At 40.0% G+C, this 288,358-nt stretch overlaps 8 protein-coding genes and 3 long non-coding RNA genes across 12 annotated transcripts in view; 6 read left to right on the forward strand and 5 right to left on the reverse strand.

The window, feature by feature from the left end:
* Positions 1–7,891: 7,891 nt before the first annotated feature.
* On the reverse strand, positions 7,892–14,466 carry LOC144014033 (uncharacterized). The gene is made up of 3 exons (XM_077513526.1): positions 12,762–14,466; positions 12,584–12,685; positions 7,892–12,503 (listed from the first exon to the last, which is right to left on the reverse strand). The coding sequence occupies exon 3, from the start codon at positions 12,325–12,327 to the stop codon at positions 8,080–8,082; it is 4,248 nt and encodes a 1,415-aa protein (XP_077369652.1). The 5' UTR covers positions 12,328–12,503; positions 12,584–12,685; positions 12,762–14,466; the 3' UTR covers positions 7,892–8,079.
* Positions 14,467–14,981: 515 nt separating this feature from the next.
* Positions 14,982–17,880, reverse strand: parapinopsina (parapinopsin a). Its single transcript, XM_077515421.1, has 5 exons — positions 17,569–17,880; positions 16,606–16,609; positions 16,337–16,427; positions 16,029–16,260; positions 14,982–15,168 (listed from the first exon to the last, which is right to left on the reverse strand). The coding sequence occupies exons 1-5, from the start codon at positions 17,878–17,880 to the stop codon at positions 15,151–15,153; spliced, it is 657 nt and encodes a 218-aa protein (XP_077371547.1). The 3' UTR covers positions 14,982–15,150.
* A 557-nt stretch (positions 17,881–18,437) lies between these two features.
* Positions 18,438–25,880, forward strand: ddx20 (DEAD (Asp-Glu-Ala-Asp) box polypeptide 20). The gene is made up of 11 exons (XM_077513527.1): positions 18,438–18,703; positions 19,546–19,640; positions 20,006–20,174; positions 20,406–20,520; positions 20,615–20,757; positions 21,805–21,943; positions 22,036–22,094; positions 22,194–22,276; positions 22,342–22,447; positions 23,928–24,029; positions 24,249–25,880. The coding sequence occupies exons 1-11, from the start codon at positions 18,508–18,510 to the stop codon at positions 25,307–25,309; spliced, it is 2,268 nt and encodes a 755-aa protein (XP_077369653.1). The 5' UTR covers positions 18,438–18,507; the 3' UTR covers positions 25,310–25,880.
* Positions 25,881–26,733: 853 nt separating this feature from the next.
* On the forward strand, positions 26,734–29,461 carry LOC144014035 (5-hydroxytryptamine receptor 2B-like). Of its 2 annotated transcripts, none has more exons than XM_077513528.1 (2): positions 26,734–28,045; positions 29,285–29,461. In XM_077513528.1, the coding sequence occupies exons 1-2, from the start codon at positions 27,026–27,028 to the stop codon at positions 29,438–29,440; spliced, it is 1,176 nt and encodes a 391-aa protein (XP_077369654.1). In that variant the 5' UTR covers positions 26,734–27,025; the 3' UTR covers positions 29,441–29,461. The 2 variants fall into 2 exon arrangements, with proteins under 2 accessions (XP_077369654.1, XP_077369655.1); XM_077513529.1 differs by having other exon boundaries at positions 26,734–27,954.
* Positions 29,462–31,733: 2,272 nt separating this feature from the next.
* Positions 31,734–179,880, reverse strand: kcnd3 (potassium voltage-gated channel, Shal-related subfamily, member 3). Its single transcript, XM_077513530.1, has 8 exons — positions 179,514–179,880; positions 175,827–177,006; positions 51,203–51,371; positions 39,562–39,663; positions 37,616–37,648; positions 37,424–37,516; positions 35,357–35,610; positions 31,734–33,379 (listed from the first exon to the last, which is right to left on the reverse strand). The coding sequence occupies exons 2-8, from the start codon at positions 176,927–176,929 to the stop codon at positions 33,205–33,207; spliced, it is 1,929 nt and encodes a 642-aa protein (XP_077369656.1). The 5' UTR covers positions 176,930–177,006; positions 179,514–179,880; the 3' UTR covers positions 31,734–33,204.
* LOC144014038 (uncharacterized) lies at positions 93,759–100,607 on the forward strand. The gene is made up of 3 exons (XR_013282389.1): positions 93,759–93,893; positions 97,999–100,081; positions 100,316–100,607. It is a non-coding gene; the product is annotated as an uncharacterized LOC144014038 (long non-coding RNA).
* On the forward strand, positions 114,511–116,971 carry LOC144014039 (uncharacterized). The gene is made up of 2 exons (XR_013282390.1): positions 114,511–114,588; positions 114,669–116,971. It is a non-coding gene; the product is annotated as an uncharacterized LOC144014039 (long non-coding RNA).
* Positions 130,620–131,114, reverse strand: LOC144014037 (uncharacterized). The gene is made up of 3 exons (XR_013282388.1): positions 130,976–131,114; positions 130,798–130,899; positions 130,620–130,713 (listed from the first exon to the last, which is right to left on the reverse strand). It is a non-coding gene; the product is annotated as an uncharacterized LOC144014037 (long non-coding RNA).
* A 76,815-nt stretch (positions 179,881–256,695) lies between the features above and the next one.
* Positions 256,696–262,315, forward strand: LOC144014043 (cytochrome P450 3A40-like). The gene is made up of 13 exons (XM_077513535.1): positions 256,696–256,863; positions 258,374–258,467; positions 258,549–258,601; positions 258,684–258,783; positions 258,850–258,963; positions 259,044–259,132; positions 259,235–259,383; positions 259,460–259,587; positions 259,687–259,765; positions 260,784–260,944; positions 261,020–261,246; positions 261,338–261,500; positions 261,575–262,315. Exons 1-13 carry the CDS (start codon positions 256,793–256,795, stop codon positions 261,674–261,676), a joined length of 1,530 nt encoding a protein of 509 aa, XP_077369661.1. The 5' UTR covers positions 256,696–256,792; the 3' UTR covers positions 261,677–262,315.
* Positions 262,316–262,926: 611 nt separating this feature from the next.
* Positions 262,927–285,973, forward strand: cttnbp2nlb (CTTNBP2 N-terminal like b). The gene is made up of 5 exons (XM_077513534.1): positions 262,927–263,365; positions 267,449–267,556; positions 278,181–278,432; positions 280,128–280,235; positions 282,254–285,973. The coding sequence occupies exons 1-5, from the start codon at positions 263,237–263,239 to the stop codon at positions 283,520–283,522; spliced, it is 1,866 nt and encodes a 621-aa protein (XP_077369660.1). The 5' UTR covers positions 262,927–263,236; the 3' UTR covers positions 283,523–285,973.
* capza1b (capping actin protein of muscle Z-line subunit alpha 1b) overlaps positions 285,560–288,358 on the reverse strand; it is a 7,068-nt gene continuing 4,269 nt past the window's right edge. Inside the window, exons 6-10 of the mRNA XM_077513537.1 lie at positions 287,528–287,607; positions 287,224–287,302; positions 287,061–287,132; positions 286,885–286,947; positions 285,560–286,779 (exon numbers count right to left, since the gene is read on the reverse strand). Of these exons, the coding sequence (XP_077369663.1) occupies positions 286,639–286,779; positions 286,885–286,947; positions 287,061–287,132; positions 287,224–287,302; positions 287,528–287,607 (435 nt within the window). The 3' untranslated portion in view covers positions 285,560–286,638. The remainder of the gene's footprint in view (positions 286,780–286,884; positions 286,948–287,060; positions 287,133–287,223; positions 287,303–287,527; positions 287,608–288,358) is intronic.

Consider the following 288,358-nt stretch of genomic DNA (forward strand, 5'->3'; position numbering starts at 1 on the left):
AATGTTTTAACATTTACATGGGTCTCGAGGACAACGCCTACAGGTCGTTGGTTTTTTAAGGTGAAAATTGATTCTAACAACCTGATAGAGACTGGTGATCGCACAAATCAGAATGAACTGTTTTTTACTTTGGAAGCATTTAACACTGAATGTGGTGTTTTTTTGAGGGTTTTGACCCTACCGTTGGCTGAATGGAATGAGAGGATGGATGCGCACTCTGAAAAAATCTCCACCCTCTTTTTGGACAGCCGGCATTGGCGAAACATTGTGGGTGTAAGGAAGGCGTTGACGTTTGAGTAGTCAACGCCCCTATGAACCGCCTACTCTGACGTCATAAGCCAACCCCCCTCAAGGACAGCCCCCCTACCACTTAGACAATCGGAAAATACGCCTCTTTACAACAAATCCCTCCCATATAACCGCCCCTATGTAATATAAGCGCAGGAGTCTCCAGCCGGACAACACTTTGCCTGAAAAAGCCAACGACGACAACGATGCCTCCTACCAGACAGAGTTCCAGACGCCTGGCAACATCGTGGACGCCTCTGGGTGCCCGGAGTGTGGTGCCTCTGGTGGAAGGATCGCGGCTTAAAGTCTCAAAAGGTACGCAGACAGAGAGCTCTGACTTTGAGGAGGGAAAGGACGTTGAGGCAGCCGCGGCCCACCTTGAGCGAGAGCAGTTGGACTGTTCTCAGTACCCCGCGACTGCCGACGAGAACACCCCTCCGCCGGAGAACTCTCAAGAAGTGCAGCTGACCGATGAGTACATTGCCTCGCTGGAGTATTCACAACTGCTGATGACTCCTGAGGAACTCAATACCCGACATGAACACCTACCTCCTCAGCAGCCTCAGGAGTCTCAGCAGCAGCAGCCTCAGCAGCAACTAACCTCTGACGGGGACGTTGTGGAGGGGTGCCCGCCAACAGCTTTGCCTTCACCTACAAACCTTGACAAGGACTGGGACCTTGTCTGGAACGGGCCCCCGGACAGTTGGCTGTGTCGGGATAAGTACAACTGTATAAAACAGACTATAGGACATCTCCTCAATCAAGTTATAGTTAAATACAGTAGAGATGAATGTAATGGCTGTTTAATCAACCATCCCAGCCAGAGGCAGCACCAGTGTCTAGAAATAGACGATGATGAGTATTTTAGGAAACATTATCATCGTGTGATAGCATTGTTGTGCACGCCTAAATTCCTCCCCAGCATTCATTACATGTTGAACTTGCTTCATCTGACTACCGACATTAAGAAGGTCAAGACAGCGGCCGAGATTGTCCTGCTAGATCTCGAGCAAGAGAAGAAGATACTCGACAAGCTCGAGCAACTGGACGCCCTTGAAGGCCCCGGATCGCTGTCGAACGACCTCAAGACTCTGCTGGACAAGTACTACAATTCTAAATAGAGACACACGATGGGGAATATCTTCAGAAAATTGTTGTTTCGATATTACGGTTTGTGTAATTGGGCGGACATTCTGGAGAGAACCATTCTACATACTTCTGACCGAGACGGACGAATTGACAAAATGTTGTTGATTATGCAAAAAGTCAGATCATTGTCTCATTCGCTATTTCATGTATCTTGGGATTGTTTTGTCAGACGTGTTGTGAACGAGAGTCATTTGGGTTTGGCCAATACAATTAAAGCCATTCTGGATGCATGGTGTGATGACGTGGGTGTAGGTCACCTGGTAACAATTTTGACTCTGTTTGTTGATTCTGCAAAATACTGTCTAGAAAATAACTACCCTTTAGACTTACCTGTTGAATTAAAAGAATTTCAAACCGTCGTTGAATTAAAAGTTAGTCCCTATGTCTTATCCCGAGTCCTTGAGTATATTAATTCTTAGTATTGCCTTTTAGCATTATGCATGTAATCATTTTTACTATTGTGTATGATTATACTATGGAAATCATGTAATAAACCAAAAAAAAACAAAAGAAGTCATGTCTGTGTGAATTTATCAATAAATAATCGTTGCATATATCATTTAAATTCATTTTCTGATGATGATGGCTGAGAGGAAGTGTATGGAGAAGCTTTACTACGATGCCTCACACCCGGCCAGTTTTGGTGGTGTAGAGCGTTTACACTTAGGTGTACAGGATGTTACGGGTAAAAAAGTAAATCGTGATCGAGTCAGGGGTTTCTTAATCGAGCAAGATGCCTACACCTTACACAAACCCGCTAGAATCAATTTCCCACGAAACAGGGTTTTTGTCCCAAGGGCGCTGAATCAATTTCAGGCAGACCTCTGCGATATGCAGGCCCTGGCTGGCGTCAACGATGGATTTAAATATTTACTGACCGTCATCGATGTTTTTTCAAAAAAGCCTACGTACGCATTTTGAAGGATAAGACGGCTCCGCAGGTAGTTAAAGCTTTTGAATCTGTTTTGTCTGAGAGTGGGACGCCTCGAAAAATACAGACCGACGCGGGTAAAGAATTTTTTAACAGACATTTTCAGAACCTGATGAAAAAACACAACATTGTTCATTTTGCTACTGCCAGTGATCTGAAAGCCCAGGTTGTTGAAAGGTTTAATAGAACTTTAAAAACTAGAATGTGGAGATATTTTACGGCCAGAAACACACGCAGGTATATCGACGTCGTACAAGATTTAGTAAGTAGTTATAACGAAAGCTACCATAAAAGTATAAAAATGAAGCCCAATCAAGTTACTGACGGAAATACTCAACAGGTTTTCCAGAATCTATACGGTAATATGCCGATAGAGCAAAGTGGGAAATTAAAAATGTGTTTTAAAACAGGAGATGTGGTGAGGATATCTAAATTAAGAGGAGTGTTTGATAAAAAATACGAGCAGAGCTTTACGGACGAATTGTTTACCATATCTGAATGTCTTCCTCGTTTTCCACCCGTCTACAAACTGAAAGATTATGACGGGGATGTCATAGAAGGATCGTTTTACGAAGGTGAATTACAGAAGGTGAGCGTATCAAAAGACCACACATTCCATATTGAGAAAATCCTTAAAAGGCGCACGGTGAGGGGGCAGAGACAATTCCTCGTTCGTTGGAAGGGATGGCCCTCGAAATTCGATAGCTGGGTCCCCGCTTCTCAGATTGTAGACGTTTAAAAAAGAGTTTCAAATACAACTTGTATCAGAAGCCGGCATGGATCCCTTACACGATGGAGGATTCTACGTTACTCTACCTTCTAACGCTAGTATGGATGTGTATACGGACAACACAATCTCACAGTTCAGAGTGAATTTGGCCCAACACATTGATCTCGAAGGAAGTTGGGAGGTGGCCCTGACTGAGATTTCATACCCTCGTAGTTGGATAAACGTACCCGAAAACCAGACTACTTTCTATATAAAAGATATGACGCTTTCCAAAGCTAAGGATGCAAAGAACTCCGAGACAGCTAGGGGGTCTGATAAAAACGAATTTGTAACCCACACCTTAGATATTACATCCGGGGAATATGAAGATCTTGACAAGCTACGAGAGGCGGTTCTGTATATTATAAAAAATAAAATAGGCAACCAAATTTTACTCCATTACGATATTAATATGCGGAAATTTCTTTGGATGTCGTCAACCGGATGTTATAAGATCCGCTTTAATGCACCGTTGGCTTACATACTTGGTATGAAGGAAGGACAATGGTTTACTATAAAACCTAATTGGTTACCTGCCCCGTACCCAGCCGATATAAAGGCGGGTCAATACCATTTATACGTTTATACAGACGTGGTGCAACACCAGACGGTAGGGGATGCCTATGCTCCGTTATTGAGGACTGTTCCGATCGAAGGGAGATACGGGGAGTTTATTTTTAAAACTTTCAACCCTGCTTACTACCTGCCTATTAGTAGGAGACATATTGAAGAAGTAGGAATACAGATTAAGACGGATCAGAATCAGCCGGTTAATTTTAAATACGGAAAGATAATTATTACCCTGCATTTTAAACCGAGGTAAAAAACAATGGTCGTGATGGAGACACACCCTGACCTGTATCGCTTTGTTAATTATTACGAAACCCAAGCAGGAGGGTCGCTTCCGGGTTTTCACGGGGCCCCTGTGCAATATGGGCGAGGTTTGGGCTCCATTTTTTCTAAACTTTTCCGTTTTGTCGTACCTTTAGTCAAAAAAGGTTTTACAGTAGCGAAACCTCACCTGCAGTCGGCGGCTAAAAATATTGCCATGGATGTAGCAGGACGTGCGATGGAAAGAATACAGAGAAGAGAAAAGAATCAAGATGGATCCGGGTTAATGGTTTTGGCTCGAAGACCTTCGAGGAGACCGATAGGTCAGAGACTGGTTACTCATAAAAAGCGTAGGCGTGCAGTCAAAAGGAAATCAGTCTCAAGAAGGAAGCGCCGAAGAAGCAACGCCGACATTTTCTCTTAAACAATCTGACGAAAATGGCTCTTTTACATCACAAGTCGCAAGAATGCACTCTGTCGGAATTAGATTTGTTCTCACCCCCAATGACCCAACTTTCGATAGAACAAAGCCAATACGTCGAAATTTCACCCTTATCAGCTTTGACGGAGCAAGGACCCATTGAATTCTTCATACCGGGGGACGGTTCTAAATATATGGATCTCTCGGACACAATGCTTTACCTGCGTTTGCGAGTAACACACAGAGACGGCTCTCATCTGGGCCCCACCGACCACGTAGGCATCATTAACTATCCGTTAAACACAATCTTTACCCAAGTAGATGTTACATTAGGGGATAGACTCATCTCACAATCAAGCGCTACTCACCCTTACAGAGCTATGATTGAAACATTGTTAAACTTTTCAGAGGATTCTCTCAAAAGCCAATTTAGCACAGCCATGTTCTTCAAAGATACACGAGGGCGGATGGATTCAACATCGCTCACGGGCAACGATGTTAATGAAGGGCTGGTTCACAGAGCCCAATTGATTGAGGGGTCCAGGGAATTTCAACTCCTAGGCCCCATTCACTCGGATATTTTCTTTTGTGAGAGATACCTCTTAAATAACGTGGATCTAAGGCTAAAGCTAACAAGAGCCAGCGATGATTTTTGTTTAATGAGTCCCCCCGACGCTGATTGCTCTCTGAAGATAATAGGAGCCACCCTTTTTGTAAAAAAAGTAGCGGTCGCACCGGCCGTTTCTTTGGGTCACGCAGCGGCTCTCCACAAAGACAACGCGCTGTACCCCCTATCGAGGATCAACGTAAAGACTTACTCTATACCCCAGTTATCGAGGATCTGCCATCAAGACAATCTCTTTTTGGGACATACGCCAAAGTATGTGGTTTTAGCACTCGTCAATCACAGCGCTTTTGTGGGGCGGAAGAATTTAAATCCTTTTAACTTTGCCCACCACAATATTGAATACCTAGCCCTAACTCAAGAAGGGCGGCAGATCCCATCTAAGGCGTTTCAACCCCAATTTAACGCAGGAAACGCAGTGCGCGAGTTTCATAACTTGTTTACCTCGACGGGGAGGTTTTTAAAAGATTTACCTCTAAGTATAGACCACGAAGACTTTCAACAAGGCTATGCTCTGTTTGCCTTTAATCTAAATCCTAGCCAGGACACAGAGGCTTTATCCCCTGTGTCCAGCGGTACACTCAGATTGGAGATGAGATTCAGGACCCCGCTTCCCCATACCGCCACACTTATTGTGTACGCTTGTTACGACTCTATTTTAGAAATTAACTCGAAGAGGGAAGTGTTAATGGACTATTACTGAGGAGATGAACGGAAGGGAATTGGAGAGTTTGATGACACGTTTACAAGGACATTTATTTGGAGGCGTTTACGCTTCGGACGAGTTATCCTCCTTGAAACCCTCGCCCCCCATATACTATATAGTTAATACACACCCCCGCTCTAAACCCGGAGAACATTGGTTGGCTCTCACCTTGGAAAAGGACGACTCTGCATCTTTTTTCGACCCCTTCGGCTTTCCCCCTGATTTTAAATATTACCCACAAAGTATAAAGTCTTTTCTGGAAAAGTATTCTAACCGTATAATTTACCATAATCGCCAGTTACAACACGAACTGTCAGCGGCCTGCGGCCCTCATTGTGTGTACTACCTGAGCCACAGAGGGTGTGGAGAGTCTTACCAGGATGTGATGGACTGCTACACCGACGATGTAATCAAGAATGATGCTATGGTATCTGCTTTTGTTCGGCGACACCGGTTTTTTACCTGCAAACCATGCGGAGGACAAAAATCATGTTCTTTCAACAAATTTAAAAAATGTCATTGTCTGTAACGGATTATGTTTTTCAAATCATTTATTCAATAAAAGCAATTTAAAAGGCAATACAGAGTGATGTGTTTTTCCTTACATAAAATAAGTGTCATATTTAAAACCCCTCCCACTTTATAGTCGAAGCAGTCCGTTTTCTTTTCTTTTTCCCGTTTGAAGATTCCTTAACAATGGGATTAGGTGTATATGAGCCGTTTTTTAGACGTCTCAACTCCTCGCGTGCATGTGGGTTAGAAACCGTTGTTTCGGGTATATTGAGTTCTGAGAGGGTGTGTAGAAACTCGCTCCAACCTCTAGGACCTTGCGATGAAACATTCTTGCCGATGAGATGTTTGAGTAAATCAGTCATGTGGGATCCTCTGACGGGCTTACCTCTGAAGATGAATTCGCTGCGAGGAGTCCAACCTCTTTCGTCGGTAGACAGTTTTCTTAAAACATAATCGGCGTTTTTACGGTAACGAGGAGGGATTGTTTGGACGATGTCGAGCCAGGCTTCATTCTCCAAACCCGTCGCTTCATCTGATGGGGATGTGTTTGATGTCTCAGCAGGTAGAGTCAGGTTGATTGGTCGTCGTTCGTTTTCCCCTTGTTTGAGCAACCCTAAATATCGTTGCATCAAGGATTGGTACTTTTTAATTTTCTCATACTGGTCTAGAGAACTATCTTCTAGGACCTCCTTCATTTTAAAATCCAAATTACGCTCCGCCGTCTCTCGAATGGTTGGTTCCGGCCTGCTTAAACGTTCCAGTTGGTGAGGTGAGACAAGAAACATTTTCTGAGCTGTTCTCAAACTCATGTTGGTTAAAGTTTATTTATTTATTAGACCGCCTAAAAGACTTCCGAGGACAGGGGCGAATGCCCCCAACAAGGGTAAGATAAAACCACCCTTTTGAATCAAGACCGCCCGTTTTTTCTTCAGACTTTTTTTCTTATCGGCCAATTCTCTGATCACCTTCTTTTGCTTTTTTAGCCTCTTATACTGCGAAGGACTCAGCGGTATGTGACCTTTTAAGAGATTTAGAGCAATCTCGCAGAGAGCTTTCACCAAGCTAGCGGGACCGCGCAAAAGTATGTCTTTACGTTTCTTGGGCTTGGCGTGAAACAAAATTTTGAGCAGCGGAGCATTTCTTTTTAAAAGCTTCGACATCTTATTAAGTCTTGGGTATGTAGACGGTAGGCCACTGATGAGCTAGTAAGCCCGTCCTCAGTCTATATTGATCTGGACATGTCGGGGTTAAATCCACTAATAAATACCCGTGAGCGTCTTTGGTAGCGTCTTCAAAGCTTTCCAAAAAATACTTTTTCTTTGAGGGAAATATCTGATTAGCCAAAACACTCGTTTGTAATTTATCACGCGGGTTTTTAAACAACACCATATAATTACTGTTGAGGCTGATTGTCCGGCTGTATTTACCTTGATGAAAAATGTTCTGCGTTAACATGATGACGCTCATATTCCTATGATGTCTATATTGGGTAAAAATTCTTACGACCTCAGGGTGGTCCGACGCCTGAAAGATGACGTCGTCCAGAATAACCAAATGACTTTGACGCGCTGGAAACAAACTTTCATCCTCAAAAGAATCAGGGAGACCTTTCACAAAGTTAATATTTTTATTCAGCTTTTGAAGTTCCTCGTAGAGAGGTTGAAAAGAAGTGTAGATCCATACAACATTGTCAGGAAGACTTTTCATAACATGGTTACAATTTTCCAAGATACTTTTTACAAAATATGTTTTTCCACACCCGCTTGGTCCAGATATTAAACAAGAAAAGGGGGGTTGAAGCCTCGGATCAAAATCAACTTGATTTAACTCCATTTCACAAAACACACTAATAACCGAAAGGCAGGGTGCGTCCGTGGGGGATAAGACGTCTCTTGTCATATACTACCCTGAACTTTTTCATGAATGACATGTTTTTTAGGTGAAAACCCTTTTTGTTACGCACGATAGTGTGTTGAGGCGTTTCAATCGTTCTGGTTTGTGTGCCTGATGAGTCAATGTACCCTTCGACTAAATTCTTGATGCTGTCAAAATTGACGCGTTTGCAAGTGTCATGGGTCTGTGTGATACCTTTTACCTTCATTACCGTTTTCATGCTGTTCCTAGTTTGGTAGGCGTAACTTTTAGGACCCGCTGAAACAAACTCCTGAATGCTATCTCCTCCCAACTCGTCAGTCAAATCCCCCAAATAGTCACCTAATTCCAAAGGACTTTCGCCGTCTTTGACTACATAGACGAGGCTGTCCGTGTCGGTGTACAAAACACTCGTCTGCAGTCGCTCCAAATATGCGTACATTTTTAGACGTGCATAAGCCGTGGTCATGCATGCTGCAAAGATGTTAGCGGTTTTGGAGGGGGGGACGTTGCAACGTCGGTGGTAGCTGTACTGCACGATCGACCTTTGATCGTTGAGGAAGTGAAAGGCTTTGATCTCGTACACCCCCGAAAATAACAATTCAAAGAAGCGTTCTGTGCTGCTTACAATCTCTGTTTTATCCAAATTATCACGCTGTCCCAATTTGCCCCAAAAGTTGTTGAGGCATAATTTAGACACCTGCCTCTTACCCGCATTCACATTTATTTTTGAGGGGTCTAGTCTAATACCTTGGTGAGTCTCATAGTTTTCGATGTACTTTTCCCTACCTGCCTGATCAACGACGTAGGAAGGATACCCCGAGGCCTCTTGCTTCCCTTTAAGGAATGTATCGATGTATGCTTTGAAGACGTCGCTACTCGACGAGTCAAAATGCCACACCTCCGTAATTTGTGATACGGTGTAGCCCAGCTCGAGAGCCTTGTTGAATTCAGGCGTAACCCAAACACCGGTTAAGGCTCTCTCGTCATCGTTATGCGAACACGAACTTTCTTGATTGTTAAGTTCTGCGCACGTGCGACAAAGTGTAAACACCAGTTTACCTCTTGCCGTTTTGTAGGGCAGCAGGGGGAAATAGAGGCCTCGTGGAGGGTTGACTTTAGCTCTGATGAACCCGAAATACTTTTGGGGGTCATCGAAATTGTCGTGAATGATGGTAGGATGTCCTAACGGATAGGCACATGTGCTGTTGACAAAAGGATAAAGCGATGTAACATCGACGTACATTACACGTTCACCGGGGGCAGCCGTATAATGTAACACGAAGGCATTCGTTCTCCCTCCAAAAAGAGCTTTACGTGGTATAAGAGGCTCAGGGAATTTTGAATTGCGCAAGAACTCTCTTATATCCGGATTTGACTTTTTTAACCGCAGCCACTCATGCTCCCACATCAACACAAGCTGTACACCGTGCTTGACTTTTAGATCCTGTATTTTCTTTTTAACCCTGTCAAACTTTTCTTGAAACGGTCGTTTACTCATAGGACACTTTTGAGTAGGATCGTAACATTCACGGCATCCGTGATAGAAACATCCGAGATATTCCCATACATATTTTACGCCGTCTATCAAAGCGTACCCGTCTACATAGTACTGCCCGATCTTGACCTCCCCCTTGTTTAAGGCGTGAATAATAGGTATTTTTTGGCTGTGCGCCACCCACATTAGGTATTGGATCGAGTCGCGTGAGAATGATTTGGATTGTTGTATGTAATTATCGGTCGGCGTAATAGCCAATGTTTTAGGTGTTAGGAAATTGTTCCGGAACACCTTCATGCAGGAGGAGGCGATAGTTACAGAATTGAACGGGTCTGTACCAGTCGCATTAAGAAACTCCTCTCTAAATTTCTCACAAGCTGTCGCCAAAATATTCACATCATTTCTGCAGTACATTAGAGCTTCCTGAGCAAAATTGAAGGTTCCCTTACACGCTACCTCGTACCATTCAAAAAACGTTGTACGATGGACCGTCGACATACGCTCTACCCCATAATATTTTGGATCAGGGTAGGGACCGATGTAATTTAAATGGTCTAGAGAGCTAAAGCCATGGGGGAAATACCCTTTAGTTTGATCGATGAAACCTAGAGCTTTAGGCAAGGAGCTGAGGGGCATCGTGAGGAAGGACAAGGAGTCGATGTACCCCAGTTTGTAGTCCGTATCTGAGAAACAAATGACTTTGCTCCCTTGCATAATGACGCTGACATTAACCCCCATGTCTACCATTTTGTTTAGAATGATGTAAGCGTCAAAACCTTTGGCGTTGTGAGCGATTAGTTTAGACTGTTCAAAACGAGGGTTCCTGACATAATCAAGAAATTGTTCGACGCAATCAAGACCCAACCAATGTTTTTCCACCCCCTTTGTCGATTTGGTACACACTAGGTAGGGTTTGTGTTTACCGTCAGCACCTACGAATGTTTCAAAATCGTAGTAAATTATTTGTTTACAAGGCGCTTCCGGTTTTAGAGGCTGCATGTAACACAGATGAGGGTTTCCTCTCGCCTCATCACCGCCCTTAGGTAGAACCTCTCCACATACTGTGCATTTGGCTTGAGGGCATTTATGTTTAACATTCTCCCCCTGTGATTTGACGTAATATTCCACACTGCATTCGCTACATTTTTTGTATTTCTCACAGTTGCTAGTCTCGGATTTTGAGGTCTGTCTGCGTTCTTTGTGTTTAACGAAGCAACTCTCGTTCTGACATATTTTATTACAATCGTTACAATGAATGGCTTTGAACGGTTGTTGTTTGCAGGTAGGGTCGAGACAGATGTGACAATGCCCCTCACAACTATGTTGTTCTTGGTTTTTATGCCCTTTGTAACATTGTCTGCAAAAGTAGGATTTCCCTATGAACTCCTTAACCGATTTTATTCCATAATAGTGTCCGTCTAATAGCAGTAAGAACACTGAGTCCTCTGATTTGGGGTATTGCGTCTCAAAAAAAGACAGGGGGCGTTCGCAATCCGCTCTATAAGCTATAACGATTTTGCGTTTCACAAGCGTTTCAAATTTGTGTACGTCCCTCAGACTAACGGCAGTCTCACAAGTCAACCCCACGCTTTGCTGTAAATAACGAGCCCTCTGTGTAGCCTGATCAACAGTCAACGATCCGTCAAGCAGGTATGCTAACGATCTAGCAAAGCATAATTTATCATTTTTGTCATACGTTATGTACAAACATCTCTTCTTCTTTTGAACCATTTCATCATTTGTAGTCAAAATTAGTTTGCGTTTGGCACCTCCTCCGCCATTAACATCAAATACAATCTGTACAACAAGTTCTAGACTATTGTCGGCCAGTACCTCTGTATTAGATTGTGCGATGCGATCTAGCAAATTATGGACTGCGTCAATTACGTCATTCGGGTCATTAACAGCATCTAGGTAACAGTGCTCCCTCACATTTTCACCCACTATTTCTGCTTGGACTATATCACCGCGACTAGTCGATCTGATTACCTCCTGCACAGCTTCATTCAAATTATTGCCAATGTTTGTGTAGAAGGCTGCAAAATCAAGGGGGTCTTCGGGTCTCGTTGTATTTAGACGTCGTCTTATCTCCAAGTTGTTAAAATTCGGACGCCTAACTTGTCCCCCCACCTGTCTGTTTGTGTCTGAAGATTGTTGCAAGGTGGATTGTGTACTGGGGGTTGGTGCTGGGGGATGTTCTGCTTGAATGTGTCGATGTACCCGAGACTGTTGTTGGAGGTCTTGTCTAGCTGGTGTACTACTATCACCAGCTTCTGTCTGTTGCGTTTGATTGTGCGTGTATGGTTGGTATTGAAAGTTTTGTGTATTTGACACAAGTGTCTGCTGGCAATGTGTACTGCTGCTACCTTCTGCATATTGCATTTGATTGCGTGGGTGTGGCTGGGAATGTTGTGAAAATGATACAGAGGATTGCTGTTGGTCATTTCTATGTATGTCTGGTTCAAGTATGTCCTCAACGGCTTCGTCGTTTGAAGATGACTGGTTAAGACGTGCAAGAGCCCTCTCTAAAGGATTAAAGAAATCAATAAAATCCTCAATGTGTCTTATAGCCACAAACGGATCGCCATCATCGCCGCCGATTTCATCAGGCATTTGAAAAGGCTCGATTTGCATAGAGATCTCATCGTTTAAGGCATTTACAATTTCAGCCAAACCTTGACCTACATTATCTAAATCCATGTCACCCCCCTCAGAGTTTTCCATTTCAGATTCGCTTTCAATCGGTGGAAACCCGACGAATTCACCTTCCTCTTCGGCCCTCACGTTTTCACGCCTTAATATCTCTTCTTCTTCTTCTCCTTCTTCTTCTTCTTCGTCAGATATTATTATGACCTCAGGTTGAGCAGTCTCTGGGACCGTCTCGCTCAGTATATCACCACCTATCATCATACAACATTACCGGTTCATTTAAAAAATAGTAATACATAGGTTTTATTTTATTTAAAAAAAGGAAATTTACCGTTCACTCCTGCAGGTAATTCGTCATCCAATTCTTCCTCATCACTCGTAATTACGAAAATCTCCGGCTGTCTAATCCTCTCGTTCACATCCTCATTCAATTCTGTAAATATCCATTACTAACAGTTAATTTTAAAGCAAGAAAAAGCTCTAAACGTTTCAAAATAAGAAATACTTACGCCGGATTCCTGGCACAACATCGCCATCTTGTGACGCTGAATAATAATACAGTTGAATTTCATCCAACAACGCTTCTAATTCTGTAAAAATTCAAATTTAAAATAAGAAAATACGAACTCATTCACTCATTCAAAAAAAAAAAAAAATAAAATAAAATAAAAAAAACTCTCCTAACTCTATAAAATTAAAATAAATGTAAAACAAAAATACATATTGATACAGACTTATTCCAAAATCTCTCATAACTTAAAAATAAAATAAACGCTATAAGTATAAAAATAAAGGCATGCATCATTCCATTAAATAAATAAATCACTCACTAAGATGCTTGCTTTTCCGGAAGCTTCATTAAGATGTAGGGTTTTTTTATTTCATAGCAAAAACATAAATAGAAGTGAATATAAGTGCCACATTTGTATGAGTATATATACATATATAGATAATATCAAGAGTTAATTACCTTGATTCATCTTGGAAGCTCAGAGCCGATACCTCTTGAGAATTTTTCAGAGAAGTGAGTGTGGCATTGCGAAGGCCTCATATTTATACATAGAGGAGGGTGTGCAAAACGCAATTTAAAATCCATACATTTCTATTAGACACTCAGAAATGACCCTCACAATTAGTTGCGTGTCCGTTCTTCTTCAGCCTAATTTAATTTTATGACCAGCAACCCCTCTGTTCTCACAGGGGGTGAGGATACCTGCTCACCATTTTCCTTTTGTAAAATTGATACTGATATAAATGTAACCGCCAGAGTACATGCTTGTTTTTGAAATATATTTTAGGAAGCGTTGTCTTTCAAACTAACAACATTATAGCCACCGTCTAACCTCACACTTCTTCAGCCCCCCGTCTGTCCTCACACTTCTTTGACCCTCATGCAGCCATACATGCGCGTACGCACACACAAGCACAGACATACATTTGACCTCCCCATGAATCTTTGACTGCATATGCTTCCCCCCTACTCACAGGAATATTGAACAAAAATGTCAGATAGTAACTATATCAGTAAGGGGAAATTATATAGTTTTATCCGTTTATTTTCAGATTCAACCCCAGCAGTCACGAACGACTCTTACAACATATTTACATATAATGTATAACTTCATGTTAGAGTTTTTTAATTTCATAATACCAACCACCGTATCACAGTTTAACCTTACCTTATACTTCTTGTTTTACAACCTCTAAAATACAATCTTTGAGCCGTGTTTGCGCATGCTTTTTCCCCCTTCACCATAATAGAAATGGCTAGTACTTTTCCCCCGGCGGTTTTACCCATACTAAACCACTCCCTCTGATCACGTCATTCAATCTCATTATTATTCATTATTCACTCAATCTAGGGGGGCGTGCACCGGATCCGGAAGTTAACCAAACAATTAGCATTTGAACCCGGGTCAGCCATGATATCTGCAAAAACAGGTAGGAACACCACCTACACATCATCCATCTTCATTAAGGGGTCATTAATCTTCATTAAATGACATCAGGAAGTCATTAAGGGTCATTCATCTTCATTATATAACACCTGGAAGTCATTAAAGGTCATTCATCTTCATTAAACGACATCCGGAAGTCATTAAAGGTCATTCATCTTCATTATACGACATCCGGAAGTCATTAAAGGTCATTCATCCTCATTAAACGACATCCGGAAGTCATTAAAGGTCATTAACCCTCATTAAATGACATCTGGAAGTCATTAAAGGTCATTAACCCTCATTATATGACATCTGGAAGTCATTAAAGGGTCATTAATCTTCATTAAATGACATCAGGAAGTCATTAAGGGTCATTCATCTTCATTAAATGACATCAGGAAGTCATTAGGGGTCATTAATCTTCATTAAATGACATCAGGAAGTCATTAACCCTCATTAAATGACATCAGGAAGTCATTAAAGGTCATTAACCCTCATTATATGACATCTGGAAGTCATTAAAGGGTCATTAATCTTCATTAGGGAGGGGTCATGACCCATACATGACCCCCCTAATCTAATTAAGAATGTCATCCATCAAATTTTGACAGAAGCGGCCTTGTAATATTCTCTCTGACAAGAAATGAGAGTGTATGTCAGAGTGGGCCAGAGGCATGTGACGTGCACACATTTCTCTCGCTTATCTCTCTCCTTGTACAAGTACAGTAAAAAGGCCTTGTTTTCTCATTTTAGTCTTTCTCGTCATTTGTGTATTTTAAAAATGTCATAGATTGTGTATAAACGTGACATTTACTTGGTCCTTTATGCCGGATGCCAAGATGCCCAAGGATTCCAGCGGGTGTGGTGGGCTCCAGAAAGACCATGGCCATGGCACAGGCTCCCTAGAGTGAGCCTAAGATCCTTTTTGAGGACTGGAATTCTGCCCGCCAGCTGGGATCTACAGGCTGACGACTTTCTGATGGAGAGAAAGACACTAGAATGAGAAAACAAGGCCTTTTTACTGTACTTGTAAAAGGAGAGATAAGCGAGAGAGATGCATCTATGACGACAGCCAGTGCCATGCTCGCATACGGCAGCCAGTTCACCAGGAAGGCCATCACCATGGCGACCACAATACGTGCCACTTGCACTTCCATACAGCGTGTGCTGCCAGACTTGGACCCATGCAGCTTGCTCACCTGGGACACCTACATGTGACATGTCGTCACATCAGAGCGCTGAACAACAAGAAACATTTTCCAGTACTCACCAGGGTTATTATAGTTTTGGAAGTTTTCATTTTAGTTAGTTTTTATTTAGTTTTGAGTTAGTTTTTTAATTTTGTTAGTTTTTATTAGTTTTCAGGGTGGTTTTGTTAGCTTTTATTAGTTGTAGTTATTTAATAAATGCTAAGTTTTAGTTTAGTTTTAGTTTCAGTAGTATTTTTATTTATTTATTTTTAAAGGTGTATTCAAAAAACACCATGGGAGCGACGCCATCTGAAGGTGCTTTTCTATTGGCTGCTGCTGGATGACATCACTTCTGTGTGACACACTTTCAAACATACTTATTCCGGTTAATATCAAAATAAATGACTTAAAATCACCTTTAAAATCATCCCCTAAAGCTCATAAATTAAATTAATTACCAAAGACGAAAACTAAGGACATTGTTTTAATTATAGTTAGTTTTGTAACAATAAAATGTAGTTTCAGTGAGTTTTCGTTTAAAAAAAAAAAAAGCATTTTAGTTTTAATTTTATTTTGCTAACGAAATTGTTTTTGAATTTTTGTTTTTTCGTTAGTTTTAGTTAACTAAAATAACCTTGGTCCTCACCAGGGTCCACAGGAGCCGCAGGTAGGACACCATAGTGACGGCGAAGGGCACGGCAAAGCAGAGTGAAAAGTAAATGAGCATATATGACATATTGCCAATATCCCGGCTGGACCAGTTGGGGGCGCAGGAGGTTTTGATGCCCTCCAGCACGTAACTCCCCCAACCAAACAAGGGTGGCGTGTTCCACACAAAGGACCGCAGCCAAGACAGCGCCACGCCAGTGATCGCGTGCCTGAGAAGCAGCGGGCACCGGTGAGCACTCACTGAGTCAGCTGCTTTATTTTGAAAGAATAATGACGATGACCTACCTGGTTTGGAAGATGGCGGCACCCATAGGAATGCACACCACTATGTAGCGCTCCACAGAAATGACTCCTATCGTACACAGACTTGCTATACCTGTGAGAGGAAAGAGGAGTGAAAGAATGCGAATTAGACCATATTTGTTTGGCTGTAATCTCATTTTGTCAAGGTTAAAGCGTTAATAGATAAATTAAACACAGAAAAATGTCGCAATAATCACGTATTAACGCATATTAATCGCACTATTTTTTTTTATTTTTATTTTTTTTTTTACCGCACTTGAGCCTTGAATGTAACTGCGGATGTTTACATTGAAGACTCCACAGGTCAGTGATTAGGTCAATGCACGGCATTTCCTACGCCTGTTGTTCCAAAACGAGCGGGGTGACTCAATTTTCAATTTTGGTGGTCAAAAACACCCCGACGGGACTTTAAAAGTAATTTGCGTTTAATTAATTAATAATTGCTGAACTGCACCCAATTAATATGATGCTGCTACGTTTTGAGCAATACAGCATGCATGCAATTGCGTACATGCATTTAATCAATGTTTGCAAATGACATTCAGATAATAAAATGCGTTAATGTCACAATATTACGGTATTTTGTATTTATCTTATATTACGCAAATACGCAAGTAATTTAGCTGATTAATCGTGATTAATCAAAAAGTGTGATTAATCAGATTAAAAATTTTAATCGTTAGACAGCACTAATATATATATATATATATATATATATATATATATATATATATATATATATATATATATATATACATATTTTACTCAATTTTCATTGCGCTAGCCTTCAAGCCAAGATCATCTAGAGGAGTAAAATATATATATATATATATATATATATATATATATATATATATATATATATATATATATCACAAATGGTTCATGAAGCTTCATTTTCCCCAAATGAGTTGTTTCCACCCTCGCTTGCTCTTTTCTATACCATAAAACCACAGGTGTCAAACTCAAGGCCCGGGGGCCAGGACTGGGCCGCGGCATGATTTTATGTGGCAAATCATGTGTGTCAACTTCATGTTCCTTTCAAATTGTCTTCACTTGTAACAACACTGAGATATGGGATATTGCAAGCATTTTTGTCACCAATTTAAAATAATTATTTACTGGATTCTGATTTCAAAACTAGTTATCCATCAATTTGTTGTGAATCCCCCCAGCACACATGCATAATAAAGCTGTCCAGTAGAAAGACTCACCAAAAAGGCCACAGCAAAGCCTTCTAAAATGCAGCCCACTCGTCCAAGGCTGAAGTATCCCATGGCGGTGGTCACTGTGGTGGGCAGCCCTCCAAACACAGCACGGCCCAGGTCACATACAGCCAAGCTGACCAGAGTGTAGCTGAGCGGCTGCCTCAGCTGTTTGTGTCTCACTGTCACCACAATCACCAGGATGTTGAGAAAGATCCCCAAAATAGAGAAAACACCCACGATAACGGCCAAGACGGTGTAGCCAGTCCAAGAGAGGTCGGCTACGTTGTCAGAGAAATACGAGTTCCCAGGGAGCTCCATTTTGTAATTTGTAATGACAATTTGGCTCAAGCAGAGGGAGTTTTACCCGCTAAGTTAAAATGCTTCACATTAGCAGCCCATTGCCTACTTCAAAAACTATCTGACCAAATTCAAAATGTCAAAGGTCAAAACAGCAACTATGCTAAAAATAAGTATGATGTTCATCATATTTCAAATTTGGCATTAAACTCTATCAATAAACAAAGAAAACCTTTCTGAAAGATGACAAATTTCTATTCTGTTGCAGTACGAAACACACTGAAGAAACGACTCTCCAAATGAGCCCACGGAAAAGCAGATCCAGATCATGATATTTAGTTTCTACCTCTCTACCAAATCCGCAGATCCGGATTGTAAGGACAGTAATTCTTCCTAATATCCTGTAAGACTGCACTTTCCATGATTGTACAGGGTCACATACACAACATGGTTTTAGAGCAGTGTTTTACAACCCGAACTGAGCCATGGCACTATACTATAGGTTTCGAAAGTGCCCGCTGCCGTCCAATAACAGTTTAACAATTGACAATCACACTCCGGGCCGCTAGAGGACAGTGCAGTCTGAGCCCGACTATTGTTCGACTGTGCTTTTAATGCGCACTCGTTGACCAGAGGATGTGAAGAAACATGGCGGCCTCCAGCAGGAAAGCAGCTCACGATATAGAAACGCGAGTTAGGACTGATGATGTGCTTTTAACAGAGGGGATCGACTTCAAGTCGTTATTACTGTCTGAGGTCGTGCTGGACGGACTGTCGGCTGCAGGCTTTGAAAAACCTTCCCCGATCCAGCTGAAGGCGATCCCGCTTGGTCGATGCGGACTTGGTACCTCTTTTTGTCTGTTTTCGATTAATAGCATTATGCCAGGATGTCATCGGGAAAAGTTAAACAGAATCTCAATTGTCTCAACACATTACAGAAAACGTCAACTGCTGTTCCTGATGGATGTTTGTGAAACGAAACAATATTGTTTTTAGAATTTTACAATGCTCGATTTATATAATTACACATATTGAATATTTGTGTTGTTGTTGTTGCTGATTATCTCCTGTTTCACACGTCAGCCTGTTAATAATATCGTGACAATGAGTGGGATGGTGAATATTTACTTTGCATGTCAATTTACAGTGTGTAACCCTAAGTATTCTACTTGTGCCCCTAAAATTTCAGATTAGAGGCCACTTTTTAGTAAAAAAATAAAATAAAATAAAAATAAAACAATAGTCTGGAGGCCTGAAAAAGTTTATATTCTCAATAGCAAGTATCACCTAAAAAAAATACTGAAATCTCCACTATCATGACTAACATTAAATATAAGTTTGAGTCCGAAACATTTATGTAACATTATTGTAAGCCACTGACTAACTTTTTTTTTTTTTTTTTAACACTGCGGTTAACAAAAGAAAAATGTACTCACTGATGTTGAACATTGCACGTTTTTTTTCCTGTTCCAGTGTATTTTGCCATGTAAACAAACAGCTCTTCACAGTGCGGAAAAACAAAGCTTGCATTACAGGTTCCAGTCATTCAGTTCTAAATGCAAATACAGTACTAGGAAACATTTGGATCAGCCACTACATGTGGCTTATTAATAATAGGCCTAAGCCCGATCAAATCAATTGTGATGCTTTCTAATGATGGGGCCACCCTTGATTGTTGTGTTTTAGATTTGATTGTACAAGCTAAGTCTGGCACGGGGAAGACATGCGTGTTCTGTACGATTGCTTTGGATTCGCTGATGCTGGACAGTTGTGCCACGCAGGTGAGTACAGTTGCAGTTACTAAGCAGATTTCTTTTGTCAGATTTCTGTAATAAAAGTTCCTTTGATACTTCCCTTCGTAAAGAAACATTACTTTTTGTGAGCTTTACCATAACTTGAGTAACAACAGATGACCATGTTGGTTATGGGTGTCTTAATCAGATGAGGTCAATCTGCTCAGCCTCATATGCTTAAATGAGAGTGGACACTTATTCATAAAGCAGAGCTACAGCGAGTCTTTGTGCCGTTTCGTGCACGTTGATTTGATTAGCTGCGGGGGTCTTACTGATTCGGAGGGGCACCCACCTCATGACTTTGGCTCCAATCAAGCATAAGTGCTTGTTGACTTTTACTTTGACCCGCACAGGTCCTCGTGCTGGCTCCGACTCGAGAGATAGCAGTACAGATCCACTCCGTCGTCATGGCGATAGGCTGTGCCATGGAGGGCTTGCAGTGCCACGTCTTCATCGGGGGCCGGCCTGTCAGTCAGGACAAACTCCACCTGAAGAAATGCCACATCGCTGTAGGCTCACCTGGTAAGAAGCCATTCGTTAGCAACTTGAACTCCCAGTTCTGTACTGCTACCTTATGCACAGGACAGCAAATAATCTACAGAAATGGTCATGTGGCTATTGGGCATGGCTAATTTTGCAAATGACAGACAACCAGAGAGAGTAATCTTGATTGATTGATGAGCAAATTTCCTTCAGTCTCAGGAAGGAAATTCAACTCTTGTCATTTTGATAACGCGCTCGTCATTCTCACAGGTCGTATTAAGCAGCTCATTGAGCTCGGCATGTTGTCCACGGCCAGCATTCGTCTGTTTGTTCTGGATGAGGCTGACAAGCTGCTGGAGGAGGGCAGCTTCCAGGAGCAGATCAAGTACGGTGACCGAAGCAGCTCATTCGTACGATTCTCATCACGAAGTGCACACATGAAATGTACTGATTGCTCCAAACTGTTTGTCCATCTACAGCTGGATATTCTCCTCTTTGCCTGTGAACAAGCAGATGCTCGCGCTCTCGGCGACCTACCCAGAATCTCTTGCGCAACATCTTACCCGCTACATGAGAGAGCCCACTTTTGTCAGGCTCAACCCCAGGGACATGGGACTCAAAGGTACATGAGGTTAATCCATCGAAGAGGAAGTCAAGTCAAGTATTTTACTGACAAAATGCACCCCCAATAAATCTAAACAGTGTTTTGATTAATATTGACTTTGTGGAATATAGATAAAGCAGAAAACTCTGTTTTTATCCAGCTCATGGGCGGCCATTTTTTTGTGCTGCCACTTGCTGTCGACTGAAAATGACATCACAGGTTGTCATCGTCACATTACCAAACCCGGAAATCACATAGATGCCTGTTTTCTGGGTTTGGTCATGTGACATTGGCAAGCTTATCGCATCTTACTGAGCAATGAAGGCTCACGAGGGTGTGCACACGTAGCGAATGTTTTTTTTTTTTTTTTTTTTTTTTTGTCAGGGTTTGTTTAAATTTGCAAACGGTTCCAAAGCGCCAACAGTGTTATGGTCACAAAATGCTGTTCTTCTCGCTAATAAATGTTGAACATCAGACAAACAAATCCATTAAGACTGTTGGCTTACGTCTTTGCAACAGTTTGCAATGTTAAACAAACCCTGACCCAAAAATATTTGCCACATGCGCACACCTTTGCGAACCTTCGCTGCTCAGTGGGATCCGATACTAGAGTGATGCTAGTTTCTCACTGAGCGGCGAATGCTTTTAGGGTATTCGTCAGGCTTTCCAAATAGTCGCAAAAGGTCGCGAAGATGTTCACAGACAGTTTTTACTTGTTGCAAACAATTTTTTCTTGTCACAAAGAAATTTTGAACAAAATGTTAGATTTATGAACATTTTGTGAACCTTGACAAACATCCAAAATTTGGGGTCGGGTTTGTCAGGGTTTGTAAATGGTTACAAAAGATTGCAAAGATGTTCACACTCACAGACAGTTTTTACTTATCACAGAGTTTGTTTTGTTTTGATTTTTCGGCTATACTCATATGCAATATTTATCAGAATATTGTGTTTAGACTAATGACAGCATGTAGAACATATTGTTGTTTTTATCCTGCATTTTTGCATACTGAATCAATTAAACAAATATTCCCTATTCTTGTTGATGTTTGGTCCACACGCTAGGCCTGAGACAGTATTACAAGCTGGTGCAGTCCCATCCATTACCTCATAAAGTCTTTGAGGAGAAAGTGCAGCTCTTGCTTGAGTTGTTCAGCAAACTTCCTTTCAACCAAGCCCTTGTCTTCTCCAACTTGCACACAAGGTGATTTATGCCGCTAGATTTGATTGATGTCAAACATTAATTTGGAAAAGAAGACAAAGTTGGAATTGTCATGCTTTGCGTTTCTCACCCAGGGCTCAGCATCTGGCAGACATCTTGTCCTCTAAAGGCCTACCTGCTGTTTGTATCTCAGGTGAGAATTAATCGTCGACCAAGATGACATCATCCTAAATTTAACTTGGCTTCGCCGTTGTCGCAAATGTGACTTCCAATCTGTCTGTTGGTTACACAGGTAGTCTGAGTCAGGAGCAGAGACTTGAGGCCATGTCCAAATTGAAGCAGTATCAATGCAGAGTGCTCATCTCTACTGATCTGGTGAGTTGCACATCAAGAAAAAAGAAGTGGTTATATGATTATTCTTATGATTGTTCCTTTGTTAGACCTCTAGGGGCATAGACGCGGAGAAGGTCAACCTAGTGATAAATCTGGACGTGCCGCAGGACTGGGAAACTTACATGCACCGAATCGGACGAGCCGGCCGCTTCGGTCAGTGTCCCGTCAGGTTATTCATAAGCAGTCGCTAAAGAGTGAAGAGCAACACAGCTGACCTTTGTTTATTTAATGCTTGCTGAGGTTCTTTCCCAACAATTAGCTAATTACATGCTTTTAAAGATGCGTTTTACAAAATCCACAAAGAATGCACGGCGTTCGCTGATAGCGTTTGTGAGTCACACACGTGTGACAGCACATTTGCCTCCGTGACTCTGAGAAGAGACGTGAAAAAGCTAAACCACTTACATATGCTGACAGAGCTAACCAAAGACATGATAAATATCCTGTAATTTATAAGGTCTCAATCATTGCCTAAGCCTGGAGCCCGGAAGTACAACCGGATTGTTGTGAGAATGACAGGACGTGACGGGAGAATGACCCCAATGAATGATTTTTATGACCAATAGGCTTTACATGATCATGATTTTGGAGCCACCAAGTAAAAAAAACAAAACAAAAAACCCCCCACCAACCTGAGTAGAAGATGGACCCATTTTTCTATTTAAACAACTTGTTTATTTACTGTACAGTCAACACCTGTTTTGTTCTCAGGGGATTTGGACCAGCACTGCCCACAAATAACCAAAATTTCATGTAATTAGGGTTTTTTCCACCGCCAGAACTTGTGGAGAACTTTTCAATTTACCTTGGTAAAATTGAGTTTGCGCGTTTTTCCACCAACAACAATGAAATTCCCCAGGATGCATCCAAGTACTATCTCAGGTCTTGCTGAGTCAGGCTGGAACTTTGAGGGGGCGGGCTGCAATGACCATGGCTGATTGGTTGGTCAGATTTGGCGGTGTTGTTTTTACATTAGCTGGGCACATCAAACTCCTGCGTCATCAAACTCATTTGAATTAATTACCGAGAACTCTAAGACGCTGTGGAAACACAATTCTAAAATCCTTGCTGAACTTTTACAACCAAGAACTCCCGTTTACCCAGAAATCAAAGATCCTGGGCTTGTTGGTGGAAAATCAGCTATTGACAGCCATTGAAATGTATTCAACGCAAAACATTTTTGTTTTATCCCCAAAACACTCTTAAAACATTCAATACACGGAAAAAAATTGAAACTTCATAAAAAAAATGCACAATTATTTAAAAATGAGAGGATTTTTTTTTTGTTTTTTTCCATAGACTGATCCTATTTCAGTTTTGCTTTTTACAATGAATTAAAAATTCAATCAATTAAAATAAATATTTTAAACGTTTAAAAGAAAAATTATCTTGTCTTTTTTTTTTTTCCTTTTACAAAAAATAATGCAAAAATATTTAGAAATTGGATATATTCTGTCCCCACATTCTGTTTATATCAGGAATTATCCCTGTCTGCACGGACTCCTGAAAAATGACTGAAACCGATGTAGTAGCTCCTAAGCCAAAACCTGTAATAGCCTTTATAGAATCATAAACATTGTTCCACACTCGTACATACTGTGCAGTTCTAATCACAATCAAATTTGGTTCCCAGGCACTCAGGGGCTGGCTGTGACGTACTGTTGCCATGGTGAAGAGGAGAACAAGATGATGGCCATCGCTCAAAAGTGCGACCTGAGTCTGTCAGCGTTGCCATGTAAGCTCTTCGGATATATATTTAAATATAGCCATGGTCCCCTTTAACAGTACATTTAAGGTGCTTGAACATAATCTGATTTGTTTTCACTGTGAGACGTCATGATCTCGGTTTCAGCTACTTAAATGTGATGACGTCATATACTGTAACCCACCAATCAATTCACACCAAGAGATCTAACCAAACTCTTCCATTGATAGCTGTCTTCTTTCACTTTAGCCACCATTGATGCTGGACTGATGGCTGAGCAATGTGACTGGGATGTCTGCACTGAGGCCTCATCACACGTCCCCGTTTATGAGAAGAAGAAGAAGAAAGTGCGCTCCAAAGTTTCTTCCATCGTCACGGAGGAAGCGCAGGAAGTCAGGAAGCCGAAGACGAGCCACGGAGCGGAAGGGCTCTCTGGAAAGACGTACCCTGCGCGGGATATGCTCCCACGGAGCCCCTCAAAAGCGGCGCCGACTCGCAAAGAGTTGCAAGACGCACTGCCGAAGATCCCTCCGCTAAGCTCGTTTAAGAGCTGCACGTCACGGTTTATGACCTTCGAGGAGGCTGAGCGCGACTTCCAGGCGTTCATTATGACAGGACCGGGAAGGTCAGTGGAGATCGTCAGGGAGTTCAGCGACCAGGGAGACGGCGGTGATCCGAACGGGCACAAAGAGTTTGTCACACTTGATGACGACGGAGGTGAAATTTGTCGAGGGTGGAATTTGGAACAAAACTCTGCAAAATCCAGCCCCGGTTCTTCGAGTCCTGAAGATGACACGGAGGACAACTTGAACATGACGGCAGGTGGTGAGAGCGAGAGTCAAACGTGCACCATAAAACAAACAGAGATGGAGCCATTCACACCGGAACCTTCCGTAACGTTTCAGACAACAAACGCAACAAGAAGCAGAACTTCACCCCAGCCTGACAACTTTAAAACGACGCTCGGTCGTAAAGCAGGCACACAAACTAAGCAAACGTCTTCCGTCAAATCAACTAGAAAAGAACTGACAGAGAAGAAAAAGCAGCTTGACAAATGGAACAGAAGGAAGCCAGAGACAATGAAGAAAGAGCCGAAATGGAAAAGGGATGAAGACAAGTATGACATGGAAAACGACACCAATGTTGAGCGTTACTGGAGAGAATGCTACAGAGCCTGGAATGATTATTACTCGTCCGTGTCTCCTTTTCAAGAGCAAAGTTACCAAGGCTACTACAGAGCCGCGACCAACTGGATGGCAGCTTATCGTATGAACATGGTTTATGTGGAGGAGCTTACTAAAAATAAGTAATATTCATACAGCCAAAAGTAGCATACGAAGATCCACCTGCATGCAAATTACTTTCATCGGTGATGTCAGACGATCAGATTCCGAAAAATAAACCGTGCGGCGAAACGACGCTGACCTTCACAGCTGTCCATAATTGCTTCTGCAAGATATTCAAGTACGAGTTGTGCCTTGTCCCCTTCTCCCCACGTTTGCCCCTCGGAAGATTTTCTGATGATCTTTATGTCCCTAGTTACCAGGAGGTGTGTCAATATCATTATAAAGTTAGTTTGGAGTCTTCCGATTATGAAATCATGAAATGCCGAGGTCTTATAAGTGGCCAAACATTTCCACATGTACAAGAAAGGTTTCCTTCAATTTTTTTGCCCCCTCCACCATTTGAAATATGTGGTTTTGGCAACACAAGAAAAATTAACTTGGTTTCATTGTCCACCACAAGCTATTGGATAAAACGAGTCATTTTGATCAAGTGTCTTCTATCTTTATAATCATGTTTGGTAATTTTCATCACCATGTGTGTAGATGGATGTCCTCCTAAATCCTTTGAGAAGTTTGAAATAAATGTTAAACAGCACACAGTCAGCATTCTAAGTGAAGGTCCACTAAGAACGCTTATATGCTAACATTAAACATTAGCCCAAAGTTTGGGATGGGAAAATTAAGCTTCATTTACTCCTCTAGATGGTGCGCTTGGTTTAAAGATGCATTTGAAATTGAATCTATTTCTATTGCGCTAGCGGCTAGCCTTTATCTTTAAATCAAGAGCACCATCTAGAGGAGTAAAAAAAATACTGAAAGTGGTTCATGAAGCTTTATTTTCCCATTGCTACCCAAAATGTCAATAATTTGTACAAATGACATCCACACGTGTGGACTGGCCATAAGTGTAGTTTTTGTTTTTAAATAGGAAATTATAATTAAAAATTATATATGAAAACCCAAATTGTGACTTATGAGGTTTTGGCCAGACCGCAACAGAATGAAAGTATGGGAGCTTGACCAAATTGTGTTTGTAACAACTTTTTTTTTTTTTTTGGGGGGGGGGTGATATTTCGCCGCCCCCCAGCAACTCCTGCCCCAAGCTCTCATTTGTCAATAGTTGCCCCAGCACCCCCCCCCCACCCCCAAGGCATCGCACCATGCTCCCCTATTTGAAAAGGACTGACTTAAGACAATGAATATGAAGTTGAATGAACAAGCTACACTTTGTTTTGGTGAAATGGAAATCTCAAAAGCACATTATAGCAGATATTGACTCAGGTACTATATGATTACATATGCAAGCGCTATAATTATGAATGGCAGTTAAATACATTCTGTAGTGAATGCAATTTCTGAGTCTTAAGTTTTTTTTTTCCACCCACAGAGCCACTCTCCATTTGCTTAATTGTTCATTATCATATGCTAATATGATAAGCTTATTCTTGAAAAGCACCAGTTGTTTGGCTCCATTTCGAAACCCCAACATTATTCTGTAATTTTTGGTGTGTTTGTGGAGCCTTGAGGAAGGTCAGACATCTTCACGTGATTGCAGCTAATCAGCGTTGACAATCAGTGAAGGGGGTGGGGGGTACTTTAAACAGGAGACCACTCACTCAATCTTGTGTTTTGATTTGTTTACCGTGCTCGAAATGAAATCCGTGAGTGGCGAGCAGGTGATTTCTCCAAGATGTGTAGCTACAAAAATGTTGGGCATTCCTTAGAAGAGAAACAGCCCGAATGATGGACGTGCACGATTCCAGGAACGACACAACCTCTGACATCGAGGCCAACCCCGACCTGTTGTTTCTCGTCCTCAAATGCGCGATTCTGATCGTGACGCTTGTCGTGGGTCTACCCGGCAACGTGTGGGTGTGTTGGGTCGTCTTCCGAACCAAGTGTCTCCAGACGAGCAACAACGCGCTGCTGGTCAGCTTGGCCGCCAGCGACTTCCTCAAGTGCTCCGTGGACGCGCCGCTCCTGCTCGCATCGTTCGTGCGGTCCGCGGAAGGAGGCCGGCTGCCGGTGTCCGTGTGCGCCTTGCAGCAGTTCACCTGGGCCTTGTGCAGCTGCGTCCAACTGCTCACGCTGGCCAGCATCAGCGTGGAGCGCTACCAGGCCATCTCGTTCCCTTTCCAAACCGATCGCAGGAGAGCCCGGGTTCGCCTCTGGATCCCGTTCATCTGGCTGTGCGGCCTCGTGTTGGCCGGAGTAGCCTTGAGTCTCTCCAAAAAATCCCTCTTCTACGCGCACTGCCGGCCAGCAGTCTCTCATAGCGACGGGCATCCGGACCCGTTCGGACCTTACGTCTTGGTGCCCATATGGGGGTTGTCTCTGACTGTCATCGTCATCCACTACGGGCGAATCATCAAACTTGTGAGGCAGCACCGAAAGAAAGTGTTCAGTCGAGGTATTCGAGTGATGCCCACGGTGTCCGAGCAGGTTTGGAGCTGGCTGGGCGAACCGGTTTCAGCGCCAGGGCCAGCGACGCCGCCGGTCGGCGGCCGCCGGGCGGCGCGCTCCGTTTCCCGTGAGGCGCGCTCGGGCAACGTGGCCGGAGGAGCCCGCAGGACATTTCCAGAGATCGTGGGAGCGGTGTGTCTTCGTACGCCTGGAGCCAGGGAGCGAGGGAAGAAACAGGTTGAAGGCAAACTGGCCAAACGCTTCGGGTACATCATTATCGCCTTCACGTTTTTTTGGTTGCCCATGGTGGTGATTTTGCTCATGAATCAACTCGTCACACGGCCGGATATCGACAAAGTGAGTTGGACCCAAAAACAAAACAAAACAAAACAGTTTTTGGCATAGTTTGAAGCAACATAACATTCAAGTTTACAATTGTTTTATGATTTAGATAGAATTTCAGTCACAGCAACAATAAAATGATCAACCAACGCAGATATAAGTGCTGATCAAATTAGACCATAAAGACAAGCCAACATTCATCATCATCATCATCATCATTTATATGTGCACCTTTCTACTTGGAAGTGAATGAATTCATTATGAAATGTTTATCCCCATTTTGAGCCAACTCATTAGGCTTCTCAGAAATGCATCAAGTCTAAAATCAGCTTTCAAGAATGTAACCAAATAACTGTAATTAATGACATTTCGTCAAGAAATAATAATAGTGTAGGCCTACTTGTTTCTTGTCAAAGTTAAAGCTTTGAGTTACTAATCACAATATAATCCGGTGCAGTAAGGATTCTTTTTGTTAATTCTCTATATAAAGTGGACAAAGACAGAAAAAAAAAATCAAAATGTCATTTCTCTTTCTCTACTAAGTCCTATATAAACAAAACATAAAAATCTGTAGAATATAAAATCTAGAATAACTAAAATTAGAATGACGAATTGGCTTTGTACACAGTTAAGTAAGGCTACTTATATAGTTGAAACAACCAAACAAAAACGATTTAGGTACTTTGGGGCAGCTGTAGAAGAAACCTTACACGAGTGAGCTAAATAAATGTCCAAAGTTTTGTCCAATACAACAATTAAAAACTAAATAATTAGAACAATAACTATAATATATAATTTCTTGATTTGATTGGTTTTAGTGTGTTTAATATGTTGAAGTGGCCGTCGCCCTCCTTTGATGTCTCTATATGTGGCCCTGGGGGAAAAAAAAAAAAAAAGTTTGGAGACCTTTTGTCATTCTATTTCTATTATTCTTGTCATTCTTTGCAACCAGTGGCAGTCCTAGCTTAAATGGAACTGTGTTGTTTTCAAGGGTGCGCGCTTACAAGGTAGTGCAAGTTCCCCAAATGGCAATTATTCACATTTTACATAGCTTTTTTTTTCTTTTCTTTTTTTGTCTATTGCAATGCCGCTTTCACAGTAATGTGAAATGTGGCCGCACATAAAACAAACGCTCAAATCTGTCACTGAGCACAACCTCTTGTTACTTACTGTCAACTGTTGAATGCTTTAACTTAAAAACAAATCAAAACCACCTTCATTTGTAAGCGGTGACATGTGTTTTCTCTCTTACAGTCGCTGTTGGAGATGGAGACATCGGCAATGGTGCTGACTTGCGTGCAAGCTGCAGTGGATCCGCTCATTTACACTTTGGTCACCAGACAGTTTCGCTCTGAATTCAGCAAGATATTTGTGTCGATGCGAAAGTGTCCACTGAAATCTGTTCAATGAAATTTCCTAACTACAGGACTGTCTCGGAAAATTAGAACATTGTGATAAAGTCCATTATAATATAGTATAAATCATTCATTATAATATAGTATAAATCAACTGAAATATTGCAAGCCTTTTATTGTTTTAATATTGCTGATTATGGCAGTTTTTTTTTTAAATTTTGTTTTTTTTTATTTTTTTTACTTGGTCTGATGAAATAGTCTAATATTTTGAGATAGGATACTTGAGTTTTCTTAAGCTGTAAGTCATAATCAGCAGTATTAAAATAATAAAAGGCTTGCAATATTTTATTTTATTTTTAATGAATCCAGAATGTATGACATTTTTGTTTTTTTAATTGCATTACAGAAAATAAAGAACTTTATCACAATATTCTTATTTTCTGAGACAGTCCTGTAAATTTAAAGGGGAAGTCAACCCCCCCCAAAATTCTTCATAATAATATGGTCTGTGCATCACCAATAATCTAAATAAGGTATTTTGGTTAATATTGTGTCAGTGGAATATGAGTTAAGTAGCAAAACCCAGCAGTTTTTATCAATATCATAAGGTGGGTATTTTGCCACTTGCTGTTCAGCGAGAATGACAACACAATTACTGAGGTCTCAGGTAACAACCAATCATGGTTCAGAAAACAGGTGTGCTCTGATTGGTTGTTGCCTGAGCCCTGAGCAACTGTGGTGTCATCTTCAATCGACAGCAAGTAGCAAAATGGCCGACGCCTGAGATGCATAAACACGGCTGGATTTTGCTGCATAACTTATGTAATATTAATCAGCATGTTATGTTTAAACGAGTGAGGTCACATACAACACATTGTCAATAAATGTTTAAGTTGACTTTAAAAGAACCTCTTAATTGTAAATACTCTCCAATAGGTCTTTACCAAGCAGAAAAAAGTCCACAGACTGTACATGTGGCAGATATAGATGTTTTATCAGGCGTTTCACAGTTGGGGCACAAGACAAGGTCATAAATAATATCAAACACGACAAGATACGCACAGCAGTAGTCTCAACAACGACAGGTGGCAAAGGAGGGCAAAGTAAAGAGTGAGAAGAAAACAGACTGATCTTAAAGAAGACAAAAGAGAATACATAACAGAAAGAGAGCTTAACACTATGAGAGCTTGATTACTTTTCATTGTATAGAAAAATCGTTGGACACTGAGCTGAATTTAAATTGTGTTCGAAAGTGCTGCTGACACAAAACAAGGAAAAAGTTCAATCCAAGCTTCAGCAAAATACAATAAAAAAAAGCCTCACTTCTACTGTCACCTGTTGTAGTTTTAAATATTCAAAATGTTGGAATGAATCCAGTGAACAATATGGGCTCTATTTTCATTGACAGAGCATGTGCGCCTTGGCGCAAATGCCGGCGGATCGCACCAGAGGATCGCTGCGCGTTTGGCAATTTGCCAAACCGCTCCTTCCAAGCTGGGATGTGCCTGGCGGAATGACAGTGTGGTGGCAGAAAGTCGATCTTAAGCATGCTCAGACCACGTCTAACACTGGTGCTGGGTAGACAGCTGGTTTGACGTGACAGATGTCATTCATTTGTGAACAACGGGCATCAAACCCGAATCACTGTCCGGTATATTTTTTCATGCAGCTTTAGGGGTGCACATGAACGATCATGTGTTGGTGGCAGTCTCCAAGTGCCCACTTTGTCAACGCCATGCCCTCTCACAGTTCCGCCGGCATGTTCTCGTCTGCAAAATTACCAACATCAGGTCTAAACTGCCTCTGCGTAGTCACGCCACAAGCTGCGCTGGATTTACACCGGTCACGAAAATAGAACGCTGTGTTGAACACAGCTTCCGAAAGAAGACAGAAAAAGGCCTGCCTGTCTGTGCTTGTCTCTTTGTTTTAAACGCCTGCATGGATTTTACACACTAAATCTGCACTGAGGCAGCTGCTGTCACGACACCAAAAATAGTACTAGTACTTAAACTAGAGGTATGACACTGTTCCTATTCTCACCCTGTTGAATATTTTTGGCTTTCTCTGAGTAATAACTACCCTCGGGAGCATGAATATACACTTCAGCATCCATGTTAGCTGTTATGTTTGTCATTTAAGTACAAACGCACATGTCAAACCATTTCAAAGTTAAAATTAAACAATCATTCTTCGTAAAAGGTCATTTTGGCTGTGATGATAATTTCACAGTGCAACTGACAATCTAGTTTCACTTCAGGTTAGCTAGATGATTTGCTGTGCACATGTTCACATATTCTAATGGTGATGTCAGTACATCTATAGCGCTGCCTGTGGGATTATGATGGACATTTTATTATTTTTTTTATCGTCAATGAAGCACAAGATTGGGATGCAAATTGGATCTCCGACACCGGTACAAAGCCGTTGAACTAACATTCAAAAAAAGACAAAAGGCCAAGTGGGAGGCTTAGATCTGAGGTGAGCACACCTGAAAAGTCTTGACGTCAGCGGGGCTTTGTTAGGCTCTAACGTTACACGACGGTGACAGAGCCTGGTTCAATGAGTGTCCTTGGCGTCGCCATAGCAACCGACAGACCAAATCCCAGAGCCTGCTTCGAGTTCTCCTGAAAATGAAGGTGAAAAGAAATTGGAACATCAAGGAGGACAAAGAGTACAAACACCAAAGTTTCTTAATCACACGGAGAACACATACTCAACAACTTTGAAAAATGCCCACTGAGTTGAGGGAAGAACAAACGCCCGCTTGACAGCTATAAAGACTACTGTAAGCATACGGTAGTTCACACAGGAGGAATAAGAATACAAGCAGACATTGACAGAGAGAGAGAAATACAAACAGGATTCGGGGAGCGATAGAGACAGAGGAGCACAGCTTCACTGGTTCTGCCAAACGATGGTCAAATATTACAAAATATTCTATTAACAATATTCACAAAGGACCTGGGCTCAGAACATGTGAGTGTCCAAAATTCTCAGCGAATGCCTTGTGCTTTTAATTGGGGTAGCGTCCCGTTCAAAAAAATAAATAATCGAAACTATTTTGTCATTTGAGGTCCGTCTCTAACCAAAGGGGGATATTCACATCTGTCAACATTAATGGATGGATTTCACAGGCACCTTGTATAAAAAGGCTCACAGCTGAGGATTTTGGACAGAAATGAAGAGTTCGAAGCCTTGAGAGTGGCAGCTAGCCAAATATACCGTATACAGAGCCATCGAGACTTCCAGAAGAATTGAAAGTGCAGTCACCCGAGACGACGCTCCAATACAGGCACGTACTTCTTGACCCAAAACATCACAATTCTTCTACCTAAGAAATGCACACGCTCATTCACAAATATGAAACACATTTGCTGGCAATACAGACATACATATCATATGTACTCTTTTCCCCTCAAATGGGGATGATAATGACAATGATAAATGTGTCATACTGTATCTGCTTTTCAGCAGCGAGTTGAACCAGAATGACACAAACTAAAAGGGCACAATAATGCTTTTTTCCCCCCATTCTTTCTTGATCCGCCACCAGCTTATGGAAGAGTCAAACTGATGTAAAAACTATAAAAAGGTGCTTTGTGCTGAGTCACGCACACGTACACGCACACATGCCCTCAACATGAACACGGCTGGCTGCACTGTATCCATCCCACTTCTGTACAATGAGTCTGTGTTGTTACAGTACATGGCCAGCAGAGGGCAGGCTCCACCACAACCAAATTAAGCGTCCGAACACCACCCGCCGTCAGTCTAGATCAGAGTTTTAACGGTCTCCGACTATGACACGTCTGGCGTCGTTCACAATGCGGACACTTTGACAACGTTCTGGTGGGTGGGGCCTGCTGGAAGGTGGGCGTCACCCTCAGGGGTCGTGACCGGTGGCGTGGGAATGCTGATAATCGCCGTGGTGATCTGGCTTCCCTGGCAGTTGAGGGGTGCTGGCTCGTCGATGCGCATGTTCAAACTGGAACGGCTACGAGGCGAGGGAGAGAAGAGAATGGCACTTAGGAACATGCTGTGCGAATCTCAAATCATCAATGACATTCGCGAGGTCAGTGATGTTGGATGAGAGGACCTGGCTCACGAGCTCCATTCAAGTTCATCCTCAAGCAGTGACAGGATGAATGTCAGACTCAGTGGTGGGAACAGTAATGGGTAACAAAGGGCTACAGCCCAACCCTTAATCTTCTAGTTGTCAGAAATATGTGAGAAAGGCTCCAGGACTGATGTCACAAATGATATATTGTCCTTTGAGATACAATTGACCCAACTTACAATTCAGTTCACTACCACAAGAAGAAGCAATTCGGTAAATATTGAACAATAGTAAATGTTGTGTATTTAAAACCACACAGCTTTGCTTGATGAAAAATGCTGTTTATCTTAAAGCTAGCAAACACAACAAACTGCCAGTGACTAGCTAACAGTTAGCGTCGATAATCGAGGTTTCATAAGCAATAACATTCTGTATTTGAATGGAAACCGTGGAGCAACATGTTTAGACAGATAGTATAACAATATTCAAAGGAGTATAATCTTTGATAAAAAAAAAAAAGACTAATACAAAATCTTACTGAGTCATTAACAGTAGTACTTGTACACTGAAAAAAAATGTGTGTTGAATCTACTCAATTCTATTTTGTAAGTGGTAGCACAGAAGAAAATCACCTTGATCCAGATACACTTTTAAGGTAAATTATCCATCCATCCATCCATCCATCCATTTTCTTGACCGCTTATTCTTCACAAGGGTTGCGGGGGGTGCTGGAGCCTATCAGCTGGCTTTGGGCAGTAGGCAGGGTACACCCTGGACCGGTTGCCAGCCAAATCGCAGGGCACACAGAGACGAGCAACCATCCACACGCACAAGCACACCTAGGGACAATTCGGAGCACCCAATTAACCTGCCATGCATGTCTTTGGAATGTGGGAGGAGACCGGAGGACCCGGAGAAGACCCACGCAAGCACGGGGAGAACATGCAAACTCCACCCAGGGAGGTGAGAGCCTGGATTCGAACCCGAGTCCTCAGAACTGGGAGGCGGACGTCCAGTCATCCACTGTCCCGCCCAATCATACATCTACTTCAAAAATATATCTGGATCCAAATGCTTTTATTTCATGCAAACATTTGACTGAATAACAATTCAACACAACATTGTTTTCACAGTGTAGCAGAGTAACTACACTTCGTTTGTGGCTGCATGACTTTTACAGTGTTATAATGCCTCCCAGTGGTCAAGGCATGTACAACAGAAGGAGCAGCAAAAGCAAATCGGCTTGCGCTATAAAGATGAAGCACAAAATGTTACTTTTTTTTTATTACTTCACAATGTTGTTAATCTGCTTTTATAAAAAGTAGAATATTATAGAGTGCTGTTTTCTTTTATCAAAGCACATTTTTTTGCAACGGAGTCAGAGGAGCAAGATATTCCCCATTCATGGCCTTAAGAGAATTGTTTGATGTTGTCGGCTCCAAGAATGACTTGTTGAAATGCATTTTGTCATTTGTCTGTCAGAAAAATAGACGCCAGCTTCAGGCATTTAAAAAATCTCCGTCTAAAAACTCATTTGGGTCATATTAATTTTTGTCAGTTGTTATCTCTCAAGTAATTTTTGTTCATCATTTCACGTAAGCAAAGGGATCTTGTTTTGATAGCATAAAAGCCTGAGGTAACACTATCTAACTCTTCGTTTAAATAAATTATTTATTATTTCGTTGTGCTAGTTATAAAAAAATGGGCATTCTGTATGTGACCGTAAACAAGCATAGTGTAAATGTGTGATGCCTTACTCGGCAATGAGCACTGAGAAGAACATGTCAACTCTACACTGAAATGCCCAAGACTTAAACAGGGATCCATTTGACTTTGAGGCAGACACGTTAATCACCGTGCCGCCCTTGTGTCATTGTACCGCACTCAAATCAGTGTTGATGCCAGTGATCCCACCTGGTGCTGAGGGGCTGAATGTGGATGGTGCTGAGCTCCTGCAAGCCTTGTTGGTGCGCGTGCGTCAAAGGCTGCATGTGTGCCGGCTCACTGGAATTGGGTAAAGGACTGTGGTGCTTCTTGCTCCTGCGGGTGCAGCAGGTGCCCGTGACGCCCTCTTGGCTCGAGAGAGACGGGCTTCGAGACGGGTAATTGTGAAGTCCCGCCTCCAGGTAGCTCTGTTGGTAATACTGCTCATCCACAAACTCGTGGTTCTAGGGCGATCAAGAGAACATTAAAGGAGGAGAGTCAGAATTTTGGCACAGCTTGTCCTAGCATCAAATGCCCATAGTAAGTAATGTAAAAATATTATGCTTTGTACATAAGGTACTATGTCTACTTTACGCAGTAAGTAGAAAACAATTGTATTACTGTCGATTTACTATGATAATATTTACCCTTCTAAAGAGTCTGGATATTTACATGTGTTCATTTGCTCATGTTCACTGAACTCAGTGTTAAGTCAATGTCATGACACGGGTCATGCAGGAGTAATGTTTGGGTCTTGACTCATGTCTGGGGTCACGCCTGGGTTAAGTTTGAGTAGAGTTCACGACCCGTTACGTGTCTGTTTTGGTATTGATGTAACAGCATCCAGTTTCAACTAATTTTAGGCTATATGATGTCTGGACTATGTGATGTCAGGAATCTTTTATGCTACGTGATGTCCAGGACGATCTGAAATACTATGTGATGTATATGATGTCAATAATCTGTAATCGCGTTACGGGGTCAACAACCAATCAGAGAATTCCATGTCAGTACCGGTACTCACATGTCTAGCCACAACCAATGAGATTGATTGACTGTCTATATAAGGGTCTGAGAATTGTGTGTGTTTTGCCGGATTATTGCTCACTGTTTCGCTGTGCTTCTCCGCTGCCCAAGGGGGGCTTGGCGTGTCATGATTCTTGATGCAATCACGTTGTTTTTAGTTTAGTCAAGTTATGTGAATAAATAATTAAAACATTATTTGTGTCTGCGTCTTGGGATCCAACCCTTCAGCACACAACAGTCAAGTTTTGATTCTAATGTACCAGTACTTCTTCAGTCATTTTTGGCGTTTTAATGAGATAAACACGTGATTTAGCTTTAGAAGAGCTCAGGTGACGAGTGTTGGTATTTTTCTACAAGTGAAGGGGTCCTTTCACTTCTATAAGTTTTTAGGTTGCGTCTTTCAAAGGCCATCTGAACCAACTTGGTCTTTTATTTAGTGCAGGATTATGTGCCTGTTGTCTGAAAATGTACTTCTCAGAATGGAGTGATTTTTCACAAATTGCTGCGAAAGGGCCAAATTTTAGGCCAAGTTTGAAAGCAGTAGCCCACGTATGACCCACCCCCTGCACTCATGACCCCCTTGATGTCGACACTGAGTTTACTGTATTAGAAACATGTCAATGTGGGTCTGGATCCTGAGTTATATTTTTTTAATGGACATGGACATGTTTTCTTCTCCTTCACTTGATAGCTGACAGCCAAAAATGTCCACATTCAGAAGTGGAGTGTAACACAAGGCGCTTTTCCACCACCGGAACTTTTGGAGAACTTTTCATTTTGCCTTAGTAAAATTTAGTTTGGGCATTTTTTCCACCAACAACAATTACCAGGGTAATTCAATTCCCCAGGCGGGCATCCAAGTACTATCTCGGCAGCAAGGTCATGCTGAACCAGGCAGGAACTTTGAGGGGGCTCCAACGACCACGGCAGATTGGTCAAATTTGGGGGCGTTGTTTTTACATCGGCTGGACTCAATCAAACTCATTTGAATTCATTACCAAGAACTCGAAGACGCTGTGGAAACACAATTCTAAATTCCGTGCAGAACTTTTACCACCAAGAACTCCCTTTACCCAAAACTCAAAGTTCCTGGGCTTGTTGATGGAAAAGCAGCTAATGTGACTGCAACTGAGAACTGTTTGAGTTAATCTGGCATTGCACTTGGAGGAAATGCACAATCCTGAAAAGATACATTGTTAACAGCTCATTCTGTTGGGCACTATTATTCATATTGGGCTCTTTTGAACTCACAGTGGTTTTCTCCAGACAGGTCAGCAGGTGATGGTGCTGGCTCTCTAGTAGGGAGGTAGACTTACTTAACCGTTTTTCCTCCTCAGTAGAACCCTGTGATGAGACACACACAATCCAATATGAGCGACATACTGTCCAGCCTTTAAGGAGGCCACTAATCAAATGTGAAAGGCGCGATCTCATTGTCAGTACCTGATCAGAGAGGTTCATCTTGTATGGAAGTTGCTTTAGTGGGAGATTAAGACAAAAAGAAGAGACAGGCCGAGTTAGACTTGTGTTTGGAGTTCAGCACTGAGATCACAAAGCTGTCACAACCTTAGACGGGCCAGGCAGCAGAATCAGGGTTACATTATCAGCGCGTACCCTGAAGGCACGTCATTTGAGATCAATGGAGCCAGAACATTGATTTGTGCCCCTAATGGATATACAGCACATTACATTGCATACATAACATTGTGCCCACGGCTCCTTCTGTGACAAGGCTGCCTACAGGGACTTCATAACGACTTGTTTTCCGTAATTATTTCTTTTTCACTCATGTGTTTATATCCATGAACAAGAGGGCAATATTTCTGCTTCTGTGGTGGTTGGACATAATGTAATACGGCTGAAATAAACAACACAACCATGGTCTGAGTATACCCTCTAACAAGTTGGCACACTACAGAAAAACAAATTCTGAGGTCATATTTTCCCAGTGCATATTTTAGGATTGCTTTGTTCATCCAAACATTAATGTGAAGGGCTTCACTTCTAGTCATATCACTACATTTTTATATTTATATTTAATGTGAAGGGCTTCACTTCTAGTCATATCACTACATTTTTATATTTATAAGCCAGATGAAGCAATTTCAGGAGAAATTGCACGTGAATGCTGAAATGCAATGAAAAAAAAAATATAGAAACGTAAAATCATTGATTGAGGTGGAATGATGTGGAATGCAGTTGAAAGATATAAAATTTTGTCAAATGGTATTGAATAAGTTGGAAAGATAAGTTATATTGAACAATATAGGATGATACTGAATTCTTGTGGTTAAAATGCATGGACTGAATGATGTGGAATGATGTTGAATAATGCAGTATTTTATTATAGGAAATTAGGTGAGTGGTGCAATATGTGAGTGAAAAATTAGGAAATTTTGGCATGTGAGAATTGAATGAATTTTCTTATCTGCAATTAGGTGAAATTAAATTGAATTGAATTAATTTTGAATAGGAACAATACTGAATTTTGAATCGGCCTTAACCCGAAACCATGTCCTTGAAATGAGTGATATATTTTCTTGGTAAAAAATGTGCAATATTTAGTGAAAATGTGGAATTTTTGGTGTTTAGTAATTTGGGGAATGTTGACGATTGATCCCAAGATGAACTGACTGAGCTAAACATTTTGGATTTCTATTGAGAGTGAATTGTTAACTGTCCATTGAAAATTAATTATGAATTTTGGAGTGAAAAATGTTGAATTGTGGCAAAACAGTGAATGTTGGCAATTTGAAAAATAGTAGCCCATGAAGCGTGGATTTTTGGAACATGTTGAAGTTGGAATGGTTTGAATTGTTTGAGAAATATAGAAGTAGTTGAAAGACAAATAATAGTGGATTTTTTCGGGTGAAAAATGTTGAATTGTGGGACAATTGTGAATGTTTGTACTGAGAAAAATAATAGCCCACAAAGCATGAATTTTTGAAACATGATGAAGTTGGAATGGTTTGACTTATTTGAGAAATGTCAAAGTAGTTAAAGGACAAAATCCAGTGGAATAGGAAAAATAATTGTGAGCTTTTAGCATTCACACAATTGTTTAGTTTTTGTTATGTTCAGCATGTATGGGATATAAAATGTATGTATAATGAGAATTATATTACAGCATGTATGGGATATACAATGTATGTATAATGAGAATTATAGTCAAGTGACAGGAGAACCCACAATGATGACCTAGAAGAGTCATCAGTTATGCAAAGATATACTACAAAAAAATGGAGGTTGCGTTACAAGTTCTGATTGAATAATTTTCTTCTTTTCTGCTTAGACTTATATTTCTGAGAAATGGCAATTCAAACGTTTGGCTTTTGACCTTTCATTAGAACTGTAAGGAGCAGTGAAGCGTTATCTCTGTCTGGTCTTACCGTGAGCTCCAGCGCTTCGTTAAAGAGGCCGTTGCGCTTGCTGTGGAGGAAGGCACTGGAGCTTCCCGTCTTGGATATTCGAATCCTGGCCAAGCGGGCTTTCTGTGGGAGACATTGATAGTAACGTCAGTTGGAGGCTGCACCACCTCCAGTGTGAGACTGATTGGGGAATAATTCTGACACATCCCACTGATGAGCTATAGCACTTTCACGTGCTTCATGTATTAGTTGTGATCTTCTGGATCAAATCAAACATACGGTGCTAGATCATTCCCTCTGATCTCTTGTGATAACTCACTCTGATCTCCTGCTGTACTGATGAATGATTTATGGTCACTGCACGACAACACACATTCCTTGGGTAGAAAATGACTGAGAGCAGAAACAGCTAGGATTGGTGCAGGTAAACTCTCGAAGAATTAAGCAGAGAAGTGCAGCATATGAACAGTGAATCAAATTTGACAAGGCTGTTATTAAGCATCAAGTCCATTGAGTTTTTTTTTTTTTTTTTAATCACATCCATAGATGCTTGTGGAGAAACGTTTCGCCTCTCTTCTGAAAGGGCTTCATCAGTTCATGCAACACGGTTTGGTTAGGCCTGACCAGACTCAATCCTAACCAAGCCATGTTGCATGAACTGTCGGAGCCTTCTCAACTGAGAGGCAAAACATGTTCTTATGCTACCTGTACATCAGAAGATTTTGAGAAGGGTCTTGGACTGAGATTTTACAATGACTGAATTTTGCAGGGTCACTATTTACTAGACTACAACTAGATTCTTGAGGAATTTGTTTTCCCCACAATGCATTTTTTGCCATCATGTTCTTGGTAGAAACCTAAAAAGTTCAGAAGCAGAAGCTTTTGGCTACAATGAACAATGAACAGGCCGGTATGTTCTACCGTCCACTCCTCTTTCTTTATGTTCTTCGAGACTGTCGCATTTTTGCCAGTGTTGCCCGTTCGTCCATGCCGCTCTCGTGATTGTGACGTTTCCTATTTCTGGTTTTGTTAGACCTCATCTATTGGTTGTTGGTTGTGTCAGGTCACCACATAGATGAAGACTTTTGATAATATCCAACACGTTTGATATTGTAAGGCTTTAGACTAGTAAAAGACTGTACTATAAAACAGATGAAAATACCACCTCACATTAAATGATTAAGATGATAAGAGCGTGCTGTGACTCTAATAAAACTCTCTTCTTAATTTCAGATTTTAGTTTGAGATTGTGAAAATCAATAGGCATAAGGCAAGCAGTGCAATAGACATGCATAGAGCACTTATTGTCGTCCATGCATTTCAGCTCACTCCATGCCAATATTACCGGTTTCTTAATAACATTGACCAGTTGCTTGCCTTTGTCAACTCAATACCAAATGCTTATTTAAAACAAAAACCCCACAAACAAAACAAGCATGAACTAATGGCTTGTTAAGGTGCAAGGTAGTCATGGATTACAAAGTATTTTTTATTTAATTTTATTTTATTTGATCAAATGTGAAGTCACAGGCCTCTGTTAACTTGTGTGGCAAATTTGGCAATGCAGATAAAACTTCCTGAACTACATTTAAGTTTGGGATAATAGAATCACTGACGTGTCAAAGGCCAGGAATTTTCCATTAAAAGTGTCTGTGAACAAATTGTACCTCCTCAGCATGGGCACATCTCATCTCCCCTTGCTGTTAGGCCACGTTGTTGAATCTCAAAAAGTGAGTTAGATATTCAAATCAAGAAATCGGTACATGTATAATGTAACATCATGAGCAGACTGTGTGCTTGTTTGGAGGGAGGCCCATGCACCGCTGCGTGGGTTAATTGAGTATCTATAGTGGTGGTTTCCACAAGTACAGTACCAGTACCAGTTATAACACAAGCTGATGTGGATCATGTCGATACGTGGCCTTACTGGAACAAATTGAAATTCCAAGTCCTATATTATTCAAAAGCATTTTATATGGTTATCCGCTGTTGGACAAATGCAGAAATAATTAGAACTTCATAGCACCAGACTCACTTTGGGCAATGATTCAAATCTGTATTGAATCAGTAATCCAGAGTCTGAAGTCCCCAACAACAGTGACTGAGGAGACTCAAGTGAATCAGATCAAATAGTGAGTGACCTGGAGTAACCAGAAACCCAAGTTTAGCACAATATAGTTAAAAATGCAGCGTTGGTGAAAGTGCGAGGGTGGAGTGGACATTAAGAACACGCCAGGCTATACAAAATATATATATATTTTTTTTCTGCAGCACAGCTTGATTTTCAAACCTTTGGGACCAGAATGCAGTTATAGACCACTGTATTACTGGAGCATGAGAAACTATGCACAGATGGCTTTCATTAACACGTGTGAGTGTACTGTAGACAAAACAGTAGAAAATAAATCTTTCCGTGATAGAATCAAATCAGGATTAGACCCATAAAAACATTTCATCACTTGATAATGCCCAAATAATTAGGGTTTGTGTGAGACCATGCGCACACACTTCATGTTGAGAGTCATCATCACATTGTAAATATGTGTTTAAGAGCAATTTCAAACCTACACCCGACTCCACAGAATTGGCTGCTATTTAAGAGTAGATTTGTGCCATGTTTTTAAATATATTTTGTAGTCACAGCTTTTAATTAACTATAATAAATGTGCTAGTGCTACATTCTGTCCCATAATAAAAGTGTTAACCTTGGGGACTCCAACTGCAGTCACCGGCAGTGATTATCTTTTCAGTGCGACAAAGATAAACACTGCAATGTTAAACTAATTAAACACGGACAGTATGTCGTGTTCATAAGTGATGAAGAGTCGAGACTAAACCACAATTTAAATGGACTAGCTACGCCACCATCATCATCATCGTCGTCAGCATCGTCATCATCACCAAGTGACAGAATGTTTACGTGCCTCTTTTACTACACTATGAAAGCTCTGTGAGTGTGAAAGGTCACATATCCAACAAGCTCTCGTGCAGGCCAGGCAAATATTTCGGCCAACGTATTACTTAAGCATGGGTTCTTTACTGTTGTGACAAAGCCTTTAATAGAATAATGATGTTGCCATTTGTTTGGATACCTAAAGATTAACAATAGACAGACTGCAGTTTATTGGCTGAATTCGCACTTAAAATTCTTGTAAAGCAAAAAATAAATGGGTCTTGTAAATTAGACACGCCACAGAAAAGACACAAGGCCTCGTTATACTTGTGAGTGAGGCAATGGCGGAAACGTTACGGCGGCGTGCCGCTCGTGTGTTTGCCTTCTTGTGCGCAATACACATCACAATACAGATCGAGTTGATTTGAAAATGTGCTGCAGTTTCACTCCAAATCTGGGTGCCGTTACGGCTGTTATTGGCTCGGACGCCACAGAGTGGAGATTCTTCTGCATGTTATGGCCAATCCAGGAAGTCGTTTTTCGTTAAAAGTCGGGGGAGAGTTGGCTCATCACCATGGCAATTATTTAATGCCAATTTGCAATGGTTACTGTTGGCCGTATCTCGCCAAAACACAACAGCTCCGTGCTTAGCGAACACTGTTTTTTTTGTTGTTTTTTTTCCTTCTCGTCACCCATAAACACATCCACACAATCACATACAATCCTGGTCTCCCGGGCGGCATGTAGATACGTGCCGCCTGCACTTACAAACACAGTTGCCTTCACGGAAACTCTCCGGGAACGGGAAAACCCCCCCAAAACAGAGTACGCCATCAAACGGACCAATCACGAGCGATGTTATGCCATTTACGGCGTACAAGAATTGGAAATGTGTGCGCTGGCCACGAGCTACGACGTATTTCTCACGTGGTGTATGCCGGTCATTAACGCAAGAGCAAACGGAGAAGTATAAACCAGTATAAAAAAAAAAGTGCTGAAAACAAGTGCTGAAATTATACACCCCAGGGCCCAGTTGTTCAATTCTCGGTTATTTTAACCACGGTTTAACTAACCGCCGGTTAAATTCTTAACCCACCGTTAACTAACCGGCTGTTAAATATGCGTTGTTCAAAACATGGTTAGTCACGCCGTTTATTAACGGCACGGTCAAAGTTAACCGTGTCGTTTATGTCACTGGTTAGCACCGATATCCCTCACAATTCCTCTCTTTGTTTACTTCCGGGTCGGCGAAAGCAATGGATACTATCCAAATGACCGCTGGCACTCAATGAAAAAAAAAGAAGCCGGAAGTTTTCTGCTGACGAAGAAAACCTTAAACAATCAATGGTTGAAGTAATTTAGGAGTTTTCGTAACATTATTTATTTTTAATTCATCATAATTTATTTTTGTTTTCTCCGTCCATTTTTAGAACTTGTCTTAAAAAACACATTTTTATTCTTTCTCTTTTGACTCAGCATGAGACTTGAAATTTTATTACTGCTAAGAGGTAACGTGTGATTAACTCTTCATCAGAATAATCACCAACGTCAAAGTCAAGCCCACGATAGACTCTTTTTCTTGCGCTCAGTGGGCATCATGAAGGCAGCATTAGCCACGAAACAGAGTTAACCACACTGTTAAAAAGTTAGCGGCGGTCCTTAGGTGTGTTAACTTTAACAGAAAGGTAACAGCCGGTTAAAGTTCACAGAATTTTGAACAACAAGATAACAGTGTCGTTAAAGTTAACTGTCGGTTAAATCTACTTAACCAATGGCTAAAGCTATAACCGAGTTTTGAACAACCGGGCCCAGGTAAATATCAACAGTCAGTCAAATACCTCGATGTCTGGCATCTTTTTTTATCCCTACACATCCCTACATGTCTACTATTAGCCTTAATACTTCTGTGGTTGGAATATATCCCACCGGATGGCCGTGGGGCTGTCCACATCCACGGCAAGAGGCGCTAGCCACTAGCTAGCTCACGAAAATAACCGGGGAAAGTCAACCGTTTATTACACACAGCATCACACATTATTCAGTGCCTTAAACTACATTGACAGACATTTGTGAAATTACGCATAAAGCTTTTGCTTTTCCTTCAAACATATGAAAAACACAATATACATAACACCTGGGAAATCAGTTTGGAAATGCGTTCCAAGCACATACTGGTTTACTCCGACCATTCGGAACTTGCAGTGCACCGAAAATGGAACACCAGTGCGCGCTGACACAATTAACATTAACACTGACCTGTGCACTTTAGTAAAGAATATTAATTCACTGCACAAGTACGACAGGTGTACACGTACATTGGGTGTAGTTAAAATTCCCTCCCCATCCCCTTTTTAATCCCACTGATTTCCTTGGCCTCAATTTGTGCCTATCCAGAATGATAATTAGAACCATCTCGGATATCATTACTTTTATGCTAATATTTTAAGAGCATGCAATGTTTGACCTCAGCAGATTGGACACTTTTGTTCATGATTAAATCATGCAATCATACAGGAAACTTTGAAGTCGGTGCTCAGCAGATAGAAGCAACGCCACTGATGCCAACAAGAGGGTAGATTAGCGAGCACTGTAACAGTTTGTGTTGCAGCTGTGGACGCTACCCAACGCGCAGCCGCCGGGAGTAAGGGAGATCTGGGCTGCCTCTCAAATGCCAGCCAGAAGGATGGCTAATTGTAACTGGGACGAAGAATTAATGACAATTAGACCTGAATGGAGATGGATGTGGAAGGGGCTTGCTCTGCATAGCAGGCAAAACAATAAAAAGAACACATGAGGAACACTAAACTTGATTAGCTAGCCCGCCTAGCTGCCTTATCCCACAACCTTTAAATACTGTGAAACACAGAACAGTTTAATACACTTATTCTAGGAAATTATTTGAGCTTGAATGGATTTTCCATGTGTTTAATGGCAGGTGGCCAGTTATACTTGCTAATTAGTTGGTGTAATGTAAGTTATAATGTAATGGAAGTTGAAAGTCATGGCACATTAAAGAACACTGTGTGATGTAGTTGTATTGGCGTATTGAAATATTTGAGATGGCAGAGAAATTTATAATTGGGGTTGAGCACTGACTGAGAAACGGGGGGGTTGGTAGATCGAATATGTAATATAATATATAATAAAGTCGATCTTGTTTCTATGGAGTGATCATCTTGTGTAGCGCTGAAATCTAGTCTGCCAACATATTCCAAGTACATTAAAGCTATATGAATTAGTATGTAATGAGCTGAACACACGGTCGTTGTACTTGCTATAAAACGGCCGGAAAAGCAATCTCACTTGCAATACATAATACAAGAGTGTTTGGAGTATTTGCAGCACTGAAGTCTAAACACAGAGGATAAGGACATAGGGGTAGGTTGACTAAAGGTTTGCGTAGCTTTTGCTCGGTGCTAAGCGGTAAAAATGGAGCAATCCGGGAGTGCCTAATTCACTAAATACGCGCAGATGGGGAAATCCGTCACTAAATGCGCTGCCAACCAGATTCCGCTGGTGTTATTTGCGCGTATGTAAATTAGGTAATTTGCATACATTTGGTGCATAATATGCCCAACCCAATGCAAATGAGACTCATTGATATACAGCGTCTAATTCACTAACAGCCACACTGAGTTTGAGTGACGCAAATAACGTTTATAGAAGGCTGGTGTAAACTCGGCGCTTTCTCGATCCTGGGGTCATAACAGTAGTGCATGTTGGCATGGAGATGGTGCCCGTCCCCCTCAGGCTGATCACTCAGAGAGGAGAGAGAGTTGGGGGGCATTTTTCTATGTTGGTTTACAACACGTGATGTAACCCGGGCTGATTGGCATAGGATGTGGGGGGAGGGGCATTTTACGATCATTTTTACATGCCAGATGCATACTGTATGCCCACGTCAGCCTCTGAAAATATATATTTTTAAAATGATCGCACCAATAATTTGTACTTTATGAATGAATGACATCGTTGTCGTCCTCTCTGCTCGGTACAGCTTAATGGCGCGAAATGAGGAAAACGCTTCTGCACCTCTCGGTCCAATCTCGCTTCTGATAATGTTATCTTTCTCGCAACTGTTACTATACTACCATGTTCTTGGCGCACATCCATTACCATGTGTAGTAAACCAGGCGCAAATGTGCTGCCAGATGTCAGTTTTGTGGGCGTGTTTGCGCTGGTATATGATTTGAGCAATATCCTTAGAGAAAAGGTGGTTAACTGGGAGCAGACTGCGGGTGCAGTTGTGGAGCAATATTTCGCACTCTTAGTGGACACAGCGCATTCTTAGTGAATCTACCCCATAGTGTTTTACACTTCAATACCATCCACAAAATGTGAAGTTTGTGATTTTGGAACCCATGTTACCAATTAAAGGAAGTTGACAAATTTAGCCCCAATCACACGACTCGATAAAAGCTCCCCTTTTGTGAAGTTAGAATGTGCTGCATTGATTTGATTTGAATAAAAACATCTCCTACTCTGCATCTTTGCAACCGCATAGGTTTAAAAATTCTTCCTCTAGTATTCACGTTAATTGAAGACTAAATTCTCCATGGGAGGATAACACGATAAGCTAGCTGTTGTGATAGTTTTAATGCTAAGTACAACGGAAAATAATATTTAGCTCTCCAGCAACCAACGTCATAGCCAACATTAAAAAACCATAGTGTTAATCATAAATGAGCCATGCTTTTTCGGAATAAAACCTATTTAAAATGTTTGAAAGTATTTCTTATGTATTAAATCTGTAATGGAACTTCCCGTGGCTTTACACTGTATGGAAGCATTTGAGACGATTAAATCCTGACAGTCGCCTGCAGCGCAGCAGAACAGATGCTGGATAAAGCCACAGCTCATCATCGGAGAAGCGTTCGGCCAAAACCGTCACGCCGAGACATGCGGCTGCCCACTGTGTTTACATTTTGTTCAAACACATTCGCATGACGCCAGGCTGCCGCCACAAACTAGCCATAGACAATGTACATTAGCTTACTCATTTTGCCCGGTTAAGAGATGTGAGATTATCTCTGCTGATTATTCTTTTCAGACTAGCCTTTTTCAAGTTTTGTTTTTGAAAAGCATATCATCTTTGTTGTATGTTTCCATTATGACATGGAAATGTGTTATAGAGGTAGAATTATAACAAGATAAAGCTCCCTTATATCAACCAGCCTCTGCAGGAAGATTTGTGTTGACGTGTATACATGTGGTAGACCTATCGTAGTTAGCAAGTCTGCCTGCTAGTACTGAAGTTGAGGATTTGAATCTTGGTTCTGGCCTTCTGGATTCTCTCCGGGGACTCCGGCGTCCTCTCAAAAACATGCAAAATGTTTTCCGGTAGTTATCTGAAAAATTGAAACGTGTGAGTGACGGTGTTCACTCAGCATGCCACAATGAAAATTTCTCCAGTGCAGCCCAAATAAACATACGATGCACCCATCCTGTGTGCTGTTGCACCATAACATTGGCTTATATAGTTTGGGATTTTTCATTATACTGTAGTTTGTATTTCATTTTGGCTTTTTTTTTTTTTAAATTCAGTTTAAATTAGTTTTTTTAAGAGTAGGTTTATTTTTTATTAGTTTGAGTTTTCTTGAAATTGATTTGTGTGTTTTTTTTTTGTATTTTCGAAAGTTGAGCTCATACGTTTACAGACCTGTATGTAAACGCATGAGCACAACTGTATATGGAGTTCAGTAAGTTTGTGTAATAAATAATGTCAGCTACAATTCTCAAACAACTGTTTGACCTTCCTTCATTTTAATTGACAAAAGGCGTTTTTCCACCAACAAGACCAGGAACTTTGAGTTCTGGGTAAAGGGAGTTCTTGGTGGTAAAAGTTCTGCAGGGAATTTATGATTTGTGTTTCCACAGCGTCTTGCAGTTCTCAGAATTCAAATGAGTTTGATTGAGTCCAGCCGATGTAAAAACAACACCTGAAAATTTGACCAATCAGCTGTGGTCATTGCAGCCCGCCCCCTCAAAGTTACAGCCTGGCTCAGCAAGACCCTGCTGTTGAGATAGTACTCTGATGGCCCCTGGGGAATTTAATTACCCTGTAATTGTTGTTGGTGGAAAAACATGCAAACTGAATTTTACCAAGGTAAACTGAAATGTTCTCCAAAAGTTCCAGCAGTGGAAAAACACCTAAAGATGAAAATGAATGACATTTTTACTGTAATTATACTTGTAGTTAGTTTTAGTTTTATTAATATTGCAGTTTTAATTTTTCTAAAAGCATTTCCATTTTTATTTTGTTCGTGTATTGCACTGCACTTCAAACTACCTGTTGCAATTTAACATATTTTCTGTTGTGACTATGTTTTGGGTTGGTCCATTGGATCATTTTGATGTTGTCGGTTGCTATGCAGTTACTATGCCTCGTCCTGTGTTTCTCACTCTTATTTTGTCATATAGACCTTTATTCTGTTATATAGAATTGAGCTGGAGTTGCGGAATGAGAGTTTTGTCATTAGGTCGAAATCTCTTGGTCAAGGGTTCTTCGTCAAGTCAACATCAAGTGTTTTCTTCAAGGCCGTCTGCATCGAAAAAGACTCTCTGTGCTTCAACTTCTATGTCCTATCTGCTTTTGGGTCCAAATTCTGCACCTCACACCCGTGACATAATGACGGTTCCTGTTACCACTTTTTTCCCCATTTAGTTTGTTGTCTGGTGAGACCCAGTGGACATGGTCGCATGGCGACACACTAAGAGTGGGCAGCAGGGGCCCATTCAAACAAGCAGACAGACAGCCAGACATGCTATGACCTTCTAAATCTTACCTCATCTGGACGAGGGCTATTTCAGGAAAGAACACAGGGCCCATGTTGCCTCTAGCGTTCACCTGTTACTACTCTTGCTTAGCCTACTTTTACTTTGCCTCTGGCCTTCCTTGTCACTAATCTCCTCTGTGCTGTCTGCATCGACAGCATACAATTACAGGCTACTTTAGTTATCCCTGCTCAATTGAATGATAGCCAACAAATAGATAATACTCCGTTGCTCACTTATCCCTGTCAGAGAGAGATTCATTTAACGGTGCCTTTATTATTTGTGGTTGTACTTTTCAGTGCCACGGAATAGCACCACATCATACTTAGTGCTCCTTCACATATTTTGGGGAACATATTTATACAGAAGGGCAAAATATTGGCAACAGCTCTGTGACTATGATGCAGTGCAGCTCTATGCAAATTACGACAACACTAATGGAAGTATTAAATCAATAGCCGTCTTCCCATAGAATGTGAATGGATTTATGTCTCCCAGCTCTGTATAAACGATACTAAGATGTATCACAGAAGAATGAGGACAGTCAGGTTTGCCCTCAAACTATGATTAGCAGCCCCAATTTGTATTTGTACCAGCTGATGCTGCGAACAAATATGTCACATGCAGGCAACAGCAACACAATCATTTCTCGGAGGCTAAAACTAGAAAGACATGCATATTTACCCATATACAGTATGCTTTAATCTTTCAATGGCTCAGTGGTGAGTGGTTGTCTCCCATCCGTGAGGTTGTGGGTTCGAGCCTCACCCCTGGTGACCATGTCAAAGTGCCCTTGCGCAAGACACTCAACCCCAATTTGCTCCCAGTGGACATGGCAGCACCTTGCATGGCAGCAGCTGACCACTGATGTATGAGTGTATGTGTGAATGTGAGGCTTAAATTGTGAAGCACTTTGGGCACCATATGGTTAAAGCGCTATAGAAAAAGCAGTCAATTTAGTTTAAAAATCATTTTGATTGATTGATTGATTTGAGTCATATAATTCAGGAATGGCCTCAATTCCAACAAACCACCTTTAAAAAAAAAAAAAAAAAAAAAAAAAGATAAAAAAAGGAGGAGATAATATTCAATTTCCTCTACTAATGTGGACCTGCACAATACTCCCAGTTATTCTGGATTCTTTTTTTCCAAAATTTAAATGATTCTTTATTCAGTGTTACAATAATAATAATAATAATAATAATAATAATAATAATAATAATAATAACAGTAATAATAATAATAATAACAATAATAATAATAACAGCAACAACAACAACAACAACAACACAAATAATAATAATCTGCGATTGGCTGGCAACCAGTTCAGGGTGTACTCCGCCTACTGCCCGAAGCCAGCTGGGATAGGCTCCAGCACCCCCGCAACCCTTGTCAGGAATAAATGGTCAAGAAAATAGATGGATGGATAATAATAATAATAATAATAATAATAATAATAATAATAAACGTTTTTTTTGGCGGGGGAGTCAATTCTTGTCATGGGAAATAAATAATGGCAGTATCAGTATTTTTTTTTATACTCTTTTGGGTTTACAAAAGAAATACAAATATATATTTGTTTTTCTTATGTTCCCAAAGCATTTCAATGGTTGTCAATTTTACGCAGATTTTTGCTATTTGCCGGCAGGCACGTATTTTGTCCATAATTAAAAAGGCATTTGGCAATGGCAAAGACGATGAAAAAAAATGTAACTTGCCCATCCCTGATATAATTTATTACATTATTTATGACTTTACCCAGAATGTAAACGCAGAACATTTTCATGACCTAAAGGGGTGACGTCAACAATGAGAATGCTGGTCGGTCAAATCTTAAAACAAATTATTGTGGATCACACAGTCTCATCCATCTCTTTACCCTAAACCTGAGGAGGAGTCCTCTAATCTGGAGGAAGTCCGAACTTCCCTTTGGGCTGGAAGTCTGGAGGTCCAAGCCTCTGGAGCCCAGTTGAAGAAAATACAAATGGTATTCACCTGTACCTTCTGCGCCCGCCGTTTGTCTGCTCTCTGGTTCTGGTGATAGATGCGGCTAAAGTTGGACACGATGACAGGAACAGGCAGGGCGATTACCAGTACCCCGCTCAAAGAGCAGATTGAACCAAAGATCTTCCCTGCGATGGTTTTCGGAACCATGTCTCCATACCTGCAAGAGGGTGAAAGGGACAAAGAGCAGCTTAGAAAGATTTGTATTACAAGCATGGCAAAACCTCGATGAGCTCAACTGTAAAGTCACCAAAGTTGACCCATGACTGACTTGGGATCTTGGAAAAAAAAAAGTCATTTTGATTCATGGCAATGGTGGCCAAAGTGAGATCTCTCCCCCTCCCTACAAGACCCCAAATTCTATGAGTTAGTCAACAACTCACCGACACCATTAACTTTTAAAGGAAAATGTTCAGCTTAATTCTGTGCGATAAATCTGCAAGTGATCTCATTGCTGATGCACAAGGCAGACAAAATAATTACAGAAAACATTACTTTTCTCCCAGTGGAGAACCTAAAAAAATAAATCTCTCTCTGAATCACAATTTATTTTTTATTTTAAATATAATTTAAGAACAAAAGCTGCAGGAAGTTTGTTTACAAGCAGTATTTCTAACCTAAAATGATGTCTTGCCAATTGTATGACAACAGATTCAAAATTAATGCAATATTTAAAGATATACACACTCACCAGGACCAACATAAGATTGTAATTTGCAGTAGTCAATTGCACTGCATAAAGCAGACTTGTTGAACAAAACACAAGCAGACAGTGCAGAAAAGCAACTTGTCAAGCATCATATACGTTTTCATAACATAACATAGCTCAGTGAATTTGAGTTTGATTGTCACTGAAAATATAATACGGAAGGTGGCTTACAGCTGAGCGAGAGCGAAAGACAGCAGCAAAATATAGCAAAGCCTTGCCTTTGTCTCGACATGTCACCCCTGCAGAAAGCAAGGTGATGTGCCAGACAGTGAAAATAGAAGCATACTTGAGTGGTGAGGGAGTTCTAGTGGGGATAAAATGTAGAAAGGTGCAATCACCGAAGACTCCACCAAATCCCCCACCTCAATCATACAGTATGTGCTTTCCCTTTGTTTGTATTGACCGGATCTTGACTGCGTATTCTGAGGAATGCAATCTAGTAAATGAAGTGCAACATGATTTAGTGACCATATAAAATGCACTTTCAAAGCAAAGCGTGAGTTACAACATTAAACAATGTTAAAACACATATTCATTACCCAAATGCAAAATGTTTGACACTGAAGTCGTACGCATTGATTAGAGCCAAAAACTGATTATGGCAGTACGGCATGTTTGCATCACAACTGTTTGCATGTTGTCGTCTGTGAAAGCTCTACTTTCCTCGCTCATTCCACATCTTGCAACTTCACTAGAAATTTAAATTGATACGAATGTGAGCAGTCCACAGCGTAGCCCGTCTCTTGACAAAAGTCAGCTGGGATTGACGCAGGCTCACCTACAGCCTTGTTAAAGAAATCAATCTATCAAGCCGTGCCATTGGCAGCTGATTTTCAAGCAGCAGTCATGGGATGGAGTCATCCTGTGATTGGCTGGTGTTAGATAGCCATAACAGTACATCAATCCATGTACTCAATATGCTGTGGGAAAACAATGATAAAAAATAAAGCATGTCGAAAGGGAATTCTTTAGAGTCACTTCTACAACAAGTCTTTGTGCATTGCTTCTTGTCTGTCAATCCGTTCTCAACCGTATGCAAGTCTGTGAGATTTACTGTATAAGGTACAGTCTCATGGGTCTTCATAGCAATATAGTGTCCTACTCAGAATTCCATCTCTGATGTGTCTGCAATGTACAGCCTTCAATGACCCCGAGTGCAGCACAATAAATCTAGTCCGTTGCGATTATTACTATACGAGTGGCTCAGCATTACGGGGAATGACTTAAATATGAACAGTTTAAATTAAGACGTCAAACTCTTTCACACGCCTTTGCCTCTTTTGCTTATCTACATGTCCACCATTACAGACAATGAGTACTCTTATTCAAGGAATATCTGTTATTCAGTTTGATGGACATGCCAAATGAGATGTAAAAACACACATCAGTCACATCAAACACATCCTACACATAGTAAACTATAAGACGGAAACAGGGAAGTATTCATCGTTCTCGACGAGAACCTTAATGGTCTTTTTACCCAAATTAGGCAACAACAAGCGCCGCATAACAGTTAATCTCCTCCCCTCCTCAGAAAATCTTTCCATTAGAAGGAATGAAAAGCTAATCATATTCATCTGCAAGCCGTCTATAATGGGATGCCATCAGATTGCTTTATAGAGGCTCTCCTCTTCTGATACTACAGTCAATTTGCCGCCCCCATTTAGTCAAGCTGGCCTGTCTCCGATGATAACATCTCTCAGCCATTATATACGGCACAGAGATAAAGATTTGCACACATTAAAAAGAAAACTGGTAACATGATGCAAGTGCATGTGTGCGACAAGCAAGGTTTGATACAATTTATTTCCTTCCTGCCTGGATGAGCTCTTGCGTCTGCTTCCGACTCGGAAAGACGACATCGGAGCTGGAGAATGAGCTAAATGTTTCACATAGAGAAATAAAATGAATAAGCAGTGAAAGGGAAGCATACTTGAGGGAGAGAGATTTTTTTGCAGATGCACCGCCAGTTCTCTTTACAAGCTTTTGCTTCTCCTGCTAAGGCTGGTTAGTGATTCTCAACTTCAGCTATAAACAAATACACATCTTGCCTCTGTACATACATATGCATGCATGCACACAAACACAGGTTGAGGTGAGAAGGTCAAACTTTGGTCAAGGTTGTCACAGCACACGCGAGGTTTCGATGTTAAACGCTTTACCTCGATGATGAATGGAGTGGGGGGTGCTAAAAGTGCTTTTGTGATGGTGTGATTGACAGCCTTAATGTAGCACTACGGAACTTTTAAACCTTAATAAACTATTTTCATAACACGTTATGTGTGAGGGGCCAGAGGTGGTAAGTCCAGAATGTAAAAATCCTGGCGCAGTTCGGCTTTAGCCAGAGGTGCTTCTACACAACAACAGGTAAACGAGCTCCCAGGGATCTCGTTCAGTAGAAGCACCTGTGGCTAAGGCCAAACTTTGGCAGAATTTTTACTTTGTGGACCTGGATTTGACACCTCTTGTGATGGGGGAAAAAAAGGCACAGCACACCACTGTCAAAACCTCATCCAAACTGGGAAGTATAGAGGAGGAAGCATTGTGGTTTGGGATAGTGTTATTGCCTTAGGGCAGGGGTGGCAAACTGCGGTCCTCGAGGGCCGGAGTCCTGCAGGTTTTATAGATTTCCCTACTCGTAGTGCAGCTGATTCCAATTAACAGGCTCGTTATCAGGCTTCTGCAGAGCTTGCTGATGAGCTGATCATGAATCAGCTGTGTTGAAGAAGGGAAATATCCGAAACCTGCAGAACTGCGGCTTTCGAGGACCGGATCTCGCCACCCCTGCCTTAGGGTCTGGATTCATTTCTATCATTGACAGAAAAATGAATTCCTAAGTTTCAAGATAATTTTGAAAGTGAACTTATGACCATATGCCGACCGTTTGAAACTTAACAGAAGATCTGTGATGTAACAGCACAACAACTCAAACGGGCAGAAGTAAATCAACAACTGCATGGCTTTGAGAGAAGAAAATAAACCTTCTGGTCCAGTCAGAGTGCTTTCCTCACACTAAGAATATGGGAATGGTACAAAATTAAAATTCCACCCTGCACTGTGAATGGTCCATTGTGCATAGATGTGACTTCGGTAAAGATGACGTCACATATTATGACCAAAACATGCGGAATCAGGTAAGTCCAAAGTGTTCACATATTTTAGTTTGCATTTCCAAACTCGTATCAAGTATCCAGACAATTTCTGAAAGGGTTATTTTAAGCATTGTTGTCTCTTTTGCTTTTTTACAGCAATGTGAGGCACCCGAGTAACAGGACGCCCTTGATCTAATCCTCCTTCGACCCATTTATTTCATCCATCTATTTTCTCTACAGCTTATATTCATTAGGGTTGTGGATGTGCTGGAGTCTGTACCAGTTGACTTCGGGTGAGAGTAGCCTGGATTTAAAACCCCAACCTCAGAACTGTGAGAAAGATTTGCTAACCACTCGTCCAGCATGACGCCACCATTTTTTACTCGTATCTTAAAGCACATTTGCATATTATCACAATAGGCTTTCATAACAGATAAATGACATACAGTACATCACATTGTAATGTCACTACAGTATGTGAATTTATGTTGAATTCAATGGACTTGTTTTTCCATGCAAGTTTGGACTCAAGTGCACAAGTACCCGTTCGTTTCTGTCAGATAATGTATTTGCATCCAGATTCCAGAAGATGTCAAACGTGGCATCCCAACAACAATCAGCACTTGTCAGTTGAGCGCAGTGACAGGCTGCCTCTTCAGGCCTCTAACCTTCAAACAACATCCATCTGTATCACCATCTGACTTTTCATGGCCAGTCACTCAACGGGGAAGTAACTAGGGTGAAACATGGCTCTTTGGAAAAGGGACATAAGGTCTACTATGATCCAGCTAGCAAAGAGCAGGTACATAGATCAATCAAAGAGGATGAGGAGAGACCAAGAGAAAAAGGTCAAGATGAGAGTAGATTGAGGAAAAACAAATGAAATTTCGGACTGTGCAATGGAGGATGATATGCTTACCTGGATTAGACCAAGAATATATTTTAGTTTAGGTTAAAGCAAGGGGATGTTCTGAATAGTGTTGCATTGTGATTGACAGCAACAATTACAAATGTCTTTGATTCATGGCTATTAAGTGTAGAAGCTCTTATGTGGGGCAGGCTTCAAACTACCCTGAAAAAGAGTTTGCTGCATTATGGAATGGCCAACATGCTATACTGCCATTGTTCTATTTTCCTCCAAAAATTCTCCATTATGCCATAATTTCAAAGCAGTTAAGGTTACAGCATTATGACTACAATTTTTTTTTTTTTAAGATTCAATAAAACCAAAGCATTTCCCAGTAACAGTAAAAATTAATCTCCCAATCTACTAATGAAAAAAAAAAAAAAAAACTACTTTCTTTCGGCTATATTCTCAAAAGAAGCAAACAAGCAACACTGAAGCCACTGGTCATTGCTAGCCATTTTTCTGCTGCAAAGAGCAATGGGCAGTTTGGGGCAAAATCCAATTCCTTGGCTTTACGGTTTGTGCCTTGGCCAGACATATCGGTTATTTCCCCATTTGCATTTGCCAAGCGACAAGTAGGGAATTCAAGAAAGAAACACACAGATAAGTTGATAAAGTGAAGGGTATTACTCGTTCACTTCGCTGCACAGTGTGGAAAGGTCATTATCATCACTCACTCCGCACCCAATCTTATACTGAATCACACTGAAGGATTACCATCATTTCTCTGCAACATACTTCCAGTTACTTTGACACTCCCCCACCCAGTGCTGACTTTTCATATCTCTGTACTTTAGGCTTTAACTTTTAAAATGGAGAATGTACACTTGGCTGTAGTGTGTAGGAGACTTTCACAAGACAATACACAACCTCTGACCCTAGCTAACTTAATTATCTCGCATTATTTTAAAACACTGACAAGGATCATGTACTGACTGGCCTGAGGTTGCTCTCCATTGCAGTTAGCCTACAAAATCCCCAGGTTAACACTTCCAGAGGTTGGCAAAAGAAATGTTAGAAATTCAATGTAGGCTACAGTCTGCACTTACTTTTCACCACGGGTTATACGTACCATGGAGTAGAGGTTGACTTTTTGACATTCTTTCCACCCTTCTAAACTCTGGTTACATTTCATACATTTATCTTTGAAAATGCAAAAATGAAGAATACATTCCAAAGCTGTAAATCTTTGTACTTCCTTAATTTTTTCATCTGGAGAAGAAGAAGAAGAAGAAGAAGAAGAAGAAGAAGAACAAGAAGAAGAAGAACAAGAAGAAGAAGAAGACAGCAAAGAAGAACAAGAAGAAGAAGAAGAAGAAGACAGCGAAGAAGAAGAAGAAGAAGAAGAAGAAGAAGAAGAAGAAAGAGACAAAGCGAAGAAGAAGAAGAAGAAGAAGAACAAGAAGAAGACAGCAAAGAAGAAGAAAAAGAAGACAGCGAAGAAGAAGAAGAAGAAGAAGAAGAAGAAGAAGAAGAAGAAGAAGAAAGAGACAAAGCGAAGAAGAAGAACAAGAAGAAGACAGCAAAGAAGAAGAAAAAGAAGACAGCGAAGAAGAAGAAGAAGAAGAAGAAGAAGAAGAAGAAGAAGAAGAAGAAGAAGAAGAAAGAGACAAAGCAAAGAAGAAGAAGAAGAAGAAGAAGAAGAAGAAGAAGAAGAAGAAGAAGAAGAAGAAGAAGAAGAAAAAAGAGACAAAGATGCTTCAATTGTTCACTTTCCGCACTCCGTTTTCTGGAACACTGAACAACCAAACAGCACATTTGAACTATTCTGATTTCGGTGTTTCGTATTTCAAGAGCATATTTCCGAACACACCCAACATGAGGGAACTGGGATTTTGGGGGCGATGAGCTCTAATGTTCATGGTTTTGGTTTTTGTAAAACAATTTTGACTGGTCTGACTTAGAAGGAAGAAAAATACCAAGAAAACCCACAAAATAGCGAGGTAAACCTGCAATACACCAACCCCGTGAGGAGTGTAAATGAAAAACTAAAGCTATGCTCTTGCAACATTGAACAAATGTTCCATTTGGCTTCCACCTCATCTGCATAAATGTCTTATGCTAGCGCTTAATAATGACCAACCTCCTTTCATTCCAAAGAAACCTACAAGTGATTATAGTTCAGAAGTTGATAGAAACTGTAGGAGTGCCCCAATAAAGCAACATGAGTACAATTAGTTGCCAGGATCTCGATAAAGCTCTGTTCATTTATGTGCCAGCATGTGTGTTAGGATGCACTTGCCTCTGTAATTAGTGATTACCAGACTGCAAAAACACAATGCTTCAGTAAATCCACTTCCTCGACTAACCAGGAAGTGCAATTACCAGAGAGGCTCCCCCTAACATTTAAATGGGAATTACGATGGAGTCGCCAAACTTGTGCTCATGCCAGGCCGCATCATTGAGGATTCACAGGAGATCCTTCGATCGACTCGTGTGCTTCTCGTGAGAAGCCACTTGTAACGAAAGCATGCCTGTGTGTACACACGTCATTTCTCGAAGTTTTCCAATGCTTTCAAGTCTCTGTGGGCCACTACGTATGGATAACATCAGCAAAGTCTGCCGGTAATTAAAAGCGCCAAGCCATCTATCTCTGTAAGTTTGAGTCACGTTGTGGTAGGTGTGGAGACACTGAGGAGCTGGGACACAATTACACTGATATGTGGTTCAATTAGGCTGCCGACAAGAGAAAACTGCACTCGGCTGGATTATGAATATCTGGAGAAATACAAGATTAATTAGCAAATGTGTAATTAAAGTTAATTGATAGCCTCTGAAACCTTGTGCCTTTTGATATTGTTAACTTTTATAAGATCCAGGGAAAGATTGAAGTTGACATGAATGTGCTGATTGCCTTCATTCAATAGTATAATTTGCATATTATCAGCATAAACTCTATCTTTCCAAGTCCTTGTGACCATTACCTGAACAGACCTTTATAGCATTAGCTATGCTTGTTAAAATGCTAATTAGATAAAAATCAATGTTTTACAAGAATTGCATCATATTCTTAGCAGGAAGGACCAAATGTTTTCGTGTTCTGTATCACACACAAACACTGATCTCGGCTTGATTACTGTAATGCACTTTATTTTGGAGTCAGCCAGTCTCCAGTGAGCTAATAATTCTGCTCATATGTCAACTGGAACATGTAAGAGGGAGCACAAATCTATGATTCTGGCTTCTCTTTACTGACTGCCTTTGCTCTTTAGAATGCATTTTAGTACTATTTGAGTTGTTTTTAAATCTCTAATTGAACTGCTTCATCTGTAAACTCCCACCCAGTGACCGACTGCTTCTGGAGGTACTAAGGTCTAGGCGGAAGCTCTTATGTCTTATTTTTTTTTTTTTTTTTTTTTTTTTTTTATCAGTGTACAGCACTTTTTTTTCCTGCTGTGATTGTTTTTAAAGTGCTTTATAAATAAAGCTGACTACTGTCTTCTCATCTCAACATCTATTTCAGCAAAGAGCAACACTCAAACAGCAAGATTTACAAATGGGCAACATTTCAGGCATTTATAACATTTGTACCGCACCAGTATGATACTTTTCTCTGCTCTTGAACCCATGCTGTCATTTTGCCAGAATAAATTACATCTCAGCAACACGTCTTCCCAGTTTTCTCTAACTCATCAATCTCCTCCCAGTGCTTGGCCTCTGTTGGCAACACTGTTGGGAGATGAAAAGAAGTAAGGCTGTGCGAAAAGATAAGACTGGAGCTGAAAGAAATGAGACAGTGGATGAAGTTCAGAGGTCATCTACAGGGAGCTCAAGGTCATAGCACTAAGGTCACTACGGAATACATCCCGGCGCACATTCATGCAGGGATCAAAGTGAAAAGAAAAAAAAACAGATGGAAGGGAAAAAATATGAAAAGGGAAGGCCTGCAGTGAGGAGGGAAAAGGGGGCAGTTGGGTCTTCCGAGATAAAGTGATAAGAGGAGATGAGTGTACCTTACAGCCATTTTCCTATTATTCTATTCATGACCATGATTGCGGTTTTATCTTATAATAATATCTTATGCTTGATGTGCTAAAGCTGCCAATTTGCCACTGCATATGACTGTAACACAATGGCATAAAATTGAATGCCTACGCATTTCTTTTATTCATTTTCGCATCGACTGCGGTCTGCCAAGAAGGTGCCAATTGTAAACACAAATCCACTAAAAGAATCCCTACGAGGCGCGGATAGCGCCGCAAGTCTGATGATTGACTTCGCTAAGGTATTGAACTATTGAATGTAAAATGTAAAGGAGATGTAAATTAATTAAAGTGTTGTGCTTTGCTTCCCTGCACTCTCAAATGACTCCACAGCTGAGGCCATTTTCCTCACAACACAGAGTGCACTGTACATACATTTGCTTTGTATTCACTCAGGTAAAACTAATCTATAAAGTACCATAAAAGAAAAAGTAGTGTGGGATTAGGGGACAGACACAAAACAAACATTGCTGTGTGCAAGTATTTGCCCTTTGCCTCCGTAAAATGGGTTTGTTAAAGTTTGTGGCGACTGTTTGAAAATTTCTTGTCTGTTTCCAAGTGGTTGGTTACAACATACTATATACTGGTACATTATTACCAGTTACAAAAATGTGTTTAGTTCACATCAGATTACAAACACAGCAGTGCATTTAAAACAACCACACAGTCCGCACCACTTAGCCACTAGCTTTTTTGCTAAAGCTGACACATACTGTGAAATACCATTGACAGGCTAACAAACCCTTTAGAACAGTGGTGTCAAACATAAGGCCCGCGGGCCAGATCAGGCCCGCAAAGGTGTTGAACCCGACCCACGAGATGATTTTGTAAAGTTTAAAAAAAAATAAAATAAATTGTAATGGTGGACTAATTAATTAGTCAGCCACAATCAAAATATATAAAATTTGTATTTCACAAGCAGTTCTCAGAGGAGCAATGCAACTTGTACGGAAGAATCGTCCTGGATGTCATTATTTTACACACAACTTTAGAACAACAAATCTCTAAACACAAATGACAGACACTATAACACTCCTATATACTTTATCATCTGTGAAGAATGACTAATATTACTGTTGAGGCGTTCAAATGTCTCTCCTATTTCCACGTGTATCTATATGTCTTTTTTATGCTGTCTCCACGTGGCCGAAGGCACACACACCACAATGTGCATTGAATTGAAGCTGAAAGTCTGACAGAACCTGTTTTGTAATTACTGTTTTTTTTTTTTTTTTTTTTAAAGTAATATGTTACAGAATGATATTGAAGCGGGGACGTGTGGTCAAGGTAGGCATGTGGGGCAGTGCCACCCCCTGCTGGTAGTTCTCTGCATATAAAGAGTAAAAAAAGAAAACAATAATGATTGCATTAAATGTTTCTTTTATTTTTTTTATTTTTATTTTTTTTTCCATCTGACTCTAGAGGAGTAATTCCTCCCCAGTCATGAACCTCACCGCACGTCGTCGTATTGAAAAAACAAATAAGTGTTTTTTGGGGGAGAAGCTCAAACGAATTAATGGTACCACTGTACAAGAAAACACATTTCACTTCACAGCGACACTCCTTCGCTTGCTGTGCCTTCAGAGGAGTTTGCCGCTCATCTTGAATCAAAGATGTCTCAGTCAGATTACAAAAAACAAACAACAAAAAAAAACAGGCATCAAACACTGTTTTATGCTTCCTGATTTATTGACCGTGAGGACGGACAGCATTAAATCTCATCAGCGTCAGCCACACTGGTGGCATCGACTGCACTGATCTATGACCAAGTGTGATGGAGAGGCGGTCAATGCACCCACATTCAGCTGGCTGATAAATCCGCTTCACGCTGGTCAACGTGCGATCCAAATGTCTGACCAGGAAAAAGAAACGGGGCGTTTCCACTGATTACAAGTTGCTCTTGCTTATTTCAGTCGGGAAGTTTAGATTCACACATATTTGTAAAATTGTTCTATTTCAACATTTATGTTGGAAGATAATATGGAGTTTTCCTGATTTGTACAATGAAGAATTTAATTGTTCATTTTGTTGATGTTGATATGATGAAAAGTACATTTAAAAGCATTTTAAAAACAAACTAAAGGAAGTACGTAAATAAAAAGTAGTTTAATAAAATAAAAATAACAGGCCCTTCATAATTTAGAGTTTAAGTTGCTAGAAACAGTGAGATACCATTTTAAGAAATGATTGTCTTATACATAACAAGTCCCCATTTCTGACAAAACATATTCCAGGTGACAGTACTGTACTTCGCTAACGTTACACTCAAAATGCTATATTTTGCCATACAATCATTTTTTTGCCATGATTTCGTCATGAATTAGAATATGCATATTAGAGCTTTATATTTTTTGTATATATTAAGACCAATAACTTCAATTGGATTTAAAGTAAACCTAAAAATTGCTTCAACATCCTATTAAATCCGCAGTAAATTCGTGCAAATTTGACTCTATTAGATTAAATTTGATTCTATTAGAGTCAAATTTGACTTGATGTGGCTTGATTGATTGATTGAAACGTGTATTTCAAATATGACATTATTTCAATACATGAATAAAATGACAATAATCTACGTTCCAAATTCAACTCAGTTGTAGAGAAAACTAAGATTCACATTACGAAGAGAGTAAAATAACAAATTGAAAATAAAAATAAAACTCACTCAAGGGTTCAGGTTCGAACTCATGACCTTCAACTTGGGAGACTGCCACAGTGCCACACTACCACCTGAGCTATGCCCCTCCTACTGTTTGCTTTTCTTCAAGAGACCAAAGACCGTTTTCGGTCTTGGAGTTAGGAAGATTCCATGCAATCATGGAATCAGTTGCAGCTGACATGAGAGATATACTAGCAGAAAGCTGGAGTTGCGTGGCTCAGGGACTAGATCGACTGTCTCCCAAGCTGAAGTTTGTGAGTTTGTTCTTACCTTGAGTCACTTTTAATTTTTCCAATTCTTGATCTCACTCTCTTCCAAGTGAGTCTATTTGGTCCTTATCTAAATTGAGTCAAATTGACTCTTCAGAATTACTGTGTTGAAGAGGTAAAGCATCTAATTGCGTCATACATATTAAATGTAAAAAGCCCCAAACCAACTGTGGCAGCGGTCAAGTGTCGACCTGTCAGGGTGAATCAATGTTGACACACAAGACGAGCTGTCTGCATGAGTGTGTTCCTAGACGAAAGTAGGCTTCATGGAAAACTAGGGCAACATTGAGACTCGGGAGAGGTGTCTCCAGTCCAGCCTCCTGTCCTAGTTGCATCTATAAGGTGTGTGTTTTTCGACCGAGGTGGCGCCCTGGGCAATCAAGGGAAAAGTTCAAACAGGAGAAGGTGGGAAATGGACGCTGAGCTCCAGGGTTGATACCTGCTGGAACCCCAGACTGCTTTACTGGTGTGGAAAACATTGCCAGCAACCCCTGGGGCATTGGCCAAATGGCAAAGAAGTCTGTGCATTTGCCCATGCGTGTGCATCTGTCCATTTTGCGAGTCCGCACTGTCAAACGGGCAAATGAGTCACAACGGGACAGAGATTGAAACAAGGCAACAACCATGAGGGGAAGTGACCATGTAGGTGTTTTTGTTTTGATGAGTGGGTGCCAGGAAAAAAAAGCCGAAGAGTGTCACTGAAAATATTCACGATTCCAAAAGTATGCACAATACAGCGCGGCGCACATCCTCCACAAGCACACTCACGTACGCATACACCCAGCAACACACCCCCACACACACGCCCATTTTCCGTGTGTATAGAACCATGACAGCGATTATTTATCTACCAGTCCCAGCAATGCTCTCCTTCAGAGCTTTCCAGCAACACATCACTAATTCATCCTTGGCATTTCCCTCAGCTCAGTAAGGGCCGTCTTTGAACATACATGCTGGCCCTTTAGTGCCGGGCGCAGTTTACGCCTCAGCTTCCAATGTAAGCTTATACAGCTTCAGAGTTGCAACCTAAACCAACATGAGCAGCCCGCATGTTCACAATCAGAATGGAGATGTAGGTCAATGCTCACATCCTGTTCAGCTATTTGATCTTTGACCGAGTTATCGACGACAACACATTGGCCTGTGGGTGTGTCTGGCGTGTCAGCTTTCCAGGTAAGTTTAGGGTCATGTATCCTGACGCATAATGGGAACTAGGTTTTGTTACACCAATTGTGGTTACAGATCCCAGTAAACATAACGACTTCAGCCATCAGTAAGACTTTGGCTATGTTTGCTTAGTTTTGTTTCATTCATTTTTACAGGTTACATCGATCACATCAAATCACTTGCAACATTGACATCCGAAAGAAGGGCTGACGGGTAGTTATTAGTAACCGTCCCCATCAATTCTTACTATACGCATCAGTCATATACATTGATGATACATTTTCAGAGTGCAGACAAATGCGGAACAAATCAGATTTTTTCGCATGTATCTGATTTTTTTTTTTTTTATGTCAGTCTCGACAGTTCGATTCCGATTTTTTTTTTTCAAATCCGACCTGGGTTATTTTCATATTTGGTCCTAGATCGGATATGCATCGTATTTTTTGCAATGTGACCTTAATCTGAATGGATAGGCCGCATGTATCAAACCTTGTCTTCAAAAGCTGAATAAGCACTCCACACGGCCGGGGAAAAATACAAATCTGCAAAATTCTTTGGAGTAAAGCCCAATTAACACTGGCTGCGGAAAGGACGCGGTGCGTTTTCCGTACGGTTTCGGCACGGCTTCCGCAAGCATTGCAATTCACACCGCGTGCGTTGCGTGTCCGGAAATCTGCTCCCGACAGACCACAAGATCACCTGGGGTTCACGCTGGAGAGTTGAGTTCACCGAATAACAACCGTGTATTTAGAGTCCTATTTGTAAACAATAGCCACGCTTGCCTGTTGTCACATCGATATGCTTTTTGGACATTATTTCTGAGACTTCTACCATGGCTCTTCTACCATGGGTAAGTACGTTTTGTGTTTAAATAGTGTCACTTTGTCATGTTTAATTTATTCTGACTTCATTTGTTTGTCTTAAATGTCCGACTCATGTCATGCTATGTAGCATGTGGCAGCCAGTGTGAATTGGGCTTAACTGTGTTGACTTTATATTTGACTTTAATTTAATCCCACTTGAGTCATCGATCTGTCAATATTTCAAGATGATTCATCAATTTTATTTTAACTGGGCTGCCATCATTGCTACTATTCTAGAACTAACAGTCAATTTCATCGGGCGCAATTCGTCAATTTTCAGTCCGTCAATGTTATTTTAACCACACTTTCGTCTTTACATTTTGACCCCACTTTTTATACTTTTCTCATTATGTTACTATTCTTTTCTTTACAAACGTCGCTACATATAGTATATATACAGTTGCATGTGCAGTTGTGCACACTGCACACAGTCGTAACTGCGGGGAATACTGCTGCACATGGCCAAGGGACTCAATACTTCCCCTTTTTAAGACCGCTTAGCTGTCTAACAACGTGCCTGATGTAAAATAAACAAACTGAGCACTACATTAATGCTTGCATAAACGTAGCGGTACCAATGAATTTACAGTAGCAGCAAAACACAATCATCATTATCTGTGAGCCTTACAACTCGACCAGCTAACAGTATTGGGAAGTGAGAAGGCTTGGAGAATGGTGTGTGAGGAAGTTAGCATACGTGTATATTTACTTCTTTACTACAGGAGACAGAGTGGCTTGGCTGCAGTTCTAGGAACTAAATGGAAGTGTTCTGCCATTCAGCAAAGTGGGCATCCGTCAGTGTTTCCATCATCCGTCAGCGAAATGGGTGTCCATCTTTGACGGACTGAGAAGGACCGTCCAGTTATTGATGATTACATTGACAGACGAAAACCCACTTCCTGCAATGCTTATGCTGCATTTGAGGGTGGTCGGAAGTCAGATATATCAGAGTTGCTTTTTCCCAGTTCTGACCTGAAAGCCTTCGAGGCGAAAGTAAACAACCAAAATGGCGGATAGTGATAAATTGTTTTTTTATTTTGGTTCTCAAAACTCATTTTGACCTCCAGTAAACTCACCTTCTTGCAATTTTGCTTCATTTATTGTGTTTATCTGATTTCATAAGAATTTCATATAGTTCCGTAGTTCACCGTATAATTTCATGCAGGGAGATATCGGCATACTGTCACGTACGTTGCGTTACGTTAAGTTATGTCAAATATTTATGAATGAAGAAAGCTGTCTAGTTTTATAATCGAGTAAATTGTGTTTTATCATTCACGGTCTGTGTTTCCGAAGGGGTCGCCATTATAGAGTGACGTCACTTGTCGGGGTCCTTTTTTTTTGCCCGATTTCGTAGGTGGAATTTCCGGTTCAAGGGGGCGTTCGTGAACACACTTCCTGGAAAAGTCGGAAAAGTCCGACTTCCGACCATCCTCAAAAAGCAGCATTAGTCCGTCAAATTTTTCAAGTTTCATAGCATTCGTTAATAGTCAACAAAACAGGTGTCTGTTATCGATGGATTGACGAATATTGACGGCAGGTTTGTCAATATTGACGGAATGCCCACTTAGGTTGTGAGTGACATCATGATTACACGCACACAAAAAAAAAAAAAAAAAAAAAATGGAGTTCACTCTTAATTGAGTATTAAGACCTAAAGTGTGAACGTAGCCTTAGTTAAAACAAGCTAACAGGTCAAACGCTGATCATGTGCTACGTTCAGAACAGCAGACCGAGCCACAGTGAAGTTCTTCTGATGTGCGACTGGCAATGAAAGGGTGTCTGAGTGGGCTCGCTCTTACATTTCATGTATTGATTTTGTCTGATTGCATCTTGACTGATCTCGGAGCGGGATGCTGTAAGCGCAGCGGGTGGGTGGAGGTGCAGCAACGAGGGCACGCCAAAAGGAAGACACTATTAAATTTTAATTCCGCAAAGGTCAGTTTTCCCCCAAGGTCAAACAGAAAAAATAACCTTCAAAGGAAGCTTGGCACTTGACTCCAAAATAGAGAGACTCTCTGTGGGATGGCTCACCCACTCGATAGGAAATTAAATCAGACGGCGCATTCAGAGTATGAGATGTGCGAACATCACAGCTTTCAAACTTACTACGAGCCAATTAGTTACCATGGTGATGCAGGATGAAGGGAGGCTTTAAAACAAGCAAGTGGGATTATGCAAATGTCACAGAGAAGTGAATGCAAACGTGTACACGCAGGCGCCAAATAATTTCTATCACGCATCAAGCCTATCAGACGGCTGTTGCTAACACAGCAAACCGCCAGTTTGTCAGATGGGGCGGCTTACAACCTCCCTGGTGTAAATAAGCATGCCGGCTTTCTATTCCACCGAAAGGTCAAGTGACCATTACGACACAAGTGACTATCATCAACAAAAGCGTGTTAGTACTTCCAATAGCGCTCATGGCATGTGAAGGTTGAAAAGAACAAAAGAGCAGTTACTGTAAATGTTGCATTTAAACCACAGAAGCCACAGTGAACAAAATAAACGCATTATCGTGAAAACGCCTGTCAAAAATGTATTAGAAGAAACATAAAACCACATTATAACCCAAAAGGCCTTCCGAGATGACTCATTTAGTCTCCTGCACTTGAAATTGCCTTTTTACTGGCTCAATGTCCACTTAAAGGGATTGCATTAACCTCTGTCACTCTCCATGGGCAGATGAGCTGCCCCCACCAACCCTTAAGACGTGTTCTGTATTTAACTTCCTTCTTTGGCTGGGATCCCTGTCTGGCTTCCATCCAAAAAAAATGCACACTAAAGAAGAGAGGGAGAAACACTCCACCGTGCTCTTGTCAAGTTTATCACTGCTCAGGATCTGGTATTGCTGAAGATATTTCAGAGGTAAAACAAACAAAGCCATTTGTATTTTCATTCCCTAACCTACAGAGACTATAGAACTTTTTTTTACAGTGAGCTGTTGGGGAGGAATAAACACAGAAGAACTGATAGACTAGAATTTAATGAATGTGACTTTTGTTATGAAAGGTATAAAGGCAAATATGTAATGTAGTGTGTTTAAGATAGCAAGCTACGGTGGTGCCTTGAGATATGAGTGACCCGACCTGCTCGTTTTTCAAGTTACAAGCCGTCATTTGAACTTTTTTTCTTTTTTTTTTTTTTTTGCTTTGACTCCTCGTTGAAGTTTACTGTCAAACTAACAAAGGGTATTACATATTATGTATTTAAAACATCCATACAGCTTTGCCTTCCACTAGCTTAATGCTAACACAAAACGCATTACATCATAGACGTAATGAATAGCACTGCCCATCTTGGTATTTATAAACCTTCATCGGTCACAATATTTGGACACTGACGGTGTATCAATCCAGACAATTTAACACTCACAAGAACGTTTTCTTTATCCTCTGTGTAAAACAATGAATATTACTGCAGTTTACTGAGTCACTTACAGTAGATGTGAAAGTCTTCTTCATTTGTTCTCATGGCTGCACTATACAGCCCCCAGTGGCCAATTAGCGCATATCAGAAGTAGGTCCAATGACTTACTCATGATGTGCAAACTGTTCATTTCTTTACATTCCAATTCATGATGTTAACTATGTGTTTTATAAAAATATAAAAAAATATGTTGGACTAACAGCTTTGGTTTAATGACCATAAATTTGCAATCATTCTGCAGGCATGACAGATGCCACCAAGAGATGCGTACGCACACACTCTGCTTCTTATCTTTCCCTCCGATCCTCATCTTGTGATTTAACACGAGTTGTCCCACATGAGTTAACATCTCATAGGCAACCTGTATTTGAGATGTTCACAGATTGCCTGACAGCCGGTGTGCACGAGCTCGTCAAGTGCTCACTCGTCCCGCTCTTTGCCTTCTGCAGCTGGATGTTCAGCCTTTTGCTTATTCACGCTGCCTTCAATATTTGTTCCCCTCTAAATTAGCTTGCTTTCTGCATTCTGTTGCCTTTTGTTTTGCCAGAAAAAAAGAGGGCTCAAATGTCACGAGAACTCGTGCTTCACATCATCACAACATCACAGCTTTAACAAGTCAGAAGAATGCACAAGAAGAAGAATATAGTTATAGTCGGTACTTTTTGGTAAAGGAAAAAACAATATAGAAACAACAATTTAGACTAAACAGTATCAGTGATGTTTGTACACAACTTTTTCTTTTCATTACAACACTGCATTGATTGCGCTATGTGATATCTTTTTATTTTTTTTTATTTTTTAATTATTATTAAACATTAGAATGGGTTACACTGACCCATGGACATTGTTATGAAACAAACATAGCAGGACTAAAATGAGAAGTGTTCAAAGTATTTAAAGTTATAAGCGTGTATTATGGATGATGGATTGATCTCAATTTCCCAAAGCACGATTAACGTACAAACGGAATATACGTAATACAGCTCTCATATTGGATATTATTACATTGTGCATGTGGTCATAACGTTATTTACAGTGTATGGTCTGACATTCCTTCCATTGAGGTGTATATGTTAAGGCTAATGGCTCTGTCAAAACAATTCAACACAGCAGGGCAAAGAATATGTAACATCAAGATTTGTCGTACACTTTCATTTGGTGTTCAAGAGCAAACCATTCACTTCCTCTTTTGACTCAATCTTCCCGTGTAACAGTTTCAATAAGCACATTCGAAGGACAGTCATTTCATACAGAGTGATCATCTCAAATTAAGATATTTCTTTTACACAAGCCCAAAATACAGGTGTCACATTATGTGAACTAATGTGGTTGACACCGGCAGCCGAAATGGCTGTTATTAATGTGGTCCGCAGCACCAAAAGCACAATTACCTAACAGGGTTATGGAAACACAACAGATGGTCACTGGATTCTCTTTGGTAAACATTTGGAGTAGATCTGAAAGCTTTTCCATTGTCGCGTCTGCGCCTCTGCAAGGCACTGCTGTGAGCATGTGTGTATGCGTGTGCACGTATACTGAATGCACATTATAATGCATTGCGCCAACGCACCCATTTTAAATGAGAAATATATCACGGCACACCACCAAACAAACCTGTCTGAAATAATGATGATATCTCAACTGGTTCTCAAATTGACTTCATCAGTGTGAAATCTGGGCTTGTTTAATTAAACACAAAGCCTAATACACATGCAAGAAGTCACGACTTATTCTGTTGTAGGCTATTGGATGGCAACAGGTTTCTTGTACCTTCTGTCGTCTAACTGGGGAGCATTTAATTGTTCTGCCTGTCACTATACATCTTGCATAGGTAAGTGAAATATACAATTGTCATCAGAGATGAGAAAAGTTCATTCTCTACTTGAGTAAAAGTACAATTACTTGTGCAAAAAATAACTTTGGTAAAAGTAAAAGTACTCACTCAAATAATTACTCAAGTAAAGAGTATTTTTAACGGATGTTTTCTCCTATGTCAATTTCCTTTTTTTTTTTTTTTTCCTTTTATTATTTTTTGAACATATAAACAGATGAACAGCAGAGATAAAACAAAAAACAACAACAATCAAAATAGAAGAAAATCCTAATAACATAATCATTCAATTAATCATAACTTACATGTTCAAAAGGGAGTAGGAAGAAGTTAAAAACTTATCTAGTCCTACCCCTTTTACTAAATATATTTAAACTTATTTCATTATTAATACAATTTTAATTTACTAATTATTAAAAAATAATAATAAAATAATAAATGATATATATAACCCAAGTTATATATATATATATATATATATATATATATATATATATATATATATATATATATATATATATACACAAGTGCACTTAACATATTCACATTTACCAAAAACATATATACATAAATTTGAAAGATATTAGCTAAAGGAGCAAAAATGGGCATACATCGGCCAGTTGACTCTGACTTGCTATCAAGGTCAAATTATCCTCTGTTGTGTGGCGGCGGTCATTGCCCTCATAATTACGGGTTGTTCTAATCTAGCCAATTGCACATCATGTGATCACGTGTCATAGGAGACCATCACAAGTTGGGATGTACGGAACTGTGTGAAACACTTTATATTATTGGCGGAGCTAGGAGACATTGATGGCTGCCCTTTTCTCCCAGGTCAAGTATTTTAATCGTATTCATGCATTTAAAAACAAAAGTGTATCAAAGTACATATACTCATGTTAAAATGTAACGGATAAAGGCAAAAAAGTAGTCCAAAAAGTACTGGGAAAAAAAAAAACTACTCAAGAATTTGAGTACATCACTGATTGTAATTAATAATTTTCAGCCAAATAAGTGAAATCTGATAATTTCCCGCATCTCACATAACACGAACTCTAGAATAGGACATATGAGAGTATTTTAATGCACGATCTCTGGCTGAACACAAACACAAGGTTAGCTTTACTAAATTTTACTTGTGACGGTGGGGCACACCCGTCACCATGGGCGGGCCATAGGGGTCCGTGCCCGCCCACCAAGATGATTGTGCCCGCCCATTTGAGGCATGGATCTCTAAAATGGTTCTCCTTTTTTATCATATATTTTCCCATTCATTCGGTTTAGCACTCTTATATCCGAGTGTCAGTAAACGCAATACAGGTCTCGCGGTGTCTGAGGTATGTTACGTTTGTGTTAGCTGCTTCAGTTCATTGCTTCTAATGCTCGCCCCTCGCCGAATTGTTCCTGTTTTTTGGCGTCGGCTACGGCCAACGGTGGCCGTTTGTACAAGACAACTAAAAAGGGTGACATTTCCAAGTAACGTTTTCTGGCGGCATTCTTGCAAGATGTCACAATATGAAGAAATAGTTGTAGTTATCTGCAACAGCCATCACAGTCTTACTGAAAATAATGCTAGATATGCCTTACGCTGACTTATACGCATACGCGACAAATATGTCAATGTTGGCGTGCAATGCAAGTCATATACATTTTGTACAAGTGAAGCTGCATGTTTCTGAGGACGCTGGCGCACAAGACAAGTGAGGAGGGACATACTACAAACTACTTTCATGTCGGCAACTAAAGAGTCACTTGGAAAAAAAAAAACCTACGGGACCCACATATCGTTTTGGCATCTACAATGAGGTAGGATTTTGCTTTCCTTTTTTCTTTTTAATTCTGCTGCCGACACCGTTCAAACAGGTGGCCCGTTTGAAGCAATATGTCAGCGCATCGGCCCTATTGGATGTGGCAATTGTATTTGCCATTACATCGGCAAAAATAGTAAGATTGACTTTGAATGGGATAATATAATCAAAGGTAATAATAATTCCTTGTTAATCCAATGAGTTGTGGCTTTATGATACATCTCCAAGGAGAAACAGAAGGAGGCATCTTTACAAGTAGCTTCACTTTGCCTCATCCAATATGGCTGCGGCGTCAACGTACTCACGACGCCACTGCAGTCTACTTTATGTGTGTGTACTGTAAATGCCGTCTATGATAAAACTGTCAGCGGGCGCCATTCAATGGATAGATGCACGACAGTGCTACATAAATTTATCCAAATATATTGGCCAAGTTAATGCTGTCAGTATGGTATTCACAATAATTGGGCCCGCCCATGCATTTCATGTGCCCCCCTTAAGCCTGGGCTCTGGTGACGGGTCTGCGGTGGGGGCATAAGAGATGAACAAAATGATGCATATAGCATTGCTATGTATTGAAACATGTCAGTGATTCCCCCCAGTGCTCTAGAGGACTACTGAACCGCCTCATTAGTGAAGCATGGCGGTGGCAGTGCCGTGGCATGGCTGACAATGGAAGTGGTTCCCCAGAATTCATTGATACGACTGCTGACAAAAGCATAAGGATGAATTATCAAGCCAAACACTGGACAGCGCTTCACAGTGCATATGGACAATAACCTGAAGCATGCTGAAAACATGATATGTTTTTTTTTTTTTTTTTTTTAAGACCAAGAAGTGGAACGTTATGCAATAGCCAAGTCAATCACCTGACCTAAATCTGATTGGGCATGAATTTCACCTGCTGAAGACAAAACTGTGAAACAAAAGGAAGAGCAAGCAGGAAGTGAAGCCAGTTGCAGCAGAGGCCTGCCAGAGCATCACCAGGGATGATATCCAGCGTATACTGACGATGCGGATACGTTCCAGACTTGTGTACTGTAATTAACTGCCAAGGATTTGTAACCAAGTATTTAAAAGTGAAAGTCTGATGTATGACTGTTAGTTTGTCCCGTTAGGTTGATTGGTCTGTTGTTAGAGCACATCTTGTAGTGTTATTTCAAATCAAACGTGGCGGTGTTTAGATAACCTTCCCAGCAAGCTGAATTCTCGCAGTATTTGCGAGTTCACAAACGCCGGCGGGGGTGTGCAAACAAATGTAACAGACGAACGGACGCTGCAATTAATTCTGTTCTTGCAGAATTATTCACCGTATCCTTGTTGAATTTGAACGAGAGGCGCTTCGTGCATTTTTATCTGGTAATTATTTTTATCTTCGTGCTCCCAACCCCATCATAAGACGAGACAGAAGACGACATTTTCATCGTCCAATCAGCTTGAATTATTGTGCAGGAAGTAATGGATTAGCGCTCATAAGGGAAGGAAAAAAAAAAAAAAGAGTTGCGTCAAAGGACCGAATGCAGTGCAGACAGACTGAATCGAAACTATTTAACCAATCGGTTTTAACGGTTTTCAAAAACTGGCCCAGTCCTAGAACCCACTGTAAATCTTTGCAGTGAGAGCCGTTAATGAACACACAATCAAGCCAACATGGTCACAAACACCAAGTTGAGGGATGCATTGGGCAAACAACAACATTGGCTGTTTACTCAGATGATGTGCCAATCTTTAGTTCCATGCTGTTACCTTCACAATAACCATGAGGCTCTCAAGTCCCTCACAGGCAAAATTTGGGTTCCATTAAGCAACATTCAAGCTGCCTGGTCCAGAACTCCCATAATTGGAAGTCTGTAATTTAATCAGCTTAGTGAGGCCATTAGAGTTTGCTTGAAATTAACCACTAAATCAGCCAGTGGTGCAAAGTTGAGCAAGTGTAAAATTACAGGCCCTTCAAGATTGCAAATAGCAGCAGCCTAAAGCAAGATACTGAGAGACAGCAGATAGCCCGGATCTGGACGTGCAATGTGGATAAAAAAGGCCTCAGCAGACCTTTCTGTCCTCTCTCCTTCCAATGGAGGGACCTTGGACTTTCACGCTCTGACAGACTCAATTAATTGAGGCAAATTGCGATGCCCTTGGGACTCCACTGACTTTTGGATCATTTAATCTGTTCTGTCTTGCACCTGTATCGCCCTCTAGCATGGATTCGGGCAAACGCTGACTTTGGGCCGCAGAGGTGTTAAAAGTAGAGCTTTTTTGCAAGAACTTTGCAAGACAAATATACTTGAGAATTATGTTTCTTCCCTCCAGGACTTGAGAAAGCACATTCTTCTAAATGTGGTGACATGAAAAATAAAGTTGCCTTGTCGCAGAGAGAGATTAGGCAGACAAGAAGAAAACAGAGCCATAAATCAGAATGAAGGAGGCGTAATCATTGAAATGATTCTTTACAATCAGCTCGCGTAAGACAAGGGAACAACCAAAAGAACAAAAAAGGATGAGGACAAACCCCATGTAAGCAGAAAGAACAAAGTAAGTGACATGGCAAGATTCATGACTGCAAAATGCAACGCAGCAAGAAAAAGCTTGCAGCAGGAAGGCAGTAAAATTCAGGCAAGCTAAATTCAGCATTCACGGTGTGCTCCAGTGAGCCAAAGAGAGTGAGCGTTTAAACAAGTGTTGTGACTCCTACGCGGCCCACGCCGCATATCGAACGGCATCAGCGTAGCACGCAACGGGTCTAGCGGGTCATCGGCAGTGAGAGCAGAGGCAGCTGAGAATAGCCTTGTAAGGCTTTGCTGACAGCCAAGCCTGCCGCTCGGACTCCAAAGCAGAAAGCGCTGGCCGGCTGAGCTGCTGTTTCATGTGGAGCTCAAGGGGCTGATGGGAGGTTTGTGTAGGGTTTATGTAGGCTGGCACCACAGCGAGCACAAACTGACAAAAGCAGGAAATTAAGGAGGAGGAAGACTCGCACATTAAAAGCTCTCGTGCCGCCGCAAAAGTCAGGGAAAAATAAAATAAGCGCAAAACCAAAATCAAAACACCTTGTTTGTGAATGAAATGATCACAATGAATTGTGGCCTGGTAAATGGGCAACGTGCTCTAAAAATAGATTATTTCATGCTTGTGCTTGACTGCATTGATGAGTTCAGTGTAGGAGGATGCATCTGCTTTCGACTGCTTATCCTGTCCAGGGCCATGAGTGCTTCTGGAGCCTATCCCAGATGTCTTTGGGGGAGAGCACCCTGAATAGATTACTAGGCCATCATACTGTATAGAAAAACAGTCTTTAATGAAAGACTCCCTAAATGAATTCAGAAATTTGTGTCTAAACACATTATACATATTTGAAAATAATTGCTGAAAACACACGCAAAGATGAAGATCTATGTAGTCCTCAAGTGTGGCAATAAGGGCTCTATTCGATGAGTGCAGGTCTAGTGCGAGGCATGATCCAAATCTGCACAGGGGTGGGTTGGAATTTGTTTTGATATTTTTTTTTACAATTTCAGTATCTGCACATATTCAAATTTAAATCCCAGAAGAATGCAAGAAATTCCAATGTGCTCAGGGCAGTTGTAGACACAAGGAAAAATACATAGGTCGTGATCTTCCCTAGCTACACAAATTCCAAATTTCATCTGTTAAAAAGGGTCCATACTGGAACTGGAACATACTAACACCTGTCATCATACAGAGAGTTTTTACATCGTAGATTGTGTAGGTGCACATATTGGAACAAAATCAAAGCATGTTTTGCAGCGTTATCTTGTGTCCGATTCCTAATAATAGCATACACACACATAAAGAAGATGATGACCTTTGCTATGTAAGAGATGCAACAACTTGCGTGTACACCAAAAGGTCACTCTCTAGCCAATGAACGGCTCCCACATGCCTGTATGGAACCTCAAAGGGAAAAAGATGTGACAGTAAATGTGTCCAGAGAGGTCAATGGAAACCAAAAGTACCCTGAAGGGAACCTGATAACAGGTGAATGCACTTGTGGGAACTATTACTTTTGTCTGGAGAGGTTGAGGAACTTGGATGACTTTGGGTTTATCAACAAGACGATGAAGAAAAGCAAAACTATTGGGACACTGTCCATTACTCCAACAGGAAATAAAAATGGAAAGAAATAGAGGATTGGTCCTGCCTTTCCTTGCGACCTTCTTTTATGCATAGAGATGCTATTAAATGGGCCAAAAATTGGAAGTTGGAAATATACATTTGTCCAAACTTGGTAAAGATGATTTTAGATTTAGGGGTAACAGAATTTAATTTGAGAGATTGGATGTGCTTTCGCACCTGCAATTCACTTTCTCTGGTCCGAATCAGTTGATGGTGTTGTACTCAATGCCCATGTTCTGCCCACTTCATGTATTTGTGTAGTTAACATTTAAAGTAGGGATAGACCGATTATCGGTGACCATATATGGCATTTTGACAAATATCGGCATCGGCCTTTTTACGAATCTGAAGGCCGATAAAGCTTGTATCTCACTGAGAGGTGAATGCTTGCGAACGTAGCAAATTTAGGGTTTTCATCAGGATTTTTAAGATGTTTACAGACAATTTTTACTTGTTGTAAAAACATTGCAAACATAGATCTTTTGAAATCTTTTACGAACCCTGACAATACCACCAAATTAGCTACATTCGCATGCATTTGTTGCTCGGAAGGATACAGGGAACATCATTCATGGATCGGGGTCATTCAAGTCATGTTTATTTACAGTAGCCTGAACTGTATAGCCTTTAATTACAAGTGTGTCTCAAAGGGCTTGACTGGCACACAGTTCACAAAAATCAAGAATAACAGCACTTTACACATCCTATTTTAGTCCTGCTGATATCAGCACGTTTTTCAGGTCTGGTCTGTCTCGTCGTACTAGTGAGCCGACTCATCCTGCCCCAAGCAAGTCTGGCTTTTGTTATCATGATGATCTTTGGGACTACAGAGGCTTTATGGACTTCCTTTTGTCATTTTACTGATGAGTGGACATGCAATAGTGGTCCGATCACACCCTCTCCTCTTCCATCATCCAAATATCATCATCAAATATAAATACATATTCCCCAGACCGCCATTGGTTTGTCAAGTTCACAGAACAATCAAGTCATTGCAACTAGTCAGAATCTAATGCTAGCCAACACCAATCCATGCATCCATCAACATCCAATACAGCTTTTGTGTAACTCTTTGGCTTTTAGCAGGATGTTGCACCAGTTGCGAATGTGGGTGATTCTGCATGATAGTATTTCAGCCAGCAACATACATAAAACTGGGGTGAAAGTGTAGATAGGCTCGCTCACAGACACGTTTTCAGAAATAAGCAGATCAAATATTAATGTGGTTGTTTAATTTCACACTTGACGGATGGTCAGGCACTCCATAGACGCATTTATTTGTATAGATTTTATGCAAATACGTCTTTCACAATGCCTCTTTTTGCTTTGCTATCCAGTACCAAACAAACAATGGCTGTGCTCTAATCTTTTTGCATGACTTGTAGTTATGTCGACATAATGACCAGCTCAGATTGGTTGAATTGGTCTGCACCTGAATTGTTTTGCTGTGCTAACATGTCCAACTCAATAACCTCAAGAAGGAAATCCAAATAAGGTTAAACAATTACCATAAAAAGTGTTGTAATGTAAAAACATACGACTAATTGAAAAACTCATTCAATCAGTTTCTAGATCTATGATCTCTTCGAAAAATCTAATCTCCTAACCTTCATATCACCTTCCCTTAACCTTTGTGGACAAAGTCACAGTGTCAAGGCTAGATGTCAAGGTGCTTCACCATTTATAATTTGACTCCATGATTCTTAACCAATGTCATTATGGGAAACAATGACTTTACTTTAAAGGCCCGGTCTGCCGTTTTCACTCAGGAAAAGGCGCTTTTTAAATACAGGATTTAAACAAACAAACTACTTCTCAATTTACAGGTCTGGGCTTATCTTAATGTCTGGTGGTGATTTTGTCCTCACCCCCCGCAACCTGTATTTTGCCATTTTGTGTTTGTTTTGTAAACAGCGGGACGTTTCTGTAGAAAGACAGTGTTTACACCCCTCCATCGAATCGCAGAGGGGGGAGTGGCGTGTCACAAACGGGGCCGGGCGAATTTGTCGGCTGCGTGACATCACTCCCGCAGCAATTTGACAGTACACACGGATTTTTTTTTCACTCACTCATTCACAAATGTAAGATAGTGAGTGAGTGAGTGAGTGAGTGAGTGAGTGAGTGAGTGAAAAAAACAAAACAACAACAATTCGACTTTTTAATTAGGACAAAATCACCACCAGACATTAAGAGAAGCCCAGACCTGTAAATTGAGAAGAAGTTTGTCTGTTTAAATCCTGTATTTAAAAAGCACCTTTTCCTGAGTGAAAACGGCAGACCGGGCCTTTGACCTATGATATAGGCATGGTAAGCAGGGTTGGGGAATCCAGGTCCAGAAAGTAAAAACCCTGAAACAGTTTGGCTTTAGCCACAGGTGCACCTGTTGAGTATAAGCACCTGTGGCTAAAGCCAAACTGTTTCAGGGTTTTTACTTTCTGGACCTGGATTCCCCACCCCTAGAATGATATAAGTCGCTTTATGGTTGGATCAAGGCACCTTTCCTTAGCATTTTTCAGAATTCAAGCAACCCTTTGCGTGACCAGGAAAGGAAATCAAAGTTGCTTAGCAAAAACCATAATCCGAAGAGGTCCCTCGACTTTGTACTGTGGACATGATCACTCCCAGCTCACACACGTAGAATACATGACGCACAGTGAGGTTTCATTGCCTTTGGAGTCGCCCAGAGAGTTAAAAGATGTGAAATCTTCATTAACATTTCTGCCACGAGCGTCATTTGCTTCTTGCACCCTTGCTTGCTTATGATTCATCCTCACTTGTCTTGTTTCCTTCACAATCCATCGTCGCAAGCGGGTTCTCTTTACAAGCGCTAGGTAATCATGGAGCAAAGTCCCACTTTCATATTCCTGCTTGCGCTCGCAAACGAGCCTTCGCCGAAAGACGCTGGGTGCCTCTGAGCACCTTTTGAAGTTGGAACAAAGAGAATTCTTGCTTCTCACTGCTGATGCCGTTCCTTCACTCCTTTCATTCCTTCTACTCAAACGCCACCATTTCTTTTCAACTCACCTTCCCTTTTTAACCGTGATTCATCGCAATTCACTTCTGCCCTTCCTTCAGTTATCAGCTATAGGTATATTGACAGTTACAACCTGTGACGCTTTGGAAATATTTCACCACCTCTGTTGTACTCTCTGACTATACCAACACTCTAATTAGAGAGGTTGCACGAAGAGTAGGCATCAAGGTCAAACAGCCTGTAAATGGTTGATATATATGCCGGGGTACTCAGTCGATGACAAAATTCCATTCTTCCGACACCATTGAAACCACAATTTTGACGGAGAACACTGTCGTCTCTTCAAAATACACAACAAAGAAATCATAGTTACAGTAAATATGTATGAAAACCTACACAAAGCTGCAATGCAAACAGGTATGCGGAAGATGCCTCGATGCAGCCTTGGAGACACAGTGAGATGCACACACACAGAGATCTTTATTCAAGCTTGTGACGCTACCGCACCTCAGCGCTGTGAGCTATTTTTAGCCAAAGTGTCCTCAGACAGTTAACCCACAATGCCTGTACATCTCAATGGTCTCTGGTCAGCAACAATGCTAGTGCTGTGACAGTCATATTTGTATATATCTCGGAGGGGTTGTGATCCTCAAATGGTACTCCACTGACTCTGTGAAGTGTGCAGTTGGAATGTAGTCAGTGGACGGCCGTTAAGCCAAGCTATATGGGGAACATTTTTCAAGGTGGAGCCAGAGAGAATTCGGTATATTACTTGAAGCAAGGACGCACGGCAAGGATGCGCTCAAAAAGCATTTAATTTAAAAAATTCAAATCAAAACAAGGCACTTTGCAATGATAAAATAAAAAGTCCAAACAAACTCGTGTCAAAGTAATAAATAATGACACTGAACAAAAATCTTTTGAATTGTCGTTCTAGATGGGTGGCACTACAATTGCTGCATTTCTGTGAAGTCAGAGCTTTCACAGTTTTTCCCAGAACAGGAAGTTATGTTATTATGTGGAGGGTAGAGGACCCAGGTACAGGGAAACAGGGCGAGGAGGCAGAGGTGCCATCATAAAAGGGATTTAATTAAACAAAACAAGGAGAAAAACAAGAATCCGTCTGAGAAAAACAACAACATCCAAAAAACAAGAAAGGTAAAACGTGGGGGAAATTTTAGGGCAAAAACGAGCAGCATGTGTGAGGGAAAGCAACCACGAATCGACGCAGACAGCGGGGAGACAAGAAATTAAATACACACACTAATTGACAAAATTAGACACAGCTGGGCAAGACACAAGTGGCAGAGGATGCTGATTGGTTGACACATGAGGAAGGGCAGGCAAACACAGGTGGACATGACAATGCTTGACAAGACTAGGGAGGCACAAGGACAACAAAACAAAACACAGATCATGGCTGAAACTTAAAGAAACATGAGGATAAAGATGAAACCCAAACTAAACCTGAACCGTGACAAAAGTAAAATAAAAAAAAAAGAAATCACCAAAACCCAACTCAGACCATCACAAGTTGGAGCAATGTTCACTTTCGCCGGTGGAATGATGGAAATTTACGACTTGACAACTTTCTGGAAAGCAGCAAAAGGGCAAACTAGAATGACACTCAGTCGAGCATAAACCCCCAATAAGGCTACGCTATTAGTTAGTCGGCTGCTTTATGGTGTGTGAAGGAAGACACAAGACGGTACAAAGGGGGTGGGCGGTGTGACTTCTGTGCCTGGACACCAAGGATATTCCACTAACAACACAGTGACTCAAACTGCATAAATATATCTGCTTCAAAATGTTATCGTTTTTGGCCCATGCACCGACTCTCCAAAATTGTTTTCCAAGTCTCAGGTCTTTTGTTAAATTGGTGCTATTTCAGTCTACACATCTTTTGAAAACATACCTTGTTTATTTGTATGAACTCAATTGCAGCCATTATCTTTTTGGGCTACGGGCATATTGCAATTGTGATAGAAAGACATTTAAAATTCTCATCTCCCTGCATTCTTGAATCTGTGTAGTCTAATTCTGCTAACAAGCCAACCAACACCTTCTGTCTTGGTGCTTAGCAGAGATAACAAAAGCCATTTTCTCATGCATATAAACAACGATAATTTGTTGACTTCCATCAATGGGAGCTACAGCCAAGTTATTAGAGATCCTCGCTCCTTGGTCTGATACCCCAAGTCAGAGATTCCAAGGCTGTCAAAAACGTGTTTAATAATGCATTGCTCTCTCCTCTGGAGACTTGCGCAACCTTGCCTTTACAGTATAGTCAGCGCTCATCCTGCCCAGTGTGGTGCGAGAGCCTACGGCCACATTCTTCCCTCTCTGCTGGCTGTCCTACATTGTTGCCCAACTCCCTTTTGTGCGTCTCAGCTACAGGATTGACAGTCATCTTCTTTCCCCTCACACTTTCTCTAATCAGTTTGCAAGCTGCAATAGCAAGCTGACCTTGGTTTGAGTGATGACTGTGTGGGGATTTGTGTTCTTGTTTATACTTTATATCCAGGAAGCGATGTGCGCAGTGCGACAAAACTGATGTGATTGGAATCAATATGATGTTACTTTGCATTTATGTTTTCCTTTAAATACCATGTTCTTTTAGGAATGATTTTTGTTCAAATTAAAAATAAAACTTGACTGTGCTTACACTGTTTTATTGACCATGAAAGGCAAGAAAATTTATTTCCTCGCATAATTTTACTAATTTAATTAATGCAACTTTTTTTCTTATTTATAATGTATTGTTTATTTACTTGTCATTTGTGAAACAATGTTGACATAAATTGTGAGCTGTCTTTGGTTCAAACTTTCAACATCAATGCTTATGAGAATTCCCGTTCCTTCAAATTCAATTCAAATTTAAAATATATGATACATACACAAGTATGACTTGTTATGTTACGATCAAAATCATTATTATAGAAGCATGGATAGAATCATGCTGGGTTCTGTCGTGAAAAGAAATGTTCATGTATTATGCAGCAAAGGCGGAGTATGAAGTCCGAGACACAAGGAATAAATCTGCACATGCACGAGCACACACAAATACACACACACAGATCTTCACACATTCCTTTCTAAACCCAATTAAGTGCTACAGTAGATATAAAAAGTATACACACGCACCCCTGGTCAGATGGCAGCTTTTTGTGATATAACAAATGAGACTAAAGATAAATAATTTCAACATTTTTTCCCCATTAATGTAACCTATTTCCGGTACAACACAAATTAAAAGAAAAAACATCACTTTTCAAAGTGAAAGTAAAAACAAACAAACTTGAGAAGGTGGTTGCACAAGTGTGCACACCCTTTTATAACATTCTGCTTTCATAATTAACCAATCACACTCACACCTATGCCCTGCGATTGGCTGGCAACCAGTCCAGGGTGTCCCCCGCCTATTTCCCAGAGCCAGCTGAGATAGGCGCCAGCACCCCCCGCGACCCTTGTGAGGAATAAGCGGTCAAGAAAATGGATGGATGGACACTCACACCTATGAGGACACACCTACCACCATTTACTGTGCTTGTGATTACTTTGCAAACCAGTTCTGTTGTTCTAGTAGGCTTTTCCTGCCACATCTTACAAGCCATGGTCTGCACAGAACTTCTGGAGGATCTCAGCTACAAGAGAAGGGTATAAAATAACTTCCCAAGTATTAAATATACTGTGGAACACAGTCAAGACTATCACCATCAAGTGTAAAATTAGGCTAAATCATGAAATAAAAAAAAAAACACTAAATGTCCTACCAAAATCATACCAGTGATAATCAGTATAGAATTTTTATACCCACTCTACTCCATTTTACAGTTCTTGTCATCTTTTGCAGGTTCGCAATGTGGGTATAGGAATGAACTTATTTTAATACAACAGACAAAAATGAAATAAACGCATCCGATGTTAGTCACAAAATTGTGAGGTCAAAGAAATCTTGAAAGCACTTCTCGTGTGAAAGCCAGCATCAAAAGCCAGCATTAATTTCCCTGGAGGTTATTCCAAATAAAATGAAAATCAGTAAATCCATTTGTTGAATCACACAAAAATAACAGTGGCTGAAAGAAGACAGTGGAAACCAACAAGAGATGCTCAAATGTTCCCAAGCGCGTCTGCTCTGGCTTTTGGCTCCATCTGCTCCAATATCATTATGTGCGGTTGAAGCCCCAAATGATTTGCCACGCTCACTGACAGCATGAAAACAACAGTCATGAACACAAAAATAAAACATAAATAAACACCATAATAAAAGATCAAGACATCTGTAGACTATATGCATGCAGGCTCCGACAGACACTATAGGTGCCAAAGTCTGAACTGTGTCTGCAGCCTCCAGATTGAGTAAAATTAGACAACAATCACCTTCCTGTTGCACCACGATCGTGTTGGTGAAACCAAGCAGCTGAGATTAGGCCTTAGTAAACGTGGTGCACTGATGAATATGTAAAAAGAAAGACCCTGTCATCTTAGCAGTGCACGTTCAGAACTATGCTTTCGTGTTTTTATACTTATTCCACTTCACAAATAAACATTTCTCTAAACATGAGAAGTAATATAAGATGGCCTGGGTATCATAGAGATGTAGCCACCTAATATTTCAAGCCATTTAGCGTTATACACAAGTTAGCAGCCCACAAACTGCCACAAACCTGAGTGGTGAAAACCAGCCTTCTGTGAGTTCACACATGAGCCAGTCAAAGGTCATGATTGTATTAGTCGACATGCAAAACAAATCTCAAATACACACAGAGGCCCATCTCATGCAGTTTTTTTTTTTTTTTACATCAATATTTTATTTATCTGAAACTTCATTTGAGTAACAGGACTGAAACGAACCAAAGTGAGTTTGAAGCATAGAATTAGCATAAACATCACCACATTGCATTCATGCAAATCAATGGGATGTTGACACTAAGCAGTGGCACATTACTGTTTGCAAAAAGTGGTTTTATAACAAGCAAATATCAAAGCCAAACATTAAGGTAAGAGAACTGAACTCCAGGAGGAGGGAAAAAAAAAAAAAAAAAAAAAAAGAGTAAACCCACTTTTGACATTCTCATGGCCTGCAGAGGATATGAATGAAGTCACCTCCTGTTGGCTAAATGCTACAAACAAATCATATTTTCGCAAAATATCACGGGGTATGTCATAACATAACGTGATTTTTGTAGCGTTTATCCTACAAGTACATATGAACGTATTTGCGAGTATGTTCGAATGTGCTTGCGAGTACGTTCAAACGTATTTACGAGTATGTTTGAAAGTATTTAAATTAGGGCTGTCAAAATTAAAGTGTTAACTCTGGAGATTAATTTAATTTCATTAAAGCTTTAATTTTTTTCAACTCAGTTAACTCAGTGTGCAGCTAAACTTGGAAGAGTCACTGGCGGAAAAATGAATAAACATGGACTATAGGTAGTTTTACTTTCTGATTTACTTGCTTGGTGCTTGTTGGAGATCTCTAAAGTGATTTGCACACTTTGCGGAGCCAAATTCATATAGCCTATTCGCAGGGTTGTGGAATCCAGGTCCAGAAAGTAAAAATCCTACCACAGAGTGGCTTTAGCCACAGGTGCTTCTACTTAACTGGCAAGTAAACGATAGAATAGAAGCACCTGTGGCTAAAGTCAAAATGTTTCAGTGTTTCTTATCTTTGGACCTGGATTCCCCAACCCTGCATATTGCATTGTATGCATTTGGTGTATTTTCTCAGAGCAAAAATCCCTGCTCAAGTTGCCTCTACGGGGCGTCGCACACCAATGTTCCTGAGTAGAACTAAACCTGCAAGCGAGAAGTTCTGAGAATCGGTTGAATCCATTTTGACTTTACTCAAGTAAATATCTGTTACAAGACAAAATTAGAAGCACAAGTAGAAAATTGTGCTTAAACGCGATTAACTACAGAAAAGTTGTGCGATTAATTAGTTAAAATATTTTAATCGTTTGACAGCACTAATTTAATTACATTCAAACTTGATCGCAAACACGGATTTTGCTTCATAACTCATATTCCACAAATATAATATTACCGGTAATCAGAATGTCTTGTTTAGACTAGTGAGGTCACATATAACATATACTTGTCAAGAAATGTTTAAGGTTGACTTCCCCTTATGGCACTGATGCTGTGGAATGGCGCATATATCTATCTAAATGCCTGCCTTTCAGTGACAGCAAATAAGCCATGAATTCATTCCGTCTCCCTCCTCCCTTTCAAAGGAGCCTCAGCTGGCAAAGACAGACACTGTGTCATTGCCAAATAGTGTCCATTAATGTCTCAGACCTGCTCAGTTTCCTGATCACGAATACCAACTAATGGGTGGGAATACAGGCGAACTGTCACTGCAACCTTTTGATCGCAGCCGACTTTGAATATGAAACAGCGACGATTAGCTCTCGGGCCGCGGGCGAGACGGCCACGTTGACATCTGTGATGGCGGTGTGCCGAAACGCCTTCTTGGTGACAGTGTGACTGCTGCTGCTACGAGCCTCAGTAATGAGCACTGCGCTACGTCGCCGGGTTGGCTTTGAACAGGAAGCAAGTTGTAGAAATGTTAACTAATTGCCTTATTTGCCAAAGAAAAGAAGCGTCCGGTTTCTTCAGCAAGGAGCGCCAACTCTCCCAATGGAGTATGCTCCGTGCTATATTTAGTGACTCCATTTGAGACTGTTTCATTTCCTTACAAAAAATTGTTATGTGCTAGTATGGGGAAGAGGCCATTTAGCAGACTTCACAGTAAACAATGCACTTCAGCAGGAACATTAGCGCTTGATGCGCAATTCCCCTGTGCGACGTGCAAGCCGCACGGCAAATGGTTTAATTGGTCAGAGGAGGCAAAGGGATTACAGCTGCTGGACTCAGAGGCTGACAACAGGATGCTCACACCCACGCTGCCTCCCATCCTTCTAAAAACAGGCCTGAATTTGAACAGTCCCAGACATTTCAGTCAGCTGTTCTATTTTCACACATCACCACCTAATTACACCCTTTTTCTGTCCTTCCTCGTGCAGAGAATTAAAAAAAGGATATAAATAGTAACAGCTGCACACTCATCCATTACAAGGGTACGAAACAACGAACACTCCATTTGCCTTAGTTGATTATTATTTTTTTTTTAATTTAACAATTCTCAAATCAACTCAACTTTACATAGCACATTCACAACAGTCACTGCTGTAACAAAGTGCTGTACACAAAACATAAAATAATAATAATAATTAGGGGTGTGAATTGCCTCGTACCTGACGATTCGATTCGTATCACGATTCACAGGTCACGATTCAATTCGATACCGATTAATCCCGATACGAATTTCTAAGTCGATTGTTGCGATTTTTTTTCATTCAAATTTAGAAAATACTAATCAGTAAGCTTGTAGAGTGTAAGATTTATATGAAAATGTATTATTTATTTATCTGAAATTTCAGTCTTATAGAGGTTGTAATCTGTTTCATGTTTAAACAGCATTAAAATAAAATATTAAGGCTTAATGTTCCGTTCATATAACATTCTTCCATGCTTAAGGTGTGAATCCTAAAAATAAAAAAAAAAAATAAAAAAAATAAATAAATAAATAAATAAATCGATTTTGCCTATTATTGAATCGATTCGAGAATCGCGCGATGTAGTATCGCGATATATCGCCGAATCGATTTTTTTTAACACCCCTAATAATAATAATAATAGCAGTGTAACGGTTTATGTAGTCGTTCCGAACTGTCTCGGTTTGGACGTCAGGGTTAGGTCAGATGACGAATGGCGCCTGAGTTAATTGCAGTAACTGCACTCCAAACCATGTGGCGCTAATATGCCTAAATCTGTTTACCGACTGACAGTAAACAAAAAAAACACGAAGAGAAAAAGTTGGCGGTTCAGTTCCAGTTGGGTTCACATTGCATTGGTTCATAAGCACACACAATCTAATTTTTTAGTGAATGCAGTACAGAAGCGACAATACAGCGAAGTAGCGCTAATGCTAACCATAATTTGGCCTACAACTACATTAAACAGCACGCTTTTTGTAGAATTTCATTGCTTTTGTTTATGCAGTACTGGTTTGCAACGTTTGCTACGCTCTCCAGGAACTTATAGACTGGCAACTGGCACCAGATACCAGTTTTGAGCGAGACCAGCTCTGTATAGCTCAGATGCAAGCTCTCTGGTTAAGCCAGCATTGACGGACTTGACAGCATTTTGTTGCTTTTTACTGTTATACCGAACTCGTACCATACCGTGACCCCAAAACCGAAGTATGTACTGAATCGTGACTTCTGTGAACCATTTTATCCCTAAATGATACCAATGCAGTCATTCTCCAATCAAAATAACATAGGAATGTACAATAACCCTTGAAAAGATCATCTCTCTAAAGAAATACAGTGTACAGGGAAAGTGCTTGCTTAATTGTGTCTATGCATAATGTGGTCGGGTCCCATCTCGATGACTGAGTGGGATCACAAGGGACGAAAGCGCGGCCACGGAAATGCATACATGACCATCCTCATCTAGAGTTGCTATGGTAACAATGTGGAGCCTATTTGACAATCAAGATTCGTTTAAATGATGATGTGCGCACGCCTATGTGTACGTTTACGTCTGTCACTGGGTTGATGGGTCGAGACGGATTTTAATCTCAACAGATTAAATGTCTCCGTGCTTATTGCAAGACTTCCACAAAAGACAGAGCTCCATCGCTTATCGAATTTGGATTTGTTGCTGAGTCGCACTAATTGGCAGTCAGTGGAGGGCAGCGTGGTCAAAACTGAGAATGGGAAAATAGTTTGAATTAGCGGAAAAACAGAAGGAAGGGGAACCAAAGGGTAAAGATGAGGTTCAGGAGAGAATTTGGGTGCACAGGAGAGAAGTTTTCGGTTTAATTAGAGGTCCTATAAATAACCGAGCGCCTGACATTTGCACAAGGAGACCTGTTGAATGTCTCGCCGTTTTCTGGCCAACGTTTAAACACATGCCACCATTTTATATTCTCTCTACCTCTTCCTCTTGTTCTTCTACCCTTCTTAATTGAGTCTTTCCGATCTTTCCCACTTCCCACATCTTTTCTTCTCACTCTGGCACACATGCATACACAGGGCCACTGTGTAATCTGTTTGTGCTCGGAGCCAGTGAAAATGAAACGTGTGTATAGAAAAAGCAGGTTTTTCATGAACTGTCAGGAAGAAGAATGACTTGGCGCTGCAGTATGATGTCAATACCAGCCACTAATAGCTCCCTCTGACATCCCGTACCAATCTGCCCCACTGAAAAACACACCTGCCAATTCCCTTTGACACTGAAAAACAAACTTAGCAGGTGACCTGATGACAGGTCTATTACCTCCTGCTTCCTTTTGGAAAATACTTTGTCAGTCCAACTGCTGTTTTAGCATTTGCTGATTGTTTTCTGTCACCTAAGGAGGTCCTTGTTACCATTTGACAGGTTTCCACCCCATACAACATAAGGAAGAAGAATGAGGTGAACATTTCAAAAGACAGGAGGACATTGTGGACACTAGTTGGTAGATTTAAGTGCGTATTGATCTGCCAGGAATAAAAAAATATATATATTTTTTTTTTAAATCACTATACAACCAGAACTTCTCCATCCATCTTAACTGAAAAGAATTCAGTTAATGATGACAAAATATCTTGCCGCGCTTCTCTAATGAGCAGCAGTTTTTTTTTCCTGTTTTTTTTTTGTTTTGTTTTATACTTTTAAGGACGGAAGTGTTAGGGCTAGGTATGGGTCGGTTCTTATACCACGGTTTTAAAAAGTCACTGCATCATATTGATGCGCGCAGTCAGCGAGTCCGACAACTGTTCTCCCATTACAATAGCATTAGTTTGTTGCTAAAGTTAGCTCTTTTCATAGAATAATGAAAGGATTTACTCTTGGTTAAATTCTAAGTAATGTTGTTATACAGTAATGTATATTACTATAATTCTGTTTTGAAATAAATATTTGCAACCAGCTACAAGTTAGCGTGTCTGCAATTGGTGAAATATAACGATATCTCGTTGTTGTTTATAACCATGTTATTTGCACAATGACAAATGAATAAATATTGAATACTACAGACTCGTTACAGATAACATGGCAAACTAGCATGGATGGTGAAATAGCATGTAGGCTATGGCTAACATCAGTTTGTTTCCACTCTGACGTTACTTCACAAAGACAAAAATAGCACAGAGAAGTAGCTACTTATTTTGTACTATATGTTATTTCATTTTCCCCCCCAATGTATTTGTATTTTGTTCATGGTTATCATACAATCAAAATCCGAGATCACCATATGCCTACTTGAGTCAAGCACATATTATTATTTACTAAATCAACCAGGGGCGGCACGGTAGTCGAGTGGTTAGCACGTCCGCTTCCCAGTTCTGAGGTCTCCGGTTCGAGTCCAGGCTCGGACCTTCCTGGGTGGAGTTTGCATGTTCTCCCCGTGCCCGCGTGGGTCTTCTCCGGGTACTCCGGTCTCCTCCCACATTCCAAAGACATGCATGGCAGGTTAATTGGGCGCTCCGAATTGTCCCTAGGTGTGCGTGTGAGTGTGGATGGTTGTTCGTCTCTGTGTGCCCTGCGATTGGTTGGCAACCAGTCCAGGGTGTCCCCCGCCTACTGCCCAGAGCCAGCTGAGATAGGCGCCAGCACCCCCCGCGACCCTTGTGAGGAATAAGCGGTCAAGAAAATGGATGGATGGATAAATCAACCATGGATTTTGCATGACCAAATGTGGTATATGCCACGGAAGAGACGGGACTGTTTTTGCACATGAGCTTTAATTCCGGTTCTGGTTCGCGACGTGTGGGCCGCGTCCCAATACTTGTACTTCCGTCTTTGTGCCCATCGATTGCGCGTTCCCGTTTAGGACACGAAGACTTAAAAAATAATTAGAAAAAATACACAGACTGAAAACGACCATCTGTACTGGCCCGGATTGACGGACAAAAATTTGCTTCAGTCGGTGCTCAGTCCGTACAATCTTTTCGAGGCTTCGCATCACAGAGCACTCATCAAAAACGTGGGCATCCGTCAATGACGGTGCCGACGGAGAGACCGAAGTGCCCACCTTTGCCCATACATTTATTTTTAAAAGTGTTTGGGCCCTGATTTCAACACCATAAAACCCCTTTGGGATGATCCGGAAATGTGATTGTGTTTAATTCAAACACATTTACACGAGTGACCTCATTACCACCTCTAATTTCCAAGCTGCTTTAAATCTTCAGCTAGTTCTTCCTGTACTTTGTTATGAACAAAATACTGTATTTTAAGTTAGAAAATCTGCATGTGCTACTATTTCTTTCTGTAGCAGGCCACACCCCTGTGCGGACTTATGATGATCCTCCTTTTCTCTCCTTTTTAAACAGGCTGCAAATAAGGTTTTAGTTCACCAGTATGGTGCAGCCGATAAGCACAACAAAGGTCAATATTTCAATATTCAAATATTTGGTTTAGGTTGTGGTATAGTTCTTGTTTTTTCCACACTTCCTTTTCAACTCCTCTTTTACACCTTGTGCTGTCTCAGTTGGTTGTATTTTAATTATAATCTAACCCTGTAGCTGTCATAATTTCAGCCATAAGAAATGTAAACATACAGAAACTGTGTTTTTGCTATTCCTTCAAAGCGCATCTGTGGAAATGCCCTCTGCAACAAAATAGCTCAAAACTAAAGTAAATGGTATGGATACCAAGCTGAGTCAATATATTCACCCTGTCAGTAAGTGTAAAGGCATACAAAAACACACATACCGTTTGTTTCGTTCAGGCTATTTTCATGTCATTTATGTTCACAGACTTCAAAATTGAATCTGGATTTATCCAGAAAACAACAACAACAATGACAGCAACATTCAGTGATTATCAATCTGCCCAAGGCAGGATTTGCGTATGGACAATAAAAACAAACTAAACTCAAATAAACCAATAAATTCACCGTAGGGTGTGGAATGAGCTCGTACTTTATTGCTCTTAACAGAGGAAAACATTGAACCATCGAGGGCTACAGCGCCACTCACTCTCTTTTTTTCAAGTTCTTGTTCAAGGGGGATTCTTCTTTGTTACACTTTGCCACCCGTCCTTGCAAAACCAAAGCTCACCACTGCCCTCTAGGCTAGTGAGCTAAATGACATCTTATAATAAACTAAATGTGCACAAGTGTCATTAATCAAATACAATATACAAAATAAAATATACTATTTCAAGTGCTCCACTAAGAAATAAAGAACGGAAAATGCAGTTTTGCCATTTACTAGTTGTTGACATAAACACACACTGTAATACATCACAAAGCTAAACAAATATGTGATTTGTCTGTTTAAGCCAAGATGAGTGAAAAGTCCTCCCCTAAATGATCACCAACTCCAAAAAGTCTTGAGCTGACTTGTGAACTCCAAAAAGCCACAAGATTGGCAAATCAGATCAGGCTCAGCAAATGCTAATGTCCACTTGGGAAGACTGAAGTGAACAAAGTCACATTAACGCCCCCAACCTGCACATTAAGTCGGAGAGAGTGTGCCTACATATTTACTGCAAATTAATGTGCAGTACGTCAAAGTGACAAAGTGCTTACAGAGGTTCATAATAATGTGTATGTCATCAACATTTGCATGCTTATGTACCAACATTTCAATATACTGTATGCACGTCATAGTATATCCAAACTGTATGACCACAAATTTCAAGTTTCTGATGCTCATTCATGATGTGATTCTTTTTTTGTGCTATTTTGCACAAAAGTTAATGCAGCTTTACTTTGCAGTTACATTTATATTGCATTATGTTCATGTCCCTGCTCCAAGGCATGGAAAACTGAGCAAAATGGAGCCTTTCAGGACAGTGGCGTCTGTGGCAAGCATTGAATGACTGAATTGTCGTCTTGCACTTTATGTGTTTGTGTCTCACTGTGCTTTTTGTCTCATTGGCTTCATCTGTTTTTAAAAAAAAATATTTTTAATAAATGATCGCACCAATAATTAATAATTTGTACTTTATGAATGAATGACGTTGTTGTCGTCCTCTCTGCTCTGTACAGCTTAATGGCGCTATAAACGCTTACTCTCGGTCCAACCTCGTTTCTGATGATGTCATCTTTCTCGCAACTTTTACTATACTACAATGTTCTTGGCACAAATCTATTGCCATGTGTTGGTAAATCAGGTGCAAATTTGCTCCAAGCTGTCAGTTTTGTGGGGCGTTTGTGCCGGTATATGATTAGAGCAATATCCTTCGTGAATAGGTGGGTAACTGGGCGCAGACTGCGGGTGCAGTTGTGGTGCAATATTTCGCGCTATTACCGGAAGCAGCGCCTTCTTAGTGAATATACCCCATTGTTTTATAAATATGGCATTTCTGTCTGCTAAATTTGTCTGCGTGTCGGCCTATCTTGAAAACCTGAGATTTGTAAGACTGGTGTGCGTGTCAAGATTTCCTTTTTTTTTTTGGGGGGGGGACATTGTTTTGATAATGTTCTGAGCAGCTGCCACCTAACGCGTTATCAGTTCACACAATTATTGGTGTAATCATGTTTGAAAGAGCCAAGAATTCATGTTGAATGTTGTTGTGTCCTTGTCTGTGCTGCTGACACACTAATCCATTTGGAAAAATGATTTTCTTCTATTCAGAGTTTTTCTAGGAGGGTATTGATCTGTCTGTGACCACAGGCAATCATGCCTGTCTAAATACACACATAAACAGACACCCACACACCCATATATATATATATATATATATATATATATTAGGGGTGGTAAAAAAAATCGATTCGGCGATATATCGCGATACTACATCGCGCGATTCTCGAATCGATTCAATAATCGGCAGAATCGTTTTTTTTTTTTTTTTTTTTTTTTTTTTTTTTTTTTTTTTTTAGGATTCACACCTTGAGCATGGAAGAATGTTATATGAACGGCACATTAAGCCTTAATATTTTTATTTTAATGCTGTTCAAATGTGAAACAGATTGCAAACTGTTTGTGTACAGTGGCTCACGGTTATAAGCCTCAAGTTTTAGATAAATATATTCATACAAATCTTACAGTGTACATGTACAAATTTACTGATAGTATTTTCTAAATTTGAATGGAAAAAAATCGCAACAATCGACTTATAAATTCGTATCGGGATTAATCGGTATCGAATCGTGACCATTCGTATCGGGATTAATCGGTATCGAATCGAATCGTGACCTGTGAATCGTGATACGAATCGAATCGTCAGGTACTAGGCAATTCACACCCCTAATATATATATATATATATATATATATATATATATATATATATATATATATATATACTTATGTATGTAAGCATGTATATGTGTCTAATGCAGAACATAAAGTGAATCTGGGTAACGTGAAACCGTATGCCTCAAAACTCACTGAGAACGTTGATCCACATCAAATCCCCAAATCCTCTTTAAAAAGAAATCTTCACAAGAAGCAAGGGGCAAAGGGTGATGCAGAGTATCAATCTGAGTAGGTTTTGCTAATTTTTAACCCTCCCCCATCAAATAAAGCATGTGTTGGTTTAATTTCTGATACAAAGGCTTCAACCACAAGCTTTTTCTGCTCCCATTTGACCTTTAAATTGTTGTTAGGAAATTTATTATAGTGCTTGAAAAGCCAAAGTATTATGGACGTATTATGTAACGCGTGTGTGCGTCTTCGTTGCCACACACACATGCCGTGTCACCAATATGCCACATTAGAGAGCCAGGGCTCTCTTGGGAGGCCTTGTAGAGTCGTGTAATGAGGGTAAACATCTGAGGCAAGCAGACCAAATGCACACTCCAGCGGCGGATCATGTGGTCGGTCAACGGTGGATGATTCACACAAATGGTCAGTTTTTCTTCCTGATAAATGATATTGCCTTTCAAGAGTGGGGATTGGGGGGAAATTTTTAAATTTACTGTTGATATATTGCCCTCGTCTGTTAGGCTGGATGCACCTTTCTTTACTGTGGATGCCGCATAAAATGATTCAAAGCCATGGGAGGTCCGGACAGAAGGTTTTGGTATTCATTGTCTGATGGGCTTTATTTCCTACTGTTAAAAAAGAAGGAGCGGTTTAATGGCCATTCCGAAACGATTATGAATCGGTGGGTGGGGCGTCTGATACAAGACAGAAGACAAGCGTCTGCCCATTGAAATGTTTTTTTTTTATCAGTTGAGAAGCTGGTGGGATTGCTGTGGATGCCCCGGCCACGGCCCCATGAACCCCCCGTTTGTACACTGCTTCCAGAGGCTCATTCTAAATCCTTGTTAGGTTCTGTAACGGGAAAACTCAGAGCAATGCGCTGCACATTATATCAAGCAGCAGCCTCGTATAGTTGCCTGCTGTTCCATTGTGTCTCTTAGATTAACGGGGTTTACATCGGTTTTTGGACCTCCCGACAAGGAGAAAAAAACATCTTTGTCACTGCCATTTCCGTGTAAAAATGGAGAGTTCAACAGTATCTTGTTAACTCAAGAGACAGAAGCAATGGGGGGCAATGGAGCGGCAAGGCTCTGACATTGGTTAAGATGGAGAGTTGTGTTAATGCGGGTTAAATGATCAACATCACACTGAGGGAAGCCTCACAAATCACTGGGCTCATGCGACTTCCCGTTCCAGAATGAAGGTCAAGCTGCGGCATCTTCATCTAGTGTTTACGCACTAGCAAACAATTGGTGTGCATGTGTGAGGTCTAAGGCAGAGTTCTGTAAAATCTGCTGATGTAGAATCTCCTGGTGGACTCATTTTTCATGACTGACCGCGAGAGGAGGAATGATTCACTATTATGCAAATTAATTGCTTCCACTGTTAAATATCTTACACGAGGGATGACTTATAAAGAACACCACTTTGCCTAAACACGCACTGAGAGCACAACACGAGGTACATCTGCACAATTTAACGAGATCTAAGCTAAGTGCTGCATCAGAAATTATTATACTATAAAGAACATAACGCTGTTTTGATCAATACTGCCAAAGAGATGTTGTTTTACAAGATGTTCATAATTATACAGCAGTGGCACAATACACTTTATGAAGTGCTGCTTCATATATTTTGCTTACCAGCAACGTGAGTGGGCCAAAGACAAGGAAATGCCTCAGCATGGTGCAATATGCAGTTCCATAGGAGTGCAAACTACAGGCACGCTAACATACAGTGATGCACTGAGATGCGCATTAAATCATTTCCAATTGATTTGAAGTATCAATCAACTCTCGCTTCCCCCAAAAACATTTTTTTTTTTTTGTCGTTGAAAAATAGCACTCTATATCCTCCTGACTACCAGCAATTCAAATGTGTCCTCTGTAGTGGACCTTTTTAAACCTGAATATCTCCCACCCAGTGCATACGATTGAATTAACTCCTTTTGTGCTCTATCGAGGACATTCAGAGATTTCCAATGATACCAAATGTGTAGTGGTGGGGCTTTGCTACCTTTGGTTGCATCATAAAAGAAAAATGGCTTCCCTCAGTGCAAACACTTTTTAGGGAAGAGGAAAAGTAAGTGTATAACACTTTTTATTGAACAAATTTAGGTTTTAAATGTTGTTATTGTGTTTTCTATAAGACTCTTAAGAACACATTAAAGTATTGTTGGAATTATTTTAAGAGTATTTGAGCCTAGCATTTAGGTTTTAAAAAATGTCCTCTGTAGTGGACACATCATAGCTTAAAAATAAGACCTTTTTTTTTCCAAAGATTTCTTTTGCAGTATTCCTGTTACATCACAAAGATTGGGGAATAACAAAATAAACATGATTGGACTTTTTTTTTTCTCCTGGTACTCAGGAGGATAATTGACTATAAATAAGTGCGGTAATTGCATAACTAAAGGGAATGCAATAATTAAATATTGTTTGCCACATTTTTTGCTTCTCTGGATATTGTGCTGCTTCTTCTGGTGTGCAACCCTTGCCCATTGGGGGGCAGCATAATACGCTAATACACACAAAGATGCATTGAGGTGGTCCTCATGAGGTTGCAGTTACACAAGTATTAGTGTTGTTCAGACAGTATAAAGTAAGGCTGGACAATAAATGGAATTCATTTGATTAATTGTCAGATCGAATTTAAAATTGAATCGTTGAACATTAGCTAAATTGTGAAATCGAAGTGCATATAAATAAATAGACTTTTGTCTCCGTCTGGATTATTAAAAGCTTTTGTTCTTATGTTCTGTTACATCCACATGTTATTGTGATTTGTAATTTTACACAAGAGGCAGACATGTTTACAATTACAAGAGTCACTAAATACTTAATTGTGGCAATTAAGCAAGTTATGCACAATATATTGTCTATTTCTTTTGCACAACTTATGAATGTTAAGTTTACTTTAAAACTTATTGAAAGTCAGTACAGTATACATTATTGTTGTCTGAACATTTTTGCACAGGTTTTATTTTTGAATAAATGAAACCTTTTAATAAATGTTTGTTGGGTTTATGACTTGGATTAAAATCAATTGCATCGTTCAGAATGACTCAAAAACAATAGTGAGATTTGTTTTTGGCCATATCGCCCAGGCAGGATAAAAAAAAAAATATATATCCTGTGAGCATTGTTGTGCTTAATAGGTTATAACATCGCAGCACAAATGCTATTTGTTAGCCTGTCACTGGCATTTTGCAATGTTTGTTAGCATTAAGCTAAACAGACTCACATTAGCCAAAGCTACGTGGTCGTTTTAAATCTCATTGTTTTATGTTTTATTTGGCACTATACTTCAACTGGGAGTGGCTTAAATCTGTTTACAAAAATTTCTTAGATTGTATGCCAAAAACAAAACAAAAACAAAAAAACAACAACAACAACATGAGTTGGGTATCTCAACTCACTACAGTAATATATTCATCAATCACAATTTAAATGCGTTGGGCTTACTGGTGTTCATTGGTGCCTCTGACATCATAAAACTTTTAGAAACCTCTTTGTTCTCCTGACCTCAGCAATTCACTGAGTAAAAGGAAGGTCCACTTGGAATGATAAAATCCTTGCACATACACACAGATGAGATAGTAGAACATCATAAAGTTTCAAGTCTCATGCTAATGAATCCCATTGAAACCCCAGCCCTTGTAGTTAAGCCTCATTGCTTCACGCTGACTGTTGTGAGTGTTGAAGGCCTCCCTTGTGTCTCCCCTCCCTTCTCCCTCTCCACATGGCGCTGTCCATCTCCAGGTCCGCGTGTTTTGTCAGAGCAGTCAGCCAGCCCCAACATGTCATTAACCCCATCTTGCACTGCACTCCACATCCTTGATCTCGGGCTTTTTATTTGTCGTGCTGGTTCATGGTCGGTCTAATTTTCTATTAATGGAGGCAACTCTGCCTCATAGCTCATTAAAAATGAATGGAGACAAGCTCTCTGCACTGATAATTACACTCACACACCTACCTAGGTATGAGCTATTCTGTGTGATTCTCACATAAATATACAGGCATGGGTGATCAAACGATATAGACCGCCAAGGAGTTTGTTTTACTCAGGTATAAAAAAATATATATATATCGTAGTTGATTAGAATTTCTTAATTTTAAACATCCTGGAAAGGGTAAAAAAAAATGTCTTGTAAATTTGACACAACACATTGAACAAAGTGAAGAGTATTGCTAACAAGCCTGCCAAATGTGGATTAAATTAAAAAAGAAAATGGCCAGGCTCCAAAACATGAAAAATAGAGCCGACTTTCCAGCTGTAGGATGGTGTGGGTGTGGCTGCTGAATACACTGGGAAATCAAAGTTCAGCTGGCAGTTTCCTTATTTATTGCAAAGTTCAGAAGGCGCAGGCAGCTTTATTGGAAATGTTTGAGTGGTTTGATTGTCGGCCTGTTCTCAAAACATAATTTGGACTTCTACCTCCTGAATGTTGATGTTTCCAGACGTTGGAGCCCCCCCTTATCCTTCCCCCTTAACCCCTCATTCTCCTGTGCTTCATGTTCCTGTTTAGGAGCCAGCAAGGTTGTCTCCATGAGAAGACGATGTGTTTTGGTGTGCTGGACCAGGACCGAGGACACAGACTTTTGTACACACAGTCCTGATCACACAACTCAATACATATCATCAAAGCCTTTTCACCAGCTTTCCCCCCAAACTCTTCTCTCTGTTGCAGTGCAGGCACGCTGGGAGGTGGTGGGCGCCTATATTCCTGTTATGACCCTGCCTGGCTGTGGAGTATTGGTGGCTAATGACGACCGGCTGCTAGTAGCATGGCAATACGCAGAGCCGTCCACCTCAACATCGGCTCGCTCCGTGTGTTGCATATGATAGAAATGGGCCATGATTTTATTTATGTAACTCACAAATGCAATAGATAGCCACATATGGGTGCTCATTACTTAGTATATAGTCAACAATTCCGTACTAAATTGTTCTCAGTCTTTGCACGTTTTCAATACTGATCTTCAAAAAATATTGAATGTGTTTAGAAATCACAATAATGACTTTACAAAGACTTTACAGAGATGGGAGCTGAAGGAGAACAGTGTTAGTAGAGATCATGTTGTTCCTTCTTTTGCCAAGGGAGACGTTGCACAGAAAATGTGGAGAGCAAGGATTAAATATTTAAAAGTAAAACAAAAGTCAACAAGAGAGTTAACAGCAACGTGGTAACATGCTGAAGACGTGAAGAGTGAGTTGCAGAGAAACGCATGTGGAAAAAAATGACTAGGCTGGAGAGGTTAATAAAGCCACTCCTTGTTGTTCTACGAAAGGAGGCACATAATTGGATAAGTGATAAAAGATTAATTTTAAATAACTGGCACTTCTCAAATGGTGAGACAAGAATGTAAAATGAAAGACTGAGAACAAGTGACAGTTGGAGAAGTACAATTGGGCAGCCAACTGCATTCAGTCACTGTTTCAATGTGTTTATAGTATATTTGTTTGCTGTGTGATCCAAACAAGGCCAATCAGCCTTAAGGGCCAGCGCTATTAAATAAGTCCGCCTTTTTTTATTTTTTTATTGATCAACTTTAATATTAAAAATGCAACTGCCAGCAAGACCCCCTCTTTATCTGCGCTCCTATTAGAGGAAGTGACAGTCATAAATTGCCAGTGGATGACAGTAGATGGGACGAGCTGTTCCTAATTCGGGGAGCGATTTCCCCGCTTGACACACTTCCACACTCGAGCAGAGATGCGCCGCTGCTAAAAGTGCTGAGCGGAGACTTGTGCTGAATCACAATTAAACAGCCACTCTGTTCAGAGCTCATAAATAAATCAACTTAACAAAAATCCTCAACATGTGCTCAAGCTGCAGCACAGAGACTTGTTCATCCAAGTTTGTGCAATCGCAATAAATAATCTCCCTAATTTAGAGATTTTTTGTTTGTTTGTTAAAATCCATATTCTTCAAAACAAAATCAACAAAATATCAAGTGTATTTTTACAAATCATTCACTTGATTATTATTTTCATACTGTATAATGATAATCAGGATTTTGTATTTCTTTTGGGGATAGGTTTTTATATTTGCTTTGCTCTTGTGGCAGACAATGTGAAATATGATGAAATTTTATATTTGATCCTTTAATCTTGTCAGAGATTTAAAAGTTCATAATGTCTGGGCTTAGAAAACAACCATTAGGTTACCGACGGGAATGTAACCATTTATGGTTGACACATGTACAGCTGTCATATATTTTACACATGATACAATGTTTACGTATCCATTTAAAAAAATAAAATAAAATCTGATTCTGTTAGTCTTCCTCAAATTTCATTTGCAAAGTAGCTTGTAGTGAAAAAGACAGGATGTGTCCCATGCCTTTAATATTTTATTAGAGGTGTGTTTGTTTACCTTGCAGAATTTCAGTGCGTCTTGGCACATACAGTCCAGGAAGATAAGCGACCGAGCTCCTGGAAGTTTCACGTATCTTCCCACAATTAGTTGAGTGCAATTACGTGCCCTGATAAGCAATTGCAACAAAGCAAACTCTATGCCAATTGCCAACAGATTGCATGACGTGGCCACCTGATCTAAATCCTACTGAACATCTGTGGAAAGAGCAGAAAGAAACAGTCTGGAGAAGGTGAGCTTCTGAAGTGAATTCCTTGAGCTGGAATCAATTGTCAGGATTAAGATGGAGAATAATGACGAAATGTCAGGATAGAGGTTTCTTTGATTAGTCCGTTGTAAGAATAATTGTAAACATAAGTTAGCATAAATTTGCTGCAATGAAGAATTGCTTCTGCTTGCAATGAATAATGCTTTGCTCTGCTCCACGCTCACATTCACATAGCCCTGCTATATGTTATCTTAACAGAAGATGACTCAAGAAGCACAAGAACCAGAACATCTAACGCAACAGAATGGTTTGAGCCAGTCTGCTGATGCCGCCTGTTTTCTGTTAAATGGTTGAAAACAAACAAAACAGCAATCGTCCACTCACATGCACATAACATTTAGACAAACAAGTACACTGTGTTCCAACTATGTTTTCCATTGGCATTATTAGGGTTGGAACACCTATGAGAACTAGGGGCGTGGGAACCAAATAAAAAGAGAGGGTGAGGAGGGGATTTTTTCATAGTGTGCAGTAGTGATTAGTATCAGTCAGTTCCTCTCCTCTCTCCTTGTGAGCTTTGAACTGAGTGTCTTCTTTCCTTTTTGTTGTGTTTAATAAATGTCAAACAGGTAAACCTGACATCCGTCTTATTTTTTGGAAAAAAGCTTGTGTCTGTGGTAAATCTGAAATATGGTCTGAACTCTCTTTGTCTGCATCCCATCTGATAGGGCTGGAGAATGAATAGCCAATGTTATTTCTTGAATATAGATGCCACAATGTCATCTTACACTTCATGACCTTCAGGTATCAATTTTGTCTTTGTTCCTCCCAAACCTGCAGACACCAGAGTTACCCATCTGTAAATATGCAGGCCACAAATTGAACAGCTACAGATGTTTAACTCCAGTGAGATAAAAACTCTCTTTCTTGTGTCTACAGGCTTCTTTGACAACGACACGCATTTCCAACTACACCTGTCTATGAAAAAATGCCCAAACGAACATAAACAGCTGAACTGCGCTTTGCGCTAGACTTTCGCTGGGCATGAAAAGAGGGGCCTATATTTCAGAAGAATCTAGCTCCAGCATGTTATGTAGAGGGAGATGTCAAAATTCGGAACATATATCATGACTGCATTCCTTTTGTTACCTTTGCAGCACAACTCAAGGAACACAAAATGCCACTACACTACATCGTCTGCATCTAACAACATGGGCTACTAGAAATACAGGCACACAAACACAAAGCATTCATATCCAATTGGGTCAAAATGCTTCTCTAGCCTAAAATTCTAGCCTGAAGATCGGTTTGTTCATCGAGAGTTGGAGCGAGTGTGCGCGTGTGTCTGAGTGAGTAGAAGCAAGTGGCCCTGTCTAACAGATATCAGCTACCCACAGCCACAAGCAACAGATTCTGAATAATTTGTCAGGACCATTATTCCACATGCCAAAGGGAGAGAAAACACAGCGCAAGATACTGCAAGACAGCCACAACCGCAAGCAGCGGGCTGACGAATTAGCCTGCATCATGTGACGTGCAAAGCCAGCGTCAGGCTGTTGCCCTCGGCCTGCCTCCAACTTTTTAAGAGAATCCGCTGAGTATCATATTTCTATTAGAATAGGATTTAACATCAGCTTTGTCGGATGACAGGAGTAAACAGTGCTAATAAATTGCAAAGAGTTTCTTTCGGTGATGCGATGATGTCTGCTTTAGACTAACTACAACTTAGCAGTGAAGCCTAATTCATGTATTGCACCATTTTTATAGAAACCTTTCATGTATTTGCACAGCTAGTGCACAAAAAAAAGAAGAAAAATCTCATTTCTAGGAAGGATGAGAGCAGATAAAAAGATTAGAGCGGAGTTGTGATGTGTGGCAGCAGAATGATGCAACCGCACCGTGTGCCATCTTTTTCTATCCAGCGATCCCCGGTGATGTCATCATGCTGTAACCAACTTGCTCCCTCCTCGAATGCTGAACACTTTTTTCCAGCCCCGGATCTCCTCCTCACACCCTCTGACCTGAGGAACAAGCATTTCCACCTGTTTCTCCGTGTGTCTCAGCACGATACCGGCCTCTCTACTGTTTTGCTCCAACTCCCTCCTGGGGCGATCCAATAGCTGCCTCTCCTGATCCCCGCTGTTAAAAGTCAGCGGTTCAGGCCTTTCAGGACAATATCAGAGCTCTCTCCATCTGTCATGTTAAAAGCTTGCCAGAACCGGATATAACATGGCCAAATCAAATACAAAGATTTAATGATCTGAACGAATGATCATTTTAATAATGGATTAATCTCTCAATTGTTTTGTTTTTAAATCATTTACATTTATATCCCTTTAATAAAAAAAAGCAATGTAAAACAAACAAACAAATAAATAAATAAAAATAAAATTTAAAGGCAACAAAGCAATACAATTGAAAGTTGGGCAATTCAATTAAATATTTTACTTACTGCTTTTGCAAAAATCATGTTTCCTGCATTTCACAACATTTTTATTTTATTTTATTTTTATTTTTTTTACAGAACAGAACAGAAGAGTTTACAAAACTGTTTGTCCATTGGCAGTGCACAAACATAAATGCATAATAATTCAGTTTCTGGTTTGGTCTGTAACATGTCATAAAATAGACAAAAAAATTCAAGTGCCAAAGACATTTTACTCCTTTCATGCACAAATTATGATAAACTACATTTTTTTTTAAACATTCATTCATTGGGGTGTGATACAAATAGCACCCCTAACCAATTTGAAAATTTCCCTCATATTTTATGGCAGATTAGCATTGGAGTGGATTCATCAAAGAAAAAAAAAACATGATTATATGCTCTTGTGTGAGTCATGTTTGCAAACTTGTAATAATCTGTTCCACCAGGGCGTCATCTAATCTGAGATCAAACATCCTTGGACCACATCCTCACGTGGAAAAAGGATGAAAATCCATCTAACTACATCATATCTTCTTCCCTGCTCAGTCTCACACTCTCAACACACGGCTCTTTTTGATCACTGCATGCACACCCAGAAGCCTTCAAGCACCAAGTAAGGTCTCTTCTAATGTCTTCATAATGATGCTATTACTATGTTGCATGCTATTATCATAATTCTACTGAACAGAAGGTGCGAGGTATTCCGTAAATAAGCCTGACGACATTTAAGAGCACATTTATAACATGTTCCTTATCGCAGTGATAGCCCACGAATCACATGAGTTGCCATTAATGATTCAGAGCATTTGTAGATTAGCTGGCGGTTGCCATCTGATGAATGAGCCTATTTCATGGTTGCTCCAAGGTTAGTGAGATCGAAGCGAGCGTGCTCCAGTTGATCATTATGGGCCCCAACTGCTAACCGATGGCTTGCAATCCATCGTTTGGAAGATCGGGGCAGAATGAACGGGACATATGATTCATAAATTTCAAATTCAGATGTGCTATCAGTCTTTGAGGTTCTTCTTTGTCTTCAACAAACACCCCTAACTAATCATGCACGTCTGTTGTCAACAGTGATACTGGGTGTACATGACAAAATGTGAGACCAGTTTTAGGAGTCGCAGCCTTAGAGAAAAGCAAGCTGAATATTTGCGGATGTTGGATTCGCTAACTTTTCGGATGAATGCTGGAGAAAATCTGAGGGTCACCTCGTTAGCCATTAGCAACATTTAGAGACCTTTATCGATGCTTAGAGAAAATGTGAGAATGTTTGGGAATGTTTTATTCAACAGAAGTACAGGAAGTCACGACGTACAATGCTTCAACTTTACAATGCCCATGCCTCATTCCCAGCACCTTCTTTTTCGTTAACATTTCCCACAGTGATCACGCCATTTTACACTCACACTCATTGCTCACAGACAGCATGCTAAAGCTAAGTTAGCTTCTCAGAGTCTAACAAGCACCAACCCTCTGTCTGTATTAAATGTCTGTGGCTTGTGCGGAAACAGGAAATATTGATTCTGGCAACTTCCGGTGCCGCAAATATTTTATCGGTGAAATCTGACTTATGCGGAAATTCAAGATACGTCGCCAGTGTGGGAACGGATCTTGTTCATAACACGAGGAGTCCCTGTACACCAATAATTCTGTGCATGTGTAAATCCCTGATTTTTCTATCCTATCTTTGAAGAAGCAACCTTTTGTTTCAAACAAACGTGGATTCTCTCACAGTTTCCTTGACAACAAAAGACACTGGTGACAATGCTGGGAGAGGTTACCAGCCGGGAATTGGTCACAAACAAAAGTATATCTACAAAACATGTATTGTTATTACTGCACTGTTGCGATAAAATGAATAATGTGCAAATAATGTTTGATTGTTTACTGTTTTTACCTCAGCCAAGTAATGCGTGCTGTCCCGAGCATTGAATATTAGAAGGTCTACACACTAAGTAGCAGGATTTCCCCCCAATCTCATTAAAGGCTGAGCAAACAAAAAGTGAATTAATCCCATTAAGACCCTTGAGATGATGGTGAATAGGAAAAAAAAATATGAGAAAATGAGAGAGAAATGTTCACATGACTGCAACACTAATTTAGTGTAGTGTGTCTTGAATATCCTACAACATATTAATATTGTTATTACGTCCAATTGGTAATTACAGTACAGGATCACCCTAAGCGTTGTGGGGATGTATGAATGTCCTGCGCCTTGCTCATGGGCACTGATTGCCAAAACAGAGTGACTATGCTCCGGGCGAGCAGCTATACATCTTTCAATCAAAAATCCTTTAATGAAGTCCTCATTTTTTCTCTACTGCCTTCTCCATCTACAATGTCTTCGTCACTCATCCATCTCCATCCCCTCTGGGAAATCATCCTTTTTTTTCCATCACATCCTTAAACCTTTAACGTTCCTCATTTGTCCATCCCTCACACCCTTCGAGACGAGCTTGATTCACTGACTGTCATTGGTCAACATTCGTGTCTTCACTAATCAATGCTCATCACTGGATGCCCTACGTTCATTTTTTTTCCTCACTGTGACTGTTCTTCATATGTCAGTATTTAAAAAAAAAAAAAAAAAAAAGAGATGCAGCGCGAGAAGGACATTTTGGTTTTAACAGGGGAGTTATGACTCAGATCAGATGTTTGTTCATTGATGTGGGAGGAGAGAGCTTTCTAATTCCATTTTCCATCATATTTCTGTTCTTTTTGCTTTCAGTGGGCCAGAATGCCTCACGGGTGTAATGAATACAAGAATGACGACATTGACAAGACAAGTGACAGAACCTTAATGTATGGATCAGTTGTACGTATGTGGTAAAAATAGCAAGGGCATTCAGTGGCTTTCAGTGACTGATCACGACCTACTTGGACTAGTACTGTGTATGTGCCTTCATTTACTCCTGCAATGACCAGAAAAGGTGACAGAAAACTGTAAATCCTCGAATTGACCATTTGCAACGACGTCACGTGATCATGTGTCGACCCCACCATGGACGGCAGAAGGAAATTACGTTTTAATGGAAGTGGACGGGCGGCGGAGCGATTTAGGTACTTAGAGGCGTTTATTTTACAAATTAAAAGTTATTATTGCCCATCGAGCCATGGAATCTGCTAGTTCAACTAACGTTCGCCTGTCGGCAGAAGTGGAGCATTTAGTAGGTGCTCATAGAGTGCGATATTTACAGAAACTGGAGATGGCTGGTTTGAAAAGAGACCCTACCTTCTGCCCCCTGCTGTTTTCACGGACCTAATCAAATCGCCGACTTTTCCGGAATTCACGGTGCACGACCTGTATCACTATGTTGTCAATAAAGTAGCTCCTTACACCGGAGCCGATTTAAAAGCTGTAAAAAATGCTTGCTGCAAATCTGTGAATAGTTTGTGGGCTGTCAGTCCGTTCTGTTGATTGCCTCTATCCATTGACATGTTTTGTCTTCATTAGTAGGTATTTGGTAAAAAGCAACATTTGGTTTTCTCCATTGTTTGTTTGTACAACCGACCGCAGCAAGATATGACCATTTTATAATTGAATCGACTAGACAAAGGACTTCATGCTGTACACGATTCAATTGTTACAATCCAGGCAAGTGGTTCTTTTGCCGTCCATAGTTCAGGAGGGAGCGTTCCCATGGCGGAAGTGACGTCATGTGCAAATGGTCAATAGGTGCACTGGTAAAGTCCACAAGTCTGTGTCTTGACACTTGCATATAGCAGCAACAAGACGGTGTATCTCTGCACGTCACGACATTCACTGCGACTGAACTGCTGTTGGTGCTGCTGCTTATGCATGTCTGCAATTGTTATTGAAATAGAAAATAAACAGTGTACTTGTTGCTTGTAAAGGAGTGAGAAGGAAAAAAAAATAAGAACTGGTTTGTGTGTGTATGTCACTTCAGAAGAAAGATGAGAGTCACAGAGTGGGAAGAAGGTGTTTAAATAAAAAGAGAAATGAAGTTGAGACAAAACCTCGGAGGCAGTAAAATTCTGATTAAATTAAGCCGAAAAGTGAATACAAACGACATGCTTCACTTACTCAATCAGCACATTTTGAGTATGCCACTCAGTGTGATGTTCCCATAATCTAATTTCTCCAAAAGTACGGCAAAATGTGTTACCAGCTCCCTGAATCTTTTTACATAATCAGGGCTACTTGACCTATCATCTCGGTCTGCGCCTCCTCACTTATACAATTCTCCCACCTACAACACTCTGCATCTTTTATGTCCAAGGATCGTACATTACAGAAAGAGCTCAAAACATACTGTATATAGCATGTGACTATCGATACATACAATATATATATAATGTGTATTGCATTATAGTTTCTCTGGCCTAAAGATGATCAGAAGCCCTGACTTACATTTACAACCTAATTTTTTTTAGATCATTTTTGTCCAATCAGCTTTCAGCCTCAAAAATCAGTAGTGCTGGCTGATGAAACGTATTACTATAGAAGCAATGGGTCTCCTTCGTTAACCAATCACATTTAATATTCATCCACACAGGACCATCCCACAGTGATGTATGCATTTTTCCATCCACTGATTGGTTGGTAAGAGCAAAACCTGTTTCAGTTAACTTCAAATAGCAAAAACACACCTATGTACTTGTAGTTTTGTATTAAAGGGATTACACCACAGTATTTTAAGCCCTTCCAAAAGTTACATATAATCATATATTAATAAAATCTTACCTCTGACACCATGGCGATGTAATTTTTTATGAAATATTAGGTATTTTGCTGGTTAGTTTTGTAAGTTGGAAGTAAAACGGCCGGTTCAGTAAATCCCCGTGTGATTGCCACGCCCCCAGCGAGCCGACTGCGGTCTGCTATTGTAGCACTACGTTTGAGCACTCCTCTGAGTACACCACGCAACTTGACATAAGCCAATTCTCCAATAAGCATTTGAAACAAAACGGCTACTTGCCGCATGAAATCGTGGAGGAGGAGGGGAGGAGAGAGAAGAAGATCGGGAGAGGATAGCAGGGGAAAAACACCTGGACTGGTTTCAAGCCAGTAACTTGCTGCTTACAGAACACGCACACTAACCACTATACTATTTACTCAGTCAGGCTCAACAGTGCAAAAGTTTTACTTGTAGTTTACACAAGTATCAGCTAGTGCACGGGATTTTAAGACAGCCAATTGTTAGGCAAATGTGGCATTGCAAATGTGAAGGATAATTGTTTGCTTTGGATTCACTTGGCGAGAATGTTTACTGATAAAGGCTACATTTGTCACTATCCAATGGAGGTCTCAGAGAAAGTGGGCATGTGTGTTCAGTCCGCAGAGGCGGTGCGGGGGTGGGTCCGCACTTTATGAGGTCATAAATTGAGCACTCGCTCGTTTTCTCAGGTTGGGAGGAGATGGTGCTAGGAGAGCAGAATCACCTAGAATTTTTCTTAGGGGGCAAATGGAGGAAAACACCACTTCTGTCATGTTTCTGGAATTAGCATTTTAACACGGCTAATAGCTCCAAAAGTTGATTTTTCATGTTGGTGCCCCTTAAAGTGATTTTTTACAGGATATTTCCATAGAGCATTAAAATGTGCTAAGGTACCACAATTCATTCAAATTTTGAAACTGATACTACTAAAAAAAAAAAAAAAAACTACTAATAATAAAAAATAAAAGGAAGATTCAACATTTAATAAAATGCCAATGATGAAAACTATGGTTAACTTGCAGTTATCTACACAGTTTAAATTAGGCTTGTTTCTCCAACATAGAAAATATCAAGACCCATACCAATTTTATTTTGTACTGTTTTGGAGTGCATCATCCTAACCCAGTGCCGTCACTCTTTCTACAGTATGCATCTTCTCCATTGTGTCTTTTCAACACCAAAGATGACCCCAATACCAAAAATAGCACTCCCCGCCTCCCAGCCATTTCACTGGGACAAGAACTCATGGAAAGGGGTCAGGGGTATAAAAGTCAGTCCTCGTCAATTTGGAAGACCCTGTCAGAGTTTCACTTTTAACCAATCACTGCCTATCCAAACGCCTCAACCATGGCAACAGGGCACCAATCAAAAACAAGACTGTGACCCCACCAGCTACCTGGGCAGTCAGGAAAGGTGAGAGAGGTGAGAGACACACACACACAGCCTGTGGCAGGCCTGTGCAGCCTGCCTCAAGGTCATTATCCAAGTGCCATACTCTCTCTGGACATTCATATTTTTCTTTTCGTTCTGGTGGCTTCTATCATCTTCAGCACCTTCGACAGTCATTATATTCAGTTTGTCAAAAAAAAAAAAAAAAAGTGGAGGGATGAGGGGCCCATGGAGGTGTGAAAATAAAAATATATTTTCTCAAGACTCTCTCAATGTAGGCTGAATGAATGAAAGACATGCAGTGTAACTCTTGGTAATCTGTACAGCGCATATTTCCCTGCATCATGAAGACATATCACAAAACTAAAAACACATTTACATCCTTTTATACAAACGTTATTTACTGTTTATCTTAGCGAGGACTACATCCTGTGGTTTACTACGATTTGTTTTTGTCTAGAAATGACTGCCCAGTGCTCTGCCAGGAGATTTGAGCGGTCATTTCAAGTTCAGTTACATAAACAATCCCGCACAGTCCTAACATGGATTCACATTTGTTCTGCGGGAAACCATGAATAAGTCTATAGAGTTCCAATAATGTCTTATTAGATTTTCTACCTAACCTAAATTTCGCATGACTTTTAAGTGGTTTTTCTATTGTACACGCTTGCTTCCTCTCTCTTGCTGGCAGTACACTCATCACGTGCTGAATAATAGATGTTGGCAGTACAGTACAAATTAGATAGCTCTGTGATAGATGAATGTTTCATGCTTCCATTCATTGTTTATATGAATGTCAGTGCTATCTCCATGCCTGTCTGCCTCTTCTGGCAACAATTGCACTCTGTCAATGCCTCGTGCATCTTTCATGCGCAGAGCATCATTTTACACTTTTTCAGTGTTGCTCTTCAATTGAATTACCAACATAAATGGACGATTTGACTTTTTTTTTTTTTTTTTTTTTAGTAATCCTCTCAAATGGTACCATCCTGATAGCGAAATACTGTTACGTGTTGTGCACATGCTTAAAAGTTAACGGATGCATCACTGTGTAGCAAAGAAATCCAAGAGAGTCCGTTATTGATTTTCTGGAAAAAAGGAGGCCGATGCGAGAGTTTGTCATCCAAGGAGAGCCTCGCAGGAAAACAGCCTGTCGAGAAGAGCCTGTGGGGAGGCATTCACTCTGATAAACACATGCATACATTTCTTTATAAAGACACACCGGAGGTGAGGCGCGGGGAAGGAGAGAATGCCGAATGTTTCACATACAGTATGCTAACCTCGAACCAAAAGCTGACAAACAGACCAAGTAAAAGCCGAGAGCTATTTTTGGGTTGCAGCTCGCTCCAGACTGTGCTCCACAAAAGGCGCCGTCATTTTTGGCCCCGCAAGTGACGATGTGAGCGTGATTAACAGTCACACTGTTTAATTCCAGTCTCAACAGGTGTGACGGAGACATGGAGAACACTATGGGCTTGATTTAGTAAGATCACAAAACATGGGCACCAAATTGCATGCTCGTGCTAATATATTGTGCACCTTGTTCGTGGTTGTGTTGGATGCAGTCTAATCAAATTGCAATGTTTTATTAAGAATCCAAACAGCAGGCACTAAATGTGAGTTCACTCACTCTTAACGGTGTATTCAAGGATCTTTTATTGCTTTATCTTCCGGGTGGACCCTCTAACCGATTGGTTCTCGAGCCCATCAATCAATCTGCCGTAACGACATTGCGCGACCTCTTTCCGAGCATGTGCACTTTGAGTGTTTGTAGCATGTAGCCGCTGAGCTTCGTATTCAGCCATTCATTGTTGTAGCTCCACCGATCTCACCGCATACTTTGAAAATGGCTGCGAGCCGCAAGAGGACATCCGCCGATGAAGTGAGGCCGGCTGCAGAGACTGATGAAAATGAGCTCGTACATTCTTTTACTTGAAATAAATATAGTAAAGTTTTCCTTCTTGTAAAATATACTTAGAATTTCTGAATGCATCAACCCTTATAACCTGTCAATAGCCTCTCCACAGTAATTTTGTCGGGAAAAGGCGGGACATTCTGTACAATAATTCGAGCTGATTTGACGATGCAACATTCTACACGTTTGTTTTAACCAATCACGGCCAAGGGTGAAAATTTCATGTTAGTTCTTGTCGAAGGGGGGAAAAGCACGAACATCTTACCAGCTAGAAATGCACGAAGTGCCCCTCGCTGTTCAACGTTCAACAAGGACACGGTGAGTAATTCTGTGAAAACAGAATTACTTGTAGCGTCCATTCATCCATGTTAGGTTTGTTTGTTAGCTATGGCATCGGCGAAGGCTTCCTGGTTTCGTCACAGTTGCATATCCCGCCCCCAAACACAATGTTGCTCTGTGATTGGTCCGAACCACTGCACGGCGGTTATCAGCGGCAGCGGTATAAGATGTATTCTCCGGAGTTTGTGAACTCACAAATACCGCGAGAATTCATCTTGTGAGAGCATGGTTACAACCATTACTAGGCTGGGCCGGATGAGCAGGAGAGCTGGTGGAATGGTCTTCCGCATGTGCATTTTTCAAAAACTGACAAATTGATGTTTGGCTGCTACTTTTCGGGAAGATCCTTAGACTTAGACTTAGACTTGACTTTATTGATCCCTTTGGGATGGCTCCCTCTGGGAAATTTACATGTCCAGCAGCAATGAGAACTTCAATACACCTTTAAGAGAATGCATGCACTCTTGGCTGGGTATTGCCAACAACCTCTCAATACGATACGTATCACAATAAAGGGGTCATGATACGATAAATATCGCGATATGTATCACAATACATGTACTTCAAGGCGATACGTATCCCGATATTTTACATGAATTTACTTGCATTTTATTATAACAGTCATATGTATGCCTAAATGATATGTTTATTATGCTGGATGGCAAAAATGTTTTTGTTCGCAGATCTTCTGGTTTACCACCAAGCGGCATGGCTGGTCTAAATGTGCACGCACAGCAGAGCAAGGAGCAACTTTCACAGACACACCGGGAAACTTTACAAATAGGCATGGGCCGATATGAACAAAAATATCAAAGTATTAAAATTACAGCTCTAAAATGAGCTTATGTGAAATATTTGGGGAAATATAAACAGCATTTTCTTCATGTAACATTATATCATTTTTAAACAATATATAGGAAACTTGGTACATTAAGAAACATGTACCATGTTAAGTTTATAAGTAAATAAATGTTGATATTCTTCCTCTGTTTTAATTTTTTCTTTGCAAGACACAGTGTCCAATCATTGGTAAGCTAATTTTAGAACAGAATTCAGTTACTCAGTTACTGCAGGCAGCCACACGTACACTACCTTCCTCCTCCTGCATCCTGCAAGTGCACTATTTGAAGGCAATTAACTTCAAAGATGCTGCTGTTTTGTTTTTGTTTTTTTTAGGTACAATGCAAGCTGCAAAGGCATCCGTGTCTCCTCTGCTCCCACTTCTCCTGCGCAACTTCAAAGAGGCTGTACAGCCCAGTGCAAGCAACACATCGTTCACTGCCTATTTAAAGTTAACGAGCAATATCGAAGATGACGCCTGCAACGATATATTACCATATCAATTTTTTGGGCACACCCCTAGTGTCCATGTGGTAGAGACCACCAAATTTAAAAGAGGGCTTTGCATTTCAGGTAGCTCTGATGGTTTCCATTTGGGAGACCACTGCAAGTGCAAATTGATGTTGGAAGCGATGGAATCGGAAGTGTTGGTGGAAGAGAAACAAGTATATTACTGAGTTCCAATCCAGTTTGAGCGCTTTAGGAACAATACCGGTGAACCAAAGTGCTTAACGCACTTTCTGAGGAAATGTTCTAATGTAACTGCACAGCCTCGAATAAGTGTAATAGAAAAGCGACCACATACGACTGTAATACACCATGAAGGGAAAACAATGAAAAATAAAAAGAAAAGGTTTGGAAACACACTAGCAATACAAAATTTAAAGTGACAAAAATGGGACAGACTGTAACAAGTAACACGGCAAGCATCATATCAAGCATCAGTTATAGCCCGGGGTTACCACAGAAACACAATGAACTGAGCAGCAGATGATATGGCTAAAAATATACCATGGACAAAAACAAAAAAAACAAAAACCATGTTTGACTAGCATGTGTGTGCTAGAATATTCAGTGTGAGCACTGGAGGAGACAAAAGGAGAGGGATGTGTTGAAAACGGGGTGATAATGGGCGATAGAGGAGGTGGCATCGAAGGAGGAGCTGATGGCGGGAGTGTGGAGGGTTTCTATTTTTAACCTGCAAGTGCGATATATGGTAATACGTGTTCAAACTAGAAAATGAAAGCGGTATTGACGGAATACATAACTTCTTTCCTTGCATTTAAAAGTCAAAACAGAGACTTATAAACTTAATTTACCGTTACAATTATAACAGCTGTTTGTTTTTCAGGCAGGTGGATGTTTACATCATTAGAAGAGAATATTACAAGGCCGCTTCTGTCAAAATTTGATGGATGACATTCTTAATTAGATTAGGGGGGTCATGTGTGGGTCATGACCCCTCCCTAATGAAGATTAATGACCCTTTAATGACTTCCAGATGTCATATAATGAGGGTTAATGACCCTTAATGACTTCCTGATGTCATTTAATGAGGGTTAATGACCCTTAATGACTTCCTGATGTCATTTAATGAAGATTAATGACCCCTAATGACTTCCTGATGTCATTTAATGAAGATTAATGACCCTTAATGACTTCCTGATGTCATTTAATGAAGATTAATGACCCTTTAATGACTTCCAGATGTCATATAATGAGGGTTAATGACCTTTAATGACTTCCAGATGTCATTTAATGAGGGGTAATGACCTTTAATGACTTCCGGATGTCGTTTAATGAGGATGAATGACCTTTAATGACTTCCGGATGTCGTATAATGAAGATGAATGACCTTTAATGACTTCCGGATGTCGTTTAATGAAGATGAATGACCTTTAATGACTTCCAGGTGTTATATAATGAAGATGAATGACCCTTAATGACTTCCTGATGTCATTTAATGAAGATTAATGACCCCTTAATGAAGATGGATGATGTGTAGGTGGTGTTCCTACCTGTTTTTGCAGATATCATGGCTGACCCGGGTTCAAATGCTAATTGTTTGGTTAACTTCCGGATCCGGTGCACGCCCCCCTAGATTGAGTGAATAATAATGAGATTGAATGACGTGATCGGAGGGAGTGGTTTAGTATGGGTAAAACCGCCGGGGGAAAAGTACTAGCCATTTCTATTATGGTGAAGGGGGAAAAGTAATATGAGGCCTTCGCAATGCCACACTCACTTCTCTGAAAAATTCTCAAGAGGTATCGGCTCTGAGCTTCCAAGATGAATCAAGGTAATTAACTCTTGATATTATCTATATATGTATATATACTCATACAAATGTGGCACTTATATTCACTTCTATTAATGTTTTTGCTATGAAATAAAAAAACCCTACATCTTAATGAAGCTTCTGGAAAAGCAAGCATCTTAGTGAGTGATTTATTTATTTAATGGAATGATGCATGCCTTTATTTTTATACTTATAGCGTTTATTTTATTTTTAAGTTATGAGAGATTTTGGAATAAGTCTGTATCAATATGTATTTTTGTTTTACATTTATTTTAATTTTATAGAGTTAGGAGAGTTTTTTTTATTTTATTTTATTTAAAAAAAATGTTGAATGAGTGAATGAGTTCGTATTTTCTTATTTTAAATTTGAATTTTTACAGAATTAGAAGCGTTGTTGGATGAAATTCAACTGTATTATTATTCAGCGTCACAAGATGGCGATGTTGTGCCAGGAATCCGGCGTAAGTATTTCTTATTTTGAAACGTTTAGAGCTTTTTCTTGCTTTAAAATTAACTGTTAGTAATGGATATTTACAGAATTGAATGAGGATGTGAACGAAAGGATTAGACAGCCGGAGATTTTCGTAATTACGAGTGATGAGGAAGAATTGGATGACGAATTACCTGCAGGAGTGAACGGTAAATTTCCTTTTTTTAAATAAAATAAAACCTATGTATTACTATTTTTTAAATGAACCGGTAATGTTGTATGATTATAGGTGGTGATATACTGAGCGAGACGGTCCCAGAGACTGCTCAACCTGAGGTCATAATAATATCTGACGAAGAAGAAGAAGGAGAAGAAGAAGAAGAGATATTAAGGCGTGAAAACGTGAGGGCCGAAGAGGAAGGTGAATTCGTCGGGTTTCCACCGATTGAAAGCGAATCTGAAATGGAAAACTCTGAGGGGGGTGACATGGATTTAGATAATGTAGGTCAAGGTTTGGCTGAAATTGTAAATGCCTTAAACGATGAGATCTCTATGCAAATCGAGCCTTTTCAAATGCCTGATGAAATCGTCGACGATGATGGCGATCCGTTTGTGGCTATAAGACACATTGAGGATTTTATTGATTTCTTTAATCCTTTAGAGAGGGCTCTTGCACGTCTTAACCAGTCATCTTCAAACGGCGAAGCCGTTGAGGACATACTTGAACCAGACATACATAGAAATGACCAACAGCAATCCTCTGTATCATTTTCACAACATTCCCAGCCACACCCACACAATCAAACGCAACATGTAGAAGGTAGCAGAAGTACACATTGCCAGCAGACACTTGTGTCAAATACACAAAACTTTCAATACCAACCATACACGCACAATCAAACGCAACAGACAGAAGCTGGTGGTAGTAGTACACCAGCTAGACAAGACCTCCAACAACAGTCTCGGGTACATCGACACATTCAAGCAGAACATCCCCCAGCACCAACCCCCAGTACACAATCCACCTTGCAACAATCTTCAGACACAAACAGACAGGTGGGGGGACAAGTTAGGCGTCCGAATTTTAACAACTTGGAGATAAGACGACGTCTAAATACAACGAGACCCGAAGACCCCCTTGATTTTGCAGCCTTCTACACAAACATTGGCAATAATTTGAATGAAGCTGTGCAGGAGGTAATCAGATCGACTAGTCGCGGTGATATAGTCCAAGCAGAAATAGTGGGTGAAAATGTGAGGGAGCACTGTTACCTAGATGCTGTTAATGACCCGAATGACGTAACTGACGCAGTCCATAATTTGCTAGATCGCATCGCACAATCTAATACAGAGGTACTGGCCGACAATAGTCTAGAACTTGTTGTACAGATTGTATTTGATGTTAATGGCGGAGGAGGTGCCAAACGCAAACTAATTTTGACTACAAATGATGAAATGGTTCAAAAGAAGAAGAGATGTTTGTACATAACGTATGACAAAGATGATAAATTATGCTTTGCTAGATCGTTAGCATACCTGCTTGACGGATCGTTGACTGTTGATCAGGCTACACAGAGGGCTCGTTATTTACAGCAAAGCGTGGGGTTGACTTGTGAGACTGCCGTTAGTCTGAGGGACGTACACAAATTTGAAACGCTTGTGAAACGCAAAATCGTTATAGCTTATAGAGCGGATTGCGAACGCCCCCTGTCTTTTTTTGAGACGCAATACCCCAAATCAGAGGACTCAGTGTTCTTACTGCTATTAGACGGACACTATTATGGAATAAAATCGGTTAAGGAGTTCATAGGGAAATCCTACTTTTGCAGACAATGTTACAAAGGGCATAAAAACCAAGAACAACATAGTTGTGAGGGGCATTGTCACATCTGTCTCGACCCTACCTGCAAACAACAACCGTTCAAAGCCATTCATTGTAACGATTGTAACAAAATATGTCAGAACGAGAGTTGCTTCGTTAAACACAAAGAACGCAGACAGACCTCAAAATCCGAGACTAGCAACTGTGAGAAATACAAAAAATGTAGCGAATGCAGTGTGGAATATTACGTCAAATCACAGGGGGGAGAATGTTAAACATAAATGCCCTCAAGCCAAATGCACAGTATGTGGAGAGGTTCTACCTAAGGGCGATGATGAGGCGAGAGGAAACCCTCATCTGTGTTACATGCAGCCTCTAAAACCGGAAGCGCCTTGTAAACAAATAATTTACTACGATTTTGAAACATTCGTAGGTGCTGACGGTAAACACAAACCCTACCTAGTGTGTACCAAATCGACAAAGGGGGTGGAAAAACATTGGTTGGGTCTTGATTGCGTCGAACAATTTCTTGATTATGTCAGGAACCCTCGTTTTGAACAGTCTAAACTAATCGCTCACAACGCCAAAGGTTTTGACGCTTACATCATTCTAAACAAAATGGTAGACATGGGGGTTAATGTCAGCGTCATTATGCAAGGGAGCAAAGTCATTTGTTTCTCAGATACGGACTACAAACTGGGGTACATCGACTCCTTGTCCTTCCTCACGATGCCCCTCAGCTCCTTGCCTAAAGCTCTAGGTTTCATCGATCAAACTAAAGGGTATTTCCCCCATGGCTTTAGCTCTCTAGACCATTTAAATTACATCAGAGAGAATATTACAAGGCCGCTTCTGTCAAAATTTGATGGATGACATTCTTAATTAGATTAGGGGGGTCATGTATGGGTCATGACCCCTCCCTAATGAAGATTAATGACCCTTTAATGACTTCCAGATGTCATATAATGAGGGTTAATGACCCTTAATGACTTCCTGAAGTCATTTAATGAGGGTTAATGACCCTTAATGACTTCCTGATGTCATTTAATGAAGATTAATGACCCCTAATGACTTCCTGATGTCATTTAATGAAGATTAATGACCCTTAATGACTTCCTGATGTCATTTAATGAAGATTAATGACCCTTTAATGACTTCCAGATGTCATTTAATGAGGGTTAATGACCTTTAATGACTTCCAGATGTCATTTAATGAGGGGTAATGACCTTTAATGACTTCCGGATGTCGTTTAATGAGGATGAATGACCTTTAATGACTTCCGGATGTCGTATAATGAAGATGAATGACCTTTAATGACTTCCGGATGTCGTTTAATGAAGATGAATGACCTTTAATGACTTCCAGGTGTTATATAATGAAGATGAATGACCCTTAATGACTTCCTGATGTCATTTAATGAAGATTAATGACCCCTTAATGAAGATGGATGATGTGTAGGTGGTGTTCCTACCTGTTTTTGCAGATATCATGGCTGACCCGGGTTCAAATGCTAATTGTTTGGTTAACTTCCGGATCCGGTGCACGCCCCCCTAGATTGAGTGAATAATAATGAGATTGAATGACGTGATCGGAGGGAGTGGTTTAGTATGGGTAAAAAGGATATAACAAGCGCTTCAACAGTCCGATAGAGCTACAGCGAGGATGGCGGGGAAAATCAATGTAATCAGCGAGACAAATGTTTCAGTGCAGATGGGACGCACTGGGACCGACTCGATTTTGGATGCGCCGCGTAAGAAGCAGATGTTTTTGCGACGTATTCAGAAACCCCCCGCAGAGTCTTTGGAGGAAATATGGTCTTTGGATCCATCTGCCTCATGGGGATACCGCTTCCTTTACGAGATGGGTGAGCTGTGTCTGTATTTTAGCATGGACGGTGTTGAAAATACATCACCTAGTGGCTATGGGACTCTAAACTCTAATGACTGGGGTATATTAAATCAACTGGTACCTCGAGTGTTGAAAGAATGTATGAAGTCGTCTGAACCATGGAATGTTTTAACATTTACATGGGTCTCGAGGACAACGCCTACAGGTCGTTGGTTTTTTAAGGTGAAAATTGATTCTAACAACCTGATAGAGACTGGTGATCGCACAAATCAGAATGAACTGTTTTTTACTTTGGAAGCATTTAACACTGAATGTGGTGTTTTTTTGAGGGTTTTGACCCTACCGTTGGCTGAATGGAATGAGAGGATGGATGCGCACTCTGAAAAAATCTCCACCCTCTTTTTGGACAGCCGGCATTGGCGAAACATTGTGGGTGTAAGGAAGGCGTTGACGTTTGAGTAGTCAACGCCCCTATGAACCGCCTACTCTGACGTCATAAGCCAACCCCCCTCAAGGACAGCCCCCCTACCACTTAGACAATGGGAAAATACGCCTCTTTACAACAAATCCCTCCCATATAACCGCCCCTATGTAATATAAGAGCAGGAGTCTCCAGCCGGACTACACTTTGCCTGAAAAAGCCAACGACGACAACGATGCCTCCTACCAGACAGAGTTCCAGACGCCTGGCAACATCGTGGACGCCTCTGGGTGCCCGGAGTGTGGTGCCTCTGGTGGAAGGATCGCGGCTTAAAGTCTCAAAAGGTACGCAGACAGAGAGCTCTGACCTTGAGGAGGGAAAGGACGTTGAGGCAGCCGCGACCCACCTTGAGCGAGAGCAGTTGGACTGTTCTCAGTACCCCGCGACTGCCGACGAGAACACCCCTCCGCCGGAGAACTCTCAAGAAGTGCAGCTGACCGATGAGTACATTGCCTCGCTGGAGTATTCACAACTGCTGATGACTCCTGAGGAACTCAATACCCGGCATGAACACCTACCTCCTCAGCAGCCTCAGGAGTCTCAGCAGCAGCAGCCTCAGCAGCAACTAACCTCTGACGGGGACGTTGTGGAGGGGTGCCCGCCAACAGCTTTGCCTTCACCTACAAACCTTGACAAGGACTGGGACCTTGTCTGGAACGGGCCCCCGGACAGTTGGCTGTGTCGGGATAAGTACAACTGTATAAAACAGACTATAGGACATCTCCTCAATCAAGTTATAGTTAAATACAGTAGAGATGAATGTAATGGCTGTTTAATCAACCATCCCAGCCAGAGGCAGCACCAGTGTCTAGAAATAGACGATGATGAGTATTTTAGGAAACATTATCATCGTGTGATAGCATTGTTGTGCACGCCTAAATTCCTCCCCAGCATTCATTACATGTTGAACTTGCTTCATCTGACTACCGACATTAAAAAAGTCAAGACAGCGGCCGAGATTGTCCTGCTAGATCTCGAGCAAGAGAAGAAGATACTCGACAAGCTCGAGCAACTGGACGCCCTTGAAGGCCCCGGATCGCTGTCGAACGACCTCAAGACTCTGCTGGACAAGTACTACAATTCTAAATAGAGACACACGATGGGGAATATCTTCAGAAAATTGTTGTTTCGATATTACGGTTTGTGTAATTGGGCGGACATTCTGGAGAGAACCATTCTACATACTTCTGACCGAGACGGACGAATTGACAAAATGTTGTTGATTATGCAAAAAGTCAGATCATTGTCTCATTCGCTATTTCATGTATCTTGGGATTGTTTTGTCAGACGTGTTGTGAACGAGAGTCATTTGGGTTTGGCCAATACAATTAAAGCCGTTCTGGATGCATGGTGTGATGACGTGGGTGTAGGTCACCTGGTAACAATTTTGACTCTGTTTGTTGATTCTGCAAAATACTGTCTAGAAAATAACTACCCTTTAGACTTACCTGTTGAATTAAAAGAATTTCAAACCGTCGTTGAATTAAAAGTTAGTCCCTATGTCTTATCCCGAGTCCTTGAGTATATTAATTCTTAGTATTGCCTTTTAGCATTATGCATGTAATCATTTTTACTATTGTGTATGATTATACTATGGAAATCATGTAATAAACCAAAAAAAAACAAAAGAAGTCATGTCTGTGTGAATTTATCAATAAATAATCGTTGCATATATCATTTAAATTCATTTTCTGATGATGATGGCTGAGAGGAAGTGTATGGAGAAGCTTTACTACGATGCCTCACACCCGGCCAGTTTTGGTGGTGTAGAGCGTTTACACTTAGGTGTACAGGATGTTACGGGTAAAAAAGTAAATCGTGATCGAGTCAGGGGTTTCTTAATCGAGCAAGATGCCTACACCTTACACAAACCCGCTAGAATCAATTTCCCACGAAACAGGGTTTTTGTCCCAAGGGCGCTGAATCAATTTCAGGCAGACCTCTGCGATATGCAGGCCCTGGCTGGCGTCAACGATGGATTTAAATATTTACTGACCGTCATCGATGTTTTTTCAAAAAAAGCCTACGTACGCATTTTGAAGGATAAGACGGCTCCGCAGGTAGTTAAAGCTTTTGAATCTGTTTTGTCTGAGAGTGGGACGCCTCGAAAAATACAGACCGACGCGGGTAAAGAATTTTTTAACAGACATTTTCAGAACCTGATGAAAAAACACAACATTGTTCATTTTGCTACTGCCAGTGATCTGAAAGCCCAGGTTGTTGAAAGGTTTAATAGAACTTTAAAAACTAGAATGTGGAGATATTTTACGGCCAGAAACACACGCAGGTATATCGACGTCGTACAAGATTTAGTAAGTAGTTATAACGAAAGCTACCATAAAAGTATAAAAATGAAGCCCAATCAAGTTACTGACGGAAATACTCAACAGGTTTTCCAGAATCTATACGGTAATATGCCGATAGAGCAAAGTGGGAAATTAAAAATGCGTTTTAAAACAGGAGATGTGGTGAGGATATCTAAATTAAGAGGAGTGTTTGATAAAAAATACGAGCAGAGCTTTACGGACGAATTGTTTACCATATCTGAATGTCTTCCTCGTTTTCCACCCGTCTACAAACTGAAAGATTATGACGGGGATGTCATAGAAGGATCGTTTTACGAAGGTGAATTACAGAAGGTGAGCGTATCAAAAGACCACACATTCCATATTGAGAAAATCCTTAAAAGGCGCACGGTGAGGGGGCAGAGACAATTCCTCGTTCGTTGGAAGGGATGGCCCTCGAAATTCGATAGCTGGGTCCCCGCTTCTCAGATTGTAGACGTTTAAAAAAGAGTTTCAAATACAACTTGTATCAGAAGCCGGCATGGATCCCTTACACGATGGAGGATTCTACGTTACTCTACCTTCTAACGCTAGTATGGATGTGTATACGGACAACACAATCTCACAGTTCAGAGTGAATTTGGCCCAACACATTGATCTCGAAGGAAGTTGGGAGGTGGCCCTGACTGAGATTTCATACCCTCGTAGTTGGATAAACGTACCCGAAAACCAGACTACTTTCTATATAAAAGATATGACGCTTTCCAAAGCTAAGGATGCAAAGAACTCCGAGACAGCTAGGGGGTCTGATAAAAACGAATTTGTAACCCACACCTTAGATATTACATCCGGGGAATATGAAGATCTTGACAAGCTACGAGAGGCGGTTCTGTATATTATAAAAAATAAAATAGGCAACCAAATTTTACTCCATTACGATATTAATATGCGGAAATTTCTTTGGATGTCGTCAACCGGATGTTATAAGATCCGCTTTAATGCACCGTTGGCTTACATACTTGGTATGAAGGAAGGACAATGGTTTACTATAAAACCTAATTGGTTACCTGCCCCGTACCCAGCCGATATAAAGGCGGGTCAATACCATTTATACGTTTATACAGACGTGGTGCAACACCAGACGGTAGGGGATGCCTATGCTCCGTTATTGAGGACTGTTCCGATCGAAGGGAGATACGGGGAGTTTATTTTTAAAACTTTCAACCCTGCTTACTACCTGCCTATTAGTAGGAGACATATTGAAGAAGTAGGAATACAGATTAAGACGGATCAGAATCAGCCGGTTAATTTTAAATACGGAAAGATAATTATTACCCTGCATTTTAAACCGAGGTAAAAAACAATGGTCGTGATGGAGACACACCCTGACCTGTATCGCTTTGTTAATTATTACGAAACCCAAGCAGGAGGGTCGCTTCCGGGTTTTCACGGGGCCCCTGTGCAATATGGGCGAGGTTTGGGCTCCATTTTTTCTAAACTTTTCCGTTTTGTCGTACCTTTAGTCAAAAAAGGTTTTACAGTAGCGAAACCTCACCTGCAGTCGGCGGCTAAAAATATTGCCATGGATGTAGCAGGACGTGCGATGGAAAGAATACAGAGAAGAGAAAAGAATCAAGATGGATCCGGGTTAATGGTTTTGGCTCGAAGACCTTCGAGGAGACCGATAGGTCAGAGACTGGTTACTCATAAAAAGCGTAGGCGTGCAGTCAAAAGGAAATCAGTCTCAAGAAGGAAGCGCCGAAGAAGCAACGCCGACATTTTCTCTTAAACAATCTGACGAAAATGGCTCTTTTACATCACAAGTCGCAAGAATGCACTCTGTCGGAATTAGATTTGTTCTCACCCCCAATGACCCAACTTTCGATAGAACAAAGCCAATACGTCGAAATTTCACCCTTATCAGCTTTGACGGAGCAAGGACCCATTGAATTCTTCATACCGGGGGACGGTTCTAAATATATGGATCTCTCGGACACAATGCTTTACCTGCGTTTGCGAGTAACACACAGAGACGGCTCTCATCTGGGCCCCACCGACCACGTAGGCATCATTAACTATCCGTTAAACACAATCTTTACCCAAGTAGATGTTACATTAGGGGATAGACTCATCTCACAATCAAGCGCTACTCACCCTTACAGAGCTATGATTGAAACATTGTTAAACTTTTCAGAGGATTCTCTCAAAAGCCAATTTAGCACAGCCATGTTCTTCAAAGATACACGAGGGCGGATGGATTCAACATCGCTCACGGGCAACGATGTTAATGAAGGGCTGGTTCACAGAGCCCAATTGATTGAGGGGTCCAGGGAATTTCAACTCCTAGGCCCCATTCACTCGGATATTTTCTTTTGTGAGAGATACCTCTTAAATAACGTGGATCTAAGGCTAAAACTAACAAGAGCCAGCGATGATTTTTGTTTAATGAGTCCCCCCGACGCTGATTGCTCTCTGAAGATAATAGGAGCCACCCTTTTTGTAAAAAAAGTAGCGGTCGCACCGGCCGTTTCTTTGGGTCACGCAGCGGCTCTCCACAAAGACAATGCGCTGTACCCCCTATCGAGGATCAACGTAAAGACTTACTCTATACCCCAGTTATCGAGGATCTGCCATCAAGACAATCTCTTTTTGGGACATACGCCAAAGTATGTGGTTTTAGCACTCGTCAATCACAGCGCTTTTGTGGGGCGGAAGAATTTAAATCCTTTTAACTTTGCCCACCACAATATTGAATACCTAGCCCTAACTCAAGAAGGGCGGCAGATCCCATCTAAGGCGTTTCAACCCCAATTTAACGCAGGAAACGCAGTGCGCGAGTTTCATAACTTGTTTACCTCGACGGGGAGGTTTTTAAAAGATTTACCTCTAAGTATAGACCACGAAGACTTTCAACAAGGCTATGCTCTGTTTGCCTTTAATCTAAATCCTAGCCAGGACACAGAGGCTTTATCCCCTGTGTCCAGCGGTACACTCAGATTGGAGATGAGATTCAGGACCCCGCTTCCCCATACCGCCACACTTATTGTGTACGCTTGTTACGACTCTATTTTAGAAATTAACTCGAAGAGGGAAGTGTTAATGGACTATTACTGAGGAGATGAACGGAAGGGAATTGGAGAGTTTGATGACACGTTTACAAGGACATTTATTTGGAGGCGTTTACGCTTCGGACGAGTTATCCTCCTTGAAACCCTCGCCCCCCATATACTATATAGTTAATACACACCCCCGCTCTAAACCCGGAGAACATTGGTTGGCTCTCACCTTGGAAAAGGACGACTCTGCATCTTTTTTCGACCCCTTCGGCTTTCCCCCTGATTTTAAATATTACCCACAAAGTATAAAGTCTTTTCTGGAAAAGTATTCTAACCGTATAATTTACCATAATCGCCAGTTACAACACGAACTGTCAGCGGCCTGCGGCCCTCATTGTGTGTACTACCTGAGCCACAGAGGGTGTGGAGAGTCTTACCAGGATGTGATGGACTGCTACACCGACGATGTAATCAAGAATGATGCTATGGTATCTGCTTTTGTTCGGCGACACCGGTTTTTTACCTGCAAACCATGCGGAGGACAAAAATCATGTTCTTTCAACAAATTTAAAAAATGTCATTGTCTGTAACGGATTATGTTTTTCAAATCATTTATTCAATAAAAGCAATTTAAAAGGCAATACAGAGTGATGTGTTTTTCCTTACATAAAATAAGTGTCATATTTAAAACCCCTCCCACTTTATAGTCGAAGCAGTCCGTTTTCTTTTCTTTTTCCCGTTCGAAGATTCCTTAACAATGGGATTAGGTGTATATGAGCCGTTTTTTAGACGTCTCAACTCCTCGCGTGCATGTGGGTTAGAAACCGTTGTTTCGGGTATATTGAGTTCTGAGAGGGTGTGTAGAAACTCGCTCCAACCTCTAGGACCTTGCGATGAAACATTCTTGCCGATGAGATGTTTGAGTAAATCAGTCATGTGGGATCCTCTGACGGGCTTACCTCTGAAGATGAATTCGCTGCGAGGAGTCCAACCTCTTTCGTCGGTAGACAGTTTTCTTAAAACATAATCGGCGTTTTTACGGTAACGAGGAGGGATTGTTTGGACGATGTCGAGCCAGGCTTCATTCTCCAAACCCGTCGCTTCATCTGATGGGGGTGTGTTTGATGTCTCAGCAGGTAGAGTCAGGTTGATTGGTCGTCGTTCGTTTTCCCCTTGTTTGAGCAACCCTAAATATCGTTGCATCAAGGATTGGTACTTTTTAATTTTCTCATACTGGTCTAGAGAACTATCTTCTAGGACCTCCTTCATTTTAAAATCCAAATTACGCTCCGCCGTCTCTCGAATGGTTGGTTCGGGCCTGCTTAAACGTTCCAGTTGGTGAGGTGAGACAAGAATCATTTTCTGAGCTGTTCTCAAACTCATGTTGGTTAAAGTTTATTTATTTATTAGACCGCCTAAAAGACTTCCGAGGACAGGGGCGAATGCCCCCAACAAGGGTAAGATAAAACCACCCTTTTGAATCAAGACCGCACGTTTTTTCTTCAGACTTTTTTTCTTATCGGCCAATTCTCTGATCACCTTCTTTTGCTTTTTTAGCCTCTTATACTGCGAAGGACTCAGCGGTATGTGACCTTTTAAGAGATTTAGAGCAATCTCGCAGAGAGCTTTCACCAAGCTACCGGGACCGCGCAAAAGTATGTCTTTACGTTTCTTGGGCTTGGCGTGAAACAAAGTTTTGAGCAGCGGAGCATTTCTTTTTAAAAGCTTCGACATCTTATTAAGTCTTGGGTATGTAGACGGTAGGCCACTGATGAGCTAGTAAGCCCGTCCTCAGTCTATATTGATCTGGACATGTCGGGGTTAAATCCACTAATAAATACCCGTGAGCGTCTTTGGTAGCATCTTCAAAGCTTTCCAAAAAATACTTTTTCTTTGAGGGAAATATCTGATTAGCCAAAACACTCGTTTGTAATTTATCACGCGGGTTTTTAAACAACACCATATAATTACTGTTGAGGCTGATTGTCCGGCTGTATTTACCTTGATGAAAAATGTTCTGCGTTAACATGATGACGCTCATATTCCTATGATGTCTATATTGGGTAAAAATTCTTACGACCTCAGGGTGGTCCGACGCCTGAAAGATGACGTCGTCCAGAATAACCAAATGACTTTGACGCGCTGGAAACAAACTTTCATCCTCAAAAGAATCAGGGAGACCTTTCACAAAGTTAATATTTTTATTCAGCTTTTGAAGTTCCTCGTACAGAGGTTGAAAAGAAGTGTAGATCCATACAACATTGTCAGGAAGACTTTTCATAACATGGTTACAATTTTCCAAGATACTTTTTACAAAATATGTTTTTCCACACCCGCTTGGTCCAGATATTAAACAAGAAAAGGGGGGTTGAAGCCTCGGATCAAAATCAACTTGATTTAACTCCATTTCACAAAACACACTAATAACCGAAAGGCAGGGTGTGTCCGTGGGGGATAAGACGTCTCTTGTCATATACTACCCTGAACTTTTTCATGAATGACCTGTTTTTTAGGTGAAAACCCTTTTTGTTACGCACGATAGTGTGTTGAGGCGTTTCAATCGTTCTGCTTTGTGTGCCTGATGAGTCAATGTACCCTTCGACTAAATTCTTGATGCTGTCAAAATTGACGCGTTTGCAAGTGTCATGGGTCTGTGTGATACCTTTTACCTTCATTACCGTTTTCATGCTGTTCCTAGTTTGGTAGGCGTAACTTTTAGGACCCGCTGAAACAAACTCCTGAATGCTATCTCCTCCCAACTCGTCAGTCAAATCCCCCAAATAGTCACCTAATTCCAAAGGACTTTCGCCGTCTTTGACTACATAGACGAGGCTGTCCGTGTCGGTGTACAAAACACTCGTCTGCAGTCGCTCCAAATATGCGTACATTTTTAGACGTGCATAAGCCGTGGTCATGCATGCTGCAAAGATGTTAGCGGTTTTGGAGGGGGGGACGTTGCAACGTCGGTGGTAGCTGTACTGCACGATCGACCTTTGATCGTTGAGGAAGTGAAAGGCTTTGATCTCGTACAACCCCGAAAATAACAATTCAAAGAAGCGTTCTGTGCTGCTTACAATCTCTGTTTTATCCAAATTATCACGCTGTCCCAATTTGCCCCAAAAGTTGTTGAGGCATAATTTAGACACCTGCCTCTTACCCGCATTCACATTTATTTTTGAGGGGTCTAGTCTAATACCTTGGTGAGTCTCATAGTTTTCGATGTACTTTTCCCTACCTGCCTGATCAACGACGTAGGAAGGATACCCCGAGGCCTCTTGCTTCCCTTTTAGGAATGTATCGATGTATGCTTTGAAGACGTCGCTACTCGACGAGTCAAAATGCCACACCTCCGTAATTTGTGATACGGTGTAGCCCAGCTCGAGAGCCTTGTTGAATTCAGGCGTAACCCAAACACCGGTTAAGGCTCTCTCGTCATCGTTATGCGAACACGAACTTTCTTGATTGTTAAGTTCTGCGCACGTGCGACAAAGTGTAAACACCAGTTTACCTCTTGCCGTTTTGTAGGGCAGCAGGGGGAAATAGAGGCCTCGTGGAGGGTTGACTTTAGCTCTGATGAACCCGAAATACTTTTGGGGGTCATCGAAATTGTCGTGAATGATGGTAGGATGTCCTAACGGATAGGCACATGTGCTGTTGACAAAAGGATAAAGCGATGTAACATCGACGTACATTACACGTTCACCGGGGGCAGCCGTATAACGTAACACGAAGGCATTCGTTCTCCCTCCAAAAAGAGCTTTACGTGGTATAAGAGGCTCAGGGAATTTTGAATTGCGCAAGAACTCTCTTATATCCGGATTTGACTTTTTTAACCGCAGCCACTCATGCTCCCACATCAACACAAGCTGTACACCGTGCTTGACTTTTAGATCCTGTATTTTCTTTTTAACCCTGTCAAACTTTTCTTGAAACGGTCGTTTACTCATAGGACACTTTTGAGTAGGATCGTAACATTCACGGCATCCGTGATAGAAACATCCGAGATATTCCCATACATATTTTACGCCGTCTATCAAAGCGTACCCGTCTACATAGTACTGCCCGATCTTGACCTCCCCCTTGTTTAAGGCGTGAATAATAGGTATTTTTTGGCTGTGCGCCACCCACATTAGGTATTGGATCGAATCGCGTGAGAATGATTTGGATTGTTGTATGTAATTATCGGTCGGCGTAATAGCCAATGTTTTAGGTGTTAGGAAATTGTTCCGGAACACCTTCATGCAGGAGGAGGCGATAGTTACAGAATTGAACGGGTCTGTACCAGTCGCATTAAGAAACTCCTCTCTAAATTTCTCACAAGCTGTCGCCAAAATATTCACATCATTTCTGCAGTACATTAGAGCTTCCTGAGCAAAATTGAAGGTTCCCTTACACGCTACCTCGTACCATTCAAAAAACTTTGTACGATGGACCGTCGACATACGCTCTACCCCATAATATTTTGGATCAGGGTAGGGACCGATGTAATTTAAATGGTCTAGAGAGCTAAAGCCATGGGGGAAATACCCTTTAGTTTGATCGATGAAACCTAGAGCTTTAGGCAAGGAGCTGAGGGGCATCGTGAGGAAGGACAAGGAGTCGATGTACCCCAGTTTGTAGTCCGTATCTGAGAAACAAATGACTTTGCTCCCTTGCATAATGACGCTGACATTAACCCCCATGTCTACCATTTTGTTTAGAATGATGTAAGCGTCAAAACCTTTGGCGTTGTGAGCGATTAGTTTAGACTGTTCAAAACGAGGGTTCCTGACATAATCAAGAAATTGTTCGACGCAATCAAGACCCAACCAATGTTTTTCCACCCCCTTTGTCGATTTGGTACACACTAGGTAGGGTTTGTGTTTACCGTCAGCACCTACGAATGTTTCAAAATCGTAGTAAATTATTTGTTTACAAGGCGCTTCCGGTTTTAGAGGCTGCATGTAACACAGATGAGGGTTTCCTCTCGCCTCATCACCGCCCTTAGGTAGAACCTCTCCACATACTGTGCATTTGGCTTGAGGGCATTTATGTTTAACATTCTCCCCCTGTGATTTGACGTAATATTCCACACTGCATTCGCTACATTTTTTGTATTTCTCACAGTTGCTAGTCTCGGATTTTGAGGTCTGTCTGCGTTCTTTGTGTTTAACGAAGCAACTCTCGTTCTGACATATTTTGTTACAATCGTTACAATGAATGGCTTTGAACGGTTGTTGTTTGCAGGTAGGGTCGAGACAGATGTGACAATGCCCCTCACAACTATGTTGTTCTTGGTTTTTATGCCCTTTGTAACAATGACTGCAAAAGTAGGATTTCCCTATGAACTCCTTAACCGATTTTATTCCATAATAGTGTCCGTCTAATAGCAGTAAGAACACTGAGTCCTCTGATTTGGGGTATTGCGTCTCAAAAAAAGACAGGGGGCGTTCGCAATCCGCTCTATAAGCTATAACGATTTTGCGTTTCACAAGCGTTTCAAATTTGTGTACGTCCCTCAGACTAACGGCAGTCTCACAAGTCAACCCCACGCTTTGCTGTAAATAACGAGCCCTCTGTGTAGCCTGATCAACAGTCAACAATCCGTCAAGCAGGTATGCTAACGATCTAGCAAAGCATAATTTATCATTTTTGTCATACGTTATGTACAAACATCTCTTCTTCTTTTGAACCATTTCATCATTTGTAGTCAAAATTAGTTTGCGTTTGGCACCTCCTCCGCCATTAACATCAAATACAATCTGTACAACAAGTTCTAGACTATTGTCGGCCAGTACCTCTGTATTAGATTGTGCGATGCGATCTAGCAAATTATGGACTGCGTCAGTTACGTCATTCGGGTCATTAACAGCATCTAGGTAACAGTGCTCCCTCACATTTTCACCCACTATTTCTGCTTGGACTATATCACCGCGACTAGTCGATCTGATTACCTCCTGCACAGCTTCATTCAAATTATTGCCAATGTTTGTGTAGAAGGCTGCAAAATCAAGGGGGTCTTCGGGTCTCGTTGTATTTAGACGTCGTCTTATCTCCAAGTTGTTAAAATTCGGACGCCTAACTTGTCCCCCCACCTGTCTGTTTGTGTCTGAAGATTGTTGCAAGGTGGATTGTGTACTGGGGGTTGGTGCTGGGGGATGTTCTGCTTGAATGTGTCGATGTACCCGAGACTGTTGTTGGAGGTCTTGTCTAGCTGGTGTACTACTACCACCAGCTTCTGTCTGTTGCGTTTGATTGTGCGTGTATGGTTGGTATTGAAAGTTTTGTGTATTTGACACAAGTGTCTGCTGGCAATGTGTACTGCTGCTACCTTCTGCATATTGCATTTGATTGTGTGGGTGTGGCTGGGAATGTTGTGAAAATGATACAGAGGATTGCTGTTGGTCATTTCTACGTATGTCTGGTTCAAGTATGTCCTCAACGGCTTCGTCGTTTGAAGATGACTGGTTAAGACGTGCAAGAGCCCTCTCTAAAGGATTAAAGAAATCAATAAAATCCTCAATGTGTCTTATAGCCACAAACGGATCGCCATCATCGCCGCCGATTTCATCAGGCATTTGAAAAGGCTCGATTTGCATAGAGATCTCATCGTTTAAGGCATTTACAATTTCAGCCAAACCTTGACCTACATTATCTAAATCCATGTCACCCCCCTCAGGGTTTTCCATTTCAGATTCGCTTTCAATCGGTGGAAACCCGACGAATTCACCTTCCTCTTCGGCCCTCACGTTTTCACGCCTTAATATCTCTTCTTCTTCTCCTTCTTCTTCTTCTTCGTCAGATATTATTATGACCTCAGGTTGAGCAGTCTCTGGGACCGTCTCGCTCAGTATATCACCACCTATAATCATACAACATTACCGGTTCATTTAAAAAATAGTAATACATAGGTTTTATTTTATTTTTTAAAAAAAAGGAAATTTACCGTTCACTCCTGCAGGTAATTCGTCATCCAATTCTTCCTCATCACTCGTAATTACGAAAATCTCCGGCTGTCTAACCCTCTCGTTCACATCCTCATTCAATTCTGTAAATATCCATTACTAACAGTTAATTTTAAAGCAAGAAAAAGCTCTAAACGTTTCAAAAAAAGAAATACTTACGCCGGATTCCTGTTACAACATCGCCACCTTGTGACGCTGAATAATAATACAGTTGAATTTCGTCCAACAACGCTTCTAATTCTGTAAAAATTCAAATTTAAAATAAGAAATACGAACTCATTCACTCATTCAAAAAAAATAAAATAAAAAAAAAACTCTCCTAACTCTATAAAATTAAAATAAAAGTAAAACAAAAAATACATATTAATACAGACTTATTCCAAAATCTCTCATAACTTAAAAATAAAATAAACGCTATAAGTATAAAAATAAAGTCATGCATCATTCCATTAAATAAATAAATCACTCACTAAGATGCTTGCTTTTCCAGAAGCTTCATTAAGATGTAGGGGTTTTTTATTTCATAGCAAAAACATTAATAGAAGTGAATATAAGTGCCACATTTGTATGAGTATATATACATATATAGATAATATCAAGAGTTAATTACCTGGATTCATCTTGGAAGCTCAGAGCCGATACCTCTTGAGAATTTTTCAGAGAAGTGAGTGTGGCATTGCGAAGGCCTCATATTTATACATAGAGGAGGGTGTGCAAAACGCAATTTAAAATCCATAAATTTCTATTAGACTCTCAGAAATGACCCTCACAATTAGCTGCGTGTCCGTTCTTCTTCAGCCTAATTTAATTTTATGACCAGTACCCCTCTGTTCTAACAGGGGTAAGGATACTGATACCGCTAATGACCTGCTCACCATTTTCCTTTTGTAAAATTGATACTGATATAAATGTAACCGTCAGAGTACATGCTTGTTTTTGAAATATATTTTAGGAAGCGTTGTCTTTCAAACTAACAACATTATAGCCACCGTCTACCTCACACTTCTTCAGCCGCCCGTCTGTCCTCACACTTCTTTGACCCTCATGCAGCCATAGGCCTAGCGCGCACACACACACACACAAGCACAGACATACATTTGACCTCCCCATGAATCTTTGACTGCATATGCTTCCCCCTACTCACAGAAATATTGAACAAAAATGTCAGATAGTAACTATATCAGTAAGGGGAAATTATATAGTTTTATCCGTTTATTTTCAGATTCAACCCCAGCAGTCACGAACGACTCTTACAACATTTTTACATATAATGTATAACTTCATATTTTTTAATTTCATAATACCAACCACCGTATCACAGTTTAACCTTACCTTATACTTCTTGTTTTACAACCTCTAAAAATACACTCTTTGAGCCGTGTTTGCGCATACTTTTCCCCCTTCACCATAATAGAAATGGCTAGTACTTTTCCCCCGGCGGTTTTACCCATACTAAACCACTCCCTCCGATCACGTCATTCAATCTCATTATTATTCACTCAATCTAGGGGGCGTGCACCGGATCCGGAAGTTAACCAAACAATTAGCATTTGAACCCGGGTCAGCCATGATATCTGCAAAAACAGGTAGGAACACCACCTACACATCATCCATCTTCATTAAGGGGTCATTAATCTTCATTAAATGACATCAGGAAGTCATTAAGGGTCATTCATCTTCATTATATAACACCTGGAAGTCATTAAAGGTCATTCATCTTCATTAAACGACATCCGGAAGTCATTAAAGGTCATTCATCTTCATTATACGACATCCGGAAGTCATTAAAGGTCATTCATCCTCATTAAACGACATCCGGAAGTCATTAAAGGTCATTACCCCTCATTAAATGACATCTGGAAGTCATTAAAGGTCATTAACCCTCATTATATGACATCTGGAAGTCATTAAAGGGTCATTAATCTTCATTAAATGACATCAGGAAGTCATTAAGGGTCATTAATCTTCATTAAATGACATCAGGAAGTCATTAGGGGTCATTAATCTTCATTAAATGACATCAGGAAGTCATTAAGGGTCATTAACCCTCATTAAATGACATCAGGAAGTCATTAAGGGTCATTAACCCTCATTATATGACATCTGGAAGTCATTAAAGGGTCATTAATCTTCATTAGGGAGGGGTCATGACCCATACATGACCCCCCTAATCTAATTAAGAATGTCATCCATCAAATTTTGACAGAAGCGGCCTTGTAATATTCTCTTCTTACATCGGTCCCTACCCTGATCCAAAATATTATGGGGTAGAGCGTATGTCGACGGTCCATCGTACAAAGTTTTTTGAATGGTACGAGGTAGCGTGTAAGGGAACCTTCAATTTTGCTCAGGAAGCTCTAATGTACTGCAGAAATGATGTGAATATTTTGGCGACAGCTTGTGAGAAATTTAGAGAGGAGTTTCTTAATGCGACTGCTACAGACCCGTTCAATTCTGTAACTATCGCCTCCTCCTGCATGAAGGTGTTCCGGAACAATTTCCTAACACCTAAAACATTGGCTATTACGCCGACCGATAATTACATACAACAATCCAAATCATTCTCACGCGACTCGATCCAATACCTAATGTGGGTGGCGCACAGCCAAAAAATACCTATTATTCACGCCTTAAACAAGGGGGAGGTCAAGATCGGGCAGTACTATGTAGACGGGTACGCTTTGATAGACGGCGTAAAATATGTATGGGAATATCTCGGATGTTTCTATCACGGATGCCGTGAATGTTACGATCCTACTCAAAAGTGTCCTATGAGTAAACGACCGTTTCAAGAAAAGTTTGACAGGGTTAAAAAGAAAATACAGGATCTAAAAGTCAAGCACGGTGTACAGCTTGTGTTGATGTGGGAGCATGAGTGGCTGCGGTTAAAAAAGTCAAATCCGGATATAAGAGAGTTCTTGCGCAATTCAAAATTCCCTGAGCCTCTTATACCACGTAAAGCTCTTTTTGGAGGGAGAACAAATGCCTTCGTGTTACATTATACGGCTGCCCCCGGTGAACGTGTAATGTACGTCGATGTTACATCGCTTTATCCTTTTGTCAACAGCACATGTGCCTATCCGTTAGGACATCCTACCATCATTCACGACAATTTCGATGACCCCCAAAAGTATTTCGGGTTCATCAGAGCTAAAGTCAACCCTCCACGAGGCCTCTATTTCCCCCTGCTGCCCTACAAAACGGCAAGAGGTAAACTGGTGTTTACACTTTGTCGCACGTGCGCAGAACTTAACAATCAAGAAAGTTCGTGTTCGCATAACGATGACGAGAGAGCCTTAACCGGTGTTTGGGTTACGCCTGAATTCAACAAGGCTCTCGAGCTGGGCTACACCGTATCACAAATTACGGAGGTGTGGCATTTTGACTCGTCGAGTAGCGACGTCTTCAAAGCATACATCGATACATTCCTTAAAGGGAAGCAAGAGGCCTCGGGGTATCCTTCCTACGTCGTTGATCAGGCAGGTAGGGAAAAGTACATCGAAAACTATGAGACTCACCAAGATATTAGACTAGACCCCTCAAAAATAAATGTGAATGCGGGTAAGAGGCAGGTGTCTAAATTATGCCTCAACAACTTTTGGGGCAAATTGGGACAGCGTGATAATTTGGATAAAACAGAGATTGTAAGCAGCACAGAACGCTTCTTTGAATTGTTATTTTCGGGGTTGTACGAGATCAAAGCCTTTCACTTCCTCAACGATCAAAGGTCGATCGTGCAGTACAGCTACCACCGACGTTGCAACGTCCCCCCCTCCAAAACCGCTAACATCTTTGCAGCATGCATGACCACGGCTTATGCACGTCTAAAAATGTACGCATATTTGGAGCGACTGCAGACGAGTGTTTTGTACACCGACACGGACAGCCTCGTCTATGTAGTCAAAGACGGCGAAAGTCCTTTGGAATTAGGTGACTATTTGGGGGATTTGACTGACGAGTTGGGAGGAGATAGCATTCAGGAGTTTGTTTCAGCGGGTCCTAAAAGTTACGCCTACCAAACTAGGAACAGCATGAAAACGGTAATGAAGGTAAAAGGTATCACACAGACCCATGACACTTGCAAACGCGTCAATTTTGACAGCATCAAGAATTTAGTCGAAGGGTACATTGACTCATCAGGCACACAAACCAGAACGATTGAAACGCCTCAACACACTATCGTGCGTAACAAAAAGGGTTTTCACCTAAAAAACAGGTCATTCATGAAAAAGTTCAGGGTAGTATATGACAAGAGACGTCTTATCCCCCACGGACGCACCCTGCCTTTCGGTTATTAGTGTGTTTTGTGAAATGGAGTTAAATCAAGTTGATTTTGATCCGAGGCTTCAACCCCCCTTTTCTTGTTTAATATCTGGACCAAGCGGGTGTGGAAAAACATATTTTGTAAAAAGTATCTTGGAAAATTGTAACCATGTTATGAAAAGTCTTCCTGACAATGTTGTATGGATCTACACTTCTTTTCAACCTCTGTACGAGGAACTTCAAAAGCTGAATAAAAATATTAACTTTGTGAAAGGTCTCCCTGATTCTTTTGAGGATGAAAGTTTGTTTCCAGCGCGTCAAAGTCATTTGGTTATTCTGGACGACGTCATCTTTCAGGCGTCGGACCACCCTGAGGTGGTAAGAATTTTTACCCAATATAGACATCATAGGAATATGAGCGTCATCATGTTAACGCAGAACATTTTTCATCAAGGTAAATACAGCCGGACAATCAGCCTCAACAGTAATTATATGGTGTTGTTTAAAAACCCGCGTGATAAATTACAAACGAGTGTTTTGGCTAATCAGATATTTCCCTCAAAGAAAAAGTATTTTTTGGAAAGCTTTGAAGACGCTACCAAAGACGCTCACGGGTATTTATTAGTGGATTTAACCCCGACATGTCCAGATCAATACAGACTGAGGACGGGCTTACTAGCTCATCAGTGGCCTACCGTCTACATACCCAAGACTTAATAAGATGTCGAAGCTTTTAAAAAGAAATGCTCCGCTGCTCAAAACTTTGTTTCACGCCAAGCCCAAGAAACGTAAAGACATACTTTTGCGCGGTCCCGCTAGCTTGGTGAAAGCTCTCTGCGAGATTGCTCTAAATCTCTTAAAAGGTCACATACCGCTGAGTCCTTCGCAGTATAAGAGGCTAAAAAAGCAAAAGAAGGTGATCAGAGAATTGGCCGATAAGAAAAAAAGTCTGAAGAAAAAACGTGCGGTCTTGATTCAAAAGGGTGGTTTTATCTTACCCTTGTTGGGGGCATTCGCCCCTGTCCTCGGAAGTCTTTTAGGCGGTCTAATAAATAAATAAACTTTAACCAACATGAGTTTGAGAACAGCTCAGAAAATGTTTCTTGTCTCACCTCACCAACTGGAACGTTTAAGCAGGCCCGAACCAACCATTCGAGAGACGGCGGAGCGTAATTTGGATTTTAAAATGAAGGAGGTCCTAGAAGATAGTTCTCTAGACCAGTATGAGAAAATTAAAAAGTACCAATCCTTGATGCAACGATATTTAGGGTTGCTCAAACAAGGGGAAAACGAACGACGACCAATCAACCTGACTCTACCTGCTGAGACATCAAACACATCCCCATCAGATGAAGCGACGGGTTTGGAGAATGAAGCCTGGCTCGACATCGTCCAAACAATCCCTCCTCGTTACCGTAAAAACGCCGATTATGTTTTAAGAAAACTGTCTACCGACGAAAGAGGTTGGACTCCTCGCAGCGAATTCATCTTCAGAGGTAACCCCGTCAGAGGATCCCACATGACTGATTTACTCAAACATCTCATCGGCAAGAATGTTTCATCGCAAGGTCCTAGAGGTTGGAGCGAGTTTCTACACACCCTCTCAGAACTCAATATACCTGAAACAACGGTTTCTAACCCACATGCACGCGAGGAGTTGAGACGTCTAAAAAACGGCTCATATACACCTAATCCCATTGTTAAGGAATCTTCAAACGGGAAAAAGAAAAGAAAACGGACTGCTTCGACTATAAAGTGGGAGGGGTTTTAAATATGACACTTATTTTATGTAAGGAAAAACACATCACTCTGTATTGCCTTTTAAATTGCTTTTATTGAATAAATGATTTGAAAAACATAATCCGTTACAGACAATGACATTTTTTAAATTTGTTGAAAGAACATGATTTTTGTCCTCCGCATGGTTTGCAGGTAAAAAACCGGTGTCGCCGAACAAAAGCAGATACCATAGCATCATTCTTGATTACATCGTCGGTGTAGCAGTCCATCACATCCTGGTAAGACTCTCCACACCCTCTATGGCTCAGGTAGTACACACAATGAGGGCCGCAGGCCGCTGACAGTTCGTGTTGTAACTGGCGATTATGGTAAATTATACGGTTAGAATACTTTTCCAGAAAAGACTTTATACTTTGTGGGTAATATTTAAAATCAGGGGGAAAGCCGAAGGGGTCGAAAAAAGATGCAGAGTCGTCCTTTTCCAAGGTGAGAGCCAACCAATGTTCTCCGGGTTTAGAGCGGGGGTGTGTATTAACTATATAGTATATGGGGGGCGAGGGTTTCAAGGAGGATAACTCGTCCGAAGCGTAAACGCCTCCAAATAAATCTCCTTGTAAACGTGTCATCAAACTCTCCAATTCCCTTCCGTTCATCTCCTCAGTAATAGTCCATTAACACTTCCCTCTTCGAGTTAATTTCTAAAATAGAGTCGTAACAAGCGTACACAATAAGTGTGGCGGTATGGGGAAGCGGGGTCCTGAATCTCATCTCCAATCTGAGTGTACCGCTGGACACAGGGGATAAAGCCTCTGTGTCCTGGCTAGGATTTAGATTAAAGGCAAACAGAGCATAGCCTTGTTGAAAGTCTTCGTGGTCTATACTTAGAGGTAAATCTTTTAAAAACCTCCCCGTCGAGGAAAACAAGTTATGAAACTCGCGCACTGCGTTTCCTGCGTTAAATTGGGGTTGAAACGCCTTAGATGGGATCTGCCGCCCTTCTTGAGTTAGGGCTAGGTATTCAATATTGTGGTGGGCAAAGTTAAAAGGATTTAAATTCTTCCGCCCCACAAAAGCGCTGTGATTGACGAGTGCTAAAACCACATACTTTGGCGTATGTCCCAAAAAGAGATTGTCTTGATGGCAGATCCTCGATAACTGGGGTATAGAGTAAGTCTTTACGTTGATCCTCGATAGGGGGTACAGCGCGTTGTCTTTGTGGAGAGCCGCTGCGTGACCCAAAGAAACGGCCGGTGCGACCGCTACTTTTTTTACAAAAAGGGTGGCTCCTATTATCTTCAGAGAGCAATCAGCGTCGGGGGGACTCATTAAACAAAAATCATCGCTGGCTCTTGTTAGCTTTAGCCTTAGATCCACGTTATTTAAGAGGTATCTCTCACAAAAGAAAATATCCGAGTGAATGGGGCCTAGGAGTTGAAATTCCCTGGACCCCTCAATCAATTGGGCTCTGTGAACCAGCCCTTCATTAACATCGTTGCCCGTGAGCGATGTTGAATCCATCCGCCCTCGTGTATCTTTGAAGAACATGGCTGTGCTAAATTGGCTTTTGAGAGAATCCTCTGAAAAGTTTAACAATGTTTCAATCATAGCTCTGTAAGGGTGAGTAGCGCTTGATTGTGAGATGAGTCTATCCCCTAATGTAACATCTACTTGGGTAAAGATTGTGTTTAACGGATAGTTAATGATGCCTACGTGGTCGGTGGGGCCCAGATGAGAGCCGTCTCTGTGTGTTACTCGCAAACGCAGGTAAAGCATTGTGTCCGAGAGATCCATATATTTAGAACCGTCCCCCGGTATGAAGAATTCAATGGGTCCTTGCTCCGTCAAAGCTGATAAGGGTGAAATTTCGACGTATTGGCTTTGTTCTATCGAAAGTTGGGTCATTGGCGGTGAGAACAAATCTAATTCCGACAGAGTGCATTCTTGCGACTTGTGATGTAAAAGAGCCATTTTCGTCAGATTGTTTAAGAGAAAATGTCGGCGTTGCTTCTTCGGCGCTTCCTTCTTGAGACTGATTTCCTTTTGACTGCACGCCTACGCTTTTTATGAGTAACCAGTCTCTGACCTATCGGTCTCCTCGAAGGTCTTCGAGCCAAAACCATTAACCCGGATCCATCTTGATTCTTTTCTCTTCTCTGTATTCTTTCCATCGCACGTCCTGCTACATCCATGGCAATATTTTTAGCCGCCGACTGCAGGTGAGGTTTCGCTACTGTAAAACCTTTTTTGACTAAAGGTACGACAAAACGGAAAAGTTTTGAAAAAATGGAGCCCAAACCTCGCCCATATTGCACAGGGGCCCCGTGAAAACCCGGAAGCGACCCTCCTGCTTGGGTTTCGTAATAATTAACAAAGCGATACAGGTCAGGGTGTGTCTCCATCACGACCATTGTTTTTTACCTCGGTTTAAAATGCAGGGTAATAATTATCTTTCCGTATTTAAAATTAACCGGCTGATTCTGATCCGTCTTAATCTGTATTCCTACTTCTTCAATATGTCTCCTACTAATAGGCAGGTAGTAAGCAGGGTTGAAAGTTTTAAAAATAAACTCCCCGTATCTCCCTTCGATCGGAACAGTCCTCAATAACGGAGCATAGGCATCCCCTACCGTCTGGTGTTGCACCACGTCTGTATAAACGTATAAATGGTATTGACCCGCCTTTATATCGGCTGGGTACGGGGCAGGTAACCAATTAGGTTTTATAGTAAACCATTGTCCTTCCTTCATACCAAGTATGTAAGCCAACGGTGCATTAAAGCGGATCTTATAACATCCGGTTGACGACATCCAAAGAAATTTCCGCATATTAATATCGTAATGGAGTAAAATTTGGTTGCCTATTTTATTTTTTATAATATACAGAACCGCCTCTCGTAGCTTGTCAAGATCTTCATATTCCCCGGATGTAATATCTAAGGTGTGGGTTACAAATTCGTTTTTATCAGACCCCCTAGCTGTCTCGGAGTTCTTTGCATCCTTAGCTTTGGAAAGCGTCATATCTTTTATATAGAAAGTAGTCTGGTTTTCGGGTACGTTTATCCAACTACGAGGGTATGAAATCTCAGTCAGGGCCACCTCCCAACTTCCTTCGAGATCAATGTGTTGGGCCAAATTCACTCTGAACTGTGAGATTGTGTTGTCCGTATACACATCCATACTAGCGTTAGAAGGTAGAGTAACGTAGAATCCTCCATCGTGTAAGGGATCCATGCCGGCTTCTGATACAAGTTGTATTTGAAACTCTTTTTTAAACGTCTACAATCTGAGAAGCGGGGACCCAGCTATCGAATTTCGAGGGCCATCCCTTCCAACGAACGAGGAATTGTCTCTGCCCCCTCACCGTGCGCCTTTTAAGGATTTTCTCAATATGGAATGTGTGGTCTTTTGATACGCTCACCTTCTGTAATTCACCTTCGTAAAACGATCCTTCTATGACATCCCCGTCATAATCTTTCAGTTTGTAGACGGGTGGAAAACGAGGAAGACATTCAGATATGGTAAACAATTCGTCCGTAAAGCTCTGCTCGTATTTTTTATCAAACACTCCTCTTAATTTAGATATCCTCACCACATCTCCTGTTTTAAAACGCATTTTTAATTTCCCACTTTGCTCTATCGGCATATTACCGTATAGATTCTGGAAAACCTGTTGAGTATTTCCGTCAGTAACTTGATTGGGCTTCATTTTTATACTTTTATGGTAGCTTTCGTTATAACTACTTACTAAATCTTGTACGACGTCGATATACCTGCGTGTGTTTCTGGCCGTAAAATATCTCCACATTCTAGTTTTTAAAGTTCTATTAAACCTTTCAACAACCTGGGCTTTCAGATCACTGGCAGTAGCAAAATGAACAATGTTGTGTTTTTTCATCAGGTTCTGAAAATGTCTGTTAAAAAATTCTTTACCCGCGTCGGTCTGTATTTTTCGAGGCGTCCCACTCTCAGACAAAACAGATTCAAAAGCTTTAACTACCTGCGGAGCCGTCTTATCCTTCAAAATGCGTACGTAGGCTTTTTTTGAAAAAACATCGATGACGGTCAGTAAATATTTAAATCCTTCGTTGACGCCAGCCAGGGCCTGCATATCGCAGAGGTCTGCCTGAAATTGATTCAGCGCCCTTGGGACAAAAACCCTGTTTCGTGGGAAATTGATTCTAGCGGGTTTGTGTAAGGTGTAGGCATCTTGCTCGATTAAGAAACCCCTGACTCGATCACGATTTACTTTTTTACCCGTAACATCCTGTACACCTAAGTGTAAACGCTCTACACCACCAAAACTGGCCGGGTGTGAGGCATCGTAGTAAAGCTTCTCCATACACTTCCTCTCAGCCATCATCAGAAAATGAATTTAAATGATATATGCAACGATTATTTATTGATAAATTCACACAGACATGACTTCTTTTGTTTTTTTGGTTTATTACATGATTTCCATAGTATAATCATACACAATAGTAAAAATGATTACATGCATAATACTAAAAGGCAATACTAAGAATTAATATACTCAAGGACTCGGGATAAGACATAGGGACTAACTTTTAATTCAACGACGGTTTGAAATTCTTTTAATTCAACAGGTAAGTCTAAAGGGTAGTTATTTTCTAGACAGTATTTTGCAGAATCAACAAACAGAGTCAAAATTGTTACCAGGTGACCTACACCCACGTCATCACACCATGCATCCAGAACGGCTTTAATTGTATTGGCCAAACCCAAATGACTCTCGTTCACAACACGTCTGACAAAACAATCCCAAGATACATGAAATAGCGAATGAGACAATGATCTGACTTTTTGCATAATCAACAACATTTTGTCAATTCGTCCGTCTCGGTCAGAAGTATGTAGAATGGTTCTCTCCAGAATGTCCGCCCAATTACACAAACCGTAATATCGAAACAACAATTTTCTGAAGATATTCCCCATCGTGTGTCTCTATTTAGAATTGTAGTACTTGTCCAGCAGAGTCTTGAGGTCGTTCGACAGCGATCCGGGGCCTTCAAGGGCGTCCAGTTGCTCGAGCTTGTCGAGTATCTTCTTCTCTTGCTCGAGATCTAGCAGGACAATCTCGGCCGCTGTCTTGACCTTCTTAATGTCGGTAGTCAGATGAAGCAAGTTCAACATGTAATGAATGCTGGGGAGGAATTTAGGCGTGCACAACAATGCTATCACACGATGATAATGTTTCCTAAAATACTCATCATCGTCTATTTCTAGACACTGGTGCTGCCTCTGGCTGGGATGGTTGATTAAACAGCCATTACATTCATCTCTACTGTATTTAACTATAACTTGATTGAGGAGATGTCCTATAGTCTGTTTTATACAGTTGTACTTATCCCGACACAGCCAACTGTCCGGGGGCCCGTTCCAGACAAGGTCCCAGTCCTTGTCAAGGTTTGTAGGTGAAGGCATAGCTGTTGGCGGGCACCCCTCCACAACGTCCCCGTCAGAGGTTAGTTGCTGCTGAGGCTGCTGCTGCTGAGACTCCTGAGGCTGTTGAGGAGGTAGGTGTTCATGCCGGGTATTGAGTTCCTCAGGAGTCATCAGCAGTTGTGAATACTCCAGCGAGGCAATGTACTCATCGGTCAGCTGCACTTCTTGAGAGTTCTCCGGCGGAGGGGTGTTCTCGTCGGCAGTCGCGGGGTACTGAGAACAGTCCAACTGCTCTCGCTCAAGGTGGGTCGCGGCTGCCTCAACGTCCTTTCCCTCCTCAAAGTCAGAGCTCTCTGTCTGCGTACCTTTTGAGACTTTAAGCCGCGATCCTTCCACCAGAGGCACCACACTCCGGGCACCCAGAGGCGTCCACGATGTTGCCAGGCGTCTGGAACTCTGTCTGGTAGGAGGCATCGTTGTCGTCGTTGGCTTTTTAAGGCAAAGTGTAGTCCGGCTGGAGACTCCTGCTCTTATATTACATAGGGGCGGTTATATGGGAGGGATTTGTTGTAAAGAGGCGTATTTTCCCATTGTCTAAGTGGTAGGGGGGGCTGTCCTTGAGGGGGGTTGGCTTATGACGTCAGAGTAGGCGGTTCATAGGGGCGTTGACTACTCAAACGTCAACGCCTTCCTTACACCCACAATGTTTCGCCAATGCCGGCTGTCCAAAAAGAGGGTGGAGATTTTTTCAGAGTGCGCATCCATCCTCTCATTCCATTCAGCCAACGGTAGGGTCAAAACCCTCAAAAAAACACCACATTCAGTGTTAAATGCTTCCAAAGTAAAAAACAGTTCATTCTGATTTGTGCGATCACCAGTCTCTATCAGGTTGTTAGAATCAATTTTCACCTTAAAAAACCAACGACCTGTAGGCGTTGTCCTCGAGACCCATGTAAATGTTAAAACATTCCATGGTTCAGACGACTTCATACATTCTTTCAACACTCGAGGTACCAGTTGATTTAATATACCCCAGTCATTAGAGTTTAGAGTCCCATAGCCACTAGGTGATGTATTTTCAACACCGTCCATGCTAAAATACAGACACAGCTCACCCATCTCGTAAAGGAAGCGGTATCCCCATGAGGCAGATGGATCCAAAGACCATATTTCCTCCAAAGACTCTGCGGGGGGTTTCTGAATACGTCGCAAAAACATCTGCTTCTTACGCGGCGCATCCAAAATCGAGTCGGTCCCAGTGCGTCCCATCTGCACTGAAACATTTGTCTCGCTGATTACATTGATTTTCCCCGCCATCCTCGCTGTAGCTCTATCGGACTGTTGAAGCGCTTGTTATATCCTTTTTACCCATACTAAACCACTCCCTCCGATCACGTCATTCAATCTCATTATTATTCATTATTCACTCAATCTAGGGGGGCGTGCACCGGATCCGGAAGTTAACCAAACAATTAGCATTTGAACCCGGGTCAGCCATGATATCTGCAAAAACAGGTAGGAACACCACCTACACATCATCCATCTTCATTAAGGGGTCATTAATCTTCATTAAATGACATCAGGAAGTCATTAAGGGTCATTCATCTTCATTATATAACACCTGGAAGTCATTAAAGGTCATTCATCTTCATTAAACGACATCCGGAAGTCATTAAAGGTCATTCATCTTCATTATACGACATCCGGAAGTCATTAAAGGTCATTCATCCTCATTAAACGACATCCGGAAGTCATTAAAGGTCATTACCCCTCATTAAATGACATCTGGAAGTCATTAAAGGTCATTAACCCTCATTAAATGACATCTGGAAGTCATTAAAGGGTCATTAATCTTCATTAAATGACATCAGGAAGTCATTAAGGGTCATTAATCTTCATTAAATGACAGCAGGAAGTCATTAGGGGTCATTAATCTTCATTAAATGACATCAGGAAGTCATTAAGGGTCATTAACCCTCATTAAATGACATCAGGAAGTCATTAAAGGTCATTAACCCTCATTATATGACATCTGGAAGTCATTAAAGGGTCATTAATCTTCATTAGGGAGGGGTCATGACCCACACATGACCCCCCTAATCTAATTAAGAATGTCATCCATCAAATTTTGACAGAAGCGGCCTTGTAATATTCTCTCTATCATTGCCAATAATTTTCCTTTCCTTACCGAGAGCCAAGGGTATATTAAAGCCACATAAATTGAATGCGCTGAAATTAAATTGAGTGTTCTGCTGACAAAACAGTAAAAAAAATAAATAAATCTTACCGTGATGAAATCAAATCAGGATTATACCCATAAAACCATTCCATCACTTGCTAATCCCCAAATGATTGTGGTTTGGGAGAATGTGCGAACGCACACAAACACATGGACACGCACGCACATGCACACAGTTCAGAGATGGCTCAAGTAACATCCATCAATAAATTCCATTTGAAAACATCCCAACAGATCCAGACAAATTTCCCAAACAGCATGCAAAACACAATTAGGCTGGAACGGATATACGTATTGGGATGGTCGTGGCCCCATTAGTGTGTCATTTCAAATGTGCCTTCCCCTCTCTGCCATGCATCTCTGTTTGCAACGCTGCAATGCAGAAGCCACAATCACTTATTGGATTACATGGCAATCAAATCAATCACTTTGTGCTGTGCCCGGCCTCCTCTTACCAAAGCATTTATCTGACGATCTGAGGAGCTGCTCATAAATAGCCTGATGAATTGAAATGACTAATCATAAATGTATTTTCTCCGATGGAGACCAACTTTCAGACCCTTTCTGTCTTATTTTCTCTAAATCCTGCCGAAGAGCCAAACAATTAAACCAGACCGTCGGGGAACAGATGGCCAAAGGACTGGCAGTAAACATTATAACTAATAGAGGTGGGAATCTTGGGGCACCTCACGATTCGATTGCGATTACGATTCAGAGGCTACGATTCGATTATAAAACGATTATTGATTTCCCCCCCAGGCAGCAGAAAAAAAACAATGTATTTTTGTGCTTTTAATGTTTCGTACATTAGTTACAAAAATAGTACAAAAGTCCTCTCAGGCCTACATAAACTACTATTTCAGTATCAAGTTAACAGTTCAAAACAGTAAATAAAATACTCAAGTCCTCATTCTGTAACAACAGCTTTTAAGTATATTCAGTCTTCAACAGAATAAAACATAGCATTGAGCAAAAATATATTATTTTTATCCACTCAAAAGTGCATTGAGGTATAAATGAAAGACAATGTGAACTACTACTTCAATACAAATGCCTAAAAAAAAAAAAAGTGCTTTCCTGCTTTTTAAGTTGTGTAAAGATGAACATGTAAACATTAAAGTTTCTCAGAGGTACAAAAAAAAAAAAACCCTCAAGTGCTTTTCTGCTTTTTAACTTGTGTAAACATGAACGTGTAAACATTAATGGGATCGTTCGGCTTTTTTAACATGAATCTCAATTTGATCCTCACCTCCCGTGTGTGCGATCAGCGCTGACTTCTTTCTGACAGCGTTCGGTGACACGCGTTCTGGTTCGACGTTGGACGAGAAGAAAATAAAAAATAAAATAGTCCAGCAAGCTGGCTGGGGTCTCGGAAATAAAGCGTTTTTCTTCTAAAAACTATTTGTTTTCAAAAGCGTGATACATTTCCATCACAATACTCTTTTCTGAATAAAGTCAGACGCCATTACCGCCAGCCACTACTTTTCTGTTCGTTCGTTCGTATCACTGCGCGGCGCCCTGTCGAACGCTAACCGACGCACTGCAGCCAGCTAGCTGATACTTCCGCCTGAAGTTGTTTGGCTTTTCGGAGCAGGTCTGATCTCACGAAGAGGTGGGTTGGTCAGCTCAGCCATGCTTGTTGTTGTTTTGAATCTCGAGGCGTGAGTTGTGGATGTGTACTCTCGGTCCGTCCCAAAAAGCGTCCCGAAGACCGCGCGCGCTACTGCGTTTCAGTTCCGCGTACTTTTCGCTCGTTTCGCTTCCCTTGGCATATTTATATAATCGGAATTTGGACGTTTGTGAATCGTTCTCGATTGTTCCACGGCCGAATCGTGAATAATCTAAGAATCGGAAATTTTGCACACCTCTAATAACTAATAGCATTACTAATGTTTATGAGGCTAAAGGTGATCAGCATCACAAGCTTATGTTAGTCAATTCTCACAAGTGGTTTACACAGGTCACAGAAGCTGCTTTTCCATTGTATTAATAGCAGTTAATAATAAATAGGGGTGTCAAAAGTTTCTTTAACAGCACAATTTTTTTTTAAACGCACGATTAATGACCGCGCCTTACTTTGAAAGCCTGTACTGGGGGAATTCCAGTCGAAACGCAGCAGACACGGCAACGTCAAAAGTTAGCAGTAATAAATGTAATAATAATGCATATATTTGTGGAGACTGGGGTCAAGTTTCATTTTACGATTTTAAAAATGTACAGAATTTCACAAGTTACTTCATGTTAAAGATTATATAGCTTTTAATATGAAAAGAAAAATACAATGAGCTGTCAACAGCATCTTACAAATGCAATTATGCCATCTGGTGGCAGATATATGACCTCAAAACAATATCACACTTGGTTTTTACAATGCAGTACATCTTTTTAATTTTAACTAAATTTTACGAATTATTATGAAATTACTGCATCAATGACTAAAATATGCAGCCACATTTCTATTAGTTTAACATTTTTTCCACTTTTATATGCATTTAGAACAGGTATAACATTTGTGATTAATCATGAGTTAACTTTTGAAATCATGTGATTAATTCTGATTAAAAATTTTAATCGCCTAGCATCCCTAATAATAATCTAACTTCTTAAATGAGATGAAATGATTGTGTATAACAGCCAAGTTTAAATTCCACAAATGTTGTTCATTTATATGCTAGCTCGCATATACTGTACTGTACCCACTTGAGACTCAGGCATGTATATGAGCAAAAAAAAAAAAAAAAGCTATTTGTGATGGTCAAGTCAACAATAGCCGCCATCTGTGACATTCTGGAAGCATTTGGCTTGCTTCTCCATATCAATCTGGTTGTCCATGCGGCTGGACTCCAATCTGTTACTGTTTACCAGCACACGTCAACGACCTCACAGCTGGAGGCGGAAGCAGGCCAAGTTCATCATGACTGAGAAGTGCTCAATAAAGAAAGGAGATGGTCAAATGAAAGCAGATCGTGGATGAAACTGTGCTGTAATTAATTTGAAAAAAAAAAAAAAAAAAGGACAATAACGATCAGCAGCATTTTAAATTTCAAAAGGGGTTTGTGGCGTCTGTGTTTTCCTTTCTAGTTAAAATTACTGTAAGTAGCCGATCCCTACGCCACTCATTAGTATCGTAATGTGTCCCTCCTCACTTACCTATTGAACATGTCATCATCACTAGTGATGTCACTAACGACTTTTTTAAAAATCGACTTGACTTGCGAGTGAGGGGGAAAAAAACAACAACAAAAAAAACCTCGCCTTCTGACCTGACCCGGAAGTCTTGCTCTATTTAACAGGAAGTTGCTATGCGTCGGGCCATCCGCCATCTTTCGTGTGTCTGGCCGGCGGCAATAAATTCATTAAAGCTCTTATTTATTTAGCGATTTTTGACGCGGATTGTTTTGTTACAAACATAAGACATGTAGCGATGTTAATTATCTCCCTTTTCAGTCTAATAAGACCACAAACAAACCCTAAGAAGCATCTTAGTTAGTAGTGGTGAATCGGAGTCCGTCAGCAATAAGTGTCCATGCGGAACAAAATATTAGTTCCGGGCGCCCCGGCAACGTCCAAATCGACTTTTATTCCCAGCCCTAATCATCACACAATGCCACACAAAACAGATTCATGTTAAAAAAAAAGAAAAAAAAAGTGCAGGATTGTTTACCAACATTGACAACATATTCACCATGTAAAGTAGACCATTGCACATTATTTTCAGGAAGGATTAGATTGGCTTTTGCTAATTAAATTGGCTATCAATCAAACAAAATCACAACATTGCTTCTTTATAATTTAAAATGACTTACTAATAAAGAACTCAAAACTTGTATTTCTTAACACAACATACTGTAGCTACTATAATATAATAAAATAAATATTAAATTGAAAACATGCTTGGATCTTTTGGATCTATGACTTTAATCCACTTATGGCCTTCCCATTGTGACGGGCGTGGAAGCTTCACAGAAGGGAATGTGTACAATTTATACGGAATCCTCTTCTGATGTGAATGATAATCTCGGAGTTGTGTCTCTTAAACACAAGCACTATTTTCAAAATGGAGAAGGTTATTGTGGACTGTCTCAGCAGGTTAGATTGACTACTGCTAATGTCATCAAACTAGTTCCAAGACGGAAATCAGTGTATGACCCAGTGAAATGTGCAACACCTGCACACAACAAACTGGAAACCTTCCTCTGCTTGTTTGGAGCGATACAGCGAATAAAAAAAAAAATAAAAAAAAAAGTGTTATGTTATGCACGATCCACAATCCACCCGCAGCTAATTATGGAAGCCTGCGCCTCATTTGCATCTGTTCAAAAGACAACATTCCCCCAAACTAAAGCAAGACAAAAACATTGCGCCTGTATTTAATGCAGCTGTGCAATGAGGATCGCTATTTTAAAAAGTATTTCTCTTAATTCCGTATTTTGACTTTGTTGCTCATACATAATTGTCCAATTGTGTGACGCCGCTAGAGGCGGGAGAGGGTCCAAGGCTTCGGCGTGTGGCCTCACTGAGCCAAGCGAAGAGGTATGAATGAGAAGCTGCTGTGCGTACATCCTCCTGCTGCCAGACGAGTCCACCTGGCCTGGGAACATTTATTATGGTCCAAATCACTTGACAACAGCATCCATCACCACTGCCTGATCTATATTCACTCATTAGACTGCTGCTATCATCACACTCCAACACTGATTAGCCACACCGGTAATGTGAGAGGATAGAAACCTGGATGGATGCCTCCCCCAGGATGCTACCAACCTTTTAGTTCTGTGGACGACTTACTTAGAATGCAAAATTCTGCTTATATAAGCAAGAGAGTAATGTAAACTGTAAATAAAGGATGCGTATATATTAGGGGTGTTATGAGATTAAAATTGTTGATCATAATTAATTGTAAGACAAATAGGTAACGTATGATTAATAGCAAATTTTATATCTGTTCTAAACGTACAAAGTTTTTTGTAAGTTTCATACACTTAAAGTGGAAAAAAGTAAAACTAATAGAAATATGGCTGCATCTTTTAATCGTTGATTCAGTAATTTAACAATAATTCATAAAATTGAGTAAAGGATGTACTGTACTACATTGGCGTTCCGTCCTAGTAAGCTATTAGGCGGCGCCTCTTCAAAATAAAACCATTGAAAATATTTCTGTCAGTGTCAAGTGCATTTTTTTTTCATATTAAGAGCTATCTAACTTGTGAAATTCTTCACATTTTTAAAATGATAAAATACAACTTGACTGCAGTCTCCACAAATATATGCATTATTATTACATTTATTACTGCTAAATTTTTATGTGGATGTGTCTGCTGCATTGTGAGTCGAATTGCCCCAGTACATGCTTACCAAGTAAGGGGCGGTCACTAATCGTGAGTTAAAAGAAATTGTGGCGTTAAAGGAACTTTAGATTAACTTTAAATTAACTCATATAAAAGTACCACATGGTGTGTGTACACCTGTAATATAGCAATGGGATAACCACAAAGAATGCAGTAGTTTTCTGGACAATCACAAATGCTGCCAGAGGGAAGATTTTCATACTCGAGGATTGTTAGGATGATATGCTGTGATAGCAGGTTATAGTTTTCAGCTTTTAATTTTTGGGGTGTTTTATTTTGTTAATTTATTATTTCAATTTATTTATTTTATTTTATTGTGTTTCATTTTTAATCATAAATTGATTTGTTTTCCCCGAAACAAAATCATCTATCTATTAGTTTTACAGTAATTGAATGCTTGGTTGTGATATTTTACAAACACGGTAATCATATCTTATTAGATTAGTAAACCATGCTTTAGACCAGCTAAAAGTTGGTCTAAGATGTGGTGGTGTAACGCAATTTTGGTGGATTTGATGAAAGTGCAGGCAGACAGATTCTGAGCTATGTGGAAACGTGTCGGTCACATCTTAGTATTTCATTCACAATTATGATAGCACTTGTATGTGAAGTCAAACCAAAAAAAAAAAAAAGGTCATGTATGCGTACTGTATGTTATAATGTATTTTACATTTAAATGCCAAAGTGGCTAGAGTTGCAAATTCCGCATCTGATTAGTTTATTGGCCTGTCTTGTAACTACGCTGAACTACATTGCTCCTGTCAAACAAATGAAAAACAGACAAGAACCACACCGTGTCCGCACAACTCTTGACCCATCAGCATGCAATGAAGCAAGTTCCATTCCAGCAGGGGACCTTTGTTCCGTGCCATCTCACACACTGTCATGTTTATGTATGTCTTTATTTGCAACTAAATAGAGAAAAAAAAAAGAAAAACAAGAAGAAAAAAAAAACGATAACAAATTAGCTCTTTGTGTAAATCAGCAATGTACCCAGTGGGGACGTTTATTAAAAAAATAAAGCAAACACAATTCAATACTGTAAGTGGCAAGAATAGTATTGTCATATATATTTTTTAAATAGAAAATAGATTTGGAAAACTGTGAGATCCTTTTCAGGCTTATCAATAAGTCTTTGTTTTTAATCTCATTGACGCAGAAATACAAGCAGATTACAGCAGGATTTAACGAAGCGTTGTTGCAGTCATTTTGGGGTCAACAATGATTTAGCCTGCTCTGAGCAAACACCCGACTGTGAGCAATTATGGATAAGACACTATTGTGTCCACTGGGCAGACACTCATTACAGAGCAGATAATAGTGCTAGAGGTGAATGTGAGCGATAATTCTCCGTAAATTTGGGCCAAGTTAGAGAAAAAAAAATAATTGTCTCTCATTTCCCTGCAAAGATTGTGATAAACGCTGTCTGAATGAATCTTATTAATCTCACAGGTTTGTATAGGAGACGCTTCCTTTTTTTCTTTTTTCTTTTTTTAAAGCATTCTTACTTGCACTGACATAAATGCATACATTGTTTTCTTATACACACCCATTCAAACTCATGCTGTTCACGTTTGTATGAGAAAATGACTATATAAAAGTATTTCAATGACATTTGAGTTGGGGAAAAATGTCTACCCTCTAAGCAACTGACGATTGATCTGTTTGGGGATTCTTTAAAGTGTATTCTCGTTCTCTTGAAAGAAAAGTGCACCAGAGACGACCTACAAAAACAACTTCTGTTAATGCAAATGGCTTCAGGGGATTACCAATTTTGTAAGCGATTTATCCTCCTATCGACAGTATCAGACCGTACCAAACACTGAGAAGAGCATACAAGTCAGGTCATGGACTAACACCATTAATAGATTTTAGTAAGCCTCCCTTTTTACTTAAAAGGTTGACTGGCGTCACCATCAATTTAATTTCTATCCCCATCTCTCAAGTAACCCATCATCCACCTCTCACAACCACAGTCCACTGGCACTTTACAAAAGGACCCCTCAAAGGATTTTCCCCAAATTAATTTCACTTAAAAAAAGAACAAAAACGATCTGTATTAAGTTAATCTTATTAGCAATGTTAACACCAGATCAAATACCTGATCAAAACAATCATTTGAGTCGATCCAGTTGGCAGATGATACGTAATGCATGACAAAATATACCTTCCAAAATGCACAGGACGGTTACATAGCTTGAAATTCGGTGTGGAAAAAAGAATCATATGAAGTGATATCCTGTATCACCGTGACAGCACATCAACCACACCTCACCTAGGAGGCGCATGAAAACCTGTGCCGCACATGCAAATGTATTTTATTCCACCGCTGGTGCACTACCCCTTCATTGATATTCATGTCAATCATGTTGATGACCCCCCAAAAAATCTGATTTAATTCAACAATACATTCTATGTTATTCAGAGAATGAACTGTACTGCGAGGAGTTTCTCATATTTGCACATTTCTTTTAAAATATTTATACTTATGATACATCTGTCATGTCTGGGTCATGCCAAGGTTAGGTTTGGGTCATGCAAGGGTTATGTTTGGGTCATGACCTTTTGGTCAAGTGTCTGTTTTGAACTGATGTAACCGGCATCTAGTTTCAACTGGTCTTAACCTATGTGATGTCAGGAGCTATGTGATAATTCCATGTCAGCCCTGTTACCCACATGTCTAACCACAACCAATCAGATCGATTCACCGTCTATATAAGCTGTCTGAGAAATGTATGTGTTTGTCGGATTATTTCCTCTGTTCCTCTGTGCATCTTCACAGCCCAAGGGGGCTTGGCGTCTCGTGATTCTCGATGTTTGATTCTTGTTGTTTCTGGTCAAGTCAAGTTAGTTTCATGCCTTTTGATGTTATGCACATAAAGTGTTAAAACTCTTATTTGTGTCTGCGCTTTTGGGATCCAACCTCAGAACGTAACAACATCTTACCACTTTTTTATACGATGCAGTACACTGTATAACTATATTACGTTCATATTAAGTCAAAATTGTCCATTGTTGGCCTGACGGATGCCCGTTTTGCTGGCGAATGAAGAATGACAGGAAACTTCGACGGGACTAAGCACCGGGTTTTCTTTCGACACCGGAATCGTCACTAACTTGGTGAGGTATTGACTGGATCACAACTTGTGATCCTTGTTGTTTCCTCGCTTCCTGAATAAGTACACACACACTATACAAGGAAATGTCTCCACAGACACTGGATCCGAATTGCAGCACTTCTCAGACAAAAGGGTCTCATACTGGGCTACATTACAATTAATTTGGCAGATATTGTGCTCAGTTGGGTAATAGCCTCAGGCATTTGTAGACACGCGCAGCAGGAGGACCTCATCTCTGCGGCATGTTTGTGAGATGACACGGAAAGTGATTTGCAGTTTATTATTGATACTACAAAAAATACACAAAGATGAAGAGATTGGCCTCACTGGTCCGGCATGAAATAGATGAAATTCAAATAGGAGCATCTGGGCACAACTTTCATATTTCACAGGGGGCTGGCAGATCTTGGTAATGAGAGGAAAAGCACTGCCTGTACGTCTTTACGTTTAATATTAAAATGACCATGCTTGAGTAGAAGTTGGTTTTAAGAATAATTCGGAATCATCTTTTTCAGTTTCTTCATGATATGTGATTTGCAGGCCAATGCTAACAATATAATGTCATACAGTATTGGCGGTTACAAATGATAAATAGTGCTGTGACTATTAGATATTTTTTAGAATCTGTTAATCTATTGATTATTCAATCACTCATCTAATTGGATTAATTGTAATTTTGCATTAAATATTTTTACTGTTTATTAACCAGTAATTGGTGTTTATTTCATACTTCATATTCATAGAGTGATTAAACAAAAGGGATTGATTTTGTACTATGTTACCAGTTTGGTCATTGTTTTCCAAAGTGCATTTGCAAATGTTTGCAAATGTCTTATTTTGATTAAACACAGAAGATAATCAGTCATCTTTCATGAAAGACGACAGAAATCAATAAACAATTACTGTTGATATGTTGAAATCAGAGGATTTGGACAATTTGTAATTAAAAAAAAAATGGCTCCAAACAATTACTCGATTATTATAATAGTTGTCGAATAATTTGATAATCGTTTATTCGTCGATTAATCAATTAATTTTGACAGCTCTAATGATAAATATTGACATTGTCAAGATTCAAATGTACAACATCACGACAATATCATGATTTATATGGAGGAAGTTAAACTTGAATGTAATTTGCAGCTTTTGTATCTTTTGCTACTTCTCACGTTGACTCTATGAAACATGGACAATTCATCACACCTTTTCCCTGTGCTTTGCATCCTAAAGTGTGATATACTTCTCACGTTAGCGCTGAACAGCAGAATGTGAATAAAATCATGTGGTGTGATATTATCTGTTGTAGATGCAGTGCCGAGAGATACTCTGCTTTTTACTGGAGTCTGTTAAACCATTGGAAACGTGCAATCAATCAAAAGAAAGTTCTTCCTACTCCAAAATATAAAAACAAGAGATGTAATCAGACCCAAAAGTTGTATTGACCATTCTGTCTTTGCAAAAATAATAATGCTGGGTATTGATTGATGAGACAACTTTTAATTGAGTAACATGATTATTATTGTAATTGTAGTTTGCATTGATACACTAGACTGGGCCCTGTTGTCGTGCCTAACCAGCCCAAGTCGGCACAAAGTGTAATCTATCTATGCGCATTGGTGGAGCTTTTTATTTTGGTATTTTCATAGATGAGCCGTTGTGGGAGTGAACACATCAGACTTGTTTACAGCTAATTCCCTTTAAATTCAGCACAGGAGAAGCACACATACATGGCGGAAGCAAAAACAGACCCACTTGAGTCCATGCAGGAGATTGACACTGGCAAAGTACGTTTATAAGGAACTGCAAGAAGATTTCCACTTACAGATGATTTAAAGTTGGCTATACTGCGAGGTGTGACTACACCCCTCCAAAGGTAAAAAAATAATGCATTCAATTAATTGATTTTGTATAATGATTCAGAGGGTTGGATGCACGCTGTTGACATAATTATGAATGAAGACATTCACCACCTGTGCCACAACTTAGACCTGCCTTTAGCTGGTCTAAAGTTTACTCTACTTTCTGCTGCCAAATTGTTAGGTGTGTAATGTGTAAAAGAAATGCCCTCGGGCCGCCCAGCATTTGTTGCAACTCCTAGGATAGTTGAACGTGCGCATTTTGCACGTATGCATGTATTGTATCCGTATTTAAAATGACATTTTTGTCACACAACTGGTTAAAGGGTGAATGGACCTATGTGGCACCCCCAGTAGCACTGATGTAAAATTGTGGGCTCTCAAGTATTTAAGTTGTCCATCCTTGATTTACTTTGTTGTTGAATTTCACACTTGATGGTTGGGCAGGCCTTCCAGAGATTTCGATAATAGATATAGAATGGTGTGGCTATTTTTTATTTTATTTTTTCCACACAGAGTGACTTCATACTGCTAGGCAGCATGCAAACTTACCACCGCTGACTCATAATCGGCCTACTCAGTAAGAGTCTTCTGGTGCAGTAATTGAACTGATGGGGTGGACGTACTGTAAGTGTAGTGGTTTTGGAAGGTCTGTGGCTTAAGGCAGTCAACCGTGACAAGCAGCGAGCGAGAGCAAGAGAGAGCGACAAGGAAGCAGGTAAAGTGTTTCTGTAATGACATTTCACCACATCTAGTCTACACGTTTTATTTTTTTCTTCACAGCACTTTGAGCATCACTCCAATTAGCTTGGACCAGTTAGTCGAGATGTAGTTTGTCCGGACACCGTGTCTTATGACTGGGCAGCATTTGCATGCATGGCAAGAGCATGATTGAAAAGCGGGATGTAAGATAAAGCACATGCTTGACAGCCTCTCCCTGTCAATTACCCGTCACAGTCACATTAATAGCCAAAACAATGCCCCTCCCCCTCCCTCGCTGATACCAGGTGAATTCATTTTTTGAAAGCAATATCATATTGACCGCAAAGCAAATAATTGGCACTCCTTTCAAACTATGCAGCTGCCAACCAGAACTTGACATGAAGGGTAAAACATCATTTAAAAAAAAAAAAAAAAGTCAGCGGCTGATCAAGATGCAATGAAAAAAACAATTTCAGTCAGACGTTTTTAAAAGGAGAAGGTGGCTGAAAAGTACTTATTTTGAAAACACAGCTGAGAAACAAACTTTTCAGGCGACAGTCTCTGTGGTTTTGATTTATGATTTGTTTCACAAGGTTAAAAATCATGAAAATAGTGTGAGTACAGCTTTGTACATACAGATAGAAATTTCCATGTTCTACCAATTCATCATGTCTAACGGCAATACAATAGATATCGTTCTCAACAAATGTGGAAATTTTTGGGGGAAGTGGTTCCTTCGTTTGTGGGAAAAGTGATTCCGGGCATTGCCAATATGCTTTCAATATTATTTGATAGAGTTATTATATGGTTTTGAGGCATACAGTAACATTTTTGTGGTCGACACAAACCGAGTAGGTTGACTTTTTTTCCTCAGCCCTAATACAGCAAAAGAACATCCTCTCCTTGGACTTTTTACTCTAAAAATGAACAGTGTGTTCGAAGAAAAGGACAAACGGATGGAGAAAAATGGCAGGCGGGGTCAAAGTTGAGATCGGAGAGAATGGCATCTGAGTACTTTTCTTCATGATAGTATCTACTGTATTTCCATATCAGTAGGTTCACGTGGAGGTTAGTGTTTCATACAAAGCATTGTGGGGGCAAAGGTGGTTGTGGAATGCACTCACACTCGCAAGAATAAAATATAAGCCCCGTCCTATTATTGCTAAGTTCGAACATTTTAAACATAAAGAATTGGTAAAAAGTAAAGGACGGGAGCTCAAAGGGACATCTTTCGGGATGAATGATCAATTCCCAAGAGAGATAAACGAGCGGCGAAAAGTACTGTTTCCTATCATGAAACAAAATAGACAGGAGGGTAAACGGACTTCGATGGTCGTTGATAAATTATATATCGACGGCCAGCTATTCCGAAACCCAACCTCGACCCCTTGGCTGTTCTAACTGACAATTGGTAGAGCCGAGCATTGTGTGATTATTTGACGTAGGTATATGTATATGTATGTGTATGTATATGTGTATATATGTATATATATGTATATGTATATGTATGTATATGTATGGATAATGGGTTACGAAATAGAATATGAATTTATATTATGCATAGGCTATAAAGTAATAATAATAATAATAATAATAATATAGAAATATATTCTTAAAAAAATAAATTAATAATAATAATAATAATCTCGCTTAGGTCACCATTTACTGGTGTATTGTTATGTTGAATCCCCCACAGATTTCCTTCACACTCACTTCCCCCCACGTTTCTTCACTATTATACTTATCTACTTGCTATCTCTCTCTTTATATAAATTATATAAATTGCCTAATTACTCTTTTGCTATCCTACAATATGTTAATATTAATAAGCAGCTTATATAGATGTATACATAAGACTGAGTCTATATTGCTTGTATGCAGAAATTAGCTCTGGTCTCCTGGAATGTGTGTGGCGCTCGCTCCCAGGCAAAAAGAATAAAAATTTTAGACCATCTCTCAAAATTTAAGGCAGATATTTGTCTCCTACAAGAAACCCACTTACAAAAATCAGAAGAAAAATTATTTATAGATAAAAATTTTAGTCAAGTTTACTCTGCCTCCTATAATAGTAGACAAAGAGGTGTCTCTATACTTATACATAAGAATTTATTCTTTACTCTAAATAATATAGTAACAGATTTAGAGGGCCGATATATTATTATCCAGGTAACTATATTTAATAAAGTATATACAATTGGTAATTTATATGCCCCAAATAATGATGACCCTGATTTTTTCCATGAATTTTTCTCTCGGTTACTCGATTTAGCAACAAATTCTACTATTATTATTGGAGGTGATTTTAACACGGTCTTGAACCCGTTAATAGATCGTTCTAATAATACGATATATACAAGGCGATTACGATCCGCTAAAGTAATAGATGAGTATATGGAGGATTTTGGCCTCAGCGATGGCTGGAGACTTCAAAACCCAACTAAGAAGGAATTTACTTTCTTCTCTGCTGTGCACCGATCATTCTCAAGAATTGATTTTTTCCTTACAAATAATTCTATTGTTGATAAAACTGCTATAAAAATACATTCTATAATTATAAGTGATCATGCACCAGTCTCCCTCACTCTACAAATTGACTCTACCTTTAAACCTCCCCCGATATGGCGTTTTAACATCTCATTACTGAAAGACGTAGAGTTTGATAAAATTATTAGAAGGGAGTGGGCAGATTTTTTGGAAATAAATGACTCTCCAAATATATCTCCATCTCTTCTCTGGGAAGCAGGGAAAGCGGTAATTAGAGGGAAAATTATATCATATTCAACTTATAAAAAGAAACAGGATCAAAAATTAGAAAAATACCTGGAAGATAAAATTAAACAACTAACGGATGAATATGTATTAAACCCAAATAATCAAATATGGATAGAACTACAGAATATAAAAATACAGTTAGATAACATGTTATCTAAAAAGACAGAGTTTATAATACAACAGTTGAGATATAATAATTTTGAACATAATAATAAATCAGGTAAATTCCTGGCAAATCAACTTCAACGGAATCGGGAAAAATCTCTTATAACGGCTATTAAAGATATAAATGGTGAATGCACACAATCACCAGAAGAAATTAACCATATTTTTTATAACTATTATCGAAATCTATACACAGAAATTAATAGACCTAACCCTGAATATATTGAGGAATTCCTAAACAGCTTAAATATACCTCAGTTATCTATTGAACATAAAGATATTCTCGATACCCCGCTTACTATAGATGAGTTGTATCGTGCTTTAGACAGTATGCCTAATGGCAGAGCACCTGGTCCAGACGGCTTTCCGGCTATATTTTTTAAACATTTCTGGTTAATGTTTGCTCCATTATTTCTAAGAGTAGTAACTGAAATTAAAAGTAAAGGTGATATACGTCAAGATATGAATATAGCAGCAATTAAACTTTTATTAAAGCCAGAAAAAGACCCTACCCTCCCGTCAAGTTACCGACCGATATCACTAATTAATACCGATATTAAAATTATCGCTAAGGCCTTGGCATCTCGATTAGAGACGGTAATCTCGACAATTATTCATAGTGATCAAACAGGTTTTATTAAAGGTCGTCATTCTACTAATAATATTAGGAGACTCTTTAACTTGATTAGTATGTCACAGCGGCATGATAAAAAGGCAGTTGTTATTTCGCTGGATGCAGAAAAAGCATTCGATAAAGTTAACTGGTCCTTCCTCTTTGCTGTCTTAAATAAATTCGGCTTCGGGGAGTCATTCATTCAATGGGTCTCAATATTATATGATTCTCCTAAAGCTACAGTTACTACTAATGGGATTACATCACAGAGTTTTACTTTACAAAGGGGAACAAGACAAGGGTGCCCAATTTCTCCTTTATTATTTGCTATATTTATTGAGCCGCTTGCATTAGCTATACGTCAGGATAGACGGATCCAAGGAATCCACTCCGGGACAATAGAACATAAAATTAATCTATATGCCGATGATATATTACTCTATTTAGAAGAACCTGCTATTTCGCTAGGGGAAGCATTTAAATTAATAACTAAATTCTCTCACTTATCAGATTACTCTATTAACTGGACAAAATCAACATTATTACCTATTACAGAAAATTCATGGAATCCTACAAGTCAGGATCCACACTACTCCTTTCCTACAGGTAATTTAAAATACTTAGGTGTTAAAATTTCACCTAAGTTAACTGAATTAACTTCTTTAAATTTTTCACCATTATTGGATAGTATCCGTAGTGACCTGGAACGCTGGAATAATCTTCCGATCTCTTTAATAGGACGGATAGCTACTATAAAAATGAAAGTTTTACCAAAGATTAATTATTTATTTTCAATGATTCCATTTAAACCTACGTCTAACTGGTTCCAATCGCTGGACTCTGCTATCATAAAATTCTATTGGAATAAAAAAAAAGCCAAAATTAGTCTATCTACTCTTCAGGAAAGTAAATCTAAAGGAGGTTTAGAGGCACCAAACTTTATGTACTATTATCTAGCTAATCAACTACAATATCTTGTGCTATGGACACAACCCAACAGAGATACTAACTGTTGGTTGGAATTGGAGCAGAAGGATTGTAATAATCTTAGACTGTCAGATTTACTCTTTATTACAAAATCAATAAGACGACATAATTGTTTTAAAAACCCAATGATAGCCGCCACCCTGACTGCCTGGTGGAAGGCATTAGAAATTACAAACTCCCAATTGGCGCCCTGTGGGCTCTCTCCCATTTGGCATAACCCCGACTTTCAACTTAATAATCAGTCGTTCCATTTAAGCCTATGGGAGCAGAAAGGAATTACACACCTTCATCATCTTTTCTCAGATAATAAGTTTATATCATATACAAACTTGGTCCAGAAATATGAAATAAAAAAGGGAAATTTCTTACATTATCTGCAAGTTAAAAATATGGTTAAGAAACAAATCCCAACACTTCAAGATACGCTCCAACTGCCTGTCTTAGCTAAAGATATTATAAAGCTTTCTCCAACAACAATAAAGAAAATATCAAAAATATATAAGTTATTTTTATACACAAATAAAACGTATTTACCGACTTTAAAATGGGAAAAAGACTTGTCTATAGTTCCGGAACCAGACTTTTGGACCCAAATCTGTGAAAATGTATTTAAAATGACCAAACAGACAAATTTGCAACTTATCCAATATAAGATACTTCATAGAACATATATTACACAATATATGATGAAAAAAATGGGACTCTCTGACTCCGACATTTGTCTCCAGTGCTCACAAAACACTGCCGATACTTATCTTCATGCTTTATGGTCATGTACTCCAGTGCTGCATTTCTGGACTAAAATCTTGGAAAAGCTCGCTGATATATTAAACTGTAGGCTTCCTTTATCTCCAAGACTGTGTTTACTAGGTGACTTAACAATAACTGAGCGACCATGTAAACAATCTCAATCTATATTTATAGCCCTTACTATTGCTAAAAAAATAATCCTTGTCAATTGGAAAAATAAACAATCTCTAAATATCGACCACTGGTTAAACTTACTAATAAATTATATCTCAATGGAAAAAATCTCTGCCTTAAATAAAAATCAAGTATCAAGATTTAAACAAATATGGTCTATGTACATAGAATATTTTAATCTCAATTTGGCAACTTAATCCTGCCAAGATTCTGCCTGTTAACGAGAGCCACCACATCGTTACAACTTCTGTTTTCGCTGCTCCTGTATTTGGTATTTTGTATCTGATTGTTTTTATTTTTATATAGTCAGGAACCTAGTTGCTGCTAGTGGGCTCGAGCATACCACACTATACGACACTATACTCAATAACTCCTTAAGATCTATTTCTAGTGGGCACTAAGCATCAACACTTGGTGTTACTGCATGCTAATTAGTCAATTTTCTTGACGCCGTCCCCTGTGGTCGGGCGGGGGTGGTTCTGCCCCCCCCCCCCCCCCCCCCCCGTTGTCTGCTCGGTGGCGGTTGCGTCTTGGCCGCTCCCTGGGCCCCCTGTGGGGTGCGGTGTTGGGGTGCTTCCCCTGGTGCCCGGGGCGGTGCCGTCCCGGCGCGGTCCGCTGCTCCGTGCCCGGCGGCGCGGTTCGGGGTGGGTGGGCCTCCGGTGTGCCCCGTGGTTCCCTCTCCCCTCCCCCTTCCTCCCCCCCGTCGCCTCTCCCTCCTCGCCTCCTCCCGCCCATCCTCCTCTGCCTCCCGGTCCCTTTTCCCTTGTCGCCCTCCCTCCTCCTCTCCCCCCCCGCCTCCTGCCCTGCAGCCGCCCTTTCGCCTTCTTGTCGTCTTCTCCCCGCTTCCCCCGCCCCCCCCCCCCCCCTTCCCTGTCTGCCCTGCGGCCCCTCCCCCTCCCTCTCCCTGGGCCTGGGGCTCCCTCCCCGGCCCGGGCGTCGGGCTCCGGGGGCCGGGCGAGGGTTTGGGGCCTGCCCCGCTCCGGTATAACTCCTGGTGCCCCGGGCGGGCCCCGGTGGCTGGTGGGCTGTCCGGTAGCCCTGCTGCGCTGGCTGTCCGCCCATTGTGGTACCGGGTGGATGAGGTGGGGGGCGGCGGGGGGTGGGGGTGCTGGGGGGCGGGCGTGCCACCTACACCCGCCGGGTTGGGTGAGGCCCCGCTGGTCGCTCCTCTTACTCACTTCACTAGCTTGCACTATACACTTTGTAAATATACACATAGGGCACACAACACATTTCTTGGTGGGGTGGGGAAGGGTGGAAACACCGTCTTCACCCTTCAACTCCCCTCCAATTTTAATGCACCTCACGTCCAAGGGGAGGGGTGAGTTGGGGCGGGGAGCCATCAGAGGGGATGGACTGCAGTGCCTGGCAGCGCTGTGGTCCCCCCCATTTGTGTCCCTGCCCCACCACTTTGTCCCTCCATTCCCTTTTTTAATGCACCACACATATACATATTCATTTTTTGGGGGGGGATACGGGTGTGTCGGAGTAGGGGAAATTTTTTCCCTCTGCTCCGACTCACCTGCTCCCAATTTTAATGCACCACACGCACACACTTGTATATACACTGGGTGGGGCCACATTCACGGTGTAAGGGTAGAGCTCGCCAGTCGGCGAGCTGGCGGACTCAGTAACAGGGTTAGGTGTCACTTGTACTCTGGCGTGACGACCGGGGCCTCTCCCCACCGGGCTCGGTGTTCTGGTGTCCCGCCTTCTCCCCTGGTGCTTCCTCCTCTGCTTCCCCCCTCCCGCCGCGGTGCAAATCTCGCGCGGCTGGAGGTGGGGTGGGCACATCTTCCCTCTCTGCGCTGCTGCCCGGTGCCGGTTTCCGGGGGGGGGTGGGGGGTTCTCGCGGGGGGCCGGGTTCGCGGGGGGGGGGGTGGCGGCCGTCGGGGGGGGGCGGCTTGTTTGGGGGGGGGGTGGAGGTATGGGTGGGTGGGGGGTTGGGTGCTGGGGGTCGGGGTGTGTTCGGGGGTTTGGGGGTCGGGGGTGGTGGGGCCTGGGTCGTGGTGGATGGCGGGTTTGGGTGGGGTGCGGGGGGGTCGTGGGGGGATGGGGGCTGGGGACCGGTGGGGCGCTGTGGGGGCCCGCTGGGCCTCGTTCTGCGGCCTTGGGCTCGGGGGTGTGGGCCGGGGCTGGGGCGGGGGTGTTCCGGGTATCTGGGTCGGCTCGCTGACCGGTGTCCGCTCGGGTGGCTTGGGGGTGGCCTTGGTGCTGCCGCGGCCTGGGGATTCCGGGGGGGGTGGGGGGGGGGGGGGGGGGGGTGCTCGCTTTGCTGGACCGCGGTTGACGGCTTCTCTCTTTGGTGGTGGTCCTTATGCATGCCAGATCCGTCGCACCAGCATCTACTGAAACTCAACAGAAGTACCCTCTCCCTCCCACAGCCCCTTGAATCAGTTGGTGCTGGTGTCTGTGGTTCTCACTTTTCTTTATCTATCCTTCCCTCCTTCCTCTCTTTAGTTTTTCCTCTGGTCACTTGAGATCTTAATTTATTAGAAGTATGAGGTTTCTGGGGTTGGCATAAGACTCCGGTTTTGTAACCACGCAGGAGGGGTCTTGTTGGTGCTGGACTTCACTTTGATGGATTGGATGTACTGGCTTCTATTGATCTCACTCTGCCTTATCGATCCTTCCCTCCTTCCTCTCTTTAGTTTTTCCTCTGGGCTCTTGAGATCTCGCTAAATTTGCTGGAATTTAGAGGCTTCCGGGGTTGGCGTAAGACTTTGATTTTGTAATCATGGGGAAGGCAGGAAGTGTTTGGTCGGTGCTGGATGTCACTTTGATTTACCTTTCTTTTCTCTTTATTTCTTTTTTTTCTGACCTTTTCTCTGGTCTCCTGACCATTTAAATCTCACGACTCTGGCAAGATTCTGAAGTACCTGGTTAAGGCGAAGGGTAATGGGATATTTATAAGGTTTTAGGTGAATGAATGAGTATAAATTTATACGTATTTGCACGCACGCACGCAAACGCACGCAAACGCACACACGCAAACGCACGCACGCACGCAAACGCACGCACGCAAACGCACGCACACATACACACACACAAAAAAAAAAAAAAAAAAAAAAAAAAAAAAAAAAAAAAAAAGGAAAAGAGCAATGATGACAAGACGTTGAATCGGTAAGACTACCGAATGAACAATTCTGAGCTCTTCAAAAAAAAAAAAAAAAAAAAAAAAAAAAAAAAAAAAAAAAAAAAGAATAAAATATATGCCTATGAACACAAACAATTTTTCTCCCTGATGGCAAGACTTAAGACTCAGCCAGCCATGACAGACTATGTAAGCCTTCAGACAAGAGACACAATTTCAACAGATGAATGTTTACTGAAAATTAGACAGTGCTAAATGTAGCTTTTGATTACGCAATAATATCAGGCCGCTTTCCGGGAAGCTGTTGATATATTTTGAAGCGATGTAACCAATGTCCCTAAGGTGTCTCGTGGTTCGAGCCAATGACCAGTCAATTAGGGCGAGGGAAAAAATGGTAACTAAGTCAAATTAGGGGACCACAAAAATACATTACCAGCACATAGGTAAGTGCAAATCCATCCGATTACATGATTATTTGATGGAACAATCAAGAGATAATCGATAGCAACAGCCCTACAATAAACCTACACCAAATCCAATGGATACATTAAAGGGATACTTCACTTATTTAGCCCATTATAGCAATAAAAAGTTAATATTTTGTCTATAATTAATTTGATACTTTCAGTATTTTTCACGTACAATTAGTACCTTTAAAAACACATTTTGCAACTTGCTGTCGACTGAAAATGACATCACAAGGGCTCAGGTAACCAATCACAGTTCACCTGTTTTCTATGTTTGGTCATGTGACATTCACAAGTTGAGTTGTGATTGGTTACCTGAGCCCTTGTGATGTCATTTTCAGTCGAGGGCAAGTTACAAAATGTGTTTTTAAATGTACTAATTGTACATGAAAAATCATGAAAATATCAAATTTATTACAGGCAAAATATTCATGTTTGACTTCCAAAAATGGCTAAATAAGTAAAGTATCCCTTTAACCATGCCTGTACATGGAGAAAACAAGATAAAAAGTCAAGTATTGGTCACTTATGAGCAGCCCGTTGGAACACTGGTTTGAGCCTAAGGCAGGGCCATGCCAGATGACTAATGTGCTCCAAGAGAATTTATGTGTACATACACTAACATTGGATGGAAAATGAATGAAGGTTCAAGTAACCGCTGCAATACTACGACATCAACCGCAAATGCAACACTGCTAAAGGAGCACGGATGTAAACAGTGTTCAACATAATGTACACAACAACACAATGCATTTCTTGAAAACTGGTTGTACTAACAGATATTGTGAGTGACATTCAATGGATTTTTGTGTTTTATTGCATTTTTATTCTTATTTTTATCTGTTTAATTGTTTTTCTACAAGATCTGTGGGATTGGATTGATAAGCAGTACACCAAGTTGCGCTGCTTACGTCTTGTATAGACCATGTCGCGCTGATTACATCATCTATCACACCTGTCGCTCTTGCAGACCGGCATCTAAAAAAAAATAAAAGAAAAACGGCTTAACCGAAGCTTGGTCCGCCCCACACTACTGTCTAGATTAGCACGTAGCAATCAACAATACAAAGCAGGAAATTATTGGTTATCGGTAGATATTTTTCATATCGTGCATCACTGCAAACAATTAATAGGAGAGCAGGTTAGCTCAACACTGATGTTGACTAAGAAATGGCTAAGAATAGACCTAGAACTAAATCTTCACAGTCAAATTGCTTCATTAACTGCTCTAATAAAAAGACTCAAATGAACCTATCTTTCAATCACAAGCTCATCAGCCACCAATATAATTGCTACCACGGGTACATTTCCCTTAACCACCCAAATCAATATGCACTCATCCGCATTGATCATAGTTCTTCACAAGCTGTTGCCCCCTAAATGAATGTACTGTTTATGAAAGTTCCATGATAATGAGTTGTGAAAGAGGGCAGAGCTGCACATTTTCATATTTTAAAGACATATCACACACACTCGCCATAATAAAACTGAGATTGGGGTGCTGAAGAGAGGGTCTGATGTGCACAGAGCTCCACATATGGTTTATCTTCCTCATGCACTTGTGAATAAAAAAGTGTACGGTACACAGCAACCGCCAGAGGTCTACTGTGGTTGTCTGGGAGACGGCGAGTGGAACATTGATTTTAAAGAAGCTGTGATCAAAATTAGTTACTCTTTGATAAGGATATTATTTAAAGGGAGGCAGAATTACGCTAATGATGTGGTCGATTTGAATGGCCTAATGAGTCCGTCCACAAAAATGACGAGATGCATAAAGAATTTTATACACTCATGCATTGCCAGAATAAATAAATAAATAAATAAATAAATAAATAAATAAATAAATAAATAAACAAACAAATAAATAAATAAATAAATAAATAAACCCAGTTAACATTTGAGTGCATCCATTTGTGCTGTGTGAGGTGCATGGGGTGAAGTACACAATAAATGTTTCATGTATAAATTCATTTAGTTAAGCAGTATGATCAATTATATATCTTTATATCGCAATGCAGATTCAGTCGTATTAATTTTTGATATATAGTAGTATATCTTCATTTAGTGGTAGTTACATACAGTATTACTGTATGTCTAGTTATGGGCAAATGGAAGCATATATGTATAACTCTCATTGAACCGTCAGTTAGTTTGTGAGTTAGTCATTAATTAATTGTGTCACTGAGCTGCAAAGCAACAAGCCATGTATCATTCAGGGATTTTAAGTTAATTTACCCAGAAATAATGGCAGTGATAATGGTCTTGTCATCTGTTGTTGCTCTTTCACAATGAAAATAGAGTGATGAATAAAACCGAGAGACTAAATTTACCAATTGAATGTAATACATTAAAGCTAATATGTTTAGAAATGTTATGACTGTGTTTTCGGTTTGGTCAGTGAGTCATATGGTAACTGTGGTTTGGCTTGTGTCATGGGGTCATGGTGCTATGATGTTGATATTAGCAGTTGCTATGCAGTTACTATGTCCCTTATGATAATCTGTGTGAATAGGGGAGTTGGCAACGTTGCCTGGCATCATCCGTGCCACTGTTGCCATCACTTGAAATTCTGCATGAGAGAATTCCACACAATTGAGAAAGCGCAAACTTTACACCAGCCTTTCATATACGTTGTTTGTGTCACTCAAACGGTGTGCGGCTATTAAGACGCGGTTTATCAATGAGTCTCATTTGCATAGAGCTGGGCAATTTCGCCACCAAATGTATGGAAATCATCTCATTTACATACACGCAAAAACTCCCAGCGCAATCTGGTTGACAATGCAGTTAGTACTGGATTTCCCCATCACTGCAATCTTAGTGGAAAAAAAAAACTACTCAAACGTTTAGTAGATCTGGCCCTTAGTTTGTCTAGTCTTAGGCAAATGTCCCTTATGATGAGAGTGTTGTCAGTTGTTATACAGTTACTATATGTACCTTATGATGATGTTTTATGTAGTAGTGACTTTTTAGTTTGTCTAGTCGTATGCAAATGTACCTTCTGATGGAATGTTGTTTGCGAAGCAGTTATATTCCTATCATTGTCACTGTTATTTACAGTAGGTTCTGTTTTTGTGATGCTTATTTTGTCATATAACCATTTATTATGTCATATACAGTTGCACATTGCCCTAGGGAGAGTTACTAATGACATGGATTAATGACACTTTTTTCAGCACGTCAAAGTTCCATATGGCCAAAGTGCCCATACTTGCCAAATTTCCTGATTTTACAACGAAGTCAACAGTTTTCATTGTGGGGAATATTTGACACACTATGGGGGGAGGGGGCGCGGGGGAATTAATCGATGGAGTAATTGATAGAAAACTCTTTTTTTTTTTTAAAGTTGTTAGTGACAGCACGAACACACATACATATATACACAAACAATTGCAGGCAAAAGCAAAAAAGCTACTTTGAGCAGTACAATAAATATGAGTGTTCAAATGATATGCGTGAAAAGCAAATTGAAGCACTTGGCAGAGACGGCCAGCGGTATCATAACAGAAGACAAAGAGAAAAGCAAAACATTGTTAATGTGAGTTATCTTTCGTTGTCCTTCCAAATTATTAAACCACAGATGTATCATTCAGATTTAATTAGGGCCCGAGCAGCGATCGCTGCGAGGTCCCTATTGTTTTTGTAAAAATTATTATTAGGGCCCGAGCAGCGACACTAAACATTTACGAAAACTCACCAAACTTTGCAATCTCTTCGGGCCCGGCGAAAAATTAGATATTATGTTGTTGTCATAACAACGCAACTCTATAGCGCCCCCTTGCATAGAAAAATAAAAACCAATCCCGGCCCGTTTGACCTAGAACTACGAAAATTGGCAGGCACGTGTAGCACTCCGAGACGCACAAAAAAGTCTATTGGGACCATGTAGCTAAAATGTACAGGAAATGAGCTATGAATTTTTTAATGTCCAATTTTGGCCTATTTTGGCACATTCACTGTGGTCATGCTTTTCCCCCCTTTGCAAACATTTTTCATCCAATTAACTTCAAACTTGGTATTTATCATCTCAAGACCTGAGAGAACAACTGGGAAAAAAGTCTTGCCTTTTCGAAATACTATATGACGGGGGCGGGGCATCAAATATTGCCTTTAAAATTTCATTTGTCCAGAAAGAGCAAATGCTTAATAACTCCCATGTGCAAGCTCCAAAAAATCTCAAACTTCTCAGGCAACGTAATAGTCACGGCCTGAAAACATCGATATGATAAAATTCAGTTATACAGATAGCGCCACCTAGTGGTACCAATAAATGTCATACTTTACGTTTTTAGCTACTGTGCTGAGCTCGTTGAAGGGATCCAGTTGAAAATTGGTCAGAAAAGCCTTAAGATGTTGATCATGCCCCACACCAAATATTGTAACTTTTCGCCAAAGGGCGTGGCCGCTACGGTTACGCAAAGTCTGAAGATTTTTCGTGACAATAAAAGCTGCATGAACTTGACCGAGATGATCCTATCTTCTCAAAATTTCACATATTTGATGAGAGTCCAGCCCTAAAGACATCTACGAACTTATATTTCACCTTACTTGATAGCGCCACCGTGGCAATTTTTTTTCTTACGAATTTTCTTCTACGTTTTTCTCCGAACACGTTAACTGGACCTACCTCATATTTGCTCAGATGAGGGTTTCGGCCTTCATGATCACAACACGAAGTTTGTGAGTTTTTGTGAAACACTGTGGGCGTGGCTAAGCACTCTTCGCCAAGAAAAAAACGGCAGTTTTGCGGGTCTAAACATGCACAGAAACTCATGAAACTTGGCACACACATCTGGCCTGGCAAAATGAGCAATATTTTATTGTTAATTGTGCTATTTTTACAAAAATGAACAAGAACAAGCAAGAACGACGAATATTTTTAGGAGTATGAGGGAGCCCAAGACCTACAAAAAAAGTCTCTTGGACCCATATGCTAAAATTAACAGGAAATGAGCTACGAATTTTTGAATGTCCCATTTTTAACGATTTTTGCACATTTACAGGGGGCATACTTTTGCCCACTTCTCCTACACGTTTCATCCGACTGAGTTAAGACTTGACCTGGACCATGTCAAGACCTGAGCCAACGACAGGGGGAAAAATCTTGACTTTTCGAAATACTACATGATGAAGGCGGGGCATCAAAATGTATGTTTCGCACTGAAAAAGGATATGCTTAATAACTCCCCGGTACATGCTCCAAAAAATCCCAAACTTGGCATGTATGTTTATAGTCAAGGCCTGAAGCTATCTCTATGACAACATTCAGTTATATATGCAGCGCCGCCTAGCCCTTGAGGCATGAAAAAAAAATACCCCACTTACGGTATTTTTACAAAAATTGTAAACACATTTCGCAATGAAAAAGGATATTCTTGATAACTCCCCAGTACATGCTCCAAAAAATCCCAAACTTGACATGTATGTTTATCATCAAGGCCTGAAGGTATCTCTATGACAACATTCAGTTATATATGCAGCGCCACCTAGCCCTTGAGGCAGAAAAAAAATACCCCACTTATGGTATTTTTACAAAAATTGTAAACTCATTCTCAGTGTGATAACTAAGTCATTTATGAATATTCTTTGACTTTCCACCACTCAAAATGTTCACTGGCATCAGACCTATCCAAACATACGTATTTTTAATTTAGTTTTATGTATTTTTGAGAGCCTTTATGGACGTTAAAAGTAGTATCGTGAATGAAGGATATGCTTAATAACTCCCCGGTACATGCTTCAAAAAATCCCAAACTTGACATGTATGTTTATCATCAAGGCCTGAAGGTATCTCTATGACAACATTCAGTTATATATGCAGCGCCACCTAGCCCTTGAGGCAGAAAAAAAATACCCCACTTATGGTATTTTTACAAAAATTGTAAACTCATTCTCAGTGTGATAACTAAGTCATTTATGAATATTCTTTGACTTTCCACCACTCAAAATGTTCACTGGCATCAGACCTATCCAAACATACGTATTTTTAATTTAGTTTTATGTATTTTTGAGAGCCTTTATGGACGTTAAAAGTAGTATCGTGAATGAAGGATATGCTTAATAACTCCCCGGTACATGCTTCAAAAAATCCCAAACTTGACATGTATATTTTTTGTCAAGGCCTGAAGGTATCTCTATGACCAAATTCAGTTATAAATACTGCGCCACCTAGTCCTTGAGGCATAAAAAAAAAAAAAAACCACAGTATTCTGAACCAAATTTGTGAACTCATAAGTGTTATAACTAAGTCATTTATGAATATTCTTTTACTTTCCACTACTCAAGATGTTCACTGGTATCAGACCGATTCAAACATATGCACTTTTTTTATTCACTTTCATTTTTTTTTTTATCGCCTCTATGGACAATAAAAGCAACATTGTGCAATGAGTACGAGAGATGATGGGTATACTGTATATAGTTTTGCAACAAAAAAAAACAGTCAGGTCAACTCATTCCCTAAAAATAAAAAAGGACGCTGATTTTTGCAGATCTTAACAATCACCAAAACACATTGAGCTTGACACACACATCACACCTGGCAAAAAAAATTCACATGTAAAGGTTTATCATGCCATGTTCAAAGAAATTTTGCTCCTAATGTGCCAGTACCCCAATGTGCGAGTACCCCAACGTGCAAGTACCCCAACGTGCAAGTACCCCAACGTGGCCCGGGCTGCGAGGGCCCTTTATAGCTGCTCGCAGCTCTAGTTTAATCTAAAACTGAACTAAAGCCTTCCAAGACTAATCTCTGCAATTTCCTGGCATACTACTACTAAAATTGGAGTCATTATTGTTATTAGCCACATCTCTCATGTTATATTGCTACAGACAACATAGCTTTTTGGAAGATGAGTAGCTGCAAAACACATTCTAAGATATTAAATAACACTTTAATTTATGAAACAAAAAGAAGCACCAGTAAGCACAGTATAATTTGGCTTGGCCGAGTTTTACATTTGGGCACAACAATTACACTTCAGAAGGGGCCGGCAACCAATTCAGGGGGAATCCGCTTTTCATCCAAAAAAGGTTGTGATCAACTCCAGCTCTCGCTTGACACCGAACAGTATAATCGCCACACGATGAATGGATAGATGTGCTGTTTTGGGGCTTCAATATTCTAAACCCGTATTTTCCCTAACCTGATTATTTATTAACCATTAAAAAATATATACTTGTATATAAACTATATATGAACCAAATAAATCTGGGCCTGTTAAATTGAGCACAAAACTGATATACTCTCAGGAAGACGTGACTTATTCTCTTATAGGAAGGCAACAGGTTTGAAGAACATTGAATTGTTCTGCCTGTCACTATACAGCGCTGACACAGATAGATGGGAAAATATATATTTGTAATTAATAAATAATAATTTTCAGAGAAGTTAAGTGAAGTTGGATCAATTTGTGCAGTAACCCTGACGATCTCTCACGGCACACTAGTTGGGAATCCCTGTTCTAAACCACTAAACACTACATTCAGGTTATCTACTGCACGGCAATATTTGTCTTCATGTACAAAAGCAAACAGCCACATATCATGTGTGCGCTTTAGGTGAACATCTGTGTTTGTTTGTGGTGTAAATCGAGAGCAGAGGCCCGAACGTCAGGCAGGTTTGTATTTGTCAGCAGATGTAGTGGATCACATCATCAGTCACTCTGACAAACACTTCCGGTTCTTGCTTATTGATGAAAGCAAGCACAAAGGCTAACCCCTACCCCACTCCCCCACGAAACTAAGTGCAAAAAGCAACAAGAGACTTGTTTTAGTGTGTCGGGTCTCACTCCACTGGGAAGAGATGTACAGTATGTATTACAGGGATGTGTGAGTTTGGCACAACAGCACAGAAGAGTGAACACATTCATCTTTCCACCCAGTCCAGTTTCTGCTCTTCTTCAGACTGGCACGATGACAGGGCACAGAATGTGACAATGCAACTAAGTCAAAGACGGGGTTTTTTTTTGGCCTCCGCATTGCTGACATTTCAAAGAGTGCTACATTTGTCAGCCTCTCTTTCTGACTCACATATCCAACCAAGGAATTGTCAGAAACACAGCGATAAAAAAGCACATACAAAGTCAGACATTTATGTGCGTTTGCTTCCATCACTTACTATGACATAACACACATATCATTCAAAGTATTCGTAAAAGTCATTCAAAGTATTTCTGACTCCGCTCTAACGACAGGGAGACCTGCATAACGTGATGCGATCCAATACATGATTTCAACATTTCTGCCATGGTTTTTGTTGTCATTTAGAGCAGCATTATGAAGATAATTGAGTAATTAGCTACATTATTAGCTAGGGCTGTGCATGGATTAGTGGTGATTTGAATAGAGAAGCGAATTGGCCATTAAAAACAAGTGCTGAATCAGAATTTTCGGCTTCACGGCAGAATGGGTGACCTTGTCATGAGCACGCTGTATTCAAATTCGCATTAAATTCAGCTGTTAAGCATTCAGTAAACTTATTTGCTCCCCAAAGAAATTTATAAATATGTTCTATTTCATATAATACCATGCTCCCAAAGACATATTTTTGTTGTTTTTTTTAATTATTTTTATTTTTTTATGCTAGCGCATACAGAAGGCTTTGATGCAGCCTTCTGAACCAAAGAGAATGATTGAAGAATTGGTAGTTATTACAGTAACGGTCAGGAGGTGGCAGAAGAGTATATGAGATCAACCAGGGCCATGTTGCAAAAGGCTCTTTTAAAATGATTTTGGAATAATGTTGAAATTTAGCTATAATTTAATGCTAATTGCTGCAAAACGTAAACAGATAGAAATTAGGGCTGGGCATCTTTGACTGTCTCACAATTCGATTCGATTACCATTTTTGGGTCTACGATTCGATTCAGAATCTATTTTCAATTCTCGATTGAAACGATTTTCGATTCAAAATTATTTGATTGACAAATGATTTCTGCTTCAATTTACAGATATGCACAACATAGTCATGATCTACTCCAGTCTGCTTTGCAAGACAAAATGACAACTAGAGTATCTTAAATTAAAGTATCTTTTTTTGTTTAAATATTATTAATTTTGTATTTAACTCTTTTACTGCCACACGATTTCTAGCATTTTAACTCATTTTTCAAGGCAAATAGAATATTGTGTTCTTTTACTACGTATACAACGTGGGTACCACATGAAAGATCGCATTCCATTCTTTCATTAGAAAAAAATGTATGTTTCTACCTTATTTTGTTCTTTAGTAATCACCATTTGAAAATAGGCAATTTGAGTAACATTGAGCGAAAATTGAAGATAAAGAGAAAACAAACTTTTTTGCGAAAAGATACATTTTCTCCACAACAGTGACGCTAATTTTTTTTGTTTAGCAACACTCTATGAATTAGGTTTAATGTGACAAAGGCTTTGATCATTAACGTCATCCTTGAAAATTTATTAATCTATTTCGTCAGATTCCGTCATGTTTCATTGTAATTTCATACACAGGCAGCTCATTTAAAAGCGATACAATGCTGCCATCTGCTGGCCATAGTTAGTGGCTGCTTTTGATTCCACAACCCATTGACCAGGTAGCACTGCACTTAGACTTGCACTCCCCATTGATTTAAAAAAAACAAAACAAAATACAAAAACAGTTGACGTTAAATAACCTTTATGGCAGCATACATCGTGATTTCACTAATTGTTATTAAACATTTTTGGCGGTCAAAGAGTTAAGTGACTTTTTCCACAAAAACAGCATGTGGGCAACAACTGCCTTTTCCCCTTCTTCTTCATTTCTAATTTCAATAAAATCGATTTTTGGATATTAATATCGATTCGATTTGATTAATTAATGAGAATCTCGATTCTTTTATGAATCGATTTTTTGGCACACCCCTAATAGAAATATATGTTTTTTTCCCCCAGATGAAAGAAGAGACTTGAATCTTTCTTTTGGTAGGTTACATGTTTTTCTAGCAATAGAACACAATATTCTGTGGGCCTTGTACCAAAATCAGTCAAATCCAGTAAAACAGCTGCGAGCGAAGGAGGTTGCTTCAGTGAAACTGGCTGTGAGTGAATGAGTTCTTAAACCCCAACTAAGCAATGTATCAAGGCCCTTGTATACTCGCTGTTGGCCTCACCCATTGCGAAAAGGCCTAACTTAGCGCTAGCTAGCAAATGAACAACACAAGAAGATGGGTTTAAAATTGGTCAAAAACAACATCCTGTGTTCTGTCATTGGTCCGTGTATGGTGAGGAATCTTGGAAGTTAAAGTACGTTATTGTAAACAAAGAACGAACCTGTAGGTTGGCGCAGCTATGTTAGCACATCCATGTATACTCCGACATATGAGGAAAGCGGTTTGGAAAAAATATGTTGTAAATAAAGCACTATATAAGTGCAATCTGTTATCATTTACCATTATGATCAAATTTAATTTTTTGTGTTTTTTTTTTTTTGTGGCAAAAGTACAACTAGTAACCCATTCCAGTTGATTTAATTGGGACTCGCTAGCTAAAAGCTAAACAAATGGCGAACGTGGAATTTGGGTGCAAGACAAGTCTGAGCTCTAATATCAGCTACTTCAGAGGATTCAAATTTTGTAAATAACTCTCAGTATGTTACAAAACACTTTGTCACCACTGCAAGCTACACCCACACTAAGAAACATATTTTTAAACACACTGACAATGTCAAAACAGAGCATCTTTGTAAAATCTGAGTCTTTTTATAGTGCTGTTGCATCGCATCTCATTAAATGTGCAGTCATACGAAATGAAGAGGTTGCTGAGTGTCCAATATATCAAAGCATCGAGAAGCACTTGATGTAAAGCCAGCAACTAGTGTGATTCAAAAAGACGACAGAAGGAGCACGAGGGCCCTCACAGCACAAAGTCTGTCCTTGAGTTCACTCTAAAAGTGCATTCTGCTTACCACGGGGCAGGTCGGAAAGGGAAACAATGGTGTCATCTCTGTTTCCAAGCCGCTGTTTTTGTCTCACTGCGATGCTTTTCAACTCGGCCCATTCTGTTCAAGAGCAATCTCCCAAGTCTCTCTTATCTATTGCGTATAAAGGACACGCTACAACCATTAGTGAGAGAGAAGAGAGTATCTTGATGGCTGCTATGCCCCAGAAGAGCACCATTAGTTATAAAAACAGCTGTAAACTGACGACCGTTTTCTCTGTAGTCTTGCATCTCTCGTAAAAAGTATATCTTGGAAAATATGGCACAAACTGCAGAAGCAGTTGTGGGTTTTGGGACCACAGGGGCAGCCATACACACAGAGGCATACATACACATGCACACATGTAACCAGATAAAAGGTGTCTGCTCTGCTCTTACCCAAGTGTTGTCATAGTAACGATGGTGTACCAAAAGGAGGCCGGGATGCTGGTGAATTTACTGGAGCTTGAACCCTTCTCTGCGTAGAACATGACGGTAGCAAATATAATTATGGCCATGGTGAGGGAGAAGAGCAGGAATCCCAGCTCTGAGGCACAGCTCTTGAGCGTGTAGCCCAGGATGCGAAGGCCCTGCGAGTGGCGGGAGAACTTAAAGATTCGGAACACCCGGAAAACTCGCAGAGTCACAAAGGCGCCGCTCACGTCCTCGTTATCAGTCATCACCAGGCCGATGTAGTAGGGTAAGATGGCCACCACGTCGATGATGCTCATAACGGACCGCATGAAGCGGTAGCGACTGGGCGCAGCAAATAAGCGCATCAGGTATTCCACGGTGAAGATCATGACGCAGGCCGTGTCCATGCAGAAGAAAGCCACCGTGTAGCGCTCGCCGCACGGCACTTCCCTCTTATTGAGCGCCGAGCCGCAGGGCACCGTCTCAACCACGTTGGTGATGACAGAGATTGCGATGAAGAAGCCAGTGACGTAGTAGAAGACCAGAGCCATGGTTGAAGTGTGAGGGTTCTCAAAAGCCCGCCACATGGTCTCCCGGAAGGTCATGTTGGGCAGCTTAGCGTCCTTGTTGTCCTCTTGGTCATCCATTAGACGCTCAGCATTCTCCCTCTTCCTGTCCTTGTACTCTTCGTAGCAGCAGTCACCGATGATCTCCGGGACGATGCCAAAGAACGCCAGCTCTTCGTCGTAGGAGGAGATGCACTCATAGCGGGGGTAGTGGAGCTTGCCGGTGCGGTAGAAGTTGAGCACGCTACGAAACACGTCGGGATCCCGGTCGAAGAAGTACTCTTTGGTCTCTTCGTTGTAGAAGAACTCCTTCTCAGAGCTCCCCAGAAGGGTGTCCGGATAGCGGTCCAGTGTGTTCCTCCATGTTTGGAAGCGCCGTCCGCTAACGTTTAGAATGATTTGCTCATCTTGACGCTTGTTCTTTTCGGTTGGCGCCACTGGCATGGGCAGATTAGCCACAGGCATCCAGCCGATGGCCGCCGCCCGGGCGAAAGGGAGCCATGCCGCCACTCCCGCCGCCATAGTGTCGCCGACCTGGGGTGTAGGGGGGAATAGATCCTGCACCTTCACAACCAGCTTGACTTCAGCTCATTCACCAACTAGAAGGAGAGAGGAAGGACAGCAGTGCAGGAGAAGGAGGGGGGGTTAAAATATGTGCACGTTACTTCATAACTTCTCAAGTGGAAAAAGTACAACACTCTTGTTGAGAGAGTGAAATAACAGAATAACATAACAAAAAAAAGAGCCCGATCTGAAACACAATTTAGCTGTTCCCTTAATCACTTTAAACCCGTGTTCCTCACAACAGTGAAAGTGGATATAAAAACTCCAACACCCCTTTTCAAATGTCAAGTCTTAGTGGTATAAATATATGGGACAACATAAATCAAAAGCTTCAAAAGTTTTTTTTATTGTGACCTAAAACCTATGCCTCTCAATGGATATTTTTGTTATCCTTTCCAAAGGGAAAGAAAAAACAAACAACTGAGATATTGTGGTTGCACAAGTGTGCACACCCTCATAACTGGGATGCGACTGTTTTCAAAATTAAACATTCAAATCTCAAACTGTTAAATGGAAGTCTGCACACGCCTGTCTTCATTCAAAATGCCTCCAATCCCAAAAAACTTCAGATGTTCCAATAGGCTTTTCCTGACATTTTTTGTCAGCACAATCCGTAGTCCGCAGAGAGCTTCCACAGCATCAGAGGGATCTCATTGTTCAAAGGTAAGTAAGTAAGGAGTAGGGTACAAAAGAATTTCCAAGGCATTAAATACCATGGGACACTGTGAAGACAGCTGTCACCAAATAGAGAAAATATGGCACAACAATCTTATTACCATGAACAGGATCTCCCTTCAAAATTGACCAACAAAATGGAGACTAGTGGACCCTGCCAAGAGGACAATAGCAACATTGAAGGAGATGCAGAAATTTCTGGAAGTACTGGCTGTTTAACACATATGACGACATTCTCCCATATTCCTCTTAAGTATGGGTTTGGAAAGCATCTTAAAGGGATCGTTCGGCTTTTTTAACATGAATCTCAATTTGATCCTCACCTCCCGTGTGTGCGATCAGCACTGACTTACCCCTGACAGTGTTCTGTGACACGCGTTCTGGTTCGGCGTTTGACGAGAGGAAAATAGTCCAGCAAGCTGGCTGGGGTCTCGGAAATAAAGCGTTTTTCCTCTAAAAACTATTTGTTTTCAAAAGCGTGATACATTTCCATCACAATACTCTTTTCTGAATAAAGTCAGACGCCATTACCGCCAGGCACTACTTTTCTGTTCGTTCGTATCACTGCGCGGCGCCCTGTAGAACGCTAACCGACGCACTGCAGCCAGCTAGCTGATACTTCCGCCTGAAGTTGTTTGCCTTTTCAGCGGAATCCTTTAGCCGACAGTGGATGGTTACGTTAAAGGTAGCACAGGTTGTGTCTGAGTAATAAACATAACTACATGCATTAAAAGCATTTAATAAATGTTTGCAGAATATTTGTTCATGTCAAACTATGGTGGTCATTTTCCCCCACTTTAAATTATGCAAGTAATTAACTGATTAGAAAAAGAGGAGGATGAGAGTGTGCAGTGGATCAAAAAAAACGTTGAAAACCTCCTCATAACATTAGATGTGGAACTAATTAAAGCATAACAGGTGCTCTTTCAATTTGGCAGGCAAAAAAGTTGATAAAAAGCTTTTTCAATTAAGCGATTAATTGTGATTAATCAAAATTCTAAGGCGTGATTAATCTGATTAAAAAATTAATCATTTGACAACTCTAATATATATATATATATATATATATATATATATAGAGAGAGAGAGAGAGAGAGAGAGAGAGAGAGAGAGAGAGAGAGAGAGAGAGAGAGAGAGGAGGCACGGTAGTCGAGTGGTTAGCACGTCCGCTTCCCAGTTCTGAGGTCTCCGGTTCGAGTCCAGGCTCCGGCCTTCCTGGGTGGAGTTTGCATGTTCTCCCCGTGCCCGCGTGGGTCTTCTCCGGGTACTCCGGTCTCCTCCCACATTCCAAAGACATGCATGGCAGGTTAATTGGGCGCTCCGAATTGTCCCTAGGTGTGAGTGTGGATGGTTGTTCGTCTCTGTGTGCCCTGCGATTGGCTGGCAACCAGTCCAGGGTGTCCCCTGCCTACTGCCCAGAGCTAGCTGAGATAGGCGCCAGCAGCCCCCGCGACCCTTGTGAGGAATAAGCGGTCAAGAAAATGGATGGATGGATATATATATATATATATATATATATATATATATACACACACACACACACACACTACAGGCTACTGTATGTTAAATTACAATTAAGAATCTACCGTGCAGATTACAGCTTTCTACACATTGAGCTTCTCACTCTGATGGTAAACCAAAGAAGAGGTTCACCCAAACCTGTTGAGTTACACCACTAGCTGCACATTAAAACTAACCAAGATTAAATAAACATTGGTAGCTGAGTGAATTAACAATATTAAGTCGCAATGGCAACAAGTTATGACTGACCAGTTTCCTTAAAAAAAAAAAAACAACAACCCATATTCAGAAAAAGACGCGGGTTGGCCACTTCACACATCTACTGTCCATTACACTTTCAACTCACCGATCGGAAATTCTCCATCCAAAAAAGGTGACCTTCTTCCACAGCAGTTTACTTCCGTTTAAGTCGTGTTGTGTTCTCTTTTCCTCTTTTTTTTTTTTTTTTTTTTTTTTTAACCCCTTAAAAAGGCGTGTCTGTCAAATGACCAGCAGCAACGAAGTTAGCGAGTGAAAACGGGAATGGTTGTCACCGCGAGACGACGGCGCAGTCAAGTGCCAACGAGTGGACGAAGCACAGCCTGGTGAGCTCACTTTCCATCCTGCTCGGCGGAGGGATGGGGGAGAGCGCGCCGCGGGAGACACACTCGCTCCTCGGCTTCTCGACGTGAGCGGAGCCGAGAGAACCGCGCGAGTAGGAGGAGGAGGAGGAAGAGGCGCGCACCGCCCCCCCCCCACATATACACACACACACACACATCCACTCCTCCCTCACTCTACATCACTCTAGCTCTCAAAACAACTATGTGAAACCTCACTCTGATTCACATGCAAAGAAAAGGCTATTAATAAAGCAAAAGCACTCATTTGGAATTGCCACATATAAACTACTGTACAAATGCCAAAATCCAACCGATTACATTAGGGCCTTGAATTGCTTGGAATTATATTCAACATTTGTTTTACTTTCTAATTTAAGGTTACTGCCATTACTAGTGGTATTTTTAGTTGATGATTGCACAGTAATGAAGGGAGGCTGAGAAAAGAAATTGATTGATGAAAAAAAATTGCTGGACTACACAGCAAAAAGTAATCTCCAACAAAAATCAAATTTTTCACAGTTTTGGATGTAGAATCAAGGTATCTCTTTAGTTTTTGTCTATAAATGTCCCGTTTTTTTGTTTTGTTTTGTTGTTGTTGTAATTTAACATTGTAAAAAAGTGCAAGAAAACCTTTTTTTTCATGGACATTTCCTCACAGTTTTTCATGTAAAAAGTTTGTTTATGCACTTCATATGTCCATTAAATGCCAAGAAAACAAGTTATTACCTCAACTACTCTTGGTCCTGGGAAGCTCGTTTTCTCGACTCTCCATATGTAACCATGTAGGAATGTACAATAGCACATTACGTGTCACAGAACAACTGGAGCATGTGGGGCAAAATGAATAGTAACCCTGACTTCAGTGTGAAAAACTGATATAGAAAATATTTAGTAGGTCATTGTTTGCTTTTTGATGTAGACCAGAGTTATTTACACTTAATCAATTTTGAATATTTTGAAGGAAAACTGAAAGAACCCTGAAGCACCAATCTGGCAGCAAATCCCCAATGACATTTTGTTACGTTTCAGTTCAGGTCGTTAACTTTCTGCCACATGGGCTGATCCCGGCACATTTTGTTTACAAATATTCTGCATTGCCCCATAATTTCACAATAAAACAAGCAGTTTGTCCTCTTGCCTTCTTCACTTGTTCCTTGTTGACAGCTGATGCCACTTCACAACTATACTTGATCATCAGACATGACACTGATAACGATTATTAATCATCAGCTGTCAATCATCTTCATCAGCTACTCACTGATCTTCGTTTTCTCCGTCACATTTGAGACGAGATGTGAATGAATTGCACTTGCACATTTGATCACCAATCAGTGATGGAGTTAGACGTTGTGATTGAGTGCAGACCACCCTGCTTCTCGTGAACACATGAACGTCAGGGAAAGGGGTCTGCCTCTAAGTGCTCACTTAATAGTACAGATGTTTTGGACCCACATGTGCTTCCTCAGACCAGGCCTCTGTCAGGTCTAACCAACCTCCACGAAGTGTTACACTGTGTGCCGTGCCGGATTCACGCCCATAGTGTCTCTGTCGGGGTTACCTGTTTGACATCTATTAAACACGACCCAAAAAGGAGAGAAGACACTCAGTTCAAGGCTCGCGAGGAGAGAGGAGAGGAACTGATTGATACAATTCACTCCTGCACTCTCTGAAGATTCCTCTCCTCACCCTCTCTATTTATTTGGTTTTCCATGCCCTTTCCACTCCATTCAAGGCATAGTTGGAACACAGTGTACTTGTTTGTCAATGTGTTGTGCATGTGAGTGGAAGATTGCCGAGTACGTGTGTGGTCAAGTTTGCAATCATTTCTTAACAGAAAACAGGCGACCTCAGCAGATTGGCTCGAACCATTCTGCTGCATTAGATGTTGTGGTTCTTCAGCTTTTTGAGTCATCGTCAAATAGCCCGGCTATGTGAATGTGAGTGGGAACAGAGCAAAGCATTTTTCATTGCAAGCAGAAGCAGTTCTTCATTGCAGCAAATGTATGATAACTTATTTACAATTATTCCTACAGCCTCACTGTCCATTTACATCCGTATGAAATCAAACATAATGGGAAATGTTGGATACATTTGTTTATTTGCCTCTTGACAAGATATTACAGACAGTTTAGTGCTTTAGCAAGAATCAGTTTTTTAACATCACTCTTTTTCAGCCCGCTTGGATGATCGACTAGTTGTACAATATGACAGCGACACTTGTTTTTTTTGTTTTTTTAATCAGTATGATGGAACATAATAGTCTGCACAATGACACAATTGTATGAATGAAAGCAGACGTACGAATGATCGGTGCCTGTTCTTTTGTCCCATTAGTCTCAGTCTGCTTATCATCTCAGTGTCATGGTGACTCATGAAGGCAACACAAGTGGAAAAATAGAAGAATTACATTTTGTGACCACTAATGAATTTGACTCGTTTATGACAAGAACAGGTGGTGCATGTCGCAACACTTTTGTTCATATTGTGCTCAGATATTTATAGAAGTTATTTACCCATCAGTCAAGCACCCCAAGGTCACGGGTGCTAAATCTCATAAGATTAATACTAAATTTGCTTGTGTGAGAATGTGGTGATTTGTATTCACACATTGTGTCAGAGTCTCCTGCTTCACGCATTATTCAATGCTTCGCGTGACAAAATGCAGATCTATTGAGCCGACTGGGATATTATCACTCTGCAATGTAGTCCATAATCAATAGGGTTGGTGTTCCCAGTGTATGCATGTATATGCAGAATATGTGACCATGGTCAAGGCTGTATATTGACAGTTTGTTTTGTGGACATAATTCTCTGGAGCAATATTCTTGCTTAAAAGGATAAATGACTCATTGAGGGCATCTGTCCAGAAAGTGTAAAATGTCCTTGTGCAAAATTTCCCTAAGTTTTGTCTGTGACAAGAACATAAATAATTAAAAACAGACAAAAATACTGCATTCATACTGACCTTTTTAACTGATGACTTTGTGACTAATTTCAATAATTCAAATGTCACTGAATAACAAGGTGGGTTGAATTTCATGGTCAGCAGGCCACTGTAATTGCTAGAACAGAGGACAGTGATGTTAAAATTCAAAATAGTTTTGACCTTGCTGCCTGCTGCAACTATGTCACAACTGACAAAACATCAAGGCAAAAAGTTTTCTTATACACTGTACACACATTTTATTGTATTGTTTTGTATTATCCTCATTTTAATCCCAAAAGCAAAATTCTCCAATTCTCACTGCTTCATATAAGCAATTGTCTATCGATCCTCTGTCCACCTGCTTTTTGACGTTCCAAACAATGAAAAATTGATCTGCAAGCAAAGTGAGTTCATCACATCTTTTCACCTGAAATCACACGAGCGTACAATAAGATTCAACTTTGAACATAAATCATCAGTAAAATTGTTTTACATTATTATGCGCATTCAGTGGATCAGCACACCCTTAGCAGGTACATCCATCTCAAACTTCCTGGCATTCTTTTTAATTTCATGTGCAAGTTTATTCCTAATTACCGATGCTGTAACGCTTGAATCTACAAAGTTAATGCCGCTCCCCACTTGATTATGTTTGTGTAGATTTGCATTGAATAAATTCCATTCCTGCTAAGTTCAAAGGAAAATCTGCGGGCTCTTTTTAATATTTGGAATCAATTTGAAATACAGCATACCGCCAGACTTTCTCTCTACAGACTTTCATCAGTGAGCATTGGCAGTGATGAACAAGAAGTGAGACTGTCTTGCGTTCAGGTTGAACTTTTTTAACCTTTGTGTTTTTCCATATGTTTATCGGGCTCATAAAGGACAGTAAACTGTGAAGTTGCCCTCAACTTGTCTTAGTTTGTTTGATCTACATGCATTATTGGGACTAAAATGGTCCTCCAAGGCTTTTTAGTCTGTAACTGTGATGGAGTTTATTCTCCGTGTGTCTCATATTGATCTGGCAGTCCTTCGGTCTACTGTTTGGACCCCTTCCAGTCCACAAAGGTTCAAGTGACAAGTGAAATTCTGTTTTTTGCGTTTTTGCTCCCAAATGGCACAAATCAATTACGTAAAGAAAAATACAAATAAATAAATAAATAAATAAATAAATAAATAAATAAATAAATAAATAAATAATGATGCTTGGAGCAAACATGGGTAACTGAATTGGTACAAGCAACAAAAAAGATATCTAATTTGATTTATTGTTAAACATTCTGGCTGACGACAGAGAAATAATAAAATGACATCAGCACTTTCCACAAATACACACTTCTATGCCTGTTTGTGGGAGCAAACTTTTTTGTTTCACAAAGTGAATAAAAGCATCACTCACATCGTTTCCCAGAGTCTGACTCATCACTGATGCTTAAGTAAGATTAATAAAGCGTTCAGTTCCCATTCTGGGGTTCCTCCGTATCCAGTGATGGGAAATATGCAATCAAGCAGTAAATATCAAAGATCAGACAAAATAAATGTGCAGATGTTTAGCCAAGAAAATTTATGAGGCAGAAGAAGAGCAAGATATAAACCGTTTGATTTGGTCTTTGACAATTTTGTCCATCCAAATAGGTTCACAAAGCAGCAGTTGGCTCTTTTAAGCTAAGCCAATCTATTTCCAAAGCTGGGCCTTCTTTTTGTGCTTAATTGGAGAAGGGAAACTGTTTGAGTGATTCTTAAGCACCTGAACTTCATCCAAATAATGAGGTTGAGATGTTATCACTGAAGGTTAACGAGAGTGTGCCACATTAATCAAGGCACATGAGCATGCTCTGAATCAAAAATGATGGATTTTATTGTCTTATTACTTACGTTGATTTGTCAAATGGTTAATAATAAAGGGAGACGTTACATATAGTTTGACATGTATTCTTTACTGTGCGTACGTTGAGCTGCTAATGGTTTTCTTCTTTAATGAGTGACTGTGATCTCAATATTATTCTGTGTCATCAGCTGGAACTCGAATTTGCATGAAAGCGCGCTTTCCTATCTTTCCATCTCGCCTTGAAACGATGACGTAATCCAACAAAAGTTAAAGGTGGCATAAAGGTGAGGAGATTTGACTTTTCGAAGAGGCCTAAATGCATGCTCGTGCATGCTGTGAACCAATGAGTACTAACATGGGCGGCCATCTTGGGATTGGGAAAGGACTGCTTGATCACTCATGACATTACAGTCAATGGAGCAGAGACTTTGAAATAACCATAGATTGACAAACTGGCAACTCACATGCAATTTTCTGCCAACTCACCCTTTCTGCGCCAATAGTAGTGGTAGTCTCCCCATCAAACACATCTCGCCAGTCATGGGATGTGGATGTCACAAAATACCTCCCACACTTCTTACACTGCTCACCTCTGCCTCCGAACCCCCCGGAATTTGCATTTTAGGCCGTGTTAAAGGGATTACACCATGGTATTTTACACCCTTCCAAAAGTTAACTATAGGCATATAATGATTAAATCTTACCTTTGAGACTATGGCAATGTATATATTTTTTTTAATGAAATATTAGGTGTTTTGCTGGTTCATTTTGTAACGCAGAAGTAAAAGGACCGGTTCAGTAAAACCCCGCCTCTTCCTGTGTGATTGCCACACCCCCGGCGAGCCAATTGCAGTCTGCTGTTGTAGCTCTGCGTTTGAGCCCTCCTCTGAGTACACCACGCAATTTGATGCAAGCGAAGTCTTCAATTTGAAACAAAACGGCTCCTTGCTGTAAGAAATCGTGGAGGAGGGGAAGAGAGAGAAGATGAGAGAGGAAAGGAGGAAGGGAAAAAAAACCCTGGGCTGGTTTTGAACCAGTGACTTGCTGCTTACAGAGCTAGCACACTAGCCACTATCATTCATTCAGTTAGGTTCAACAGTGCAAATGTTTTACTTGTGGTTTACACAAATGTCAGCCAGGAGGATTTTAAGACAGCCAATTGTCATTACACTTTGGCATTGCAAATGTGAAGGATAATTGATTGCTTTGAATTCATTTGGACAATGTTTACTGATAAAGGTTACTTTTGTCACTATCCCATGGAAGTCTCAGATAAAGTGGGCGTGCGTTTATTCCGTAGAGGCGGTGCAGGGGTGGCTCCGCACTTTATGATGTCATAAGGTGAGCACTCGCTAATTTTCTCAGGTTGGGAGGGGCTGGTGCTTGGAGAGCAAAATGACCTCGAATTTTTCAGAGAGGGGCGAATGGAGGAAAACACTTCTGTCAAGTTTTTGGTCAGGAATTAGCATTTTAACACAGCTAATTGCTCCAAAAAGTTTATTTTTCATTTTGCTGTCCTTTTAAAAGTCAATTTTAGTACGTATATGTAGTGGGCCACACAACACTTGGTAGGCCACCAATGGCCCTTGGGCCATAGTTTGTACACCACTGAGCCAGGCTTTGCATGAGGTCTGACAAGATTAGATGTCGTCATCCATTTGTAGTCGGAGTGCTGGTGGCTGCTAAGTCTGGCAGAAGACAGTGTAATGATGAGACACTTGGCTGTCTGACACAGTCACCTTTCAGTGAGGAGGTGGGAAGATTTCTAATGCTTCTCGCGTAACCATGGCAGCATTAGTCTGGCAGCACTTGTTCACTCATCATTTAATACATCTTACATCTCATTACATCGCATAATTGTCTTCATGTGTGTCTAGCTAAACAGACATGTTTATGCAAAAAATGTTATATAGTGTGGACAAATGATTCAAATACTGCGTTCGACCGAATGTGTTACTCATTATTTTCCATAGATGGCTAACATAGCAGAACAGTTCATGCCATGAGAGAATCAATGAATACACCCCCAGTCATCCATGTGAGAATACGGGCCTGATAATATAATTTAGTTCTTCTTTAGTACAAGACGTAATTTTACACTATAATGGAGAGGACAATGTCAATGTCAAAATCCATCAGTCAAATATGCATGTGCCCTCTCAGAAGATGTGAACTCATTGTACCTCACAATAATCTCGCCACTTCCTGGCAGTGTTGCGGAGCATTAAATGGATTGTGTGTCATTGTTGAATGTAACCGGTTTTCCCCTGTGCGACAGGTTAAGGTGCACAGCTGGATGGCAGAGTGAGTAAGATACAAAAATGATAGTTATATATTGTCCACTCGAGAACATTGATGTGACTCTGGCTATAATGCAATTAATCCAAAGTTTGTAGCAAACAGCAGCATGGGAAAGCACAATCTATTTCCAATGAGTTTCCTCTAATCTGTTATTCAGATGTTGATTGGTGGGCTCAAGGCAATAAGAGCATCTCTGCAATCTCACGAGAAACACCTGGTTCAATATCCTATTGATGCTGCATCACAAAACGAAGCGTGTTCACCTCATTTTCTTTCAGGGGAAACTTCCACAGCACATCAACATTCCCTTCCGTGGCCACAGATTATGCCCAAGGTTCAAATGTTTGCCAAGAGAGCATCGTAATCCTCCCAACCAACAGCAAACTTTATCACAGTGCTGCATGATGAGTCATTGTACATGTTTGTTGTGAAATTTGCCAAAAGGGGAATGGGAGATTTAGGGAGGTCTAATTATTAAGTGAACAACTTTTGGCTCACTCGCTCAAGTATTTGAGCTCAGACGAGCACATTTTCATTATCAGCAACGGTGTTGGCGCCTGATAAGAGCGCATCGATATTTACATCAAAATAAATTCAGATGCAAAACACGATAATTCAAATATTACATGACATAATTACTGCATTATGTCTTCATGTTTATGAGAGGAAAAGTTACTTTTTTTTTTATTTATTATTATTTATCCAGCATTTTAAATAAATGAAAAGGACACAAACATCAGGATAATGATGGTGAATCCTGATGATGTTCAGTGCTGCAATTTGATCAATGTGAAGAAACTGTTGGATTCATAAAGTACTGCACAGTTTGAAAAAAACATTCATCAGTATTACTCTAATGTCGACACTTTGGCTCAAACTACTAAGAAAATGAAGTCCAAAAGTTTCAGAGTAAACTTGAAATTTCGCATCTGTATTTTGACACATTGCACTAATACAGTCAGAATCATCTTTATGCTGTATATCTTGATGTCCCTGGTTTTCTTCTCGAGTTCAGAATGCAAGCAAGCAAGCAAGCAAGCAAGCAAGCTCAGCTGAGAATACAAACAAGGCCTTCAGATAAAATCTAATAAATTTAGAATTTTTCCAATATCTTGTCATTATACAATCTATTTATGATTTTACTAAGCTACTTTTAGTTGCCTTTAAAAGTTGCACTTTTAATTATGTGAAGCACATTGAGTTACCTTGTGTATTAAATGCGCCTAATAAAAAAAAAACCCTTGTCTTTCCTTGCTTCGCTTAGATTCTGACATGGAATTCCCAATTCAAAGAGCTATAAAAATCCATACTAGTTATTTTGTACAGAAGTGTACAATTATGTTCGAACATACTCGCAAGGAGGTTCAAACATACTTGCATATATATTCGAATGTACTTATTAGTACTTATTGTTTTTGCATATTCGCAAAAACATTCAAACGTACTTGTAGGCTAAATGCTACAAACAAGGCATATGTTCCCATAATGCCACAGGCAATTACCTGTGCATGCGCAAGTCAATACCCTGTTGCATTATGGAAAAAAATGCTGAACCTACGGTAAATTATGCACTGCAGACATAATAAATATTGTAAGTTATCAATAAACAATGATTTTTACTTAGGTCTAAGGACTACTTTGGTCCTTAAAAAAAGGGTTATACTCGAAAATATGTTCCACCGTACACTCCAGCTAAAAATGTTTACGTCACATTGGCAGTTCCACGCTTTCGAACTTTTGCTTCACTGAGCGACCTTGCGTACTTACAGTGGGGTGTAATGAAGGGGTTCAAAGGAAGAAGAACTGGACGGTATGTAAAGCAGCAAAATCCATTTATAATGAGATGTAATCTCACCCAGGGTGCAGCATATGGCTTGGTTTCCCACGCCGTCATTGGGTTCTTGCTGAAAATGCACTTCTGGCCCAAAACCGGAGCAGAGAGAGTTACACAGGGCATTGAAGAAGCTCTTCTCAAGTTGATTACCATAAATCAGACAGACACCCAAAAGATGGTATTCCAGTAGAGACTCTTTGAATTTCTGTTTGCTGAGTCAGTGTTTCAGTGAACAGCCTACGAGAGAGAACTCCACCAAAGTGTGTGTGTGTGTGTATATATATATATATATATATATATATATATATATATATATATATATATATATGTATATATATATATATATATATATATATATATATATATATATACAGTATTAGGCCTGGAACGGTTCACGGTTCACTAAATCCAGGGTTCGGTTCCGTTTTTGGTTTTGTGCTGACGGTTTTCGGTAGGTTCACTAAATCCAGGGTTCGGTTCCGTTTTTGGTTTTGTGCTGACGGTTTTCGGTATATATACATATATATATATATATAGGGTTTGGGGCCTGCCCCGCTCCGGTATAACTCCTGGTGCCCCGGGCGGGCCCCGGTGGCTGGTGGGCTGTCCGGTAGCCCTGCTGCGCTGGCTGTCCGCCCATTGTGGTGCCGGGTGGATGAGGTGGGGGGCGGCGGGGGGTGGGGGTGCTGGGGGGCGGGCGTGCCACCTACACCCGCCGGGTTGGGTGAGGCCCCGCTGGTCGCTCCTCTTACTCACTTCACTAGCTTGCACTATACACTTTGTAAATATACACATAGGGCACACAACACATTTCTTGGTGGGGTGGGGAAGGGTGGAAACACCGTCTTCACCCTTCAACTCCCCTCCAATTTTAATGCACCTCACGTCCAAGGGGAGGGGTGAGTTGGGGCGGGGAGCCATCAGAGGGGATGGACTGCAGTGCCTGGCAGCGCTGTGGTCCCCCCCATTTGTGTCCCTGCCCCACCACTTTGTCCCTCCATTCCCTTTTTTAATGCACCACACATATACATATTCATTTTTTGGGGGGGGATACGGGTGTGTCGGAGTAGGGGAAATTTTTTCCCTCTGCTCCGACTCACCTGCTCCCAATTTTAATGCACCACACGCACACACTTGTATATACACTGGGTGGGGCCACATTCACGGTGTAAGGGTAGAGCTCGCCAGTCGGCGAGCTGGCGGACTCAGTAACAGGGTTAGGTGTCACTTGTACTCTGGCGTGACGACCGGGGCCTCTCCCCACCGGGCTCGGTGTTCTGGTGTCCCGCCTTCTCCCCTGGTGCTTCCTCCTCTGCTTCCCCCCTCCCGCCGCGGTGCAAATCTCGCGCGGCTGGAGGTGGGGTGGGCACATCTTCCCTCTCTGCGCTGCTGCCCGGTGCCGGTTTCCGGGGGGGGGTGGGGGGTTCTCGCGGGGGGCCGGGTTCGCGGGGGGGGGGGTGGCGGCCGTCGGGGGGGGGCGGCTTGTTTGGGGGGGGGGTGGAGGTATGGGTGGGTGGGGGGTTGGGTGCTGGGGGTCGGGGTGTGTTCGGGGGTTTGGGGGTCGGGGGTGGTGGGGCCTGGGTCGTGGTGGATGGCGGGTTTGGGTGGGGTGCGGGGGGGTCGTGGGGGGATGGGGGCTGGGGACCGGTGGGGCGCTGTGGGGGCCCGCTGGGCCTCGTTCTGCGGCCTTGGGCTCGGGGGTGTGGGCCGGGGCTGGGGCGGGGGTGTTCCGGGTATCTGGGTCGGCTCGCTGACCGGTGTCCGCTCGGGTGGCTTGGGGGTGGCCTTGGTGCTGCCGCGGCCTGGGGATTCCGGGGGGGGTGGGGGGGGGGGGGGGGTGCTCGCTTTGCTGGACCGCGGTTGACGGCTTCTCTCTTTGGTGGTGGTCCTTATGCATGCCAGATCCGTCGCACCAGCATCTACTGAAACTCAACAGAAGTACCCTCTCCCTCCCACAGCCCCTTGAATCAGTTGGTGCTGGTGTCTGTGGTTCTCACTTTTCTTTATCTATCCTTCCCTCCTTCCTCTCTTTAGTTTTTCCTCTGGTCACTTGAGATCTTAATTTATTAGAAGTATGAGGTTTCTGGGGTTGGCATAAGACTCCGGTTTTGTAACCACGCAGGAGGGGTCTTGTTGGTGCTGGACTTCACTTTGATGGATTGGATGTACTGGCTTCTATTGATCTCACTCTGCCTTATCGATCCTTCCCTCCTTCCTCTCTTTAGTTTTTCCTCTGGGCTCTTGAGATCTCGCTAAATTTGCTGGAATTTAGAGGCTTCCGGGGTTGGCGTAAGACTTTGATTTTGTAATCATGGGGAAGGCAGGAAGTGTTTGGTCGGTGCTGGATGTCACTTTGATTTACCTTTCTTTTCTCTTTATTTCTTTTTTTTCTGACCTTTTCTCTGGTCTCCTGACCATTTAAATCTCACGACTCTGGCAAGATTCTGAAGTACCTGGTTAAGGCGAAGGGTAATGGGATATTTATAAGGTTTTAGGTGAATGAATGAGTATAAATTTATACGTATTTGCACGCACGCACGCAAACGCACGCAAACGCACACACGCAAACGCACGCACGCACGCAAACGCACGCACGCAAACGCACGCACACATACACACACACAAAAAAAAAAAAAAAAAAAAAAAAAAAAAAAAAAAAAAAAGGAAAAGAGCAATGATGACAAGACGTTGAATCGGTAAGACTACCGAATGAACAATTCTGAGCTCTTCAAAAAAAAAAAAAAAAAAAAAAAAAAAAAAAAAAAAAAAAAAAAAAAAAAAAAAAAAAAAAAAAAATATATATATATATATATATATATATATATATATATAGTTTTTTTTTCAGAAAGCAAGCATAAATTCAAGCTAAAGCCGTATTGCTGCAAGCTTCCTACAATTGGTTACAACCCAGTGTCTTGTTTGCAGATTGTACACTCAAACACATTTCTCACATGATCTCCTCTTTGTTGCTTCAAAGTGATAGCAGATGAGGGAATTGTGAAGTGATGGAAAGCCCAATAACACAACGTGTATCAACAATGCTGTTCAAAGACACACCGTCTCTGGCAGGCAAGGCAGAGCTTATTGAGATGCTGTGATATGGAATTATTGATCATCTCTGTCAGACCAAGTCTGGAATTCACCCGAGCTTATCCTCCTCTCATTATGCTGCTGATTAAGATGTGTTGCCCAGACTTCACTGCTCATCACATGGATAGAAATGACACTCTGGATGATGATTCCCCTCTTGAACCAACAACATGACTGTAACAAATGTAGGTCCACAGACTTTTACATGCATGTGCATAAATATCCATTTGAATGTGGTACTTGGTCAGTACTGGGCAAAGTCTGACACCATCAACACCACTCTTGTTGTTTTTACGCAATTCTCAGTAATCATTTGACTAATTCAATCACTAAATAGTAGGGCAGACGTGATTAGCATGATAATGCAACTCTTTCTGGTCATCAAATCCTAAAACACCGGTTTATTGGTAATGCAGGTAATTTACAAAAGTAACTTTTTAGTTACTTTTCTGCACTAAAGGTATAATCTCCCATTTGCACATCAACTACCCGCATTCTCCTGTACAGAATTCCAAAACCAGGGAATGAGTGTGCAACAACCAGGGACGTGAAATTCATTGAATTTTGAGGCTGTAAATCAAGGAGCATGGAGTTTCCCTGGGACTATAGCAAGTATAATGTCAAATATAGCACACTTTGAATAATGAAAACACCTTATGTGGCCGGTTGGGAAGTGTGCACTGCTCTCGCTAACTAACACATTAACATTTACAACATGGATTTTATTCCGTAAGAAATTAATCCAAAGCCAAATAGATGCACAAGTCAACAATGTAATCACTGTGACGACGCCAAACAAAGGACGAGAAAAGCAGTCAATACAACTCATGGGCCTGGTTTCACAGAAAAGGCTCAAAAGATCGTCTCAGGCTAATATGCTGTTTGAGCTGCCGTAATTTCAAGTCACTTATCTTAAAATAGTCATAGAATTAGCCTGTTCTGGTTTAAAAAAAAAAAAAAAAAACAATTGCAAGAGTGAGGATTAGAGCTACTCTTGGACTAAATTGAAGATTAAATTAATCCTGAAAGGAAACAGGCTAACTTAAGTTTAGTACTGTTATTGAAAGGGAGCACAAATAGTTTGGGAGCGTGGAGTAATTGAATATCTAAATGAACAACAAGAGTAACTACAGAGGCCAGCCAGGCAAATACTTGTGGATAGAAGAAATCAATTTAATGAAATAACTTTCAGAGTTTGCATTTATATGTACAAAAGTGATACTTTCATTAACAGCATGGTTTTCCACAACTTGTTTCTGTAGAGATTTCAAACATTTTTTTTTTACCATGTTCTTTTTCTTTCAGCCATTGCTTTAGGGCCAGAATTTCCTACATCAAATCTGTCCTGAATTCCATTTTAGGTTTTCATGAGAACCATTCTCATGTAATTAAGCTTACTCCTGTCATGACCGTGTGGTCAAGTGTCTGTTTTGAACTGATGTAACAGCATCTAGTTTCAACTGGTAATATGCTCTGTGATGTCAGGAGCTATGTGATGTCAAGAATCTTTAATCTCGTTATCTAGTCAACAGCCAATCAGATAATTCCATGTCAGTACTGTTGCCCACATGTCTAGCCACAACCAATCAGATCAATTCACTGTCTGTATAAACTGTTTGAGAAATGTGTGTTTTTGTCAGATTATTTCCTCTGTGCAACTCTCAGTGTTTCTCGTCTAGTCAAGTTTGTTCCACACCTCTCGATGTGATTCAATAGTTAAATCTTATACTTATATATCCAACCTCTGCACATAACAACTCCAGGACTCCATATAGTCTAGGACCAACTAAGACAACTTTAAGCCACACTCATGCAAGCCACTTAAATGACCGAGCTTTGGTAATCTGATTTAGGCTTAGTCCTGGCTTGATATAATGTAAGTCGTGTCTGTGAACATGTTGTAGTTTTTGTATTAAGATTTTATTGCTTTAACAAGTCAGAATTATGTCATCATCCAATTATAGAAATGCATCTGTGAAAGGTGATGTTATTGGAATTCAACTCACCTATTACTCTAATAACAAATATGAAGAATCAGTTTAAAACAAAGCCTTACTCTCCATTGTGTATTCACCCATTCACCCTATTCTGCAGTAGTTGAACTGAGCCTACTGGACTCTACTGGACTTTTTAATCCAAAAGTTTTCTTGTGATATTGCACCTGACTAATCCTCAACCTCACCCGGATGACTTCGAACCTACACAAACACCTTCCTGCAGTTATTCACTCTTTGTCCCATTTCAATTAAGGAAGCAATGTCAGTCTTTTCCATTTGGACTCAAGGCTCTCTTAGACCCGCCTCTGAAACCCCTCAAGAATCATTCTCCATCCCAGCTGTTATCAGTCACTTTTCTTCCCTCCTCTCATGTCCCCGGCTGCTCTGCCGTCATTCACCTAAAGCTGCAGTTAATGATGAATGAGACAACCCTCCCCAGGGCTCGGACCCAGTCAGTACTGTGGGGTTGTGCTCAACTACCCACTGGACATTCTGCCCTACTTTCTCATTCATGGAGTTTTCATTTTACATGACTATGGTGTCTTTGCTCAGATTTTTAAAGGGACATTTTTCCTCAATTTTTGGCAGCAGTGTTTGGCTTTGCTAAAAAAAGATCTTCTGGGACAGTATAGTTCCCACCCTGGAGGTGCAAAGGGAATCGTAGCAAAGTGATACTTTTCAACGGTTCCAGTATTGATTCCAGTTCATGTTCAGTCGGCGTTTTAATGTATCTAGAATATTCAGACGGTGTGAGGCCTAGACATGTTAGCATCCTATTCATTCAAGTATAATCCTTATTCAAAGATTCATTTGCATTTTCCATACATTGAATATTCCACATATCCGACCACGATGGCGTTGAACTGAAGTGTTAAAATCCCTTCCTATGTGGGGTTTATTTTGTTATAAGTACTTTAACATATTAGCAGTTACTCTTTCTCTGCAACGGGGCGACGTATCAGTTCTCTGAAAATGAAAAGACTTAAATGCGGTCGTCCCTTTCAGCACCACTCCCTGGTGAATTGCTCAGCAATCACAGATCTATCAACTTTCCAGCAGCTCGGGTGTGAGGGAATCCAGAGTAGGTGTGAGTGCCGGCGGTTCCACTCAAAACGCAGTGCAAAATCTCCGAGCGGCAGCTGTCAGAGACACGCCAGCTTCCTTTGAGCGAGCGATCCAAACCGGTCTAATCTGCAGGATGAAAATGAGCCGAGTAAATGTCTGAAGGAGAGCAGGGATAACTGTTTTTTTTTTTTTTTTTTTTTTTTCAAGTTTGCGTATCAGTGTCTGTCCATGCGCATGATCGCTTGTGATTAATGTAGTCCTCATGTTGGGCTGTAATAGTTTAATTTAATTTGATGTGGGTCACATCCCGTGCCTTTTTAATGGCCCACAGTCGTCTGTTCCTACCAATTACTGCAAACTTGTCAAGACTCATTTCCACACATTGGTCCAATCTAATAGATGATATCATGCAATGCTATATGTATTTGAATGTGCCATGTCAATAAATTTAGCCATAACACTAAATTAAGTTTTTGCATCTGCCATTTGTTCTTTTGATTCACATTTCATGAATGCTTTAATAATCACAGACTTCTTCAGTAACAAAATTAAAGCTTGAAGTCACTTTTTCCTTCATGGTCTGATTGTCACGTTTGATGGCTTGGCTTCTCTTTTCATCTTCGCTGTCCCAATCTTGCAGCCTCGTACTTTCTTTGTCACCTTTCAGCTCAATCAAACGTTCCTGCAAGATGACCTCTTTCCAGCCTGATCTCTTGAGTATTTCCTGGCTCGCATATACAGTACAAGGAACCGTCCATTCAAAGCCGACTGCATAATGAATGACTCTTATCCGAAAGAATCACAAGCAAGGTTATTTTCTCTTGTGGTGAACTCTTTCCGGATGTTTCTTTTCTTGGCAGGGAGCATCACTATCTGCTCGAAACGTCACTTTTCTAACATTATTTGCATCTTTTGACACCGGCTCCGCCCACATTTACTGCTGACTTGACCTGTGCATCTCACCTAGATGTTTTATTCATCTTGGCTGTCACATGAATGTTTTATTGCATGGTACTCGCTGTATCGACATCCCTTTTAAACCTGAGCACTTCACTGGTCTAAGAATGTATATACGCAAAAAAAAAAAAAAAAAAAAAAAAAAAAAGTTTCAGTAGGTTTGCTTTGACACAGTGTGCGCATTGCCTTTAAGTATCAAATTAATTGGAGGATCATTGTGTATATTGCTCCCGGGAAAAGGGGATTTAATTAGATGTTTTAAATGGTAGAAAAAAAAATGAAATATTCATTAGCATAGAAATTCCATTGATGTCCCTTGGCAATATTCTGTTTCACAACAAGTCAAGTTTATTGATTAAGAAAATGTGACACTTTTCTAAACAATTGCTGCCAGCAATGATCCAGGTTAAGCAAATTAGTTTGAGGCATTGTGTTGGACCACTTATGATAGGGAAAGGTTGTTGTTTTTTTTTCTTCTTTTTTTTTTCAGTCGTCAGTGGCACTAGCACGGATTGGTATCGCCTTGCCCCAAATTGTCTGTGTCAGCCAATCACATCCTTGACTAGTGTTGGGTTTTACCTACCTGTGTCATCACTGTGTAATTAGTTTATTTAATTCCCTGGTCTCATTTCAGTTAAGTTTAATATCATTGTCATTCCCTTGATGTGCCATCTTCTTAGTGCTTCACAGGTAGTACAAAAGATTAATTAATTTTGGTGCATGAGCTTCAACTATGTGTGTGTTTTTTTAATGGCGTCTAATGGCAGCCAAATAATTACTACTACTTTTTACATGGCATTGCAGCATATTTTCATCACTCATAATTTAAAATGAGGTGATCCACATGTTCATTGTATATTCTGATTTCCCGATTTCTTTCATTGAGGTAGCAAAACAAAAGTGGCATTTGGCAATCATTTGTAATGCAGCCTAATGAAATGGGCCGATTTGTTCCGCGGCATCAAGTCAGTGTTCAAGTAACTTCTTCAACTGAAGTGGAACTGGATGTACCTCATGGGATAGATTCTGTGACATTGTTCCATTGGAAAAAAAAAGAAAAAAAAAGTTGTTTATCACATTGAATCTTCACTCTTCTGCTGTATGTGTCAACAGCATCAGTGTCTGCTGGATTTTGTGTGAAAATGAACTAAACACCCCAAGACAGCTTCATTGTGTTTTTTTGATCAGGCGCCATGGTCCGAAATCCAATTTGAATTAAGTTGTTCAAAAGACTAAATAGGCGTAAAATAATCACAGCCCAAGAATTCCATTTACAGTTAACAGCAGTGAGACTTGGTTCTTCAATCTGCACAGATGGATAAGTGCAAACTGATACTCATTGTAATGAAAGGGATTAAGGAAAGATTAAAAGCTTGAGTGTTCAATGTTTCCCAGAAGTGTGTCCATTCAAGTGATGTCTGTGGTAATTCAAGGATTATGATAAGATGACAGCAGGTTTAGAAATGAGAATTTAGGAATATAAGCTTTAATTCCCTCATCAGGGTTTTGATGTCTAGCTCGTTTAATGTCATGTGTTCCCATCTCGCCTCTGTGAATATTCTGCACATCGCTTGTTTTCCCGATTTTCTTTTCTTGTCTGAAATGTTTAGCATTGTCAATCAAGTTAAGGAATGCATGAGGACGTGAACATGAAAAGAAGAAATACAAGGGTCACACAAAAAAAACAAAACAAAAAACAGGATCTTTTTAACAATCCAATAAAAGAAAAAATGATGGAAGACAAATACTTTGTTCAAAGTAATTGAAACCTGAAAAGATGCCATTTAAGAAACAATGATGGAATTTCCTTCTGTCACGGTATGTAGGAGATTGTGGACCCAAATTGAGGAGACGGATCAGATGACAGGAATGGGAAACTTAGGGTGATTTATTAACAACTAGGCGGGAAAAACAAAACTAGACTTGACGTGAAAGAACAGAACTTGACAGAACATGACTTGACAGATTTACAGCTTAACCGACAATATACCCAGCATGACCCACGTAACACCATCAATGCACCCACACCAACTGGACAAACACAACAGGCTAAATACACAAACACTAAGGAGACACACCTGGGGGAAAACACAAGTGGCTGAGGGCAGTGATTGGTCACACACTGGGAAGGGAAGACACACTCAGGTGGACATGGTTTGACATAATGAGACAAGGGAAGAAACGAGGAACACATGACAAAACACCAACCACAGACAAACGCACCCAAAAACACCAAAAGGAAACCAAATCCCAACCCCACAGAAATAAAACATGACACTTTTTTTTTTTTTTTTTTTAATTGTTCTGTAGAAGGTGTCCTCTTGTACAAATGCATTCTTGAAATCTGCTGTTGAGATTGTTCATTGAGTTGAGCTGTGATGGCTGGGATTCCACCATCCATCCATCCATTTTCTTGACCGCTTATTCCTCACAAGGGTCACGGGGGGTGCTGGAGCCTATCTCATCTGGCTCTGGGCAGTAGGCGGTGTTCACCCTGAACTGGTTGCCAGCCAATCACAGGGCACACAGAGACAAACAACCATCCAAACTCACAAGCACACCTAGGGACAATTCGGAGCACCCAATTAACATGCCATGCATGTCTTTGGAATGTGGGAGGAGACCGGAGGACCCGGAGAAGACCCACGCAAGCACGGGGAGAACATGCAACCTCCACCCAGGAAGGCCGGAGCCTGGACTCGAACCCGAGTCCTCAGAACTGGGAGGCGGACGTGCTAACCAGTCATCCACCATGCCGCCCGGGATTATTTCTTAAATTATTAATATAAATAAAATCTTTCTTCCATCTCTTGTTTTTTATTTTAATTTTTAATTTTTATTTTTTTTATTTTATTTTTTTTATTGTTAATAAGGTCCCTTTCTTTTGGTGTCATCCAGTATTCGAGGTTTGTGTAAGCTAGCACATTAAACCACTTTAAAACTTGTTTCACAAACAGAAAATGACCGGTCTCTTTTGCCTTCATTCAATTAAAGGGGCTCTCTGCCGGATTCACTCAGGAAAATGCACTTTTTAAATACAGGATGTATACACTTGAACTTTCTCTCAGTCTACACATCTGTGTTTTTGTTCATCTTTTGTGGTAATTTCGTCCTAAACCCCCACCTCCCCAGCCTGTAGTTTGCCATTTTGTGTTTGTTTTGTAAACAGCGGGACGTTCCTGTGGAAAGACAGTGTTTACACACAAAAGGTTAACAAAAACACAGATGTGTAGACTGAGAGAAAGTTAAAGTGTGTACATCCTGTATTTAAAAAGTGCATTTTCCTGAGTTAAAAATGCAGACAGCCCCTTTAATTTGACAATAGTAAACTTTTTTTGTCCCTTGTATGTCTCCAAATTACGCAACAACCACCTTCCTTTATAGGATGTCCTGAAACGTTCGGTTGCATCCCTTCATTAATGATTATACAAGTCAACTTTTAGTGTCTGAAAATGCAGGTATATACCCTGGCCAAATGTTCAGTTCAATTTAATTTTTACTTGGTGAACGCTTATCAATTGTTGGAAATTAAGACAGAATTAAGTGGCAGACTTTGAATAGTAGGACAATAACTTTTTAGCATGCGCATTTATCTTTTTGCACGTTGTCTACACAGAGGCATGACCTTTCACGACACAGAATACGTAGCTTCAGGACTTTAGTGCATTTACGTCACTCGACAGCACCAGGGTTGAGGTGCCTGCTGTGCTGTTCTCAGGAGCATAACACACGCACACACATACCTCATGCACGCTTCTCTCATTGTAAGAAATTTGAAGCAAAAAGCATCAGATGGTTTTCATTGGGGGGTTTGAGCAGTGAAGGTTGTGCAGCTTCACTCACCTTAACAGTCACTTGTGCAACACAAATGCAAACAACGGCATCCTACATTAATTTTGGTGTTGACAACATGAGATCTCAGACTTTTTTTTGCGCATGTTATTGACGTGTCAGACACGATGATGATTACACATAATCATTGTGTAATCCACAGAAATTATCACCATAGTCCATAGAATGTCAATGTCAGTCATCTGCATAAAGAATAGTAATACCACAACAATAACTCAGTGGCATAGCAATGTAAAATCAACTGCAGCTATTGAAATAATTCATGTGAGTTAATTAAACCTCATTCGCACCAGCATTCTGGCTGAAACTAATTAAATGTGGTGGTTACTGACATTTTTCAGGTGAGAGATCCAGTTTGATAAAGTGGCAAACTGAGTGACAAGTCAAAATTAAAGAGACTTTGAAGTATGACTCAGCCTTAACCTTGGCACAGACTTTAATTATAAAAAGTAATCTTCGCGCAGTATTTGCTTTCTTCCCCATTTAAGGAAGCCTGCTTTCATTTGTTATCAGTTGCTGCACGGCGTCATGAACTTCTCAACGCTTATGCTTTGTTTGTAGCTTAAATTGCACTTTTTTTTTATTCGGTCCACTGTTTGTTTGTTTGTTTGATTATTTTGCTGCCGTTATACTACAGTCATACAATGCAGTGTTAATTTTGATAAGAAATGTTAATTTAGTTTTAGTTGTAGTCTTTTGACTAAAATTAATTAAAGTTTTAGTCATAATTTAGTCATCTGATTGTATTTTAGTCGACAAAAATAAAGAGCAATTTTAGTTGACGAAAAAAAGTAATAATACGCAAGACACATAATACAACAGTGTCTTTATTAATTGTTTCAATGGAACATGTTGAACTGATAATAATATAACTTAGTTTTCACTTAAATAAAAAACAAATTGTATAATTGCTTGAGATTAATCTTAGAGCTGCACAATGAATGTGATAAACATGTTTGAACATAAAAGTGCAGTGAACACTGAACAGTTTCTGAGTGGTTCTTTTCTCCAACCCACGTTTCATTCCTTCTGATTGGATTGTGTGAATTTTTGTCACTGTTTTCATTTTCGTTTTAGTCATTGATGAAAATTGTCAGTCAAATTTAGTTAGCGTTAGAATCTGAATGAATGGCTTCTATTTTAGTTTTCGTTTAATTTTTGTCTGAAAAAAACTTTTGTGACGAAAACTATGACGAAAATTTTTCATCGATGAAATTATTACTGATACACTGTGGAGCTTCAGTCTCATTTTACTTTAATTCATTTTACCTACAAAAATTCCAGCGTGTTCATTTCATTTTGAAATTTTTATATGCATATCTTGCAATTACCAAAAGAGATTGTACTGGGTTCACTGTTGTCTCCAAAGGTTATCAGACTGCAAAACATTTTGACATTGCAGCTGGAGTCTCACAATGATGAATATTCAGTCATAAATATTAATTTACCAGTACAATAAACACAACTCTTACCTGTACATGGTCAGTGAGGCGTGAGGCAGCAGGGGATGTGCATGAGCCACTTGCAGTCTGACCGGAATTCAAAGCGGCAACGGTTCTCGACTGACAACAGCCTGAGGGCTCCTTGCGATACAAGTAAGAGCAGCTGCTCCGAAATGGTGTCAGGAACCTACAACACATTGTAACCAAGCCCTCCGTGGTCATCACTCACACTCAGATAAGTTGAAGAAAAAGGTCCTCCACAAAAGACTCAAGATGGGGAAGACGTAATGACAAATTTTTCGGTGAAATCACGGCCCACCCAAGACGTCCACTCTGTCTTGTCGTACTTTGCTACATATGATGAAGACAGACTGTCGGTTGGGTCGAGCACAAGCTTGTGAAAAATAAGACGGGCAAAGAAGAAAAGACAGTTTTGAATCTCACTGTCCCTGCAGACTAATGCAAATGGAGAAAAGTGTGGCAAATTTTCACTGCCCAGTGAGTTCTGTAGGCTATGCATCATTATCAAGACCGTGTATATCACTGCTGCTGCTTAATAATCACTGTTTTTCTGCTTTTCCCAAATTATGCACATGTAAGTCTATTCTTCACACCTAAATATACTTTCTCTGACTTCCAGGTCGCAGTGCATACTCTAATTTTGGTGTCTTTATACATGATATGAATAACACATTTTATTGAGTAAAAAGATGCAAAGTGGGGACATGCATGAAGCCAAGACTGTTCAGGTTGTCTTAGAAGACTGCTCAGATGAGGGGCAAAACATCTTCTAAGACAACCTGAACAGTCCAGTTACACTTGATTTAATGACCCGAGAATGAAATGCTAGCACATTTAGCATAGCATAAAACAATTTGATCAAATTTGATATGACAGAAACAAACGCATCTCATTCTTCCCAATGCTTAAAAGATTAGTGAGGGGAACTGTATTGCACCAGGTTTCAACCGATTTTGAGCCTCTTGTTCACCATGTGCTATGAAAAAAAGCATAATGTACTGTATAACATTGTACAGTTATTATGTATTTGAATTATGTATATTTGCTTTTTTTCACTCTGGGGTCTGCTGCCTCTTGGTCAAGACAGAACTGCAGAGGAGAATCTACTCTCATTTACCGTACCTGGACAAATCAAGGTATAAAAAAAATAAAATAAAAAAATAAAAACATAAATAAAGGTAAAACAAAAATAATGGAGAGTGAACACACAATGCAAATAATCTTGTAGTCTATTGTGCAAACAGCTTCCCCTTATTTCTGTGCCCTCTAGTTCTGCTTTCATAACAACTCAGTGAAGAGGCAAGGTGGAAAATAATTGCACATCCCAAATTCTTCAGAACTGAAAAGTAGTGTCCGATACAAAAATGATCAAAAGCAAAGCACTTCACGCACGCACACACTTTCTGTTGAACTAAAAAACTTCTACACAAATTGAAAGTCATTTTCAACACGTTAGAAAACCAACAGAAAGTTAATCTCAAATATCATTAACATGTATTTATTAATTTTTTGTAATATACAGTAAAGAAAGAGTGATGGCATGCAGCCACAATGACCTCAGGCGTGTTATTCCAGTCAATCATAGATGAAAAGGATCCATCTAACATGTCTGAACCCTGGGGAAAAGGGAATTATGCATCAGCGAGTAAAAAGGGATGTAGGCTAATAAAAGGTCCGGAAAAAATCATGGGATGAGGCCTCTCTGAGCTTTCTCAGGAATCAATAATTTCTCAATGATGAATAAGACAGGTATGCATTTGTGCAGCGAAGTAGTCCAACCAATTATTTTAGTTCAAATTAGATCCTTTTAACTTCAAACGTATTGTGCATGTTATTATATTTCACTTCCATGCTGAAGTAAATTCTGATTACCATATGAATGTTTTGTATTGTGTTACCTTACAGCAGCATTATTTTTTTCAGTTATTTTCAACAAAACTACTTAAGTATGACATTTGTAATACATTGATGGCCTTTAAAAAGACAACAACACTATTTGGTTCAGTCATGCCTCAACAGTTACTGAAAAGCCAGCCAATTACAGCATACCTGGATAAGTGCTTTCCGGCTCATCTAGCTTCTAAAATACAATACAAGGGCTTGCGAAACAAGCTGAATTGGTAGTGCGTTGGAAAGCTCAGGAATTCAATTTATTAAAAAAAAACAAAAAAAAATGTTTTACCAGGAAGACAGATTGAGAGACTTTTCATATTTCCCAAGGGATATAAAATCCAACTTACCCAAAAGGAATCGATGACTTCATCCGAGGTTGGAATGGCTGTTTTTCGTGTTTATATTTGGAGAATCAAACACAGTTCTCAAATGTCTTCAGGTCTGAATCTGAGAGGGTTTAGATAAGCTGTGACACTTTGGCTGCCCTTCCTCTTGACATTTCCACTTCAGCACCTGGAGATTTTCGTGAATGCAACGTTTCCAAAGGGGACTGCGCAGTTTGGCCTTGAATGGAGTCGATTCAACCACAATGCAGAACATCTCTTGAGGTGGTTAAAAAGTGTTTCCACGGCAGAGCCCTGGGGTTGGCTAAGATCCGAAAGGGTGTGGATGTTGTGGGCCAACATGAGTGTAGGATTTTGAATTTGGTTTTACTTGATGAGAGTAAAGTAAGTCTAAGACTTAAAACACTTGAAGACTGTTTGTTGGAGCATGCACGATGTAGAAAAAGCTTTCGAATGAAATTTTGAACTGCACAAGGCACCTTTAAACTACTCATGGGTCAGTCATGGGTTAAGAAAAGGACGGCAATATATTCTTGCAAATCCTCCAAGCCTCATACTAATTACAATGGTGTGGCGTGGATGAAAAGTTTTGAATGCCCGGTAGTCTGATCTCACACTAAAGCAGGCATTACGCAGCTTTCTCAGACCAAGGTAGTGACAAATCCTGACAGGGATAATGACATAGTGATAAAGAAACATTGACATTCCTTTCATTTCATGTCATCTGCTTTTCATATCTCCTCTTTTTCTCAACTCTGGTTCAAACTTTGTGAGAACGTACCTTGTCAAAGCCTGCTGAGTAACCTTGTGCAACATCGTCGTGAAGTCGAGTTGTAATGCAAAATGCTCAGAAAATGTCTGATGGCCAGAAGCAGACACTCTGAGCACCATCACTAGTGTGCAAACCGGCCTATCTAAGGCCTGTGATGACATCTCTGGTGAAAAACGAGCTAGCAGCATCCAACGTTGCCATGACCAGAATGAGAAGAGACATGACTGCTTGATCTGGAGAGAAAAGCACGACGTGAAACAGCGGCCAACAGTAATCGAGATGAAGATGGATCGGACTGAAAGGTGGCTGGATGCGCGGCTGCCATTTGTTCTCAGCTGTCTAATGCTACTGGACTGAATCAATCGACATGGAACCCAGTCAACATGTGATCAACAAATACCATGTGTGTAGATGAACTGATTTAACTATTAACAACTATTGGACTGAATCTAACAACATGGAACTCAATCAACTTGATCAACTAAAACCACCGGAAAGATGAACTGATGGAAACATCAACAACTTAAAATCATCCACAGCTGACTTTTAATGAACAATTTGCTTGATCTTTTGCGTCCTAGTATAGTATGGGGGCAGGAATTAATAAGCTTTTTCTTTTTGGATATTTTAGATGCTGTAATTGTATGATGAAATGTTCAAATTGTCTCAATGATGTCCGGAAGGAAAAATGAACAAATAAGCCAAACAAAACAAAAAGTATCGAACCGATCCAGAACGCAATCATGGATGGACTTTACGTCTTTGCATTTCATCAAGTCTGCCACACATCTTGTTGGAATACCCTTTCATCTCCTTATCTCATCCTATTCATGCAGAATAGATACAAACTGAAAGGATCCTGCAGCTCATGGGTTTTTGGCAGCAAAATTAGTTACATACTTTTGCAATAGTCATAGAATGACTTCAGACTGATTTTAATCCTACTCCCGAAGTCTGTATCTCTAGTTTTAGAGACTGGACTTATTCTTTCAAAATCAAATTAAATATTCAGCACAACACATCTGATCACAACATAAAACCCTGATTATCAATAATTAGAACGTGGAATGTAATTATATAACAGATAAGAAGTGGCGATGTATTCATAACCTGTCTGATGCCTCTGCAGACTTGATAATGAGTTCTCTCATCTATGTTTGTGGTAGCAGGCAGCACAAGAAAACACATATAATAAATGCAAATTGAGGCTGGTTTTTCATAAAGCTAAGGATAGATTTATCGGATATACAATATATGTTCATTTCATTTTGTGCTGAAATTCCCTGCTAAATTGAGCTGCAACTTTAAAGAAACTATTTAAAACTAAATAAACACACTTTTTTTTGGACTGAGGTAATAAAGTGCAAAAAAGAAAATAGTTTTTGAAAAGCAGTGTGATGATGAGGCAAACTGAATGCTCGGCTTATCTTTTGAATAGGGGGTGAATTTATTTTCTCTTCAGATGATCGTATCACTCCTTCGCACAGAGGGAGCTTGTTGTCACAGTAACAAGGTACCATCCGTCAGCGATGAAAACTTCAAGGTTGACCTGAGCCAGATTGCAACTAAATACTTTCATTTCATCTGATGGGTGTTTTAGAGCTGTCTGTACAGAAATAAGATGTGCCATTTTCATTGAATACCGCCAAAATAAGAGTAAAGGCTATTTCGTCACATCAAACCTGTTAGATATATTAAAGATAGAGGATTTCTTGCATCAGAGACAGAGAATGCATTTCACTGCAAAACCTGACATCTTAAGTAATTTCTTAAATTTAACCTAAATTTGCTTGTTTTGCTTCAACAAGTTATTTTTACTTAAAACGAAATTGTCAAACAAGATCATTGTGCTTATTTTAAGATACTTATTACTTCATTATCTTATTTGATAAAGCAGTCTTGGCATTGGGTGTTAACAGACAGTTTTAAGTACGGTGAGGCTTAAAACAAGCATTTTCCACATTATTTTAAGATGACAACTAACCAACATCAACGGCTCTGACCTGGGGTTTCATAAATTGACTTTTTTAAATTTTAAGATTTTGCATATTCTAGTATAAATGAAAAAAAAAATGCAAGTATGAAGACACGTGCGTTTAAGTGGTCTGTTTACTAAGCTCATTTTTCCTTATTGCAGTACCAGCTCCATTGTTTACTGGTAGAGTGCCTACCCTCAGAGTTGGAGGTTGTGGGTTCAATACCTGGCTGGGTCATCCCAAAGACAATAAAAATTGGACCTGTTACCTCTGTGCTTGACACTCAAGCTAAGTTATCCAAACCTAAATAAATCCTTGTGTATTTTAAGTAAAATAGTTCTATTTATTACAGCTTGAAAAACATCAATATTACTTGTTCTTAGTCTAAAAAAATACTATTTTCAAGGTTGATTTGGGCTTTTTATTATTTTCTTATTTTCCCAAATCTTACAGGTAAATTGAAGTAAAATTTTCTTGTTCTATTGGCAGATAATTTTGCTTATTTGAATAATAATTTTCTTATTCTACCATTTTCTACTATGAACATGTTCGCATATAACGATAAAATGCAATTCTGACTGTGATAGGTATCCAGATACGACTTTATTAACCCATATCGACAAAGACTAAAACAGAAACCACAGTGAAGGCAGATCATTTAATCGGAACTGCTTGGCATTAATCATGTGCATACCTACATTATAATGTGAATTTTCTTTAATATCAAGGGTTGTCCAGAAGTACGGAACTCAGTTGAAAGCCACTTTTTGACGTTTTTTGCATCAGTCTTGCTGAGAGATACTGTGGTTGCAGTTGTATCTCTTATATTAGATATTAACATATTTTTACATTGGATCTATTCTTTCTGATGTATTTTATTTCTTTCCATTCAAATGACCTCTCACATTGGGAGGCAGAATTAAGTGATTGTAACAAACATCCCCTTCCTAACATATTTATTTTACCTTGGTCCGATCCCATAGAGTACTTGGCCACCTTTTGTTTTTTGTTTAATTACAGTTTAGGCCTTGTCACGGTGCACTTAGTAACACACAGCATTCCAATGACGAACCCATTAAAGAGCTCAAGGACAGAAAAAAAAAAAAAAAAGCACAAAATACCCTCAATTGGATTTGTTTTATTTTTTTAACTGATGTGAGCTTTGTCAGTATTTCCACTTTACTGAACTGAGAAATGTTCAATTCGAGAGCAGTGTAGCGGTGATGTCAGAGTGAGCATCCAATAGAAGAGTGGTTGGCGGAGTGATTTCCCGAGTGCGAGCAGCAGTAGACTGGGATGCTGTCATACTTGTGCGCTGCCCCATTCTCCAAGATAACTAAGTGCAGTGTGAAAAGGCTTTTTTTTTTTTTTTTTTTTTTTTTTTAAGAGCTCAGAATTGTTCATTCGGTAGTCTTACCGATTCAACGTCTTAGTAACACACAGCATTCCAATGACGAACCCATTAAAGAGCTCAAGGACAGAAAAAAAATAAAATAAAAAATACCCTCAATTGGATTTGTTTTATTTTTTTTAACTGATGTGAGCTTTGTCAGTATTTCCACTTTACTGAACTGAGAAATGTTCAATTCGAGAGCAGTGTAGCGGTGATGTCAGAGTGAGCATCCAATAGAAGAGTGGTTGGCGGAGTGATTTCCCGAGTGCGAGCAGCAGTAGACTGGGATGCTGTCATACTTGTGCGCTGCCCCATTCTCCAAGATAACTAAGTGCAGTGTGAAAAGGCTTCTACTGTGACAATCTATTAAACGAACACAGATGTCAACAATTGCCATATATATGTGTAGATTGGGAATTTTAACAAATCAAATTGTCAAACAAATTGCGTACTGTTTCATGTAAGTACACGCGTGAATGTGTCACTGCATGATAATCATCATCACTATCATCATTCTCATTATCATTACCACCGCTGCACGATTCATTGCATCATCACCTAGCCGTGACCATACACACCGTAACAGCAGGCACATGCAACGCTGCTCTGAGTGATTTATGGCCAAGGTAGCCGTGGTTACGACTCCCATTACACCGAGATGGAGCACAGGTACATGTCACTCCCGCCTGGCCGCGCCACATGTTCACTGTTTGAGCCCATATAAATGATTGGCTCCATTTCCCATCTACAGCAACTGTGGCCCGTCATTTGTAGATGTAGCATAACAGATGGTGGATTGCGATGTTTTGTTTTGGGCTGCTCGATAAATGAGGGAGCAAAAAATGTGCGTGAAGAATCAATTGGTGAGAATGTTCACTCAAGAAAATAACAAATAAAACACAAAAGGTGCAACATCAGTTCACATGTTTAGTCAATTATCAAACTTTCTGTTTAGTAGCTTAATTCTAAGAAGTTAGCAGCAGCATGCGTGTGCGTAATCTATGTTCCAGAAAACTGAATCAGACTGACATCAGACTGCCTGCAATGACAGCTTATTCAAGGGTAGCTGTGTTTGATGTGACGCACTCCAATCAGTGTCAATCCCATGAGCAATGCTTTAAATCTGACTAAGCATGAGCCTCCAGGGGTTCCTCAGCAGCTGCAAAAGCTTCGCCAGTTGGGTTCTCTTGTCCCAGCTACAACAAAACAAAATTTGCCCTTCTAAAAGTTGTGCTTGTCTCAAGATACCACAGAATGACCGAATGTCACACGTACACTCAACACCGCTCTAACCGCCAAAGCAAATAAAATAGGCTACAGATCAGAATCTCCTCAGTGCAATTTGATAATGAGGAGTCCACAAATATGAAAATTCTGAACCAAATCGATGCATATTGTTGTGTGCTGGAGGGTTGGATCCCAAAGCGCAGACGCAAATAAGGTTTTAACTAGTTATTCACATAACCTGACTAAATTAAAAACAACGAGAATGCATCGAGAATCACGAGATGCCAAGCCCCCTTGGGCTGCGGAGATGCACAGAGGAACCGTGAGTAATAATCCGGCAACACACGTTTCTCAGACAGCTTATATAGACAGTGAATCGATCTCATTGGTTGAGGCTACACATGTGGATACCAGTACTGACATGGAATTATTTGATTGTCTGTTGACCCGGTAACGTGATTAAAGATTCTTGACATCACATAGTTCTAACAGATAGTTCTTGACATCACCTAACATCACATAGCATTAAAGATTCTTGACATCACATAGCCTAAAACTAGTTGAAACTAGATAATGGATACTTGACCTCAAACTTAACATGAACACAACTCAAACTTAACCCAGGCGTGACCCCAGACATGAGACAAGACCCAAACATTACTCCTGCATGACCCGAGTCACGACACATATGGATTGTACTGTGTCACAATACGTAACATACTGTAACTAAATGATAAATGTGATCACTATATCAGTCATAATTTTCTTTTTTTTAAGTGCCCGTCCAAACCTGCAAGCATTACATTTTATGGACAAGAAGCTGCTTGGTCAATTAAGTTCATGGTAAGTGATCGTGTCCCTTTGTCGTTGCTACATTGTGGGGCCCATACACGCATGTTTTTCCAGGTTTAACTACCATTGTGAGGACCGACTTGAAATTGTGGGGACATTTTGGTGGCCCCCACAAGTTCAGACCTCTTTATCAGGGTCAAGACTTGGTTTTAGAGTTTAGGTTTGAATTGGGTTATGGTTGAGGTTAGGGGAAGGAATCGAGGTAGGCAATCATTTTTGATGCAGTGAGAGGTAGTGGGTTTAAAAGGGAAGAAATACAAAAACTAAATACATGTACAGTTTTGGTTTAGCTTGGGTTTGCAATGACTCCCTATCCCTGAGGTTTTATTGAATTTATACTGCATGTGGGCATCGATTTTCCTATAATCATAATATTATTTCCTATTACTGAGTTGAAATATACTGTACCTGTACTGTGTTTCAATGGACAGACTATATCTTGATATTGTGTATATCATTGTTGATGGATAGAAGTCCAACTGCTCTATCTACACAATGAATGACCTGCTGTTTCAATTTAATCACTCAGCACACCAACTGGTTCAGCAGCATGATTGACTCGAATCATTTATCACAACTGGCAAATGTATTGGGGTTAAAGCCATTTCACTTGTGTCATTGTGGCGGAATATGCAGTTTACATTCTGAATTGATTCTTGTTAAGTCACAGGACTAGTTTCACCCGCCATCCATCACCTTTTAGGTTAATAATTTAGTGTGGTCAAATTACAATGTATGTATTTGTAGTGAATTAAACATGAGCAATAATTTGAGCAGGAAATGGATTCTGATTTGCAAGGGTGTGTGTAGTGTAGTGACTTCCAAATTTATGACTCAATGACTCGCCAAAGCAGAGTTGAGAAATAGCTGTAAAAACACATGAAATATGCATGTCAGATGGGATATTATTAGCTCACAGATGTTCCGTTCAGTCTGTATTCAAAAGTAACCGCCAGAGAAAACAGCCCTCAGTCAGTGCTAGTTAGTGATCTCCCACAACAAATCATCACAACAGTGAAGAATGGTAAGCATAGCATTGTTTCTGTGTTTTGAAAAATATATTTTGTACACAGTGTGAAGTACATTTTAATAAATGTACTTCCTGTTTTAGTTTACTTTTTAGGAAGTGATTGCACTCGAAAGCTCAGCTGAATAGATCTTAGTTTGCTTTAAACACCACAGTGAAGACCCCACTCATTTTGAACTATAATGGTGATTGAAAGCTTTGAATGAAAATTGAATGAGGCACCAGATATGATGTCGAGCAGTCTACTCTTGAGTGTTAACACACATCACACAACCGCTCCTCACCGCTCCTCAGAGTCTTAGGCTCAGACTGAATGTATGTCTAGTTGTCTACATGGTAATCATAGTTTTGGAATCTTCATTTTTAGTGTAGTTTTTATTTTGTTTTGAGTTTTGCTTTTTAAATTTAGTTAGTTTTAATTCGTTTTCAGGGTGGTTCTGTCAGTTTTTATTAGCTTTAGTTATTAAAAAAAAAATAGTTTTAAAGACAAGTGTATTACGTGTGCGCAATATTTAATAAACTCTGTGGTAAAATGAAAAAAGTAACACAAGTGTTCCCTTGTGTTGGAATTCGGCTGAGTTAAATGAAAAAGCAGACAAGCAGAGCCATTGGAGGCAAAATTGAAATACGCAAAAGTGTCGCCTGCTTTTCTATTGGCTGCTGCAAGATGATGTCATACACTTTCAAATGTATTTATTCTGATTAACATCGAAATAAATATAGTTAAAATCACATTTACACTCATCCCCAAAGGCTCATGCATTAAATTAATCATGCTACCCACGACTAAAACAAACGACATTTTTGCTATAATTTTAGTTAGTTTTATAAACATAAAATGTAGTTTCAGTTAGTTTTCGTTTTCAAGAAGTAGTTTTGTTTTTATTTTATTTTGTTAACAACATTTTTTTTTTTTTAATTGTAGTTTCTTTTTTTTTTTTGTTAGTTTTCGTTACCTAAAATAACCTTGGTTGGTTGCACTACAATATATTGCAATAGCAATATAATATAATGACTCATGATATATCTGCCTTTTTTTTTTTTTTTTTAATAAGTAAACATGAGTCTTCTAAGAGTGTTCTACACTGTACCTTCTCAGATTAAAGATGCGATTGTCGGACAACTAGACCACTGCAGCTGAAAAATGTGGCTTGTGAGTGTGATGAAGCAAAGTATAAAGATGTAAAGGTCTTGGACCGAAGATGGGCTGTGACAGCGACCAAGATTGTCAGAAATGAGGCACGATCACTGTCAGCGAAGCGACCAATAGGAAGACACCATAAAATGAAGTGAATATAACCACATCCAGACAGTCGCAGCCACTTCATCATCATCGGCAACAACAAAGGATATGGAGGAGAACTGAGGCATAAAATTTCAATGTGGTACATTGGCCCCTTTCCCCCAGTCACATACATGACCACTTTCCTGTTACTCCTTTCATTTTCTTTTTCAGCGCACAGAAACAAGCACTGGATGAAACAACCTGAGGTGAACGCAGACTGATGATGCAATGACGCTGCATCTAGAGTCTGAAATTAGCTCCACAGTAGCCAAGATTTAATCACAAAGTGAATGTCTACACACATCACGTTGTGCAATGTGGCTTACATTCATCTTATAAGGCTGTAAACATGCCCTGGGCACATGTTTTTTTTTTCTATTCTCGCAGATACAGTTGCACTGTGAAGTAAAACAAAATAAGACATTTAAGACAGTTTGATACAACAGCCGAATCTGACCTTTTCTATTTGCGTTGACTGCCTTCAAAGAAATGTCAACACTTGTAAAATGAAACTCCGATATTACAACTGAATTCAAAGACTGGGTTCAACATATAAGTGTGATATAAGAGATGAACTAATTACTAGTAATTCCGAAGTTAGTGAAAAATCTGTTGATATGATATTTATTAATACCTTTAAGTTTTCAATTTTTACATATGGACTTCACATGACATGTTAAACTAAATGTGTTGATCCTAATCACTGAGAAAGGGCAAATACATTTGGGTCCTTAAGCTACCACCACTGAAGTCCAAACAATAAATGGTGTTAAGGTCATTTGAGGCTTCATATGAGTTGATGTCATAAACATTTGGGGTTTAGAAAACAATGTTTTCAGTCGTATATGAGGGGTCCATAAAGGGAGACGGTACCTCAAAGGGCTTAAGACAAGAAACAAACAGTAACGTTGTCACAGTAAATTGAGTAAGTTGGCTTTATTAGAGGCCGATTTGGCATGAAAGGAAGCGGATCAGTGAAGAGGAGGATTTTTTTGGCATGAGTTCACGCTCTACATGAGCAACGTTGTGTTTAGTTTCGGCTTTTTTAAATAAATGAAATGCCTTTCTTAAAGGATACTTCACTTATTTAGCCAATTCTAGCAATAAAAAAAAATATTTTGCCTATAATAAATTTGATATTTTTGTTATTTTTCACGTACAATTAGTACCTTTAAAACGCATTTTGCAACTTGCTGTTGACTGAAAATGACATCACAAGGGCTCAGGTAACAAATCACAGCTCACCTGTTTTCTAGGTTTGGTCATGATGTGACATTCACAAGCTGAGCCCTTCGGATGTCATTTTCAGTCGGCAGCAAGTTGCAAAATGTGTTTTTAAAGGTACTAATTGTACATGAAAAAAAATAATGAAAATATCAAATTTATTAATGGCAAAATATTAATGTTTGACGGCCAAAAAATGGCTAAATAAGTAAATTATCCCTTTAATTTGAATGTCTTTCTGTCCTTTCCTTCTTTCTTTCTTTCTTTCTTTCTTTCTTTCTTTCTTTCTTTCTTTCTTTCTTTCTTTCTTTCCTTCCTCCTTCCTTCCTTCCTTCCTTCCTTCCTTCTTGAAAACACAACACTCAATGAAAGCTACTAAAAAATCTTGATGTTTTTAACAAAATACCATCAACCCATGACCTCCAATTCAATGTATTTGAGATATATCTAGCCAAGTTCAATAATAAGTGATTAGCTGGAATAGTATGGAAGCCCAAAAGTGTCAAAATTCAATAAATAAAAAGGCCTTTATGAAATAACTATCCTTTTGATAAATAACATACAATTATGTAATATGGTATTATTATGGTATTGTTAGTATTATTATGAAAAGTGTTCATATTGTTTTTTAATATGTAAAAAATATTTTATTTTGATTAAATATTTCCTAATGATTATTTTAACAACGCCATACTTTTTTAAAAATAATGACATTTAATTTATTTTTCAAAGTTTAATAAGATAAGAAAACTTTGTTTTACAAAGTCAGTTTTTATTTCATAATGTCCTTTTCCACAATGGTCTTCATTTACATAATGCCGTTTTACAGCCGAATTTATGTAAAAGAAGACCATCGTGGAAAAGGACATTATGAAATAAAAACTGACTTTGTAAAACAAAGTTTTCCTATCTTATAAAACCTTGAACAATAAATTAAATAACATTATTTTTAAAAAGTATGATATTGTTAAAATAATCATTATGAAATATTTAATCAAAATACCATTTTTTGCATATTAAAGAACAGTATGAACACTTTTCAGAATAATACTAACGCCTCATTTTACAATTTAATGGCCCTATTACCTCATTGTCTGTTATTTATCAAAAGGATAGTTATTTCAAAAAGGCCTTTTTATTTATTGAATTTTGACACTTTTGGGTTTCCATAGAATAGCAGTGTTATTGTTACAGTCAGTAAAACGGCATTGTGAACTCACATTGGAATGTTCAGGAATAAAGGAATGGTTGGTGCATCGGTAAAACTCATGATTCAGAAATATCCTAAATAAAACTTTGAGAAGCAGCAGTATTGCAGCCGCCTTTAAAAATGAGCAATGCAGCAGCAAGAGAATATAGTATAAGTGGACAGATGGTCTTCAGCTTATTGGGATCACCTCACCATACAGCATATGTTGTATATTGATTACTGGAGAGGGTTGACTAATGTCAAGTTGAATCAGCAGACTAATTTGTAATACATTTATATGTGATTGTGAAATACCTGCTACAGCCTTGATTCCACTCCCCTTGGGAAATGCCAAACTCAGAATAACTGAGCAAAGTTTTTTTTTTTTTTTTAAATACAAAAAAATATATTGTAAGCAACAGATGGGAAAGTAAAATGTGCTTGCTTAATCAAACACAACCCTAGTATAGCTGCAAATACCACAACTTTTTCTGTTGTATGAATGACAAGAGGTGGATACGCAGGTTTATTGCACATCCCGCCTAATTAGTTTTTAATTGTTCTGGACACAATACTTCACTGGCTTAGATGAACAAAAATATTTACCCCTGACCAAAGATATATCATAGTATGTAGTAAATAATCATTTTCAGACAAATTAAGTGAAATTGGATCATTTACCCTGGACCCACTAATCATCTATCACGACACAATAGTGTGTCCTGGCATCTTAAAGTTTGAGGAACTGTTGAAAGTTGTGCCAAGAGCTGCAGAGGAAACTGCAACACAACTCAGCCATCCCAGTATACAAATTTGTTTAAAAATCATGGCGCTGTATTATGATAAATTACAACAATCCATCAACTGTAGAAGACTGGCTAATTTGGTTACTTCAAAATGAAAAGAGTTCTTTTTATGTAGACTTTGGTAACATTTGAAAACAAGCATTTGATAATTTAGAATAATAGCCTATTTTCACCAGGTGAAACTCTGAACAGAGGCTTAATTTGCAGAAGTGCTGTGCTGCATAGAAACCAAAAAAATAAAACAACAACAATAATAATAATAATAATAATAATAATAATAATAATAATAATAATAATAATAAAACTACACATTCGATTTTGAACTCAAAAGGAATTTGTCCTGTATTTCCATGAAAATCAAACTCTTTTCTCCCAGGGAAAAATAAATAAATAAACTCACTAGTTTATCATGCTACATTCGCCACAACAAGGATTTACTATTTACAGCATCAAAAGGCACAACAACCAACCGGGATTCTATCTTTAGCCGCAATGCGATGCATGATCTAGTGAAGGTAAGCCATTTTAAAATTAAAAAGATAAAAAACTTTTCCGTAGTTAGAAGCAGAAGTTTCGATTCGGTTTTCTATTTCGGTCGCTGTCATCATCAACATGAGTAAGAAACGGGCATTTTGGGTGCAAGACCGAGCTCTAATTTAATGTTTGTGACACTTGTGACAAAAAGTGCGACTTATAGTCTGAAAAAGATGGCAAACAATTTGGATGACGGTGTATGATCTAAAGTATGACATGAGAGAATATGACAAATGAGTTAAGCAGCAAAATCCAGCTGTTTTGATCCATCTCAGGGGGCGGCCATTTCGCCACTTGCTGTCGACTGAAGATGACATCAATATTGCTCAGGTAACAGCCAACCAATCACAGTGCAGCTTCAGAAAACAAGTGAGCTCTGACTGGTTGTTGCCTGAGCCCTGAGCAAACTGTGATGTCATCTTCAGTAAGTGGCAAAATGGCCGCCCCTTGAGATGGATCAAAACGGCTGGATTTTGCTTCATAACTCATATTCCACAAATGTAATATGAATCAGGATGTCATGTTTAGCCTAGTGAGGCACATACATCATATTATTGTCACGAAATGTTTAAGGTTGACTTCCAGTTTAAACTTTATTCATTTAATAAACATCATTGGTAAGAAATGCTTTCAAATTACTTGACTTGAAAACTATTTTAAAATGAATGCAGTGCTTCTGGCATACGTTGATGCACAAATGTGTACAAAGTGTCCTGATGAAGGCATGTTGTATGAAGACTACCCTGCGGTTTGGTAAATCTTATGTATCTTGCAGCTATAACAAATTAATAACTATTTATGTCTCCATGTCTCAACTTGAGACTCATGAATCATTCAGCATGAACAGATTAATAACTCATACATCTTTGGTGGAACATTATTTCAGTGCAATTAGATCAGCCGCGCTGCAGCACAAGCCTCGTGGTATATTCAAAATGTTTGGTGAATATTAAAATGAAACGAGCAGTGAGGAATACAGATCTGGCTGAGGAGAGAAAGCAAATTCATCTTGACAATGGAAATGGGCTTTGGTGGTGACAGACACAATACCAAGGGAGAAATTGCAGCACAAGATGTGAATGATTCAAAAGGGTTCGGCCACATCAAAATGCAGAGTCGCTATTATTCATTTCCCCCCTCTACTGTTTAATGAGTTGGTAATTAACGCACATTTCTTAGCTGAATACAATCCAATGAGACTCAACTTACGCTTGGATAAAATGGAAAAAAAAAAAACCCTCCAAATTCTCTTCATCAGTTTCTACATCAAACATTAAATGGTGGATATTTCATTTGAGCATTTTGTTCAAATGAAATATCCACCTTTTTTGCAACGTGCTCTTGACGATAAAGCAGGAGTGTTTTCTTTGACTACATCAGCAAACTCGAATATTCAGCAGCATGATGAAATAATAATTTTGCAGTCTGACAATTGGAGAAAAATTGTCTGGAGCATGAAGCATGGCCTGGCAACTCCTGTTAAAAATCATTTAATCATTTGCTATTTCAAGTGATGCCCTCGAGTCGCTCCACATTAATTAGCATGTTGGAAAACTTGATTTATGGAACACTTTGAGTAGATCCTAAATCACTCGTGTGTTATTAAGTAAACATCGCAACGTGTGCCCTGTGGGCGGAATGTTTCAAGTGAAGTCATCAGGTCCCCGCTAATGAGTATTGGAAACAGCTATTGTGTTGTGAGCTTTTTATTTTCATTTGTTTGTGCTGTGTAAGTGCAATGGTCTCCAACCTTCCCCCCCCTCCAACAGGTTCTGTAGCTTTTTCATAGACCAGCTTCCATATGCCAACAACCGAGAGAGTGACGTTTATTCTGTTGGTCCCCAGTCCCCGAATCCGTAGATCATAATGTACCAAAGTTCTCTGCTTGTCTGCAAGAAGGTCAGCATTGCAAATGAGAACCTGCTCTCAATTGCCTTACCTGGATAAATAAAGTTTGCATAAAAGAAATTCCAGTCTTCCTGGTATCTTGTTTTCAAAATCTGTATCTTGTTAAAGACATCCTTCAAAATTCTCAATATTGAAGCAAAGCACCTTGAATAGGCAGAAAGGCCTCTAAAATTTGATGAAAGAAAAACAAATCACGAACATGAATGACAGAAGCAATCATTGAAGGCCTTAAAATACATGAAAGCATCATTCTTTGTGGCCGACTGCAGTGCTCAATCTAAGAAGCGCTTTTCTTTGAACTTTTCGGAGAAGCCGTAGTGGGAAAAAAAAAACGAGAAGCACAGGTTCCTCTATGACTATCATAAGAAGGCCAACTTATGGATTAATTCCCCTGATTCTGCATTATGGTCAGCTAATATTTTTTTGGCAAAGCTTAATATAAATTGTAATTACTGAACTCCGATTTCCTACATAGTATTGAATAAGGTTTTTGTCGTTGGAATCCCCAACGCCTAAGCAAGACCCTAAAGCTTTTGTCAAAGAATTACTTATTGGAACCTACAAAAGCTTCACACGTGCATTCAGACAAGTACTAATCCTCCACTCAGTACATATTTGGACAGGTAGGGAATAACATGTCTCCATTGGTCATTAGAAAAAAAAAAAGTACCATAAACATTTCTCCTGTAATCCTAATTGAGAAATGAAGCAATTGCTCGATTTTTTTTGCCAGCATGTTTCAGATGAGAATGTCCAGTTTTCTTCAATTTGTATTTTTTTACGACTCACTTATTGCCCACAAACTCATGACACATTTACAGCTGAGGATGTTGACTCACAAAGCGAAATATATTGGCGGCGAAATGAAGCCAATGTTGTCTATTACAGATGAACCTTGATTGTTTTGTTTCCTTCATAAAATGGCAACATGTATTCTCTCCAGGCCTCAATCAGTCTTCGGCATCCATTTGCAGCACATACGTCAATATACAAGCTTAACTGGAAATCTAATAAAACGTGCCTATTTTTCAACTGACCTTTTTGTTGTTATCCGTGTAATCATTTCACTATGAGTGTGTGTGCATTTATAAAAGAGGTGAAATTGAATAGCACCCACTGCTCACTGCCCATCTTTGGAGGAAATCGATCAATCTGTAACACTCCAACTTTTGAGCAAAAACCCTGCAATTATTACATCACATATTTTCCAAGGATTGTTTTATGGTGACACTCTTGTTTTTGTTCACCTTTTTCTAAATCACCAGTTTTAAAGATATACAAATACAGTATTTTTATTTTCATATTCTGTCATTTGTTACTTAATTTCAAGAGAGGATGACATGGTTGAACCAATATCGACAGAACTCATCGGTTGTAATGTTGGGGAAAGTCCGTCGTTTCCATGAGTACTGCCTTGACTTGACTGACCTTTAACATGTTTGTGTATATTGATAGTAATCGAATGAGTGGAGCGTAGAGGCTCAATCACAGGTTCCTACCTCCTACAGTAATTTTTTAAAAGACTGCCAGTGAGATGTATTTTATTGCTGCATAAACAAGTTATTGTTTGCTTGTCTGTCAAAGCAGTCTCCAAGGACTCTGACTGAGACCGTGGGGAAATTAAGTTTGGATCCACGCCGGATCATCGATCAAAGCAGTTTACGTTCATATCTATTCGTGGAAATCAACATTCTTTATTATTATTATCATTATTTCAGAATATGTATTTCACGCCAGAATTGAGAAAAGATTACAAATTATACATGCGGCTGTACAAATATCACACTGTATGGATATGTGCATTATTATACAGTCTTAAGGTGCAGGGCAGTCACTTGCTCGTAGTACAAGATGGTAGTAGGAACTTCAGTTCTGTATCTGATAGAATATATACATTTGGATTGGGTGGTGGAAAAGCAACTACTCACTACTTTCCCAGCTCTGTGGATGCTCTTGAGCAAGGTGTAAAGCCTTCCAACTTTCTCATCGGACTCATGATGGGGTGCCGCCTCCCTTTTGCTGAAAGCTGAACTTCACTAGTGCATGTCAATATATTAAAAACAATAATCTCTTGAAGATGAATAAAGGTTTACTTTGAAAAGGATATAATTGTTATGTTATGTTTTGGGTCGGGTCATATGTGACTGTTTTGGGGTTTGGTCATAGGGTCATTGTGTTGTGATGTGGATGTTGTCAGTTGCTATGTCCCTTATGATGATGATGATGTATCAGCCACTCTTAGTTTGTCTAGTCAGTCTTATTTTGGAATTTCTATGCAGTTACTATGTCATTTATGATGATAATGTTGTCAGTTGTTATGCAGTTGCTATGGTCTTGTGTTAGTCACTCTTAGTTTGTCAGGACACCCTTATTTTGTAGTTGCTATGCAGTTACTATGTTCATTGTGATGGTAATGTCAGTTGTTATGCAGTTGCAATGGTCTTGTTAGCCACTCTAAGTTTGTCGAGATGCCTTTATTTTGTAGTTGCTATGCAGTTACTATTCCCTTATGATTCAAATGTTGTCAGTTGCTATGGTCTTGTATTAGTCACTCATAGTTTCTCTAGTTAATCTTAGCTTTTTTTTTCTGTTCAATAGAATTGTGTTTTCCTCTAGTAAGAGATACGAATGCCACTGTTGTCAACACGTCGAGGTTTACTATCATTCCTCTTCCATGAAAGAGGAAGTACAACCAGCCCTGCTCTCGCAGTCGAGGATTCTCAGTCAAGGTTTCTCCATCAAGTGTTTTCTTCAAGGCCATCTGAATCCAGCCCTGCTGTCTGTTTTGTAGACTTTGTTGTATACCGTACTCTGTTTTCCAACACCCTCGTCTCATCTGCAACGCCGCACGTCACATGACAATATTCCTTCAGTCTGTGTGTCAACTTCTGCACTATATTCCAAATCCTGTGGCGGAACTTTTTACAACACTGCGTAACTGGAGCTCATTTAAAATGAATGAAATGGAAGAAAAAGGGTTGCCGATCAATGAAAGGAAATGACACCTTTGATTTACACCTTGCTGGAGTGATGCAGAATGTTTTATTTTTTTTTCCATCAAGCTACTTGCTCCAAGCGATTGTATTGGAGCCCAAGTCAACGAGCAGAGGCGTGAGCAAGTGTTATGAAATATTCAACCGTGTCAGGTCTAATATTCCAACATTGTGTTGTGGTGATAGGCCTACACATCTTGGTAAATCAGCAGGCACCTGCACACTATACAGCCTTACTGTGTTTCTCTGTCGGTATATTTACAATATTCTGTGTGTTCAGTCACAAAGAGACTGTGTGAGCTGTGAGATGATAAAACACCGACCGTATGCTCTGAGGTGAGATCCTGCTAAGGGCAAATAGAGAGATCCAATATAAAACGGCTTAATCAGTCATTTTAAAAACACTCTTCTTCATGACTTTTCATCAGAGCGCACATCTGCAACAACTATGAGTCAAAGCAATTACTGTATGTGAGTAATGCGCTTTAGTCATGGCCTTGAGTGCTATGATAACACTCTCACAATGTTCCCTCACAAATCTGAATTGACTGCCAAGGGAATTCATTACCAGCTCCTTGCTGCGTTGATTTCAACACAGCTAATCTTGACATTATTTTCAAATTACAATTACGCATTGACCCTCCTTCACGACCAAGCAAAGCTGAAAGGCTGGTTACACTTAATAAAATATATAATATTTTTTTTTTAAATTAAACCCACAACCCAAAATAGAATACCAAATATTTTAATTATCTTTTTTTTTTAGATGAAAACGGCATAAATGACAACATAGCCACGTGTATTGTGACTCTCATGCCGACTCATCTCAACTCAATTTTATTTATACAGACATTGCAAATGAAACAACAACAAGCAATAGCAGTTACAGCCACAGGGCTGCTATAGTTGAATGAGCAAGATATTCAACACTATTCATTCTCTACAGGTTGGCAGGAATTTTAAATTGAGTGTTTCTTTCAAAAAGTGAGGCTCTGCTTAGCAGTGTCAGCCAATGAATGTCCAATGCTTTCCCGTGTGGGAATGAAATTTCCCCTAGTTGGATTATTGTTAGCCTTTTTTAAGTACATTCATTTACTGAAAATAGATCAATAATTTGTCTGCCTTGCAGTAAGTAATTAATCTAGGTAATAGTAAAAATAAGAAATAAACAGGAGGATTTGAAATCTTGATCTAGGAAAAGGTTTTTATCAAACTGTAGTTCTCCGAACTCTGAAAATGGATTGTGAATTGATGCAATATGTATGCACAATTAAGAGATGACTTAAAATGATCAGCTGTTCCAGACTTCGCCATATAACAAAACGTGCAAGCAGCAAAGCTTTAGAAGGAGCATTTGGAAATAAAAATAGTAATTTGATAGCAGACATGAGCTAAATATGCATTATGACAACAGTAGTATAAATTGGAATAATAAGATGCCTTACAATACAGGATTTGAATAGGGGATCATGTTAGTGGCTATTTTTGGAGTTCCTTTGTTTGGGTTTCCTTGTCTCCTCCACTCTGAATTATTTCCAACTGTTGCCCATGGAGGAGTTCAAGTCAGGCAACGCATAGTACGCATCAGGTCAAGTACAGTAACTACAATATCAAACTTATACACATTGGGGTATATTCACTAAGAATGCGCTGCGTCCGGTAATAGCGCGAAATATTGCACCACAACTTCACCCGCAGTCTGCGCCCAGTTACCCACCTATTCACTAAGGATATTGCTCTAATCATATACCGGCGCAAAGACGGCCACAATACTGACAGCTTGGATCAATTTTGCACCTGATTTACCACACATGGCAATGGATTTGCACTAAAAACATGGTTGTTATAGTAACAGTTGCGAGAAAGATGACATTATCAGAAAGCGAGGTTGGACCGAGAGTAAGCGTTTATGCGCCATTAAGCTGTACAGAGCAGAGAGGACGACAACGACGTCATTCATTCATAAAGTACAAATTATTGGTGCAATCGTTTAAAAAAAAAAATGTTTTCAGAGGTTGGCGTGGACGTACAGTATGCACCTGGCACATAAAAATGATCGTAAAATGCCTCCCCGCCATTGACATATGTGTCCTAAACCAACATAGAAAAATCTCTCACTCTCTCTCTCTCAAAATAGAGTAGAGGCTTCGCAAGCCATCAAGGCGCCACCACATCCCATTTGCGGATACGCCATAATAGAGGAAGCAAGAGGGTCTGGGGGAGGAGCCAATGAAAAGCGTTGATACAGATGATACAATAACTCTTTGTGTGATCATGAGTGGGTATGTGTAAATCTTCTGTGTTCTCTGTCCCAGTGGCATGTCAACACATCGTCTCACTGCCACAGAGATGACCTCAGCTGGATCCCAAACAGGAACGTAGGGAACAAGAGAACGAGGAGATAAGAGGGGCTCCAGAGTTTGGTGGCATCAATACCCAGGAGATCAAAATCTAAAATAACGTTTGTTTTTGGAACAAGCCGACAACAATTTCAGTCAGACTTGATAGTCATCAAATGGGCAAATTAGCGATCGATCCCCCAAATCGAGCTGTCAACTTATCCACATTGGAAGCCGATAGACAAAATGTCTCAGAAATCACATTCAACCTGTGATTGAGTTCCCTCGTCACCTGAGTCTGAGTGTTGATCACTGCCAGCTCCAAACAGCAGGATAACTCTTTTACTTTTCGTTTTCTACATCCTCGATAGAACGTATCGACAAGCGTACTATCTTCAATATGTTCCAGCTAATCAATTCCATGATTTGATTGTAAGAAGAAAATGTAGTGGGAGGCTGGAATGATAGTTTTGCACAAGACCAAGAAGTCAGCAAGTGATAAGGGCACGAGAGAAGCAGAGTGAGAACCAGAAGAAGAAAAACACCTTTCTCCCTGTTTACAACAAAGAATTGTTTGAGCAGGGAGAGAATAATATAGGCATGAGGGAGCAGATATTACTGTATGTTAGCTTGACGGGTATATCACTCATCCTTGAATTTCTTCTCAAAAGCTCAACTCTAAAATCGCTTTTCCCTCATCCATATTCTTTTAAGATTTTCCAAAGGGCTTTTTTTTTTTTTTTGGTATCTACTCAAAACACAGAACGGGCAAGCGGGGGGTCTTTAGATGCTGAGAACCTGCATGAGCATGAATTGATTTGAATATGAACTACGATAGAGAAAATATATTCCGGGATGGTATGTGAAGCATGAAAGGAACCCGATAAAAGGCCCCGCAACTGAGAAGAGGCTTTTGAAGAAAATGAACACATTTAAAATGCCTTTGCTAAACGATCAAAAAAGACGCAGAATCAATTACCTGCACCTGATTGCGTTTACTTTAACCATCCATAGATCAACACAAATTTCAGATTCCAGAGTCCCCTGCATGGACACTCGTTCTATTAGATATCATTTGTGGATCCTAAAGAGTGTGCTAAGATGGTGTAAATAACCTTGACTCGGGGATCAAACATATGTTTTATCTGCTTTTCAAGACGGGAAAGTGCTTCCAATGCAATGAGTGTGGACCCTCTGTTGGGACAAAACGTCATGTAGTATGCAACCATTCACCTGCAATTTTAGATAATAGTCTGCCCCATTTCCGATGAATGGAACAGCTTTTATAAGCAGACAAAAAAAAAAAATCATCGTATGATTACCAAATGATGCCTTTGTTATGTCGTTTTAAATCACAAATACCCAGACATGTGGCATGTGGGTGTTTTTTTTGTTGTTTTTTTTAGGCTGTCCGGTGCACAGACGACAATGCCGTCTGGTCTAACTTGTTGCAGTGGTCAATGAGTTCATGTCTGTGGCACTTGCATGGGCATTGGGTTACAATGGAGCCCGTGATAGAAGGTCAGTGACTCAATAGGTAAGTCATGATACTGTATCAGTGGTCCCATCTTCTCAGCTATTGTATCAACATCAGTGTGGGTAATGACACAGACGCTATGGAAACATCTGAGAGATCAGCTCCAATTGACAGGTGAGACCAACCTGGGAGACAATATGGCGTCGTATGAAAGGCTGCGCCAGTGTGCAGTGAATTGGTGAAAGAAGTATGTGTGGGTGTGTGTTTGTGTTGAGCGGGTACGTGTGTTTCCTTCGGGCTGGGCTGTGCAGCTCCCTTGCACAGACTCACTGTTGCGGCAACATTGCATCACATTTCAATCAGAACATATAGTCATAAAAAATGTAAGAAATGTGAAAACACACTCACCGCTTCATTGAAAACACCTGCCGGCATTTGGTGCCTGTGTTTGAACAGTGACATGACAGATATATTCTGTCACTGTTGTTATGGACAGCTGAGTGTCAATAAAATGTTATTTTGGAAGGCGGCATTTTTGATACGACGCTTGTATGTAGTCTCTCTTTTTTTTGCGCTTCTGTTGACATATTTGTGAGCAAAAAAGCAAACAAAATACAAGGCAACAAGTATGACTTTTAATCATGAAAGCCAAGCTGATGGCACATCACATCATGCATGATGTAACTAAACCAAGTTTCCCAATCTTAACACTATGCAGAGTAGGGTTATTATAGGTTTGTCATTGTCAAATGTCATTGTAAGTTAGTTTTTATTTTATTTTGAGTTTTGTTTTTAAAATTTAGTTAGTTTTAATTAGTTTCCAGGGCCACTCTGTTAGGTTTCATTAGTTATTTGAAAAATGCTAGTTTTAGTTTAGTTTTAGTATTAGTTTTTGTTTTTAAGCAAATGTGTATTGTGTGCAAGATTTAATAAATACCATGGTAAAATGAAAAATTAACAAACTTCTTACCTAGCGTTGCATTTCGGCTGAATTAAATGAAAAAGCAGGCAAGGCGAGCGCCATTTGAGTCAAAAGTCAAACGCAAAATTGTCGAATATAACTATACTTAAATCACATTTAAAATCAACCCCAAAAGGCTCATGTATTAAATTAATTACCGACGAAAACTAAAGACATGTTTACTATTATCATAGTTAGTTTTAGTTTTGTACATGTAAAATGTAATTTGTAAGTTTTCGTTTTTTAAAAAGCATTTTCCTTTTTATTTTAATTAATCAAAGAATTCTAAATTTTAGTTTTAGTAAACTAAAATAATCTTATATTCCACCAATGCTGGCATGATCATCTGGCAGTATTATTTGGCTTCTCACCTTCAAATTTGCACGAATGCAAAATGCAGCAAAGTTTTCCAAATTAATTATTCAAATACGGTTGAAATAAAACTCTTTCGTTATCAAGGCCGGCGAGGTGTCTAATAACAAAATGGCATCACTTGGTCATGACCATGTGATCTATCTGAAGTTAACCGGCAACCTAACCACGTATCTTGGATACACACACACATACAATATATGCACACGTGGGAATAAGAGCCAGTGAGTGAATGGCAACCACAAAAAAAAAAAACAAGATCTACCAAATGAGCAACAACCTCTTCAGTTTGTTTACATCTGCAATCCGAACTAAAATTAAATGTGTGGAGTAGAATGCAATCTAAAGCTTGATGGTTGTTGAACTGCTTCATGTAAATGATTTTTTACATCATATCTAATCAAAAGTCTGTCATTAAAATTCACCACCCAACATGTATTTGCGGTCATTAATCTGAACAATATTCTGGAACATCAACAACAGACAGTTTAATACCAAGGGTAATAGATAGGAGTGTGTCTTGTTTCCGAACATGACCTGTGGTGTCTGCTGTTTCTGTCTACAGCTGGAGACTGAGCCAGTGATAATTAGACTGCTTCGCGCCTCAGGTTAGCGTCTGCCAACTGATACAAACAGCTGTATTTTCAGTTCCGAGCCTTCCTTTTTGTCCTGCCATCCACTACTTTGAGTTGAGAGAGAGAGAGAGAGAGAGAGAGAGAGAGAGAGAGAGAGATGAGAGAGAGAGAGAGAGAGAGAGAGAGAAAGAGAGAGAGAGACAGACAGGCAGGCAGACAGACAGACAGACAGACAGACAGACAGACAGACAGGAGAATAGAGAGAGGTCGAGAGAGCGTAGAGAGAGGTAGAGAAAGAGAGAGGTAGAGTGTAGAGAGAGTTAGAGAGAGAGAGGAGAGGAGAGAGAGGTAGAGAGAGAGAAGAGAGTAGAGAGAGAAGAGAGTAGAGCGAGAGAGAGAGAGAGAGGACGAGAGAGAGAGAGAGAGAGAGAGAGACAGAGAGACAGACAGACAGACAGACAGACAGATAGACAGACAGGAGAATAGAGAGAGGTAGAGAGAGCGTAGAGAGAGGTAGAGAAAGAGAGAGGTAGAGTGTAGAGAGAGTTAGAGAGAGAGAGGAGAGGAGAGAGAGGTAGAGAGAGAGAAGAGAGTAGAGAGAGAAGAGAGTAGTGCGAGAGAGAGAGAGAGAGAGAGAGAGGAGAGAGAGAGAGAGAGAGAGAGAGAGAAAGAGACAGACAGACAGACAGACAGACAGACAGACAGAGAAAATAGAGAGAGTTAGAGAGAGGCAGAGAGAGATAGAGAGTGTAGAGAGAGAGAGGTAGCGAGACAGACAGAGAGAGGTAGAGAGAGAGAGAGAGAGAGAGAGAGAGAGAGAGAGAGAGAGAGAGAGAGAGAGAGAGAGAGAGAGAGAGAGAGAGTCATTGTGAACTACGTGACACCTTTAGAAATCGACACCCTATTAAACATTGCATGGGTGAGAAGACTGCTACCAATAAAATGATGTTCGCAGAAAATGAAATAACCCGGAATTTCTTTTACAGTTGTAATACTTCATCTCGCACCGCTTAAACGTGAACTCCTACAGGCCACAGGTTGTCAGAAGAATATTCATGGTATTTGTGGAAATGAGGCAATTCTCACGGTGCGAGGCTCAACATATTGGCCCATCAATGCTTCCTTCTGGAGACAGTAATGACAGAGCAGGATAGGATTCATAAATCAGAAGCCAGCAGGGAGGGTAGCTGACATTGATGCATGCAGGGACACGGAAAACACAGCAGAGGGAGAGCAAAGGAGAGTAAAAAAAAAAAAAAAAAACAGAAAAGAAAGGGGACATGCTGTATGACTTCATATGCCAAAGATAGTTATGACGCGGGGACGGGGGAGGAAAATAACTTTCAACAGAGGCAACAATCAAGCGTTTTTGATTGTCAAAGGCTGCAATTTAGCTGCATAAAGCCTCCTACAATCTGCCCACTACCATGTTTATTTCATTCTTGCAGCGTGCCGTCAAAGTCAAAGCCGTAATCAGTCACATTACCATAACTGTGAGCTTGATTGGTTCTCGTCAACGCAGCCCAAGTTCAAAGACACATTAACGACAGCCCTGTCCACCCACATTGTATTCAAACATTGGTTGAAAATACCTGCAAGACTGCATTCACCGTACTTTTTTTTTTTTTTTTTTTACAAACAAAATTCCAATTGTAATTCTAACACATTTCTGTATTGGATCATGATCTATGTTTATCTGTATCGAAGGCTGACCTGTCTGAGCCTTCATTGTAAAAGTGTCACACACACAATGTCCTTACCTTTAGTTAACACTGGAAAGGACATTTAGCCTACTGAACGCAGTGATGACGTTCTGCAACTAGCTAAAAGTATGCCATTGACTGCAGGCCCAGCAGGACCATCCTTGACAAAAGTTTGCGATGCTTGAACGGTGACAGCAAATCTGAACTTTGTACGAAATGATCAGTAGACCATCCCAATGTATTTTATTTCCCATGTGTAAGTGTATCCACAGTGTGATTGAATTATTATTCATTCTGATGGTTACAATATTAAAGAAATACTTCACTTATTTAGCCCATTCCAGCAATAAAAAGTTAATATTTTGTCTATAATTAATTTGATACTTTCATTATTTTTCACGTACAATTAGTACATTTAAAAACACATTTTGCAACTTTCTGTCGACTGAAAACGACATCACATGGGCTCAGATAACCAATCACAGTTCACCTGTTTTCTAGGTTCGGTCATTGTGACATTCACAAGCTGAGCTGCGATTGGTTACCTGAGCCCTTGTGATGTCATTTTCGGTCGACAGCAAGTGTTCTTAAAGGTTTGTAGGTGAAAAATAAGGAAAGTAACAAATTAATTATAGACAAAACATTGTTTGACTGCAAAAACTTTCTAAATAAGTAAAGTATCTCTTTAAGACATTTATGTAAATTCATGTTTGTATTTGATATTAACTCTTTGACTGCCAAACATTATCCAAAAAACAACCCCAGCAGTGCAGGCCAATTTTGAGCAGCATTTTCACTCATCTTTCAAGGCAAGCAAAATATTGTGTGCTACGGCGACATAAACATAAAACAAGTATGTTTCTACCTTATTCCGTTCTTTAGTAATCACCATTCGAAAATAGGTAATTTGAGTGACATTGAAAAAGATACATTTTTTGCACAACAGTGACTTGACACTATTTTTTTTTTGTTTACTGATGCTCTGTGAATTAGATTTAATGTGACAAAGGCTTTGATCATTCACATCATCCTTGAAAACGTTCAATTTCATCATATCATTTGTGTTTCATTGTAATTTCATATACCGTGAGCCCATTGAAAAGAGATACAATGCTGTCATCTGCTGGCCATAGCTAGTGGGTGTTTTTGATTCCACAACCCATTGAGCAGGCAGTGCTGCACAAGACATTGCACTGCCCACTGAGAAAAAAAACAAAACCTTAGTAAACGTCAATTAATGTTTATGGCGGCATTCATTAGGATTTTAGCATACGTCATTAAACGTGTTTGGCGGTCAAAGAGTTAATAATTGAAGATGTAATTTTTGCTTTTATTTTTGCATGCATATACAGTTGCTCATCAAAAAGTTAGAATATCCTCAAAAAGTTGAATAATTTCTGTAATTCCATTCAAAAAGTCAAACTTTCATAGATGATAGATTCAGGGCCCACAACTTAAGTGATTTCAAGGATTTATTTGTTTATTTTTACATTATTTGGGCTTCTAACTCATAAAACCCATCAATCCAGGATGTAAAAAAATTAGAATAATGTGAAGAGATCACCATGTATACTTCCTAGTCTTTTGAATGGAAAAAAAGATGGATGGATGCTACTTTCAAAACGATATGTCAATCTTCAATAGTTGGTTGGATTCCCTTTGCCTTAATCACTGCCTCGATAACGGCAATATCGTGATATTGCAATGTTAAAACTGCCACAATATATCGTCATCGTCATGTCACACAATTAAAAACAGCACATCTATTAAAAAAGTCAGGTTGATTTCCATTTGTGCAGTTCTAGCACCCTCTGTTGGCTAGTTTTTTTTAGTGAAGTTTAATTTTCATAAGGCATGTTTTGGCCCTTTAGCAAGTAAGTGTCTCAATATTAAGTCTTATTAGAGATTGTAGGTTGTTTATATGCATTAACAAAAGCACAATATTGTTTGTTTGTTTTTTAGTATGAACTCTTTTTTTTTTTTTTTTTTTTTTTTTTTTTTACAATATTGTGACCTTTTTTGTATTGCCAACCTCCCCACAATATTGTGATAATTATCGTATCATGACCTTCATATCGTGATAATATCGTATCGTGATGTTTGGATATCGTTAAATCCCTAGTTGACAGTGACACTGACATTCTTGCCTCACTCAGTGAAGACCTGAACCCTCAATGAGAACTGAACCCTCATTGCACTACTAATCATCAGTGAGTCCACTGTACATTCATCAAACTAAAAGTCTTCCTCTACTGGATCCAGTTTGTCCCCCGTAGCGAATGATGCTTGTGTGCAAGTCTCAAAGGGTATGAAAGATCAATCCAAACTGTGCTCAGGCCACTCAAGAAGAATCAATTGCTTGGAAAACTGCTCTACTGTCAATAGTTTTCTGACTAAAGTATACCGATTGATCGAAACTGCAGAATACAGTCCCTTGGATATCAAAAAGACTAACTAGAGCAATGTGGAAGGGTTTCACATACACAGAATAAAAGGGCATGCCCACCTTGAATTGTGAAATAAAACAAGGTAATTTGATGTAATCTGGCCATTTCTTAAAATACTGTATGTCTATTGGTAAACTTGTTTAAATTGTTCGGAATTGTGATATCCTCATTGAGCTAATTTACATAAGACCTCCCACCACACTAATTGTCTTGGCCCATGACTTGGCAGCTGGCCGCCAAACGACACCGAACTCTACATCAAAGCAAAAATGTTAGCGGAGTTTCCTCGGATGCACTGATTAGCATTAGCTAACATCTTTAGCATCTGATGAGTGGTCCACTTTTGAGCGTTCAGTGAATTGTTGCCACTCACTTAGTCGCAACACCCAAGCACCACATTCGGCCATCATTGGCCTTGCAGTTTATTAGAAGTTAAAAGTCGCTCACTTGCTTGAATGAGAGCCATACCTTCAAAATAGTAATAATTTCTGCTAGATAATAAAACCTTCCATCCATCCATTTTATTGGCTGCTTATTCCTCACAAGGGTTGCGTGGGGTGCTGCAGCCTATCTCAGCTGGCTTTGGGCAGTAGGCGGGGTACACCCTGGACTGGTTGCCAGCCAATCGCAGAGATAATAAAACCCTGCAATTAAATAAAAGTAGAAGATGTCAAGCTCAAAGTGAACAATCCGTTTCTTTATCTGCTCCTTATATTGATCGATCGGTATTCCATGGGGATTGGAGCTTATTCCAGATGAGTTACAGTGAAAGGCTGCGGTACACCTGTGACAGATCACCAGCTACTCTCAGGACTCATAAATACGAGATAGACAGCATCGTCCATCGATCACATTTTTTTCAGGTTGTGGGAGGACGCTGAGGAGAATCCGCATACGCACATATAAGCTCCAAAGGCCTGATCCAACAGATATGAACTAGGCCGTTTACTGTGAGTCAACAGGGCGAAAACCACTGAGCTACCGCTGCCCTCTGTGAACCCCACAAAATGAACACTGGCACTTCAGTGACGAGCTCAAGCAGTGCGAGTCGGCTTTTAACTGTCTGAAACTATTGGACTGCCCTTGGTTCACTGTGCTGTGTTTGGGTAGAAGAAATGAGAGGTCCAGTGAGAGCGTAACGAGTTGCGATGGAAGACAGAAAATCGAATTTGACAAGTCAAGTCTGCCACAAAAGCCAGCACCTGCTGGCCAATGTGCAAAAATGTGTTTTGTATGTCCACTAATTGCTTTGACAGAGCAACAAAAAATTGCAACATCATATATAAATGTGCTTCACTTTTGCAATTCCCAAAGGTGATGATAAAATTGTCATGGTTTGGGTTGATTTTGTTACGTTTGTCATGGCTCTGGTTTGATTTTGTACTCATGTTTCTTTTTTGTCGTGATCGGTGTTTTGCCATGTTGTCCTTGTGGGCTTCTCCCGTCTCATTAAACACCTGCATTTGACTACCCCTCCTCATGTGTCAACCAATCAGCACCTTCTCCCACTTGTGTCTTGCCCAGCTGTGTCTCGTTGTTTTCAATTAGTGTGTGTGTATTTAGTCTCTTGTCTCCCCTCTGTCTGCGTCGATTCATTGTTATTTCCTCCTGACCTGCTGCCACATTTTTGCCCCATAGTTCCTCCCAAGCTGACTGGTTAGCACGTCCGCCTCCCAGTACTGAGGACTCGGGTTCGAGTCCAGGCTCCGGCCTTCCTGGGTGGAGTTTGCATGTTCTCCCCGTGCCTGCGTGGGTCTCCTCCGGGTACTCCAGTCTCCTCCCACATTCCAAAGACATGCATGGCAGGTTAATTGGGCGCTCCGAACTGTCCCTAGGTGTGCTTGTGAGTGTGGATGGTTGTCTGTGTCTGTGTGCCCTGCGATTGGCTGGCAACCAGTCCAGGGTGTCCCCCACCTACTGCCCAAAGCCAGCTGAGATAGGCGCCAGCACCCCCTGTGACCCTTGTGAGGAATGAACGGTCAAGAAAATGGATTGATGGATAGTTCCTCCCAAGTTTGCCTTATTTGCCTTCCTGGAGTTTGTTGTTTCTGAACAGTACCTCGTTTGTCTCCTTGTTTTTGTTCTATCAAATCCCTCTTTGACGTCACCTCTGCCTCCTTTCCCTGCTTTGTCGCATTTGGGTCCTCCATCACATCCACGTACCACCACCTGTGACAAAAATTGGCATTTTAGTTTAGTTTTAATATTTTTAATCAATGCAAACACACATCAAAATGTGCCTGGGGTCTTATTACAAAAAACACAAGTTATCTCAAGTACCACATGTTGCCTGATAAAATGTCAAATGTTTTATTTGTCCAAGATGTAAACCTGAGCAATGAATTTGACTTTATTGCACCACAGTCAAGGTCTATAAAAAGTACGATATCCTATGGTGTTCTTCATATTTGAATGTGCAACAGAGCACAGTAGGAAGTCTGACAAGTGTTGCGGCCCATCTGGTGTAAAGGTTTGATTCCCAGATTGCGTATGTTGACGTATTGCATCTTCCAACGCATCTGGTCGTTTTGCTTCTGAATTGGCACGCTTCGAGTGTTATACGATAAGACTACTTCTCGAATGCTTCCTATTTATAGATAAAACTGTGGCTTTTACATAACTTACAGTGTATATAGTACACTGTAGATAGCAGTTTATCATATTGGAGGTCTACGGTTGTCATTGAATCGCCTTCTCATATTATTACATATACAGTATGCAACAGACTGATGGATAACGAGTTTTGAAATCAAAGGTCAAGTTTAATGTCGCGATAAGCTTGCAAATTCTTTTTTTCTGTCCCTCATAGCTGTGTGTCTACACCCTGAAGGAGCCGAATTTAAAAGAGGTTTTTGCGCTTTAGGGAGGTCTGATTGTTTTCGCGCAGGGAAATTTGGGAGAGCCCCTTGAACGACTCAAGGTCAAGGTGACAAACCCAATTTCACCTCTTGATGAATTGGATGTAGCAACACACAACCTGGAATATACTAATAGATTCACTTCCAGCCAAGGGTTCTTTGTGTGTGTGTCACGTGTGTCCAACTGAATCCTTCAGAATATTTCTTATGATGGATAGCAAGGTCAAATGACATTGACTAGAGAGAAAGCTAAGTCTGGGTGATCCCGCCTCACACAAAAAATAAACAACCTAATTTGTCTGGGGATTTAATCTAATCTAATCTAATATGCCATGCAGGATCTTTATTTCTCATATTGTGATGTTGGCAGTTTTAACTTTTTCTTTTTGCTATTTTTTCCCCACATTTCTTTTTACATAACGTTACTCAAGCATTGTTCTGCATCAATCCAATGCTTTTAGTTTAGAGAGTCCACGTGGATTATTTATAAACCACAAGCTCCCCAATCACCTTTATTTTTACTGCATTACGTTAGGTGTGATGATGAGGAGGCTTTAGTGTGATGGGACTTTCTCAAGCAGGAAAGAGAAGCCGTGATCTTCCCATCAGTCTAATGAGGAGGAATAGCATTCTGTCAAGCTTGGCAGCTTCCTTTCACAAACAAAAACAGCACATTTATGAATAACAATTGCACCGCACTGAATAGGAAGCAGCAGAAATGAACTGCAAGCATCACAGAGGAACGTTGAGCCCATGTATTGTTATCGTTTCAATGCAACGTGAGAAAAGCGGCATTGTTGTTCCGGAATCTTTGCGCTTCAATGTCCCCCTCTGCTATAACACTGATAAAGGTGCTTACCTGCTTATGCACCTCAGGATTACTGGAGGATAAATGAATTATGGACAGTGTTTGTTAAGAATGCACGTCATAGAGGTAAATAAATCCCAGGTGCGTAAACAGCAATTTGTGTATAGTGTATTTCAGTGGCAAGCGGTGACTTTTTCGAGTGGACATGTTGAAGTGTCACATATGTGAAAAACTTTGGGGTATTTTTATTATTAATTTCAATATTAAATATTTTATATCGCTGTGTAGGTATAAGATTAAAGCGGAACTATTCAGGACTGACGCATGTTGATACGCACACAGTGTAATGTAACCAGCTCCGTGGTGCGTCAAATGACAAAATCATAATTTGCCAATTCATTGGAATTTACAGTATTCGGAACTGGCTCGTGCCCATGATGTGGGCTCAACCCGGGAGAAGGAAAAAATGACATCGCAGAAGAGCCGCAAGAGGTTTCAACCAACAATAAAGTTTGCTCACCTGTAACTGCAACTAGCCACTGATGTTTCTTGTACGTCCTTTCTTGAAAGTGAGGAAAGAAATTCTTCCCCGTTTTCGTGATGATTACTCCAGTAGGACGACCACTTGAAATTATATTTTCACTGGAGCAGAGGTAGAACCAACGCTCATGTACGTACACTTATATGTATACTTTGGGGTTTAAGACTCATTACTCCGTTCTTAGTGAACCAAGTCTGCTAGAACTACAACACCGCAAAATATTATATTGCGCCTTACGTTATATTTTATTTTGTATAGATACAATGCATACTAGTCTGCTTATGACACCAGGAGTTATTGTATATCCCTGAGATAGAAGCACACTGATTACCGTCATGCATGGCTTTGTTGCGGTGCATTGATGGGTAAAAATAGGGGAACAAAAAGAAAGAGTTTGACCTCTGAGCTACGATGCAGCAGGGGCTTTAACCTACCAAATCACAAGCGAATGCGCCAGCCACCATCCTGGAAATGGCCTATTTCACAGGTAATCTCAGCGAAATGACTATTCTTGGGTTAGGCATCTCGCCGCTATGCGCAACTGTCATGACATTTACACACATTTGTAAGCGTGAGTATGTGTGTGTTCCGGAACGGGCATTCACCAGCTCACATTCTGATTGAAATCTTCAAGTCAGTCTTGACTTTTTTGACCCTTTGTGTCTCTGTGCCTCAGTACTATGGTATTAAGCGTCCTGTTCAGGCAGTCAGCAGTGATATAAAAAACGTTACAAAAATTATTACAAACACTGGGATGAGAGCATAAATTATGTTTTGCCAAGTCACTTCACACTCACAGCATATGTTGATGGCCTAAAATCAGTGATTCTTAACCTGGGTTCGATCGAATCCCAGGGGTTCGGTAACTCAGTCTCAGGGGGTTTGGTGGAGTCGACTTGTGGCTGTTGTGATGGTACATCTTGTGATTTCTTTATTACTGTAATGCCTTGGCTGAAAAAAAAATGGTCAGATAAAAAATGCCCAATATAAATTCACATGTATAACGGAACGTTTGGTGTTCCACAGGGTTCACTTGTGGGGCCTCTGCAGTTTTCATTCTATCTGCTGCCTCTGGGTTCCACCTTAAGAAAACAGCTCTGGTTGTTTTAAAGTAATTTCTAAATATAGAGTTGAGTTGAGTGATGGGAGTAAACATCCAAAGTTGAGCAATTCTATTCCAGCACAACTTGCTATCTAGCAAAACTAAAAGAACACTCAAGTGGTTAAAAATGGTGAAAATACTGTTCCTACCTGTTCGTTTTGTTGAGTATTGAGTAGTAAACCCTATACCTACGTATGTCTTGATTTTGAAAAAGAAAAACAACAACAACATTTTTATTAAGGGTTTGTGAATGTGCATAGGAAACTAGTGGGGTTCAGTAATTCAAACAAGGCTAATTAAGAACCACTGGACTAAAATTAATTTCATCAGCTACTTATTTATTTATTTATTTATTTATTTATTTATTTATTTATTGCATGATTGTGTACTTGAAATTTTCCTCTTGTAAGTTAAATAATTTCTAAATGACACAATTGTCGTGATCAGGGCTTTGTTAACTTGTTGTATTACTTTTTTTTTTTACTTTGGATTTTGTGTTTTTGGTGTTTTTTTTTGTGAATAAATTTTTTTATTTTTTTGAATATCCCTGTATTTGGGTCTACCTTTTGCTTCGACACCATCAGCGTGATGAAAAAAATTTTGATTAAAAAAAGTTACATGTTTTTTCTCTAACTCATATATTTACTGTTGTTCATGTTAAGCGATCAAAATAAGTTATTTTATAAATTATACCGTTTACTGTATATATTTTTAATTAACTGGCTGATTAATCAGTGATCGGAATTTTTTTCCTGCCTAATCTCATAATGGGCATCGGCCTCCAAATCAGCAGGGCCCTCCAATTAAAATAATGAAAGCTAAAATTAAATAAAAAGACAACGGTAAATGAATGAAATGGCAAATTAGTAACTGTCAGAAAACCTCGCGTGCCAAAGTAATTGACGGCGCATAACACAACACCGACAACTGGCAAAGACTCAACAGAGCAGGCAACCATGTGTGTGTGTGTGTGTGTGTGTGTGGAGGGGGGGGGGGGTGTTCGTGTGTGTGTGTGTGCTCAATAATGTTGACAATTTTATAGCTGTGGCTAGCCATGGCATCAGTCTTAAATAGCATATGTCCTAATGATCATATGGCCCTCTTTCAGAAATGTTAATTTTTAATGTAAATTAAATTGATCTGTCACGTCTCCTTGCAAATTGTCTGTATTATTCATAAGCCAAGTCATACTGTTTCTCAACTATGTCCCATTCTGTTGTAAAACAGTTACAAAAAACTGTATTGTATAGGTTCTGAGTAATTAGGTTATCTAGTTTCTTAAAAACACTTATGACCATTCTTAGAAGCTCGATATTATTACATAACATGGAATATTCACAACTTCCTTGTCACTACTTGCACAATTTTTTGCTGTTCTCATCGTCTCAAAGATAACACTGCATGTGCAACCTTGTGTATGCACACCCATAAACACACGCAGGCTCTCGGGGCAACGACGGAAAATGCAAGCCTTCATCTCCACATCAAAGCCTTGCTCACTCGTTCGTATGCAAAATAGCACTCTCCACTTAATTTGGCGCTTAGTAATTGATCGTGTTATCAGTTTTGAAGCAGATGAAAAATATCATCACCAAAGGCACTCATTTGGTTGTACAAATCTGTTCTTTGGGTTTTTTACTGATGTACGACGTTTTCCATCACAGGGACAGCATATTTGAAAAGCAGCTTTCAGGAGGAGATCATAACCTCCCACTTTCATGAAAATACACTTCAAAAGGCTGATGTTTTAACATTCCAGGAGACTTTTTTTTTTTTTTAGCTTTTAAAGTCACCCCACCCTCAATCGCCCCCCCTCCTCCCAAAGCCTAATCGATGCTTACCAATAAGGTTGCCTGGCAACAGTTGCCAAGTAACCAGCAGCCATCTACTACGGAGCGTCTCACTAATTCTGTCTGTGCTAAATTTAGACACGTCTTTGTTTCATCCCCTTCACTGGATTGACAAGTTGGCTACGGAGGGGGGAGTCCTGCTTGCACACACATCCTTGTTATTTTTTTTCTCTCACGCTCCTCACTGTCCATCCATTTCTATGCGTTAAGCCACATTAAATTAATGCCAAGATGGGGCATTCCTGTCAAGTGTTGACCACGTGTACAAACAATCAGCTGGCTACTAAAAATGGAAGCTGTTACCTTAATCTGTTAACAATACCATTTTAAGGAAGTGAGTGAGAAATAAAGTGCTAAAACAGTGAGTGCAAAATGATCCCCATTTGATTAAATATAAATGATTTAGTGACTGGATGGTTTTTAATTAAAGGTAATCTCTCTGTCTGTCTGTCTGTCTCTCTCTCTCTCTCTCTCTCTCTCTCTCTATATATATATATATATATATATATATATATATACATATATTAGGGGTGTTAAAAAAATCGATTCGGCAATATATCGCGATATTACATCATGCAATTCTCGAATCAATTCAATAGGCGGCCGAATCGATTTTTAAACGTCCATTTTTGATGGAAAAATATTCAAGAAAATGTCTTACTTCGGATTAGGGTTCACACCTTAATCATGGAAACATGTTATATTAATTAATGAAACATTAAGCACAAACATATTTTATTTCAAAGCCGTTCAAATATGAAACAGATTACAACCTGTTAAATACAGTGGCTCACAGTTATGACTGAAGTTTCAGATATATAAATAATACATTTTCGTACAAATCTTAACAGTGTACATGTACAAGTTTACTGAATAGTATTTTCTAAATTTGAGTAAAAAAAAAAAAAAAAAAAAATCACAACAATCGACTTATAAATTCGTATAGGGATTAATCGGTATTGAATCGAATCGGAACCTATGAATCGTGATACGAATCGAATCGCCAGGTACAAGGCAATTCACACCCCTAATATATATATATATATATATATATATATATATATATATATATATATATATATATATATATACACATAAATCATTGAATAAAATGCCTCTATGTGTTGTCATGTTGTCTTATTAAGATGTAGTTGCCTTCATATTTGAGCACATCCATCAGCGTGTTTGTTATTTGGACGGTGAAAGATAAAGCTTTACATTATTTACAACACCATCACAACAATCTAACAGATAACGTTCTTTTTTTCCCTTCCAACAGCTGTGAACGCGCACAATAAAAACAAGTGCACACAGAGTGACATGTCCAAACGTGACTGGGGTTCTATCGCTTGATGCTTTTCATGAATCTCGAGAACTAACTGCAATTTTCCAAAGAAGCATGGAATCCAAATTTTAAAGTTGTGAGAAAAAGATGGAATAGATTTTAAAAACATTACCGGCTAAAAATGTCCAAAAAGTGATCAGAGAATGTCCCAAAAGGAAGAGGAAAAGCAGAAATTGACCATAAAATGCCCATGAAATTTCCAAAAATGTGAGAGAATTGAATAAGAAGGCAGAAAAATTTTTCTAAGAGTAACCGACAATGTCCAAAAAGAGAAAGAAAGAAAGAAAGAAAGAAAATTACCATAAAATATTTTTGGAATTGCCAAAAAAAGTAAAAAAATAAATAAATAAAATAAAAAAGTATTTTTTTTAAAAGGCAGAAAAGAAAATATTCAAAAAGTAACAATAAAATGTCAAAACAAAAGAAGGAATCCCAAAAATTACGATAAAATGTACACAAAATTGCCAAAAATGTCAGAAATTTAAAGTGGAAGGAAAAAATGTCAGAAATTTAACTGGAAGGCAGTAAAGTCTTAACAAAGTATGAAAATTTGCATGCACAAAAAAAAATATATCCAAAAACTAAAGATGAAAGGTAGAAGAAAATGAATGTCAAAGTATTAGATGCTGCACATTTGTTGTGTTGTTTGTGGTCCAGCTCTAATTAACTCTCATTACATTAGACTAACACTATCACACAATCTTCAAATGTTTTGCGGCTCCAGACACATTTTTAGTTATTTATTTGGTCTGAAATGGCTCTTTTGACAGGAAAGGTTGCTGACCCCTGTTTTATATGATGACAACACAAAAGCTGGGACGCTATAGTGACTCCTAATTGAGCTAAATGACAAGGTCGTCAAAGCATGGTAGTCTAAAGGAAGCAAGCAAGTCCTGAGAAGTGGTTCACCTTCAGCAGTGTGTGTGTGTTCCTCCGGCGAGGTGACAGTTTTATCTGCCGTCTCTTGTCTGTGCCGGGAGGAAATGAATGGCCTGCTGAGGACAACACCTGCCATGTTCTCATTTGTTAGATAATGCGGACTTTGATTTACTTGCAGAGATGGTGGTTGACTTAACAATGACATGATGGGATTCTATCGACGTCACAGCCGTGAATGTCTCGCATAGAAACGTTGGTGATGCTATATACTGAAGATTAAAGTAAATGATGCTTCTAGCTGTCCTAACTTGTCATTTTCAGCAGTGGAAGCTGTGCCATCATAATGAGCTGTGGTTCGTAGACTGCACATTGTGATGAAAATGTCATAAGTTAATTGTGTGTCACAGTTGCTATGCTACTAACCCTAAGCCTGTTTTGCTTCACAGCAATGAGCGAGCCGAGTGGCTGAAACGCACGTGATGCAAATCAGCTGTCAGAGCTCAACGTCATTTGAACTGGAATTTGTGTATCAACAATGAGACACATGGCATTGTTGCACTTGTTAACATAACATAGCATGTGATTATATACTGCATAAATATGCACCCGATATAAGCAAAATAATCAGATGTTTTTTATAAATGCAGTGAGGTGAAGACATGCCATCATTTTGACATCTTTGGAATCTGTCCATGACATCACATTTCATATTCTCATGTTTCAAAGCAGTTAAGTTTTGGGCCTGAGAAAAGTGCAATCACCAACAGGAAGCACATTTTGGAATGATTTCAAATCCACAAAGTGATGACACCGTGCGTTCTGTTTGAAGGTACAGTCAGTGATCCCGAGCACCTTCCAGTGGTGAACTAATAATTTATTCATTTTAAAAACATAGATAGATAGATAGATAGATAGATAGATAGATAGATAGATAGATAGATAGATAGATAGATAGATAGATAGATAGATAGATAGATAGATAGATAGATAGATAGATAATTATATTTACATGGCTGTAGTCATCATCTTAACTAGAGGCTGCTGCCATGTGTCGCTGCCATCTTGCTGCTTGTCATTATGAAAAGATGAATGTACAGATGACAACATTGCTGAAAAAAAATCCCTACTCTCACTGACGTATAATGACTGAAAACATTTCAGCGCTTGTGCCATCTGCAACTGATTTTAGTTCTGATCTTATCTGACAGCATATTATTCATACACTTCTTCACATATATCTAACTTGTGAATGATCTCTTTTTTTTGTATTTTTTCTCTGTTGGCCAGAGTAAACATACAGTTGGCGCAAAAAGCATTATCGAGCTCATTATCTTGAGCGCAACACACACAATAACAGCCATGTGTTCTGCCAAACTATAGTTTGTTTCTCTTGTTTATCCGTCTCTTCGAAGCAGCCCCTTCAACTATAAAGAAGCATTTCCTCAGAAATACTATGTGGAGCTTTCGATAAGCTGTCACTGAGCTCATGCCGAACATTTCAATTTACTTCAAAGAGTAAATTTGGCATTTGTACAAACACGATCACTAAAATAGTAAGACAGAAGTTATTAGAAGCGCAGTTTTTTTGTGTTTACTGTATACTGTACATTTTAACCCTGTGTTAAAAAAAAAAAAATGTTTATTGGCTGTCAATTTGTATTTATTGTACCACAATGGCTTGAATAGGCACACACATGGACAATTACCGTATATTTCAGACCATAAGTCGCTGCGGGAGTCTCAGTTTTTAGGAACATTTATTTTATCAGACCAAGAACAGTCAAGCTCAAATCGACGCCCAAAATACCATTCCCTAATTTTGGTTGTGTTACATTGGAAATACGCTCCAAGTGTGCACTGCTTCACTCCAATTATTCGGAAACTTGTAGCATTGTTCTCATGTGCCGTTTGGTTATTCACAAAGCCCCAAAATAGGAGCACCGGAGTCCAGTGCCTCAAGCAGTATAACGAAATGAAACAGTTCAAGCATGAGTTTGTGATTGTTTTATAAACGTAGGCTGCATTCAGAAAATGATGAAAGGGAAGCTCGCTCTGCCACTCAGAACACAAACGTTTTAAGGATATAGCAAGTGTTTGGGCGTCCGATTGAATTTTCAAAAGCAACCTGCGTTGACGGCAGAAAACGAGTTCAGTTGCATTTCAGTCTTCTGCTTTTTATTATGGAAAAGCTTTTCTTTCTACTGTAGTTTAAAATGGCTTAAATTAACAAGAATCTCATGTCACATTGTGGCACATATAATCCTGGTCGGTTTTTCGAGGATGGATATACCCGGATTGGTTTTTCCCAGTTCCGACCTGAAAGCTTTAGAGGCGAAAGTAAACAATCAAAATGGCGGATAGTGGTCAATTGTTTTTTATTTTTGTTCTTAAAAATCATTTTGACCTCCAGCAAACGTACCTTCTCACAATTTTGCTCTATTTATTGTTTTTATCTTATTTCATAAGCATGCAATACAGTTCAGTATAGTTCATCGTATAATTTCATGCAGGGAGATAGCTTCATACTGTCACATACGTTGCGTTACGTGAAGTTATGTCGACTATTTATGAATGAAGAAAACTATCTAGTTTTATACTCGAGTAAATTGTGTTTTACCATTCACGGTCTGCATTTCCAAAGGGAAAACCATTGTAGAGTGACGTCACTTGTAGTCCATCGGTGAAGTCGGGGTCCTACTCTTTTTTCCGACTTCGTAAGTGGAATTTCTGAGTTCAAGGGGGCATTCCGCACACACTTCCTGGTTTGAACTCGGAAAAGTCCGACTTCCGACCATCCTCGAATGCAGCATAACATAACCCATGAGGACTACTCCTTTGTTTTATAGCCCTTCTTCTTCCATTTCTTCTTCTACTTCCTTTTGGCTGTTGGCTTATATTTTTGTCGCATCACCGCCGCCTTCTTTCACATGCGGTAATGCATGACTTCTTTTACTGTCTTGGCTTTTGACAAATACTTTTGGTTGCATTACTGCCAGATTCCTTTCACATGCCACAATGCACAGGAAGTCAACACAATTAGGCAATGGGGATTTGAATTACTAGTTTGAACTCTAATTTACAAGTAGAACAGTGTCTGAAAAAATACAGTACTTGAATTCAGTAGAATTTGGACAAACTACAATGTCCGTCAATTTGAAAGCAATTTGCAGCAGTGACACCAACCATCCTCTGGACGCCCTAAGACTGTATCAAAAGAAATGTTCACGAAATTGTACCTTGTTGTAGAGCTGCAGTCTCCACTGGGAAGGTCTACTGTTAGCCTAGCATCCAACGAGCGGATTTTTTGGGTGGGCGTGGCCAAGGCTCGCCCGACTTCCGTGTGTTTTTGACTACGAAATGAAATGGGCGTGGCCAAGTCTCATCTTTTCCGTGTGCTCCTGTTTCCAAACAGAGTCTTCAAGTCTGCACCTGAAGGAATATTGGCAATGCTTTTGCATGCTGTACTTTCAATAGTTGGTACCGATCCCGGGGTAAGGGAAAGATGTTCTGCTAATCCACGTTTGTATTGTCCCAAATTCCTGAAACAGTGTCAGTAAAATGTTTGCCACAAACTGTCAGGGCTGTTAACGCTCCTCACGATGCACATTTTCCGGGTACAGCTACTGGGATTGACACCCCCATACCGGTCGAACCATAAGGCCTTCTGGGAAAATGAACACATCCCCGGAACCGAGTCGACCTCGGCTTTCCATCGGCGTTGCTGCCGGCCCTCCACAACCTTCCGGGCCGGAGATACGGGGCCACGAAATCGGCCACCCCACTCGCGGGAACTAACACGTTTTGGTAGTTGCTTGGGCATATTTAATGCAGAAATACAGTCCAACCACAAGCCTTTCTGTGGCAGAAGTAACATGTTTTTGTTGTCCTCTGTACAATCTGGTTCAGAGCAATTCCTATGGGGTTGTTTTGCTGCCATGCTGTCCTCTTGCCACTGCTGCTATTTGTTCGTGTGTTGGAAATCTCCAGTCGGGAGGGGTTGAAAATTGTGAGGGTGGAGCTCGCGCTGAGCTAGTGACGTATAAAACCGAAAAAGGTGGGGTTAGTGACGTGTAAAACCAACCTGCTGAAACAGCCCATTTGAGAGTGTTATTTGATCTACTTTGATACAAACTGCCATAGAAAAGGGAAACATGGATCGTTTATCTTACAACTTGGGGACTTTGTTAGGCTGTAGTAAGGCATATTTATGACCAAAACCCCCTACAAGTGAACATTTCCTATGAGAGGACCTTTATTATGTAATCCTTTACCAGACAATCCAATCCACGGAGATAATACATTGGATCGGGAATTAATGTAATTCCCCCACTGACCCCATTTGAACTCAAACAGCATTTTTCCAAAGTGTTTTTTTTTTTTTTTTGCTGTTATTTTAAGATCTCACTCTTCTGCCGTTGCTTCCTCAATGAGACGATGAGGAGGCTGACGTCGGGAAATCAGGATCAGTGTAAAACACGTAGCTGATTGCTTTTCTTTAAATCAGTCTGAATGACTTCAACCTACTATTTTCTTCCGTTGTAATTTCCCTTGAGTTCTACATTTGACTCAAAGATTGCACGCTTGCGTGTTTCTTCAAGTAAGCATCCATTCATCGCATGAAAGCACAGCCGTGGGTGCTATAAAGAAAACGCCTCAAGCGCCAAGGCCGTGGTTTTGCGCGACACCTAATCTGAGTTCCATTTTGATCCAAGGGCAATGCTTCATTTTGGAGTTTTAAGGCAAAAGCTGGAGAATTAGCGTTGGGGTAGTACCAATGTGACTGCTTCACACAGCCTAATGGTAGGGAGGGGGAAATGAGCAGGCTGGCGGAAAGGTCTCCTTGGTGGTGGGTTGAGAGCCCCTTACAAAGGCTCAGTTCTCCACATGGCATCGCAAGCTCCTGGCCTTTTATCCCAGCATGAGCGTCCCTTTTGTGGGCTACATTTTCCAGCATACAGATAAAAGCTTTCCCCAGTCTCCTTTGACAAAATTGATTTGGTCATGGAGTGATGAGAGTGGCAGTGAATGGCAATCTATATTCTGAAATCTGCAATGATGCCATCTTTCTCTTTCGGTCTTTCTTTCATGCTGCTAAAAGGAAAAACATTCAATGGAAATGGAATTCCAGAAAACCTTGGACAACACTTGTGATGCCTCGAGTTCTCATTTACTGTCCTTTTAATGGCTGTGAGGAGATGAAGAAGAAGAAAAATACAATCCTCTGAAGAGACATAGTCCTTGAGTTTGTTTTTTAAAATGTTTTCTAAAGCTAATCATGAGCACAAAGAGATCTCTTTTGGATTTGAGGACTATAATCAGAATAACAAAGCTGAGGGTCACTCTGATTATAAATGTGTGTGTCTGTGTCAGGGTAATTATATTTGTGATTTTTTTCATTATTGTTAGCTTTTATTTCAAATTGAGTTTTGCTTTTTACATTTATTTTTAATTAGATTTTAGAGTGAGTTTGTTAGTTTTTTTTATTAGTTTTCCTTGTTTACTTTTCATTTTAATTTAGTTTTGATTAGGTTCGTTACTATTATTACTGTTATGTATGTCTAATGTTGATGCAGGAGCCAGATGATCCCAGCTTCCACAAGTGTTACTTGGGCCAACACAACTGTGTTTTTGCTACGATGTTTCAGGTGTACTATATTTTCCCTGCTGAATTCTTTATAATGATTCTAATCACCAGACAGCCTTGTTCAACATTTAACAGGACATTTATCACAAGACAATGTGAAATATATCCAATATATAATAATGACAATTTAATATAGTCCAATTATGACATTGTTCAACTTTTTCTCCCAGTATGAAGATCCGTGACAAGAAGAGAGCAGAAATTACCCCCCGTGTTGCAATACTAACTTGTGTAATTAAATCTAAACTATCAGTCATCCTATACCCGAGAAGAACATTTTTGAATGTTTTGTGTTATTCATGCATGCATCTGTGTGAATGTAGGCTCTGTTTGTCCAACAGGAGGTGTGCCTCGTAATTAGTAATCCTTTCACATCAGTTACACACAGGGTTCTGTGTGCCCGCAGTGACAGTACTCAGGTGATGAGTAAAAAGATCAGGAAAAAAGTGCAAAGCAGAACATGGCTGGACTGCATAAAGCTGGTGACTTACGTGAGCTGCTTTGGAAATGCATTGTTGTACCTAATTTGGTGCATGTTTCAAGTTTTTGTCACTGTGTGTGACACAGCAGCTGTGGTGTGGGTGTGCATAACCAGTGAAAATGCCAAAGAAGGATTTGCCAATTGCATGAATAAGAGTGTGAGAAGGCGACGGCATGTAGTAGTCATTTGTTAAAGTGGAAGTAAAAAAAAAATATATATATATATATATATATATATATATATATATATATATATATATATATATATATATATATATATATATATATATATATATATATATATATATATATATATATATATATATATATTGAAGGTGGCACGGTGGCTGACTGGTTAGCAAAATCCAGCAGTTTTTATCAGAAGGCGGCCATTGCCACTTGCTGTCGAGTGAAAATGACATCACATCAGGTAAAAAAAAACAATAACCGCTCAGCTTCAGAAAACAGGTGAGCTGTGATTGGTCATTGACTGAGGCCTGCGTAACTGCGATGTTATCATCAGTCGACTGCAAATGGCAAAATAGCCCTCCACGGATATCGATAAAAACGGCTGGATTTTGCTGCATAACTCATATTCCACAAATGTAATGTTCATCAGAATGTCATGTGTGACTAGTAAGATTACATATAACATATTGTCAAGAAATGTTTGAGGTTGACTTCCCTTCAAAGATGATCGAAGATAATATCAGCGAGGCAACTACATCCTGCCGTGATAACCTCCAGAGCAATGGAGCAAAGGCTGCGCTAAAAATGCTGTATCGCCATATCCAATTGTAATCTTAAAGTGGGATGAGAGGGGTTTATAGGGTTATTACTCAATTTAATAAAGTAGATAAATCAGTTTTATAAAATGAACAATGGACACGCATGGTGGAGTAGCTCGATGGAATAAGAGGAAATGCAAGTGAATGTAGTTGGAAGGAGAAAAGACGACATGCTCGTTTGTACTGTGAAATTGAAGCTGATGGCTTGTAAGAAATCCGAGACGCCACAAACAACCAGAGACAAATTCCTTGTGTTTTTAACATCCTTGGCCAGTGAAGATGAGTGTGATTCTGATGTTGATCCATTTTATATTCCTCAACTCACATGCAGGCTTTCTATAGAATCTGACAGCGGCGTCACGAATGAACCCCTAACCTCGCCCACAGGCGACAAAGGGAGGAGAGATGCTCATAAAAAATTTCCACAGAAGTGTACATTGATTGACTGCAAGCTCGAGTGCTGGGTTGGTGGTGTGGTCCGACATTTATGATGGCTTACATCTCACACTGGGATAAAACTGTCAAGTTAGTTGTTTTGCAACTTGTAAAGCACACTGGGCCCGCAGTGTTGCTTTGTCACATACTTTGTGTTCTTATTTTGTACTGTCCCCTTGACTTTCAGGAAACACATACACGGGACGCGACCTGCTTGAGAGGAGAGTTGTAAGTTAGTTTGACTAGAGGGTTGTGATTTTTATGACATGTTGACCAATGATGCTGGTGAGTGTATGGAGGACCAAAACTGCCAAAATTCTAAATAAATAAATGACTAAATAAATAAATATATGACTAAAAGTGAAAATAAAAATGAATATAAAAATATATATAATTCGAAAATTATATCTTTAAAAAAAAATAAAAAAAATAAAAATATATATATATGTATATATATATATATATATATATATATATATATATATATATATATATATATATATATATATATATATATATATATATATGAATGAATGGAAATAAATCCGTTTTTATTTTCACTTTTAGTCATGTATTTATTTAGTCATTTGTTTATCTATTTATGCAGTCATTTATTCATTTATTTATTTATTTAGTCTTTTATTTATTTTGAATTTTGGCAGTTTGGGGCCGTACTGCCAAGTCGAAATGTTATTCAAATGAGGGGGCGGTCCTAAACGTGTCTTGGGTTGGACTCCGCCGTTGCAAACTGCCTGTCATTGGTCGAGTGAGCATCTCGGCGAACAAGGACGTTTTGCCGGCTATCAATGGAGAGCTCCAGCAATGGATGACTTCACTGTCTGCTCTCACTTGCTGTCTAACAACTCAAGTCGCAAGTTGAGGTGACAGTGGGCACGATCGTCATCCATTGCTGGAGCTGGAGGTCTCCATTGCAAGCCAGCGAGACTTCCTTGTTCGCCGAGCTGCTCACTCGACCAATGACAGGCAGTTTGCAACGGCGGAGTCCAACCCAAGACACATTTATAGTACCGCCCCCTCATTTGAATAACATTTCGACTTGGCTGTGGCCCAAAGCTGCCAAAATTCATAGTAAATAAATGACTACATAAATAAATGACTACATAAATAAATTCATATTTATTTTTCGATATAATTTTCGAATTATATTTTTTATATTCATTTTTATTTTCACTCTTAGTCATTTATTTATTTATTCATTTATTTATTTCGAATTTTGGCAGTTTTGGTCATTCATATGAGCGTGCGTGACTGTGTGTGTGTGTGTGTGTGTGTGTTGGCGCCCATTAATCCCTGCCCTTTAGTGCTCAGCCAGTCAGGCGGTGACATGGTGAACCCGGGCGCCTAACCAAAACAACAGCAAAACCCTTTTAAAATATCCAAGGATGGATTAAGAGATTAAGAATTCCAAGAAGCTTGAACACATTATAAAACGGTCTCTTTATTGAGGAGCAATGTTTATATGACCCTAAAAAGCCTTGGTTGTATACAGCGCCAACTGTAGCCAAAACACATATGCTGTGTTTGTTCGTCAGCCTGTGCAGCTGTTTAAATCCGATGTGAACAGGCAGACATATTGCGTGTGCTATTTTAAGATAAGCAAGAAGCTTGATACACATGTTGATCCATGTTCGCTGATTTGTTGCCTTGCTGGGGGTTTAGCCTGATGTCAGGTTTGAGAATATCACGTGAAAGCCTCATGTTTCTGCTACCTTTTTATTTATCCCTCCCGTTATGTTGCGAGTCAAAATGACCCACTTTCAAGTTAAATTGTCAAATTGACCTTTTTTGAGAGTGAAAAAGTATAATACCCTATATTACAATAATATATCATATAAATTTTGATGCTGTGAAGCCTTTCATCGGCAGACAATTACAATTGTTCACGTTGACATTTACAATTAAAAATCAAAATGCTTATCAGAATGTTTCTGGAACATTCAACATAGCCTGGGTCAAATAGGCCCATTTTAAAGTTGAAAAAACAAATAAGTAGTTTGCTATGAAACGTTGGCTTTTTAGAAAAAAAATATATATATTAATTAATTAATTTGTTTATTTATTTATTTAGTTTTATTAAAATGATGTTTATCGGAATGCTTTTGGACCATTAAACATAGTGACCCATTTTAAAGTTAAACAACTACAAATTAGTAATTTATCGTAATAAAACTTTTCAGCAACAAACAATTAAAATGGTTGATTTTGCCATATATGCTTTGAAATCTGTTAAATTAATCATTTGTTGTAATTCATTACCACGGCAATTTTGGAATATTAAACATAACTCGGGTCAAACTGACCAATTTTAAAGTTAAAGAATTACAAATAGCATTTCGTGATCAGACGTGTTAAAAAGTATTACATTGAAATGATAGCAATGAAAGTTGTTAATAAAGTTTATTGGGTGCATTTTTATCAATAATAGCCTGGGCGAAACTTGACACAGGAATATTATTGCTGTTCCTGACAAACCAACCTAACTGGAGGGTTATATGATGAATTCATAGCAAGCATTATCTCCACAGGCCTCCTACATTAAGATAAAATTAAAAATGACCATGCGTGCTTTACCAAAGCGTTGAAATATTCTGACACATGGTTCATTTTAGAAATTGAAATTTAGATTTTATTATTGGGGCGGCACGGTAGATGAGTGGTTAGCACGTCCGCCTCCCAGTTCTGAGGTCTCCGGTTCGAGTCCAGGCTCGGACCTTCCTGGGTGGAGTTTGCATGTTCTCCCCGTGCCTGTGTGGGTCTTCTCCGGGTACTCCGGTCTCCTCACACATTCCAAAGACATGCATGGCAGGTTAATTGGGTGCTCCGAATTGTCCCTTGGTGTGCTTGTGAGTGTGGATGGTTGTTCGTCTCTGTGTGCCCTGCGATTGGCTGGCAATCAGTCCAGGGTGTACCCTGCCTACTGCCCATAGCCAGCTGAGATAGGCTCCAGCACCCCCCGTGACCCTTGTGAGGAATAAGCGGTCAAGAAAATGGATGGATGGATGGATTTTATTATTGTTTAAGAGAACAGGGATTTTTAAAAACCCTTGCATCTCTTGCGTATATCCGTGTGTCAAATCATGATATTTTTATTGGTACAGTATTCTTTTATTGTGACCAGACACGGCGCTCCGCATACGCTTACCACGCACTGCGCGTAGGGCACCAACTGCGTAAGGAGGCACCAAAAAACAAATCAAGCCTGTAAAAATAATCATATTAGTAATTATAATATCAGTGTCTAATATTTAAAATAAAAGCTTGTAAAGCATGTTAATAAATACAAAAAATAACGTAGCATTATTTACTGGACGAGTGGTATCGCTGGTCTACGTTGGTGCCCCCCCCCTAGTACTGTAGTTTGTGCCTATTAGGGAAAGGGGGAGGGGGCGGGGTGCACTTTTGCTCCAACGAAGCAAACTACTAGGGAAAGGGGGAGGGGGGTGGGCTATACTTTATGCTTCAATCGCAAATTTGGCAGAAGTTTATTCTTGGATATCTGGACATGTCATCAAAAAGGCATCACGAATTTGGAGCAGAAAAGAGGAAAAGAAAAAACAATGAGATGATGCTCGCGCGTCACTTGCAGGTATGACAATTTGTTTATTTTGTAGCAGCTACGTTTACATGACCACAGTTAGGAAAAAAAAAAAAACACTCCAAACCGCCGCAGTGGAATGGTTGTGACCAGCACGTTCATTATACGGTATGTTAAATGGAATGTGACGAGACAATATTGTTTCATATGGAACGGCCAAGAGCGGCATGTACTGGTAAAAGTGTAATTTGAAAATAATAATAATAATCATCTTAAGGCTAAGTAGATTTCCTCATTTCATATTCATAGTTTTAACATTATGTCCAGAATTTTTACATAGTGCCCTATCAATCCTTCTCTAAAAAGGTAGATTATTAAAATTTTCATGTACCTGTGTTTTAAATATAGGCCTGCACAATACCATAATCCTAATCAATTTAGAAAATGTTTGTACCATGGTTGGTTCAAAACCATATTTCATTGTAGAATCCCTGAATATTGTCTTGTATTTCTGAATACAGAATCAATGCTTCAATATGTTCAAGGAGCATTTCATACCCTAACATAAATGCAGAAATTGCACAAAAGCTGTCATATGATGACCTGATAGCCGATTTTGGAGCCCAGAAATGTAGACATGTGCCTCTGTAGGGCCTCTACTAACTTGCTTGCACTTTGTTTATTTCCAGATGTTTATTTGTTAATAGTAGTGGCATTGAGTTTTATTTTAATTCATTTAGCTTTATTTATTTGAGTATTTGGTGTCATTGTTAGTTATATAAAGACATATTATTTATCACTTATTTTTGTGAACATTTTTAAAACTTCAATATTGACACTTACAAGTAGGGCTGGGTATCTATTCAGATTTCCAGAATCGATTTAATTCGATTCACAAGGGCAATTCAATTGAGGAATTCATGCAGCACATATTTTAGACAGTCAAAAGTACCAACGCTGCAAAGAGTAGAAACTTCTTGCTCTAATTTAATGCATTAGTAAGAATATGAATATTTACATTAGGAATTGAGTCCATTGCAGTTACATTAATCTTTCATTTAACATGGCCTGATAAAAACAATAAATAATAATTTAAATAAATTACAACCACAGCACAGGCTGTGTAAATAAATTGACAAAAATGGGGGGGTCGATATATTGATACATGGTTTTATGTATCGATATTGGGATATGAAAAGGTGTATCGATATGATAGAGATTTATCGATATTTCAAACCCAGCCCTACTTACAAGTTATTTTGTTTAATAAAGCAAAACTGACAAATACTCAGATCAGTTCATTTCTACCGGGGGGGGCACCAAATATAGCTAGCGCCGGCCCTGATTGTGACACAAAGTAAAGTGTGGCTCTATATAAAAACAGATTCCCCAAAATGAAGATGATGGTCACAAAGGTTGTCATCTTGGCAGTACATAGAGCTGGGATTTAAAAGGAAAAGAAAATGATTTAAAAGGACTCAGTACTTCGCCAAAATCTTTTTGGAAGGCAACTGAAGCAAGTGGATTTAGTGGATTGGACGATTTAACACACACCACTGATGGCACTGATGGTCTTTACCGTCTTCAAACTGGAAATCTAACGCATGTTTTGCTGCGGTCTCTCCTCTTTCTGACAAAAAGAGTCACGGATTCCAAGCATTTCCATCCATCCATCCATCCATCCATCCATCCATCCATCCATCCATCCATCCATCCATTTTCTTGACCGCTTATTCCTCACAAGGGTCGCGGGGGGGTTGCTGGAGCCTATCTCAGCTGGCTCTGGGCAGTAGGCGGGGGACACCCTGAACTGGTCGCCTGCCAATCACAGGGCACACAGAGACAAACAACCATCCACACTCATGAACACACCTCGGGACAATTCAGAGGGCCCAATTCACCTGCCATGCATATCTGGAATGTGGGAGGAGACCGGAGTACCCGGAGAAGACCCACGGAGGTACGGGGAGAACATGCAAACTCCACCAAGGAAGGCCGGAGCCTGGACTCGAACCCGAGTCCTCCCAAGCATTTCCAGTTGACCGGAAATTTCTGGCTTGCCCCACCACCAATTCTGTTTCCGGTTTCACCAGTGTGTGACGTCAAATGCATGTGAGTGACAGGCAATTTAGGCATGATTCAAATCCACATCACCCTGTCAACTATATGTGGCGTGCATGCATGTGTGTTTGTGTGTGTACTTGTTACTCGGAGCTCTTTTCTTAGAAATGCGACTTGTCATCACAGCAGCTTGCTCGCTTGAGTAACCATAATTCTCTGACAGTGTCCACCAGACAGGGAACATGATTTCCTCTGGAACCTTAATGTGATGGATCGGACAACAAACGTTGGCATTGAGCAAGTAAGTGTCACACACTCGCAGACTGTCTCCTTCCTTCAAACATTTCCAGCTCTCGACCTTCTGCTCTCCCTTCAGTTTTCGCGCTTGACGGTGGAGAAAAAAAGAAAAGAAGGTGGGTCAGATTTTCGTTGGCATGTCAAAATAAAACTTGTGGAACAGTATATAGGGAAGTTATATCATGTGGCGTCACAATGATGCAGGGTTGTGACTTTGCAGTAGCACAGTGGGGACAAAGTCACATTACTCAGCTCCGGGGGGGGTTGGAAGGGGGAGGGGTGCGTGGAGCATATTACGTTCACTTTACCTGCTGCCGCACAAAGATTCATTGCACCAGCTTGACAACCATTATCTGTCTCCGTAATGGTAGTGTGTGGATCGATCCAAAGATCCATGCCATTTATTGATATTAACCAATTATCAAACAATTGTTCAGGTTTTAGGTTGTTTCCTATATGTGCAACTACAAATACAGTGGTGCCTTGAGCTACAAGAGACTTGACTCGAATTCAACTGCCTTGCTATGTATTTTTTGCTTCAGGATGTTTGCTTCTTTTTTTTCCATTTTTTTGGGGGGGGGTTTTGCCGGGCAATTTTTTATTTTTCATTTATTTTTTGCAGATTTGGACTCTTTTCCCACATAAGAACAACATGGAAAAACATTGGGAGTTAGCTGATGTTTTTATTTGTTATAGTGAATGCCGGGATAATATGGCTCTAACGTGTTGTAAATTTACCAAGTTTATACGTAACATTTTTAACATGAACATGGCATACAATGTCATGGAGCGTTATTCTCCCTCACATGTCACTTTTTTTTTCTTTTTTTTTTTCAAGAAGACTAGAACAAACTAATGGTATTTCCATTCATTTCAATTCAAAATGATGATTTGTGGTAGGGCCTATATTCTTTTGAGTTACAAGAATAGTCACTGAATGAATTAAACTCGTATTTCAAGGCATCACTATATATGGAGGACTTTGGTTTTGATCTCAGTTAAAGTTTAGTTTTACAGTTGAATTATTGTGTTTTCACAAACTCTTTTTTTCCCCCGTTTCTTTCTGCAGCATCAGAAGTCCCCACAACCCACGTGGCATATGGTGATTTCACACTATAAAGTTTCACCTATGAGCCACTGACAACCCATTATGTTGCTCTCAATGCCTTTTGCAAAGCATGCAAATAGAGCTGGATGACAAACCATGTGCAACACACATTGCAATTTCATTTCGGTCATTAATTGTGAGCTAATTGGTATTGTGGATGTGCTGCTGAATTAATTTCACATCGTATTAGATGGATGCCCTTTTGTAAAAAAGGTGCAAAGATTCTCTCTGCCAGCCAGTCGAAGTTAAAGCTTTCTGCTCACAACAACCTGCTGCATAAACAGAAATGTTACACTATACTGCCCTCTGTTGGTGACTAAATACCACACCGTTCAATGTGTAATGTAGGCTACTACTGCAATGAATAACATCGAATTAGTTATCTAAATATGCAATAAAATAAATTTACACATTGCTCTCGTGTCTCTCAGCTATAGAGAGAGACTTTATTATTATTCTGATGATAATCCCTCAATTTACTTCTACCCATTGCGATTCATGTCATTACTGCATTCTACAAATGCCAGAAATTTGGATACAAACACTTGAAGGTGACATTCTGTCGGGCCGCAGCGAGGAGGGGGGCGCAGCAGGAGCCTCCTCCATGTTTCACGATTGTGAGATAATTGATGAATAAATTGACAATTATATCTGCTAGTAGGGGAGGCGTTCTCACTATAGTTAAAAGTGGCCATCATGAGGGCGGTACGTGTCCCTTCCAATGTCACCAACTCCCCTGGCAAAACAAATGTGGGCCACATTCTTAATTAGCAGCTCTATTAATGTTTACCAGCAAACAGCTGGACGACACAGTAGCAGCCCAGATGGTATTGCACGTCACGTAGTGGCCTCTCTTTGAAAAATAACAGCAATAACTTCGTTGAAGTGTTGTGAATGACAATGACTTGCAATAAATGATCATTTCTAACACTTACATACTGTTAATTTTTGCACACAATATGTTCTTGGTCAATTTTGATGTATTAATAGTCTGTCTGTCTGGCATTCTTTTAATTCGAGTAGATCTGGCGCATCCTCAGTGTAGACAAACTACCAGCTGCACAAACAAAATGAAATTTCAAAAATATTTTCACGTTTGTGTATTTTGGCTCACTTTACAAAACTTTACCAAATCAGTAGATTAGAACAGATTCGACTCACGTGTCATTGTGTCATTGATATGGTTTAATACCAGCTGCTTGTTGGAGGTGAAGCCCACAAGCCAGCAGCAGCTTCATGGAAGCACGAACTTGTGACTGGAGTGTCAATACCATATAGTCGCTGTTGGGAGAAGTGAAACCACCGGCAGCCATTTTATGTTGCCACACACTAAGGCCACCTAACTTGAATGCATTGATTTCTCCCAGTCTCCGGCGTTTTCACATTATTTTCCATTATTTTCTGCCTCTATGGCGAAAATTCCACCATGTATGACATACAGTTGTACCAATAAGTCTGGGAGAAGCGCTATTTGTGCATTCCATTGCTAAGAAAACAACTTTTAACTTTCTCTTATAAGGCATATCATCGCCACATGCTACTCAAAGATTTGTTTACATCATGCTGTCAGAGCCATCAACAATCAAGTGAAAGTAAAGTTCACTGGAAAAACCCCCCCGTCACAATTCACAATTTTGACATACTCTCAGTGGTAAAAGCAAACATTTGTATGTCTTTGTAAGTCTCATTACGCCGTACAGGGACCCTATGGTACAATATGCAGTGTTAACAGTGTTTGCTCCAAACCCCCCAAAAACAAAACAGAACTTGTCAGTAAAAGTGTCAATGTAATATGGCTGACATCTGGCTTCAGGGTTCTATTTACAGTTTCCATTGCAATGTTAGCAGTGCTTTGTCACTGATTATGGGCCAATGTCCACCATCCCACAGGGGTCCGCCTCAACACGAGGCCCTATTGGCAAAACTTGCCAGTCCTGTTTTGGCGCCTGTGGCTGCGGCTCACTTGCTGTGAACACACATTAATGCATAAGGACAAGTGCTATACAAAGTGGATGAATGGATTGAAATAATAATTACACACACACAAAAAACAAAAACATTTTGAAGGTTTTGGAGTGACAAGTGAGACAGGTGTACTATGTACCGTTTAACTGTGATGAATAATAATGATGTAATTGAGAGGAATACGTTACCTTTTGACCTGAAGTCATAAACACATAAAGGTGTGTTTGCAACCAGCAGCAATTACTTTTGACTTTAGCTCTAGATTGCAAGGTGGCAACCGGTCCAGTCAGGTGGAAAGAATGTGTAATATCAGATCAATGTTCAATCAATAAGGGAGTGCATTTATTTAATAGAGTATGTTTCCTTTTTTGTTTTGTTTTTTCTTTCAAAAAAATGTCAACTCGTATTTAATATTGTTTATATTAATTAATTAATTATAACTTTTCTCATGTACAATCTACATACACATTTCAAACTCACCATCTTCTGAATCTGACGTCATCAGCAATCATTTAGTGTAAACAAAAGAGTGTTATGCAAGTATTGCGCCACGCCTCCCCTTGCACTGCTCCCACTGGGCTGATTGTTGTGATATGTTACATAAGGCGGTGTTTTTTCTGCGCGAACACCACTGAAGCAGACTTACTCGTTGTAACCTGAGTGGACGACATTGTTGACAAGACGTGAGGCGACCAGATGGGCTCTTTCCTTTATTTTTCCATCGAGACGTGGACTTTAATAGCCATCGTCATCGCTCTACTGGCACTGTAAGTCAAGTTTAGACACTTTTGAGTTTGAAAGTTGCATGTTTGATGGAAGAAGTAACTTTTTACTTGTCTGTGATACACAAAACTATGGAGCCTCGAAGGCAGTGGTGTCCAAACTACGGCTGAGGGGGCCATTTATGGCCCGCCTTCCATTTTTCAGTGGCCCGCGACATGTGCTAAAAATGGCATTTGACTCAGTTCAAATAAAATAAACAAAACACAAATGTTTGGAGATGGTGAAAGTAAGAAGGGATGGTATCGAAAAACAGGTGCCATTAAAGGCTATTTTCGTTAACTAAAACTAATGGAAAAACTAAAATTCAAAAACAATATTGTTACCGAAATAAAATAAAAATGGAAATGCTTTTTTTTTTTAAATGAAAACTAACTGAAACTACATTTTATGTTTACAAAACTAACTAAAACTAACTATAATTATTGCAAATTTGTCCTTTGTTTTAGTCTTTGGTAATTAATTTAATGCATGAGGCTTTGCGGATGATTTTAAATGTGATTTTTAGTAGATTTATTTTGATATAAACTGGGAAAAAAATTATGTTTTTTTTTTTTTTTTTTTTTTTTGCAATCACTCATTCACACTTCCACTCCCCCACCTGGATCCCAGGAAAAAATTACGTTTGAAAGTATGTCACACAGAAGTGACGTCATCTAGCAGCAGCCAATAGAAAAGCAGCAAAAGATGACTTGCGCCCATGGTGTTTTTTAAATATTGCCCACAAGTAATACACATAAAATAATAATAATAATAATAATAATAATAATAATAATAATACTGAAACTAACAAATTAAACTAAAACTAAGCATTTTTCTAAAGAACTACTCTAATAAAAACTAACAGAACCACCCTGAAAACTAATAAAAACTAACTAAAATGACAAATTCCAAAACTAAAATAACCCTACTGCCATATTACAAATAAATTGGTTTATGTACTGTAGCATTTTTCTAAATATGCAAAAGCACAAATAAATTATTAGTACAATTTTTAGGACTAAACACAATTTCTCTTCATAACATTATGTGGCCCTTGCGTCCTTCTGATTTTCTGTATGTGGCCCTCAAATGAAAAAGTTTGGGCACCACTGCTCTAAGGTGACATGGTAGGAAAAAAACCCCAAAACAACAACAACAACTTTGCGTTCCCTCGCAAAAAACTTTGCGTTCTCTCTTTCTACCATGTCAACTTAGGGGCTCCGTACAAAACTGTCTTAGTGTGTGGACTAGTGCATACAAGTGGCTTCCTTAAAAACTGCTGTTGTCAGCACAAAGGAAACATCTTTCACCTCACAAAAATGTTGACATTGGTTTCATGAGATAAAGTTAGAACATCTCCCTAAAGTGAATCATAGCAAATCGCCTAATCACAGCTTATTAAGTGGCACACTATAAACGAAATATATTTTGTGAGATGTTTGGCTTAAGCTTGTTCCGTTAAATGTATTTCATGGTAACAGTTGGATTTGAGCTAAATATGTTTTTCATTCCCAGATATGGAAATGCCCCATATGGTTTTTTCAAGAAACTCGGGATCAACGGTCCCAAACCGTTGCCCTTTATTGGAACATTTCTCAACTACCGGCAGGTAAGGCATATTCAGCCACATATGACTGTTTGAACATTGATGTCTCTGACATGTAATTTTATTTCATTTGTTTCCCATTAGGGCATCCATTATTTTGATGTAGAATGTTTTCAAAAGTTTGGAAAAGTGTGGGGGTGAGTGTATGTACGGGCAAGTGTATGTGTGTGTTGATGTTGGTGATACGAAATATTTACGTCATGCAATGTTTGCTGTTAGATTGTACGATGGCAGACAGCCTCTTCTGGCTATTATGGACACCGCTATGATCAAAACCATCTTGGTTAAGGAGTGTTATTCTGTCTTCACCAACAGACGGGTAAGAAAAGGACAATCGACATAAATTGGAGTAGAAGAACAGAAAAACAATTCATTCTGTGTTTAGGATATAGGCCTAAATGGACCTTTGAAGGATGCCGTCTCAATAATAGAAGATGAAGATTGGAAGAGGATTCGCAGCGTACTCTCACCGTCATTCACAAGTGGGCGACTGAAAGAGGTAAAAAACTTTTTTTTTTTTTTTTTGCTCTTTGTTTTGCTACTATTGAATGGGTTGCCTTATATGTTTTTTTTTTGTAGATGTATTCAATAATGCTGCAGCATTCTAGTACTCTGATCAAGAGTCTTCAGAAGAAAGTAGAAGCCGATGAGGTTATTCACGTCAAAGAGTGAGTCTGGATCTTTAAAAAAAAAATTGCAAAGCAGTAGATTGAAAATGTGGTTCTTATGACAGGGAATCACAGGGTGATCAATGTGTGATGTTTTTGCAGTGTGTTTGGACCATACAGTATGGATGTTGTGACCAGCACGGCTTTCAGCGTCGACATTGACTCTCTTAACAATCCCACTGACCCATTTGTGGCAAACATTAAGAAAATGGCCAAATTTGACTTTTTGAATCCTATGCTTGTGCTTATTGGTAGGTGTCACACACTGTGAAAAGTTTCTCTGTCATGTCCCAGTGGTCCCCTTTTAACATTTTTTTCTGATCTCAGTTCTCTTTCCATTTCTGCGGCCACTGATGGAGAAGATGGATGTGAGCTTCTTCCCCGCTGACGTGTTGGCTTTCTTCTATAACTTCCTGCAGACCATCAAATCAGATCGCAACAAAAACAGCACCAAAGTAATTTAGTCAAGAGATGATCAATTTGAATTGTGTCAATGTATATATTTCGGATTCACATTCTTCCCTTTACACCAAAATGCTTCTCTTGCCTGGCAGAACCGAGTAGATTTCATGCAGCTGATGGTGGACGCTCAGATTTCAGAATCCAGCAAAGAAAATGCAAACAACCAGAAAGGTAATGGGGAAATACACAAGAGATATTCAGCACATACTGTAAGCTGAAACAGTGATCCCCAACCACTGGTCTGCGGTCCAGTACCAGTCCATGGGCCATTTGGTACTGGTATGGTAATAAAAAAAATAAAAAATAAATAAAAAAAAATAAAAAAATAGCAGACCATACAGACAAGCAATTAGTTTCAAATCAAAAATATAAAAACTACCATTTCAATCCTCCCTCTACCTGTTTTGAATTTCTGGAAAACATGCACTATTGTACAATAGAAAAAAAATTAGTAAGCGAACTGGAATATAGTCAGGGATGACTGTATTATACTCCTGCCTTTTGTAAACATTTACATTTAAGATTAGGGTGACTGATGACCATATTTTGAGTTCCAAAAATAGGACAAGAAATGTAAATATACACAAAGTTTACTTTACTTAAATGCCAAATACTATAACTATTTTAACTATCTCCATGTCATGTTTGTAAATAATAATTAGTTCTCAAACATTTTACCTGGTTAAATAAAGGTAATAAATAAATAAATAAATAAATAAATAAATAAATAAATAAATAAATAAATAAATAAATATTTGATTAACGTATGCCTCCGCTGTGTGGGTAGAAAATAAAGGAAAAAAACAGAACTCTCTTTTGAAGTCTTACTTGACAAATGAATAAACAATGATATAATGTTCTAAGCACAGCCTTTTTTGCTTTTTATTTTATTTTATTTTTATTTTTTTTTAATTGGGGGGTTGAACACCACGTGAGCGAAGAGCGCTACCAGTTAGCAGTAACAACATAGTGCACTCCATCTCCCATTTGTGCTAAAACAGATAGTATTTAAAAAAAAAAAAAAAGAGGACATGTCACCCTATTTAACTAGAAATTCGGATAAAGACAACCTGAAATTTGGGGCCTTCTTACAACTGGTTGTAGATAACCATCAACAATCTTGAAAACAACTTTCCTGAGGTTAAGTCTTGTTGGCATGCTATTTAATCACATTGTGTTTGTATTGCAGGTCTGACTGATCACGAAATCCTCTCTCAGGCCATGATATTCATCTTTGCCGGCTATGAAACAAGCAGCAGCTCACTGTGCTTCGTCGCCTACAACCTCGCAACTCACCCTGACATCCAGAAGGCCTTGCAAGACGAGATTGATGAAACTTTTCCAGACGAGGTCACATCTTCAACTTTTCACTATCTTGTCATCAACTAGTTTGGTGTCCGGCAACTGTACGTGATATCACTTCAGGTTCGGCCAAACTACGAGGACCTGATGCAGATGGAATACCTGGATATGGTGATGAGCGAGTCGTCCAGGCTGTACCCTATCGCCAACCGTCTGGAAAGGGTCGCAAAGTCATCCGTGGAAGTCAGCGGTGTGACCATTCCGAAGGGAACTGTTGTCATGGTACCGGTTTATGCTCTCCACCGTGACCCTTCTTTGTGGCCTGAACCGGACACTTTTAAACCGGAAAGGTACACGAATGGAAGGCAAGGGAGGGAAATTCTTTGCAGCCTTGTTGTTGGCTGATGGCCTGGATGAGTTTTTGCTGTGTCCTTTCTTTAGGTTCAGCAAAGTGAACAAAGACAACATAGATCCTTACGCCTTCTTGCCATTTGGAGCAGGGCCAAGGAACTGCATTGGCATGCGATTTGCTCTCCTGATGATGAAATTGGCCTTAGTGGAGATCTTGCAGAACTTCAGCTTTGTCCCCTGCAAAGAAACGGACGTGAGTCAATCATTTCAGGCAATTTGAAGCTGTGATGTGCTCTTGATTTGTTTTTTTGTTTTTAATTCTCCTAGATTCCAATGGTTTTGTCAAACGAAGGATTCACCGCACCCAAGAACCCCATCAAAGTGAAACTGGTGCCAAGAGGAACCACAGCAGATTGTGCTTCAAGATAAATATGATTATACATGTAAAAAGTACTGTAATTAACTACATGTCTCTTTATTGTCGATGTGTCCGTCCAATGTACTTTGAATTACTTGCAGCAAACAGTTTGATCCTTGGAGTCCACATAGCACTTACTAAAACCTTCATGTGCTGATCGATTCAGATCCGACTTTAAGCTCTCACGTCAAAATCAATCACTAATTCAGCCTTCTGCCAGCAGAAGAACATATCAGTGAAGGTTTCATGCACCAAGAAGACTCGGAGAAGCTCATCCGTGCGTTTATCTCCAGTAGACTTGACTATTGTAATATTCTTCCAACTGGACTTACCTCAAAAACAGCTACAGCTCATTCAGAATCCTGCAGCTCGAGTTCTGACCAGGACAAAGATATATCAGTGCACATTACTCCAGTTCTGAAGTCTTTAGACTGGCTCCCAGTCAGCTATAGAAGTGACGTTAGCTCTGAGTATGAATGTTTTTGACTCAAGGTTTAAAAACCTGGCAGTTTTTCTCATGCTTATGATTGAGTTATTTTAAAAACATTTTAATCAAATTTGTATCATGTTTTCTTGCACTGAAGGTTTTTTTTGTTTGTTTTTTTAATAATTGCACTATATAAATAAAGCTTTCTTGCTTTTGCCTTCCATGTAAGATATCAGTTTGACTTTACTTAAAATAACAATAAACCCCTGTAGCATAGATTAACAGGGAAATTTGCAAACCAATCCAATTGTGGACACACTACTACCAAGTGACTCTACATCCACAGTAGTACTCTAAACATCAATTTTGAATATATATTAACTAAAATAAATAATTAAATAAATAAATAAATAAAGTGAACTTTAGAGAAAGTGAAATGCAAGAGGAGATGTAATGTATTTGGGGGGTAGTAGTGGTTAAACCACTGCACCTTAAGGACAGTTTGTCATGCCACTAGAGGGGGCACCCGTACCGCACTTTTAAAATGATCTCTCCTAGTAGTACGATAGATGATCTGGGTCAGGAATCAGAATTCATAAAGATTTGGTCTATTTTAATACTTAATCAACCCTACGAAATCGCCTGACTTTGATTTATATAAGCTACAATGTCCAATAAATAGTTCTCAATATTAAATATATCTATTGAATCCCAAACAAAGATCATCTGATTTGATTGACATTACAGGAGCGATGTTCATTTAAAATTTAATTAAAGCAAGCACAAATGTTGATATCTGATTTAGCAGGTGTGCCATTTTGTTTTATTCCTGTAATAATACTAAAAATGATTCATTTAATTTAAAAGTACCACCGTGCATGTGTATACTTTAAGAAATCCTGTCGATAATCTGTATCGCATATTGTACAATTTGTAATTTTGTATTTAACATTTGGAAACGTGATGAATCGTCCAAATGGATGTAAACAAACAGTGGGTGGGAGCCAGAATCACTACAGGTCCGAAACAAAGAGGTTTTTCCCAACAAAATGGGAACGCCTTTGTCCCGCCCTCTTAGCGAGGTACGTGTCCGCCATTGGCCAGATTACGAGGACGCGTGCCTGCTATTGGCTGGGGGCGTTTAATGGTTGCCCGTCTGTTGGTTTTGGGAGTAGGAGCGTCTTTTGACAGCAGACTGCTCCGAGAAAAACGTTTCAGCAGCAATTTGTGGAATTGTGGGGTTTTGCCGCGTGGGAGTCGAGAGTGTATGAAGGTATGTATAACACAGAATCATGTTTATTAACGCTTTCCATGTCTTTTGGCTAATTTACTTGGTTTTGCACAAGGAGGTTGGAATATGTGACCCATTAGCACTCAGTCAATTTCATTCATGTTTGAGTGCAAGTGTCTCAATAAAAGCTGCAATTCAGAGTTATCATCTACAGTATAGTTATTTTTCTGGTTAACGGAAGGGAGCACCAAGGGAATATTATTGATCTTGCAATCATCACTTGCTCTAATTGGATATTCCTGATGTGTGTCACACATTAAAGTGAATGGTGCTTGCTTGCATGAAAAAGAATTGCAGTTCCTTCCCCGTGGCAAGCAAGTGCCATGAATCATCTGTTCTTCCTGAGTAACCGTAATAATCAATTATTGCTTTGAACGCACCCTGGAAAGGTTGGTCTTGTCTTTCCTGGTCTTGGGGGGAATGAAACAAGCACATAAGAACACTTTGAGGCCACCTTTTGTAGATTTAACAGGGCTTTTTCTTGAATTCTTGCAAGATTTGGAGTGGGATTGATATTTACTCTTGAGTGTTGACTCCTATGGTGTGGGCATCCCTGGAATGTTGGATGGGTTCGTCATAGAAAGTGAGATAAGTGTCAGGTAGCAAGGCAAAAGTGTTCCACATTGCCTGTAGCCTCCCCAAATACATACGCGAGAAAGTGGTTAACACTGTTTTCAGTGAGGGGCCTGGAACGAGTATATTTGCCACTTGTGGAAACTATCTGAGTGTTATTTCACACTGAACCTTCAAAAATCTTGTTGCAAATAATGTGACTTTTGGCCATTCAGCTAATTCAACCACAGGTTGAACCATGCAAGGAATTTGAGAGACAACACTCAAGTGCACTCACTTTTCTGAATTGGCAGACAGTGAGGCGACACTTTGAAGCATTGAACATTCGATACACGAACTCCTATCAGTGCAAGAATGTTTTGTTTTTTTTAACTTATTTATCTTATTCCACCATTAATTACAACATAATCTGTTTTATAAATTGCTTTTTGAAATTCCAAATTCAAGATCTATATAATATAGAATAGATTTGGCCTATTTTAGTATTGCATTATGTCATCAATATGATTCTCAAAAATTTGAATATTTCTGAATTCAGAAACAAAATTTAATGGGAACATACGAGAGATAATACTCATTCAAATGTAGACAAGCAGTTGGTTGCACACAAATGAAAACAAAACAAAACCAACAATTATAAAAGAAATCAAAATATCAAAAATGAATGGAAATTTCCCAAGTGTCAAACCTTTAACATTTATGCATCTGGCCTTCATTTTTGTCCACCATTGTGATAAAGGAAAGAACAATCAGAGTTAAGAACAAGTAAAAAAACAAATTCCATCCATGCATTTTTAATCAATTTTCTACTGTATAAATGGCACAGGCTGATTAGCAGTTTGATTGTTTACTGCGAATTTTTAAAGTCATGGTTTCAAGAACCACTAATACTGGTAGTAGTGAGCGCTTCTTTTTTGTTTTCGGAAGGGACTTTTAAACAGGGCACAATATGATTGGTTGGTTGCCGAGTTGAGTGAGATCTTTGAAGTTAATTGTCCCCAATTAACTTTTTTTTTTCCCCTTCTTGGTGAGCAAAATTAATTTGGGGGGACAAAATGGTGCCAGCAAGGACAACAAGAGTAGCCCATGGGTCTGTTCTATAAATAATTCACCAGTGATGGGACACTGTGAATTACTAAGAATTAAAATGGAAGAAGAATGTTAACATGTATATATTTATTAATTTAAACTTATGATGATGAACATTTTTTCTGTACCAAATATTGAATATTTTCCTTAAATATAAATAGACTGTGTTCAATGGGGACAGTTTTTTTTATTTACCCAAATATTTTTTTAAATGTAATCTCGGCCTTTCCCAGCTGAGTTTGTGCGACAGGACAAAGAACTGTTTACAGTCAACCACTGGTCAATTTAAAGTCTTCAATAAAAAATTTTGAGCGTGTTTTTAGAATGTGGGATGAAATCAGGGCGCATGGAGACAAACACCCCAAGCAGCCGAGAACGCCCCACAGAAAGGCTGAGGCCAAGAACAAAACCCAATTTGCTTAATTCCGTATAATTACGATTTTCGTTCTTCATTTCCTTTGTCTGATGCCTCTTGTCTTTTTCTCTTTTTTTCTGCCGATTGTGCACAGTAACAAATGAGTGACTCTTACATGTGTGTTGCTAGCAATTACAACAAGCGGTTGCGGTGGCAGTGATGAAACACGTTACGAAGAAAGATGACATCAGAGGCATATTTTAAGTTCAGGGCAACAATGATCTTAAGTATGTGTGGTGAAACTAACGCTCATCATGCTCTAAAATTCCCGGAATGCCTGACACATTGCATGAGCTCCAATCTCAGCAGCCTGTCCAGTAATACAATAATAGTATTACCATGACAACACAGGAGGACAGAAAACCCCTAATTAACATTTCTTCCAGATCTGATTTTTGAGGGAATGATGATGTATCATATTTTAGGTGTCCAGGACCTGACCTCACAACTTGCCCACATCCGAGCAGACAGTCACAAAGCATTCCTATGCACTCTTGCTATTAGGAGCTGAAATGAATCAGCCCGATTCACATCTTCACTTTAAGTGGAAGTCAACCTTAAACATTTCTTGACAATAATATGTGAGCTCACTAAACATGACATTCTGATTAGTATTACATTTGTGGAATATGAGTTATGAAGCAAAATCCAGCCATTTTTATCCATCTCAGGAGGCGGCCATTTTGCCACCTGCTGTCGACGGAAGATGACATCACAGTTACTCAGGGCTCAAGCAACAACCAATCACAGCTCACCTGTTTTCTGAAGCTGCGCTGTGATTGGTTGTTACCTGAGACCTGAGCAACATTAATATCACCTTCCGTCGAGAGCAAATGGCAAAATGGCCGCCCCCTAAAATTGATTAAAACGGCTGGATTTTGCCGCTTAACTCAATTTCACCAATTCCGGTCCTCGAGGTCCGGGGCGGAAACATCTAAAATATGCAGGACTCTATCTAACGGTTACCATATTTACACTGGTGGGGCTGCATTGAACATATTATTGTCAAAAAATATTTGGGTTGACTTTTGTTTAATTTAAAGCAGGGGTGTCAAACATAAGGCCCGCGGGCCGGATAAGGCCCACAAAGGGGTTTAATCTGGCCCGCGAGATGATTTTGTAAAGTAAAAAAAAAAAAAAAAAAAAAAAAAAAAAAAAGAGAATCGGCCACAATCAAAGCATATGAATTTGTAATTTCACAAGCAATCCTCAGATGAGCAATGCAACTTGTACACATAATTCCTCTGGATGTCATTATTTTACACACAATTTAAAGTTTGTTTAATAAATATAAATAAAAATAGAAACCAATACAAATTAAACACAAAGGTGCTGAATAAGACACACATTCAATGACCGGTACACGTAGGACAAGGATTAACTTCTTTATAATTCATTAACGGCTCCACACAATGCATTCTGTGAATAATATACAAGTATATGCAAAATAAGCAGATGTAACACACCCGGAACTCATAAAGGCAGAGTGTTGTCCCGTTGCATTTGCATTTGTGTTATTTTTTTGGGACAATATCTATACAGTTGCGTCCCGCAATTTAGGACTGGCCTGCAAATATCGAAAATCTGCGTAAAATTGACAGCATTTTTATTTTTATTTTTTTTAATCATATGCAATGATTTTACCAATCTGGCCCACTTGGTAAATATATTTTTGTCCATGTGGCCCCTGAGCTAATATGAGCTTGACATCCCTGATTTAAAGGAAACAACTGAAATGTCAATGCGAAGTGAGTTACTTGGGGTCCCTCAGATTATCCCTCCGATTATACGCAATCGCATAACAGTTGTTATAGTGGCTTGTTTGCTGTAATACTACAGTAGATTGGCTCCAACTACCGGAGCCAAATTGCCTGTGTTGTAACATACTTGGCCAATAAAGAGGATTCTGATTCAAGAACAACAGTTTAGTAAGGTTTAGCTGCTTGTTTCTCACTCATTGTGCCTTTCTTCTTTCTTTCTTTCTTTAGGAGGGGAAGATGAATGTGGAGGCTCTTACTCGAGCAGAGCTGCTGACACTCCTCAGTATCTTGGAGGGAGAGCTCGAGGCCCAGGAGGTGGTCATTCATGCCTTTAGGGTTCGTACAATCAACTCGTCCGCTATCCTGCCAGTGAATAACTGAGAACTGAGAATACATGCCAACTTTAAAGACTGGATTTAACCTGCCTCAGCATTAACTGGCAAAAAGAATGTCACCTCACCGAGACGTGACGCGTAAACAGGAAACCGAGGAAACGGCATGAGTGCAGACAATGGTGCAGGATTTTGGGTTCCACCAATGTCAACATTTTTGCTGTTTACTCAGTGAGGGGAGTGAGTGATTTGTCCTCAATTCATCATCTGGGAAAATTATGTGGCATGAAATGGAAAATTGGCCTTTACATAAGGACTGTAAGTTGTGGCAAATGAGCAGCACCCGATCTAAATGCAGACAGAGGCACAGTAATCATTTGTTATCAACCAACCAATCAGATCTCGTTTGAAAAAGTTCTCATACAGGCACCCGCCCACAAGGTGATGTTGACTTTGTGGTGATTTTCTATTGTACTGTACTTATATCCATTGTATAAGTTGATATTATGTAGTAAATTTCCCACACTTTTTCAATTCAATTCAAGTCAATTCAATTCAATTCAATTCAAATCAATTTAAAAGTCTTTATTTGTCCAAGGAGGGCAATTGAAGGCATGTAACAGGTTAAAAACAAACAAACAAACAAACAAACTAACTAACTAACTAACTAACTAACTAACTAACTAACTAACTAACTAACTAACTAACTAACTAACTAACTAACTAACTAACTAACTAACTATATTTATATTACATATTATAAAATATAAACTACATATACATTACATATTATAATATAAAAAAAAATATTAATCAAGATGCATCAGCTGTATATTAGCAGTTTTTTTTCATTTTTTTTAAAATATATTAATATACATACATATACATAAATATATACATACCTACTACTTATTGTGTAACGGATGTTAAAGGGGTAGGACTTGATATGTTTATACTTCTTCCTACTCCTTTTCGAACATGTATAAATGTGTAGCTAATGACTGGGTGAATCATTGCAAAACTGTTACGGTATTTTTGTTGCTCTAATGTTGTGTTGCTTTCTGTGTCTTGTATATTTTTTTTCTTTACATATGTACTTTTAAAATTACTCTTTTTTTTTAATATACATGTTCTAACTAAATTTAAAAAAAAATACAAACAGATAATGTACTTGCAAATATACAAGCTTAATTATACAAGCTTAGGGTGCCTAAACGTCCTGTTTTTCCTAGACATTTCCATTTTTTACACTCTGCCTGGGCAAGCTTTTTTTTTTCTCTATCTCTCTTTTTTTTTTTAAAATAAATTCACGAAAATGTCAGTTTTTCATTCACTGACAAATGGGAGGCGGAGACTGCACGGTGTTGACGGTGACTGCTAGATCACGGACTGCTCCCAAGTCGATCATGAGTGTATTAAAAGTATTTATTTATTTATTTATTTATTTATTTATTTATTTATTTATTTATTTATTTATTTATTTATTCATTCATTTATTTTTACAAAAAAATAGGTCAGCTTTTGATGAACCTCAAATCCTGAGCATTCAAATAAGGTCCTGAGCTGCTGTAACCTCACAAGCCAGATTGATAATTGTGATTCACTCAAGTGAGTTCTACACATTATCAATCTGGGACTCCACTCGGCAGATCCGTTCGAGAAAGGAGGAACATTTTGTACAATACTTCGAGCTGATTGGATGACACGGCATCTTGTGCGCATTTTTTTCGACCAATCACGGCACCGGACTAAAATATCGTCTTCGATCTCGTTTTGTGGGGAAGAGCACAAACATCTTTACCAGATCAAAATGCACAAAGTGCCTCTCGCTGTTCAACATTCAACAACAAAAAAACTGTGACTGAGTAATCCTGAGAGAACAGAATGAATTGCAGCGTTCATTCGTCTATGCTAGGTTTGTTTGAGTGATTCCGATGAGGACACCACTTTACAGTGATATTGACCCAAAGGGGGTAAATTAATACACACATGGATGCAAGCCCTTACATATGAGAACATAGTTTGAATCTCGTTGCTGAGGAACATTTTAGGAACGTTATTCCACACACAAGTCTGCCCGCTTGATCCTCCCTGTTGTTGGTTATTCATTCATGCTGAAGCAAGACATTGCTTAGCAGTGTTTTCGGTTGCTCCCATTGGTCTCGCCCCGCCGGGCCCATGATTGCTTCTCCCACTCTGGGCACAGCAGCGTCTCCATGCTTGGATGGAGCCATTAAATGCCACTGAATCCCTCGAAAGCACGCCGATGTAACCGGGGTTATAACGAACAAATGAAGCTACCGCAATTGTCTTGAAGCTTTTTAATCTTGGCTATTTGCGTCTTAAATGTCAGCAGTCCAGATTGGATGCATGCATGGGACAAGACAAAACTCAGAACAAGCCCCCAGTGGTCAAGCGTTCGACTACGCCAGGGGTTGGCAACAAAAGAGCCAAATAAATGATAAAAAATCTTTCTGGAGCCGCAAATATTTGAACATCGTGATGAGCGAAACAGTGTGTTCATGTTAGCCTAATGTACTGAATGCCCAAAGCTATTTAGAGCTGTACCCTAACAGAAAAATATGCAGCATCATATATATATATATTTATAATTTTTTATTTTTTTTTACTTTTCTGCCTTTCTGTCAAATTTCTGACATTTTTGGCCATTTTATGGGAATTTTCTGCCCCCCCTTCTTCCCTTTTTGATGTTTTATAACTTTTTTTTTTCTTTTTTTTTTTGACATTTTGTTTCTGCCGTTTGGCTATCAAAATGACATTTTTGAGGAACATTTGTGGTAATTTCCGAGATCTCTTCTTTTGTTTTTAGACATTTTATGGTTACTTTTTGAACATTTCTTTCCAGCCTTTTCTTAAATTAATTTTCTGACTTTTTTTATTTGGCAGGTGGACATTTTATGCTAATTTTCGGGATTTCTTCTTTTGTTTTTGGACAATTCATAGTAACTTTTTAAACTTCTTCTTTTCTACTTAAAAAAAAAAAATCTTTTTTTTGGCAATTTTTGAACATTTTAATGGTAATTTTGGGGATTTCTTTTGTTTTTCGACATCTTTTCATCAATTCTGACATTTTTGTCAATTTCATGAACATAGTAATTTTCAGCTTTTCCTCTTCCTTTTTGGACATTTTATGGTCACTGTTTGGACAATTTTAGGTCATTAAAAAACCTTTTTTCATCTACCATTCGTCACTCTCTTTTTCTGACAACTCAGAAATTTGGATTCTGACAACTTTTGAATATTTAATTCATTAAAAAAATCATTCATTAATTTAAAGAATATTTTATCAAAAAAAAAAACAAATGTAAAACAAAAATATTGATTTCATTTTTTTTTTTTTATTGATCCACATGGAGCAACACGAGAGGGACTAAAGAGCCACATGTGGCTCCAGAGCCATAGGTTGCAGACCCCTTGTCTACCATCTCCTTGTATTTCAAGCTTTGCTGCTTTCCTTTCATCCTCCCCCTCTCAATCATGTTAGACAGCAATATTCCACAGCAGCGCTCATAATTAACCATGACCCTTGTCCCATCTGCCCAATTGCGTACTCCCCACCCCCCCCCCACCCCCCCCCCTCCACACACACACACACACACACTCTAGTGGTCTCTGGTGGGCTGTTAGAGGTTGGGTGTTGACTCTGTGACGGATGTATGGTCTTCCGAAATCACTGGCTTCCGTCCTTTCCTCTGTGGCCTGTCCACAATATACAGGGCAGATGTTCTGATAGTGTTAAGGGTGCTACAAAAAAAATCTTTATTAGACTGGTTTTATTTTCATATTTGAATGTTGTAAACATTGAAAACATAATTACTAAAAGACCATAATATGAAATTGACTTTAAAAAAAAAAAAAAAGAGAGAGAGAGAAAAAAGAAGATCTTACTCAAAAGGTTTGGGGAAAATGCAAAGTTTTTAACGTGGAAGGAAGACTTGTACTTGAGGGAAAATTCCTGAGAACATGACACCGCAAACAGGTCATATTCCAGTGGGAGTGGCCTATTCTTTTGACTTGTCTTTATCTAATGGGGAAAGCAAATATCGTCTGTCTGTCCGTCAGGCATGAATGGCACAGAGGGCTTGTTACGTGGCTTAAAGGAATGCCGCTTTCAGACATGAAAGTGGGAACAGTTCTTTTTTTCAGATTTCAATCACGAAACATGAAGTTTTCAAGATTATCAACACCTTAGATTTGTGTGATTATGTTTCAGCCACAGCTTCTTTTTTTTTAATTTTCTCCATCATATCCTTTTATTAAAAAAAAAAGAAAAAAAAAAGTTTTTCCAAGTCCAGACAACTGCCTGTTTGGGTCAAATTACAATATATGTACCGATTACAACAATTACATTTCCAGTACCCTATACATAACACATCATAATAGAAACTGGTTTGCTTTGCATAAGAAAGTGTGAGACCCAAGACAGTAAAAGCATAATGAGCTGAAATTGAACTTTTAGTGGTACCTTGTGATACAAATTTAATTCATTGTACTGAAAGAAACATTACATTTGCTCTCCACATAACCTGTAAACACGGAAAATGCCAGCATAAAACATGACTGTACCTTAAGCTTTGTCCTTCCTCGTTGGGTTAAATTGATTGACGGTTGGCAAATTATAGCTTAATGTTGCATTAGCGCCACCAACTGATTTTGTCTTTTCACTGCAAGGAATTCAATGTGACTTGATGGCTAGATGTGAATTTTGCTGGCACCATCTAGTGGTAGGAGCCCAGATTTTTGCTTGTATCTCAAGACAAAATCTAAAAAAAAAAAACAAAACCACATGTATCGCCAGGCACCACTAGACATGATTGTGTTGAACTGGTTAACAAGAAAACATCAATGTTGAATGTTTTGTGTTTGGGTCAGCTGGAAAAAAAAAAAAGAAGCAAAGGCTTTACCTGATTTCCTGTTTTACTGTTTCTCTGAAATGAATAATTACTTGGATGACCAAAGTCTACCTACCTCCTTCCTCGTCGATAACACTAATCAGTTAAAGATTACTTGGTCGCAGTTTCATTCTATGTTCCCTGAGGTGGATTGAGGTTTATTGGTCTGATGTCTGTGTGCTACAGCAAGCAGAAAAATCTCCTTCAAATACTAAACACTGGAGATCTCAGTTCTCTTTCGGTCTCTTGTTTTATTTGTTTTGGCGCATAACAATAGGGCGTAGTCATGTTGACCCTGTCTTTAAATCCAGTCTGGTTACGGTTGGCGCGTTGATGTCATCGTCAGTTTTTCATGTGTACTATATTCCTGTTCTTGGATAAAAAACTAAAACTGGAGCATGTGATAATTGCTTAAAACCACAACGGAAGCAGTGTACATGCCACGGTCAGTTTAGTAAGGCCATTCTCATAGTGTCAACACATTATGATATCCTTGTGAGGATTTCAAATGACAGTAGTTTCTCTATCACTAAAACCACGTTTTTATCATCTCAGGGGTCGCCATTTTGCCACTTGATGTTGACTTAAAATGACATCACCGTGCCTTAGAGCTCAACTTGTGAGCGTCACTTGACCAAACCCAGAAAACAAGTGAGACGTGACTGTCCTTATCCAAGCCCTCGAAGAAATATCAAAATCAATAACGATATTGGCCCCATGCAGTATACATATCGCAAAGATGTGCAATACGTTTCTTATGAAATTGTATGCTTTTATCTGATAAGTTGAATATGATCTAAGGTACCGATAATTAAATCGAGGTATCTTATTTTGCCGCAAGAAAAAAAATGCAGTTTCATTAGCTAGGCTATTTGATGTAATTTCTTTAGGTCCATGTTAACAATCGCAATATATTAGCGACTGTATAGCATATCGCATGTTTTTCCAATATCACGCAGCCCTAGTTGTTCGTCGACGGAGGGTAGGGGCGTGATGTAGTGGACGATGAACACACCCTGCCGAATAGTCTTCATCGACAGGTATGGGGGTACGGATGATGAACAACATGCACCGAATTCTAGGCATGTAACGATATCCAAACATCACGATACTATATTATCACAATAATGTGGGGAGGTCAGCGATATTTAAAAAAGGTCACAATATTGTAAAAGGAATGAGCTTATACTAAAAAAAAGCACAATATTGTGCTTTTGTACATTACATCAATGTTATGTTATTATTATTGTTATGTTTTATTATTATTATGCTATTATTATTATGTTATGCTGTTAATGCACGCACACATTGTGTTCCTCCACATATTACGTTCCCCATTATCTGACAATTAATGTAGATTTTAAACATAGAAGGGCCACAACATCCCTAATGAAAATTAAATTGCACTAAAAAACGAGCCACCAGAGGGTGCTAGAACTGTACGAATGGAAATCAACGTGACTTTTTTTACAGATGTGTTGCATTTAAATATCGTGAACATGACGACGACGATATTGTGGCACTTTTAATATCACAATATCACAATATTGCGCTTATCATTACATCCCTACCGAATTCTATTCATCGATTGGGTGGAGGGCACCAACGTCATGCGTCGAATCCTATTCGTTGTTCAGCAACGGGGGATGGGAGTCACTCACTGGCCGGTCACATTACTACTCATTGACTTGGGAGGGCGTATTTTGGCAGGAGGTAAGAAAAGACGAGTGGCCCGCCAGACTTATGAAGCACCGGGGGAAACCCTGCCTTGTAAAGGACTGCTTTGCTTTTATGATCATGACGCCCAGTGGTCTCTTTGCAACTGTTTCGACAAGGAGTAGGCAGATTCTCAATAGTTGCAAGTCTGAAGGACTTAAGATGGCACACTGAAAGCAAATGCAGCATGTTAGGCAAACGAACCCCCTCTGTAGCCTGGCACAAACTTGAAATGTGCAACCACAAGTCGATTCAGGCCCGCTCACACGAAAGCCCATTTCAGTGTATCCGCACAAGTTTCTTCCCGTTTGGGCAGTCCGTCCACACGGCGGCTCGGTTTCGGAGCTTGAAACGATCACTTTTGAAACCGGGCTCCAGAGTGGAAAGATTTCAAAACTACGTTCCAATGTGGACACCATAGCAGAATAGCTACAGTCTGTCAACAACAATGGCGGATAGCCGTGTCGTCGTCGTTTTGCGCAACCTCCTTAGCTTGTTTATGCTTTTACAACAAAACGTTTTGCGTGATGTTGTACTTGAATCACCCGGCATTGTCATTTCTCCTGCGTTGTGTTCGTCTCACTGATCTGTATATATTATTGGATAGCCGATAGTCCATACACGCCCGTGCAAGCCGTTGAAGAAACAGGACAGCCATATTATTCCTCCCATCTCGCGAGCAGACTACTGTTTAAACTACTTTGAAGACTCCTGTTGTTTCTACCATGTACTGTCTCACATGTTCTCTAATTTTGATACTGTAAATGTATAGGATCGTATGCCGAGAAACGTTTTTTTGGAGGAGTAATATGGCGGCCTCGCGGCTTTAAACCGGCTATTCCGATCAGTGGTTCGTCTTCTTCGCTGATTCTTCTTCTACACTTTCCGTTAACTCCCTGTGGCAGCACTACAGCGCCACTCCAGACTTGGCATATTTATTACAGCCGTTAAACATCCTAGGCGTCTTCTTTTGGACACTCACATGTCTTGAGACAATTCTGTCTGTACAAGATTTGTTTGCTTCCGTGTAAACGGGGCCTCAGTGACACTCACAGCAGGTGCAGCTGTATCCATTCATCCAAATTTATTCGTTAATGCCTTCCAAAGTATTGTTCAGACGCAAATGAAAGGCTTGACTGTACGTATGTAACAGGAGAAATGCGCGATAATAACGACCATTCTCACCGATAATGACCACACCAGCAGCAAAGTTCATTGTTTGTCAGTCTTGACACGGTGCCACTGAGGAAACAAGACTCCGTGACCGCTCTCGTCTCACGCAAGGCTGTGATTGTGCCTGCAGGCTCGAGTTAACCGACTGACAACGGATCCCTGCAGGTGTAGGTCGTCAGGCTGTCAGTCACGTGTCACATTAGTTGCCGGATGTGATTCAAGCTGATGAAATGACATCCCAAGAATGTGTAGCATGCCCATTCCAGAGGCAAAATTATTCCAGGAACTAGTGGGTTGTTTACATTCCTGCGGGAATAATTCAAAGGCCATAATTATTGTTCGGTGTTGTTAGTGAAGACATTTGTCGTCAATGGCTGCAGAGAAGTGAGTCTTGCAACATTCTCGTAAAACAAAGTTAGTATTTTGGTTTTGGAAAAAAAAAAAAAAAAAAGCACCACACACATGCTCAGTGTGATCTTGTAATTTTACTCAATTCAGTAAAGAACAACTTGTGACTGATCGATTATGAAGAAAATATTCATCACAATTATTTTGGTAATAATTTAAATTACGATTAGGACGCTAATTTATTTTTTGATACAAAACAAGAAAATGTTTAAAGGTAAAAAATATTAAGACAAATACTGAAACACTACAATTATGACACAAAATTATATTCATCAAATTTGTTATTTTAAAATTAAAAAAAAGGTGCAAATCAAGCAACTCAAAATTTGTATTAATTTTTTTACGATGATGCTGATTTTTTAATTGTGGAGTGTAATAATTGAAATTGTAATTGAATTTTGATTAATTGCATCGCACTAGAACAACTTGCTCACAGGTAAACAAACATACTATGGAGCACACACACAAGAATGAAAAAGGCAGACATTGTGCACCCGTCCTCAGATTGAAGCCGAGTGGGTCAGACAAGGAGACAATGGCTGGGACTGAAGGCATTGAGACAGCGTCTTTGTGCAAGTCCTCTAATCTCTTCTTTTTGGGCCACATTCTTTGTTCAGCCACAGACAAAGATTCAAATGTAGCGTCTTTACTGTTGCCCCGAGGGTGTACAAGTGTGTATTGTGATTGTCAGCAAGCGGAAGAAAACGACTGCCAGAGTGCGACATTTCTGAGAAGCGATGATAAATTGGCGGAAGAATTTGTTGTATGAGTGTTTGGGAAGGAGGACGATGGCGTGTCCTGATTGTATCAGATCAAGAGTTAAAATACGGTTTTTCAGTGTGACCTAAAGTTCATTTCTTGTCATCTTAATATTTGAACAACCTTGGCTCATGCAGGATACAGTATTTGTCAACTTTGTCTAAATGATATCGACTCTCTTAACGATACAATCAACATCCGTTTGATTTCAAGGCCCGGTCATTCACCTCTGCGTCTCTGGGGAGGAATTAACATCTGCTTTTGGAAGGGGGTGTATAACCTCACCTCTTTTGTGTTTTGGTTGTGGGGAAAGACCATCTGCTTGTGCTCACACTTTGCATAACATCGATGCATTGATGTCCTACACGCACGCACACACGCACACGAGAGGGGGGTAGGGATTGGGCTGGTCCACGAATAGGGAAAATCTGTATAGAATTGGTCTGCTTTAAACAGATCTGATCATCTGGTTTGGATCGTCAAATATTGCAAAATCTGTGAACGATCAATCAACGACATCATTGATCGGATCCGAAAAAAGAAAAGAAAAAAAACACTCCGGCAATTACAAGCTCATTCACTGCAGGGATGTTCTGGCTGCCATCGTTAATAATCTAAAGTTTCTCAGTATGTACAGTCTGTTTTGTTTTGTTTAGTTTGTTTGTTTGTTTTACCAAATATTTTTTTTAATAATTTTGAGGTTTTAGGTGGGTGTGTCGGCTTTTTCCTCCCCATTTTTTGTTTATCAGGGTGTTTGGGAGAATGTTTTGGGTTTCCCAATGCATTTCAATAGTCGTCAGTTTATATGCAAATTTTGGCTATTTGTGGGCCGGGCCGGTCCCAATCCACCACGAACAAATTGTTTAAATAGATTTGATATTTGAATACATTTTCTGATTGGGTTGGTGATTGTTTTTGTTTTTGTTTTTTTTTTTAACTTGCTGATCAGCTCTGATCAGCAATTGACATTAATTGAAAGGTGCTAAGGGAAAAATATCATTTATACACTCGAATAACTAAAAAAAAAAATATATATATATATATATATTTTTTTTTTAATGTTGCTAAATATTCAATATAGAAAAACAGAGGGTGGGTGGAATGGGGAAACCCTGCTGAAAAAAATCCTCCACCTCAAAAATCCCCCAAATATTAAATAAATAAATAAATAAATAAACACTTTTCATAGTTTACAAGAAATTTTGTTTTTATGTACAGAATCCAAGTTTGAATGTACTACAATTTGAAACACACCTTTGCTATGTTAACACAGAGATGATAAGTGCAATAAATATTAGCTTTAAAACACTTCTAGGATAATGCACGTATGAACAATCCAACAAAAAATGAGGGGAATTCCATGTGGTTGGCTTCCACACTAGAAGGGGTACAAAGTAGTTCATTCCGTGCTTTTCCTGACCACAAAACCACATTAATAAAGGATAGTCCGGAAATTTCAGCATGGATTGCAATTGACCTTTTTGATTGGTCCAGTTTCGGTTTTGAGTCGGATTACTCTCATCCTTACAGAAGTCCTGAGGTATGGAAAGTGGTTGACTGAACTGGAACTGTACCCAGCTTTCTACTGCACATCACAATCAATGTATGAGAATATAAGTTACGAAACATCACAAGATGAATTTTTTGTGTGTCCTTTAGGCTCAACACAAAGAAGCTTTCATCCAAGAGCGTTATGGCCAGTATGACCTCAGCGATCCATTTCTGGCTTTGCAACGGGACAGCAAAGCAGCAGGGAACCAAAACAAACTCGCCCAGACTCATGCAAACCTGCCGGGGCAAGGAGTGGGCCCGAACCCTCTGGCTGTCCTCAAACTGGTCATGGCCCACTGCAAGAGGATGCAGGAAAGGATGATGAGACAGTTGGCAGCGACTGAGAGCAGACACAGAAGGGTAATCGATTCACGCGCTTTTTTCAGGTTGTAAAACGCTCGCCCAGCTGCACTTAATTCAATTTGCGTGTGATGATGATTCCAAAAATTCAGGACGTGTCACAATGAGGGCCGTTCAATAGCCTGGTTGTTTGTGTAAATATGCATTTGAGCGCCATGTATTGCAGTTAAATTCCTCCCCACCCACACCCAGGGTTAGAGGGATATAAGGCTTACATGAGTTCTGGCAGGTTCATGGGAATTTTCCATCCATCTTTACATATTTTTTGGTAGCACTTATCCTCGCTAGGGTCACAGATGAGCGGGCATGACTTTGGGTGAGAGGTTGGGAGCACGCTAGACGGGTTGCCAGTCAATCACAGGGCACATACAGACAACCAACCAATGTAAAACATCAAGCACCGTAAGAGGTTGCATCAGTCTGTTACTTGTGGCACAGTTCTTAGGCTGGGATTCCAAATCCTGGCCTCCTTTTCCTTTGCTCGTGAGGATTATCTCTGGTTACTCTCACATTCCAAAAACTTGCTACCGTGGTTATTTGAGAATTTAATTGCCTGTAGGTGTAAATGTTTGTTTCGATGTGCTCTGTGATTGGCTGGCAACCAGTCCAAGGTGTGCCTTGTATGTCACCTGCAAAAGGCGCCAGCACACCAGACCCTGGTGAGGCTTAGCGATAAAGAAAATGGCTGGATGATGGATTGTTACCGCCTCCTAGCAGGTAATGGTGGCAATGGTGATCTAGGTTAAAAGTTAAAGGCTAGCACAATGGAAATTGCATCTTTAAACCAAGAGTGCCATCTAGAAGAGTCACAAAAAATCACAAGTGCTTCATGAAGCTTCGTTTTCCCCTATCACTAAGCAGGTATATCTTCCATTGATTTGTATGTTTTATGAAGGATGCGTATTCTGCCAAGGAAGGTCATATTAAATTTGGTCCTTTTCGTCCTTTTCTGTCTTATGCTGAGTTCACACTAAAACCGAAAGGGTGAACTGGAACACTTCCTTTGCGAGTTTTTTTGGAAGTGTTGCCGCTCATTCGTGCTTTCGTGCGGACCGGAGCGGAGGAGGCGTGACCCTTGGTGAACAACGACCGTAGAGCACTTTAGCGAGTCAACAAAAAGTGAGCACCGTCGACTACTTCCACTTCTTTCCTGGGACTATACAGCCGTGGCACTATTTTCTCCTTTTTTTGAGGTACGTGATAGCACTTTCAGTTGCGGCAGTTGCGTTAAAAACAGCTTTGGCGTGGATGTTAAACACTGCTGCTACCTCGGTACAGTTCAACAGCAAGTAAATACGCTTACCAGCACTTATATGCTAGTTCTTTGTTCACCATTTTGTCCCGGCTGGTCGTGTTGTTGCGCTCGGGGTGACAATAGAGAGGACGCCGTGTGTCGACGTAGCCCGTACTCGAAGCCGATTGGCTACCGCGAGGCAAAATCCGAAAAAAGTTCAATTTTTTTTTAACTTTGGCGAATATGCGAGTGTGCGGATTTTCGTTACGAATGTGCGGATTTTCCCAGCACGTCAAACGCGTCCTCCGCGCCGCCCCACGCACTTTTGTTCCGGTGCGCGCGAAGTCCATTGACTACAATGCAAACGCCTTCCCCCGCTTTTGGTGTGAATGCAGCATTACTCTGTATTGAAGCGGGCGCTCTTCTGCTTTGATTCACTGTTCTCATGTTTGTGTTGACAGATGATCGCTGATCTCGCGGAAGAAAAACTGCGACAAGCCCATGAATCTGCACAGAGTGACAATTTCTCCTTGATACTGCAAACAGAACGAGATGAACTGTTGCAACAGGTGCTGACCCACATAATACTGCAGCTATGGATGTGCTAGTGTTCAAGGTGCCAAAGTATTCAACTTGCTGATACATGATCTCGCAGAACCGACGAGATCGTGTTGCTTTTATTTTTCTTTTTTCCTTCTCTTTTTTTTTTTTTTTACGCCTGCCTGTTTTTCTTTTGAACCGAAAACTTTGGTTTACTGTAAAAAAGCAGGGAAGTCGCAGGAAAGCATCAGTGGGGCGCCATTGTCTCACTCAGTGGGGTGGGCAGAGCTTTTAAAGTTCAAGATCATACACAGGCACCATTATGCACACGCACATGGCTGTCGGAGAGGAAACAGATGAGGAAGAGGCCATTGTTTAGTTGTCCTGGCTGGAGTTTATGACCTCAGGAAACTTGAGCTAATGGATCGACATGTCTGGTCAGCTCCAGCGCACATGCTCGAGTGCGGCGTCAGACTCTACATTAGGGTCTTACGTAAGACAGTTTTCCTCAGCCTTTCCTGTTTGGAGTATCGTCCATTTTATACCTCCAACAAGCTGTTGAAGCAAGATAGTCAGTCTTTAATTATCCACAAATACATATACAAGCCAATAGATTTGTTATCAATGTTTTATGGCCACTTACAAAAAATAGAAGTACGTAAGGGCCAGTTATGTTTTTTTGTTTATTTTAACTTATTAAACATGCTCAAGCCAATCAAGCAAGTACACATTGTTCACATTGTATACAAATTGTTTATATCATGTTGTTATATTGGAAAAAACAAAAAACAAAAACCTATATGTCAAGGCTTTATGTTAAAGGTGATAAGGCAAATAGTTTTGAAATTTTCTTTTAAGGTTTGGGGTGGCCCGCCGCAGCCCTGAATCCCATCTTCACAAACAGAACCAAAACAAGACCAATCTGTAGTAAGATGACCATACTTGAGGGTCATGTAATATGTTCACAAATTGTAACTTGACACAACACAAAAAGTAATGGAAACCATTTTAGTTTCTGTAACCAAATTATCTTTATTCTCCACAGAAATGTTGTTACTATTTTAGCTGTAAATGTGTTTCTGTCTTTGCATAAATGATCTAGAAAAGCTTTATTAATAGAAGTAATGGTACAGTAGTCCATCCACATCACTCACGTCCCTCCACTTTTCCAACACCACCACCTTTTTCTTTCTTTCTTTCTTTAAAAAAAAAAAAAACAGCATTGTGAGCCATAGCAAATGTTATTTTCAATTTTTGCCGTGGGCCGCTAAAAGACAGTGGGCGGCCACAAACGGTCCCAGGCCCTAGTTTGGATACCACCGTTTTATTCCAGATTTTACCACGAAATATCCCTGCAACTTGCAAGTGTGAGTCATTAATCGTAAAAGAGATTTGTCAATGTGCCCACATATAAATGATTTTTCTTCTACCAAAAAAAGAGGACAATTGAAAGTCAAGCAAAACTGAATTTCAAGAGATACCTAATGACCACAAAAGCTGTTTTAAAGCAATGGATTAAAAATAAAACTACCATGAATCCCACATAACTTCTGCACGTTAAACTTCAAACAATCAAAATGATCTAATATGTCTGCTCTGTATAGAAAGGTGTCTGGGTGTGTGGTGGACTTCTTCTGTCTTATATACTAGCTGTAACAAAATGTTGTGTTCCGGAGGCTGGGTAAAAGGCGTTACAAATAGTTTAAAGCTTCTGACGTTTTCTGGCGTCTTCCCTGCTAAATAAACCAAACACGGCAGGACAGAATTTCAAGCTCTTTCTCGGACGAGGCTCGCTCGGTTTCACCTCTCTCTCTTTTGCGCTCATGACATGCGCAGTGCACAAAACACTACAGCATGTACTGTAAAGCTAAAATACCCGAAAGTAATAATTCACAAAACAAACATTAGTCAATTGCAAGTAAATAAAAAAATACTAATAAGCAAATAACGTGTTACACTAGCCAATGCAAAAGCAGGGTTATTCTGCCCCCTTGTGGCCAATAGCTACCATGTTTCACTCACTGATGCCCTTCTCTCCCCCCCCCAGCTTCAACTTGAGCGTGCAGCAGTGCAACGGTTGGAGCGGGAGCAGGATCAGGCCGTGAGCCAGGCGGAGGAGTCACTGAGCCAGCAGCAGCAGCTTTCATCCACTCTCAGCCTGGAGCTCCAGAAAGCCAGCAGCCGAGCACAAGAGGAGGCGCAGAAGGTCTTAGAGCTGCGCACTCTGCTCCAAGAGGAGACGGGAGCGGTGGAGAAGCTACGGGTGCTCCTCGAAGAGGAAAAGAGTAGGGCAGCAGAGCTCGAGGCTCAATCCAAGAGGAAGCTTGCTGATTTTACCAGCGAGCATGAGCAACTGAAAGCCAGGCTCATCAAAGAAGAGGAAAGGAGTGAGGAACTGAGGAGACAACTTGTAGATCTGAAAAAGAGATTGGCGAGGACCAGTGAGCCCAAAGAGGGGCCAAAAGAGGTGGTAAAAGAGTCACCCACTACGATGATAGCTGTCTCCACCTCCGTTCAGACCGAGCCTGATGGTAAAGTAATTGTCCCTGTAAAAACGTCCTCAGTGTTAAAGGTCAATGGCCATCACAATCTCAAAGAGACAGATCCAACTCAGGATGGGAGAGGAGCAGAAAACGGAGAAAATGGGGCAGGAGCAAGCTTACTTTCTCCTCTCAATCCTCAGACCGTTCCTCACTCTCCCTCCAGCACCGCCTCCTCATCCCTCTCCTCGTCTCCTGTTTCCTCGCCCGTTTTAGCCAAACATTTCAACAGCCCTGGTTTCCACCAGTCCTCCTACCAGGCGGGAGTCAATCAGAGATTCCAAGCCGCCAGACACAAGTTCCAAACCCAGGCGGAGCTGGAGCAGCAGCAGCACGGTGGCCCTCTTTCCCCCAGGGACCTCTCACCTACCACCTCCTCTTCCAACCCTCCGCCAGAGCACAGCGCAGCCAAGCAGCTGGCCCGCAACACCGTCACGCAGGTGCTGTCCCGCTTCACCAGCCAGCAGTCTGGTGTCAAGATGGTACCGATGAGCAGTTCTCCGTTTGGTACAGACTACCGGAACGTCGCTGCATCGCCTACTGGGGGGAGGTCACCTTCCGGTCCGCTGTCTCCAGGTATCCGCTCCCCTCTCACCCCTCGGTCGGAGAGGACTCATCCTCCTCCAATTCCTCCCAAGAGGCCAGGCATGAGTCCGACTCCTGGCTCACCAAGTCATTCTGCTCGAACCAGCCCGTTCCCTGAACTTTCAGGGAACTGCAGCAGCGGACAAGAAGCAGCAACAGAACCTGACTTGGTTTTATCTTCTAGTAGTTAATGTCCACATCATACTGTATTTCTACTTGCTCCATTACATGGGTCATGTAAAATTAGGGTGGCCAGATTTCTCGTTTTGTACGGGAGTCGGGACATTCCAGTTTTAAAGGTATAATGGAGCCTTGTGTAGTGCACACATGCTGGCGGATTTCACCAACCCCAATTTTTTGTCCCTTTTTATGCAGAACCCATCCTAGCGGTTTTTGTTGTTGTTTTTTTTGTCATGTGTATGTCAATCACACAGTTGTCATACTAATTTAACTGTTAAATTATTTCCTGTTTACTTACAAATTTTCTCATTCGCATCTAATCAGTAGCAAGCGTGTTTTCTTTCTTTCTTTCTTTCTTTCTATTTTTTTTTTTTTTTTTTAGCAAGCGTGTTCTTGTCACACCAGAAATAGAACGAGGCCACTTCCTGCTTCTGTGTCTAAGAATCATGGGAAATGTAGTCCTACTGCTGCCACAGCAAGCTGAGCTTTTCTGGCGGCATGTTTCCAGTGCGGGAACGACGCCCGGTGAACTACACAGCCAGCTTCAAATAAATGCCAATTAAGACCTTGCAAAAAAAAAAAGTTGGATAATGATGAGTGCTTTGATTTTTTTAGCACTGTTGAACTATCAACCAAGATAGAATTTAGCATTAGCTAAACTAATAACAAACCCCCACCCCCAATGAAAGGATTCGGTGCACATTATTTTCTGTTAAATTGTCGCAGTTTTTAATTTAGAAAATCTGGTCACCCTATGTAAAGTCCATCAAAATTTTTGCACAGTTGCCTCTTTGGAAGGGCTGCACAAGCAGGCATAGACGCATAGTCAGGGAATTAATCTAGCCTTGGCATGTTTAGACTGGAATGGATGGCACTGGCACCAGAATAAAGTGCAAGATTAAGGAATCTGCTGTGATTTGTGCTGCTCACTGTGCGCGTTCCTAACATTGCACAGAGTATAGATTCATGGGATGATAAAGGACGTCCACAGATGACTTTAACAAAAACACATTCCACCGGGAGCGATTTCCCTGCTTGCGTCATAGCAGGCCACTACGTCACTGGAACTGTCATTTCTGTGAGACTGTTGAGAAGGTACCCCGGTGTGCTTCTCAGAGTGGACAGCTGACCCTCTCCAGATGTGTTATATTTGATGGGCACCATCGCACAAGTGGCATGAAGAAAGCTGCACATACACTGGGATGTCTAGAACTTGAAAGTCTGTGGCATTCACGCACAAGTTTTTGTTTTTTTTCTTCTTTCCCCTCAAAGGATTTCGCCAATTACATAGTACTGTACATTTAAAAGGCTTTGATCCAAAACGGTTTTAGATGTAGATGGAACAAAAATAAAGTAGATATTAGAATGAAAGTAGTTGCCACCGATCCATAAAAAGAAGTGAAATGTTTTATTTAAAACCTAGTACACTGTAAATCAAATGCAGTCATTTTAACATTTTTAATATTACACCCCAGTACGTTTTTTGGCCTGTTAATCAGGGATACTGACTTTAACCAAATCGAACACATGATGTCATATTGATTTCTGTGACTCACTTGTCAAATGCATTGTACTGTACTGTGTTAACAAATTTTGCTTTACCTTTGTTAGCAACATTGACTTTTTACTTAGCTTACCAACCAAGAAAGAGCACCAGACCGTCTGAGAAACATTTGAAAAATGTTCTGTTGAGTTAGATTTTTATGCTGATGGAGTTTTATTAAACAGTTAAAAATTTAAGAAAACAGAGCTATCGCTCAAAAACTTTGATAGGAAAAGAAAAAAACAGTTTTGAATTCTGCATTGAAAAATTGGTTAAAAACAGCTGTCAGACCTAACTCAACAAACATGGTTTCCAGCTTGATCACAAACGTAACACGAAAATGGAAGTAGACCAATTCCTGAGGTTGTATAATTCAATATTCTATCCAATACTTACACAAAATATAATAAACTACAATTCTGTGCTCACTATGTACTAAACGTTTGTCTTTTGATACAGATGCCAACCATATGGCTCTTGCACATGTAAAATAACAGCAATACAGCAAAGTTATTCTGTCCTTTAATTCATACAACAGAATGGGGCAGTACAGGCGACACTTCACACACAATTGGTAGCCGTCTGAGGGCTTAACATAGCATCCATCCAAAAATGTCTGCTTTGAAGTATTGGTATACAGTTACAGTTTGATGTGGCCCTTCAGAACTTAACATCTTACTTTGCATGGCAACTGATTTATGTGCACTTAGCATTGACCAACACAGTATGACAGTACAGTATTTCATGACTCCAAAAGAAAATAGCGTATTTAAATAGAAATGTGCATTCGTGGGTGAGAGAATGGAGTTCTTTACCATAGGAAAGAGATTTTGGCAAATGTTTTTTTCCTTTTCATATTTTCATTCGTAACGGAAAGACAGCAGTGGCGGTGATGGTGCCAATGCAAGAGCACATTACAGATGGATACGCGTTGTCTGATTTCAGTCAACACATGGAGGACAGCTTAAAAAAACGTTCCCTTATTTGACAGACGCTACATGGAGGTTGACATGGCAGGAGCAGACCTATGCAAAGGATTGTGCTACTTTCTGTTGAGCAAACTCAAAATGTCCAACTGTTGAATTTCACCACTGTGATGTCAATAAAGGCTTCTTGTTCTTCCTTGTCCTTACATCATGTTGAAATTTTAAAACAATGTCAGTCACCTCACAACTCATTTGCAAATGCATGCCAACCACCATGAAAACATACTTTGCTACAAAACACTTTAATGTTCTTAGTTTCTCACCACAAGTCTTTCACAATTGACCAAACTCTCTTTCTTAGATAACAGATTTTTTTTTTTTTTAATACTCAGAGTGCAGCCCTGTACCCTGGCTCAACAATTCTGACACACCACACAGCCACAACCACTTACTGCAAACTATGACGATCTCCTTAAGTACAATTCCCCCCCAATCAGACATGCATATGTATTACAGTCTGCTATTCTTCGGTTTTGATGAGTTTTTGTTGATTCCTTGCCCCAAACTGCTATCGTTTTGCTTTGGTAAGTCCATGGGTACGATTAGGTAGGACCAGTGGAGCGAGCCATCATCTCCCTGGCCGGTACCCGACCTTCCACTAGACATTCTGCATCTCCTTGCCAATTTTGTAACTTAGGATTTTATTCCAGTCGATCTTGGTGCGCGTGACGGGCAGCTGGCGGCGGAGAGCCTTAAAGGTTGTATCAGACATGGCCTGGTAGTTTTCGCTGATTGCAGTCTGGTGACAAAAGTGCAAGAAATGCAATACATTACATATTCTATTTTTGACTTCAAGGTCATCATTAATCGAACTGCTACCCAAGATACAACGAGAGCAGCTCACCTGGTAGTCATTTTCGGCATTCTCAATAATGTCAACAAATCCCTTCGCTGTTTGAATTTCATTCTGTTTGAAACACAACAAAGCCATTCTATTTACAATCTTAAACCAAAAAAAGAAAAAACATCAAACAAGGCAAGTATCATCATTCTGAAGTACTGGGCTAATGGTTTACTTACAGTCACAGATATTGATTGCTCTATCTCCTTATGACTAACAAGTTGCACATTCCCATCTTCATAGTAGTGCACCTACAAACAGGAAGAGCAAGGCCATCATCTTGAATTTTCACTTTTACCTAGTTAACAATTCAAGCAAAAAGGTACACTGAGGCTAACTCACCTGGATTTTCAACACTCCCACAACCTGTGCAGTGGACTGGCCAATGGTAAGTTTCCACTCTGACCTACAGCGACCATTCCTGTTTGGCAATCAAAGAACCATCATTATAGTTAGTAGCGACACAAATATTTATAAACCATTTCACTGACCTTAAATGAATGAATGAATGAATGAATGAACGAATGAATGAATAAATAAATAAATAAATAAATAAATAAATCTCTTATTGACATCTTATGCAGTGGCTTACACATACTACAGTATATGTCAAGCTATATATATAACTTTTAATATAAGATGGTACCAAAAGTTTTTGGGTTGAAACTGATGTCCCTCAATGCAGGCTATAATCGTTTGCTGGCCATCAACAGTTTTTCCATACACCTGTCAACCAAACAGTACACAAGGAGGAAAAAGCAAGGTTATTCTAGTTCACGAAAACAAACAAAATACAATGCAATAATAATTAAAAAAAAACAAACATTTTCATTCACAAAATAAAAACGAAAATGTGTTAAAAAAAGTAAACAACATTTTGCTTACAAAACTAATACAATTTTAGAGAAAATGTCCTTTGTTTTCATTTTGTCAATTAGTTTAGTACACAGCTCAGCCCAAAACGCGGTGTGCAGTATTTTTTTTTTAAATTCATATATGAAATAAATAAAATTAAAAAAAAATATTCAGGTTTACGGTAATTTGTACTTGGCCACAGGAATTCAAGCCAAAAATTCACTTTAGCAATTGGCAACCTGGCAAACAAGGGATAGAAAGTGAGACCATCCAAGTTTTATTTAAGACTCAAGGGTTGTGAAACATCTAACTTTAGAAGCAGTATTTTGCAGTGCACTTACTGTACCGCAATGTCTGTGGACTGTTATACATTACCAGTATTAGACTTGTGGACAATTCTTTTTAAAATTCCAAAACTATCCTAACCCGGGAGAGAAAATGTGTCAATGTCGTTTGTGGTGCTTGGGCTCCAAAGTCTAATTGTTCCATAACCACACTTGTAGTAACTCAAAGCACTTATAGCTCAAATCATCTTTCCTCATTGAAGTGAAGTTCTGCCCCACATTGGGCTCCATTTGTTGTATGTGCCTTGGCCACCAGAGGGCAGTATTATAAAGACATC

This window comes from Festucalex cinctus, chromosome 2 (genome assembly GCF_051991245.1).
Source record: "Festucalex cinctus isolate MCC-2025b chromosome 2, RoL_Fcin_1.0, whole genome shotgun sequence".
Lineage (NCBI taxonomy): Eukaryota > Metazoa > Chordata > Actinopteri > Syngnathiformes > Syngnathidae > Festucalex > Festucalex cinctus.

Coding starts and splice junctions, on each gene's coding strand:
- LOC144014033 (XM_077513526.1), bottom strand. CDS start 12,327: ATGGAAAACTCTGAGGGGGGTGACATGGATTTAGATAATGTAGGTCAA.
- parapinopsina (XM_077515421.1), bottom strand. CDS start 17,880: ATGGAGCTCCCTGGGAACTCGTATTTCTCTGACAACGTAGCCGACCTC. Junction 16,261..16,336: donor GCCGCCATCTTCCAAACCAG/GTAGGTCATCGT, acceptor GCTGCTTCTCAG/GCACGCGATCACTGGCGTGG.
- ddx20 (XM_077513527.1), top strand. CDS start 18,508: ATGGCGGCCTCCAGCAGGAAAGCAGCTCACGATATAGAAACGCGAGTT. Junction 20,521..20,614: donor AGCTTCCAGGAGCAGATCAA/GTACGGTGACCG, acceptor GTCCATCTACAG/CTGGATATTCTCCTCTTTGC. Junction 21,944..22,035: donor TTCTCCAACTTGCACACAAG/GTGATTTATGCC, acceptor TTTCTCACCCAG/GGCTCAGCATCTGGCAGACA.
- LOC144014035 (XM_077513528.1), top strand. CDS start 27,026: ATGATGGACGTGCACGATTCCAGGAACGACACAACCTCTGACATCGAG. Junction 28,046..29,284: donor CACGGCCGGATATCGACAAA/GTGAGTTGGACC, acceptor TCTCTCTTACAG/TCGCTGTTGGAGATGGAGAC.
- kcnd3 (XM_077513530.1), bottom strand. CDS start 176,929: ATGGCGGCGGGAGTGGCGGCATGGCTCCCTTTCGCCCGGGCGGCGGCC. Junction 39,664..51,202: donor GGCGGGCGCAGAAGGTACAG/GTGAATACCATT, acceptor TGTCTCCCACAG/AAAGCCCGCTTGGCCAGGAT. Junction 37,649..39,561: donor ACGAAGCGCTGGAGCTCACG/GTAAGACCAGAC, acceptor CTCCCACTAAAG/CAACTTCCATACAAGATGAA.
- LOC144014043 (XM_077513535.1), top strand. CDS start 256,793: ATGGGCTCTTTCCTTTATTTTTCCATCGAGACGTGGACTTTAATAGCC. Junction 258,602..258,683: donor AAGTTTGGAAAAGTGTGGGG/GTGAGTGTATGT, acceptor GTTTGCTGTTAG/ATTGTACGATGGCAGACAGC. Junction 260,945..261,019: donor ATGAAACTTTTCCAGACGAG/GTCACATCTTCA, acceptor ATATCACTTCAG/GTTCGGCCAAACTACGAGGA.
- cttnbp2nlb (XM_077513534.1), top strand. CDS start 263,237: ATGGTTGCCCGTCTGTTGGTTTTGGGAGTAGGAGCGTCTTTTGACAGC. Junction 267,557..278,180: donor TGGTCATTCATGCCTTTAGG/GTTCGTACAATC, acceptor TGTGTCCTTTAG/GCTCAACACAAAGAAGCTTT. Junction 278,433..280,127: donor CTGAGAGCAGACACAGAAGG/GTAATCGATTCA, acceptor TTGTGTTGACAG/ATGATCGCTGATCTCGCGGA.